At 39.9% G+C, this 216,030-nt stretch overlaps 2 protein-coding genes across 2 annotated transcripts; one reads left to right on the top strand and one right to left on the bottom strand.

Annotated features, from left to right (window-relative positions):
* Positions 1-13,049: 13,049 nt before the first annotated feature.
* unc5cb (unc-5 netrin receptor Cb) lies at positions 13,050-144,275 on the top strand. Its single transcript, XM_059357462.1, has 17 exons — positions 13,050-13,632; positions 83,022-83,252; positions 93,485-93,628; positions 100,331-100,434; positions 114,473-114,653; positions 117,258-117,425; positions 117,702-117,866; positions 122,064-122,120; positions 126,012-126,203; positions 128,281-128,643; positions 131,956-132,043; positions 132,232-132,403; positions 137,078-137,311; positions 138,566-138,715; positions 138,806-138,970; positions 139,691-139,869; positions 142,438-144,275. Exons 1-17 carry the CDS (start codon positions 13,521-13,523, stop codon positions 142,595-142,597), a joined length of 2,865 nt encoding a protein of 954 aa, XP_059213445.1. The 5' UTR covers positions 13,050-13,520; the 3' UTR covers positions 142,598-144,275.
* Positions 144,276-148,114: 3,839 nt separating this feature from the next.
* Positions 148,115-171,680, bottom strand: bmpr1bb (bone morphogenetic protein receptor, type IBb). The gene is made up of 11 exons (XM_059358032.1): positions 171,370-171,680; positions 158,454-158,613; positions 156,976-157,078; positions 156,565-156,667; positions 154,840-154,936; positions 154,603-154,747; positions 152,849-153,041; positions 151,539-151,836; positions 151,254-151,429; positions 151,026-151,156; positions 148,115-149,643 (listed from the first exon to the last, which is right to left on the bottom strand). The coding sequence occupies exons 1-11, from the start codon at positions 171,455-171,457 to the stop codon at positions 149,518-149,520; spliced, it is 1,620 nt and encodes a 539-aa protein (XP_059214015.1). The 5' UTR covers positions 171,458-171,680; the 3' UTR covers positions 148,115-149,517.
* Between the last annotated feature and the right edge of the window lie 44,350 nt (positions 171,681-216,030).

Genomic DNA, 216,030 nt, shown 5'->3' with positions numbered 1-216,030 from the left:
TTTTTTTTCATGTTATCCATGAATTTTCAAAATTACTGTTTTACAAAAAAAAACCCTGTCTTGATTAAGATGTCAAATTATAGTTATTTACTTTCTGAGTTTAAGTGGTTGAATGTAAATCTTTATTAATTTCTGACTTCTCAAGAGAGAAGCCCAGTGAGCCAGATCAAATTTGGAATGAATTCAGGTGAATTCAGTTTGTTATTTGCCAACTAAAAAACAATAACATTTTAGTTTTAAACAAACTCTTAAAAATATTTCTAAATATTTATGTTTTCTTGTTTTTATGAGAGGTGGTCTAATAAATTTGTTAAACACTGTATATGTCATAATATAATGTGTACTCCAGTGGCTCACTTCCAAATGCGGCTTTTGTTCTGCATAAACAATAGAGGTGTTTAAAAAACCGGAAAGATAAAATGTTCAAAATGTTTGACAGCTTTATGGAGCTCGAGGTTATTAAAGACATGAAAGATAAATTTTAGTATCAAATCTGCTTTACCCTCCTTCCCAATTACATCCAAACATTGCTTGGCAGCCATCTGGCTGATTGTAATCAGAGTGTTGCTCCTGCTTTGCCAAGACTCCAGTTGTTGCCCAACTGTCACTTCACCTAAAGCAAAGGACCTCTAATTCTGCTTACTTCCACAGTGATTCTACAGCAAATAATGGCGTTATATGTATTCTTACAGCATATCATACTGGTTTATACTCCAATCTATATAAAGCACCATGACTGAAGTGTGTTATTGAGGCTGGATCATGTGAATCAGTTTGAAATGTGTGCAACAACACTTTAATGAGGACATTTGGGAGCGGTTCTTTAAGAGTTTCCAGTTGTCCACCATACTGCCATCATGACGAAACAGCCACAGAAGTCTCCTCATTGATCACTTATTAGCTGCTTTTAAACCATCAATACCCTTTAAAGCACCACTTAAGATGAGGAACATATGTCTCCCTGCTGTCTGGCTGAGTGCTGTGGTTCTAAGGAACTGAAGACCAGCAGAAGGCGTAATGGCTTTAAGACATGCAATAGACTTAAAACTTAACAAACAACGTGGGATGTAAATAACACTTTAAGGATAGGTTTGTGTTTGTTCAAGTCCTTAGTAGAAAAATGTTTACATGCCTACAATGGAACTGTTGGTGGACGTAATTATTTCTCTTACCGATACAGGCCAAGAGTAGATCCCTTTCTAATGATATTCCAGTGTAAGAGATCTGCAGTCCAAGTGGGTATCTTCCAAAGTTAAAGTTCTTTTGGCACAAAATTCCCATTTTCTAGTCTGTGTGACTGAGGAATCACACAAATACACACAAATATTACATATCATTGTGTATGTATCTCAGACTGCTGAAGCCAGATTTACGTTTGCACTGTATCCCCATTCAATGGTATGTATTATATTTTCAAAAAACTGGAATTATAAAATGCATTTTCACAGAACTAGAGCTATGGATTTTGTCCCCCATTAGAAAAGGAAGCTATTCAGGGCCAGTACGGACAGGAGGAATAATTACATTGAGTATCAACGGCACTCAAGGGGGAAAAAAGACATCCACAAAGTGCACCAACTGGTTTCAGACAACGCTGTATTTATTTATGTCCCCTTTTCCTAAAACTTCTATAGATAATGAATTATGTATTGCATATATCACATTATAATCCTTCACTTGCTTCAAAACAGTGCTAGAGGAAAAGTTAATGCATCACCAGAGTTATTCATTCTGAGAATAATCTCTATAAGCAGATATCTGAATATGAATGCAGAATCTGTAGGCATTAGGTCCATATTTTGGTATTGGGAGATCTGTGGTTTTCTTTTTAGTCAGTTTGTAGTCAGAGTGGTATTTATCAATCACGTAAGAGGGGTCTTTGATTGACTTCAGGTAAACAATAGCTGTGTTTCCATTAAAGTTTAAGCGAATTTTGAAGCCAAAATTTTTTAATAAAGAAAATGCGATTTAGGGACAAAGCTGCATGAATATACTTTTGTCAGAAGATGTCAGTGTAATGTATATCTGTTGGATAACCCGTCAGTAAACAGTAGAAGAAGTAGAGATTGAGCAAGAGAGAAAAAAAACGACGGCAGAGTGGAAACAGCTGATCGGTCATGTGAGTTAAATGTTCGCTATGTCAGAATGTATTCAGAAAATGTACTATTTTTTGGAAAACAACAAAAACCATCTCAAGCAAGCATAGAAACTGTTTTGAACATTTTCAAAAGTTTTATCAAATTTTGGTGTTTCCATGAAGCTTTTCTCAGGCAAATCTTCAAAATAAGCATTGGATTTTGTTGAAACACAACTAGTATGTGGATGGTCAAAATGCAATCTTTGAATCCATTGGCAATCATTTGATGACCATTTAGCCTTTTTGTAGTGTAGTTAGACTGTAAACATTGACCAGTGCATGGAAGAAAAAGTCTTGGCTCTATTATCCGTTATACAGAGTTGGTTGCAAACCCAATCCGCCTCTGTCCCCTGAGGATAAATCATTGTCAAACCAAGAGCCAATGGATTCTTTGAGGTTCATGAATGTCTGTACCAGATTTCATTGCAATCTATTCTATAGCTATTGAGACATTACACAACTTAATGCAAATGTAAACCTTGTGGTTAGAGGAAGATTCAAGGGATCATCAAAGTCAGTAAGATTAACTGTCTGAGAACCATAGGTGTAAAAACATTCATAGCCACCTATCCATAACTGTAGTTCTTAAGGAAATTTTGGTTCAGACCAAAGTGGTAGACTCCCTGACTGACAGACGGACAGTGACATTCCTAGAATCCCAACGCTAATCTGGATAATGACTCACCTACATGATGGAAAATCTTCATTTCTATATGATTTTTAGCTTGATAGATTAGCTATTTTGTTGACCAAGGGAATGGAAATAGTTTGCAAAGCGCAACAAAGAGCCCCTCTGGTCTGTGGGCAGTCTTGAGTTTTTGAATCCCAATGCAGAAACATCCTTTCATGTAATTTTTTGATCATCTTTCATTATGGTCCCCTTCAGAATTCTTGGAAACCTTGGCAACATCACTAGCAATAAGAAATTGAAAGAGAAAACTGCTGTTGTATTTTTGTACCATGGTACTTCCCAAGGATCAGTGAAAAATAAACCACAATCATCTGTAATGTGAGGCAGTTTTCTCTGGATTTTCTGTTGATTACGCTTGAATTTCTCTTGTTAAAAGTCAATTCTTTGCCAGTAAAAATGCCACTCTGGACCTTCATGAATAATTCTCACAAAGCTGTTATTGGACTGGATAATACTGGGTTGCATACAGACAGTAAATCTTGGTTGGCAGACATTGGGGATTTTAATTAAATAGCAGATGATCATAATGAATGACAATGGTCTGTGGTCATTGAGCGGCATCTTTATGCCACAATGTGTCATAAAACATGTCATGAGTGTACTCGAACTAATTAGCTGAAATTGCTAATGTCAGTGATAGCTGGCCAGTGTCAGAATACACTTGACTTTATTAACCCTAATTCATATTTTTGTGTCTAATAGAGGGAGACAATGCAATAATGCAAATGTGCATAAGAATATAACAGTAGTACATTTATATATTTATATAGTATAACAATTAGTAATACCATATTGTATTTAAGGCCAATAAACAAAAAAAGTTAATCAAAATTAGCAGTCAACATTATCCTTTTTTCCCCAATTTAAATTATCATATTTTACATAATTCATAAAGCACTATAAAAAGACACTTTTAATGTGATCAATCAAGAAGATGAAGTAATCATGATTCCAGTGGCAATTGTACTTGCCATTCATGGTTCATAAACAGTGTTAGATTGTGTTATTCATCTGCCTAATGATGAGCACAGTGCATCAAAAATGAAGAAATCATAAATATTTGTCCTCATTTTCTTGATGGAAGGTTTGCACTATTTTGAGGTCAAGTCCATAAAGCAACAGTCAATTCTGTGGTAAATATCACATATTTTCAAATGTCAAAGAACATAAAAACAATACTACATCTACATGTTTGTAGGCAGGATTGAAAGTACACAGTGGTTGTTTTTCTGACATTTACTAGTGAAAGTGTGTGATGTTTTTTTCATTCTTTCTCATATTCATGACAGATCACTCATTAATTTATGCTTATCCACATGTGTGAACTCCTTGTTTTCTTGTTTAAAGAGGGAAAAAGAGAAACTAAAGATGAAACAAAGACTGTTTTTGTCAGCCCACTGCTCTAGTTTACAGCAGCGTTGTTTCACTCAGAGCCCACCTCCTCCTCTCACTGTCCTTGACACACTTACCCAAGGTGGACATGCTGACCCCATCAGCTGGTGCTGTACACATCCCATAGGGGGCCATAACACCCCGCACCCCTGCAGCATCTATCTCCTGGTCCCATGTGCCTCTGTGTGGCCCCCTTCAAATGCCTTGGGCTGTCCCTCGGACAATTCCCTCTCAAGGAGTGATTAATGCCTGTTTACTTCGGAAAGGCCAAACCATTTCCCCGGATGGGAGGTGGGGACTGTAGTAAAGGAAAAAAAGAACGAGTAGGAAAGAGGGAATGATGGTGGATGAAACAGATGTATGGAAGGCGGACCGTGAGACGCTGCACAGAGTCTGGCCTCTGAGCCGAGGTGAACAGGAGATAATCAGAAGCTTTTATATCGTTAGCAAAGGCCACACAGGATCCTCTGTGGATCTGAGTCACAGCAGGCTGCAGAAAGAGAGTAAATACTTTTGTTCAAGGATGTACTCAGTGTTTATTAAACAATGAATCAGAGACAACCTGTAACTGCCTTGTGGATATTGTGCTGCTCTCCTAAACTCCACTAGTCCGGGCTGCTAATAATGTGTTGTCGTCTTTGAGTGACTGTATTCTAAAGAGCCCTAATGAGCTTCGGTTCCATAGAAAAATAGCATCAGGAGCTCTAAGGAACAAAAATGAATGCTGGATATAAACATTTAGTGGGGAAAAAAAAAGGATATACGATAAACAACTAATTTATTTTTGTTTCTCCATGAATGAACTTTGCAGTGTTACTTTTTGCATAATGTACAAGATGTTATTTAGAATCAGTGAATTGGCGGTGCATATGTATGAGCGGTTGGCTTGTGTGTGACCTGCTTATGTTTGGCACTGCGTCTTACATTGCTTTTGATGTTTCTGTGATAAAGAAATGTGCCCTAGAGGGATTAATGAAGTGCTACTATACTATTACTACCACTACTACTGCTTCTATATCAGTAGCTGTGAATCTTTCGGTCACATTTCTGTTGAGATTGCGATATCTGCTCGGCTCAGATCTGATCTAGGAAGGTTTGGACAGATACTTAACAGAGTGGAGCTTGAAGCTTTGATCCAGTGGCTGCAGCGAAGCCAAACCTGGGCAGTAGAGAAGATATAAGATGTGTTGAGGGAGGATATCTGGTGCGTGGCGCGGCGGGGCGCTCACCTTCCTCCAGGCTGAGTGTTCAGATGAGAAGTCTGAACCATCAGTGGCTCGTGTATCACAGGGTCAAGGTCTGGCTTGCGTCAGCAGTCACGCTGGAGCAACTCTGGTGGTCTAAGGAGCTGCAGCACGCCAATATAATCGAGCACGGTGCTCTTTGTACTGTCAATGTGGTAAATACAAGCAGCATTCATGACCCTTCTTCTGCATTCTCTCGTAGAAGCACAACAGAAAATACATTTTTGGTAAAACTAAATATTCAGTATTTGTGTATCGTATTCAGTTTCCATTTGTTTGCCCTCAACCATTCTCTTACTAAGATATGCCCCATGTAAAATATTTAAAACCCAATGCGTAATACCCTGAACAGCATCTGCAACAAAAAATTATGAATAAATAAAACATTCCCCATGTTGACATGCTCACTGGTTGTGTAAAGTTCATTAATTTTATAAGGCCAAAAAATACTTTCAGATATATTCTTTGAAATAGAGAATGAAATGAAAATAAAACACAGTTCCAGTGCTGTGTCCAATAATAACTTTCATCACATGGCTTGCAAGAAAATGGAAATCATAATTAAATCCACTATTGAGGATGTCCCTAATGACTAATATCCCTGATGTTTAATCAGTACGGAAGTAAGAAAACACTCAGAGAACAGTCACAATCAAGCATATTTTAATCCATAAGGTTAAACATTGTGTGAAAAAGTACAGCGTATATTAAAAGAGCCATTTTCAATTCTTAATCAAATTTTTTATCAGCCAAATTGTATTTAAAACACCACTAAAATCAATAAAGCAACAGCTGAGACAGCATGTGTAATTCAAATTGGTTAATTAATAAAATAACAATAATCCTAATAATAAGCTTAACAGCTTAACCCACTAATATTTCTGGTGCCGACCACGAGTGTAGAGATTAAAACAAATATTTGACTAATCGCGCACTTACCTACTCAATATTTTATGCTTTTTATTTAAAACCATTATACATATTATGAATTTCTAATTTTATTCTTAATATATTACATAATTGCAGTGACAGGAGAACCCCATCCTACCTTTCAACAGAAAAAAAAAAGCTTGTGATTGTGTAACTGCCATGTTGGAACACACTGCTGGTGGCAGCAATGTCTTTGGCTGCGTGTGTTTTACAGGATGACTCACAGTCGTGATGGACAGGCAAATCGATATTTTGACTTTGGCCACTGGTTTTTCCTCTCACAGGAGGAGCGACGGTAATGGAAGAGGACTGTAAATAAGTGGAAGGTTCTTGACAAATGAATCCATTAACATTTGCCTGTGTCGCCTGGCGAGCAGATTTGCTGTTTTATGGAGCAGGAAAAAAGAGCTAGTAAATCTGAGGGCGCTGTAAGGGTGAGGAGCTGAGAGCAGGCTGGGGAACACATCTCCCATGATGCAGCACTTTATCTCCCTCCCAAATGGCATCTTTATCTGCCTAAATTAAGTTTTGATTCCTTGCCACATACGGAGCTGCAAATCACTTTTAATACTGATATCAAGAGCAGCAGTAAAGTGTGCCCAAAGCGATGGAAAGCAGCTTTATTGTGTGGCACATACTGCCAACCACCACCATTCACTGTGTCTCTGTGGCTCACAGTGGTAAAAAAAAATCTGCCCCAAACCACTGCTTTGTGTGCAAAACATATTATGCCATTTGTCATCATTCAAATTCCTCTCTATCCTGCAGCTCTGCACACAGAGTAACTTCAGCTATCTACCTGTAACTGTGGATGAGGAAGAAGGATACCCCTAAAGGTGACTTAATTTATAGCTGTGATTAATTTCCAATTCCATTTTCACTCAGCGATGTTTATCTTTAAAATTAGAAAGAAGCTGAGGCCTATTTGTGTGTATGTGTGTAGTGGTGGGAAGGGGGGGATGGGTTGAGGTTAGCAAGTGGGTCCCAAATAGAAACTGCATTACATTGCCTCTGCATCATCATCAGTCTGCCTGCATATCTCTCTGTTTGTTTGGCTGCCTATCAATCTGTCTGACTGTCTGTCTAATTGATCAACAGCCTGGCAGCAGAGACAGAGGTCCTGTGAGCGCTCAGCAGGGATACGGGATGTCTGACATTTGTTTTTTGAGAGACATATCCCTCAACAAAGGATGAAGAGTATATGTGGTAACAAGAGCAAGAGTCTATGGCCGTGCGGGAGGCTCTGTCTGAGTGCACTTACAGCTTTGTAAAATCAGCATGCAAACATGCAGAAGGTAGGTATAATGCTTAGCATGGTCATCATCCTGGTTGACCATGTTAGCATACTAGTATTTTTTTTTTTTGGCACTTAACATAAAATACAGTTAAGGCTGATGGGAATATCATTATTTTTGGAGATATTTTGAAGAAATAAACAATTTACAATTTGACAATTTAGAGGTCATTATAGCAAACTGAACGTAAAACTAAAGTAAGCAGTCAGTTTTTAAGTAGTTAAAAATACATATATCATTTAAGATAAACTCAAACTAAACTGGAACAATATTACCTCATTAAAAATGAATATATCTAAAATAAAAATTATTTTCACTGCAAAAGTTCTGAGGGTTCATCATCTGGGAACCATGTTCATACATTTTTTTTTTACCAGTCCATTAAGTAGAAATATTTTAGCTTGAATGTCTGAACAAAATTGCATGGTAATTTATCTTGTAATTGAGTTTGGGGTCAAAGTGGTGGTTTAACCATATCAGACTGTCAGCAAGTCCTCCAAACAATTCAACCTTCTATGTCGTTTCCTTTTTCCCTCAGATATGACCCACAGGTTCTAAAAATAGCGTCTGAACTGGTTGCAGGAGGCCAACATGTCCTCAGACTGGCTTAGGTTAAGGTTAAGGCACAATAGTACAGTAGTGCTGTAGTTTAAAAAGTGCATGTAAATGCCAGAAGGGAGGTCGTTACGTTAGTGATGCAAAATCATGACGTGTGTTAGTTAGCGTGGCTAAAACAGGCAGCAACCTCTGGGTCTGAGCAGTGAGGCAAACCAGGAAGTGCCTTAAGACTGCATTTTACCGAAAATGCCAGCAGCGGGCGGTGACGGCGGCTGCAGAAAGATTTCAGTCCATTCATTTCAATACAAAATGAGAAAACCTCTCACTTGGTTTATTACCTCAGAATTTTTTTAGGACAACACTATGGTCTAAATCGCTTGTAAAAAAAAGTCTTCTTTAAGACAATTTAATGTTAATAATGTAAATAATGACTCCAATTAGAAGAAAATAGAAGACAAAGAATCATATGATTTGGGGCGTGGCTACCTTTGATTGACAGGTCACTAACAAGGCGAGCCGTCATCAGGAGAGAAGCAGAACAATGCATATCCACGGCAACGTGTCAATAAAGTTATATATAACGTTATAAAAAAAGGACATTTACCGGTTTGATCTCATAACTTTGATCCTTTCACACAGTATTTTCACTTAATGACAGCCAACAATGGCAGCGACTTCTCTTAGTCGGGTTGCCGGTGTAGAGAGGCATGTAGTCAGTGTCGTCAGATCCCTCTCGCTCCTCCACAGTCCAAATATGGTCTGATCCCCATATCGGAAACAAGATGGCGACACAAGATGGCGACGAGTGTAACGCTGAACTCGATGCTTCCAACGGGCCACAAACCAATGGGTAACATTATTGATACAGTCTATGGGCTAAAAGCAAAGAACCTTTTCCGCCATTATTCTCAGTTATGCATACTGTTTAATTACAACTGCTAAAACAGGTTCCTGGTCCTTCCCTTTCAATCCAACAGCCACTGATAACTGATAAAAATCCACACATTTACCTGTTCTTGAAAAAGATACAAAATGTAACAGAATATTGTGCTTTTTCACACTTAATCTTATCTGAATGGGGTGAACTTTAGATTTTCACACTTCCCTTTTTGGAGGCAATAAAAATGAAATACACACTCTGTATCCATCTTCCAAGGTACCTTCCAGTTTAAGCCAACAGCTAAGTGACTCCGACAGTGGGTCACACATAAATAAAGCATACTTATGAAGTATCTAAAGTTCAGGAGTTCAGTTGCTCTTAAACTGAAAGCTTAAATGGCAAGATGCTTGATTCAGGGGACTTTTAGCTTTCTGTGGTTGTTGGCTGTAGACACTCCACTTCCAGCATCTCAGATACAGCTACCCTCTTGGGGTTGTCGCGCACTACAGTGTCAAGTTTCCTGCTAGCCTGAAACATCCATCTAGCAGCAGTCCTGTGGGCAAAAAATGCTTCTTACCAGACAAAAGTGTGCATGTGAGGGGGGGTTATTTGCTGAAAGGGGCATGTTAACAATCTAGGGGGCATTTACGCCTCAGTATTCCTGTGATATTCACGCTTTTCGCTCCTGGAACACACGCAATATCCCTCCTCAAAAGCTAACTTGGGGCAGCGGTGAGTATATAAGAACATATCTTCCATCTTTTGCTTAATATTGTGCTGCTCAACTGCTCTGAAAGGCAGTTAATAAGAAATGTAAACACATTTTTAAACCTTGACCCATAGCAGCTTTAGACTCAAGCAAGAAAAGAGAAATAAAAAGTATAATTTCTTAGTGCAATGTTTTGGGAAGCAACAAAAACTCTAAACTGTTTTGTTCAGTAGAATATTTTGATGTTATTCAATGGGATTATGTTTTGAAATTTCATGTTGCATCTTAGTTTCTATGCATAATGTCAGTAAGAGGTCAAATGGATTGAAAGAGTTCCAATCAATGCTCATAACTCATCTGAAATATGTATAAAATAAAGGTCATGATAGCGTGTTTCTGCTTCACAGTTGCAGAATGAGACAGAAAGGGAGGGATATGATAATTTAAGCAGACTGAAACCTCAGGATGCAACTTGCTGCTTTGAGAAACATGATGCCAGTGGCTCAGGAGGGAAGTTTGAGGAGACTGGCTAAACTTGTTCAAGTTAACAAGGCCGCAAATAAATGACAGCTCAGTACAACAGCAGTGTGTAGAAGGACATTTCAGAAAAGCACACATCATTTAACCTTGAATTGGATGGGCTGCAGCCGAGCAGAGGGCTATGCCTCTTTCCACTCCAGTCAGCAAAGAACAAGAAAATGAGCCTATGTGAGCCATCACCAGAGCTGGATGACTGAAGAGCTGAAAAGTGAAGCGCGAGCTGAGAAATCCTGGTTTGTAATGTGACATACTGATGACAGGGACGGGATGTGGCCTTCATGGTCACGATACACTTTTTTTGTGTTTTTTCAAGTGAATACATGCAGGAAGATAAGATGCCATTTCACATGCACACAAGATTGTTTTGAGAACATGGCAGTGACCTCAGTTTTCCTCCGTGAGCTCGCACACTCGTCATATCTCGGCCAAACAGAGCTCCTTTGGGATGATGTGGAATGTGTTGATAGCAGCGTGAATGCATCACTATGGAGTCAGCATGGACCAACCCTCCCTGAGGAGTGTTTACTGCACCTTGTTGCATCCGCGCTTCCATGAAATGGCAAAATGAGCCTCATTAAATGCACAGAATATACAATATGTAGTATAATTATGGAGACCCAAACCCCAGCTATCATTCCCATCCTGGAAGACTTGGAGACAAGAATAAAAGCAATTTCCTGCACATCCTGCCTGAAATTGAAATGCCAGCAAGATGACAGCTGCCCATTGACATCACCATACATAAAAAAAAGAAAAAGAAAGTGATTGAGGGGAGGAGAATAGCATGCTTCTTAAATTAGATTCATATTTAAAAAGTTTATCACGTTTCATTTTGGTGCAGAGATAGTGTCAAGCTCATATTTCACATTAATCATGAAGTATCGGGGGCATTGCCTAGACATCTGTCATGCATATGTAATTACTCATTCGCCTTTTATCGGAATCACTGAAACAAATTTCCCCAAGCAAAGCAAAAGTTGCGTGTGTATGCATGTGCATGTGTGTCCGTGTGTGCATGCCTCAAGAGTATGTCTGTTAGGCTGAGGTCATTATTGATCAGCTTTTCTGACATGCTATTACTACTTCTAAATAACAATTAGAGTGACAGAAACACGGGTGAGTGCAGGGCCCCGTCACATAAATAATGCCTTCCTGTTGCAGCGCCTGCGCTAAATTAATGACGATTTATGTTCTCAAAATACATGGACGGACCAGGAAACGGAAGCACCTGTTTGCAATACTCAGGGGTGAAAAAGTACTCTAGCACTGTACTGAAGGACCATTTTGCAGGTTTTGGTCAATACTTGAGTATTTCAGATTTCTGCTAATTTATACCACTGCTGCACTATATTTCAGTGGGAAACAGTATTTTTCTTTTTACTGCACTACATTTATTTGGCAGCTATACTGGTCACTTTCTCTTGTGATTCCTTATTAAAAAAATCAGTGTCTAGTTGAGGCTCTTTGCCATGTTTCAGCTGTCTATGAGTTAATAGCAGCTCCACCAAAGAGACATTTCTCCTCTTAACTTCTCATTTGACAGTTTGAGAACCAAAGAGATCAAATTATCCAACATTTTATAAGAGAAATAAATAAAAAAAGATTAAGGATTATAGTAGAGTCCAAAAATTCTCATAGATTTATGTATCAGAAGTAATTTTTTACTTTAATCTTGGACAGACGATATTTCTGTGGTTCTTGTGGTGGATATCCGGGCCAAGATTTCCACTTACAAGCGCCGGTCATTGTTTACAGTCTGAAGATAATTTAAGATGCAAAAATGGAGTTGGAATTAAGAGACAATATTATTGTCTCTCAGCATATGGATGCAGATAGATTCTTAAAAATATTATGAAAACCGAAACTGTTTTCAGATTATTGTCTTCCCACAAACTGTTTACCTGCAGGCAACCTGCTCAAACATGACTGATCAATGCCACTCGGACTACAAAATGGAAACCAGTACGCTTCCTGTTCCAAAATCTTGTCCTGTTGCATACATGTTCTGCATTCATATGCAGATATCCTTTTCTAGAGATTAATCATTTCATGACTGCTACTTTTATTATGTGAATCTTTGGAGGGAGTTGGACTCATAGGTTGGGAACCACTGGGTTAAACTAACTGTAGTTAAAACTCAATTCAAATGCATCGATACATTAATAATGCCGTTTGTAATTATATTAGTTAAAACCAATATTTTACTGCAGAACTAGAATTTATTTTTACATTGTTGAAGTAGTATTTTACTTCAATAAAGGATGTAAGTACTTCTTCACCAACAATAAGACAGACCTCTATTAATTACCTGACTTGAAATCTACCCTTTATTTATTTATGTTTTGAGTGTGGCTCAAAAATTGAAATACGAATGTTTTGCAGTTAATACAAAAAGACCAAGTTAAATTTAATGTAAAACTATTATTGAATTTAATTATTTTTTCTTAAGCCTCAGAGTAATTGGTAAGCCACTTTAACTTCGATGATTGACACGTACACTAACCCAAAGCCTTCCATTAATCATGTGTCTGTTTGTTAAACGCCATCCAATCCTCGCTGCTGTCCGGGCCAGGTTTTGATACAGCGCCGCCACTTGCCGGAGCACTTGGATTGGCTGAAGGAGCAAGGTAGCCCGCAGAGACTGCTCCTTCCCCCGGTTCAGTCCCGTCAGTGGAGCGCGAGGCGCGGCACACGCACACACACGGCTCACACACACTCGCCTGCACGCGTGGAAGGTGCGACAGAGAGTGGACTCTCCGGAGATACTTTGATTTCTGTGCGCGCGGGACTAATCGGAGCATGCATTTGCCATCAAAACATCGATCCACACCTCTAGACAAACCAAGTGAATCTTTCCAGGGAAAAGCAAACGGGGACACATTTTAATGCAACATCCTTCCTGACGGAAGGCGATGCACCCGCCTCTTGTTCCATAAACTGTCACAGTTTATATGACTGCAAAAACACAGAGCTGGATATATCTTCTGCAAAGCCATTTTTTTTTGTTTTTTTGTTTTTGTGCTCGGGGTTCCTGAGGGGTGAAATTTCGACTGCAGCGCACAACAGCGAGTGACAATAGTGCGTGTTTGAGCGCAATTTCTCAGTGACTCGGACTTGCCTCAGAGCGGAGTTTGACTCCTCATCATGGGTGCACAAACTGACAGAGAAGGAAGAAGAGTGCTGAGATCGTCTCTTGAGATGCTGACCATGTCCTGGCTTGTGCTTTTTCTCTTGGTGGATATCGGAGTGGCTCAAGGTAAAAGTCTATTTTGACCTGTGAACTTGGCTTTACTCTGTGAAAGTTGTGTGAAGTACTGAAGGCTACAGCAGGGGTGTAGTGGACAGAAGGAACCACCTGAAGTTAGTTTAACCACACTCTTAGAAAAAATACAAAACCCACCTTTTGGCACAGAGATTGACCTAAATTGAGCCTGTGTGAAAGCAAGAAGGCCTAAGTCAGAAAGTCCCAATGATGTGAGCGAAATATGACGAAATGACAAACCGTATAGCTCTCTTCTCTGAAAAATCATTATGGAAAAAATGTTTGAAAAAACACACCACACTTTCATTCAGGAAATAGAACCACTCTCACACATTTGTAAGCAGAAACTTCCACACAGCAAATCTGTTTCTCTTGGAAAATAAATCAAGAAGTGCTGTTGTGCTCCAACAAAGCTTCCGAGATACCATCAAAATGAAATCGAGCCCATATTTAGCCTGCTTGTTTTACATCTAACCCAAAGTGATCCTTTGAAAGATTGCACAAATAGATTTACTACAGTAGAACTGGCCCATTCCGAGTATATATGTAGATTATTCTTTACTGTAATTATTATGAAGCAAATTATATTTAAAGTCTGACTCATGACCCAGTTCCAACTGCTATTAATTAAGTTGCATATGGACATTCAGTCCCATCGAGACAAAAAATCTTTTAGATGAGGCTTGATGTTCATTAATTTGCTTTTTCCTGCAGTTTAAACCAACAATTATACTATAATAAACCACAAAATGATTAATTCTTGGGGAATGTGGTTTTGACGGCATATGAATAGTTTAATTACAAAAATAAAATGTCCTTTCTTTCAAAACGAGCTCATCCTTTAGTGATAATTAGCGATGAAGTCCAGTAATGCTGTTAAAGCTATTAAATAGTCCTGACCTTTGCTCAGAAGGACTGAATAATCTGTATGTTTGAGTTTCAGAGTGGTGGAGTTTCTGAGGCATTTTTAATTTCCAACTCAAATAATCACTTTTAATTTCTCGCTGAACCAGCAAACACCTTTTTTTCTTTTTTAACCTTCAGCAGCCTCCTTCCCGCAGATTAGAGCCGTCTGTTGAAAGATGTTTTCTGTAAACCGTAGTAGCTGTCAGTTATGGAAAGCATCGAGATAATGCCACAACACCTGAAGCCATTTACTTAATCTGCTCTCTCCTGAGTGGAATTGTCTGTCAAACAAAGGGAGCTCGGAGGAAGCCATCTGTGTGAGGGTGAACGTTCAGTATGTGTTTGTGCATGTGTGTGTCAGATTCGAGATGAAGTGTGTATGCCTCTGGAATTAAGGTAGGTGGGCTGCCTGCTCTTTCTGGAGCAGCTGAATAGCACGACGAGATGGGAGGAAATGAGCAGATTCTCGTTTTTCTTGCAGACAGACTTCTGCAAGGAAAGGCTTACAGAAGCAGAATTTTCAATGATCTTACTTTTTTTTTGAAAGTTAAGGGTGCTCAGGCAAGAGCAACACAGGCTTAAATTGGAGGTCCAAGCACATATCCTAGACAGGGATGAGGGTCTGCGAGCAACCTTATCTAGCTCCCCCAGACCTTCATCTCACTCCTACATAGTTAATGAGCAAAAGAGGGAGAGGAAGAATGAAAAACAGCACAGGTCCGGTTTCTGAAGGGCAGGGTGAGATGACATAATACCCGTTCCAAAACCCCAGAGAGCCCCTGTGTCATTGACTAGATGGGAATACGAACAAGGTCCTTCTCTGTCCATTAAGAAGTCGATACAGCAGGAGAACATTGTTTGAGACTAATTAATGGGTCCCGCTATTTTTGGGCACTGATGAGCTCTACACATTTCCAAATCGCTGGAGAGTCACTTCTTCAGTGTAAAACTACTGGTGATTAAAGTGGCTCACTTACACAGGCACTGCTCGTACAACCTGCAAATTCGGTTTTCGAGTCACTTGAACATGTTTTTTAACATTTGTGTACTTAGGTGCATTTCATCCAGCTATCGCAGTTTATTTTTACTTCCTGACTTTGCCTTTGAGAAGACTTCTGCTCTCACCGCAGCTACAGACAGAAGTGAGCACTGGGAAATGAGAGTGCTCATTAACCTGCTGAACTCTTGACAAAGGAGACAGGTTGAGACAGATATAAGCTGGGAGCTGCCAGAAAGGTAGCTGGGAGCTGTGTGACAGTAGCTTGATTGGAAACCCTTGGTGCAAGAACAGATGTACTCCTGGTATTTCCAGCACAGTTGAGCAGAGCTGTACAGTATGTGCAGTGTCCGTATCTCTGTGCATGTTGTTTTAAAAGTTGATGGAGGATGTCAAGTTGTTATGGGAATATGTGGAATACTTCCTCATGATGATATGTGGGGAAAAAAACTGCAAGACATGTTTAAAACGTTTTTTTTTTCTTTTTTGGGGAAGTGGATGTAAAAACAGTTTGTGGTTTTTCTGGCTGGATCTGATATATTAGAATTTGTTATCCTGTGAATAAACGGAAAAGGCTACACTTTCTTTATTGATTTTACATGTTAAATTTGCTTCAGCAAGGATTTAATTCTAAAGAAGAGAATATGGGTTCACCAAGGTTATCTAAATGTATGTTACATTTTTGGTATGAGGGAGAAAATCACATTTTGAGCTTTTTTCTTTATTGATTTTTTATTTCCAAGGCTGACCAATAATATGCATTCACACTGACATATTTATACTGTACCTCTGTGTTAGTTAGTGGATAAAAGTTTTAAGTCCAACCCAGGGTAGTGGCCTTTCTGGGATTAGTTCAGTTTTTCCACAAAGCTGCTCCCTCTTCCTCTTTCACCATGCTCCTGTCTCTGCCGCCTCCCCACTTTCTGATGATGTGTCCTCTGTGGATTGTATTCGGAGGGAAAAGTTAAAGGTTCTTTATTATATATGGTTACAAAAATATCGTGACTCAGCGCACAGTTGCTATTTTCCGCACACGACACTACCTTTCTGACTGATCTGAGCGCCGCTTTAATAGTGCAGGTAAACGTGAATGTTATTCCTATCATTATTATTCTAACAGGCTTCCCTGCGGTCCGACAACCGGCTCCTTGGGGGCCGCTAACATTACAACCATTGCGGTCATTCTATAAACAGGACCGGTATGCACAATGAGCACATTGTGTGTAAGGCGCAGCACTTATAAATTACCCCCCTATGATAGCCCTTTGCCATAAGCTGGCAATATGACACACTTACAGTGAAGCAATTTCATGTAATTGATGGAAATTAAGATTCAGTAACACACTCCCCAATGTGCAGGTGAAGGGAGAGGGCAGAGTAAACAGTGTATACAGTATGGTCTGACAGTGCTGAGTGGGGTCAGAGGTGCATGCTGGTTGCGAGCCGAGCCACAGACGGAGCGTGGTAGTGAGTGATAATTACTGTGAAAAGTGGCTGCTGAGTTTGCTTCCCTGCACCACTTGATGTCATATACTATTGTTATCATGGCAAAAAATATACATGGAGCTATTCTGGGCCTGGGAACAGCTCTGCAGTCATCTGGTTGTGTGCTGGTGGAGGCAAATACTGTTAAGAAATACTGAGGTCATGGGTTCAAACCCTCAAACACAAACCCACATGTCTTTAGAAATGTTTAACCAACAAAAAAGCCTTCGTAATATTCTGATTATTATAGATTTTTACTTTAATTTAACCTTTCACTTACAAAGTGGACCACAGAGCACATCAGAAAAGGGGGGGGGGGGTGGAGGGCATATGCATTGAAACAGACAGGGCTATATTACTCGTCACTGAGTAACATTACAGAACTCTTTTTTTAAGTCTGACTCTAAAACTTCTGTATAATAAATTAACCCCTCTGATCTGACACATTGACACACAAGCCTATTTACACATAAACATGCAAATAGAGAGAAGAATAGCGAACAAAACCATCCAGTCCACAACCAAAACACATCCTGCCATAAGTCTAAATCAACATCATATTCATTATTATCACGAGTCAGCACTCAGGAGATAAATATCTTGCATACACAGAGACATGCAGAGTGTGCGGAGCCGTGCACGCACCCACACACTTGAGACGAGCGCTAGTTTTGCTAATGGTCCCAAATGGAGATGCACACATCTCGTAATGTCATTGATGAACAATGCACATGATGGTTAAATGTCAAATTGTATCAGTGGGAAGCCATAACAGTGACTAATTTTGTTTGGCTGATTTTAAAGTACAAGTTTTGTGAAAAAACTAAAAGTATGATGTCAGACTCCAAAAGTTAGCCCCCCTGCTTCTGTGGCTTTCAAAAAAAAGAAAATCTCTTTCAGTCTAAATGCTGTTTCAGAGCTTTCACCACACTGGTATAATTGTGGTGGAGAAATGATACATTCTTATAATATATCTGGGTATAGTTTAATGAATAGTATTACAAAAATCTGAACTCCTCCTAAGGTTGTTAAAACCAATAAACTTCCAGGAGCAATACAGAGAACATGACCTCAGTGTCAACAATGCTCCTGATGTTTAGCTGCCTTGCTGCCAGTGCCCATGCACCAGATATGAGAGTTGTTCCCCCTAGCAATTTTACTGTTTATTCTGCGTGTTTATGCTCTCTGACCAGCCTTGTTGAAGGATGTCTTTTCCGGTAAAGTAAACCTAAAAGCTTTTTTCCCTTTTTCGTTTCCCTAATGAGGTTCCTGTTGGAGGGCTCTTTGCCATTTTTATTATTTGTTGCTCTCATATTGTAGGCATTGTGAAACTAGAGCTTTGCCAATAAACTTGACTGTTGCAGGGTTTAATACTGATTTCAGATTCCTGTGTCATCTCTATCATCTCCTCTAGAGGGGAAGGGAGGGGGACGGAAGGACGGGAAAAGAGTTGCAATGGTGAGAGCAAGAAGAGGGTGATCACAAGGACACAAAAGAGGCAAATGGGACAGAAAGATTAGTGGAGAGAAGAGGAGAGGAGAGGAGGCTGGAGGAGAGAGAGAGAGAAAGAGAAGGGTGGAAGCGAGATATGGAGCGAGGACAGGGACGGACAGGGGAGGAGAGGAGAGTGTGTCATTAATCACCCTGTGTGACACACTCAACTACAGGGGAGCTTCACAGTGCAACATTCACTTCTATTAGCAGTCCATTAGCAGAGCCCAGCACAAGTAGCAGCACTTGACAGGCAGGCCTGTGCCAGAATGGCTGACCTGTGTCTCGACACAATGTAGACTGCACCACCTAGATAGTGTGTGTGTAAGTGTGTGTGTTTGCTAAGAGTTTTTGTGAGAGTAGGGTAAGTCAAAGTGCACCACAGGGCATAAATGTCTGTGACGTAATGAGGCAAGTGTTGCTTTTTAGGCTTTGGACAGCAAATTAAAATAATTGTATAAAAAAGGTCCCACTTTCAATTACGCCACTGGATGAGATAGGGCATAATCATCGCAAAGATGATGATGGTGGTGGTGGTGACCTGATTTCCTACCTGTGATATCCCCTCTGCCAGAAAATGGCCCTTCAGAGTTGAGATGGCTGATGCATTAGAGGTACAGTCATTTCTCATTCAAAGGCTTGTTGGCCTCTTACTAGCCAAGAGCCTGGTGATTACAGGATCTCAGCCAAAGGGGGTAGGGGGTGTAGACCACTGTCCCTGCTCTTGATCTACAGTTCATTTATGATTAGAGATCAGAGCCGACAGTCAGAAAATCAGGAGGTGGGGGGGTTGGAGAGAGGAGAAGCAGAGCCAAAGGGGAAGAGAGAAGTGATTACGAGTTAAGTGGCCCTTCCCATGCCATTATAAGCAGCAGGGCTGACAGAGCACATCATGAGTGAGTATAAGTACACACTCCACTTCTGCCCTTTAATTTGGCATCATGCCCCCCCACCCCCACCCCCCCAACGGTGCTCAACCACTAATGTCCTTCCACATTTTTGTGGTCCTGACAGAAAATCAGTCAAGGGCATGTCACTACAAACACAGGTAAATAGGAAAGTACAAGACACTAAAAGACTGTAGGAGGAAGGATCTTTTACATTTAACCACCATGATCATTTGGTAATATAGTCCATGTCTGCTTCATATTTGTTATATAACTGTGTGATTATTGTCACGATAATTTAGCTGATGTAATCACCAGCAGAAATGAATGTCCTGTACGGTTGCCATACATGCCATTCTACCTAGCAAAGAGGATTAGGGTACAAAATAGATAGAGTTAGGGGGGATTTGAGATGCTGCTGGAATGCTGGTACTCTTATGTATGCACACAGACACTATAAAAAGCTTTAAGTGCTGATGAGCAGTAAAAGGCAGAGTCAGTGGGAATGCTGTTATTTCCCCAATGTCCTTTAACAGTGTTCCCTGCGGTCTTGGTTCCCCGGCCCAGCATGGAGCATGGAACAGCCTTGCTAGCTACTACATGGCAAGAACAGTCCTAACATGGCACAGCAAGATAATTGAAGCTCCGACAAAAGGGCTGGAGATTTACGCTGAACATGCACTGCATGCAGTTTTAAATGGTTAGATAATCCTAGTGTTTCTCATTTATTGCATGCCTGTGGTACCAAGCAGCAATGTAAAAAAAACAGCAACTAAGGATTGTATAATGAAATGTAGTACCTGTGTCATCACCCATTGGTTTGTTGTCTGGCGTCTGTAGCCTTGAAATTGGCATTTTGGCTTTCACTGTCTTTTTGGAGCCAGAAGTGATGATTTTTAGGAGGGTGGGTGCTGGAGAAGAGGATGCTAAGTTACCAGCTAACACTATTGCTAGCTAGGTGGATTGGTTAGCAAGACATTTTTAGGCAACCAAAAGTTAAAGTTAACTTTCATGAAGTATAATCACTGAAAGAGTCAAAGTTTAAAGACAAAAACACACAATGCACCATCTTAGTGACTTGTCAATCATAAGTTATCGTGTATTTTATTCTTAAGTGGAACAATAATTTACAAAATGAACATTATGCTGTATTGAAGAAGACTTGAAACTTTGTATTATAAACTGTTTAGGAAAATGTTTAATCAAGTGAGAAGTAGGGTCATTTTCTCATTGACTTTTATGCAATTGGACTTCTTTTTGCAACCAGTGGAGTTGCCCCCTGCTGGTCATTAAAAGGAATACAAGTTGAAGGCACTTTTGCATCAGCTCCACTTATAAGACCCGGAGGTTGCAGCTTGGTCCAAGGTCTAGGTGCTGGTAGTCAGATGATACAGTTGTACTTGTCAGAATTTCGTATGAGATCATGAAAACAATGATGAAAAAATGTAAAAGTATTGGAGAGAGTTTTATCCTGCCTTCAAACAGAACGACTGCTAAACCCACAGACATCCAATAATCGAGTGAAACTAGTGTAAATTCACCTATATTCTGCAAGTTAGTCACATACCTTTAGACTCCGCATAGAGGCATGAAAACAGCATCCACAATTTGTTGTAAAATCCCACATAAAACAGACAATTGGAAATTAAGACATTGTTGCTATGATGGATGATGAGATCACTCAAAGGCTGTTCTAAAATCAGTCTTGAGTGTGGATATCTTCATCTCAAGGTGCTCTTTCAACCCTCTGCTCTGCCGCCGTCAGGGGAAACTTTGATGTTAAAGCCAGGATATATGTTCAGGTCTGATGAGAAGGGCGAACGTACCACTGAGGCGGTAATGAGTGAGATGATATCAATGGTGACTCATAACACCTGAGTCACACACGCAGCGTGAAGGCTTTGGCAATCACCTGAATTTTCACATCTCTATGGAAATCCAACCCTCTCTCCAGAATGGAAATCCAGCAGCTATCTTTCCCTCTGTTCTGACTCTGATTGACAAAGCTAAACCCTTAATCCGGGCTTTGCCCTGTCTTGTGCTCCGAGCCAGAGCCTCACGAGTGGAATGGGACTAAAGCAAATATATAAAAACCCCTCGTGAAGAATAGGAACACTATTCATCTGTAATAAGTCATTTGCCAAGCTGCCGTGTATTGTGTCAGACCCTCAAGTGGATACATCCACATATACATTTTATGTACCTGAGGACTGAAACGTTTACTTCATTTTGCTGCTGAATGTGTCACATCTCTGCATTGTGAAGAGCGGTGGTGGTTTCCAGACTCTGCACTAATGTCTGGTTGGGGAGGGTTGTGGTCTATGTATGTCAGCAGAACAGAGAGAGGGGGAAGGAGGGAGGAAAGGGGGGCAGGTATTATGGGACCACTGGTCCCGGCTGAAACATGAGAGCAGGAGACCCACGCTCCCCATTTCCTGTCTCCACTTTATCAGCATCTTGCTCTCTGTTATTTCTGCGCTCTTAAAGCATCCGATGAAAGCCTTGCAACAGATAAATGTTTGTGCCTTCTTGTTTTTTATGGGGCTCAAATGAGGGACTTTATCCGCCTGCACCCCCACCCCTCCTCCTCCTTTATTCGCTTTTTTTTGCTTCATTCCTGTGTCTGCTTTGAGATGCCACAAGAGAAGTTATAGCCTCTGGTTTACATTACGGTTCCTTTGAGATGGCCTTGGGATGCCTAAAAGGACAATGCTTGTTCTTGTTCTTCTAAAGGAATACATTTTTACAAGACATTAGGGAAAGGCCATGAGAAAAGGCAGCTTCTTTGACTACGCATTTGTGCTGACTTTGTCAGAAATAATTATTTCCACCTAAAGATCCATTCAGATCTGAAATGCAATATTCTTTTGAAAAGAAACTTGTCCTTACCAGTCTGCACCCTTTCACCTCTTATCACCTCCCACAATATTTTCCTTCAGACTCACATAATTCAGCCTGCTTCTGTTTTCTTAGCTTTCTGTATGAGCATAGTGTTGTGTGTGTGTGTGTGTGTGTTCTTGTTTGTCCACATACGGTGGCACATTGTGTGTGTGTGCGCGTGTGTGTTTATTCAATAATAACAGAGTCCGAGAAAGTCTGTTTCAGATAAATCTGTGTGAATACCAGACCATTCATCCCCAGGAAATCAATCTTTCTCATAATTCCCCTCATTTTTCTTCCATCTGTTATCTACAGAGCTGCCAAACAGACTTTTAAACAGAGCAGAGCATTACCAGAGGGCAGAATTAAATGTGTGTCAGAATGCCAGCCTGTAAAGTTGTTGTTTTTACTGAGTTAAATGAGGTGCTAAATTAAAGCTTCACAATTGGTATGCGCTGTTGTATGAATAAACCCGCCTTACCCTCCATGTGCTCCTGTTGAAAAGAGCAGAGAAAAGTCAAAATGTGTGCAAAAAGTCACGGATCTTTAAAAAAAAAAATGCTGCTATTGAATTCATGCTTAACTATTGAAGGCAAGTGATGAATGGGTGTTTGTGTCTGTTTTCATATAATTACTCAGTACAAGTCTTAACAAACACTGCGGAATTCGTAACCAGCATCTTGGAAAACATTTTGTTTCTGCAGTCAAGAGTTTCAGATTTTAACCACCAAGCACCCACCAATCCGAACATCCTACTGCGTGACCTCTTTTCTTCATTTTGGGCTTTGTTACTGTGAGTCCAGTAATGGTTTGCAACTCGAGATTGCTGTTGGGTGTCAGCACTTTCCTGTGTTTGTACAGCGTGTGTTTGTGAGCCTGTGTGTGTGTGCCGTATCTCCACGATCAGTCCCTGGTGACCTAAGTACTGGCAGACAGTGTTTAACTGGGGCAAGCTCAATGGGTCTCATTTAAATGGGGCCCAGACAGAAGCCCCACGGTGAAGGGTTACTTTATGACTCTTAACATGTAAAGCACACTGTCGAAGCTGCAACAATTGTGCGTGCTTGCCAGAGGAGAAAAACTGTATTCTTCGTCTTCAGGAATCTGTCAGGGAACAAAAAGCTGCCGCAAATGTTTAAAATCTGCCAAATTAGATGATCCCACGTGGAGAATAAGTGGCTGTGTTGTCTTTGATTTGTATGCATTCTTCTCTGTTAATGAATACTATGGAGATGAGGTTGATAATGACAGAAAGCAGTGTCTGCATCTCTGAAAGTTCACTGCTGTAAATGTCAGAATTATTAATGAGCTCAATGTGTCAGTCCCTGCTTGTCCTACAAGATGTTCTAACATAAAAGGATTGAGCAAAGTCAAGTGACATTCACAAAAAATGTTCTGCAGCACAGTGCATGCATGTCATCATCGGCTGAGAGAGCGCCTGCATTAATACACTGGGAATTATGTACTGTACAATGAATGCAAATCTTCAAGTTGTGTAAGGGATTGGCAGCAGAGGAGAGCTTCCAGCTGTGCATTTGCCCCTTTCAAGGAGCTAACCAAACAGTAGGCAGAAGGTGAATAATGGATGTTGTTGTGATGAATGCTCTGAAATGCAGGCAGAGCAAAAAAAAAAGAAAAAAGCAGGAGTTTTTCCCTAAACCAGGTCAAATGTCTGTATTGGCCCTATTTTGTACGCAGACATGTATTCTCGCTCGAAATACCCACAGTAAACACAAGTCTTGTTTGCTGTTTAACATTCACGGCCTCCGAGTCCGATCGGGCACCGAACCCAAAATATTGGTACAGACAGTTACTGTGGCATGTAAGATGCTATCAGATCACCTGTACACATTAACAGTACTATCACAACACCAATTGATACAGATTGTATGGCTAATATTAGCACTATCATTATTAACCCGTCGAACCCCAAGCCATTTAAGTGTGTTTTTTGCACATTTTACATACTGTGGCCTTGATTTTCACTGCTATATAAAATTCCTGCACCTCTATATAAACAGCACAGTCATGGCTTGATATAGGGGGATGTCTTTTGTGCAGTATAATACCATGAATCATAAAAAAGAAAAAAAATGTTTTCTGTTTCTCTGTGACAATTTGTCTTACAAAAATTGAAAACCCGCCCTCTGTATTTACATTTTTTCCAAGATCCCCACCAACATTCTCATGTTATACATATTGATATATTTACATTTCAACAAACTCTCTTGTCCTCTCCTCTCTGCTCTGTGTAAACAGCCTGCAGTTCATTCAAAGCATCTCTTATCCCATGACTGTTGGTCTCAGCAGAGTCATTCATAGCTTCATTCATTCCAGTTCATTGAGGAACACAGAGTTTACTGTTTTTTTTTTTCAGGATCTGGTTTGTGCAAACAGTTTCTTCTTGGTGATTTTTTAAATGAGGCATATATTATAAAGTGATGAAATTTCACTATTTAAAGAAAAGCTTTGGTTATCATTGGTGGTGGAAGCTTTCATCACAAATGATTCATCCAAGAACCATGCGAACATTTGTAAAAACCAATAATAATTCATTGTTGTTCTTACAATTTCTTCCGAGGATAGATTCTGTTGTTTTGGCAGTTTAAAAAAAAAAGAAAGAAAACAAGCTTTTCAAACATGTTGATGGGTTACAGGGATTTAATTGTGATCACGATAAAAGGATTTGTGCAGATGTTTTATTTTTATTGCTAGTATCTGGAGTTTATTGGCATAATGCCGACCTACTCATCAGTTGTTGGGAGTATTGCTTTCAACACAGTAGAAGGTTTTGTTGAACTGCTCTCCCCCAAGTCAAGTTAATGGAGAAACGAGATCTGAGTTTGGAAAAAATGACCGAGCTTAGTGAGATGACAGGCTTGTTTCTCTAATTCCAGACCTCAATAAACTATGACCCCATACAGTACACCAGCTGCACTGGAGTCAGCACAGCAACTGTAAACTGATACACCATAATGGCTTGCTGCAGATATGCTCGAGCATGTGCAGCGGAAACCGATAATTCAGTGGTGACACACCGTGCATAGGGGTTCCCATGGTTTTTAGGCTGACGTGAGGTAAGCTGATCTGTCAGGTAAAAGCAGAGGGGGTTACACTGGAGAGGCATGGAGGAGGGGGGAGAGTAATGCAGGGTAACCTCTGCTGTGTAAAAAGGAAGGAGCAGTGCCCTGGTAAATCATGTCTCCTGATGAGTTTCCTTCAGTAGCTGCTTGTTTAAATCCGACTGCACGTAGCATTTAGCAAGCTGCACATTACTAAATCATGGTATTTTTGTTTTTACAAGTCTGCAAAAGCTTACTAGCTTTTTGCTAGCCACATTTCTTGTTATCGCTGTTTTTACCATGCCAAATGTTTTATTTAGCAGCCTGCTCTAGCCCGAGACCTCGCCAAGAAAAGCAACGATACCGGCCAAAGGAAGAGTCATGGAGGAGGAGTTGGAGACGAGGACTGAAATGAGACACAGATAGCATAGCCACTCCTAAGCTGCGTGGCTTCTACCCGCAGGATGAACACACTGAGAGCATCCGGGATTCAGGCACATTAACCCACAGCTATTCTGGGCTGCTTTGTGTGGCTTTTTGTTCATGGAAAAGAGGCAAAAAAGCTGGTAAACAAATACAACAATAAGCAAACCAATGTGTTGTAAGGATTGGGCAGCTTTGAGCCACTAACATATATGCACGTTTCCATCCCCCTGCAATTTCTTGGGAAATTTGACGGAGTAATCTGAGCCTTATTGTGTTGCTTTTCTGTGGAAAACCAGATACCAGCGCAACCTGGTTTGGGTTTTCACTGCCATTTTTCTTGTTGGCAGTTGTTTTCCACATTGATTGAATTTGAGGGCGAGTGGCATGAGAAACTCAAGCTGGAATATTTACACTGTAGCTTCCATTTTTGGTGCTTTTGCCATAGTTTGTTTTAATAAGAGCTTGAGAGAATGCAGTTTACTGTGTGAGGAATTTCGCCAGGGCATGTCAAATCCAAGGAGTGTCAGCGGTCACTCCGTTAACACGCTGCTCCAACCAAATATATTGGCCAAAGGGGTTCTGACACACGCGGGCACGTAACAAGGGCCGGACGAGTGGGAGGACAAAAGTGATCAGCGCTTTGATGGATGTGTCACAATGAGGGGATATAGCTGTCTAACATCTATCAGTGGTTAAAGGTTTTCTCTGCTCAGCCTGTCACATCCAACTTTGTTTTTGTCTGCTCTCCTAGCTTTTTGACTCTCTTTTCTTACTCTGTTAGAAGAAGCTGAGGGAGGGAAGAAGGTGTCAGATGGAAAAAAAAAATACTGTCAAAGCCTACAAAAAGAGTTTCTCTAAAGGTTTACAAGATTATTTGTTACTGCGTGGCCCCAGTTACATGCAGGCAAACTATGTCCTTTGTATGAGGGTGGTCTCTTGAGAGTGAAGCCGACATTTTAATTCAATCAGCTCCAAACAGCAATAATGCCCCCCCTCCCTCCTAAAACTCACTCATCTCACTTCAGTGATACAATTACGAGCTGAGCTGCATTGCCCATCTTGTTGTGATTATATGTGTTTACATGGGAGGGAGGTGTTTACTGTGGAAATTGCAGCCCTGTCCTGCTGCCCATTTAGCTACTGGAGAAATAGAGCTGCTGTGAGATTTAATCTATTTATCATCTATGGAGCAGTGTTATAATTATTCTCTAACGAGCATTACAATTTTGTCTTTCTGAGTCCTTGAGAGTCTTGAGATGAGCAGCTCCAGATTTGCGCAGATGGATGAATGTTGAATGTTTGTATGTGAGGAGGGCTTTATGTATGCTATAGAAATACCTGGAATACAGTGTGCTACTTCCTTTTCTTTATGCTTTTTAGAGGTAAAGTGCTTTGTAAAGCAATATAAATATGCAGATCTCTGGTATCCTATTTTAGTTATGTTGCAAGCTACACATCCTGTGATGCATTCAAATCAGAGAGGACACTCACTATCGAAGCATCTAAGATACATACCCTACTTCTTCCCTGATACTGCTACATTGTGAACAACTTATTGTTAAAATCATATAATTAAACAAAAGAAACCTTTCAAATAACGCATGTATTTCCGACAATTTTGTTTTTGGTCTAATCCTAAACCTTACCCTACCACTAAACCTATTTGGGCAGGTGGGTTTTAAGAGGATTATGTTACTGATAAACTTTTGTATCTGTAAATAAACATGCTGAATACAACGTTTTTACTTACATTTTACACAGCGTCCCAACTTCTTTGGAACTGGGGTTTTAAAATTAAGTAATATGGGAATCAGCAAAAAAAAAAAAAAAAAATGGTGCATCTGTATTATATAAAAAAAGACTTAAAAAACTTTGATTTTATATAGCACAATGCAATCCATGAAGAGAAGAAAGGGGAAAGTAGTTTTATAGTAATTGCATCCGCAATCAGTCTTTTAAATTGCACGAGACTTTTCAAAAGAGCAAATCGAATAATTTGTCTTCCGTTTCATATTTTTAAGTACCCCTTCGCCAATGGCCTTGTGTCGTCCCATTACTGCAGCAGTCTGGTGATAACATTGACTCACTAATCTTACTGATGGTCACATTGCCTTTTCAGGCCCCAGCACTCTGTTTTATTGGCGAAGCATTATGCGCTGTGTTTTGACCATTGTTTACTCCACAACATGCCACTTGTTATCTTCGGCAGCAAATGGCCATGTCTTTACCAATCACGTCTGGCTTTTGTCTACTTTCCTTTTTTCCACTGGATGAGCAGCCATTTAGTGCAAGGGTCAGGGTTGTAATTGACAGCCACCACTAAACAAATCTGCCCGGCTCGGCGGTAGACCAACCCCACCTCCCGTCCCCTCCCGCCACTCTAATCTAACTAATGCACCCATGTGTGTGCTGGAAAGTGAATTAAGCATAGAAAACTCAATACCTGATCCATCTGACAGAGCTGCCTGCGTGCACATTAGCAGTTTCTCTGCAGCCTCTGTAATTGTATTACACAAGTTGGCCGCTCTAACGATCAGGCCTTACACACACTTACACACTTATACACACTCTCCCTGTTGTCGTTAATCGCTGCCTTCGCTGGCCCCGGAGGCGTGCAGCGGGCCAAGAACAGAGCGATCAAGAAGGAGGATGATGAGGCGAGTAGTTCAGCCCTCCCTCAAGGCTGACATGAAATGAAATCATAGTCTGTGTCTATGTGTGTGTGTGCATCGATGTTCTGAAATTAGTAGATCGCGCAGCATCTTTTATTGTTTTTAAAGCTCTGTTGTCGGACTCTGTATCTGCCTTTTTGCCTTCTAATCAGTGTATTTCTGGGCACTCCCGCTGCGTGGCCTTGTTTCTGTTTCTGCCTTGCTCGTACCCCACCGCCTGCTATCTGTGTTCTGTCAGCAGTGCTGCCCCATGCCAGAGACCACAGCATGATAAGATGAGCTTACAATCTCCTCCCCTTCCTCCCACTAATCTCCCTTGACCTATGCAGACCTATGCAAGGTTAGAAAAATATATCTCTGTGAAGTATTTCCACATTATGCAGCAGATAAGACGTGAGCACTCAGGAGATGTAGATGTAATGAACTATTATATTTGATCACATGATGTAGTAAACACATACCTGTGCTCCTCAAAGACTTTACTCGACTTTTATCAGTGAGAGCCCAGAGAGAGGAGAGGGAGAACAAAAGGACTGAGAGGGTGATTAAAGGGGTTGTTGTGTTGATTTGCTGCGTGTTGCCATGCAAGCAACCATTTTCTCCGGCCTCACTAATGGAGACTTCAGTTTGAATCCAGGGAGAAGCTCTTTAAAATTTTATTCCTTCTAACAGGCTTTATAATGATGAGCCCCGGACTCTTCTCGCCGCAGCAGGGCATCACAAAGAGTCCTGGGAAGCGGGGGAACTATATATAGCGAGACCGTGGGGGGACTGGCTACAGGCATGGGAGAATCCAGCAGTAGATAGATGGTGAAAGATGACCTTCCCGCACAGCCCACCCCAAGGCTGACAATGTATAGATGCACTGTGTTGTCCGAGAGACCTCCGTGACCTCTATATACCACTAAAGTCACCCCACCGTATATTCCCAGCTCCCAGGGTCCAGTGATACCCTACCTGCCAGATGACACCCCATGATCCGGACCAGTTTGTGTGTGTGCATGTGTAAAAATCCCTCAGGGAGGACTTGTCAGTGAGTAGGTCATCAGATATGTCCGTGTGTGTGTGTGTGTGTGTGTGTGTGTGTGTCCACCTCCGTGCACGCTCACATTTGTCTGTGTGTGTGCACATAGCAGGAGAGGAACAGGGCAGAGCTGGGATGGGCAGCTTTATCATGCTTATCTGAAAGGTCACTCCATCATTGTCGGACTGCACTTTACAGAACCTCCCTGTGGTCACAGCGAGGCGAACTGATACTGGAGAGACGGAAGAAGGACGGGGTTGAAAGAGATTAGGTTAGTCTGGAAATGTTGCACCAGTTTGGAAGAAAATTTCCCAAAACTGATGAAGGGAAATTTAAATCAGGAGACCAGTGTTCCCACCTTGTTGAAATGTTTTTTTCCTGATGTGGTGTTTTTGTGTCCTAATGTTGGAAGTTTTGTCTGTAATTAGTGCTTTTTTAGAATAACCCTGTTCTTTTTACCCAACCTCAACCAAGTGTTTTTGGTGCTAAACCTTAACCAAAGTGTTAAAATAAGTGATTGTCAAATGTTTATTTTGTGCTGCTGTCGTCACGTTTGCAGTCTTTAAAGCTGTGGTCGTCACATCACAGTAAGAACAGCTTGGAGCGGTTCAGAAATGTTAATTTTCAACATATTTGTGGTTCAAAAATGTTGAGATTCAATGTTATAGTGGTTTGCAGAAACATTCAATGCCAAAGTGTACCAGTTTCCTGGTTGAGTAACAGGTGTGACAGTAATGTTATTTTCTTTTTTTCAAATGTTTGCTTAAAATGTGTTTCACAGTTTAATGGATGCACAGCTTTTGCTTTTCCTCCTAATAAGGCATTTATGAAACGAGAACCATATCTCACAACATTGTTTTTACTTTAATTTGAGATCTTTTACAAATCCCTAACATTTCGATTTCATATTTTTAGACATTTATTCACAATATATGCAAAACCAGGTCAGTAAAAATCCATTTTTGTGTGAAAATGAGGACAAGTCAGGGAACAGTGTAAAAAAAAAAAATCTTTGTGAGCCTACGAAGGGGTTAATTATGTTTGGAAGCACAATTATCGTTGGAGTGAAAAAAGTGTAGAGGTAGGGACTTGTCCTCCCGTGTCTACTGTGCACAAGCCAAATCTCTGAGCGACACTAATCCTACTGGTTCTGCTGGTTATCCCTCCTCCTCCCATCATCCCTCAGCAGGTACTTCCTCCCTGCCAAAGTTCCTTCTCTGACACCCATCCCCTGTTTTTCCCACCTCGTCCTCCTCACCCGCCTCTCTTTTAGCGTTCTGTTTGTTTTCACTGTTGTGTCTCACTGACATTAGCCACAGTAATCCAATTGAAAAGCTCCTCAGACCCGGAGCTGGGTTCTGTGGGGTTGAGGCGTTTCCATGGGGATCTCATGGATTCCTAATTAAGCTCATTAAAGCTCGTTATTAAAGCTCGTTAAATCTCATCCTGACACGGTGGCGCAGCTCCTGGTGTCTAACTTTACTAATTCGTGCACCAATACACACTTGCACACAAGTCACCAGTATAATGTATTTCAGTGGGTGTAATTAAAGCTCTCAATAATCCCTGCAGTTCTCCCTGCTCCTTGGTCTGAACGCAATGGAAAGAATTTTGTGAACAATATCTTTTACATACCGAAACATGACTCGAGTTGATGTGAGGTTACTGTGAGTGAGACTGTAAAGAGAAGAAATAGTTCCCTAGCATTACCGGAGACAACATATCATTCATGGATAATATGTGTGCGCCATGGGAGATATTCCAGTCAAGTGGAAGTCAGGAGAGTAAGGAATACCTTACTTTATTTTTTACTCACTCACACTGAGCCGTGTTAGTGCGTGCCCTTTGACCTCACTCTGAGTTTACACGTCAATTCCAAATATTGTTCTTTGGCTGTGAGGGGGAACAGTAAACCATGATGTTTTTGGGGTCTTCAGGGGGCTGAGGGGAAAAGTGTGGAAGTGTGTAAGTGTGTGTGTGGAGGGAGAGGGAGAGCAAGAAAGACGGAGAGCAAGAGAGACTCCTCACAACCTGAATCAGCCCTTTGATGCTGACTGGCCTTGACATCAACAATGTGGCCTTTCACAGCCCTCACCCACCTCTGAGGAGCTTACCGAGAACACACACACGTATCCAGTCATTCTCGCTCCGTCACTCTCTCTGCAGTTTCCAGCGGTTTTTGTTTTTTTTGTATCTTTTTGTGCCCATTCACAAAGAAAATGCCACTTTAGCTGGAAAAGAAAAGAAAAGAAAGCCTTAAAGGAAGACAAGGAAGATGTTACAAGGATTTAGTTAAAAATTGAGAGCATCTGATTCAGCGGGAGGCAGTGGTTCTGCATTTTCCCAGCAGAAACAACGAGGCTCAAAGATCTTGTTAAGTCCTTTGCAGAAATTACATTGTAAACACTAGAGAAATGAAAGGATATTGAACTGAGCATAGTGAAGAGTGGAATCGGTCAGGGCCAGAGGGACACATAAGACAGTGGATTTCTTAAGTGCCCCCACACTTTTTTTTTTCATTTGTTCCCGTAAAATATTCCCTTCTTTGCTCCACCACTCTTGTCATTCTTTTGACATGAAAGGGATTTCAACCCTTAGAGCCCTTTTTTAATGCATCCTGTGTCACAATAGCTGCGGTTAAACAGTCAGTCAGTAAATGAAGTCCATTCCAGATGAAAGTTGAAACACTCAAAGGGAGGTTCTGAGGCACGGCCTGCTGAGGGACATCCATCATTGACATCACTGCTAATTTTGGTGACATACTCGGCAAAACATGCCCAGCTGTGTGTGAAAGAAATACATGAACTCAGTGTTTCCATGTGATTTTTTTTCTCCATACTTTTCAACAGCTTACAAAAGCAGGCGCTTATATCAAACATGTGTTTCTTTAACGCTCCATGTGTGAAAAGGATTGACTGTGATTGCGCTGACAAATGATCTTTCCAGTTGTGTGTCAGGCTGGTGGGACATAAATTCTACAAACTTAATCTCTGTTTACTCTAGGCAGGCTCTGATGGACCTGTTAGCATTAATTAGCATTAGCCCTTCCAATAATGCAGTCCCATTATGCTGCTGTGGGCAGAGAGACATTTAGAGAGGTTGACACAACTTGACAGAGGTGAAGATCTGTCCCCGGGGCTGTGGCCTTTTGCACGCTATAATGAGATAATATGAGAGTGCAATGATAACACTGACCCGGGGTGTGTGCTTCTCAATCATACCCCAGTTCACTAAATGGAGATACGTATTAAATGTAGATGCATGCTACAAATTCAAGTGAAGGAAAGCAAAATGGCAGAGAAAGTCTTTCCAGTTTTTTTTTTTGTTTCCACTGACTTCTCTACAAAACCAACAAGATTCTAGTGGTTAGGACATTAGCTCTGTCTCTCCTGACGTGCTCGAGTTAAACACATCTCACAGAGCATGCTATTTCCTGAAGATGAATAGTACTCTGTGATGAGGAGAGCTAAATGCATCCAGTCATTTCCCCTGGAGCACGAGCCTGTGTTTAGGTGATGGGTCGAACTGAGGATGTGGGCAGTGGCAGTATGGCCGCTTTGGTGCCTCGCTGCCTGCTTCCTTGGTCTCTTTGCCACGTGGACGCCGGGCCATTAAAGCCGTTGTTTGTCTTGTTCTTCTCAATGAATGACTTGTGTGGTCAAGCCTCAGCCAAATGGAGAACCTAAAGATGATTGGAGCCGGATGAAGAGTTGTGCCTATTGATCTGGACTTCAGAGATCTGATACAGAAGTTTTCCTCAATGTCACTCAGCTCTTTCACTTTTTTAATAACCAACTCCCTATCTGCCTTTCATTATATCCACAGCTTACCTATAGCCTTGATTTTATGCTGTTATGCACATTGAAATTTGAGAGATATGGATACATACATCCTTAATACATGTATAAGAGGCTCCATATAGAGTTATTGGGCATTTGAGAGTGAATTAATTTGAAAGCAGATGTCTTTTACATGTTTGAAGGCACTAGCCAGGTAAGGTGGCAACTAATGATTATTTTCAGTATCGATTAATCTGCATATTATTTTCTTGATTCAATGTTCAGTCTGTCAAATGCCTGAAAACTGAGAAAAAAATGCATTAGCAGAATTGTCTGTTTTTGGTTCTGACTGTTCAAACAGCTAATATCACTAATAAAACAAACATATCACTTTAGGGGTGCACATTTTGCTCTTTACTGTCCCTATTTTGTCATCTGTTAAAAAATGGTTCCCACTGTTGGCAACCAAAGGCCAAGAATTGGTTGCCAATTTCTCTAAATGGTTCCCAATGGCAATAAACTGCTGCTGATCGAGCCCTGACAAAGATATTCAACTTAGTATGATGTCAAATGAGGCTGGAAAGAGCATTTTCTGCTCTTTGCAATAAAAAACAACTTTAACGATTAATCAATTAATTGAATATAACTTCTTTCTGTCAATTGACAAATTAGTCGTCTAATCGTAGCAGCTCGATTTGCTGGACGGGTGGATCTAATCAAAGACATTAAAACATAACCAGAATGTTATTAAATGCAGTTCTTACTACTGTTGTACGAAAGCAACGGCTTTTACTTTGCAGAATTTGTGTGGAAAAAACACCCCAACAGTTTGAATATTCCAATGTATAATCAATTAGTGCCAGGGTGATTATTAAGTTAGTAGGAGCCATTTCCCACTCAGAGTACCCTGATTACAGTAATGGCTACAGTGGACACACAATCCTTCTGCTGCCCACTGATGATTTGGGAAATCTTGTTTTCTCAGCCTGTAAGCACTAGGTCAAGTCAGCTGCTGTCAGGGAGCCTTTGAGCTCCTCCCAGCTGCCGCCTGCCTGCATCCTCGGCTTCAGTGGTCAAAGGCTCATATTCCAGTCTTTCTGACTGGGGTGGTTTGCTTTGATAGTCAGGCCTGTTTACCGCTCCATGTCCTGGGGGCTAACTGGGCTCAGATCACCCTCAAATGAACTGAGCAGTGAGGGAAATATTCAACACAGCTGTGCTTACTCTGAGGGCCGAGGCCAGGAGAGACATGGTGCTACGCTTTCAGGTACAGGGCGGGTCTCGCCTCTGAAGCTGTCTTCAGAGGGCCTGTTTGCATTTATAAAAATGTTTGCTTGGATACGAAAATAAAGATTTCCCCCGATGGCGAGGGATGGGAACGTAAAGAGAGAAAGTGAGCTGGATGGAGATAAAAGATTTTTTTAACAGGTAGGAAAGCAGCTAACCCAGCGGCTGCTAGGGAATATAGCAGCAACTCCACAGCAAATCAAAGCTAGTGGTAGTCTGAAGACTCTAGCGGGCAAGCTATGCTTGAGTAAATCTAGCCAGTCTCTCCCTAGAAGCTTAGATTAAGAAAAATGATGTTGTTAATGTGGATACTGTACTTTTTTGTTGCCTCAGCCATATGTCTTATGCAGGCTTGATGCTCAATCCCAGTTGAATAACAGTCCCTCATCCTGGATGTCTTCCTCTTTCACTTTAACATCTATGTGCAATAGGGAAACATTCAACTTCGGCTCTTTTCTCACTCTGTCTAGATTTCTCTTAGCCAGCTTTGTTGCCATCACCAATTTACCATCTCTGTGTGCCTGCACAACACACCCAAGGCTGGCAGCGGCTATGTGAGAGGCACAGGGAGACTGCCGTGTAATGAATAGAGGGCATGGCTAGCTCTTTGGCAGGAGAGGATGGGAGGGGATCGCATATGTTGTTAACTTGGGCAGAGTCGAGAATTATGTCAGGTAGTATGGAAACAGCTTCAGCCTGCCAATAAGCAATACTCATCATGTTTTCTGAATGGTTGTAGTTTAGTATGAAACGGCCAGTTGTTGGGCAGTTGTCACTATGTGTTTGTTCCATATGACCAAACGTAGCCTGCTCTCATTATCAACCTATACTTAATTCATGAGCGTGGCCTAGAACATTAATGCATATGTGTTCCAGTGTTTGTTTGCCCAATTAAGGATTCATAATGTGACTTCATGATGTGCCGCTTTTACTCTTAGCCATGGGCGGATTATTAAACAATGGACGGAGACATGCAAAAAGCACCACCAAGTGCTTACATAGGAGCAATACACAAAGAGAGTCATACATCCTTTTTTGTTGTTGTTTTGTGGTCATGTAGTGTTTCTTTGTCGTCATTTGAAGTCTCTTTGTGGTCATTTTGTGTCTTTTTATTTTATTTTATGTGTCTTTGTGGTCATTTTAAGTCTCTTTGTGGTCATTTTGTGACTCTTTGTAGTCATTTTATGTCTCTTTGTGGTCATTTAGAGTCTCCTTGTGGTCATTTTCAGCCCCTTTTCAGTCGTTTTGTGTTGTCTCTTGGGGGTCATCTACTTTCTCGCTGTAGTAATTTTATCTTTTTTTGTGGTCACTTTGAGTCTCTTTTCCTGGCCGGTTGCATCTTTTTGAGTGACATTCTGTAGATAAAGACTAGGGAGGCCCCTGACACTTTTGGCCCCTGGGTCTGTTTCTGGTAGGTCTCTTGAATAATCCATTTAGTCTCTTATCCTCTTTTCCATCAGTCTGTCTTGCACACTCACGCACACACAATCTCAAATGTGTGATATACTCAATGCAAAAATATACCATTCACAATGTAATTTATGCACCTATAGTGGTACATGAGAGGCTTCTATCTGCTTCTGATGTACATTATGCTCCTGAGTTATCACCATGATACATTTACAAGATTTACATTTTGTCTAATTAATGCAAACCACGTTTAACAAATGCAAATTTTTTGAATTGGATTTCTTCCATTTTTTCCCCTGCGCTTTCCAACGTTTATGTACCGCCCAGTAGAATATGGAACAACTGTTGTCAAGAGGAGCGGAAAGTCATGAGCAAGCAGAGAGCAAAAACATGTTCTGAGCGTATCCATACTGCCCACTGTGTTGCTGGCGCCCAGGCCGGCCCCCTGTTTGCATGTGCATCCTGCACCCCTCCGCTTCACCGGCCCTCCCCGTGTTTCTCCATATTTCCACTAGTTCGTTCTGTCCAAGCTTTGCCTAGTGTGAGTTCTGGCATGTCGGCCCAGCCCTGCCCCTCTCCGCTCTGCTCCACTTCCTCCCCCTGGCTCGGTGGCCTGGCTGCCCGGCGGGGGCAGCCTGCTCACCTCCGGGGCAGCTGGCATGCCTGATGGCCCCATTCATCAGACCTGAGGGCGAGGGTTGGGGGCCCACAGTGGAAAAGGGGGGTTGCATCGTGGACCTTGTTGTTGACTTTATTGGGATAGTTATTAAATAAGCCATGATGACAGGGGAGGTAGAGGAATGCTTTCAACTCCCTCTGCAGGAGATGTCCTACACAAACCCTAGAGCTGGATGGATGTCGGTGAGGACGGAAGGAGGGAGGGACGGAGCAAGGCAAACAGTCATTTTGTGAGCCTGAAACCCAGAAGGGGGGAGAAAAGCTGGCAGAATGATATATTTACCAAGACAGTGACTTTCAGAAAATGAATCCGGGACTTGAAGAAATATGGCGCATTAGCAAAATAAGCAGAATTTTTCGGGTGAAGGGAAAGATCACAGTTTGTCTTTCTAAGACAGATGACTTGCCTTGGGCGAGAGGCTGGAGGCCTGCAATGTTGAGGCTGGTGGTTGAATGGCTGATGACTGAATGACAGAACCCCTCCTGAGATTGGCCATTAACACACACAATATACACACACACACACTCACGCACACACAGAGTCCATTGAGTGTCCCAGCAGGGGAGAAGACACAGCCTCTGGGCCAGGGGCCAGGGGCCAGGGGAGAGATCCAAAGGGCAGTGGAGGTCTCCTCACAGTTTCAGATTGAGCCAGCAGTTAACCATTGGCATGGGAAAATCCAGCCCTGCGCCTCCACACCCTCAACTGCATTCAAGCCTAACAGTAGCACATCCGTGTGTGTGTGTGTGTGTGTGTGTGTGTGTGTATGTGTGTATGTGTGTGAGATTCCCTTGACCCTAACCCTGCTCCACAGCTGTTGAACAAGGGAGGAAGAAAGCCGTAACACAGAGAGAAAGAGAAGGACACAGAGAGAATAGAAGGCAGAGATGAGAAAGCTTGAATGTAGTCCCTGGGGGTAAAATGAATGACTCACTGACATCCTCTTGGCTAGACTCAGAAGTCCGGTTGCTCCGAACAATACTGAAAAAAAAGTTTCATTCCACTAAATTTATTGCTGCATTTATCATTCAGTTCTTTGTATGAGAGTTTTATGCTAATTCTCTGAGGACCTTCTTGTATACAACATTACCTGAGCTTTACAGTAATATCTCAGGGTATTTTTAGGGACCAGTGAGTGTGTGTTTTGTAGAAGATAAACACCACTTATCTTTGAAATGCAGAGCAGGCCACAGACACTTTTTAAATAATGCACCAACCATAAGAATCGTGCTAGAATTTGCGAAAGAAGGTTGGCAAAAGACGGAATCTCAAGTGTTGCCATGGAAAAAATACTAATTAAAGCCCAACCTTCCATCACCACGTGTATTATTTACTTGTCTACTTGGAGAAGACGTGCCAGCCAATCACGGAGCCAATAACTGTCAATCATCTTCAAGTAATTCATAGCAATTAAACTGCGAGTTGTGGGAATGACACTACCTGTCAGGTGTCAGCTACTTAGAGGAATCAGAGAAAAGAGAGACGCACAAGTCCATTCGTTTATTTTATTTTTGTACTCAAGATAAATTCAATAAATGGTGAAACTTACAGCTTAGCCAACTTACAAGTTTTTCTCATCTTCATACAAAAATAATTAGCTATCCTTGTTGCTTACATGCAGCTTTAATTTGCTAACTAAATTCTGAGCAAAGGCCTTGATGGAAAATTGCTGCGGTCGTCGGTATATTATGGTGGATGCATTTAAATAAATCTGTTATTTTATTATTTTATTTCTGAAATAAGGTTGTTGCAATACCTGAATTTTAAAGTTTGATACAGCATTAACAACAGTTTTATTTTTATTTTATTTAATAAAAAAAAGAACAATAAAAGTCACTGAATACATATCAATACATATTTAATATTTTTAAAATAGCAATTAACATTATTGTAACTATAAAAAATATTATAAATTATTATAACTTAAATGGGTTTGGGTTTCAATCTGATTGTAGATTGTAGTTTTTATAGCTTCTCTACCTTGATACAATTATCGTAATGGATAATTGAAGGAGATTGTATCATTTTAGTATCAACACTTAAAACAACCTTATTCTGAAAATAGATGCATTATTTATTATGCATTTTTTTTAATATGGCATCTGGACTCCACAAACTGCTTCTGCTTGGTTTCTGGTCTCGTCATCCATCTGATTATGTTCTCACAATGTTAAATGAAACAATTTGGCCACTGTGTTGGAGACTGCTGGCATGTTTGTCAGGGAAACTAACAAAAGTAGCTTGGCTGGAGCCAAATTTCCCATGAAAAAAATACACATGTAGTTACTCATTAAAAATAAACAAATACAGCTGCCAGGATAATGAATTGCACTTCAAAACATGTGCACGAGTTCAAGAACCTTTCTACCCCGTCTTGAAAATGTACTTAGAGGCAAGCATGCACCCCCGGCTCCCGGTTTTCATCCTTCCCCTCTCAGACTTGTAATTATCTTGTCAATTAACCTGGAGGTGGAAGGATAAATGACACTTTTGTCTGCCTCACTATTTCCACTGGTGCCTCCTGTTTTCCTCTGCTTTCAAATCAATGCACAGTGGCGTGAGAAGAGAGACTGATGTATGTTTTTAAAGTCAGGAGGTATTTGAATTTGACTTTGCTGATAATTTCAAGGTTGCTCTTCCCCGCTGAGCTTTTCTTTGGTTCCTTTTGTAATGTTCTGCATCTCTTTTCGCTTGATTTCAGACCTCAGATTTTAAACATCTTAGTGGAGAAAAAATGAAAGTGTGAACCAGTATTTTATTCTGTATCTTTATTCCACTTTAATCATACGGTTAGTTTTTGGATCACAGAGCTGTTATCTATTAAAACTATCTTTCTGTATCAAAAACAAAATATTTTTCCACCTCCAAGATATATATTCCCCTCCTTATTCTATATTCGTGTTTTACACCTTGATGAAAGCAGACACCGAAAGGCTTGTTTCATCCAGTTCAGTGAATCAGCCAAATGAATATAGACTTTTCACCCTCATTTACTGTAAGTTATGTATGCTTTGTGCTAGATCTGCAGCAGGCCGTGTCACATCTGCATAAGCTCAGCAGTGTAGACCGAGTAAATGACTCGTCTGTGCTTCATTGTATTCGGGGGAACAGGGACAGTATGCAGTCACATCTGGGCAAGCACACCACAGTGATTGCTGGACCCGAGCAGGATCCAACTCCCTGTGCAGAATCCCTAACCTCAGCAACAATGACAACCTCTTTATTGAAAAACCTAAAAATAGTGTGACAAGAGATGAATAACTGAACAATCTTATTCATTTTTAACAACATGTGAAATGAAATGGCATATGGTTTGGGGAATTGGAAAAAAAATCGAAGTAGAGATAGAGTTTTGAATGATGAATGGCACTTTTTTTATCCACCTGTGTCCAACATGCCAAGAAAATCTGGAACTTTAAATTTTTTCACAGGTACCCCCAAGGACACCCTGAATACCTAAAACTTGAAATGTTTCAAGCGTGGACGCATTTTTTTCTCTCTTGTCCTTCAGAACTCCCAAATATATTCTTTGAGGGAGTCTTGTGTATACTAACTGTTTCAGCGAGAAGTCTTTGAATAGAGATGGACAAAAGTGCTTGTTCGGTCAGTGGAGGCAGATAGTCGATAAGGGAAGACGGGCTTGGCAGCTTGCTTTTTTTCCTCTCTGTTAACTGACTCATTATTCTGTATCAACTCATTGGATCTCTGCTGTCAAAACATGTTTGTTTATAGACAAGCCACTGCTGACAGATGTGAGGCGTTTAATAAGCAATCTAGTTGTCAAAGTTATTTCGTCAAGGATAAAGCAAGAAGCACAAAGAAATGTTTAACTTACCATGTATTTATGTGTTTAAAGTGACATAACCTGGGTGGACTAATGACAGTGTTTGGGTGTTCCTAAAAGAGCATGACAGAGATTCATAAAAATTCACAAATAACCTATATGGCAGCCAATATAATATTTTTTTTTTAGATGGAATGAAAATAGTCCTTTTCTATTTGGATTTTGCACTGATTTTGCATTGATATGAATATGCAAAGATACTCAGATGTCTTAAACAAATGACTTTATTTAACAATATTTACCATTATTATACATTATTTTACATTATCAACCAATTCTAGAAGTGAAAACCATGAAAATAACAAACAAATAAATAAATAAATATTGGTATGTTTGGGCTCAGTGAATTGCTGACCATTTTAATAAAGAATATAATAAATAAAAAATAAATCAAATTACTAGCACAATTTATAAATCACCAATTATATGTATGTGCAGTTACCAATATGCATCATTTCTGCTTGGAAATTGGAGGGATAAAATACAGTAGATATAGTAGATCCATATTCTATTCTATTTTTTTTTTTATCTTTGCACATTAAGAGCAACAGATTTGATTCACTTGCATGCATAAAAATACTTGTTTAATAAAGCTGATTCTGATTGTGAGAGGGGATATGGCTTTCTCGCAAAATCCTATTTCTTATTATGGTGAGCACAAGTGATAATTAGCTAGATTGATACAAATGCACATTAAGCAGGAAATAGCATTCGCATAAGGTAGAAGAAACGCCCCATTTAGCCGTCTTCTCCTGAAACCAAACAGCCTTGACTCTGCCAGTGATGCACACTAAGACACTTCATAATTGGCATTCTAGCACTTCAGAGATGAAGCACCCACACCTTGCCCCCCTGACCCTGCATAACGCTTACTGTATACCTCACACTTCAATAAGCACAACCACCGTGTGTGCGCATGTGTGGAGAAAGACGGGAAAGAAAAACAAAGAGAAAGAGATATGATCTGTCCACCTGCAGCGCTGTCTGTGCGTCTGTCCTGTCGGTGTGTATCTGCAGCTGCTCACTCCACTGAGCACTCAATCACTGGGAATGGTTAGTGTGAGTTTTTGTGTCTGACTTTGAGCTGGAGGAATGAGAGAGTGTGTGTGTGTCAGTGCGTGTGTAGCAGGGTTGCCCATGCGGAAGCTGATCAACAAGCCGAGTGCATTAACACCAGTGTGTGTGTGTTGGTAACGTGTGTCTGTACGCCTATCCACACTGCACTCTTCTCACAAATCCTCCAGGTCATGCCACTTGTGCTCGGAGTGAAGCTTTCGTGAGCTCAAGCTTTTAATTTTTTAGAAGCTCGTATGCCTGTTAACTTAACCTCAGAGTGACCTCGATGATGTCAGTCTACCCAGGACGCCAATCCCACCCCCTATTTTTTCTTCTTCTTCTTCTTCTTCTCAACCAGCCCACAAAATGTCTCTGTGATGAATTCAGTGATAGGAATGGGACTTAATTACTGAAGCAACATGAAAAGCCTCAGTCTTAGCATAGCATGATATTCCCAGCAGGGCAGATTAATGTGATAGGGATGGTTTGGATAATGTATTGTGCTGTTCGTGCTATCCCGGTCTCTAGGGACACCTTTTAACATGTTAACAAGCTTGTAAAAAATTTTCAATTTCAAACCATATTCCTTCTATAATTAACAGTGGTTCTATAATTAACGGTGGTTTAATTATAGAAGGTTTGTTGAAGTTTATGGCAACATTTAAATGTCTGCAGCACATCCCGGTACTATCCTTTTTCTCTCTCGCCGCTTTTGTTGAATATTACAAATGCACAGATAGATGCGGAGTGACAGGGAAGGAGAGAGAAAGAACAGCGGGAGCCGCTAATGTAAATGCAGATGAAAAGGATCATATATTCCTCCAAACAGAGAACACATGCTGGCTCTGTGGCCTCTGGATCTTGTCTCTGTGGAGAGTCAGCGACAGCATCCCCCTGAACTCCTCATGTCGTACCGGATCAGAGCAAAAAGGAAAGGAAGGGAGAGGGAAGGAAGTAGTGGAGGGAATGCATTTGACATTCAGCCCCCCTCTTCCCCCCCAGTCATCCATTTAACCCTGCCACCGCGGCTGGTGCAATATTAATGCCCTTAAACGCAGATGAGGTGAAAATGTGTCTGAAGGAGCGGATCCCTGTAGGGAGGGCAGCTGCATGCATGCACAGGGTTATGCACACACACACACACACACACACACACACACACACACACACACACACACACACACACACACACACACACACACACACACACAGATACTGCACATGTGGAACTCTGGATAATCCAACACGCCGTCCACATGCACAAGTAATACAAATTCATTTAGAGGCATTTGAATTCAGTTGGCTTCTTTTTAGCCAGGTGTATGGATGTGTAGAGTCTCTATACTACACATGATGTATCCAGCAGCCGGCCTGCCTAAGTGTTTGAGCAGGCTGTTTTCCTGCTGTTTGAAACTGAAACAGGCTTAGTTGAGATTTAGGGATCAAGGTGTGTTTATGTGAAATCCTAAACCAGCTCAAATGCGGGCTACACCGCCAAATACCCCCTGAATACTTGCTCGTGTGGCCGGGCCCTTTGCACTCTGTGTGGAATGTTATGAGAGGAAGAGGAGGCAGGTGAGTATTGAGGGGTAAGGGCAGGAAATCGATTTAGTCCCGTGTTACCTGAATAATGAATAAGGTGCTGTGTCCAGAGATTGGAGGGCTGTAGCTGGACGGTTGCACAAAGAGATAGTTGTAGAAGTGTGTGTTTTGGGTCTACAGTGCATTGCTTTCAGCACATTTTTTGTGTGCATTTTCAACTTGTGCATAAAACAACTGGAAATTGGGTTTCATGCAAAACTGATATGCACAGATTTCATAGGGATGAACAGGGCCCTGCCTCCATTCATGGTTAAGGGAGTAAGCATCCTGACATTTGCTAATTAGCACTTAATACAGTACGTAAGTACAGTGAATTTGAAGTCATTAATTTTGAAAGTTTTAAGTAATAATCAAAGTATTTAAATTTAAATGCTTTGGTTAAAACAATTAATCCTAGTAGGACATTATCTGTTTCAAATTCTATTGTCAATGCATCCAATAGTTGTTGAAATAGCATCATCCAGCCATCTCAGAGTCAAAGCATTAGCATGGCTAAAAAGAAAAAAGGCCAGAATATTATCAATAAATTCTTTATGCATGGCTGACTTTATAAAAATTGGAAATTCACATCTTAACATGGTACCAGAATCAGAGTTTGAACTGCTATGAATAATTGTGTGATTTTGTAACATCTTTGTGAGTATATTTAACACACTGATTCTCATTTTATTCAGCTGTATTTACTGAATTGTTTAGCATCATTTCAATGGAAGCAAACTATAATCCCCATAGCATGACCTCTCTAGCACAGTACTTCAGGGAGCGGCATATTCTCTCAAAGTGGGCCACAACTTAGAGCCCCGTGCCAACCCCCAACCTTTACCTCATCCTACCCCGAGCAGGCAGGCTGAGTAAGAGTCCCACATTGCTTTTTGAAGCTGGACAAAGTGGCCACAAACTGCCGCTGGATGAGCTTTCTGTGTTCTCCAAACCCAATTCAGCTGCCGCAGTAGCAGCGAGTGCTCCCAGCAATTTTCTATTCTGTTTTATTCTGTGAAAAAGCATGTTTGAGGCGTCGCGGGGATTGATGGAAGTAGTCGCGGCGCTGGTGGTGAGGGGAGAGGGGAAGTGCCAAACAAGAGAAGAGGGCTTTGGGGAGAGTGAGCGCAAGACAACTGTGTAACGCTCTGCAACCTTAACTGTTGCTGCAGAGAGAGCAAGAAGTTATTCAGTACCCCAAATACTTACCATTAAGCTGCTCTGAACCTCTGGGAGCGTGCTGCTGTCACCACCGCCCCTCGGCTGGCTTTTAGGGGCTGTTTGGCTTGGATGTGTTATCGACATGTGTGCACAAAGAGTCGTGCGAGTGAAATATAACAGATTTGAACTTCTGACACTTCTGGAGTGTGAAGGGAGGGTATGGAAAGATGGGTGGGGTCACCAGTGTGGTCATACCACTGTACTGGATGAGGTCAGCTCCACACCACCTCTCCCACATCGAGCGCTGAAACCATGCAGTACAAATATTCACTTTCAACTCCCAAGAAAAGATGAGGGAGTGCCCTTTTTTTCTGGAGCAGTGCCCTGTGAGTGACCTCTCCCTTTTCACAGCTACTGTACTCACACATGCTTCTGTCAAAATTACTTTCACATCACAACGCAGACAAAAACACATGCATGCACACACATGCGCTCTCATGAGGATGTTTCCTGCTCTGGCAAATGGTGATGGGGTGACAAAGACAGGGCTAATATTGGCTCTTAATATTTGATGTGCTGAGAGGAGCTCAGTGTGTGTTTTTCATCAGGATGTCTCTGCCTCTCTGGCTGTGTCTCTGGTCCGAGATTGTAAAGAGACTTTAGATCGCTTAAAGAAATAGACGGTGCCGTGTAATCTACTTACATCATTGATTTATCTTTTTATCCAATTGCGTTTTCTTTTGTAACCTTACTCCAGGCTATATCTCTTCATAGAAAGAAGAAGCAGCCGCTTAAATGTTTATCGACAAAGTCTCTACATATTCAATTAACTGTGTGTAGGTATTGTATGACGGGTATCACAATGAATTTCATACCTTGCTATGTTTTTGATTTTGCAGCTAGGGCTCCCCCCCTTTTTTCATGGAAAGTTGTCAAAAATTCAAACGTTTTTCTTTTTCTTTCAAAGATCCCAGAAGACACGGTATTTGATGTCATTGTTTGTTGCAGGAAGGGAGGCAGTGTGTGCTGTAGCCCAAATAATTGGTGGAGGATTCTCAGCAGGGGAAGGTAAACTGAAAGTGACACCAGGGTGGAAAGCTCGGCATGATGCCTTCTTCCTTTCAGCACTTCAGCTGAAAACTACAGACCCTCTGCAGTTCCACGGGAGAGCAAGCGAAAGCTCCCTGACTGGAGGAGCCCTTTGGCAGACCCAAACGCTGATTTCCCCTCCCTCTCTTCCCATTAATCTTTTATATCCAGGGCTAAATATGAGCCGAGCTGATGTGACGCTGCGTCTGTGTCGGGGGCAGACTGAGTAGAGGGGGAGGCCTGTTGAGGTTAAGTGCTCTGGTGTCTGCGACTCAGGGGACATGGGGAGAAGGAGCAGGGCGGGGCTGAAATTGAGGGTGGGAGAAGAGGAGAGGGACAAGATCATCCCATGAGGGGAGACCTCAAAGCCGGAGTAATGTTTTATGAGTTTGGCCTCTGTGCCACACTTGTGCATGCTCACACACATGCGCAGGCACGCACATATACAGGTGGCGAGCCTCGAACAAAAGCTTGTCTAATCCAGACAGCTCTCATGTTTCTGTCTTTAAAGAGTCTCCGAAGGGGGCACTGGCATAATATTCTGGCTTTTGTAATCCATAGAAGTTTATACAATTTTTAAAAATTCTCCCAGCAGAAGTTTTGATTTCTGGGCTACTGCAGCTCTTCATGGGGTGCTTCTCCAGCGGCTTTTTCAAAGCTGTATGATTCTATTGTTGGTGAAATTTGAAGGGAGTACTGGGGATGCAGTGGAGCGTACAGTAATTCTTCCACTCTCTTATTTTGTCTCTCGCTCTGCACCTCTGTGCATGCACAAAAACACACACGAGACGAAAAAGTCCCTGCTGTGATGCTAGATTATATGTTACTAGATGCTGATTGAAGCCCGCGTCTGCGCCTCCTCGTTTGTGTGAGTGTACGCACACGGAGCAGAACACACCCTGATCATCATATCAAAACAATAATGAGAAGAAAAGTCAACATTGTTCTCCGCCACGCTCCATTAACAACAGCAGAATCCATAATCGAATTCATTTTCATGCAGCTTTATTTAATAAAGTGGGATAGGCCTGGTACCTCCATTACCATAATGCTACTTAACATTAATCTTGGTCATTAAAGAAGACTGACACAATCCCCAGGCATACGAGTTGTAGGAATTAAGGAGGAACTGAGGGAAAAGGAGTGCTTATATCTGTAATAATGTTTTTGCCCCTGTTTTTCAAATAGGGACTTGATGCAAAAAGATTCGTAATGTATCTGGAAGTATTGATGCTGCTAACCATGGTTTTGAGGTGAGGTTTTGATCTACTGCTGGGGATGTAAACAACTCATTAGGAGGAGAGCAGGATGCCTGCTGACTGGCAGGGACAGCAGGGGTTCTGGGGATAGCTGGGAACATGTTAACTATCTCACTATCACTATCTCTCTTTGCTTGCTCCTCTCGCTCTCTTCCATCCGCACATCAGCCACCAGAGGCTTACTTTAGAGATGTGGAGGTATAATTGTGTCTTACTCACTCATTCCATCTCCCCCCACTTTACCTGCTGATTGAGTCTGAACCAGCTTTCAACTCCCCTTGTTGCACTTCCTATCGCCGTTTTAGTCATCCTTTTCATCCCACCTACTTACCTCTACCTTTTTCTCCCTTGCTGAGCTGCCTCCTCTCACACATTCTTGCTCTCTTAATCAATAACCTTACCCCTCCGTCCTCCAGCTTCTTCTCAGCATTCTGCATTTCCTCCCGCTCTCTGTGTGTCTCCTTTGAAGAGGATGTCAGACAGTCTTTCCTCTTACGGAGCCATTTTCATTCGGCTCCATCACTCTAGAGACATGACCTCTCCACGTATCTCTTTTTTTCTCCTCTCCACCTACGAACCACCTATCTCTTCATCACTCTTTCGCCTCCAATTCTCAATTGAGTCACATCTCCTTCTTACGAGCTTAATAACGAGGAAATTGCGCGGTCATCCAATTCTCTTGTCTCGGCCAGGGATCAGTAAACAACTCCTGTGCGAGGACCTTGATTACTGTGACACCTTTAAGTGGAAGGGTTATGAATTTTGAATGTTGGTCCCAGACAGCCCTTGAGCAAACTAATTTAACCTTACGCCTGAGGAACATGGTCTCTTTATGATTGTTTTTTTTTTTACTGCTGTTCTCACCATTTAGCCCACAGAAAGCAAAGTTTTAAGTAACACGGTGCTTCAGCTGAGGAGTGGCATACAAATCCATTTAGATTTTCACTGTGATCAATAACTAGGCAAGGCAGCTTTAGTAATACAGCACACTTTAAACAGAGGCCATTCAAAGTGCTTCACAAAGATAAAAAAACACTCAAAAACTAAATATCAATTAAGATAGAATAAAATGAAATGAAATGCAACAAAATTATAGTAGAAGTATATAGTAGAGTAATCAATGAAAGGCGAACAGCACAGCTTTTAATTTGGATTTGATACATAAAGATCTAAGGGCCCGACTGTGTTCATATTCTTCAAAAAGATTATAATGTATTTTGGCCAGAGATGGCTGATTGATTTATGAACCAACAGCAGCATTTTAATACATATTGTAAAAATCCATGATTCTCAAAGTGGGCGCACTTCAGGCATCCCTGAAAAGTTTCAGATTAATTAATTAAAATGATCATGATGTAAATTAACTTTTATTTATTTATTGTTTAAAAAATACTTCTGAGTTCAACAAATATTTAGATTCAAAATATATAATAGTTAATCAATTTCGACCTAGAGGGAGTATGTACAGGTTGAATGATAGTGGTCCAAGAGTCAAACCCTGGGGGGTTCCACATGTCATGGCGATCCACTAAGATTTATGATCACCAATGGAAACAATGTATCTTCTGCCTTTGAGATATGATCTGAACCAAATGATGACTATACTAGATAATCCCAACCACTTTTCTGGTCTGTCAAGAAGTATTTTATGGCCAACAGTATCAAAGATCGAGCAGCACCAAAACAGATGATTTACCTGAATGAGTATTCGGACGAATGTTATTTAACATCTTTATAAGTGCAATCTCAGCACTGTGATGTAAGAAATCTTTCTAATGTACCTTAAGAGGTTGTAAATTTGAATCAAAACGGCTTTCTCAATATTTTTTCCAATAAAGGGAAGATTAGAGATGGGTCTGTAATAATTTAATGTTAGAAGGGACTTCTAACAACTGCAGTTTCCAGTGATTTTTTGGAAAAATGCCTTATAAGTAATGCTATCAGCATGCAGAAAGAGTAGCCATCGGTGATATATTGATTGGAAGTAATAGTTCATGCATGCTAATGAGTCCTCCCCACGAAACAGGAGCTTTAAAATGTGAGTTTTACAATGATGATGTCAATACTGATATCCAGGCTGCCCGGGGAAAACAAGATGTAGGACTCAAAAATTGATTTTAAGGTTACTTTTTGTGGTTTTCAGGAAGGATGTATCACAGCTTTTATCATTCCTCTTTCCAGAAGTATTAATTTGACTCAACATGAGGCAACACTGACAACTTGTACTGTACTTTTTTCCCTTTTGATTTATCTTTTTTTCAGCCCTCTCGATCTCTTCCCATTCCACAGTCTGTTTAGTCGAGTTGTCTTCTCTTCACTACTTCCAGTCAGTCAGTTAAGCTGGGATTAGTGTCTCTTTGTCCCCATGACTGGCATCGCAGAGTCTGTGACAGACCTGAGAGGCACCGGAGTCCCATCAGATCAACCACACTAATTAACTGTTTAAAGAAACTGGGGGCGAGAGTCAGGAGAAAAGCTTTCAGTCCCCCTTCAAAAAGCCATTAAAAAGGGAACAGGGGGGGAACTAAGTGACACAAGACGGGTGGTGTGCAGTTTTATCGGTGGCCTGGAACCTGAGTCTTTTGTGTATGCATGTATGTGTGTTTATTTGGCGGGGTAGGGGAGATTACGAGGCTCTGTGTTTACGGTGCAGGTTGGTCCGGAATGAGGAGCCTTCTGAAGAATCCCAGACGTGTGCAACTTAACCTTTGACCTCTGAGCTCGATTAGAGATTGCAAACACAGATTCTAGGAAGAAACAATGCAGGGGGGATAAAACGGCCAACTAAGCATGCCTAAGAGAAAGTCCTGGACCATGGATTTGTTGTTAACTCCATTTAGCTCGGTGAGTCACCTTCATTCATACCCGGTGAATCAGCCGTTTTGTTACTGCTCCCACAACAAGTTTACTTCTTGAGGCTGTGCATACGCTGATATAATAGGAGCGATACCAAGCTGTCTCTAATGCAGTCACTGGTTTTGCAATAGTGATTAGCTCTGTAGTATCTGATTGAAGCACCTTTTATAAGGTGTCATCCATATTGTAACAGCCTGCACTAATGAGCTCGGCTTACCACAAACTCCAGCATAACAAACAGATATTCATAGAGTTGTGTATAAGATGCATGTCACTTCTTCCTTCCTCCTTACTCTCTATGCTGTGTGTATATGTGTGTGTGTGTGTGTGTGTTTGTGATTGCTGGCATTGTAATTAGACGAAGGGCTATTATCCAGTAAAGATGTTTTCCCTCACAGACCAGCGGAACACTCGCCTTGAGGATTTTGCAGAGCTGAGAGTTAATAATAGAAACGTTCAGGTTGAGTAGAGGCAGCATTTCCACAGGGCTTCGTTTAGTAATAAAAAGCCCCCGTCACTGTGCAGTGGACAATCACACACACACACACACACACACACACACACACACACACACACACACACACACACATGCTGGCAGAGAGAACATTGCATACCCTGTCAGAAGGCAGCACAGTTGTATCCTGGCTTTGACATCCTTAGCTACAAAGATTCCACGAGGTAAAATCACATGTCTTCCTTAAATATTCTCCTTATTTCTTCAGAAAAATTCCCCCACCACCAAATTATATTATGCATCATATACTGTAAGTGGCCATATGGTATTATTACTGCACAGACAATACACTTAAAGAGATGCACAGACATAGAGAAGAGACAAAGCCATGTTAGAGTCGCAGGGATGCCTCAGTGTGATGTATGATCTTCATTTCCCCCCCATGGGCCATCTCCAGCTCAGCATCAGCCATAAGACAGACAGAGGAAATGAACGCTGGGGAATTTATCTCCCATGCTGGCATTGTTTCTGCCTGGTGAGCTCTGAATTAACACATTTATTAAAGTGCTGGGCTGAGACCTCCACTTATTACAGGGCAGAACTGCTGAGCAGGGATTGTGTGTTATGTGTTTTGTAAAAGAGCAAATTGAAATGAAAGCTGTAGATTAGCGAATTAAAAGGTTGGAAAATTAAAAGGAGGCTATCATCACTTGTATCATTTACACCGACGACCGGAGAGACCATTGAAACACACACTAAAAGAGATGGTGTGTGAATTTATACGTATACGTGTTGACTTATTTTGCATGTAATGCTGTTGTCTCAACAGTGATTTTTGAAAGCAGTTTTGCATTGCTCCATATACATTTTCTGTGTTTTTGCAAAGTTACTCAGGAAGTCAGTGCTGTCAACGTTTGTCACTTCAAAGAAAGTCGCGCTGACAGACGCACGCTGGAGGGGGTTGCAAAGGTCTTAGCTTACATGATTGTGTATGCACGGAGTATTTTGTGTCATTTCTGTCTTTTTCCACACAAGATTTTGTTTCCCAGCTACATGATGGTTTAGTCAAGCTCCATTTGAAACTGACACATCCCTGTAAATCTGAGCAGGATTTGGCACAAAGAGGGAATAACAAATGAGGAGTCAGGTCAGTTTGGGCAGTTTGAATGTGTGGAGACTATTAGATCAGTTATTCTCAAACTGAGAAGTACTTCTATTTCTTTCCAAGGGATACTTGAGAAGATTGTGGAGCAACTCAACTGACTGGAAGGAAACGGAAATTATGATTTGATGAAAAGAATATATCAGCTATAACACCTGAACACCACATGTTGCAGTTATGTAAGGGTGCATTAAAACTAGTAGGCAAGCGAGCAGAGACATTTTAAACAAGTAGCTAAAAATAATTACTAAACAGTTCAAATAATAAGCTAAAAGTAATGGATTAACAGTTGAAAAAATAACTAAAGGTAGTGGTTAAGTGGAAAAAGTTAGCTGAAAGTATGAATAAATGGTTTAACTAGGGCTGGGCGATATGGACCAAAAGTCATATCCCGATATTTTTATCGCACAGTGAGAGCAAATGTTCAAAGTCAAAGCCAAATATGACATTTCACAAGCAGTTTTATTGAAACCGTCTATTTAAATGAACATAAATACTGTTTAACAGGAGTACCTTTTTTAAATAAAAAAAATCAAAACTCCATAAGCTGCACATTTAAATAAATAAAAAATATCTTAAATAAAAAGCCTATGAAATAAGATAGGCCATTCTTTTTGTGAAATAATTATATTTATGATTAAAGACAAACATTACAAAAGAACTAAATATGACAACCTTAGTAAGGGCAGCATTTATATATAATATATATATATATTTTCTAACTATATCCATATATGCAATATGGTCTAATTCCATATCACATTTTAAAATATACCGATATATTTTTTATATCGATATATCGCCCAGCCCTAGGTTTAACTCCTAGTAATAGTAGTAATATAAGTAGTATGATTGATGAACAAAACAACATAAATTCTCACAGTTATATCGGAAAACCCCCCAAATAATTTCCATCTTCACATAATGCATATTGTAGCCTATATTAAGAAGACACATTGTGAATTGATGAAGGGATATTTGGGTTTATTTGACAAGGCTGTGGGGGTAACTCGGACCAGTAAGCTTGGTAATAAGTGTATTAGATCATCTCTAAGCAGGTTAGAGGGTATTTGTTGCTAAATATTGTACAGGCAGCTTGCACAAAAGAAAGTTGAACATGGCCGAACACATGGGCGTAGGTCTAAACCCTCAGGCATCCCGGCCAATCCCAATCACCCTTGCACACAGGCAACTCATTTAAGGCTCTGACAGATTGCAGTCAACATTATAAAACGCCCATTCTCTAACTGCATCAGAGAATCCCTCAGTAGCTCCAGACCAGACGTGAACATCCAGTGAAAGTTTAGAGCGGGAGCAGAGCAGGAAATATCGCTGATTAATGATTGCACCGGCTCATAAACTCAGAAAGCAGGTTTGCCAGCAGTTGAAATACCAATTGCACTGATTTTTGATCAGACTCAGATGTGCAGACTGAGAAGCGGAGTAGGCCCAGTGGTATGAAACCCCTTCTGGTCTTTCTCTCATTTCCTGTGGTGTTTCCTGCTCTTTTCCTAGCGACTGCGCTGCCTCTGTCTTGGGGCAGGAAGCTAAAGCAGTAGCTTTGATTTGACGCCTGAGCAACAGTCTTTAACTTTGCCCTCCAGCCCTGTCTTCTCCTCTGCCCTGCACTGATGTCTCAGGGGCACCTCATCTCCTGTCTCTCCCACTCCTTCATCCACCCTGCCTCCACCTCTACCCCTTCGGCTGCAGCAGTCAGCCGGGCTAATGGAGCCACTTACTACCCCTTTAAATCTTAAAGGTGCTGGTTAACCCTTTATTGATGTTCAGAGACCCCTCAGCTGCCTGCAGGCTGACCAGACTGTAAATCTACTACCTGGGCTTGATCAGCTGCTTGCAGGGAGGCTTTGACTGAAGGCAGGCACGGTCATTAGACAAAAAGAGGAAAAAAAAACGTAACTATAACCATTTGTCAAAAGCTGAACTGGGATGTGTTTCCCTTTGCAAACCCTTTGTTCTGATTTAAGGCCTTCTGGTGCCTGCAGTCACTGGAGATGGGACATACTGAACATTCGTTTGGTTTTTAAATTGACACAATAACACAAAAACGATAGTACTTGACGCCACTGGTGTGCCCTTCTATCTGCATCTGATTTAGTTTTGGCTTGTGGCATGTTTTCCTTGTTTTCTGTGCTTGCCATGACAAGATGATACTTTACAGCTGAATTCAACCCTTGTGTCCCGACATCAAATGGATCTGCCTCAGTGGCAATGGGTAATGTGATCACAAAGCTAAGATGTATACACATTAGCTGTAATCTTATGAGGCCCATTCACTGCAATATGAGTGAGAGCTAAATGGGAGAGAAGAGGGAGAAATGGGTGTAAGAGCAGTGGTTGTGAGCGAACAATGACAGGCATCTAGATCATGCTTCTCGGATCATTTCCCCTTCCATATTGGAGTTTATGGTTTGTAGATTCTACTGCAGTAAAGAACGCATTTTCTGAGGCAGATGTTAGCTTTTGATTGATTTCTCCTCCGCCATAGAATATCTCACAGATGCTCACAGATGCTTGCTGCGTGTTCCTCCACTGTTTGTATTACAGAGACAGACTAAAGCCTTAAAACCATCAGCAGATCTCCCCTGAGGCACATGGAGCTTTATGTAGTCTGGAGCGCTTGTCCAAATATCTAATAACCCATCTTTGGTCTTTAGGCTACATCCCACCCTCATCCTACTCATCTCTCTTTTCCCCTTAAGCCCTTCTTTAGTAGGAGAAGCGTTTACCCAGAGTAAAGTGTGCTGGTTCACATGCAATATTGCAGCTGACCACCTCCATTGGTATTCATGTAGCCTGTAAGTATATCCACATGACAGGTGGCCTCATCTGTGGCCTAATAAACTCCACAAGACTGCTTCTCTTCCTTTTTTCTCCGGCTTCGCTCCAGCCCTTCTCTCCAAAGGGCCAGCCGTATCCTTTTACCTCAGGCGAGGTTGCTCTGATGGTCTGGGACATGTTAGCCAGCTGCCAAATGAAAGGGGATAAATCACGCAAATGAAAACAAATAGAACCAGGTCTGCTTAGCTCTAATTAAAGCCGGTCGCCCTTCTCTGTAAACTCTACTGTGTTCTACATACTTGATGGTGCTCCCGGAAACATGTGTTCCTCCTGAATTCTTCCATCTCTGAAGCAGAGCCATGTGTGGCTGCACAGGGGGCAGGGGTAGGACTTTCAGAGGCGCTTATTCTTTTTCTTTCATCATGTTCGGCTCTGTTCATGTTCTGGAGGCACATTCTTCCCACTATACAACCAAGATAACAGTCCCTCCATACATCTTGAACTGTATTCAGGTTATTTGACAGGGACTCTGAAAAAAAAAACGCATTTCAAAGAATGCAATTTGATGTTTTATAAGGGGATAAACACATACATTATATACAACAAATACAAATGTTTTGCCTATCTACATAGTCAAGGATGTATGTGGTTATATGATTAATAAATAATGGGTCAAAGTTAAAATTAATAATTGCACTCTTGATTTCAATGAAAGCACCTTTTTAGCATTAAAGAAAACCAATAAAAATCTAGGGACATACATGATATATGTGCCATTTCCATGCCTAATAATGTACTGTTTGCAGTTTATCTGTGAACAATTTTAAAATGCATACTTGCTAATGTATGTTTCTCTCTCTCTTTTTGTCTCCCATTTTCTCTTCCACATCTCCCTGCATCTGCATGGTGACTTCATTGCGTATAGGTAAGCATATTCTTAAATAATTGTTTTTGCTACATTATTCCTCATCTGTATAGTTAAAAATCATCTGAAGCAAGTCACAAACTTCCTTAGCATGAATTATACATGCATGCACCAAAAAGCCATTGCTTTGGTGGTTGAACTTGCATAACTGGAGAGCCAGACTAATGAGCGTTGGCTGGCTACTAACTTAATGAGATGTATGGCATGTGTTACTCTCCATCTCTCAGGCTTTCTCATTTATATTATAATGTCTGTGTCAGGGTGACAATTTTATTTGTAATGGGTCTATATGGGGAGATGGGAGTGTTATCTGTGACTGGTTTATGTGCGTGTGTGTGCACATGAATCAAACGGGGAGGAGGAATAGATCAAGGATGTTTTCGACTTCCTTATTTTCCCAGTGTGAATGGATGTGGTGATATGAGAATGAGATAGTGGTTTCTCAGAAAAACCTTAAATATATTGATGTCTGTTCACCAGCACGTCCTTATCTGTAGCCCACTTAGCCCAAAGAAAATAACAACTTGCCACTCTCTGTAATCCTCGTCATCGCACTGCTCTGAGATTCCTCTCTACATTACTGTGAAGCCTAAGAGTAGCTCAGTTGTTGTACAGTGGGAGGCAGAAGTGCCCTCCAGCAACCACGATATATCTGCTCTGTATCTGTACCCTTCTGCACAGGGAAAACAGGAAGGCTCACTGACCCATGGACCAGTTCAATTAGCATTCGCCAACGACACCTGCTCTCACCAGCAACACACACTGCTAGTGTGAGCGTGTGTGTGTCTGTGTGTGTGTGTGTGTTCTGCTGGTATTACTGCACATCACCATTAAATATTAAAACATAAGGCTGGGAGTGCACCGGGGTAGACCTCCTGTTCCCCTCTCTCATCAAAAATAAAAGGACAGCAACTGTAAAGTATTTGGAAGATGGAAAAAGGAGAGGGGTGATAAGAGAAAGGATTTTGCAATTGCTGGAGGAAAACAGCGGGACATTTTTGGCAAAATACTGGCAAAACAAGTGAATTATTTATGCAAAAGATTAAAGTATTTATCAAAGTAAAAAAAATGTAGTCAAATGAGAAGAAATTAGACTTTGTGCTGCAGCTTAATATTTGCTTTTGTTTTAGCACAAGAGCTGTTGACTTTGTAACACCTGCTCTCATATCAGGTCAGTTTTAACTTGAAGTGGTGCAGAAAAAAGGCAGATAGAGTGTGGGGAAGTAAAGGTCAAAGGTCAGAAAGTGGAGCCACCCAGCTCGTAATGGCTTTAACCTCTGGCTCTCAGCCGTGTCCTCAGTCGTCTCTTAATGCAGCATGACTGACAGCTTCACATTCTTACGTCTTTGTCTCCGGCAGACAGAAGGAAAACTCAGATTTATGTCTATTTAAGCTCCATAATAAAACTGGAATTGGAACTAGAAGTGCTTTATAAGACATCAGCATTCAATTTTAACTGTGAATCTCTGTCATTTGCGTCTTTTCCCACAATCTTATGATTTAAAAATGCATCGTCACCATGATGCAAAATGCTGAAAGTTGACTTCCAGGAAGCCCCCTACTGTAGCATGCCACTTGTGCTTCCTTAGAGCCAACCAGTCCCAGCTTTCTGTCTAATGTAACAGAGGACTTCAAATGTGACTAATTGTTATCTGTTTGTTTGTTAATGTGCCTCTTGTTCGATGCTGTTGGGAACAGATGTGCGTGATGAGCTTTGTGAAGTGGCGGAGATATGCAGCGGGACGAGCCCTAATCAGTAGCGCAATTATAAGTTGTGGAGTACATCATCTGCATGAGCTGACGAGGAAAATAAAGTTGTTGTTGTTGTTTTTGATTTGCTGTACATGCTGCAGAGATTGAGCAGAAATAAAGACTGTGTGCATGCACGACTCGGCAGAAGACACATTAAGAATAACTGACGTGTGTATGTGTGTGTGTGTTAAAGAACATCTGGCCTATACCCTGACCAGCCTGTAAAAAGTGACAGGAGAGGAAGAAGGAGAGGTGTATGCTGAGATGGGATTGAAATGATGATAGATCTGTTGTTGACGGATGAAGGGAGGTGAGATACTCCGTGACCTCTTACCTGACCCCGCGTGGTGATGCCTGAGGACTTCTATGAAGGCCGTGACCTCAGAAATCAGCATGATAGATGCCTTCGGCTGGTCTGTGAGCGCCTGATGGGTTTATGTAGTGCAGGAGATGTTCTTATCAGAAATAAACATGCTGTATGTATACTGTGCGACACACATATAACCAAGTATGGAGACCCAGATTTCAATTTTTGACAGTTGCCTGAGAAAAACGGTTAAATTAGGCAGTGTAGACTTTTTAGGTGACTATGTTTCTTTCATTTGGATTCCAGGGCAACCCCACATAGGCCTTCGGCTGATTATTTTCTTACGAATATGTTACAAATAATTACAGGCTTCCTTAAAAATATGTTTTTTTTTTCCGTGTCCACAGCAGATTGCAGGTGTGATCACGCTCAGGGAAACCAGTGTGTGTATGTGTGTGTGTATGTGTGTGTGTGAGAGAGAGGTAGAGTTTAGATTCCTGTCTAGTAGATCACACAGGGTGCTGTTGTGGCCTTTGGCACACTGTGGACTGGCATCAGGTCCTGGGTCTTAGGGTTATGTTGGAGCGGCACACAGCTTGGCAGTAGAGGACACGAACTCCTCTGTCACTGCTGCAGCATTATTAAACTGTGGGGCATCAGATAGAAAACATCAGGCTACATATCAGCCAGGTACAACTGTATTTGTCAAAAACATCTCCCCAAAAGCACTATTGCACTGGGACATTTGGGCGGAGTCTCATTAATAATATAATATGAGATACATGTTCTTTACTCAGCTCATCCCCCAGTGATTTTTTTTATGCTTGTGTGTCTTCCTGAAAAGAGTAAACTCACTGTGTTGCACCTCAGTTCCTGTGTGGTTAAGTGAATGCTTATTTGCTTTTTTACAAATGTAATACTAAAAGAAAAAAAAAGAAGGATTTATGTGGATTTGTTTGCCACCGTGGCTTTTCTCCACCTTCCCGTCTCTTTAGCTTATGTTTTGTTAACCTCCATTCTTGTCCCTTATCAACCTCTGAGAAGGAGAGAGTCTTTACTGCTTATAAAGGATGATTTATGATTTTATGCTAATGCGCACCTTCACCATAGGTGCCTGAAATGTCTGCTTACGGTACATTAAATTAGACACAGGGCCTTTGCATGCTACAAGAACGTTTAATTGGTCTGCCCGGTCTTCATTATATTTTCTCACAAAGTGGTAGAGGTCATTATTTTTCTTTTTTAGGGTTTCTAGCTAAATTTACTTTTGCTTATTTATAAAAGTCAGTGCAAACCAAAGACCTTATAGAATGATGGAGGACGCATCCTTCTCCTTCCTCAATACTGTACAAAATGATGTATTTATATCTGCATGGTAACCCTAGAATTGAGAAAATTCTTGAGAGACTTGCAGCCAGATGACCTATCCGAACCTCAACCATTCAAGCTCAATGCCTAACCTTAACCATCTCGCAACCCCAAAATTTTCTGGCCAAGGTGCTGCCATTGTGTGCTAATGACGTAATTTGGAGCCAGAATCTGCACAGTAGTGATCAGGGTTGGAAACGAGGTCCCGCCTATACACTCACCCAACTCGTGAGTCAATAACAGCTGTCAATCATGACGTCACGGCCCTTTTTTTACAACATCATATAACTAATTAAAACCAATCTTATCTGAAAAATTGACACAGGAATGTCAGTGTGATAAGATGTCCCAGAAATGACAGAAACCATCTTGGAGAATTTTTTTTTTGACATATACTTTTTTTTTATTATAATTTTTTAGTTTGGCCCACATCTCATTCGCTAACATTGAGGGGGCGGGATTTATTACATGTACTGCAACCAGCCACTAGGGGGCGATCACAATGCTTTGGCCTTACTTTGTTAGAGTTATCAGGCCCTTTATCTTTACATACAGTCTACAATGCAAACCTAATCTTTTCCGTCATTTTACCACTCTGTATCACAAAGTGAATCTGAAAGAAAGTACATTCTATGTTCACATTACTTTCTCAAGAAATAATAAACAATAAAAATGGTGAAGGCTACCCAAAACTATAAATCATTTGCTACTATTTTGGCACCCACAGCATTGCGATATCAACACAAAGGTACAATTCAGGCTCAAAATGAGACTTTCCATATGTGAGGAAACTGTGCATGTTCTTCCTCTCCCTTCCCTGATTAGAGTAATGGAAAACCCAAACTGAACCTCAGCGAGCCCAGATTCCTCCAATGAAACACAAATCTCTGCAGGCTGTCTGGAAAGGCCACACATCTAAATTGCATTTTTTTACTACACAACACACTTCACACCACTGTTGTGTCCTGAATGCAGAAGGGACCCTCTGCCGTAAGTAATGGAGATTTTGAAGTGTGTGTATCATGTATTCTTCTCTGTCTGAGTATCTGTATGCATTGGTACCTCTCTCTGTGTGTGTATGCTTTTGTTTGCATGTCTGCACAGTGTGAAAAGCTCTTCTTGTGGCATGCGATATGCGGAGTGTGTCCCCACCAGTGTGTAGGCGATAATGGCAGCAGACAGAGGCTAATGTACAGTCCTATAAACAATAATAGATCCAGTGGGGATACAGAACTGATATGAAACTTGTAGACTGCTCTCATGGTATATTGCCTTTAATATGGCGCTGTTGACACACTGCACAGCACATGATAGGCACAAATGTTTAGAAGAACAGCAGGAATATGACGTGACTATATTAAAAAGACATTAGGAAAATATGACCCAGGCACTGGGAGATGCTCAGCGCTGATCTCCAGTCCCCTTGTCAGTACATGGAAGATCATTTTTGGATTTTAATAGTTTTAGATTATTCCAGTGTGTAGAAGATGGGATCTGATATGATGCTGATCTTATCAGTCTTCCCTCCAGAACTGTGTCATCAATCTGAGTGCACATTCTTTATTACTCCTGATATGAACACAATGACAGACGAATAGATACAATACCAGCCCCTGGTTTTGTGTTTCATGGAGGATTCTTCGTGATTATAGCGCAAAAAAAAGTTATGATAATGTTTAGTGTAGTCAGGGACAGCGGTGCTCGCATGAGCGGATACACCATTAATCATTCTGTCGGGAACGGAGGAGGCAGAGCTGGATCGGGGGATGGTTTGGAGGGGGGTCGGTGTAGGGGGCAGTGACAGTTTGGCAAGGTGATGTGAGCTGAACTACTAGCCTGTGGAGAAGCCCCCCCCCCATCTCCCCCCATCCGTAGCTACCACTCTCTGTCTCTCTGTCACCTTCTTCTATCTTACCAGCCATGTTTTCATCCCCTCTATTAAGGCACTGTGTTTACCCCCTGCTGTGTATCTCTTGGGTCTGACTGTCACTCACACTACTGAGTGTTAGAACGCACGTGTCATGTGGAGATAGGATATATTGAATTTTTCAGATGTGTATGTGTGTGTGTGTAACAATTGATATGTGGGTACAATATATATATATAAATAATAATAATAATATACACACACACACACACACACACACAGTATATTAACTTTATCTGTGAAGGACAATCATCCAAGTTTATCATATTCCAGACATTATGAATCTCTTACACACCGAAATTGACTCATATAGCAGTTTTAATAAATGTCTATAAACTGACAGTGCAGCCAATCAGCCAACAGTCTCGTTGAAAGGTCATACTGTAATTGAATAAGCAGAAAATAAAAGACTCAGTCTGCAGCCATGCCAGTGACTCTTTGAGGCTGTGCTCAGGCACAACTGTGCTAAATGTTAACAGTCAGTGGTGGAAGAAGTAGAAAATATACTTTTAGGTGGTTTCGGTGCTAAACATACATAATCGTTTAAAATTGATCATATTTTTTCCTGTTAAATCTTGACCTGAAAAGTAACTACAGCTGGCAGCTAAATGTAGTGGAGTAAAAAATGCAATATTCACCCATAAAATGTAGTGAAGTAGGAGTATTAAGTTCCATATGTGCAAATACTATGTAGTAAAGTACTTAAGTACTAAGTCACAATCACTGCTAACAGCTGTGGGCTAACAAGCTCTTGTTTAGCAGGTCATTTAAAAAAAAAAAATCTATTTGCTAATTAACGCTTAACAGAATCCACGGCTGAGGCTGATGCTTTCAGTCGTTTTGCAGGTATTTGCTCATTAACGAAAGTATTGGACGAAGGGCAATATTGAGTATACGCTTGAGATACTGTGTTTTGTAATACAATTTTGATTTTCATAAACTCTACTGATTTTCAATTAATTGTTTCTTTGCAAAGATCCATAGCAGGCAGATTGCACAAAAAGTAGTGCTGTGATATTGGATGTTACGGGGACTGTGATAAATGCAAATGCTCATCTCTCCAGTCTGACTGCATAGAAAAAATGAACTTTTTTAAAACTCTGATTAATGCATATAGTGGTTTGGATTTAAAAAATGCATTATATAACCTTGCTTATACAATATAGCAATATATCACATCCTTACTCCTGTTTCATGATAGCCTACATCTAATCATGCCAATACACAGCCCCACTGACCCACATTGCCATCCTATAGAGGCACATTGCTAGCGTGACTAAAAATAATTATCCTTGGTTTTGAGGTAAATATAATCTTGTTACTCATATCAACCAGAATAACATACATCTGTTTATGTGTATGTACAAGTGTGTTTATCTCTGTATGCATGTGAGCATGCTGCACAGGCATCACTTGTAACTTAATCGCAGTAAGTTCACTGTGTAGTCAGACTTTGTGCTGTTTTTTGTCAGTGATTACTGACTAATATGGTCTGACAGTAAATGTCACTGTAGAAGCTCTTCGCCGTAGCTGTCAAGTGAAAAGCTTTCATGTTTTAAATTCAGTTCAAGGATTACATGCTCTTTAATGGGATGAGAGAAACGTACACACCCTTGATTCATGAATCCGTTTCAAAACCGATTAGAGAAATTTAAAAGCACATGGTCATCAGACTAAAATGATTTAGAACAATACTGTAAATTCACGCCTTACATGACGAGTTGTCATGTAATTACTCACACTTTCTGACAGCCGGAAACAATGAAAAATTTATTTTTGAAAAAACATTTTAAAGCTGCTTTGAATGTCAAGTACACTGATTTTAGCTCACATAGGCTGGGGGAAAAAAAACACCACTATGATCTGTGGAAACCTGATATGAGCTGGAAACAGCAGTGGTCATTCCTTAACACAACCGCAGGGATAATTGGTTTTTTAGGAAAACATCCTTTGGTAGATTTTTCAAACATTCTGAAAGGTTCATCCCTGTGTGTGTACTCTTTGATCTGTCAGCTTGATTTCGCTGTGAAGTTTCTTCGTGTATATTGTGTGTGTGCATTAGTGTGATCCATTGAATGCATGCTGCTGGCTGGGCATGCGTGTGCACTATGCATGTGTATTATTCCATGACTGAAGGCCATGTGTGTAGGAGTGTGTAACAGTGACATCAAGGGCTCGCCATAGACAGGAACCTCAGGGAGTTGCATCAGCATGGCAGCCAGACACGCTCCTATCTGATGTGCTTGTCGTGTCTAATTTAACCTTTCAGCCCGGCCTTATTTATAGAATCGAATATATATAACATGTCTAATATATAGCGGGGTTGTCATGATTTGAAAAATTACAATCATTTTTTTTCTCTTTCTCACTCTGGTTTACCAGTGAGGATTCTGTGTCAGTTGTGTTTTAAACACCTGCTTTGAGAACAGAGATCAGTCGTGTGGAAAAGCCCAACAGAAGCCTTCAAGGGCTGCGGATCACAGGCAAAGTCAAATATTTGGGTATGGAGCGGAGGGGAGGTGCACCGAAGAAATCTTTTCATCCTTCCTCCCCAGATGAGGATTTCTGCAGCTGTCAGAATGCATCTTAGGGTTTTGGGGGAATGAGTCCCGGCAGGTGACAGGGTGAGATACATACACCAAAGAGGCTGATTACAATATCCCTCTGTTTGGCCAAGCTGCTCACCAGTGTTGTCATAAAGGAAAAATATCACTGAATTAAAGCTTGAGCTATCATATTCCTTCTGTACATCCTACTGTGAGGAATGTTTAGTTAGTAAGAGCAAATATCTCTCTCTCTCTGTTTCTGTTGGTGCCAGAGAAAAGACAGACCATCGCTGTTACACCAATCTACTGTACGGTGTAGCGGAAAACAAATGGCTTTGAAAAACCTAATTGGAAACAAACTAAAAAGTAATTTGAAAAAGTTTTTCTTCGGACACTGTGGAATTATCCCAGGTGCTTGCTCTGTATTCTTACAATCTTTTTTTTTAATGTTGGCAGCATTAAAGACAACACTACTAGTACATTTGAGCCCAAATCCACTCTCAAGTGTTTCAAAAGTGTATAAAGCCACGAAACTGTCACTATAAAGTGTGCTCTGTCCTTGAGTTTACTGATGAGACTACTGTAAGTCTCAGATTAAAACAGGTAAAGTGAAGAGGGCCACCTGAGGGCCACCTGAGGGCCTGGTGGATAATTTTTGGGAGAGTAGAAGCACTCTAATTGTCATTATGATACTTTAGTGCTATTGCCTTTAGTGCAGACAATTTAAAAGCAGCACAGGTGGAGGGTACAATAACTGAACACTGAATGTCACACTCTGGAGGAATAACATGAATATCTTCAGTTTAAGGCAGCACTTTTAACTGCACTTTGAGTGCTGCTGCCTGAAGTGCGGGAGTTCAGAAATCTTGAAGTCTTATTCATTTGGTGACAGTGAGAAAGATTGTGGGGTCGGTGCACTGGCGGCAGCAATGAGACAACTATATCACATCGTTGGTGAAGACAGAGCTAAAGTTTACAAATGGTCATGAGCTTTAGGGAGTCGCCACCCTGGATGGATTGCTGGATTGCTGGATTGCTGGACTAAGCGGGCACAGAGGTCCAGTGTGTCAGGGCGAAAATCTCCCTCAAACAGGCATTCACTGCTTTTCTTGGCAAGACCCGCCCTGCGTAGCACTCAACCGCTGGAGGTCAATGCCTAACCCTAATCAATTAGTCTGCTAGGCAGGGCGAGTCTTGCCAAGAAAGGGAGTGGGATTCATAATTGGGCCTCAAAAAGACACGTACCAACCAGGAGGGCACTCAGAATGAACACAAAGAAACATAAAACAACTACAAAGAGACAAAAAAAAGACTATGTGACTAAAACAACAACAATGTGATTCAAAGATAGCTGCAAGGAGGAGACTCTTAATAACTATATAAAATAACAACTACAAGGAGAGACAAACAACTACAAAGAGACAAAATGACCACAAGGAGACACCAAATGGCTACAGAGAGACACAAAGCAACTACAAAGAGACACGAAATGGCTTCAAAGAGACACAAAATGATCACAAAGAGACACACAATGGCTACAGAGACACACTAAACAAGTCAAAGGAGACTCAAAATGACCACATCACTGCAAATAGACACATAACAACCACAAAGAGACTCAAATTAGGACAGAGGCACACAAAGTTGACTACATACAGACACAAAACAGCATCAAAAAGAAAAGTTGGTGGGACCTTTTTGAGTGTCTGTGCCGAGGGGCCCATTGTCTCTTAATCCATCCATGGTCACCACTGATACAAGCAGCCAAGTTAATGCATCTGATCTCTGTCAGGTCAGGTTTACTGAGGTCTTGAGAAGAGATTTGGCTCAAGAAAGGGGTGGAAACACGGAGGGCTTTTGTAACCAATAAAATTACATTAGAAAGAACTTGAGAACTAATCAAGTGGTACCATTTCCAAATGTACAGCCAATTCAATGGACTGCAGAAGGATTTACAAGATCACTTTATCTCAGTTTTTCAGACCTCCCTGAACTTGACAAGACTGAGCTTTTGCCAAAAGAGCACTTTGGGGATCTTTGAGAAAGAGCTGCATATATCTGCTGGGAAAAGGACATTGGGTCAGCTTGAAAATGGTGTATGGATGCATTCTAGCTCTTATTATCATACTATATGTTAAATGCTGAAGAACAGAAGGTATAAAAGAGAATAATCTGAATTGCTGCCCTATGAACGAACCTCATTTTAGTTACTTGTATCTGCAGTGAGGTTCAGTATGAAACCCGGATAATTGGCTGAGTTTCTTTATGTCTGTTGCCTGCTGTCATCTCTCTGCTCCAGTATTTTAGATATCTGCCACTGGGGAGTGTCAAAGAGATGTATGTGGTGGAGATGAGAAGGGGCAGCCTCCACTTTTTAGACTGTGGAGCTATCGCTATCTGTGGCTATTTATCTGCATTTCCCTGTGGGTGACAGGGAATGTGGCTGAGCTCGGCTCTGGCTGAGCTCCGTCCTTGGAAGTGGGTGAGCAGCGGACAGGCTGGGAGTCAGACAGATGCCCTCAGCTTACCACAGATCATTAATGCATGAGGAAGATGGAGATGGGCAGTATCCTGTTCCACTGGAGAAAAGGTCACAGCCAGTGTAGACTGCAGAGGAAAGACAACAAGAGGTTGAGAGTGCAGGAGAGATGCAAAGGATAGAAGTAAGATTAGTAGAAGAGAGGAAGGATAGGAAACTGGACTATGAGGAAGAATTGCGTTAGTGTTTGCACTCTCCTGTGTATGGCTGCACATGTATTTGAGCATTTGACATGAAGAGATGGCAGCATGTCTGATTTACCCTTTGAATCAATCATTTACATGGACTGTCGGACCCACCCTATTGACTTTTTTTCCAAACAAGACAGTTTCTTAATGAAGCTGTTTACATGAGATGTTTCTACTCCATTCATGTTGCCATTTACATGGCATGGAACAGATCCAAATCAATGATGACAGAGGGTCCTTCCACTCCAGTATTTCTGTAGTGTTGTGACGCCTGTTTACCCTTCTTCATGAAAACTTTCCAAGAACACAGTGAGCAGTTTTTTTATATAAAGGTGATAGCATCATAAAGGTGATTCCCCTGGGAAAAACACCATTTACACACAGACAGCTTGTCCTTAAGAGTGCTCGTAAATGATGAAAACAATAGAAAAGACACAGAGTCATCGGGTGTCTCACTGGGAGATTCTTTGGCTTGTGCTGTCTAGCCAGACACCACAAGAAGCCAGATCCATTAGTTGATAAAGATGTATGAATATTGCGCTTGATTAAAAAATAAAAAATAAAAAAAAGTATTTCATTTCCATAATGTTGGGGAACTTTCTAAAGAGACAGAATAAAAGAGAAGCAACGCACTACTGGCCAAGATGTTCTGACTTGATCCCAGAAACACTGGAGCCTACACTTCCCATGATGCAACTCCAATAGTGGGTTTTGATCATAGTTACTCAAAGTTGGGCAGCCCCAGAACAAGACATGAAATACATACATTATTATTATTAACATTTGCGGTCCATTTCAATAGCACACATTTACAGTAATACTACTACTACTACTAACTGTTCCCCCTTAACATGCGACTGTCAAGTGAGGAATGACAACTTTAGAAAGTTGCTGGTTGCATTGCAAGTAGTGGAACCTCAAAAGAATTTGCATTTTCTTATCACCGCTAGTGCTGCTAGCTGAAGTTATCAATTTCGGTGCAGTCCTTAATCATATGCCGGTTACCCAAATTTGCACTCATTAATCAAAACTTGTGTCTCACTTTTGTTGGCCCCTCCCAGCCTGTCGAGATACCTGGGTGATGTCACTTGAGTAATTTTCTCAGACTCAACCGAGGTTGTGTACTCCCTGTAATTATTAACTTGACTTTGACACGCCCAACTGGTATGTCCCCTTTAATGTTGGAACGTTGCATTCCCGGTAAACACGCTTCTTGGCAAGCCTCCGCCTCTCTCCTCCTCCATCTCCTGCTCCCTAGGAGAGTGACAGTGATGAACCATTTCGTGATTGCAAACAGTTCCACACAATACACACAATATCCATTATTAAATTTTTCCAATTTTCCCATTTGCGTTTAATTTTGCAGAGATGAGCATTTTAAGCCGCTGGTGCGAATTTGTCTTGTGAGTGTGCTCGTTCCGTACGAGACGCTGGAGTCCGCTCTGTTCATGCGTGGCTGTGTAAATGGCTGTTGTGGCTGGAAGGTCGGAATGTTGTGGCTGGCTCTGCCTGTGTCTCTCCTCAGCCAGCCCCTGTGTGTCCATGGGGGGCCGTGGCTTGCTTTCTGTTTCTGGACGGTAGAGGTAGCTGGCAGTGGGGGGCTGGGTGGGGTGGAGGGTGGAGGATGGAGGCGGGGGGCACATACTTGCTCCTCATTGCCCCTCTATTATACGTGGTTGACCTATTTCAGCAGTGAGCAGCAGAGGAGGGAGAGAGCTGGGAGGGGTACATGGCAAAATCACAGGCTGACAGAAGTCCCCTGGTGAGTGGAGCTGGATGTGTGATTCCCTAATGCAGTCACCCCCCACACTCACACTCACACAAAACAAACACACACCAACTGCCCTCCATCCCACCAAGTGTTTTTGCCTCTTAACACATCCATTAACAGGTGTGAGGTTTGTACGTGCGTGTGTATGTCCTCATGTGTGCGTGCATGTGAAACCAATGTGAGGGAGTGTTTCTCTGTGCCTATTAGGTGTCGGACAATGAATCAATATGACAACATTGTGTATACTGTATAATAGGTTCTTTGGATATATTGGCAATAACGTCTGAGCTCTTGTCCCCTCCATGGAAGTATTTGCATTTCCTATGTATTTCCACTCATTTATTAAGGTTTTTCTTGTGACACTCGTCTGTATGTTTGTGTCTCTAAATATAAACGCAAAGAAAATGCAATAAGAACAAGTCAGGATCTGATCACTTGGGCCTTATTCTGGAATGCATGGGCCACAAATGAAAAATGGCCTCATCTTTGCAGCAGTGCTCGCACAGCAAGACAAAGCTCCCAAACACAAAAACAAAAGTCTTTACCGGAGGCAAGTTTTCATCTTGTTTCTCTCTCGCTGTCACTCTGATTTGTAACGGCATACTTTAGTTTTCAACTTTTTTTGTTTTTTTCTGTTTCTGAGTGCTATTTTTGGTAGTTCAAACCAGCATCGATATAAATTATCTCCCTACAGAAAAGAATTAAATGTTAGCAGGGCAGCAGAATCTGATCATAAATGGTCAATCAAGATATATTTCAGATGCTCTCTGTCCTAGGTTTGATCTGACATCTATCTCAGCCGGATATAGAAACAGTCCGGATATATCTGATGCTCTGATACCGTGTTTGGACAGGGTCACGGTGACAATATCTGTGGTTATGTGTGGAGACAATACCCTCATATGTCCGCTTTGTCCAGTGTTTATTACACCATAAAGGCACAATTACTATACATTTGTCAGCCGAGCTGTTTTCTGGAAGCTCCTCTCTCATCCAAACAAGCAAGCATTGAAGCCGAAGGCAGGCAGGGCAGTGATATCACAGAGATATTTGGCTTAGTGAGGATGCAATCGATGGTCCAAGCTGGATATGGTGTAGTGTACTGTATAAGAGCCAATGCGAATGTGATACCCAATCCAATGTGTAATAGCAGCTATGTTGTCATTCCTCTACAAGCCAATATTACATGGGAAAGGGAACTGTGTGAAATGGACTGAGACAACAGCTTTTTTGTTGTTCCTGTTGAAGCCAGTATAACAAGCCCGAAATGTTAATTTGCCAAATCCGGCACACATACAGTATTGTGGAAAGGCTGGGCAATATATCGATATTACATTCATGCTGTGATATGAGACTGATTATCGTCTTAAATTGTCTTATCTTGGTTTTAATGGCTGCATTACAGTAAAATGAAGTCATTTTCTTAACTGTTCCAGCTGTTCTATTCTTTGCCTTTACTCACTTAGTCATTACTGAGGATTATTATTTTTTATCAAAAATCTCAGTGTGTAAATATCTTGTAAAAGCACCAGTAGTCAAGCCGAGAAAATCGATATCAAGAATAAAAAGAACCTTGATATTTGTTATTCTCCACGTTGTCCAGTCCTATTTTGAGCTACAGGACTTGTAATTTTGTTGAGGAGTTTCTGTTCTCGAAAAAACTAAAGAAGGGTTTCAGACTTAAGGGAGGCCCCCAGGTAAACCAAGTGCAAGGAACGTCCTGATTTAGCCGAAGAGTCTTGGTACAACACAACAAAGCCAGCTCCCCACTGCAGTTATACATGTACCTACTGTATCTTATGTGCAGCAACCAGCATGTTGCAATTCCCCCTAAATGCTTACAAAGCCCTTTTTCATTTTAGGCATAAGCCCAGCAAGCATCCTGGCTACCCTTGAATAAACATGCACGAAGAATCAGCGGTGCTATCGAAAAACAAGGGGAAAATTCTTCACCACAAGACTATTGTGAGGCAGCCAAATATGTTTGTGATTGCTGCTAAATTCCTGTGCTGCCCTCTCTGATCTGAGTCAGCTCAGTATTCACAGTGCACCATAAAGTATCCTACGAGGGAAATACTCTTTAATGCACCTATGTGAAAGAACAGGTATGCTGCAGTTGGAAAGATGCTATAAGATGTATTTTTATGATTGTGAATGTGAGATGAATACCAAGTGTTCTCAGGAGTGCAGATACTATATGAGGAGTTACATTAATTATTGCTTTAATTCATGGGAAAATGTGTCTGGAGCTAAACCAGCTTACTGTATGTGTGCAAAGCAGCATCAAAGCATTATAATGCGTGTACCAAAATCCATAGAAAATCCATTGAATCCATTTAAAATGAAGGTAAATTTACATAGATAAGCATTTATAGTATGGAATCATAATTAGAAACAACAATCAGGTCTATGGAGGTATAATAAAATGCATTAGTAATGCATTTACAGTGAAATACCATGTGATTTGACAAAGACAGCTGTTAGAGTATGTTGAGCAGTCTGTTGAGAAACAATCTGATTGCTGATCAGCTGGTCAGGGTGCTTTGACTAGCTTCATCTGTGTTTTTGCTACAGTATTCTCAACAGAAATGCTGTCATGTTTATTTCAGAGCCCCATCCAATGTGCTCTACACAGTAAGTAAAGAATTAGCATGTTGTACAACAGCAAGCTTGTGTAACAGTATTAAGATTTTAACAGCATTACAGCCATATCTAACACTTGAGCTGTTGGGCTCAAAGCGGCATAATAAATTGCTGGAAAAGCGGATAGAGTTTGTGTTTTTTTGTGTACTTGCGGTGCCACGTGCATGTGTGTGTATGTGCGTGCATGTCATAACCCTCAGGGCCAGATATAGAGTCATGTCTATTAGCTGCCTATTGCAGCAGGGGTCTTGTTTTTATTATCAGCATCATAACGGCGGTGTGTGTGTGTGTGTGTGCCCTTTAATATATCACCTCCTGCTCTCCCTCTACTGATCCTGAGGCTAAGATTTATGATTCTGCATTACATCTGCCTTGTCACATTAATTCAGCCATCACACACAGACACATGTACACACATGCAAACCCATACCTCATCCCCACATACACACACCCACAGTTACACCGTCAAAGCCTGCATTAGGGCATACACCCATGTTTGGTGTATTACGCCGTACAGTAAATCCTGATCTTCTCATTTCCCATCAGATTGGAGGTCTTTAGTAGATGGGTGCAGGTTCCTGTATTCAGCTCTGCAGCAGGGTTGGGGACATAGCAGAGGATTCTCAAGAGAGAACATTTAAAGAAAAAGGAGAACTTCTGAGAGCACTATATATGCCTTTTTGTAGTTTCCCACCTTGCAATTTGATTGACGAGATGGTGAGAATGAGATTTAGGAGGATGATGTGAGTATGGAGGCTGTATATGTATGTGTGTGTGTGTGTGTGGGTGTCTCAGGAGATTAAGCAGGCAGCCAGATTCAGTGACAGACATGGAGAATAGACTGCGCTCTGGGGACTGTGTCTCACACATTCTGACACACTTCCAGTGTGTAGTGTCCTTCAGATAAAGTGCTGCCAGGGATTTTTTTTTTTGTGTGTGTGAGGAGGGTTGGACATTTGAGTGCTTCGGGATATATGTGTGAGAAGTGTGTGTACATGTGTAGGGGGTGGCACACTCTCCTCTGCATAATGCCATTCTTGTATGGAGAACATGCTGGAATGGACTGACTGGATAATGGGCTTTTCTTGCTGTCATTTGGACTGACAATTATCATGGTCATCAGCAGGACATGTACACATGCATGTCACACATAGCCTTTCCCTGGTGTCAGAAAAGATCTAATATTAAACACACTGTAGTATGTGCTTTTTCCTCTGCTGGTGTCACTGCTTTGTACATCAAGGAAAAACTCCTGCATTCAAACTTTTGATTAAAAGTAAATGTAAGTTGCACACAAAAATCAGATTAAAGAATGGTAGATGATCATTCTCTTAAAGGATGGATTCACTTTTTTATTTCAAGTATACCTTAGTACAAAACAAACACATTTGTGTAAATTACCAATTTCCATACAGCAAGGCAAGGCTGGAGGAGAAATAAACATGTAAATATAAACATGTTAAAAATGTGAACCAATCCTTCAAGGCAAGACTCTACAAGCAAAACACCTTTTTTTTTTTTTTTTTAAATAAATATAATCAACTAATCACCTGTTGGTTAGAGTGTGTCCCTATTAACCTGTAGTATTTTTAAAAACATATAGAATTGTAGAATACATATCTTTAAAGGCCATTTTTCAATTTTATCTCATTCCCTGAGCCAGAAATGTCAGAAATTTAGTAGCACTTATGTACACATAACTTCCCAGTTTCATAAATTCTGATGGCTTTTACTGGTGTTTTTCTCATATTTCATTCATACTCTGATTTAATGTAACATTTTATTCCTAAAATGTGTTACTGTTATGGCTGTTGACAGTATCTTCTGATATATGGAGTGGTAAAAAGAGAGATCCAAAATTCCCTAAGCAATATGTGAGTTTTGAACCTGGCTTGATCCGTTCAGATTTCTGTTCTGGAAATGAATGCACATCAGCATCATTCGCATATTTATTTTAATTTCAGAAAAAACAGTACACTATTCACCTAGTGTCTCCACTTTACTTTTAAGATGTTTTTTATTTAGCATTACAAATCCTTAGAACTGGTATGTTTGCATGCTTCAATATTAATAATAATATACACAATGAAAATACTGAAAGAAAGCACTTTAAACTTGTACTTTATTCACATCTCTGCAGCCTTGTGTATGTTAGATGTTAAGTAGATTGGCAGATTGTCCCTTTCAGGGCTGTAATTTGATTGACTGAATTGAGAGTGTGGATGCTTTTTTTTGTCATTGAAGGTTGAAATTCGACACAGAAAATGAATTGGTTACCGTTAGTTTGCTTTTTTATATTTAGCCCTCCTCCACTTTGCACAGGGCTTGCAGTTTGTGAATGGCGTAATCAGTGCCAAGAGACATTTTCCCCGCTGTCTCTTTGACTGTTTTTCTTTGTCACTTCCAGTGTTGGTTCAAATCAGACACTTCAATATAAAACATTTTTGCAGTACTCTAGCTCTCATGCTAGAACCAGGTAAACCGTTTTGAGTTCTTGTTTGGCTAGAAAATGCTTCCTCCTTGTTTCTTCAGGCCACTTTTCTCCCAGGAGATGTGATTTTGATGTTAGATGTTAAATTTGAAGGAACCTTTCTCACATCTCTGTGTCTTTTTTGGGGGGGGGGGGCATCTGTTTTTTATTTTTTTTTACAGAAATTTCCTGGAGTTTATGATGTTAGTATTATCCTCATGCAGCTTGTTGTGCATTTTTTGATGAGATGAATTTGTGTTCCTGTCATCAGCTTTCTGTTTGTATGCTTAGCATTCTGATCCTTTGGCCTTTCACTGGTGGCAGAATGGGGCTGCCCGTTGCTTTGGGCCAATTAGCCAAAGTAGAGGCATCGCATCAAACCATTGGGCACAGTGAGGGGTCAGAGAGTACGACGCATCTCCTCTGACAAGAACCGCTCCACTCCACGGACCCGCTGGTCGGTATGGGGTATAGGGTGATGGCCCTGTCTGGATTTAGGGCACCCAGGGGTGTGACATGTGACAAGTGAGTGGTCATGCCAGTTTGTGCTAAAAGGACCAGTCGTTATGGCTGCATGTGAAGTCAAGCAAGAGGCTTCTGTATGCAGTGGCTGCTTTAAAACTGTATTAAAGTGTTTGTGCATCAGTGGATGTGTGTGTTTTGCAAGCAGTGGGTGGGCCGGGAGGCACGGGGGCATGACACATATTCATATTGACACCTGTCATTGAGGCCTTGAAGCATAAAGTCAGCAAGCACAAGACCGGCATGAAGTTAATTGGGGTTTGTATCGGGACTGTCTGTGTTTGACGCCCTGTTCTACCTCTTTGGAAGGTGTTAGTTCGGACCCCCCGCTCCTCCCGTGCACCCCTTTCCCTCTCTTGTCTCTCCGGCGGACTCTACTCAGAGAGCGATGTCTGCGCCGCACCGCACTGCACCGTAAATTAGTCCCGGGTGGTGACATGGTGCTTGCTGGGTAATTTGGACAATGGGGCGTTTGACAGCTCACCCATCACAGCTACAGCGCCCCAGGGAGCCACTACTCCTCCTGAGCTTTTCTCTCTCTCTCCTTGCGCTCTCCTCTCCTCCCTCGGTGCTGATGGAGTGACTCTCTAAGTAGCAGCATCATTCTCCAATCAACCACCAAAATGGCTTTTCATCCAGGAGGGAGCAAATGGGGGGGATGGGAGGGGTTGGTGGAGAAGGTGGGAATATACAGTGCAGGGAGGACGTTGAAAAAAGGGTAACTGCTGGAGAGTGAGCAAGAAAACATTTAGACAAGCGGCAGAAAAACAGAGATTGTTAGATTGTGAATAAGAGCATGAAATAATGAGATTCCAAAATGAAAATGAATAGATAAAAGATTTTACTTGGTCATGCATTAAAAAACTTTTAATTAATAGCCACTTTAAGGATAGACAACTAAACAGTGTGCACACAAATACACAATCTCAGTATAGAAGACTAAATGAAAGAAATGGAAAACAGCTTTGTGATTGCCAGTGATAATTACTTGCTTGTGCATCAAAGCAATGTGACCTTTGCTCATGTGAGATGAAAGACCCACACTGGTCCTCACACATTTTAAATGTCTTCCTCTTGTATATTTTAACCAGTTGAACAAATAGTATTGATGTGAAACCAACTTCTGTGCTTTTTGTCCTTTTTCACAAAGACCAGTCACCCATATCCTAGTCTTTCAAATCTCTCTACGGTGTTCTCTGGCTTGCTTCCTCTCTGCTAGTCATCGATTGAAGAATGTGTCTGCTCACCTCAGGTTATCTGAATGTCAATAGGACTCATTTTCTTTTAATTTAAAGAATGCAGATTTGTCTGTGTTTATTTTGAATATCAGTTAACGGGGGAACATTGGATTTTAAAAAATCAATAGTACAAAATCTGATTTTAAAAATGCCATATCCAAAGCAGTCACTTTTTCATTTATGGATCTTTTGCTTACATGGAATTACGCACATTTTTTGCAGCTCATTGCCATTTTCTACCCAGTTTTCTCCATTCTCCATCTGACCCAAAGCCAGAAAAAAAATCAATGTCCCACTCGACTCAAAAATGTGTCTTTCTTATGTCCCTTAAAATGTCTCACCTTGACTGTACTGGCTTGTATCTGTGCAAACTTTTATCATTCAAATGTTCCAATTGCGACACTATACCTTTGCAGATCACAAGCTGCACCCAGCTTGCACTGCTCTGCTATCAGTCAACCTAGCACAAGCAGCAGTAATGGAGACGGTGCATGCTAGATCCCGAATTTCTCCATGATTTTTTACTTTTTATGTAGTAAAAAAATTAAAAACAAAAGAATAGCAACAGATAATTTTCATATACTTCAAAATTTGCCTGGAGAGGGACTTTAAACTCCTAAGCATTGGGTGGGTGATAATTGGTTAAAAAATGAAAATGATGAACCTTAATTATCATGATGTTTTGACCTTGCCTTTCTGGCGCTGTGATGTGACTGGACAGACAGTGGCCAAGGCCTAGCATGACCCTGGCAACCACCAGCTGCCTCCTGCCAGAGTGCAGCCAGAGAGGACCGAGTGAAGGTCAGGGATAAGGACCAGAGAGAACATGTAAACACCCCCAATGAGAAAGACATGACCGACCGCGCAAAGGCGGGAGAAGAGAAATGCTGGTGTGCTCTGAAATTGATTACCTTAATGGCTGCTTTTACTACAGTATTTTATTTTTATATGAGCTTCTCCTCTTTTCTGTCCTTTTAATAACCTAAAGTCACCACAGGAGATGGATAAAGGGGGGGCCGGGGCAACACAGCATACGGTTTATCGCGTGAATGTCCATTTCTCAATAGATAGATTTAAAATGCTTATCTCCAGGCCCACTCCTCAGTTCTACGACGGCCGTCTGTTCAGCTGCGTGTTTGCACTTTACCGCAGTGGGCTAAATCAATTTGTGTGCAGATTCATTTTTCCAATTACATCTCATACTCTGGTAAAGATAAGACCCATGAATTGGTCTGCTCCATAATGCTCTGATTGAATTATTCATTTAGTTTATTTGGCGGCTTTAGTGTGCAAGGGCTCTCTCCAGGTCATTGTGATTCTGGCCTGCAGTGGAATGACTATGAGCTGTGAACTGATTGGGAGGTTAATGTTTGAGCCACCTGACTTTTAACTTTAAGGACTGTCGGCTTGTTTTTCTCGACTTCTCCTCCCTTGCTAGGTCGTGCGATGGCAGGATTCCCCCAGAGATGAAATATGAGTGTGCTTAGCACGCCCCAGCAGAGTGGCTCAGATAGGACAGGGCGAGGGAGGGGTCAGTGGCCCCAAACAGCAATCAATAAATACCTGCTGCAGCCAAGCGTTAGATGGGGCCCTGCAGACAATGTGTGTAGACACATTAGTGTATATAAAGCACTTGGCTGGAAAGAGACATTAGAGTGGAAGGAAGCCTGAGCTGCCTGTTTCTCATAGAGCCTCTAAAGGATTTTGCTTTTAAAACAACAGCCATACATATTGATTTAAGCCACTGGGATGTATGGGTCCAATACTAACAAGTATTGACTCGGAGAGGTCGTTACCATTGATTTATGTTCACTCAATATAATGGGTAGGTGTGCTCAAAGCACATTTATAGGTAGATCTGATTGACAGTCTATTTATCCTGCTTCAATTGACATGACAGCTGAGTGGTTTATTATTCTGCTTGACCACTCAACTGCAAACCACCTCTTGTCCTCCGCCATTGCGGCACAGCAAAACACTGGCTAGTAAAACTCCCCGTTGTCTACCTATCTGGCCAGCCACTTACCGATCTTTTTCTCTATCTGGGAATGTATATAAGAATGATGAGAAGGGCTAGTGGAAAGAAAAGTGAAAGCGAGAAGGCGAGGGGGGACAGCGAGGAGGGTGAAGAGGATAAATAGGAGTAAAGCAGGAATGAAGAGGGAGAAGATTTATGCCAGTGTTCATCCTCGTTCATGCTTGACTCTCCCCTGATTGAAGGGAAACATTGGCCCCACTGATACAGTGCTTTCCTTGGGACAATAAATCTACGTGAGTACAGATAGAATAGAGAGAGCTTATCTTGCACAGTGGTGTCAGAACCCTGCATTCAAAAGCTGTTATCGCAGACACTCACATACAATATATGGTGGAAGAAATACAGTCTCACAGATATAGCATAGGCATACAGTACAGGAAAACAAGTGGGAGAACCACTATAGCACTGTATATATGGTATATATAGCATACACAGAGTGCCTAGTGTATATGTGTATGAATTTGAGGGAATGCATTTGTATGTGCATCTAACTGTTTCTATTTTTCTCTATCTCCACGAAATTCTTAGGCCAACAGATTCAACCTGCATACAAATAACACAACTTTACACTTTGAAATGCATTTAAAGCATTTGTCATAATCCATAATCCAATTTTGCGTGCATTTGATACGCCAATACTTTCCCCATGTTTACGTTTGGAGTTAGTGACGCCCTCTAGTGGCCGTAGTAATTATAAATAATGCAGAGACAGAGTATAAAGCACCTAAATGATGGAAAAATATGATCCACTAAACTATGCCACTTCCAGTTATGTGGTCCTCGTAACTACACTATTTCCGGTATTTAAATGCATTTATTTTACTCTTTAACCTATCTTTTATAAAGCAGGAACTTTTTTGCTCTGACCATAGAGAAGTAGTTTTGTAACCTAAATGCAACGAAATCATTACATTTGTATAAAATAACATGTTGATGTCATGCAACCAAACACTGTGTATACTGTATTACATGTATTCAAAATTGGATTTTGGTGCATGCATTGCACGTAATAGAGTGTAAAGTTGTGGTATTTGTACGCAGATTGAAGAGATCGGGTTAGAAATTTTAGGTATCGTTTGTAGTGGTATTGGATGATTTAATGGTGGACCATATCTGCAGTGTCACAACACAGATTAACACATGGATAAAAAAAACAATAAAATGTCTACCCATTAATATCATAAGTGGGAAAAAAACAATGTATAATCTAAATGTGTATAATTTAGAGTTTGCAGCTTCAGTTGTGACCGCTGCAGCTTCCTCATGTGCCATTTTCACAAGGTTGAAATAGGTTGGTGGTCCTTACTCTTCCACTATGTAGCAAAGTTGTGTGCAGTATTCCACATTAAACTTTTTGACCATTGTAATGGCAACATCCTGGTTCTCAGAGTGCACTTCATTTATCCATACAAAAAATAGAAACTGTGTGTCTCAATTGGCACAGAAGTATGCCACAGCATTGGACTTGGTTTTGAGTCGGACTCGTCTGGATCTGATCTTGAACTTGACTTGGACTCAACTGAATTGGCCTTGACTACAGCCCTGGTACATAATGATCTTGTGTGCCCTAAATACTATTTTTGCTCGAAAAGTATACAGATATGTAGATCTTGCATTGGCAAATTTCTTGCACTGCACATCTTTCATGAAGAAATGAACTCTGCCTACTGTTGACACGTGTCACCAAAATGTAAAATTACTGCAGCATTTATGGTCTAAAGTGCATTAGTGGAAAAGCAATAGAGGAGCAGTTGAAGCCCAAGTCATTGCAGCGCGGACACTGCCTCGATGTTTAATGTTTTGTGGATGTCATCAGTTTTCACTGTCCTCAGCACAATAGACCTCATTAATGTGACTAAGGTTGATAGCCCAGTAACAGTGGTTTACTGATTGCAGTGATGAGGAGTAATAATGCTTCAGCTTGTATTGCTGTAGTTCATTTTAAGGTATACTTGAACTGGATTTGCTGGATGAATCTTTATACAGCCAAGCGCTGCTCATTTCTAATGGAAACTATTGATGTGAGCTAGTCATTAAGCCCCTGTTGTGTCTAAGATTCAGTGAGATGATGGTCACCCAGACAACGGTAAAGGGAAATCCTGTCAATACAAACTTGTGGAAGAAATAAGGAGCATACTGAAGGGAAACTTGGACTCTGGCTAATTGGACAGGTCGTTTGGGTCTTGGCAAGCTGTTTACCAGATACTGAATACACCAAAGTGCTTCCTCATTCATTTGATGTGAATTTCTGTGTGCCTGTGTTTGGTGTGGGTGTTGTGCACTTCTCAATGCAACAGTTTATGTATTTATGTAACACAGAGACTCTTTTTTTAGCTCAAGATGTGCACATTTCTTTCAAAGCTTGGTGTGCATCTTATCTCTGAGACGGAGCTTTGATATATAGCTGTGCCAGTGTTGAGGTTTGACTTTGATTTTCTCATGTCCAAAATGTAATCATCCCTTAATATTACTCCACTCCCACAGCTATTGGAGTTGACTCAAGCCAAAGAGGAGCTGGCTGCCAAGACCCTCTCATACCTCTCTTTACTCCCACTTGCTAAGCTTGGATTAATTGGATTTGTTCTTATCCTCCTTTAAATTGTTCTTTCTCAAACCGTTTTTGCCCTCTACCTGATGAATTCATTCACAGTACGAGAAGACAAATTCCATCCATCTATTAACTTTATTTTGAGGTCAATCCGCAGCTCATTTATCTTAAAAAACTTTTTGTAGTTGGGATGTGGGACTGATATAAAATTCAACTAATATTCAATTTGAGTCTTAAAATATTCACTAATAAGACTTACAATATGAATTAGGAAAATTCACCCCAATTACAGAGCAAAATAAAATTTGAATAAAAGTGCTGCGAGGACATATTTCATTAAATTTTAAACACTCAATATGGAGGCAAATTTTCTGATTAAAATCAAGCCACAGAATTACAAATGCTTGGGAAAATCCATATTGCATATCAAACAGTGGAGGCATGCCATATTAATGCTCCTATTAAAGGGATGTGGCGCCAAAGAAAGAGGAGAAGAAATGCATATTTGATCTGTACAAGTATTGCAATATGTTCTTGACTATTAGCATTTGTGATTATGCACACGGTAGCTGTGTATCCACAAAGATTGCATCATCACGAACATGCTGAAAGCTCCAAACAATTTTATCATGAACTGTCTTCTCATTGCATATGAATGTAGACAGTGGGAGAGGGAGCCAGAAAAAGTAATGTTTCTCTTTGAGCTTTCTTGTTGCTCTCAGTATTCTGTTCACCAGGGAGGGAGGAGGGAGGTGCTGGGATGCTGGGTGTTGGGTTTTCGGGGTGGGTGGGTGGCTTGGTGGTGTGATTGGAAGGAGTGAGGGTCTTTCATTTTGTCATGTGGTGTCTTTTTTTTCATTTCTGGGCTGATTTTTCACTGGAGGGCTAGTTCCATTCACTTGAATTTATTATTTCTCGCACTGAGGAAGTTGATGAATTCGAATATCTGTGAGCGACTTTGTGCGTGCGCCTCCGTGCGCATTAATACTTTGCGTGGGTGTATGTGCGTGTGAGCATGTGAGGCGCGCGTCTCTCTCTGTGTGTAAGGGAGCGCTGCTTTCATGGCTGTTTCAGATCTCTCTGCCTCACAGTTCGACAGAGCGAGGGAGCCAGGAGGGAGAGAGAGATGGAGAGATAATGGGAATGGAGGGTGAAAGAAGGCTAACACAATCTTTAATGAGTTTCCTTGGCTCTCTTTGCCTGTTTCTGGGTCAGGGTCCCCTGGCTGAGGATGTGGGTGGACTCAGGACTACGGAGCAGAAAAGAACAGACTAAGCGCGGGTCTGCTGAAATAGACTTCTACATTAAAGAGTCATCACCTTCATAAGCACATAAAGGATGAAAAGCTTGACAGTGTTTCAAAGTTTCTTGTTTGGACAGCAAAAGATTAAAGTTGATCAAAACAGCTAATGATCTTGTTCCAGCACTTCGTTGCACTAACACAAACTGTGGAGGAGGTGGTTGCTCTTCAAGGTCAGAGGTCACTTGAGGTTTTACTGCCACTGCTCAATTAACTGCTGATTAGGAGCCAAAGAGAGAGAGAAGTTGGAACTTTCTGATGAGACCGAGTCACACACTTACAAACACACTTAGAGAACTCCCCAGCCAACGTATTCTCTTAAACGTATGATTTCTTATGAACACTTTTGAACTGCATTTCATATGATATCCTACAAAATGTGACATGTGACAATCACAGTGGCAAAAAAAAGAGCCAGAATTTGAAGTAGAGTGAGACCTCCTCTTGACAGCTCTCCACCTCCTCTCTCTGCTGAGAACATTGATCGACTGTTTTCAAAATGACGCCTGGTCACAAAGTTTTTCATTTTACAGCTAAACAATGCACTAAAATGTGTCCCTGAATACAGTTGAGGTGAAAAATAGGGAATGCAGTAACAGAATCTTTATTCATTTACTGATCGGTGCTGACAGTTTGACCGCAGTTCACGAGCAGTCGTTGGCATGATTGACAGCAGCGTTCCAGACTCCTCTGCTCTGATTTGTTGCTTTTGTTTTGGCACGGTGGGTTCTTGCAACTGGAGGAGGCAGAGGAACATGATTTTTTTTTCACAGATTATCTGTCTGGTGCACTACTGTCAATATATAGTGACAGTTTTCAACACATGACAAAAAATATAGTACTATGAAAGTTTGCAACTGTAGCTTTTTACCAGTTATACAGTCATGGAGAAAACTATTAGACCACCCTTGTTTTCTCATTGCTTTCTTGTTCATTTAATGTCCGGTAGAACTAAAGGTACATTTGTTTGGGAAAATATAATGATAATAACAAAAATAGCTCACAGGAGTTTAATTTTGAGCTGATATCTAGGCATTTTCCATTATTTTTCTTGATGATAACCAAAATCATTATCAACAAATCAATGGAAAATGGCTAGATATCTGCTGTTAAATTAAACTTTTATGAGCTATTTTTGTTGTTGTCATTATATTTGTCCAAACAAATGTACCTTTAGTTGTACCAGGCATTACAAATGAACAAGAAATTGAAGAAAACAATGGTCTTATCTCATGATCTCTGTTTGAAACACTTTTTAACTTTAGGCTCCAAAATTACTTGGTTAAGGTTAGGTAAAAAGATCACGGTCAGGCTATAAAAACACAATTTTCAGCCATAACTTTCAACAACTTGACACAAACTCCAGCCTTCCAGGTAAAAAACCTTGGGTGGGTTGTGCCCTCCACCTCCCCTCTACCCTCACATTGATTTGTCACCAGACAAAACTTTGTGGAACAGCTACGTAGCACTTTACCTTTCGTGGTCCAGAGACCAACATGCCTGAGCATCTTACCCACAAACACTTTCATAACAGTACACAAACCCTCCTCCCTCACGCTGAGGACGGCTTTGGTCATTTTCTGATTGGCTCCCCTCTGCCCTTTCATTTCCCAGCAATCAACTTCAATCTGTGGCAGGTATGGAGGGAGAGATAACATTAGAGAGACATCGTGGGGAGATATCTGCTCAGCCGAGACATTATTTAGTGCTCCCAGAGCATCCAGGAGGCAACCTCTGTCAGACAACAAGGCTCCAGCGTGTCCACACAGGACAGGGAGGCGGGGAGATAGAAGGACATGGAAGAATTACTGATGGGCTGATAAACTCTTTTGTTATCCGAACAGTCTGCCTTCCTGTTTCTGTTCTCCTGTGCTATGTTTCTGTCTGTCGGCCCAACTCCATTTCGATGTCTCAATCTATGTCTGTCTGGCTGAGTTACTTTCACCGTCTCTCTCTGTTGTATCCTCTCTCTCTCTCTCTCTCTCTCTCTCTCGCTCTCTCTCTCTCTCTCTCTCTCTCTCTCGCTCTCGCTCTCTCTCTCTCTCTCTCTCTCTCTCTCTCTCTCTCTCTCTCTCTGTCTCTGTCTCTCTCTCTCTCTCTGTCTCCCACTCTCCCTCACCTTCTGTTTCCCACTGTATCTGTGGCTCTATTACTCTGCCTTCTTTCTTTCACACTTGTGAATAATTGATGTCTACCGGTTCGATGGTAAGAATAGAACAGTTCTGGAGGTGACAAATGGGGTGGCGAATAGGCTTCATCCTCCTCTCTTCAAAGAGTTAGAAAGTTAGCCGTGCTCGCTCGTGGGCGTGTATGCCCATATATTTGTGTGCTTGCAATGTTTTGTGGCACTGTGAGCATTTTGCTCGTGTTTGTGTGTGAGCTAGCGCGCGTACACACGCAGTTGTGTGTATGTGATTTAAGACAGGGAGATGAAAGGGAGTTGTAATTACAGGGAAGCTTATCTGTCTACTGCAGAAGTATCCGAGGAATGGCACAAACTGGGCCAAAAGCCTGAGGTCATTAGATCTGCTGCATGTGTGTGTGTGTGTGTGTGCATGCGTGCATTTGTCTGTGAGCTAGTGTGTGTGTGTGACAGAGAGAGACAAAAGCAAAGAGAGCAAGAGAGAAAATTGGAGACAGAGAGAGATCAGCTTATAACTTCAGTTCCTCAGAGTCAACCTCTGAACTCTGCTTCTCATTATTGGCTCTGCCTCTCTCTCGTTTCTCAGCAGTAGCTGCTTGTGGTTAGACCAAGCAAGGCCCGGTTTCTGTAAATCCATGCAGCCTTATTGCCTGCGAGGAATCCCAGAATTTCCTGCGCTCTAAAATACACTTGTGTAAACATTCCAAAATATCAAATGATAGGGATTTCACTGTGTGCTGTGCGAATGGATAATCCCATGCAAAGACTGTGGTTATAATACACTGTCCCACTGTCTCTTGTCTGCTCTCCTTTCCCTTCCAACCCATTCTTTCTCCCTCTTTCTGCCTCTGTTCTCCCTCCTTTCATCTTTCCCTCCCTTCCTCCATCTTCTCGCCATCTCTCTCTTCACAGTTGACGATGACTTCATCGGTCTCGGCGATCTGCCGGAAACCTTCCCTTCAGACCCCCCTGAGCCGCTGCCTGTGTTTTTGATGGAACCGGAGGAGGCCTACATTGTCAAGAACAAGCCGGTCAACCTGTACTGCAAGGCCACGCCCGCCACCCAGATCTACTTCAAGTGCAACAGCGAGTGGGTTCACCAGAAGGAGCACACCGTGGAGGAGCGAGTTGACGAGAACTCCGGTCAGTAAAACGAATCAGCAACAAACACATTGTAGTGTGAACCTAAAGTTTCCGAAAAAAGCATATATTCGTATTTTACAAGTGTAATTGGGTTTTTGGTGACATTATAGCTGCACTGATTGATATTTTTTTAAATCAATATAACAAAGAAAGATTAATCTTAAACACTGCACTGGCTTGTGTAGTACTTTTCAAAGATTGGTCACTATCATTGGTACAATGTAACTAATTAAATTTACAGTTTAAAGTTTGAGGTATGTGTACTATACTTGAGTATTTAAATTTTATGTAACTTTATACATCTACTCTACTACATTTTGAGGCAAATATTTTGCTTTTTACTCCACTACATTTTGCTGACAGCTTCAGTTGCTTTTCAGGTCGAGATTTAACATAAAAAACAAGATGAATTTAAAGTGATTTGACATTTAATTTTTTCAATTAAATCTTATAAAAGTATATTAAGTAGTAAACATGTTCCCCTTACAAAATTAAAATGCTACTTACATAAATGCATCAAAACATAAAAAAATCTAATAATATATTTAGAATATATTAAAACAATCGTTTATACTTACACTTTTGTTACTTTAAGTACATTTTGATGTTGATATTTTTTACTTTTACTTAAGTAAGTTTTGAATGCAGGACTTTTACTTGTAGTGGAGTAATATTCATAGTGTGGCATCAGTACTTTTACTTTTTATTTAAGTAAAGGATCTGAATACTACTTCCACTGGCCACTATACTGTGAGTGAATCCTCAGTTTCTGAGACAGAATTTTGGATAGTTTCAAACTTTACACCAGAGTAGCCAAGATAAATCTTACATCTTCCTGGTGCAGCCAAACATTTAGACAGATTTAATATCAAATTAACTATTTTCAAAGTATCACTTAGTTTCCTCTTTGCAACCCAACTTAAAAAATAAGTAACAGTACACACAGCTGCTGGAGCCAGCTGCTGAAATCTAAGAAATAAGTCGTATGTTTATGCATATGTTTTTAGAAACCAGTGAAAGATCATTGCATTGTCTGCTCAAACAATCCCCCCGACTTCCACTCTATGACTCATGTGTGGTATAAGTAGATCACATTTACTGGACTGGCACAAGCATTGCCCGACATCATTTTTCAGGTAGCAAATTAGAGGCATAATCATATTTTGTAGGAGGTGTGGTTGCTCAAAACAAACAAATGTGCGTACATACACACCACTGCGTATCAATCTTAGAGGCCAGTTTATTTAATCAGCGAGTGGCATCACTTTATCTGCAAAAAAGGCTGAATTTGGAGCATCTGAATGAGGAGAACTTCCTCTTTTTTTTTGCCATACTGGCATCACAACTTGTGGTGTGTGTGCCTTTGGGTGTGTAGTGTGAGTGTGTGTATGTGTGTTTGTTTATGTACATGTTTGTACGCATCTAGAGGAAGTAAAGGAAGTGAAGCTCCAGCAGGGTTGTTTTCAACAGAATTCAGCCCCCGAAGGCACCAGAGCCATTACACACAACAGCCCAGCACTGATTGGCTGCATTCAGCTGCTGTATTGGAAATTGAGTTCTTTCTGTCGCCCACAGGTACCAATCACATCGCATTTACCCTTTTCATCCCACTGTTTTGCCACACACACACACACACACACACACACACACACACACACACACACACACACACACACACACACACACACACGTCTGCATGCTCACACACAGACAGACAGCTGCTCCTTCACCTAAATTTGAATGTTTAGGCATGTAAGCACACACTTATATACACTTTAAGGACCAGCAAGCGTTCTGTTGCATGTTGTATCTGAAGTGTTTCAGAAAGATGCTGTTTCCTGAACAATATAAAAAACACATCATTGTTACAAGATACAAAAGCAGATACAAAAAGTGTTACAGCCTGCACAAGTATAAAAGGAGTATTGGAAAAACAACCTGAATCCCAACCTGAAATCCTTTCATTCTGACCTAGTGTGCTTCAGGAAAAATACACAGATCTGAGGATGTGTTTCATGGCTATGATTATGACAAAGAAGGGGGCGAAGGTATCAGTGGCTCTTAGCCTTTGTGTCACAAGGTTTTGTGCTAAAAGCATCAACATGGAAAACAACCCACACATCACACACGCACCCACTCTCCACAGCCATATCCACGGGCTATTTACTGCACTGATATTCATTCATTTATGCCCTTGCGCCCCACACATGCACACACACACACACACACACACACACACACACACACACACAGCCTCAGCCCACTCCATTGCTCTCTGATTTCCCCAGATTGACAGAAAAGGAGCACCGATAGAAACTGGCCAGCCTGGTCAATACCACTGATAGTGTAGCCTGAAGAAATTGGATCTCTCCCTCCCTCCTTGCCCTGCTCTCCTCCCTCCTCTCTCTCTCTCTCTCTCTCTCTCTCTCTCTCTCTCTCTCTCTCTCTCTCTCTCTCTCTCTCTCTCTCTCTCTCTCTCTCTCTCTCTCTCTCTCTCTCTCTCTCTCTCTCTCTCTCTCTCTTGTCCTGTCTCTGTGTCTCACTTTCATGTTGGTGAGCACTTATGATCTTATGAAAATAAGACCAAAGGAGAGATAATGAGATTAAGAGAGTGCAAGAGATGGAAAGAGGGTGAGGACAGAAACTGTGACTGATGATGTAAATTTAGGCTGCAGACTGCACCCACTGCATCTATATCCAGATGTTTGACATGTTTGCAACATCATTGTGCAGTTGTTTGTTTGTTTGTTTGGTACTTTAAATGCAGTAGTGGTTTTGGAGGGCTTTACAACTATAGTATAGTTGTGCAATGGATGTTTCACTTTTATGAAAACCACATGTATCTATCTATGTATTATTATTATTAATATAATTATCCAGCAGGAATTATTATTATTATTTATTTTTTTATTATTATGAAGCATGCACTATATATGGACACTATACACTATTATGCACTATGAGCTCCAAAGCCCAAAATATGATATTCAGGACATCCCTCAAACAACAGTGACATGTTTGATAAAGCATCCATTATTTTGCATGTATCAATATGTACTTCACTTTACTTAACACATACTTATGATACTGCATGGACTATCAGTCTACATCTAGTCAAGAGCATCCAGAAGACATTGAACTTTTAATTCATTTCAAGTCACATCTGTTATGCTTCTCGTTGATATAATGCATCAGAAAGCATTATGTTTATGAGTGTAGTCATGAAGCATGCATTATGTAAATGCATTATAATTCACAATGGATGTTCTCATAATGCACTAAAGAAAGTCGTAGGAAACTACTGCATACTTTTTGTCAAGTTCAAATCCCAGCATACAGTATTTTATGACATTATGGGTGAAATACAGTGCCAATAAAACCTATTCACCCCCCACCCCCCCAGGAGTTATCATGTTTTATTGTCTTATAACACTGAATCAAAGCAGATTTAATGGGCAAAACTACGTCATTAAAATAAATGAACACAAACATTTTATATCCATAATGAATTTGGATCACTTTTTAGAGATCTATTTTCACTTTGACATTAAGGGGTCTTTTTCTATTGAGCTAATTAGAGCTTCTCTAATTCAATTTTGTATTACAGTAAAACCTGAAAAGTTCCAAAGAGGGTGAATACATTTTATAGGCACTGTATGATGCAAATTAATTTCTAAGATGTCTGCGTTATAAAAACTGCTTCCAACTGAAAGCACAATTTGTGTGGCATCAGAAGTTGCAAAGTAATCATAGGGGGCTTGATTCACTGATGGCCTTTCCCTGCACAATGTTCTTCACAGCTTGGAACAACTCACCTGCAGCTCTCCACAGTCGCTTTTCAAGAGCTCTCACGCAGGTATTTTTCCTGTCTAAAGGCTTTTCAATCCAACGGATGTGACACGAGGCGAGCCACGTGTCGCGCATTTGACACACGAGCACTTGATGCAAAAATCAGCTGCAAAAAAAGAAAAAAAAATGTGATCATGAACCACTTTGATGCAAACTGAGACCATTTTTTTGTGAAATAATGAGCACATGCATGAAAAGAAGCCATAGATTTAAATCACCTGTACAAAATGTGACTTAGCAGGAGGCAGGAATGAAAAGGTGATGAGAAGGAACAAAGCGTGATGGCATTTAAAAAAATTTTTTTTACGAATGGCCTTCTCCGCGGTGATGATATAGCTTCAGAGACTCACCCCGCTGTCACCTGAACACTGTAGCATTTACCTCCTAGTGTTGAGGGCACGTTAGAGTCCATTGTGAGCAAAAGGGGCATTGATCCGAGCAAATGAGCAGCAAATTAATTATAAGGAGGTGCAGCTAGTGTAATATACACTGGAGACGGCTTGTCACTCTCCCTGAGATATGAGTAAGAAGATCAAACAGGAGTACTCTTCATCTGGTCAGATAATCGGAGCACTTTCTTCTCCCTCCCTCCTCCTTTAGTTCTCCTTCAATGACCAATGCCTCCTTTTCTGCCTGACTGGTCTGATCAATAACGTTAGTCAGTGCTAACACTAAGGAGCTAGGCTAGCTCACTTTAATGACCACATTAATAATGAATCATCTCCAACGAGGCGCCCGCCTTCAGCCAGCTATTAATGGGACGTATTGTAGAATAATTTCTGCTGCTAATGGCCACATTGATATGTGTGAAGTAGCCCCTCATCGCTGGTCCTGACATGGGCCTGACACGCTTTGCCCCTCTTGATTGCAAATTGAGTGGAGGTCTGTTTTGTTGTTATCATTGTAATGCTATACAGTGTACTAAGAGCTGCTAGCTGAGCAAACACATGAAGTCACTGGATGAGGTCAGCAGAGCCATTTCACAGACCTGCTCTTCTGCTAGAGTGATCCTTCTGATGTGTTTCAAGTGCAACACGTCAGAATTTAATCCTGCTTCAGAGCAATGAAGTCATGATCGACTCTTAAAGCAGACTTATGGTCACCGTCACTAGAGGCTTTCTTAAGGTTCAGAGGGCTTATTCTTACATCAGAGAGATAATTCACCACTATAGAACCTTCTTCTGGAGCAAAACAGGAAAAAATTAACAGATTCTGGCACATGTTTGACACCCTCGGAGAATTCATATCTTCTTTTTGTTTCCACTATTGATTTCCCCTCTCCTGCTCTGCGTGTGATGTTCTCACATCCATCCTTGACATTCTCAAACTAGCAATCATCTCAGACACATTGGCATACAGAACAGACGACCACAGACACACACATGTGTGGACACACACATACAAGCAGTGGAAGCAAAAGCGCACTCAACAGACGTGGCTGTTCTTCTGCCTGTCGGCACACTGTGTAAATTTTACATGAGAGCTAAGCTGGTGTGTGGGATGCCACTCTGCTTGCTGTGTGTGCCAGAACAAGGAGGCTGTGTGAATGCACTGAACCTGAAGTAAAATGGCATGTTCATTTTTCTCTTTGCATTTTTCATTCAACTGGCAATTCAGACACGTTCAGTGTGAAACTGCTCGAACTGTGGAGCAGATCCTGAACCTCTGTACAAATTATGTTCATCCAGGAGAAGAATATAAAGGTTATAAAAAAGATTGAGGCAAATATATTGAGTCCTAAGGCAGATGTTGACAGAAATTACTATACAAATACATATTTATTTAGATTTCTATTCCATTGTGGCAATTTTTTTGTTACAGCAGTTATAATCTTGTATGCTTTGTGATACAGACTCTTTCCTGCCACAGTGTCTTTGTTATGGAAACTCAACTGAATGAAATGTTTGGGAAACTAAAGGAACACTGTAATTATTTTTTTTTAACCAACATCAAAGTAAAAGGTACAATTTCCCCAACAGATAATACCCAGAATGCAGTATAAGTGAACTTCTACAATTTAAACTACACTGATTTTTCAAATTTCAATTTTTGATGTCTTGCAAAGGTTAATGGTGCATCCCCCAAAAGGTCCATTTTATCTGTAGTTCATCTGGTAGTGAATCACTCTGTAATAAATTAGAGTTCAAGCAAAGATTAGGTTACTGATTGAATGAACATCAGGGCGACTGGGACACAATGAGTCATTGATCTGTGACACAATTTCAAGACAGTGCATGATAATGATGTCACATCAACAAAACACAGCATCTCTTGGGTAAGCTTGGTAAAAATAAATACACAACATGCAGGGTGAATGATACAGTATGTGGCTCTAACAATAGTTTAAATTGCTTGCCACAGGGCCATTTTTACAGAAGCACAGTTATATAGTCAGCATTAAAACAGCTGCAGCTAATGAATACAATAATGAGGACGTTTGATTAAGTACATTTAACATTTGTTGGCATTACAAGCAATCCTTGCTACAAGGCACATTTAAATCAAACATACTTAATTGTATTAGCTGCTGTTGTGTCCCTACTATACAGTAGTTTAGCATAGTCCAAGCATCACCCACTGAAGAGAAGGAGAATTATGTTTCCTATTATTATCAGCTGAAAGTTTCTGATGGTGTGAGTAATGTTATTATAATATTTCACAGTGTAGACCTTCACATGTCAGCTAGCTCGTGATTAGCCCCCAGAGGGTCCTATATCCCCCACTTCCATATCCCATTAAAAGCATTGACCCTCTATTGTGTTCAAGTCAGATTTGACCCATTTAAAGTTATAATTTATAAGTATTATCCTGCTTTCACCTTATGCTAAAGGCTAATACATACTTTGCAAAAAAATAGACATTTGTTCTCTCTACCAGGGCGACAAAAAATGACAGCATTTTTTTCTTGCTGCCCTTGGAGAGAGAACAATTTTCTCTGTTCTTGACACATCATCTGGGTAGAACTTTTCTCTTGTGTGGTGTGCGACAACTATTGTGTGATTGATCAGAATTTGAATATGACGTGTGCAGCAGTGGGAGGGCTCTATGACTACTTCCCAGGAGTTCTGCACTTAAGTTTCTCTTTAAGTGTGAAATGTCCTGGCCAGAATTTACTTTGTTCTTGTTCTTGCCACCTCAAGAAAACAAACACATTTCTCTGTTCTTGCGAAGTATGTATTAGCCTTAACCTTGGTCGTACCAAGCATCCAGAGTTAAGAGAAAATCAACCTTTTCTGGTTCCCATTGTGTGCCAAATACATCTGGGAAACATAAGACCCAGGGAATGACCCTGCTTAAGGATCTTTGCTTGTTGCTGTTTCTTTGATATCCCAAGTTATAATAATAAAACATTTTATTTAAAAGGTGCCTTTCTTGACACTCAAGGACACCATACACAAAAGATAGAAAAAAAGAAACAATTATAATAGATTGGACAGGGAAATTGGCATCTGAGGGAATAGGCAGTTTTAAACAGATTTTGAGTTGTGATTTGAAATGGGGGATTGAATCAATGTTTCTGAGTTGGGGTAGTAATGAATTCCAGAGGTGGGGAGCAGAACAGCTGAATGCTCTGCTCCCCATGGTGGTGAGACGAGTGGAGGGGACAGACAGGTGTATGGAGGAAGAGGATCTGAGGGAGCAGGAGGGAGTGAGAACATGGAGGAGGTCGGACAGATATGGGGGGGCGAGGTTGTGAATAGCCTTGAAAGTTACCAGGAGGACTTTTTATTGAATATGGAACTGAACCGGGAGCCAGTGGAGCTGTTGGAGGACAGGGGTGATGTGGTGGACAGAGGCGGCTCTTGTTATGCGGGCAGCTGAATTCTGGACCAGTTGAAGCTTATGAAGTAATTTGTGAGGGAGGCCAAAGAGGAGAGAGTTGCAGTAGCCCAGACAGGAAGTGACAAGGCTGTGGACAAGGATGGCGGCAGTGTTGGGGGTAAGGGAGGGCTGGAGGCAATTGATGTTTCGTAGGTGGAAGTAGGCAGACCGTGTAATGTTACTGATATGGGATTGAAAGGACAGTGTACTTAACTCATCTAAAGACTTTCCCAATTGGTTCCCAGTATCAAAAACTGGAGAAATAAGAAGATACAATGTGTAAATAAAGGCAAGAATACTGGTTAACTATCAAAACCTAAGAATAGTTAAAGTTAACCCACTAACTAAAACATGACACTTTTGTTTGCAAAAGCTTCCAATTTGGTACTTAACCTTAGTGCTTCTGGCCTTTTGACAGCACGACCACATCATTTATTCCACAACTGTCCCCTGTCTGAATTGGCATGCACTCTATGCAGCCCTTTTAATTTGTGTCTCCTCAAGAGACACCAGCCTCACCATTGTTTTTGAATTAGCAGGCAATGGTGTGCACGAGGGCAGAGTGTTGGGAATGTTGAAAAAAATTTATATAAATGTTTTTTTTAATTAACTTTAGCCATTAGAAAGTGCAAATTCAGAGTATAATTTATTTGCAACAATAGTTCAAGTAAATATATTGCTCATAGTGAGTCACATGGCGGTGACTCAGAGCTTCCAGACCGTAGGTGTCTTGTGATAAGAAATGGCAGCCCGATGTATGGTAAATATTTTAGGCGGGGTATGTGACTGTGCACGTAACTGCTCAGTGCATGAACAACTCATTAAACTTTGTATTGGATGTATTACAGCTGCAGCAGAACACTGCCGGTTTATGTCATTGTGTCAACTAACAATGTAAAAACAGCTACAGAGCAAGTCATCACCAAAACTGAGTAACTGAAGAGCGAAGACAAAAAGCTGCCGGGTTTGACAAATAGTAGTTTGTAATGCTGATGACAGGATCTGAATTAATGGTAGAAAAACAACATAAATCTGTGGATGCATCCTCCCCGGAGGTAGTGGAGTACAGTAGGGAAAGTTTCCCAGGCACACAAAAGGCCCTTCAGTAGCAACTGAGCATAATTTGAATGTCACAGTCCACTTTCACATTGCTGACCAGGTACACGAGCATGACAGTTCCAGGAAAATGACATCAACTTAACATTTTTTCCAGTGCGCTGAACAACCCGACATTTGACTCTATTAGAGCAGCACTTTGGGGATGATGTAGCATTGGGTATACTCAACATGATCTCAGCATGTTCTTCTAAAAAAATCTGCACAACTGTTGCACTACTATTCAGCCAATGTGCCCTGTAAAGTGTTTCCAGCATGAAGTTGAGGTGGTTCTGGAGGCCAGCAGAACTGTAGGGACTGTCTTAGTCCATATAGAATAATGATTGTGACAACTCTGCTCCTAAAAAAATATGTTCCCATGAACCAAAACACCAAATAGTCAGTTACATTTAGAGGGAAATGTGTTTTCTCCCAGATTACATTTGTTCTTGACATATTTCAAAAACATGTATAATCAAAGTCCATGGATATCCACGCATGGGACTTTCACCCAAGAGACCGCATTGTGAAACCAAATGTCACTTTTAAGTTATTTACACAACAAACATACTGATTTTAATCCAAACTATGATATTTTACTAAACATAAACAAGTACTTTTATTGCCTAAACATAACCACATGTTTCAACTGTATTGTTTCAAATCACAAGGTTAAACACATGTTTGTAATTGCAGCTCTAATCAGGGATAAAATACATTTCCCTCGAAACATAATTGTAAATGCAGTTTTAGAAGACAGGACTGTGGGTTCAGACACTTAAAGTAAATCAAAATGCTCTTTATTTCACAATGTCTGCAAAAAGCAATCTGTTTTAGCAAAGTAGGCTTTTTACAAGGGCTCCATGATACCGCCATTGTTCTCACAAATATCCTATTTAATCAAAAAAGGATGATGGATTGAGCTGGAATAAGGCTCTATGCTATTGCATACAAAAGCATCCGTAGCTTGTGTCAATGCTCTTGCACCACATAATCCATACATATATGCATGCGCTCAATTCCTATGCTTGACGTACACATACTAGCGGTAATCTGCTCTAGAGGGGCAGCTGTGGGTAGAGGCATTTGTTTTGGGGATGATTTGTTTGTTTGGGTCCTGGCACCCAGATGAGCAGTAATCAGAGGAGTTAGCAAACAGGATTGTGGTAGCCATGACGCCGAGAATCCTCCCCCACAGGGCCCGGACCCAAACAGCTCAGTGCTCTGACTCTGGAATCGGGGCCAGACTGACACACACATAAATACCCAGTGTCAAAGCATGTGATGCGACTGATGTGAATTGTACTGGTTTGTTTGATGGGATCTAGCATTGATCTCTCCCAGGCGTGATGATATAACATTGCCATGTGTGGACTGTGTGAAGGTATCAACTGATCCATTTTGGTCCTCATTTTGTTCTCTGTTGATATGTACTAAAATGCCTTCCTTTCTGTCTCCCTTCACAGGCCTGGTGGTGAGGGAGGCGAGCATAGAGATCACTCGGCAGCAGGTGGAAGAGCTGTTTGGGCCGGAGGACTTCTGGTGTCAGTGTGTGGCCTGGAGCTCTGCAGGGACCACCAAGAGCCGCAAAGCCCATGTCCGCATCGCCTGTGAGTATCCTCCCCTCCCTTCATCCCATTATTCAGTCTTTATCGTCTCTCTCATCTCTGTATTCCTCTCCAAACAAAATCTCTTGGCTGCCAAGGAAATGCATCTCGCAGACCGACTTGTGTATCATGACAGGTTTACAGATTCTCAAGATAGAAGCGGTGAAAAAAAGGATTTTACTAACATGGGACTCGAGTGTCCCTTTGAACTTGAGTTGGTAAAAAGCCGGCAGAATCTGAATCAGTTTCCTTGTGTACTATACAGTATAAACCTGGAGAAATAGCGCAGAGAGCTGCAGCAGTGTATAAACAGCAGAGAGGCTATGGCACATGTTTATACCAGTGTTCCCTCTTTTTCCTGTAGGTGGTCCTCATTTGTTCTCAGCCTGTGTATTTGTCCTCCTACAGAAACGCATAACACAATTGTTTTTAAGTAACAAGAAACATTCTGCTGCCTCTAAAGTTTGGGCACATTTTTAACTGTTTCCCAAAGGATCTGCCAATCAAAATCTGAAAAGTAATGAAATCCCAGAGGACACGGTGAGGAAGTTGTAAGAGTAGTTATAGTCGTGGCATCAAGGCAACACTTCTTACATAAAAAAACACATTACATAACACAACTGCTTACACATTGTTGTCAAAATTCCACCTGAAGGGCTTTCTTTATAGTATCAGCTAGATCATAACACTTTTAACTCCTGTGTCAGTCATTTCAAGGCACTGTGACTGACGTGCTGTTTTGACTCGTGGCAAACAGACAAAAAAGATGCAACACCCACTCGCAGCGTGTGTTGTAGTGTGCATCAAATATATTGTTATCACTGCTGGATAGAACTTGATAGGGATATCACTTGAGCTTAATGTTTGGCAACTCAGAGCCACTGTCAGAATGATTTCATTTTCACTTCACTGTACAGCAGAGCAGCCCAGTATGGAGTCAATATCCATGCTTCTCACTTGATCTACTCCATTTAGAGGCAGTTAGCAATCATATACCTGTCCGTCTCAATTTTTATCTCACCTTATTCTAATTCTGCATCGCATTGCTGCCCCTCTAACTCTCTTTCTTGCTGTTTCCCCCTGTTTTCAGTACAATTTCTTCAATGTATCCCCTCCTTTTTCAACACCACTCGCTCTTCTCATTACTGCCTGTTATACTAGCCTGGTGAATCAGACTCATGCCTCTCAGTCTCCCGCCGAGCCCACTCCCGCTGCTCCACCTCCTATAATCACCCATGATGAGCAGCCTTCCAGCACTAACCTATCCCTCAAATCACAATGGACCCCTCTTCCCCTCCCATTAGCTTCTGCTGAATGGATTAGCTCCTCCACTGTGCTTTCTCTTCAGGCAGGCTTCTTGTCAGAGCCAGGCTCTATTCTGTTAGGCTAATGGAAACTGGGCTTGTTTTCCCTCTCCTCTCCCATCATCTAAACATATACAGTTTAATCAGACGGTGAGTCAGAGCCAGCGCTGGCGAGTTAAGAGGTTGTTGTGTTGAAGAACTGGCTTTCAGACTTGCAAAAGAGGCCGGTCTGGCTAAAAGTATTGTGTTGTGTCTGTTGGAGGGAGAGAGAATGTGTAAATTCCAAGTGATTGCCTTTTCTTCTTGTGACCTCCACAAAAGCGTTTTGATTGCCCTCCATAGTTTGGGAGCAGCGATTGCTCACCAAATAGAGGCAATAAAAGCATGTGCACAGAAGCAAATTAAATAAATGAATCAAATGAACCGTCTTTCAGAGCATTGTCCGAGGGTAATGTTTACTGAGGAAGCTGTAAATGCATTTTCTTTTTTTGTTTTTGGCCTTATAATGCTATGAGCACATCAAAATAAGTAAAACCTCAACATTATTATGAGTGACTTCACTAATAATTTGCTAAGTCTTCATGGTCATTCCTAATCCAGGTTTAGTGTACTTAATGATTTACTCAGCGAGGACGTTTCTGAGGTGTAATATAGCATGTAAGTAGCCCAACATATCCACTTAAGGTAATGGTTGTCATATGTGTATCCTTCTGAGGGCGAGCGAGGCTGGAAGTGTTTGTCTGCCGAGGAGGGAATGGTGCGACTCCCACAGGAATGTCGACTCAGCTGGTCCCACACCCTTCAGAGTCCCACAGTACCGTTCAGGGTTACGAGAAGTGAGGAAAGCAGAGACTCCAGAGGGGGGAAACATAATTCAAACCCACATCCAATAAAATATACACTGCAAAATAATCACTCGCATGCTACTTACTGTGTTTCATCAAGAGTAATGCCAGAGGTTTGCAAATCATGATGAAAATAACAATACAAGCACTGGGTGTTTTAATTCTAGTTTAACAAGTTGCAGTCGAACTGCTACAAGATGTATGAGTAATAAAAGCATGAATATTCCACATTAACTCACAAACTGGTTTATGCTATCAAGGCTAATATTGTTAATCAGGCGATACTGTGATTTTTTATGTTCTACACAATAATAGTAATAAAAGTGGTGGTGGCAGTAGCAGACTCTGGTTCGACACCGCTAAAGATGTCAAACCAGACAACAAATACAAATACAACAAATACAGAATATTAAAAATTACATTTAAAAGAAAACATTGCATTTTGTGAAACCCTTGCAATCATTTGTTGTTCCTGTTGCTTGGGTTTAAGGTAGTTTTGTGTTTCTAAAGTTCAATTTTTTGCTTCCTGTCAGGATAAACACACTATATTCCGTTTAAAACATGTTTGGGCCACAGGGCTCAGCACTATATTTTGACCAGCTTTGGTTGCCAAAACTACATATATGTCTGCCATTTATAGTTACCTTATATTTTGAGTAAGTAAGCTGCTGTGCTGTTATACATGAGATTAATCATGAAAATGTGACATTAAAGAATAACATCTTTATCTTTTTCATCGTTTTAATTTTATCTTTATAGAATTTTAATGACATATTTTATTCTATTTTTTCTATTTTAAGTACACGGTCGCCCATAAAGTTGGAATAATTTTGTTTTCAGGCACAATCACTCTGACTTTAGAAACACATTACCACCTTAAACCCAAGCAACAGGAACAACAAATGTTTTGCAAAGGATCACAAACTGCAATGTTTTCTTTTCAATTTAATTTTCAATATTCTGGGTTTCTTTCAACCTTTACTGGTGTCAAACCAGAGTCTGTTAATGTAACCTAACCCTAACCGTCAGTTTCTCGTATATAAAATACGGTTAGCAATATTTAAATATCACTCATGCAACATAAGAATGTATTTATTTTGAGGTTGCACATTTTCCTGCTTGCTGTGCTTATTTTTTTAGCAGTATGTTAAAAAGGTGGTTGCCACAATGCCAAGAATTGGTTGCCAATTTCTCAAAATGGACCATATTATGAACACCACCACCAGTAAAGTGGCTGCTAAGCATTATGGTCATTCTAACCCACCAAATGGCATACCACAATAGTGCACACTAAGCAGTTAAGCCAGTTCCCAGTGAATACTTGCACACTCTGTAGGCCCTTTAAATGTAGAATTCAAATGTAATGAATTGGATTTGGCTGTAGTGAATATATATATCACTGTATATAATGTGTAGAAGAAAGTGTGCCTGCTTCTCCTCCTCACCTGTCACACTGCAGCTAAATCTTTTATCTGTTCGAGAAAGTTTGAACTATAGAATCCATCTCTACATTGTAGTTCTGACATCAGAGCAATAGTAGTATAACTCTTACAGCTTCAAAGACACATCCACCCCCCCACCCCCCACCCCCCCTTGAGACATAGTTCTGCAACCTCGTTTCCTTTCCTTTCCTCACCTTTCCTTTCCATCTTAAGAAAAACAAACTGTTTGTCCTTGGATCAAATTCCATAAAGCTTTATTCCCCTCTAGTCATTCCCTCTTTTAATTTCATACCAGACTTTTACAGAAATTGCTTTCAATTCAACACTCACGCTTTCAGCTTTTATAATACATTGAAATTTGCGCAGTTATGGCATATTCCCCTAAAGACATGCACACTCACAGGTTGAATCGGGACAAGGGATTTCATTGAATTTGTTATTTTAAGGTTCATTTTTCCAAATAAAAAATGAACCTGAAAATGACTATAGGTATTTTTTGGGGCCTCCGGGTGCAGCCTGATCATGTATTCTGTAATAAGAACATGATCTAGTTTCTCCTGCAGGAGATGTGGAACAGTTAGCTCAACAGTGAAATGTCTCTATTTAAGTATAATGTCTTTTCATGTACTGAACAAAAAGAAAGCAAGGGATAAACTTGGTAAATTGAACCTTTATTCTGATCAGGTTTTAGGGGTTTTTCTCTCTATTGCATGTAGTGAAACCTAAACTATTGTGAGAATGTTCTGTCCTCACTATATCCATTCATACACATACTTCAATCTCCCCAGACATTGAAGAACAGTTATTTACAATGATAGATGTGGGTACTGTAGCCTATTACATTTCCACAACCATTGTACCCAAGAGTATTTGAGTTATTATGTGCCGTCTGCCTCGACTTCAGATGTACAAATTCTGCCATACAATCTGTGTCACTTCATATCAGAAGATGCTTTCAGTCGGCAGCATGCTCACATCCAAACCTTGAATTCAAACCCGATGTGCTATTGTCGAGCTATCTAATATAATAAATCTCATTTTTATGTTTGCACACAATGTCAATAGGAGTCCATTACTGTATTAATAGTGTTCTGTGAAGAAGAATTGCCATATCCTTTTCATAGATTGAATCGCTGAACTGGGGTCATTTCTGGGTTTGTTTCCATGGACACATTTAGGTGTAGGTAGAGGAGGAAACTGAAGAAATGTATTGGTATCAAAAACTTAGAGATAAGATCAAAGGAAACACAGACTCACTACACTTAGGTTTAAGTTGCAGCCTTTGAAGTTTTACTTGCAGTACGCATTTCACACACTCTTTTAAATGCACAATATTTATATTTTTTTTACAAGGTCTCTCAATTGAAACAAGAACAAAAGAAGAAATTTCAATATGCTTCAGCAGTGGCCTGTAGCACCTGCAGTCAGCATGTCCCGGTAAGGGTTTATCCTTCCCGAGATTTTTACCACCTCTGCGAAACAAATGGACCCGGTGATAGAAACCTGTAGAAAACACAAAATCTCACATAAGAAGTCAGTGTTTTTCAAACAATGTTTGGTGGATTAAGGAAGTCTCAGAGGGGCTCCCAGCCAATTGTTGCTAATGTTTGTTCAGCTTAAGATCCAAATGTTCAGGAGATTTCTCCCGGGAGCCGAATTATACATTGAGGTCCCCCCCTGTGCAGAACAAATAGACCAGGTGGAAAAAACCCCATTAAAAACACTGAATATAGCAGTTATGTTAAAAATTTGTGTTTTTCTGATACAGTTTGGTGGACAGCTGCCGCTAATGTTTGCTCAGCTTGTCTTTCCAATAGCTCCAGGCGTTTGTTGACTAAAATCCTTTATCTGGTCAAATATATAGCTAAAAGCATCTATATAAAAATAGAAATGTGGCTAAAATCTAGATAAAAATTTCTGACAGCTTCTGGCAGACAACTAAAACATTAACAAAGGGGATATGTCACCATTGACGCGCTATAGCAGCTACATGACACAGACTGTTACCTTGATTAAAATCACAGATTTACAGGGTTGGAAATTCATTGTAAATATTTGGGATCTTGGGAGAAGATAATAGTTTTTAGACATTTTAATGCAGAAAAGTTGCATATTATACCTTTAAGATGATATTTATTGCTTTGTTCAACCGTTGAGGTCTGAACTGGGCTTTATGGTTCACTATAACCTCTCAGTTTATAGCTTAGATGTCATTTTTAACCAGATTTGTCTCCCTCGTCAGTAATGCTTGCCTTTGTTAGCAGCACCAGCTGGATTTAATGGTGGTCCACTTGCAGTTCATGCGTGCTTCTGTATGTAGAATTGTTGTATAGGAAAAAACATGTAATTTTAGAGCACTCTGTGGAGGATGTGGTTACTGCTTTAGCTTGAACGTGTCGGTAAAAAGGCTAAAGAGTGTGTTTGCCAGGAATAATACGAAAGCTGTAGACATGCTATCAGTGGAGTTCGAAGGTTTGATTGTAGATTTGATGCTTCATTGACTACAAAGTTCCCAAATAGTATGGTAACTCCCCATTAAGTCCACCTCTCTCTCTCTCTCTCTCTCTCTCTCTCTCTCTCCCCCCTCTGTTGTTGTGTATGACGCCCACTGCTGCTGCCTCAGTCTGTGCAGCAGATTATGATATATGTCTAATGGGCTTTGGGTTCCAGTGTAGCATGACACCTTCAGTAATCCTGCCCTGTCAGCTCCGCTATCCCTGCCCTGCACCACTCCATCAGGCCTCTCACACCACAAAAATATTGGTTTTTCATTGGAGGGCGAGTGATCCCCTTCTCCCTATCTTCCTTCAATCTACTTCAGGCAAGTTTATCAGTGTGCTGACGGAGAAAGGAAGATAAAAAAGGCACAAATCGTAGTTATGCTTCCAACATTTAAACACACAGTGGTGTGTATTACTTTTGCACAGTGGAAATAATTATTATTGATGGGTTTCTCTGACTATTCTTTTGATAATTTATTGTGATACCAATACTATAATGGATTTACTCAGCATTTTATATCAAACATGGCTCTAAAAAATGGCCTCACATCTATTTTTCAGTGAGAAAGAAGTAAATATTGATGCCCAACATGCTTCTGTCTGTCCACTGTAGACTTGAGGAAGACGTTTGACCAAGAGCCTCTCGGGAAGGAAGTGTCACTGGAACAGGAAGTGTTGCTCCAATGTCGCCCACCTGAAGGCATCCCAGCTGCTGAGGTAAGGCTGAAAAAGATTTCACTGAAACTATAATAGGATAATTAGGGTTTTTGTTTGAAAAGATAAGTTTTAATATGCACATGTTTACAATAGAAACGTAGGCAGTGGTGATTATCTAGACTAAGCCGGGCCAAAAGTTCTCGCCTCAAATCCAATAAACCGGCTGCTCTGAAAAGAGCTTTATGTGAAGAGCTTCACTGACTTTTTTTAGGGTTGGTTTCTGCTGAATTGTTGTGATCATTTCTGGTGTAATTTTAAAATAGAAAGTATATAATGGTGAGCTAAAATGTTCCAGATAATTGTATATTTAGAATATGCATTTATCAGCATGTATTATATTTTTTGGTAATGCCCGTCATTGGTTCTGTTCTTTCATGACACATGAAAAGGTGAAAACTGTGTTGATAGCAGAATTTTCCTCAGTTTTGAACTCTGCTCATTTCAGAAGTTGTAATGAAATGACACTGAATAAATCTGACACAGTCCAGCGCACAGATAAGGACATTTTTTCCAACACTGCCTGGGCTATTTAGGCTGTTTGGATATTTCCTGAACACTGGCCAGTCACTGCAATTTGGTCCGAGGAGAGAAAATTGTAATTATCTGCTGTAGGGGAAAAAAAGAATGTAACCAGTTGTGTCCCTGTGTTACCTTAGTTCAGCCAGCATCGCTTGCCTGCTCTACTTCCTCCCTGCCCTACAGTAGAACACTGTTAGAGCTGCATTTGAAAAGGCTCAGTTGAGATTGCAGGAACATAAATAGAGGATGAAAGCCTGGTTTGATAGGTGGGGGGGCTTTGGTGTTTTTATTTTTTTATTTTTTTGAGTTGGGGGTGTTGGGACTGAACTCTGTAAAGGCTTGTGATTGACCTGGAAAAGCCGAGTTAAGTGAGTGGAACTGCACAGCATTTATCCCTGCTGAAAGTGCTGACAGGCTAAATGGACGAAAGTTTGGGACTGGCACTCCGCAGACTCTCCTCATACAATCCAGGCTTCAGTCTGATAGCGTGGCTCTAACAGCCATACAGTATTGGTGATTTTGCCGCCTGTCTGAGGTCTCTCTGTCAATCCTGGATCGGCTCAATGCAGCGATTAAAGACTCAGCTGGAGTCCAATCATGACACATCTATGCTTTCTGAGATATGGAGTTGCTGTAAATAGGAGGCATGTCAACGTTAATAGCATTTTCAGCAGTCTGGGTAAAGGCATGCATTTGTGTGTGATCAAGTAGACTCAGTGCTGTCTTCATGTTACCCATCACCAAAGTAGCCATCTATTCAAAGAATGAGAGGAGGAGGAGAGTGTAATTAAAGGCAAAGGCCGGAACTGCCGAAGTGCAGTTGTAAAAGGTATGTATATAACCTACAGATATATACTGCTGAAAATCAATATCGGTATCAATTCTATATTAGAATATTTAACCCACTTTCATTTTTAGACAGCCCTGTTTAAGTTGATGTCGGGGGAACTGAAGTCGTCCTCTCTGCATTTGACAAAGCCACCAGACTCCATTGAAAAATTTGTTTGTTTGTGTGTTTTGTGTGACTTTGGTGCTCTAAAGGTCTAGTTTTGATTCACAAAGTCACACAATAACCTCTGTGTCAGTTCTCCTGCCTGCTTCTCCAAACTGGGGACATGTTGACCACCATCTGCTGTAGGAAATACACTGACTAATACCTCATAAAACCCTTTACTTTAATAAATCCAAACTATCCCTTTAAATAACGTTTTACACTAGGAGGTCAAAATGTAGGAAATGATGGATGGCATTTGTGGCTATTTGCCTCTTTTTCAAGAAAAAACACAAACGGATCGTTAAAATTATCCCTGGTTGCATCACTTTCTGTGTTATGACTAAGAACAGTGAGTGTTTCTCTGATGATCAAGTTGATTTTTTTGTGTGTACAGAGGCACTTTTTACATTTATTTAATTACGCACACTTACCTCGTGGCTACAAAGAAAAAAAAACAGTTCCGTTCCACAAGTTGTTTTTTCCTTCTTTTTTTTTCTGAACTCAAACACAGCTGCCTCAGTGGGAAAAAGGACAAAACTGAATGCTGCTTTTTCATCTGTGTTTGTCAGGCTTCTTCTCCCACAAGCCAGCCAGAGAAAAAGCCTTGGAAAAAAGCAGATGGGCTAAGTCTGTGGTTACATATGAATCTGCAGAAATCTGTAGCAGCCGTTGGGAAGGAAAGATCTGTCATATTTCACCAACTCTAAGACAAAAAATAATATAGAGGGGATGAGAGAGGCTGAAGGCAGAGGGAGAGGAGCTGTTGAGGTTTGTCGGGGTTGGATCCAGTGGGTTGTTGTCAGGCCTCCAGTGGGCTGTCAGCTCGCTCTGTGGTTCCTTTACAGGCCTTTGCCTAGCGAGGGAGAGGCTGGCAGGATGGCAGGCTGTGGCTGAGCCATAAAACCCATGCTCTTACAGCACTTTTGTTAAATCATGTGGACTGTATGTGATGGACATTGTGCTGTGTGGCAGGCTTCCAAATTTCATGAAAAACACAAGCAGGACACACACACACACACACACATACACACACACACACAGTGCTGACTTTGCATGGACTGTCACATCCCCGCCTTTCCACATGGATGTTCACATGTCAGAGTACCAGCGAGGACATTAACACGTCTGCATGCACAGGCAGGCACACAAGATAACATGCTGCCAGCGACTCAACAGAGCACTGACAGTCTATTCATCTATTCTATAGAGTGAACAGTGTGACTGTGGCCAACCAGCTGGCAGGAAAAGATTCACCGCTGATGAACTGGAGAAGAACTCAGACTTTTGTGCTTCGTCTTTTTACCCTGTAATAAAAGGCTTTTATATATATCATGTAGGTTCATATTCATCATATTCCATATACGTATCATATATGTTGCTGTTGTTGATGCTTACTAAAATTAGGTTTGTTGTGGAACTCGACAAATTTTGATGATTTGAAAAAAAAGTCATAGTATAGTATGCCATAAAAAATTCACAATTTATTTCATTAAAAAAAACATGTTTTTGGTTAAAAAAAAAAAAAGGCATAGTATAGTATGCCGTTTAAAGTATGTCATAAAAAATGTCATAGTATCATATGCCACATAGAAATGTAATTAAAACAAAGTGATCATATAGTTTGGTTAGTTTAGTTTAGTTTAAAAAAAAAGGTATAAAAAAACAATTATCGTAAAAAAAATAGTATAGTAAAATATGCCATAAAAAAAAATCAGAATAAATGTCACAAAAAAAGTCATAATATAGTATGCCATTAGAAATTTTCAATAAAAATGTATTTGTCAAAAAGCCAAAGTATAGCATGTCGTATTCACATTTTTATCATATAGTATGTCTTAAAAAATCGATAAAAATTCTGGTATAGTATTCCATTAAAAATGGTAAAAAATAATTTTGAAAAGGAAAAGTAGTATAGTATGGCAAAAAAATAAAATAAAAAAATGATCATTAAAAAGTCATAGTATGCCATAAGGAATTATCATTTCTCAAAATATGTTGAAAAAAGGTAGAGTATGCCGCATATACATTTTTATCATATAGTATGTCATAAAAAATCCATTCAAAAAGTCATAAACGTAGTCATTAAATTGTTATGGTATGTCATAAAAATACAAAAAAATATATAATGTTGTATGCCATTAAAATGTTGTACTGAATTATGTCACACACCCAAAAAAATGTATAGTATAGTATGCCATAAGTATAAAGTAAGAATATTGTTCAAGCTAACATTATAGTAGCTGAATGGTCACAAGCACTGACACTTTGACACTTTGAGGTTGTTTTTGCTTCAGTTTAAAGGTATTTTATTGAGATCAGCTAAAATGCCGCTATTTTGCAGCTGTAACTCCTCAACTTACACAAATACATCCTCAGAGCTACAGAGCCCACGTTCTGCAGAATCAAAGTAAGTCAATCACAATTAGTTTTGATCTCAGATTACAAAGTGGAACTGCGCTATTTGATGTTATCCAGTGTCAGTCTTGTGTTCCCTCTTTGTCTTCCAGCTTTTCAGATGATTTACATTATAGGTTTTCACGATGGTTTACCACAGTAATGACGTTCTGTGATTCTATTTTAAGTGGTTTTGAGTCTTTGTTGGCTTTCTGCAGCTGCTGTTGCCCCGAAAACTAAACATTATGCTGAATAATCAGGATTGCGCCTGTGATGATGCAGCAACTTTTCATAACAGAAGATATGAAACAGTTCCCACCAGACATCCCAGAGGTTTTCATATGAGGAGTTGAGTCTGAGGTATCCTGGCCCTTATTTCTGACAGGTTATTCACACTTGATACATTGATTTTCTGGCGTGCAGATAGTCCCAGAGTTGTGGAATACACACACATACACACACAAAGAAAACAAGCAGCCGGCATTTATTTTGGCTCTCCTTGCGACCATCACCAATGGAACTTTGGCCTCTGAGGAGTGAAATACTGCGAGTGAGGTTTCTTAAATAGCACAAGGATTCAGTCATCTGAATGTCTTGTATGGTCTGAATACATTAGACACTCACCAGGCTCCCTAAAAGTCATTGTTATATGTTTCCATTGCCATGAATATTTCATATATACTTAATCAAGAGCAGAAGGAAAAAGTAACTGTTGAGACTATTCTAGGAAGAAAGGGAGAGGGAGTGTTTTGGCAGGAGAGGCTTGGTTTCTGTGTTACGTGGGCTTACTTGCTGAGTGCGGCCCATAGATAGAGTAATAAAGGTAAAGATGGGGATGGGAGACTTTCCATCAGCTCAACACTGATCCTTCTCTTTAAATACCTCCATGAAGCTCTTTCATCAACTTCTTAAGGACCTCGACTGAAGCAACAGTGGCCCCTTTTCATACTCGAGAACATGTGGCAGGCTCATAAAATTGACTTAAATCTCCTTTTGTGAAAGAATGCAGCTGTATTGTTCCTTTTCTTTTTTCTTCTCCCATGCCCCTCCGTCTCCATCCCCACTTCATAGCACTTGTCACAGCCCCAAGAGAAAGACAAGAGTTCAGAGGTGATGCAGCACCGCGAGCTGCTGAGCCTGTTTCCATGGAAGCCGGTTTTTAATTCAGGCATCTCCTCAGTCAGCCGGGGTCCTGCCGTGTTATCATGGGTAACGAGTCATTGATGCTCTGCAGGGAAGAGGCCCTGCTGCCATGATTAAGTCCATTGGCTTTACTGAGAAGAAAGCCTGGAAACACAAAGATCTTTACTTCACACTCCCTCATCCAGAGAAGAGAGAGGACTAAGTCGGATGAATTTAGACAGCCGGGACGGCAGCCAGAGCCAAATTCAAGGGCTTCACATGTAGGTCTATGAACCCATTGGGACAGTAGATTCTGCCTAAATTATGCTTTCTCACTTTTTCTCATTGATTAAATGTGCAGATAATGACTCAAAATTGAGTGTTATGTTGTTAAATCTAATCTGGCTCGGATATCTTGACTGTGGCACTTCATGGAGATTCAGTATCCACCTTTTCCACACATCAGACCATGTAAATGTCAGTGATTACTGTTGATTTTAGGTCCAGTTGCACTTAATAGGCGTAGAGAAGGCACAGCACAAACGGCGGCCCGTCAGGTCACCTTGTCAAAAAATAGCAGAGTGCTTCCTCCCAGTCAAAATGCTGTATAGTGTAGTTATGAGGGGGGCCCACAATGTCAAGAGTAACAACACTTCAGTGCCCAGTGAAACAGGAAGTGAGTTTTCATTAAGGTTACCCATGGGAGAGAAAGTGTCAGGAGGCCAGACCAAATCCCTCTGGCAACAAACCAAAGATTGGCCTTCAGGCACTCAGCTGTCAATCACTGCAGTTTCCCTGCGCAAAGGCTGTGATTTACTCTAATAGCCCAACGATTGTGAGCTCTGCTGTCCTCTGTAAGTCTCTGCCCTTTCTACTGTTACCTACAATGGGTCAGGCCTTACCAAACATTAACGTTTCCTACTTTGGACCGGAGGGACTTCTCTATGCATATATTCCATCAGACCACCTATGAGAAAGAAAAGAAAATATTATTCATGATAGGACAGGGACAGGAAGCACAGCTTGGGGCTCTAAAGGGATGCAAAGATGTAAACTGATACATAAAAACAAAACCAAGAAACTACCACATGGAATATACCAATTTATGAAATCCCTGTAGCCCCTATAATATAATAATCTCCTGCAAATGTAATAATGCTTCAAAATGCAAGAAAATTTGCACTTAACTTCATCGAAAAATGTAATAAAACTCAATAATGTCATACTTTGACCAATAATGCAATAAAATGTCTTGGTTGATTTTGTTTTTAAACATAATGTAAGACCTTTTAGGGGAGTTTTTTGTTTGTTTGAATATAAGCTGATAACATATGAATTTTGACATATAGTGTAATGTAAAAAAAGTATGCATTTTTTCTCTGAAACCTGCAAGATGCAAAATGTATAATACAGTTAGTGTTATATTATATCTTACTGAATACACTAACATATGACACTGATTTCATTCACAATTGGAAATATACCACAGATCACAAGTGGTATGTTGTTATCAACTATGATTAAGTTTGGAATCTATCATTATTATAATCAAATCTGTTTTAATTATTAAATCGCCAGTTTGGGAAAGAAAAAGAAAAACATCTGGAAGGTATGACATTATCTCAAAAAATGTTAGTGTCAAATGTCAGTCACAACATTTTATTACTACAGTATTGGGCAAGTTATTGCACTATTTGGTTTTATTACATTTTTTGATCAGGTTAAGTTGAAAAATATTACATTATTGGGTGCTACAATCCCCCTTGCCATTCTTTGTGCTTTGGTGTTCTGGTTTACCTGCCACCACAGCTTTCTCCCAAACCCTCAAGGTATTTACAGCTTATTTGTGTACAGTTCCCAAAAGGGGATGAAATAATAAAAAATCAAATTTCTCTATGCAACCTCGGATTGTAATAAAGGTGAATTGCTGGATGCTAGTAGGTATTTTCATTTACCAAGGGAATGAGATGTAAATGAGAGCGTTCTGATTTTGTGGTTTCTTTATAACTTTGAAATTATTTTTTAGCTATTTGCACTGAAGTTGTGAATCAGTTCCAGCATTTTTATCCTTACTTCTACTGTATACTGAGGGAGTTCTGACCTCTATCAGTGCACAAAAAGCTTCTCATTGGTGGAGTTATCAACAGAGCTTTTCTAAAGGCCAGAGGAGGGTGGAGGAGACCAAGGACTGCATTCTCAGTGTATCACACAGTTCTTAAGCTTGCAAAGCTGCAGCCTTAGTAATGGTTTATACTAGTTTATTATTTGATATTTCACATAAAATGCCATGTGTGTACCATGCCTCTCTGCAGCCAAGTTGTCCACCCACACTTGAATGTATCAAAATAATTTGGCTTAAAAACTAAATGTACAGTATAATGGCAGATATCCCATAGTCACAGATTCACCATCTAAATCAAGTGTTTTGTGGACCACGGATGATGAATATACCACATTTAAAATAAATCTGTTTTCAATGCCTCCCTAACAAACAGACGAAAAGAGACTGGTGAAAACACAAACTCCCCCCAACTTTATGTCACTTTGCACTGTAGGCGGTGAGTGATTCTCGGAATCATATTTTAAGAGGCATATGAACTGTGCAAGAGAAAATAGAGAGTTGTGTTGCAGCACTGAAGTGTCTGGCTGTCCTTGGAGCTGGTTTAAGAAATGGCTGTTCTCCTTCAGCAGACTGTGGAGAGCTTTAGGCAGGACCGAGCTGGAGGAGGTCATTACTCCTGGCTCCGGTCTCAGTGATCCGTCTTCCGTACGGACACCTGAACCACTCGTACTCCACCTCTGTTACCTAACCTCACCCTCACTGCTTCGCCCAAACCCCATCTAATTCCAGCTCCCCCACATACACCCTCATAAACACACTTATAGATATACAAGCAAGTAATGAAGCCACACACACACACACACACACACACAACATTTTTCCCATCACATCTTAAGATATCGCACCTTAGTGCATCTCTGCTCCTTAATATTTATACAGCACTCATTTCCATTCTTGTCATGCAGGCAGATGCAGAGCATATGGCTTGTTGTCTCGTAGTGAATGATTGAATAATCAGTTTGTAACCTTTTGTGGCTCATTCTCCAGGTGTGTCATTCAAGCCTGCGGCGGATATATGCTGTGAAAAAAGGGAAATGAATAAATTACATTGGATAGATAGTTAGACTTCATGTGGAGGAGCAGGAGAGCTCATAATGACTTCTCTGTAGAGGAGTCTTGCACATTTCTGTGGAACATTTTTTTTTCTCCCCATTCTTCCTTTTCACACCCCTCTCCACCCCCACACTCTGCTGTACGTTCTATTTCTGACACAACAGCGATGAGTAATGAATGGTTTTGCCTTGCACTGGTTCTTAACAAGTGAGTGGATTGTATACAGTGTGTTCTGTATATTGGGCTAATTAGTGTTGTGCTGGCACACCCTGGCAGAGCAAAGAAACATCCCACTCTGTGGTTACAGGCTGGTCTGCAGCCAGTTATGTTTGCTAGTGGGAGAAGAAGTGACAGTGGAAGGACACTGAAGCTGACTGCATCTTTAATTCAGTGCCTAGATGAGAACGTAGAAAACCATGGTGGGTCCCTCAAAAGACCTGAAGGCTAAATGTGTATTTCTACTGCTCCAGCATCCTGTTTCAACATGAATTACCCCCACAATAAAGACCACATCTAGTAGTCTTAGGCAGTATCATATTACCAGATTTTCTATATACCAGAGTTTCTGTAAGTTCTTGGTGAGATATTACTTTTTTGTAACAAGTGTAGCATACAAGCTAGCTAACTAGCAGAACAGCTGACACGTTAGCTGCCTTGCTTATTCGGTCATTCTTTTAAATAAAGTTGGTCACAGGAAATGAGTCGAACAAAGTTGTCAGTCATCTGGCAATAGCAATGTGCTTTTCTACGCTGTGACAAATGTTACACATTTAGTAGCAGGCTAGTTAGCTAGCTAGCTTGCTAATTTCATCAGGCTTTTCATGCTACACTGACACAAGGCTCTGGTTGCTGCCAGCCTGGACACTGCAGTGACAAAGAGCTGGTTGAAGTATCTACAACCAGAAAAATTAGTTTAAGTAGGCTAATGGCATATTAGATTCATAGAATTGTAGGCTAGACAATGTCATACTAGCTACAGTGACTTCTATTATCAGCAGTTCAGCTTTTACGTTTTTTGTTTTAACACAAATACCGTCATATACAGTATTACCCAGTGAAATATCATGGCATGACAATGTCTGTGAAAAAATAGATAAGCCAACTGTAAAGCACCTCCTTTGACAAATCTCTTTTTCTAACCTGTCTTTATTATTTTTCTCAATAACATCTGATACATCCTAGTCTGTGAATTTTCCGGAGCTCAAGAGATGATAAAGCTGTCTCTCTCAGTCGGATCTCTTTCTTCTTTGTTTACCTCTCACTTTAGTCTTTCCCTACCCACTGAAACAGAGAATTCACCTCTTCAAGACAAAGTCACCTCTTTTTAACCTTTTTCCTGTCTGTATTCTGTCTCGCCCCTCCTTGCTTCTCAGTGATGATGTATCATATATATTTTGGCACACTAGTGACCATCCTGCTGCTGCACGTACACCTGCTGTCCTTCTCACTCATCTATCTCTCCTCCCCATCTTGTCTTTCTCTCTGTCTGTCTTCCCTCTCAAGGTTTAAGTTTCTGTCTTACTGTCTGTCTCTCTCTGTCTGTCACTTGGCTGTCTCCGACCAGACAGGAAGACTCTCTCTCTTTATGACAGCTGACATGTGGCAATTTCCCTTCGTTAATGACAAGAAATGTGCCAATTACCTCTCCGGATGTTTCACTGCCAATCAGACGCTAACGAGCTGCGAGGGTATGTGTGTGTTTGCACGTGTGTGCAAGTTTGTGTATCTCTGTGTGCATGTTTGAGTCTGTTGGCATGAGAAAAAGTTGGACAAATGCTATATGAGATGAAATCTTCTCTGCTGATTTTATTCATTTGAAATCTTTCCACAAGTGTGGTGTAGAGAACGGCTTACCTTTTCATCTCCGGTTTTATTAATGAGTCCTAATTATAGTCGCTACAGAATAAATGATGGGTGAACTGTTGCTCACTTTTGCTCTCTCATACACACGTTCCCACTTCTGACATGAGTTTCTACCACTTTCTGTCCCTCGTCACTCCGTCTCCCTCCCACCCCTCCATCTGCGCTGAAAAGCTCTTTTGTTCAATTTTTAATTACCTTCTCATATAAAAGTGCTCTTGACATCTGAACGCAGCACGTTTGTAGAGGCTGCCTCTGTGATTGGTGCAAAATTGGATAACCACCTCTTTGTATCAGCTGTCAATCTCTATAGGAAGAATAGACCTTTTACTTACTAATGCCCTGTGCTCTGCACACACTGATGGGAGCTCTAAATAACACAATATTTATGGTGTCAACAAAAGCTATCATTTCTCTTGTTTGCATCATCTTTATTTGTTTGATTGGACTTGTGTTCCCTCACTTTTCATCATGACACAGAAAACAAAACACACAAAAAATGACGGATCGGATCACTGTTCAATCTTTGTTCTCTAAACACAGGGGTCCTCCTCTCTCAATGTGCAATAATAATACATTTTACTCAGTAAAATTTAGTATTAAAGATGAATTGTGATACTATAATACAAATGGACAAACATCTACATAAACCTTATGCAATTAATACATTGATGCATTTATTATAACAAGGTATCCTTAGTAAATAATTAGGAAAACATATGCACCACAGCTTATATGATAGCTTATGAAATTTGACTGTTGTATTAACGTTGTAAAACAGCTGAGCTGCACAATCATAGTTTTAAACACATAGGTTAAAAAACCTATTTCCATATAAAACTTCTAGACACAGTTACGTAGGTTATGTATCTACGTGTGGACATTTATAGGTTTAACTTACATATGCAAATTCAAATAACGTTGACTTTTGGTTTCACAGGTGGCTGTTTCCATCACCCCTCCTGTCTGCTTGAATGGACTTTGTTGTTCTTTATAGTTCCTATTTTCCTCCTTTTCTCCCATCATAATTACTACTGCCAATAGAGTTAGCCACCTAACAAGAAAAGGTGCATATGGGTCGTAATAACCTGCTGGCTAACGATTACATGGGTTATCAACACATTTTAGTACTTTTTGAAGGTAAAACTATGAAAAGCGAGTGAGTACAGCCTGGCTATAATCACTTGTAATGTATAATGGTGTAGTGTTGCTGTAATAGTGGATCATTGCATTCCTTATACTATAGCAATGACCATTTTAAGACTAAGATATTGCACATGCGTTTTATTCTTATGTATAATGTATATGTATAATGTATATTACAAAGGATCTTGACAAGAGAAACATTTTCAGTGTTTAAACCTCAGGCACAAAAATGTCACCAGAAGCTACAGTTTAATGAGTTAATTCTGAATTCTGTTGCTCCAATCCTGAAAGTCATGGCAGATGTCTAACTGCCACCTCAACAGACGTCAAGGCAGGTTTATTACAATAAAATCCAAACAAAAGCTGACTTAATAGCACAATACTGAAATGTCTCATTATATACATCTATCATATATGGACAGGCTTTGCTATAAATTCCTGCAGTAACCATTAAAACATGCTCTGTGTTGTTAAACTAATATTGAGGCATTATTTGCAACATCATTTTTACTGAATGAATTTAGTTCACAAAGACTGACACTTAAGAACACAATGAAACATATTATCATAGATTACATATTGTATTTCTTGGGTTTCATTTTTCAAGCTTGTGTGACAATAGCTCTTTGGGTGTAGAATAAGTCTTTACAATTTTTAAATGTATTATTATTATTAATAACGCTGCTTTTATTAAGCCTCTTGGTTTGAATTAAATTTAACTTAAATAAACTGCTGATGTAAAGACATGTTTTTCTTTCTGTGTGGCAAGAGTTTCACATAATGCTGTAGCATCACGTTGAGAAATGTAGATGGTGTCTGAAAACAGTCCCTGAATGAATGACAGATGCAATGCATACATCGCAACTTATGTCATGCAGCACTTTATTGCACTGCGCTTGTATGAGGGAAAGGTTTAATTTCAGCCAGTAGACGGTTTGTGAGGGAATCTTATCCGTCCTGGCTCCACAAGATTGATTCAACTAATACATGTTTATGGAGCAAAACACTTTTAGGCACCAAATCAGCAGAGAATATACTGTACATCACACTTACAGGGGTTTACTGTAAAGCTCTGCTGATATTAGGTTTGCATCCAGTGTTTGCTTAGTTTGTCATGGGGTGAGGTGTTTTATGAGCTGCACAATGTAAGTGTTATATGCATTGATTTTAAAGGGGGCTTGGTTTGAAAAGTTTAAAGGTCCCCTATAGTAATAAGTGAGAATTTAATGTTTTTTTTTTAATTAAAAAGCAGGTCTAGGTGTTTTATAAATATTGTGAAAGTATCAAAATGCTCAATCCATCCAGAATGCACACAGCCTGTATTCAGATACTGTACCTTTAAATGAGCTTTCAGGACTTCTGTAAGGTTGTGATTTCAAAACTATACTTTATATCGGTAAAAATGCTGCTGCACTGCTGTGACAGTCATTCCCTGGCTGCAATGATGGTGCACAGACACCAAGAGTGCAGATGAAGAAGCAGTGATCAATCAGAGCAGATTGGGCTTTTTCATGAGGGGAGCTTAGAGAGACAGGCGCTAGAGAAAAGGGGGCTAAAGAGGGTGAAAAAATATGAAAAAAATAGTTTTTTTTAGCATTGACGCATGTAAAACATGTTCTAGCAGAAACCAAAATACAAGTATGAACCTGAAAATGAGCATTGCGGGTCCCCTTTCAGTGTGAAAAAATTATGTAGTTTAGAAAATATTTTCTTCTCAGCCTCTCCAATGTGTTCCCACTGGATAAGAGAGCATGCAGCTGAGGTGTGACGCTGATGGCGTCTTTGATATCTGTCATACTGAGCAAGCACAGATCCTAGTGAAGCTGATGATGCATGCAACTCAGTGCATGTCATAATCTGCATGACACATCTTCTCTTTTGAGAAAGTTCTAACAATGCTGGTCTAACAACAACGCCCAATGTGTTGTATATCTCTGCACAACTACATTCAGTTTCTGTGTTGTTTTCTTAAAGAAATCTAACAACAACAGTGAGCCTGCACTTCGTTTGGTCTCGGCAGGCCTTATATCAGGTTATTGTCCCACTTTTTTTTTCTTTTGAGATACTTTATCTCTCATGAGAAAGACCCCTTTTTATAAACATCCTACTTATCTTTGCCTGTACAGCTCCTTAGAGTCTTATCTCTTATCAGCCCCTGCTCCTCATGGGATATCACAATACACAGGAAGTTAGCTATTTGCCAGGCCTCCCCATCACTGGACAGCTCCTTTGAAGAAAACCAGAGAACCAGCAAATATTTTTGCATCAAAGTGACTGCAGAGTGTTAGAGGGCACGTGTTATTCTTTTCAAAACCATCGAAACCTTTACACCTCCTGAAGAGAGAAAGGATCTTGGTGATTTACAGCCAAATAAAGGCTCTAAATGGTCCCCTGTTCTGTGATAGTGCCAGGCATTCAATATCAGCATCATTTAGAGAAATGAAACTCATAAGGAAAGGTCAGAGGGACTCTCGGCTTCTGGAATTATAGAGAGTTTTCTTTTCTCTACTGTCTGAAAATGCTGCTGTTACTGTAGTGCTTTGTTCTAGTGGGAGAATGAAAAGAGCATGATAGCTATTGACTTTTTGTAGCAGGACCTCAGAGACGTAAACAATTGTGCTCTAATCCTGGCACTCTCTGCTATTTGAGAGGTTAGGCGGAGACAAGAAAAACTATAGCTGTTTAAACACTTTACTGTGATTTTTCCACAATTTAATGAGGTCAACCTGTCTTCTATCTTCTCAAGGCTTCTGTTAAAAAGAATTTTTCTATCTTTGAGCTGTCTGTCTTTTCTCCTTTTTTATGCTGTGCTCCTTTTTTCTTTCCAGGTGGAGTGGTTAAAGAACGAGGAAGTTATTGATCCAGCGGATGACAGAAACTTCTACATCACCATCGACCACAACCTGATCATCAAACAGGCCCGCCTCTCTGACACTGCCAACTACACCTGTGTCGCTAAGAACATCGTGGCTAAGAGACGCAGCACCACCGCCACAGTTATCGTCTATGGTAAACAACTATCTTAAAGGGACGGTTAATCCCGAAATAAAACAAATTTATTCCTACTCTTACCTGTAGTGCTGTTGATCAAGCTGCAGACCAAAATAATCTGTATTGATAATTAGCACTACAGGTAAAAGGAAAAAGGAGTATTTTGATATATACAACACATTCAATGTATATCTAACAGTAGTGTCACATCTCCTGACCAGCAAACAATCTTCCTCCTTACTGGCCACATTAGGGATCAGTAAAGGCAGATACTTGTGCAGAGCAAAAGTGTTGAATTCCTACAAGTCAACTCACCTCAAAATAAAACAAATTTCAAAGTCACTCCGCATAAAGCAAATCCGTTTCTCTCCTGCGGCATGTAACATTCCCTCATTTTGTTCCTGCCGGAAGGTGTGCAAGGAATGTAAGATTAGTAATTTTCTGAACTGTAAGCGAGGTGCTGATGTGGCTGAGCCATACTTAAAGAGACCCCTGCTGTGGTTTCACACAGACTCACCCACTGTTTCCCTAACATCAGCTTACATGACTGTTATTGCACAGCACGGCTGTGAAGTCGAAACTTCAACGCCTGCTGGAGGCCTTGCATATCCAGACTGAATGAAAAGGTACAGCATGTACGTGTATGGATACACACACACAAGACAAAAGTGAACAGATGCTTGAAACGGATGCTTACACCAGGGTTAAGTTTCAAATCTATAATCTCCTCATCGCTTTACATCGTCTCATGAACATTGAGAACAATGTGGCTAGTGGGGATCAATGTTAGGGTGATGTAGAAACACAAATTGCAAATCCAAGAGAGACGATTTCAGGGACATGGGTCGCTGTCTGTGCAAGGCTCTCTTGTCACTTATGCTGTCTGTTAGAGGAGGACGGAGTGTCGAAAACTGCTCGGTTGTCAGCTCATCATTGACAGTAGTACAAAAAGCCAATGCATCTGTTAGTGCTGTTCTTGCTTTTTTAAACTAAAATGAAATGCTTGCACCTTTTTTGCACAATTGTCCTGTATGTGAAAGTCCACATACTCCCTAAGCAGAAACTAAAGGCCTTGAAAAGTGAAGCCAATAAGAAAGTACCTTAAATTATTTCTACTGGCCAGCAGGGGGTGACTCCATTGGTTTCAAAAGAGGTCCAGTTGGATGAAAGTAAAATGACCCTACTTCTCTTGATTTATTACCTTGGTAAACATTGTCCTCATGAGTTTATGATCAATCGCTACTAGTTTCAAGTCTTCTCTAATACAGCATAATGTGTACTTTGTAAATTATGGTCGTATTGAGAGTAAAATAGACGATACAGCAGGGCATGCTTTAGGGCGTGTACCTTGTGATTGACAAGTCGCTACCATTGCGGTGTCCTCGGGTTCTCAGTCAGATCTAACCCTCTCATCCAAATGTGGCCAGTTATGGCTCCAAAAACCAAGATGGTGACAGCTAAAATACCAAACTCAAGGCTTCAGAACAGTAGTCCACAAACCAATGGGTGATGTCACTGTGGCTGCGTCCACTTCTTTTATACAGTCTATGATTCACCCCCATAAAGCAGTATAGGATAAGAGGTTGTGTCTGACACTAGTGATGAAAAAGTGAGAAGGACAGGCAATCTGTTTTTAGCCCCGTGGTTTCCAACCCGCTGCGAGGACACTGGAAACAGGAGCACAAGCTGGCAACAAAAGAGGAAAAGAGGGAGAGACGAGATAGATCCGTAATCCATGGAGGAAAGAAAGCAGACAGTAAAGAAATGTGGGGCTTTGGCAGTCTTCCCCTAGAGTCCAATATTTTGGGCTTCACTCATAAGCATGTCACATTTTAAAGTCGGGGACTCCAAGGGGCCCAGTTCCACCATCTCAAATGCCACAGACTTGTTCTCAGCCACAAGCCCTGGTGTCACTCCACACTGGATTTAGTCGCTGACAGAGATGGATGAGAGCGGGAAGAGAGGCATTAGGAGGAATCAGTGAATGGAAAATGCAGCAATCTGACCAGAATTTACTGTCTGGCTGCATTGCAAAGTAACAGCCTGAGATTCAGGGTCAAAAGCACAAAAACGCTCTATATACATTTTACAATGGGCAATGTATCGAGAAGTCCAACACTCAGAGACTACAGGGAATGATGAATTGATGAATTGGCCAAACTGAAGACAAACCAAATAATATCTTAAAAATAAAAATCTCTAAAAATTGTGAGAATTGCCTCTTATTTTGTCTTTCTTTTTTTAAGGAAAACAAAAAATAAATAAATACATCACTAATAGTAAAATAATATTAATGAATTCAGAAAAAATACAAATAAAATGTAATAAGATGATACAAAAGTAAATGTAATAAAAACAAATAGGATAAATACATTTCAATTAAATACAACTCTATACCATATCCCTTTATTTTCAAAAGGCAGACTTTTCACACAAATTTCTAATAAAAATAAATAAATTCCGAAAGGGAACTAAATAAATATGTGTTGTTTTATGTATATCTTATTGATGTTGTGTGTTGTTTCATAAAGCATTTTTTAACTTTTGAAAGTTCAATATAAATCTAAGGATGAGGTGAGCCAACAAACAGTCTGATTGTTGTTGTAACATGTGTTGTTCTAGTGAATGGTGGCTGGTCGACGTGGACAGAGTGGTCAGTGTGCAACAGCCGCTGTGGGCGCGGTTACCAGAAACGCACACGCAGCTGTACTAACCCAGCTCCACTCAACGGCGGCGCCATCTGTGAAGGGCAAGGCATCCAGAAGCTGGCGTGCAATCCTCTCTGCCCAGGTATGGCATCAAATTACAATACACCCACTTAGCAGTGGGTGGAAAGGGTATAGGTGCACAAAAACGAAAGACATAAAATATGATACAACTCTGTGTTTGCATATTTCGCTCTGTTTGTGCCTCCACCCTTACGTGTGTGTGTGTGTCTCTCTCCCACATATCTCTCGCTGTCTCAATCACATATCCACTCACCCACTCATGCACTCGTTTGTGTTCATCTTCTCATTTGCCATGTCGTTCACTCTGCCCCCGTCTGTCCTGTGTGTTGTGTGGTAGTGGATGGCCTGTGGACAGAGTGGAGTAAGTGGTCCACCTGTGGGACAGAGTGCACCCACTGGAGGAGGAGAGAATGCAACGCTCCGGCACCCAAAAACGGGGGGAAGGACTGTGAGGGCATGGTGCTCCAGTCCAAGAACTGCACCGATGGGATGTGCATGCAGAGTGAGTACCCGACTAATCCTCTGCTACTCTCTCTGACCTGCCAACCAAAGAAATGTTTTCACCCTTTGACCATGAGTTTCACTCTGCTCTTTCATCAACACGCTGTGTTTCACATCCCAACATAACACTCTCACCCCGTCTTTCACTCACTCTGTTTCGCTTCACTCATACATAAACAATAAGACATGCTAAAACTCCCTTCGCTCTGTTTTCTGCACTCAATCTTTTTATTTGCACATTCAAATGCTGTTGGATAAAAGTGACACAAAGGCAGGAACTATGGCACATCTTTTCTCTCTGCTGCAAATATAAGTATATGTTAAAAAAAGACATGGCCACATGGGGAAGCGCTCTAAGTAATTATCCTTGTCACAGGCCAAGCATTTAGGAGTTATATTTAAAATAATAATAAGTGATTATATTGTAATTACATAAGGGGGGGGGGGGGGGTCACATCTACCAGGCTACTTTGATTACCACCTTAATTTAAAAACTCTGGATTCCTTAGGTCCAATGAGAGGAAACACGAAGCCACAAAGTGGCACAAGTAGACTCACTCCTTTTCCTGCAATAACATGTGTTGGGAAGTATCCTACATATAATCGTACAATTTCAAAGTACACAAAAGGCTCCAGGATGCACCAACATTTCTTCCCCATAAATCACCAATCCACTAGGTTTTTATTGTTTTGTTGCTAACAAAAAAGGCCAAAGCCAGATATTTTTCTGCAGGCATCAAATTGTTTTCTGCTTCTCTTTCTTCCAGCAAGTTAAAAACAACCACACAGTTTAGTTGGTTGGACAACAATCCTGCTTCTTATTCTTCCTTATAATGCATTCACAGATTGGAGTCATGCTGCAGTTGCTGTGATACACATGTGTGTTTACTGCAGTGTTATGAAGCTACAGGGTATATGATACTTCATCTACACAAACAGTGTTTGCCTTCATTTCTGTTGACGAGAAGGAAATAGCTGAAAAGGCTGCACGGTAACTGAGTTAAACTCTGTGTCTAGCTTAATAAAAATCCTCTCCAATAAACATCTTTGAAGGTGTTAGACCCACACACTGTCACAGATGCCTCCATCATGTGTATAACCTACTACAGATGGTGATTGTGACACTAATAACATAACAGAGGCTCGGCTGCTGGATGTCTAGAATTTGATACAGCTGGCCGTCCCTGTGTGCCGCTGATGTGAGATTTTGCTGCACCGTAGGGTTGTAAACTGCTACCTGCAGTATGGTGTCGACATGATGTACTTTAGGCTACAGTTGACATCACATTGGCGGTCAATATGCATCTTTAGACACAGCTGGCGGATGGATCTGCATGTCCAAAGTAAACACACACTGTACTTTAAATCCATATGTATGGAGTACAGACAGGAAAGTATGACTTAAGTGTTCAGTGATTTAATTTTATGTTAGCATCAGAAGAATGCATTAGCTGGTTTTATAGCCGAGGTCATATGTCTGCAGTGTATAGAAACATCAGGGGGCAATCTACAAGAAAACCTACTCCTATTTGTGGTATTCATCTTATTTTATTTCCCACTGCGGCACAACATACGTTCACCCGGCACTTCCTCACACTCTGCGACTCATCCTATCTCAGAAGCATTAGTTCCTGGTAGATTGATGGCCAGTTTGCAGAGAATATAAAGCCATAATGATATAGATTTAGGATCATTTCAGGGATTGATTTTTTTGGAAGCTAAGAGGGTGAAGCCACTTATGTCAATGCTAATGACCATTTCCACTAGCATTTAGGAGAACGGCCCATTATCTAAAAGCTCACATTATGGCAAATATGATTGGGAATGGAAGTTGTGTGCAATCTGAACTCACCTCGGACCGCTGATTTGCTCCCTCCAGTGCAGGGCTGGGATCTGAGCAAACACGTGTCTGTGGATTCCATTGCAGCTTGATCTTATTTTCTGTTGTTTGAATTTATTTAAATCATTTCAATTGCTATCCATCGCAGAAATCTGGCGAAGGAATTTGATATAACCAGAGCTGGAAATAGAACCTGTGTCTCCATTGCTGCACAAAAACACAACTGACCTGAGTCAAAAAGCACAGAGTTGTGTTCTAATTTACTTTGCAGCTTGTTTATCGCATTAAGAGTGTCGGGGAGTTTGGAGGTGGGAGTTAACAAAGTTATGTATCTACAGATTGATCTGGAGAGGTTGCACTCTGCCTGCTCAGATAGAACTTCCCAACTCTCACACAAGAGTTTTCACAGTTGACTGAGGCTGACCTGTCTAAATCTCTGTTTTGCGCTCCCTCTGTGGTCTGCCTTCCTCGATCCTCTGTTGTTTTCCAGGCCTTTCTGCTCTCAGACATGACATTTTCTTGACATATTGATGTAGAAAAAAGGGGGAGTGTGTACTTCAGCAAGGGCAAATGCTTTATTGCTATCAAACACCAGAGACTGGAAAATCATGACTTTTATGGTTCACTTGAGCCATTTAAGAACATGAGATTATTTACATCATAGTGGTTGAAAGGTTTTGATTAAATTAAAATATATTTGGTATAATTATTCATTGCAGTGAAAGCAGATTTACCACGAAGAAGTAGAGCTGTAATAGATTATGACAATCATCAATCATCATTAACAAGATCACAGTTATTTAACACTTTTTTTTAACAGTGGATTCTTGAACTTTGAATGATTTATGTCCAATCCCTAATTTTACATTTATTGATATCATCATGAAACTGAATTTCATCGTAGAATTTGGATATTTTAATGTCCTAATATGGCACAAGTGTTGTCTTTTCTTTTTTTTTCTTAATTTTTAAGTGATTTTCTAAACCTACCAGACTGTTCTAGCAGTTCTATTATTTACCAATAACCAACTGTACAATATTGTCACAAAATAGATATCAAGCTATTTAATAAAAAAAATTAGAAATACTACTTTGAATAGAATTCAGTTGAAAAACAAACAAAAATAAAAATAAATGACATACACACACTTTTAAATAAATATATATATAAAAATAATTACAAATACAAATATGGTCCAGCCCAGCCATACCAAGACGTAATATAAGAAAAATGAACCTTTCGCTATTCAAATGATGACATCAGCTTTGCCAGACGACTGTATCCATTTCTGAGGTTGGAAATCTGCCACATTGAAGAAAATAATGGCTGAAACACAGACGGTGATTTCCTGTACTACGAGTCCCCCTTCCTCTCCAGCTCAATGTTGTCAGTAAGGAATAATCTTTGTCTCTCTGGGGCTCTGAGGTTTCCTTTGGAGCCCACCCACTGAAGCATGCTTTTACTCTGTAGACTGACGGATGAATAGAAACTCTACAGGATGGGTTCAAATGGGCCATCAGTTAGACTGACCCTGACAGTCACCTCCCCCTGCTCCAGCCCAGCCTACCCGTTGCCTGATTACACGAACACACCAGCCCCATCTATCAAGCCATTGATTTTCCTGTCGGTCCACTTGTCTGCCTGTGGCTCTCTCCCTCTCCAATAAGGACTTCATTGTTTGTATAGTTGTTTATGGATGTCCCAGGGAGACTGAATATTATGTGCACTAGTGCACTATCCCTGGCTGCCAATCCGCTTTCCTCTTCCCTCTTCCCATCTCCATATAAACGTGGCCACAACAAAGCCAACCGAAAGCCCAGTTGGGGCCCAAAAACCATCTTTGCTGGGGATTTTTTTTTGCAAATCTCTGTCCTTCAACGTTTTTCCATTTCCTGCTTTGCTAACATAATGGTTCCTTTTATCCCATACACTAACCTCTCCATCCACCTTCCAGTGACAGATGCAAGGCTGTTGGTTCTATTGACTCTGCTGGAGCCCACACTTTATCAGCCCCTCCATTCCCCTCACCTGCCAGCATCAGTCCTGCTGCTGCTCAGGCACTAAGCCCAGTTGATGGATCACACCACTCCTTCACAGAACCTCCATGTTCCCCCCTACTCCTCTCATCCATCTCTATACTCTATACACAGATCTGGAGAGGAGGGGCCAAATCAAGAAAGATCGTTTCCCCATGTCATCACTCCTACTCATGAGTTTGTTGCTGTCTCATTTGTTGAGTTTGTTTTTCTGTTGGCTTAAATTTGATTTTCATCATCCCTCTCCCATCATCTCCCCTCCCTCCCTGCCTCCCTCTCCCCTCCTCTCTCTCCCACCCACACTTCCTTTCTCTCTTTAAGGTTCCTTATATCAGAAGTCCTCTGAGGCAAAAGACAAGAGTGATTATGGGAATTCATGTGAGTTATTGTTTTCTTTTATCATTTATTTTATAACATTATTTCTGCATTCATTCTCTCCTCATCTATCTCTGTCTCTAATCTTCATTGAGAGGTTGTGCATAAGGAATTTTTCATTCCATTTTTATAGTCCCACATGGCCCAACAATAGGCTTGGCAACCAGACGTCAGCTTTTGGTTGCCAAAACTGAAAACATGTAATTTTCAGTTGTTATATGTCAGTTTGATAATGAAAATTTGACATAAAACAATGAAAGCTATATTACAGTTCCAGAACAATATTCTTATCCATATCCTAAGTGTTTCCAGTTAATGTGTCCACCCTGAATTACAGAATTTCAGAATATCAGAGCCATTACCTAAACCAGCTGTTCACACATCCCGCAAAAAAGGACTCCAGAAAGTCACTGGTTGCTATTTCATCGGTTCTTTCCCTTTCAAATGTTGTTTTTATGGACCATTGTGCTGATTCCCACCACAGGTCTAGAGTCCCTTGAAATCAGGAATTGTTGGTCCATCAAGTGACATCAGCATCAGCTTGTCCATCCCCTCTTCTTTTTAGCAATTACCTCCAGTCTGTCTTGATTCCACTTGACAGCTGAATCAAACACAGCTGAAGAGAATTCACATTTTGCTATTTGCTTACCATATTTTGTATGTTAAAAAGTTAGTTGCCACTGATGGCAACCAGAGGCCAAGCATTGTTTGCCAATTTCTAAAAATGGTCTAAAATTTTCTAAAACCTGGCAACCATTACTGTCGAGCCCTGTCCGAGATCAATCATTTAAAACCATTATGTTTCTGCAAAACAGCAACATTTTATAAGTGGTGTTTTTGCACAAAAAACATCAAATGAAACAAACGAAATTGATTCCATTGTTCTTTCATGTCCATCTATGTTTCATTACTACTATTCTGTTTTTTCTTACTTGCAGATAACCACCTCAGGGCTTTTCTGATTCCCACTCTGCCCTTCCCTATAACGTGTCTCTGCTCACCAGCTGCCTGTTTACTTGCCTTGTTACTTTTTGTCTAACTCGGAGCTACCCTTTACCCTTTTGCTCCTCAAGGAGTTTCAGCATGACACTTTGCTTCGCCAGGAGCTTAGGCACCGATTCCGGCAAAGAATTTAACCCACTGTGTCTTTCTCAGTGTATATCTCTAATATTTTTCTCTCTCTTTATCTCTCCTTGCCTCTGTAAATCTCTGCATCCTCACAGAGAATGAAGTGTTCAATAATCCCTTTCATTTCCATTTCTTGTACTTTTTCCTTTTCCGACAATGGCTCATGTTCAAAGGGATGTATTAATCTAAGTGATACATTTTAATGCGTACACTTAGCAGGTTGCTGCCTTTATCATCAAAGCGTGGATGGGAGATTGTTCGACTGAGGGGATATATGTTAAATAACTGCAGGGAAGCTTGGCAGAAGAAGCGCAGTGAAATTACATTTTCAGACTTTCATCATTGGCTCCCTGCTCTGTTTTCTGTTCATGTCTGTGCTAGAGGAAGGATTAGAGGCTGAACACATATGAGGATATATCTTGACACTTGTCTTTAATGTGATGTCTCAGTTAAGGTTGAATAGAGAGGGCGAGGCCGCACATGTCCATCCTGGGGACAGATGGAAACGAAATCCTCTTTCCTCTGCTATTTAATTGTGCCATTCAGTTCTCCTCAACATATAGAAACTCTTTCTCTTGCTTCCTTTCTTGATCACTATGTTAAAAACTGTGGGCGAAAAGGGGAATGCCCTGGTGAAGGTCATTCTCCAATTTCATTAGAGATTCTCTAACAGCATGAATTATAATGGATTTTAAACGGGCTAAGCGTTGAATGGCATCCTTGTTTAATTCGATTTTAAAATCTATTTATCTATCTAAATAAACATTGAGTCATATCTGGAGGAAAATAAGCCACGCACTTGGAAACCAAGGATGTGGTGAAAAAAAAACAACTTGCTTTCCAGCATCACAAAAACACTCCCCTCTCTTGGTTTTCTTCCTCTTTTCCTCCTTTGTGCAAGAGAACACTAGAGACACAGATTGAGTGCCATCTGTATCCCTGAGACACATGAGGCTAATTTACACAAATGCTCGGCATCATGCATGCTCTGTGCTGTGTATGTAATCTGCCGTGGATGGATCTATGGCTGATGCTGCCATCTACTGGTGCAGATTCTTTGCCATTTGCATACTCAAATGATGTGAAAAACAGAAATCGTTGCTCTTGTCAAAATATATGTATTCTCTCATGAATAGGAATGCATTTATATGCTTTGGTCTTTCTGTAGAGCCCACCCATGACATTTACAGTGGGTATTCATACGTTGCACACATACAGGCTCACACATGCCTTCTGGCATTTCCACTACCTCGAAAGAAGAGTTTCTCCTCATTTGTCAACTTGGTGAGGGGCGAAGGACATTCTTTACCAAAACACTACAGAGAGTTCAGACTGTCACTAGGCATCCATTAAAAAGGTCTGATCGGTAATGAGTGCCTGTCTGAGACTGAGCTTCCAACAGCCACTATATCCATGCCAGGCCTGCTAATCACAGAGGTTTCTCCAGCTGGAAAGTGGACAGAAAGACTCTGGGAGGCAGACAAAGATGAAAGACAATTTGAGAAATGCAAGCTATGTCTAGATCTTATCTGCAGTGTGTAAGAACAAAGACACAGACAGACTCTGAACTCCAACACAGAGCACGGTAATTTGAAGATGAAAACATCTATATCTCCGTCTTCAGAACTTTTGATCTCACTTCTGAGTCTGCTTGTTAGGACAGTGTGTCATTGGGTTGCACTGGAGCATCCTTTCTTATTAATTGCATCGTCGTTCACGGAGTTTATCATTATTATATTTATTTTGTTGTTTCTAATCGTCTGTATGATGTGTGGTATAAACACCCCCCCCACCGCTCACACACAACACAAAAGACTTTTCATCATAAATATTAATCTGTGACTTTGTAAAATGACTGTCATTATTAAAATGGACCCATAAGTCATGACTCGTGCACAAAGCTGAAAGGAGAAAAAGACATAAAGTTATGCGTCACTCTCCAGTAAAGGCATCATTATCTCTTTTTTTACTTCTGACAGTTAAGAGTGTTCTACATTCATGGATGGGTTACTGAGCAGGCACAGGCCCAGGGACCCAAAGGATCCCCGGGCCCCCACCAAAACGTCACTCAAGGAGAGCCGAACCAATCAGGAAGAGACTCAAAATGACCACAAAGAAACATAAAACCCCAAAAGACCGCAAAGAGACCAACATAACTACAAAGAGATGCAAAACAGCTGTAAAGACATGCAAAAAGACCACAAAGACACTATGAGATACAATAACTATATGAAAAGGAGCCTTACAACTACAAAGTGACACAAAAATGACTTTAGAGTGACACAAAATGACTACAAAGAGACACAAAGTGACTCAAAATAGACACAAAAGTACAGAGAGCTGTGCGACTACAACAAACAACAACAAAAAAGAGGCTAAATGCCCTCCAATGCAGGTTTTATGGAGCCTCTCGCGTGTCTGTGCCCACGACCCATTGTTTCATAATCCGCCCATGCCTATATTATTTAATCAACAGACAGATTATTTGCCACAGTGGGCTAGCATTAACCACCACACACACACACACACACACACACACAAAAAGAACAGGATATACTGTATGCATTTATTTCCCAGTAGATGGTTATTAATATCCGGCTCAATCTTAAACCAGGATATTAGTCTGCTGATAATGGCTTCATCACAACTCCTGCATGCTGGTAAAGAAAGCTGTTGATGTGAACTTATGAGATCTTAAAAGACTATTTTTCTTTCTGTCTTTTGTCCCCAACCCGCCACCCCCACCCTTTCCTCTTTCTCCTCCAGTGGCCCCCAGTACAGACGATGTAGCCCTGTATGTGGGCATTGTGATCGCAGTGATCATGTGCCTGGTTATCTCTACCGTCGTGGCGCTCTTCATCTACAGGAAAAACCACCGCAACTTCGACTCGGACATCATCGATTCCTCCGCCCTCAATGGAGGCTTCCAGCCAGTCAGCATCAAGACTGCCCGCAAAGGTGGGGCACCAGATAGATATATGTGTTCGTTTTTGTGTGCCTGCATGTATAAGCGTGTGTTTGTACAATATGCACATGCTTTACCTCATGCTTCACATGAAATACAAAATTTTAATCAGTAAATATCTGATTAAAGCATAAGTAAACAAGACAACTAATCTGCATTCGATCCTATAGCTTTTGGCCACTTGACAGCTGTCAATACTTCATGCTACAGACTAATTTCAGTCAGAACCAAAAAAAAAAAGTATTGAGTTTCAACACCATTGCATTAGCGACTCATAGCATTAACCTGGTGGATATGTCTACTCTGGTAACGCACACGTGTGTGTTAGTGATGATGTGAATGTAAATGTGCCCTTTTGACTGTAGATGAGGACTGAGCTTGTGAGAGAAATACAGACAGCGTGTTTGTGTGGGCGTCGGGCGAGGTGATGAAACTATTAAAATGCTTGTCGTTGTGATGGGAGGCCAAACTATGCCCCTTCATTAAGACATAATAAGGCCAGTCTGCATGTCGCATATTAAACTCTAATTAGATTTGAGCTGGTGACGCACAACTTCAAAGTAAGACTGCCGAGGTGAGCTGGGCAGAAAAGACAGCAAGGAAAACACACAGATCAGAGGAAGTGTGTTGTTATTAGTCCGGCTGAGGTGTTAGGAAGAAACAAGAAAAATAATCACAAAAACAGAAAATAACAGACAGGGAATTAAGATTTTGCTATTTAAAACCAAAATGTGCTCTTTCACTATAAGACATGCATCAAAGATATCTGCCAATCCAGAAATGAGCTGCTAAATATGATTAGACTAGATTAGATGAACCACAACCGTTAATGTCAGAATGTTGTTTGATTAATCCAGCATGAATACTCATTATTGGTACACCCCTGTGTAATACTAGTCAAATTTGTCCCATATTTTAAATGCATCAAATTTATACATTTTAATTAAAAAGGTTTAAAGAATATTTGTGATAATAATTGTTTTTGTTGATGTACCAATATACAGTACTTTATATTGTATTATTTATATTGATGTTAGCCTCTGGTTATCCAAGGAAGAAGATGTCCAAGCCAGAAGACTGAAGACAGGATCTGATGAACATAATATTAGTTTATTTACAGTATTTTAAGCGATTTCTTAACTAGTGTGCAAGTCAACAGATTACGTAGCTTTCTTTGGACTTAAGACAAAAATAAAATACTATGAAAATGCAACTAATGATCAGGCCTGCCTATACAGTAATTGATGTTTAATGAATTATTAATAGTAACAACACAAGCATTTAAACTACTACAGCTACTAAACAAAAATTTGAATGACAATAAATCAGTATTCAGGTCATCTTATTTTATTTTTAAAGGAGACATATTATGCTAATTTTCAGATCCATACTGGCATTTTGTGTTTTTCTACTAAAACATGTTTAATGACATTAATGTTAAAGATATATATTTTTTTCATACTGTCTTTCTGATTATACCTGTGTTCAACCTCTTTCCTGTACATTATGTTATGTCACAACCTTAATGATGTCCTGTTTGCATTTCTTCGTGGATCAAGCTCTATAAACTTTCAAAAAAGACTTTGAAATCTTTTTATAATATGGGACCTTTAACAACTTTTGTGACTTCCATTGACCTCTGTAGCATGCACAAATTTCCTGTAGTTGGAAGACAGTGAGAAGTGGAAAGGTAGCGGAGAAGCTGGAGGACAGAGAGCTCCCACTGCCATCGCTCCACCCACTCAGCCCAGCTATTGAACATTCATCCTTATACCTACTGGGTAAACTGAGCGTTAGAGAAGCCATCTGTTACTCATGAATCACAGCTGTGCCTATAACTTCTCTGACTGAGTAATGTTCCTTGGTGGTGAAGTGGACTTCCCTAATGAGTGAAAAACAAATGAGTAAAGCCAGGCAGCAGTCTTGATGATTGCTGCCAACACTTCACTTCCTCGTGGTTATTTTGGTTTTGAGTTAGTTTCTCACAGTTGGGAAAATATATGGTGACCACAAAACTTCTCTTAAGACATTTACTCTGCTTGACTGATGTCCCTTTCTTTTCTCTTCCAGCTGATCTCCTAACAGCACCCCCTGACCTGACCTCAGCGGCCGCAATGTACCGCGGTCCCGTCTACGCCCTCCACGATGTGGCTGACAAAATCCCCATGACCAATTCCCCTCTGCTGGACCCTCTTCCCAACCTGAAGATTAAGGTGTACAACTCCTCAGGCTTAGTGACTCCACAGGATGACCTGGGAGGGGAATTTTCCTCTAAACTGTCACCTAAGCTACCGCACTGCCTCCTGGACAACAGTGACAGCACGATGGGCCGTCGCACACAGACCCAGACGTTGCTCCGCACCAGGGATCCCTCCTGCACCGCACTGGGCTCCTTCAGCTCCCAGGGGGGACACCTCATTGTGCCCAACTCAGGTACTGTACCAGACGATAAGAGGAAGTACATGTGTGTGTGTTTTGATCTGTGATTCAGTACATATTTACGTCTTTAACCAGGCAAAATCTGCTGCATATTCTAAAATATGGAGAGATAAACATAGGCTACAAGAAAGGAATAAATGAGCTCTCATACATGAAAGCGGGATCTTCAAGTTCCAGCAAATTCATAGTTCATCTTAAAACTCATTAGCTGTCTTTTGTCTGTTTTGATTGGAGCAGCATGTTTTCATCTACCCAGTGGCTCTCCTTTCAGGTGCTTTATGAGCTCTTCCTCTCATCAGCATTTAGTTAAAGTACCTCCGTTTGTGTGTACGTGCATGTGAGAACAAGTGAATACGTGTGGGTGTGCACAGGAAGGATTAACTCCTCTCCACAGTTTTGCCTGACAAGGAGAAGAGACCATCCATCAGCTCATCCCTCTGTGGGGCCATTCTTTTTTCCTTCATAATAGGTGATGATGTTCTTAGCCCAAAAATATTTCCCTTAAAGACTCGAATGGGCCTTTAAAATTTCAGACTATTTCTTGGCTTGGTGCAGTAACATTCTGGTACTTTCACTGTTTGCCTGGCACAAAATCCACCTCCCCACCCAAAAAAACAACAACAACAACAAAAAAAAAAAAAAAAAAAACTTCCAATATCAACAATCTGTACTGGTGAAACTGGGCTCTAATAGTGGCCGATGGCTGCACAGAAATAAATCACCGTTTTCCATGGAGGCTCCAAACATAAAGTCCAAGTAATGTGTACCTGAGATAATTTCTATTTAATTGAAAATTACTTATCTGATCATTTGAGGCCCACTGTTGCTGAAAATATCTGCGTTCATGTGATAAACTCCTGATAATAATCTAAACATCCTTAATAGAGTCCATGAAATTAAACTTGGAGTCCATTAGAGAAGGGGGAGGCGCTGGCTGCACTTTAGCCATAAATACACAGCAGACTATAATTACAATATCAGCTGATTAATCGTCTATTGGCTTTTTCCTGTTCCAAGCTATCGATATTAAATCAACCTCGAAAATTCACAATTGGTTGGCCTGTAATACTGATTAAACAAACATGATATAAAATGTTAATAAATGAGCTTTAGAGGTGCTGGAAGGCAGATTTTGCTTCCTTTTAACAGAGTTATGCTAGCTGCTAATCCATGCTAGCTGCTTATCCCTGTTTTCAGTCATGGTAAGCTAACCTGCTTTTAGCTGTATTTTGATGTTTAGTGGACAGATAAAAGCGGTATTGATTTTCTCCACAACAAGAAAAAATATATTTCCATGTAGCAATACATATGGTGAAATGTGTCAAACCTAATAATAAAAAGTAGTTGTATATTTGCTTCTAACTTTAAGAGACCACTGTAAATCTTTGAAAATCCTCACCAACTGAAACTGGACTGAAAACATTGTGTTCCAGATGTATGAGATTTGAGCTGCCTGTATTCACCTTACCACCTCTGCCAGGATGACCTTTACACACACAGATGTGACCTTGAAATAATACACTAAAGCATATGCAACCAATCAGAGCGTTGACTGCACACAGTATGACAAGGGTTGATGGATACCTAAGGTGTGTAGACTGGAACTACTGACATGTAGGTATACTGTTTCAGGCAGCTTACATTAGCCATGCTGTCCTCACTTCAGACACATGTGGGCTGTTTGTAACATGCCACAGATCCATGTTGACAGGCATAGACAAACTAGCAGAGACATTAAAGGATACACCGACTTCTCGTGTTTCTTAAGTTTTTCTTCTTTCGTTTTTGATTCCTGTAAAAACGTTCTGAGCTGCTAGTTGCGCTCAGCCACCTCATCATGTTACATAGGCAGAGAGAGAGGAAAGAGCACATTTGATATTTGATCTGTTCGTGTGTTTGAGTAATGAAATATTTTGTGGCACCGTCAGTGTGGCTGTTTGGTATTTTGCATCTTAAAATGCATTTCCCATCTCTTTGAAGCTTTGCTGTGAGGGAGAGTGGCAGTGTGCGAGACGTCCCTGTGGCAGAGTTGTGATTGCCTTGCTAGCTAGCAAGAGAAGCTGTCTGTCACCTTTTGAAAAGTTCAGTACAAGGACATGGGAAATCAATGAGCTATCTGAGAAACCCCTCCAGAGAGAGAAAAAGTGTGCGTGTGTATGTGCGCGTGTTCCTGTGTGTGCATGAGTGAATGTGGGGGGTAGGGTCCTAAAAAACACATCGGACAGGAGATCATATCAAATCAATCTGAGATGGAAAATGTAAATCATGCTGGCTGCAGCAATATGAGAATGCTATGAAGAGAAGAGAGATCATTGATTTTAGAAATGAAATGTCACACCATTTCCTGGTACCATAGACGAAGGCAATAAAGTGCCATGGTTTTTATATGTTGGGATGAAGGGAACTGCGATTATTACTTCCCTAAGAATAATAATTGTCACTTTTCACCAAGGCTTTAACTATTTTTTTACTGGTAAAAATAACACATTCAAATATAGCCACTCATTTCACCATGTAAATATACTGTTCATATGTAATACAAATATGTTTCTATGTTTTTATGCTGGTTGATTTCACTGTCTGTGCTCTCATTGACACTAACTGACACTAACACTTTTGTAAATATGTACCATGTGAAAATTATTAGAAAGTAGTTTTTGAGTTACGTTAGTGAATTTTCAAAATTACTCCACTACAATTAAATGTCCTGCTTTTAAAACCTACTTCATCAAAGGTACAACAGTATCAAAATGCACTTAAAGTATCAAAAGTAAAAGCACTCATTAAGCAGAATAGCCTCAAGCAGATTATATATTTTATATGTATTATTAGATTATTTGTATTGATGCATTTATGCAAGCAGTGTTTTATTTTGTAAAGATAGGGCTCATTTTAACTACTTAATATACTGTACTTAATGTTTAATCACTTTATATTGATCGTGTTTTTCAAGTTCAATCTTGACTGGTAAAGTAACTTAAGCTGTCAGCTTAATGCAGTGGAGTAAAAATGACAATATTTGCCTCAAAATGTGGTGGAGTAGAAGTATAAAGTTACATAAAATGGAAATATTCAAGTAAATAACATATACCTCAAAATTGTACTAAAGTACAGTACTTTAATATATGTACTAAGTTACATTCCACCACTGCTAAAATGTTACACATTGTACCTTTAACAAAAGAAACTTATCAAAACAAAATCCTGACAAGCTGACAACACAAATGGTTGTAAAGATTCTTCTGGTCTATCTGACAACTCACAACTCTTGTGTATGACTTTTTGTTTCTGTTTCTGTTCTCCCAGGAGTGAGTCTGCTTATTCCAGCAGGGGCCATACCTCAGGGCAGAGTGTATGAGATGTATGTGACAGTTCAGAGGAAGGACAACATGAGGTACGCAGTGCCTCCTGCCACATCAATGCCCCAGAGCTGTGTTTACCCCCGTCAGCCCCGCCATGTCACACATACACCCAGACTGCTGTCACATTGCCACTAAACAGCATTTGTGTGTGTGTGTGTGTGTGTGTGTGTGTGTGTGTGTGTGTGTGTGTGTGTGTGTGCTATTCTCTGTGCACCTCCAGGCCCTCAGTGGAAGATGGCCAAACAGTGCTGAGCCCTGTGGTGAGCTGTGGACCCCCCGGGGCCTTGTTGACTCGGCCCCTCATCATCACCATGCACCACTGTGCCGTGTTCGACGGCCAACAGGATTGGCTGATCCAGCTCAAGAGCCAGTCTCCGCATAACCACTGGGAGGTGAGATATGTGAGGAAATCTGTGCAGCAGACTGTTATGCCTATGGTCCAAGTATGACAATGTGCTTTTGGCAGTCATGTGAAATATTTAAATTATATGTCTGCCACATTAAATAACATTTACAGATCTGGTTCATCCATTAAATAATCCACCCTGGTTGGAAATTCTACCCAGGAACGAGCAAAGAGGAAAGGTATCAGGAAAAACAAAATGATAAAATGTCATGGGACGACAGATAGTATGGAGACGGTAAAGGGGATCAACTTCCTCTGCTTTGTTTGTGCAGCTCAGCGCTCAGAGCAAACTCCTGTTTGCAGCCAGGTGCTGAAATAGTAAACCTCTGATAGCAGAGAATGGGCTGGGACTGCCTTTTCCCCAGACTGTTTCTTGTACCCTTTATGAATGACTATTTTTGTTTGGGTGTGCTGTTGTGTGTGTGCTGTGTTTGTGGTTTTGGAAGCCTTGTGCCTGCAGGCTCACTCATTAACAGTGCTGATGATGATAAGTTGGGTTGCTGAGGGCAGCTGGGTGAATATGTTTTGCCTATCCCCTCTCTCCTTCTTTTCCTCACTTTCTCTCTCTGTCTCACACACACACACACACACACACACACACACACAGAAACAGTACAATTACCACAAACAGATAATTTTAAGAGAAACTATACTTCCACCCTCATCACAAAAAAATGCTTTAAACTTATTAGAAATGAACCAGTTTTCCTCACTCTTCCCCAAAAATCAGCAGTACACCTCGGATAATAATACGACAGACCTTGTTGCAGGCAGTTATTAGCGTCTCTTTCATACCTGCCAAGAGAGCATTTCTGGGTAAGCTTTCCTTCCGTGTGGTTTTTAATGAACTCTCACAGACAGGAGTGTGCTGAGACCATTTTAAAGTGGAAGGTGCTCAAAGTATAAAAACGAACCATAATCATTTGTGTAGCAGCGGGGCCTAACGCAAGCAGAATGAAAAGCAGTAGGGAGAACATAAAAATGTTTCATTTCCTGAGAGACTTGGATTGGTGACTATATACGCTTAGATCCTAAATTAATAAGATATACATTTAAAGAAGGCACTACACTTGGGGAGAGTATTTAGGAAAATGTTTAAACACTAGATGGGGTAAATGCATGCATATTGTACATGCAAAATTCCAACTACTTAGCACCAGCCTTTATCTAATATATGGCCCTCTGTCAGCTTATTATTGAATAGTGGCTTGAACAACATTACTTTCAGGAAGTTTGCACAATCCCTGCTGCTGATGTGATGATATGACTTATGGAGCAGAGAAAAACTGCCAGACTGGCCCCACATGCCGTTGTGACATTGATGAATTACTCAGGGGCAGCCAATAAAGCTCAGAGTAAAAAGAGTGTTTTCAAAGGAGGAAATAACTATTGATCAAGGGCGACATTGAAGGGGCCAAGCGTATGTATGTGTGCGTGTGTATACTGACAGTCTGATGCAATCTGGAAGTAAACAATTGTGTCACTGGTCAGCTTCGCTCCTGTTTGTTTCTAAATGTGCACACACTTGAAACAAAGTCCACATAAGACCTTTTCTTTTTCTTGTGACGTCGTCCATCTTTATACACTCAATGGAACATACACTATCTGTTTCTCCTTAACCAGCAGCTACATGGTGGATGTTCAATGAAGTACACAAGGCAATTACAACCATGCACCAGAGAAAAAGTCACACTCCGGCACACGTTTCAGAGGTGCCAACAGTGACCTTGTGTTTGTTTTGATCAACCCTACAATGATAACCTGGTTGCCAAGCGGACTCTTTTTACATGCAAGTGATCAACTATTGTATGAAAAGTCTGTACAGGGCACACAAAGGATACAGAGTGACCAACAACTTTGGTTCTCGCTCCTGAGCTACACACACAGCTGGTTATTGTTGCTTGTTGTCATGTACATGACGTGAATACTACACATCCTGTGGAACAAATAAGTTTCTTTCTGCTTTTGGAGGATGTGATGACATGTCTGGTCATTACAAATATTGGGGAGGACAAACATCCATATTTCATATATTGGAGAGAACGTGCCCCCCTTGTCCCCTGCGGTGATTACACGCTTGCTATTGATTACATCTCCGACCTGTCAGAAATGCAGATGGTAATATCCAAGGCGACGGCAGCTTCCTTTATATGAGCTTGTCTTCCCACTGAGGCCAGCCTCCGTGCAGCATGTGTGAAATATTGCTTTATATGACATGCTCTGTCAAAATGTGTATTCATCACTGCAGTACAAATAGGAGGGATGAGCTCCTCTGAAGAAGTAATTCCTCGATATTTATATATATATTTATATATAGAGAGACTCATCACCACCTAGTGAGAATAATCAGTTTCATTGGCATCCGGGATGCCGCAGCCCTCCCCCGTCAAAGCACACACACACACACACACACACACACAAATGCACGCACAGTGTCACTGAGGGAACATGGTGTTGTGATGATGATGAAGACAGCAGGTCATATAATGAGGAACATGTGGGGCTTTCTGCTTCAGTAACTCTCCCACAAAGATTTATCCTCCCACGCCTCTCAGCTGATGAAGGCAGTCAAAAAAGTGTGAATAAATAATGCTGTGTGGTTAGATGTGTGGTATGTACACGTTTGATTGTTTGCGCCAGCACACTTATGTATGAAGCAAAATCCCACTTTTCCACTGTGTGTTCTAATTATCCCCCAATAAGGAGCCCCAGTGCCATCCCCCAGGAGCAGTTTAAGAGTCTAATGATCAGCCATAATACTGCTGTTAAACGGCCTAGCTCACAATAAAATACTGTAATTCCTCTTCTGTCTCTTATAATAGGCCAAATTAATGCCAATGTGCTGCTCACAGGAGTGTTTGGATTAGAGAGGGAAAGACAGAGAGAGAAAGCAAGATCAGGAGAGATGGAGAGAGGGCGAATGCCTCCTCAGACCAGACGCTCTTAATGAAAGAGAAATATGTCCTGGCATTAGTGCTGTAACAGGGGTCAACTACAAATGGTCCGGATACTTAATCTTCTATTACCTCACATACACAATGGCAGGGTGTCAGACATAAGTAATACACACTTGCTAAGTGCAATATTTTAAGGACAATTATGTGAAAATGCCATGACCCATAATTGTACTTAAATTTAAATTCTGTTTTTTCCAGATTTTTTTTTTTTTTTTTGCCACAGGCTTGTTCCTTTGAACGATTTAAGAATTACAAATTATGTTTCAATTGGTTCACATTGTAATTAGGAATTCCAATATGTTATTTCCATGGTCTTGTTCAATCAATATTTGCAATATTTGTCTTTATGTATCCTGTGTTTATGTGTGTATATATGTTCGAAGTACATGTACAGGCTGCGAAAACAAATTTCCTGAAAAGGACAATAAAGTATCTATCTACCTATCTAAACATGAGCTACTCTCTCGAAAAACCAGAGGAGTAGGTCTCAAACTTGTGTTATAAGGTATGAAGTCCGGAGCTGCTCTATAGACTATGAATGAGAGATCCACTAAATGTTTTTCTTTTTTCAAATCTTTTTCTAGTGCAGCTGAAACTGAAAATGTACTCATATACTCAGAATATTGCCCTGGGTGCTCTTACTGTCATCAATAACATCTTTCTCACTTTCCTAATTTATTTTCTGTGGAGCCGTTCCAGACTTCATACTAATGATATAACAAATTGAGTTTTACAACTCACATAATTGAATTTTGGAAAAAGTTGTTGATCTTTACTAATATTTTTGGACTGTCTTAACCCATAAAGATATATTAGTCAAGTACTAATAACCTTGACCCGAACCTAAACCTAATTGTAACCTTAACCTTAAAACCAAGTCTAAATCCTCAAAACAAGACTTTGTAGAAGTGAGGACTGGGCAAAATGTCCTCACTTTCCAAATTATGTCCTCACTCTGCTGGATAAAAACCTGTTCTGGTCCTCACAATGTAGGAAGTACAAGACTAGAAACACACACTCTCACTCACACACACACACACACACACACACACACACACACACACACACACACACACACACACCCACGCTACATCATTTCAGCCCCCAAAACATAAACTGAATAAACTTACATTCTGCTCAGTTTCGAAACATGTAAATTAGAGAAACAGTGGCTGTGTTTATGCTTTTGGGCTTTTGATGTAATGGCCATGCGTATTGGTATACTGGGTACAATGTACAAAAACATAGTGGGCTGGGGTCGCTTAGTAAAACTACAAATTTAGCTCAGTTTTTGCTGCCTCCATTTAATGTCTAGTACATTAAAAAATGTGTTTTATAGTGCTTAAGATTGAATAGTCTAATTTCTAGGAATGAAAACACATTTAATTAGATGTAGAGGAGCATGAGTTTTATAATGTGTCTTGGAGATAAGAAAGCAACTTTTTAATGTGCTGTAATGGCTATACTTTATTGCCAACAAGTAAAAACATATAAGAAAATGTGCGGCTGGCAGAGCCAGAGTGACATTGTTAGACATGCTTCTTTTGTTCTCATCTTTTTCCTCTATATAATGGTATTTCTTCCGACCACAAACACTACCACACGTCCAGCACAAATGTATGAATCCCTTGACTGTTTCTGTTTTTTTAGCTTATTATCTCCCACACTTGTGTCACTTTTTCTTTCTTCCTGTCCACATGTAGGATGTGGTGGTTGTAGGAGAAGAAAATTTCACCACGCCGTGCTATATCCAAATGGATGACGAGTCCTGCCACATCCTGACAGAGACACTGGGTACCACCTGCCTAGTGGGCCAATCTCTCAGCGCTGCAACCACCAAGCGCCTCAAACTCGCCATCTTCGGCCCTGTCACCTGCCCCGCCATGGAGTACCACATCAGAGTCTACTGCCTGGATGACACACAGGATGCACTCAAGGTAAATATTCAGCAGATTGCAAACATGTGTCTGTTTTTGTCTTTGTGTTTGCTAAAGGTTATGTAGCAATAATTAAATATGTTTGTGAACCTTAATGATGTTTGTGAGTGTCATTTTGGATGAATTGTAAATATGTGTGTGTAGGCATAGCCAGCAGATGAGCTGTAGGAGGCGGAATGAGAAATCTTTGTGTTGAGGAGACAAGCACTTAAATTTGAAAAGCATTGCCGCTCCTAGAAAGATATAGCTGCTGCTGCAACACAAAATAAGCTGCCTTTATCCCTCTACTCTACTGTTGTCTCCCTCTGTTTAATACCTCTATCTACCTACATGCAGGAAAGATAAGGAAGGATTATTATACTGAGCAGGGATATTAAACACGGTTATTAAGTTTGGGAATGGGTAATGAGAAGTGATAGTGATCCCGCTGCAAGGACATTGAAGTTGGTTTCAGATGGCAGGTCCAGATTCAGGTTCATAAAGCCCTGAGGAAAAGTAATGAATATACAATAAAAACATTTCATCTGTAGATTTATATGAGAGCATTTGAAGAAACTGTTGTAGAAAACAACAACAGTTTACAGCAGCACAACTCTAGACAAACTTGTTTTGAGATCACTATGCATAGTTTCATATATATATATATATACATATATATAAACAATAGAGCTGCTCAAGGATGTCAAAAATCATAATCATGATTATTTGATCAATTTTTAAACAATTCAACATAAATACTTATTAATTTTGGAAACATCATGCATTTATTGAACTTAAAAAAATAAGTGTAAAAATGAAATAAATAAATAAAATAAGTTCATATACATTTGAATACATATTATTAAATTAAATTTAAAAATTAAAAATAAATCAAAACCATGATAAATAAGAGCTATGTTGTGATATTAGTGCATGACCACAGCCTGCTAAACAATTCTAAATGTATGAATATTAAACAAATAACAAAAAAACCTAACCTACTCCCAAAAAATTAGACTGAACATAACCTAGTGAAAACCGCTAAACATGTTTTTATGAGTAACTCAGTAAAAACGGGCAAAAACGCACATCTATGACGCTCAGGGGTGCGAGACAACAGGAGTGCATCATTGCCAAACAGAACGCATCAAAGTAACTGTTTATCTCGATTAGTTTAATTTCATAATCGTTGCAAGCGAATAATTGCATAATTGAAAATAAAATTCAATTAACCGCCCAGCCCGACTCAACAAATGTGTGTGTTTTTGTATTCAGGAAGTCTTACAGATGGAGAAGCAAATGGGTGGGAAGTTGTTGGATGAACCAAAGACTCTCAACTTTAAAGACAGCACCCACAACCTGAGACTTTCCATCCATGACGTCCCCCACACATTGTGGAAGAGCAAACTACTAGCCAAGTACCAGGTAAACTTGTCGTACACCCTCATCAGAAAGAGGACAAACATTTCCACATGACAGCTGAGTAAATCTTCCCCCCCCGTCACCTCTCTGCAGGAGCTGTCCTTTCAGCAAGTGTGGTGCGGCTCACAGAGGAACCTCCACTGTTGCTTCACCCTGGAGCGCTTCTCTTCCAGCACGGTGGACCTGGCCTGTAAGATATGTGTGCGCCAGGTGGAGGGAGAAGGACAGATTTTTCAGCTGGACACCACACTGTCAGAGGTAGGGTTTATTCTTTGCTGAATGTCGCCTTGCTTTTACTTTAACAGCATAAAATAACTATTCGCCTTGTTTTTACACATTCTAAATAAATTAAATACAACTTAATAGTGCATATAACGCATGTCCTCAATGTCATTGCTCTCTGTAATGAGAGATACTTGAATGAATGTGTCCTCTTCATGTCCCCTTCTTTTGCAATGTTCACAAAGACTGACATGTTAAAAGACAGGGAGTCATGACCCTGCGGCCTTCGTATAGTCCTTTCTATGACAGGCAAATGCAGAGCAGAGGGGGAATAATCACCCTCTAGTCGTGCTGCACTGGCTTCACAAAGGCCATCTGGCCAGGAGGATAGAGCTTGAGGGATGGCGGAGCACTCGGTCTTTGTGCTCAGTAATGAGATGAATTACAGTACATGCACTGCAGAGCTGTGTCCCTGCCTGGCCTTGGTTCATTTGTCTCTGGGTCTCACTTTGGTTTCTGTGTCCAGACCTCCAGTATTTAATCCACCAGATGTAATATATTTGAAAATCACTCAGCTTGCATCAATAAATGGACGATGATAAAATGAATTATTTTCCCTTTTTTTCCAACCCAGAAACAGACACATTTCTGAGCTACAAATCATTTTTGAGCTACATTGTGTTTTGTGTTAAATCATGCACATGCTGAAAATATGCCACTACTACAGTCTCTCTCTCTCTCTCTCTCTCTCTGCAGGATTCCCAGAGTATTGACACGTCCCTGCTTGACCCCGCCAGTAACATCACCACACTGGTGGGGCCCAACGCCTTCCGCATCCCTGTCTCTATCCGACAGAAGTTGTGTGGCAGTCTGGACGCACCTCAGACCAGAGGAAATGACTGGAGGATGTTGGCCCACAAACTTAACCTTGACAGGTGGGTAGAGTAACAGGGCTGTCTCAGTGGGAAAAAGGAGTGAGACGGTGACTCAGATTCAGGCCCTTAGCGGTCACAGTCTGGACACAGGAACAGGCTGTCATCAGACTCTGCTCATTCCTTTTTTTTTTAAAGGAAAATGAAAGAGACGCAGTGAAGCAATATGCAGTATTGAAACCCATTTCCATCAGAGGAAGAATAAAGAGATGAAAATTAGCCTTGGATGAAAAAAAGTCATTGTGATAAGAAATTTTTTTGAAATAATGACTCGGTATCTCAAAATGATGACTTGCTTATCTCGAAATGAAGTGAGTATCTCAGCGCGATGAGAAGCTTTATCAAAATAATCACTTATCTTGATATAATGACTTATTATCTCAAAATCATGAGAAACTTTTTTATCAAATAATGACTTGAGCATCTTCAAAAAAATAGTTTGTATCAAATTTTTCTCAAAATGATAATGAGAAAGTATCTCAAAAAAATGACTTAGTATCTCAAAGTGATGAGAAACTTAATGATGATGATGAAACTAAGCTGATGAAATATATAATGACTCTTCTTCTTGAAATAATGACTTAGTACCTCGAAATAATGATAAACAAGTTTGTATCTAAATTTTCTTAAAATAATGACTTGCAAATCTTCAAATAAAAGTAAGTCTGTCAAAATAACGACTTAGTATTTTCAAAATAATGAGAAACTTTCTTAAATAATGACTTGCATATTTAAAAAATAATGAGTTAGTTTCTCAAAATAACACATTGGTATCTAATTTTTCTCAAAAATTAAAATAATGAGTTAGCATGTCAAAGTAATAACTTAGTACCAAAAAACAATTGAGAAACTTCTCAAAATAGTGACAGACTTATCTCAAAATAAAGAGTTAGTATCTCAGAATTCAAATTATGACTTTCATATCGAAATATCGAGTTAGTATCTAATTTTTCTAAAAATGATATATAATGAGTTAGTATCTCAAAATAATGAGAAACAAATTAATGAGAAAAGTACTTATTATTTTGCGATGCTAACTCATTGATTTAAGACACTGAATCCTAATTTTGGGATTTTTATTCATCACATTGGTTGATATGGGCTTCCGTAGCAAAAAGAGTGACTTTTTTTTAAAGAAATAAACAAAAATTCACAATGTCCTTATTTTTCAAAAAGTTTTGATGTGCAATTTCGCTGCCAAATCCTTTCTTTCATTAGGAGTGGCAAGAAGATGTCACAGGGAATAAAACTGTAGAGAACCACTCTGTTTTTATTTGAATTTGATTGTTCTGGGAGAATGTGACTCATTGTGATAAACATCTGCTGAATTGAGATTAATTGAGCTCGACTGAACGGAGACTGACACACACAGAGAGAAAGATAGAGTGACGCTTCCCTTTTCAAAACGTCACCCATGTGTCTTTTGATATTCTTGTGTGTGTGATGGAGATACAGTGTGTGTCCATTTATGAGGTCCCAGCTCAGCGGGGTGGCCTTATCACTGGCAGCAGCTGCAGATTGACGAGAGACCACTGACAGAGTGTGGCGTGAAGGAAGGAGAAGGGGAGCACAGGAGAGAGATGTGAACCAGCCTCTCATTCACAGTGATGATACATACTGAATAAAAGCTCATATAGAGGGCAGAGTAGGTTTAATTTTTTCACATAAAAACACCAAAACTGGGTGACACCTGTGTGAAAAATAGGATTTTACAATATCCTTTGCGGAACAAATGCTTTGAAAGTTGTTGTTGTTCTTCACTCTTGTGCATGATCAACAGCTATTTGCATATTCTTTCCACTTTTTTTTTAACTTTATATATATATATTTTTTCTGTGCTGTGCTTGTTGCAAAAGCACTTAATTTACTGAAAACTACAAAAATTAGAACCTTCTTGCATTTTTTCCTTTGAAAATGTAAGGTAATTTAAGGGTAAATCAATAGGTAAAAAAAAGATAATTGTTTTTTACCTTGCAGAAATACAGTCATGGAAAAAAATATTAGAACACCCTTTTTTTCTTCATTTTCTTGTTCATTTTAGCACCTAACATTTGAGTTTAATTTTAAAGCTGATATCTAGCCAGTTTCCAAGGTTTTCTTATTAATGAAGTTGGTTATTATCAAGAAAACCATGAAAAATGGCTAGATATCAGCTCTTAAATCAATCTCTTCTGAGCTTTTTTGTTGTTATCATTATATTTGTCCAAACAAATGCACCTTTAGTTGTACCAGGCAGTAAAATGAACAAGAAACTGAAGAAAACAATGGTCTTATCATTTTTTCCCATGACTGAACACCTTTGTATATGTATACTGAATATTTCCTGTCATGTCTGTTATTTCCTCATTAAGGAGAAAGGTTAGAGACATAACAGAGAGAAGTGTAAAAATGAAAAAGGACACTGAAATGTTAGGTGATACATGTGCAGATGACTAAAAAAATGTTGAAATGATTTTTCAAACCATGCCAGCACAACAGTCCAGTCCTGTCTTCTATTCCAAGTAAAACCATTCATCCCTGTGAACCGTAAGCTTCCTTTTTCTTATCGCTCCTTCTCAATCATTCACGCAGGTATCTCAACTACTTTGCCACCAAATCCAGTCCTACAGGAGTGATCTTGGACTTGTGGGAAGCCCAGCATTTTCCTGACGGCAACCTCAGCCGCCTGGCCCAGGTGCTGGAGGAGATGGGACGCCATGACAGCCTTGTTCCTGCAGCGACTGAACACTGACATCTGCCCACCAGGGAATGTGACATTCCAGGGAGGAACAAGACATAAAAAGAAAATAAGAGAGGGGGACGCCTCAAAAGCAGGCGAGTCATTTGGCATCAAAATGACAAATGCACACACACACTCACAGATAGTGTGTGTGGGTGTGTGCGCACTCAGAGAAGTAGGAAGGAAGAAATAGCAAGGTCTACTCAGCCATGACCCAGTTAAACATTGGCAACAAAGGGTGTAAAAACTTGGAGGGTAAACAAGAATCTCTGTCATTTCTCTCTGGCTGTTCCTCTCTCTCTTTCTGGTACAACGACTTGATATTTTTGGCTCTAGTTTCCTTGGAAACAGCTGTCCGGTTATTTGGATGGACTGTGCGGATATGTGGATGATGCCCTTGCCATAGACAACAGTTTGAGTAGTGAGATGCTATGAAAGGTCAAAGGATCAAAGGAGCAAGGATCAGAGGAAGCATCTCTCACTCTCCAAAACCAGTCTCCATAGCAACTCCATGGATGAGTATGTGTTCTGTGATAACATAGTATTTAATAATATGCCTATTTATACATATCTTTTTTTGTATTTTATGCTGCCTGTTATGGAATATGTTGCAGTGTCCTCACATTTTGTTTCATGTTCCATTATGTTTGACTGTGTCATAGCACCTCCTGGTGGACTCTTGCAGTAACGACTCATTTACATGTACAGAAGGAAATCAATGATGTAACCATTTTACAGCTTTAGTGTTGCTGTAGTAACTACTATTAATACTTTTAATTCATGTCATGTATAATTATTGATTTTGAATTATGTTTGCGTGTTTTATATGTTGTTTTTTTAAGATTGTTTAAAATATTTTTAATAAGTTGCATTGGTTATTTTTCTTTACCTTCTTTGCATGTTTATGTTCAGGTAATTTGGCTAATAACACCAATCGCTAAATAGAGGGTGATTAAGAGGATTTTCCCAAGCTGAATAAAAGTCATGACTGATGATTTGTATGTTGTTCAAGATGATATCATCTACATTATAGAGACCAGGCAGAGAGGATACAAGTGAAAAGGGAATCAAATCTATTTTTGTAGGACCAATGCAACTGAATACCACTGCTTTGTACCAAATAATTGACATACAATGTATGAGGTTAAATTTAATACAGAGGGTGAACATCTAAATATCAAGCATCATTTTAAAAAGAGTCATTTCTTGTGTTCAGAACTCAATGACTTTCATCTGTGGAGATTTAAACTTTAGACTTCTGTGTTTGTACATTAATGACAGAAGTCATCAATGTTATGGTGACACTGACAGTGTGCATAAAAATTAGTGATAGTTGTAAATGCAACATTCCTTTGATGCAGCAACACTTGTGACTGTTCCCAAGTGTTTTGTTTTTTGTTTTTCCTTTTTTTAATGGCAGTTGTCCTAGTTTTCGTAAAGCCGTCTATGCAAACTTTGCATTTTTCTGAAACAATCTTTACATTCTCAGTGGGCTAGCCTTTTGCATTCCGTAGTTGTTCTTCAGCTTCATGATTATTATTGTGTATAGTGAGAATGTAGCCTGTCTGTTTCTGGCACTCATGATGTTCCTCGCAACTGCTTGCATTTCATCTGTCAAGTTACTGTACAAAGTGTAAGAAAGAATTTTTAAGACTAATAATAAATTATATTTATATGCAACATTGAAAAATAGAGTATGAAGATCTCATTTGTTTGCATTGTGAGGTTAACTAAAGTATGCATTTTCTGAAGAAACTGCAGCATGGATGCTGAGTTGCTGCACTGCAATGCTGGCTGTGTCAGAAGAAATTTAAGTAGTAGGAACAAGAAGTTGAAGCAGATGGAATACCTAGAAAAAGTGGAAATGGGTGGAAAAAATATGGATGGCATTGAAAAGTTTAGTGATGCCAGATTGTTGTACAGGTGAGGTGTTGTTTCCTGCTTCGGCATTTCTGCCTGTCGCCAGTAATATGAAAAGATGTGGAATATTTTTAAGATTTTTTTGAAAAACTGATGCTACAATGCAACTCTGGCTTGAATGGGTAAGAAGAAATTGAAGTAATAGAAAAAGTAAGAGAAGTAGAAATTGGTCTTTATACTATAAAGGTAATTGAAAAGTTAGAAATACAAATAATGATTTAAAAATTTGGGATATTTTAAAGTTTATTCAACTGCAATGTTGGCCAACACAGGACAAACTGAACACAGACAATCGGAACCCCAAAAGTATGCTCTTTGAATAATCACCAAAAATGCACAGTTAATCACAGAAAGAAACCTTTCATCTGTTATGAACGTCAAGACCCGTAATTTTACCCAAAATGTTTTAATGGTCTTATTATACTGTGTTGATACACATAGTAGTATAGTTTGTACGTAAATGACAGGAAACTATATTATGGGATGTCAATTTTTTTTTTTAAATGTCATACTGTAGTAAGAAGTAGAAAGATTTCCAAAAAAGATCATAAAATATATATTTGCCCTAAATGCTTAAAATGGTCCTATTTTACTATGATGATATATTTAATAGTATAGTTTATCCAAAAAATACATAAAAACACAATTTTAAGAGATGTTCAAAAATTGGAAAAAGTCATACTATAGTTTGTATATTTTTTTTGACATGGCCTAATAATCTGTTGATACATATTAGAGCATAATGTGTCCAAAAATTACAGAAATACACCATGTTTTGATATGTCCAAAACTGTAAAAAGAGAAGTCATACTATGTCGATTTTTGTCAAAAATGGTCAAATTTTAAAGTGCATAAAAATGCTTAAAATGGGTCAATTATAGTCTGTTGATATCTGCAGTAGAATAGTTTTTCAAAAAATGACAGAAAAAACATATTTTGGAATGTCCATAAATGACCCCTGCAATAGTCATGCTATAGTATGTTGATTTTGGTCAAAAATATTGAAATTTTCAAATGCTTAAAATGGTCCAGTTTGTCTGTTGATAGATATTAGAGCATATGTCAAAAAATGACAGAAAATCATCATGTTATAAGATGTACAAAAATTAAAAAGAAAAAAATGCCATACTATACCATGTTGATTTTTGTCAAAAAGTTGTGTCAGAGTGTAGTTTGTCTAAAAGTGCCTAAAAACACTTTGGAATAGTCCCTTGACCATGGCAATAGTATCACAAAAGTACTATCACAAAAACACCATATTATAGTAAATGTTGGGCTTCTGCTTCATACACATATCAGATCTGCTGCACTTCAGTCAGTGTCCCAGCGCCTCCACCGACCATGGACACAGTAGCAGGACCAAATTTGATTTGGTACACTGATAGAAACAAGCGGCAAGCTCCGGTCCGGAGCTGTGAAGCCTCGCGGAAGTACCAAAAACTGCAATTCCTCGACTCGCCGCTTGAGGCAGGCTGCAGAAGGGTTCGATTGACTCATGTTAAAATGTCCGATTTCACAGTAGAAATAAATAAGTTTACAGCCTGGTTCAAACTATGCCTCTACTCTCAAAAGCTGATTTCCGCTTCCATGACAACTCTGAACTCTATATATAACAAAAAGCTATGAAGAGTGTCTAAATAATGTTGAAAACACTAGTGTGTGACATGTGAAGGATAAAATGGAAGAAGGGATCCACACCTCAAAAATATAAAACATTATTCAAACTAATTAGGGCCCGAGCAGGCAATGACCTGCGAAAGAGGACTCTTAACTGATATGTATAAGTTAGAAGAGGCAGGTAGCAATGGTGGAAAGTAACTATGTACATTTACTCAAGTACTGGACTAGTACAATTTTGAGGTACTTTTATGTACATTTTATGTAACTTTATACTTCTACTCCACTACATTTTGAGGCAAATATCACTCCCTCCGGGACATTAACGACACCATGGTTTTTATTTTTTTATTTTATTTATTTATTTTTTTTCCTGCGCTTCTGCGCATGCGCGGCTTTTTCGCTTCTGCGCATGCGCGGTTTTGCTGCTCGCGCATGCGCAGAAGCGCACAGAGGCCGCGCAGAAGCGAAAAAGCGCGCATGCGCAGAAACGAAAAAGCGCGCATGCGCAGAAGCGAAAAAGCTGCGCATGCGCAGAAGCGGGAAAAGATGCGCATGCGCAGAAGCGGAAAAAGACGCGCATGCGCAGAAGTGAAAAAGCCGCGCATGCGCAGAAGCGCAGGAAAAAAATAAAAAAAATAAATAAATAAATAAATAAATAAATGTATATATTCATTTAATCTATTATTCTATTAATCTATAGTACTTGAGTAAATGTACATAGTTACTTTCCACCATTGCTACCTGCCTCTTCTAACTTATACATATCAGTTAAGAGTCCTCCTTCGCAGCAAGCTGCTGTACATCAGTGTCTGCTGGTGGACTGTGGTGGAAAGACCTTCTCCCCGTCTTTGAGGAAGAGCTGCCCAGATGTCTTCTTCTTCCACTGTGACGGAAGCAGCAGCAGCATGGGGGAGATCAGCAGGTCAAGCTGCTCACCATCATGGAGAACTTTTCTAGACTTAAATATTGTCCACCTTGTGGTTTTTTTATGCATTTCAATAAATTATATTTACATTTGAGCTTACGTTGTCTTTATTGCTGTGTGAAAATGTTAGATTTAAAATATCTGATATAATACAACACAGATAAAACATTAAGCATTTATGTTCAACTCTTATTCCAGGTGATATATGTCTAATTTTAAAAATGTGAGAATACAATCAGGAAGCTGATAAATGTGTGCTTTTAATAATATGATTTAATGCAAACACGTAAAAACACTACAGCAACAAAAGATTTAAGTCAAACTACACATACATAAAAACATCAATATGTAACCTCAGATATTGATAAGTTGTTGATGTGTTTGAGTCCAGTTGTGTCTTCTCATGGTCCACCTTGTCTGCATCACCTGCAGAGGAAAACTTTACACAGACAGTGTTGTAGAGACAACACACACATCATTAAAACAAATGGAAAAGAAGACAGTATGAACAAGAGGAAATTATTTTTTTTTTCATCAGTCATTTGAATAGATGTTTGACCTTGCTGTATGCCTAATTTTCTCTTCCTTTTTCGCATCTATCACACCTGGTGGTGCAGGGCGACATCTGGAGGCCATTCAGAGGTACTTTATTTTTGCTGAGATTGGCCTAAAGTCCTAATTGTTTCTCTAAAAATTTGAAAGATCGTGGAAAATGCAGTCAAATAGCTCATACAAATATCCCGATTTTGTATTGCAGAGTGAAACACTGGACGTAAAGAGACGTGGAAAAAAATGTTTTATTTAATATATTTTTGCAAGGTCAGCTTTCAAGTATAAAACCGGGGTCAAAATATGAGGGTGTAGTTTTAACTTCAGTGAGGCATCCACAGGAATTTGTATGTGTCCATCTTTTAGACTTTGTGAAACCTCACTGTTATAATACATGAATTTTTTTTACCAGCTACAAAAACCTTTTACACATGTGTAAAATATATATTTGTGTGTGCAAAACATTTTCTCACATGAAATATTACGTCACACCAATAACAGGAATAGCAGCGAAGTTGCAGAGACACAGTCTTTTTTATTAGGGAATGTTATCCAGATCCACTCATACACTCATTAATCACATATGTACAGATTAAATAAGGCACATGCCATAGTGGTAGAGTGGACGGGACATATTCTGTACACAGATAAATCATCCAAAACACATTTAAACATCCAGCAAGACAATAATTATCAATAGATCTCAGCTCAATTATGTACAAATGAATTGGTAAGAGGAGACAATGAGGGAGAGCAAAGCCTTGGTCTCGGCTCTATAGGACAACCTAAGTTCACAACTTCATCAATGAGAAGCGTTTTAAGCGGAGGTACGGAAGCCCAGAAAGGTAAGAGAGAAAAAACATTGTGGTGATCAGTGTTCTTAGTCTGATCGATGTCTCAAATCCAGTGTTTGTTGTTGTAAAGTTGCCCCTTGCTCTAAATAGGACTGAAAGCTTTAAAGGTTTCATCTCAGTCCTATTTAGAACATAGCGTAGTGTGGCATTTCAGCCTCAACAACAAACACATAGAAAAATAAATGTTGTTGATCCTGACAAAGAAACAACAACTTCTAAAACCTAAAACTTAAAACAAAAAAAAACAAGACTATCCTTGTATTTCACCTGTTCTTAAGTCATAAACACAGGAGAGAAAACAGTTAAGATCAGACTAGAAAATGCATCACCAGAATTTTGTTTTTCTCACCTTTTTTTGCCTCTCAAGTCTTCCGCACAGAGGTCTTGTTTTAATATCAAAATTAAATGTATATAGGAATACTATATCGAAAAATCTGTTTGTGCTTGACATGTTTTATCATTAATTTAGTCTTACTCTGCTTTGTTCTGTAATAATAACAATAATAATAATTATAATAATATCATTGACAATGAGGTCACTGAGCATGAATTCCTTTGGATGGATGACAGTCACTATGGATGAATGACCGTGACTGAGTCAAAGAAGAAACACAAAGGCAGCTGTGACAGTTCAAAAGACTGCACATAGAATACTGCTATATGGCTTTAGAGGGACAGAGCAGGAGCTCCCTCTGTTTTAAACTAATCACAGAGATTTTAGTGCTCCTCTCCTGCAAGGGTCCCCGTCCACCTGCCCACCTGGACAGTCTGGACCCGACAACCGATCAGCTTTCACAGAAAGCACCACATGAACATTGGTCTGAGGCATAGGCGGCTCAGACGACGGGAAGGCAGATCTCCCCTGACATAATAAATCTTTTGCCTCTCATTTTTCTGGCTCCCTGTCAACCGTTACCTCCATCACTCATCCTCGCTGTCAGTTTCCTTTGTCCTATCGTTCACAGTCTGTTTTCTTCCCTTTCTTCTATTAGCCAGTGTAAGTGGCGCTATGCCAGTGGCAGTGACAAGTCTCTGGTGAGGAGAGCATCTCTCTTAGTGCTCTGTCACAGTTTGATGTCTTGGGTCTCTAACATCTTCGCCAGGGTCTTCTTCACCCTCAGGGCTGTGAGGCGACAGGCCGGGTTGTGAGCCCAGCACTCGGACATCAGTTTTCCCATCTGCTGTAGACACTGAAGGCACAAATGTAAAATTATACATGTGAAAACGAAAATACAATACATTGCAAATTGTAATGAATGTATTTATAAATGATTAATAGTTAGTTATAAGCTAATTTTAAGAACAACTTTGAGATTTGCAGGTTGGCAAAAACTCCTTTGGCAGGTAAGAATCATCCAGCATGTGTCTTTATTATCTCGCTATTAAATTAGTCTAAACACCAGTTAAATGAATGTAATTTCTAATTATAACTAACTAATTTCCATTAATAACTGCAGATCTGCTGATTATGTGAGAAACATGACTCACAACTCACTCAGTTTTCAATAAGCCACTTGTTATGCCAGTCAGTTCATACAAATAGAGTTCTTCTATTTAATGAGGAGCGTCGTATAAACACCTGCAAACATGTAAGTGATATATTGTTTGCCACTACTTGTCAGCATACAATTTAGCAAATTCATCATTCATATTAAAGTGGCATTATTGAGTGGTCATTTTAAGGCAGAGTTTTGGCTGTTTTTAAAATTGACGTGACATGACAAACGACAAGCTAAACTGACAATAATCACAGTCAATTTCAGATGAATGGTGCTGAACCAAAATGAGTTCTCAGGGATGATCATGATGGTAGTTTTATCAAGACAACATTACTGATTTTCAGATTTCAAAAATGAATGATTTTTCTTTCCCCCATCTTGCCAACCCCAGGTTTTTTTTTGGCTTATTACTGATCTATAAAGTTGTAATGTTTGATTAGTCGATCAACAGGAAAGCAATTGCCAGCTATTTTGATAACTGATAGTTAATTTTCATGCAATAATGGCAGAAAATGCTGCTTTCAGCTTGTCAAATATGGAATTTTCTTGCTTTTCTCTGTTTCATAACATACCAAAAAGTTTGGGTTTTTGACTGAGTAAAACATTAAAGAAATCCCATTGGGCTTTGAAAACTTATATGGGCAATTTTTCACTATTTTATGATATTTTATAGACCGATTAGATAGAACGATTATTCGAGGAAAGAATCAGCAGATTAATGAAAATAATAAATAAAGTTGCAGCTCTACTGCTTTATAAAACATTAATATATTATCTATAACCATACCAATAAAATGAATGGAGACATTACAACACTTTACGTTTTGGTTTTTATATTTAACTATTTAAAAATATTCATTGTTACAACCCCATTTCCAGAATTTAGGACACTGTAAAATGTAAATAAAGGAGAATGCATCCAATTACAAAAAACAAAGTTTCTCCTCTTGAACACTGACTATAAATACAAATAATTGCCTTCTCTTTTCATTATGGTTTTCACAGCGTCCTAACTGTTTGGATTTGCGGTTGTAGAAAGTGGAATTCGGGAAAAAAAAAAACATTAAGAATACCTCATCACTGCTCCAGCGATTAGCAAATGAAGGTCTTTGTTTCTTAATGCAGACGACTTCTCTCATGTCTTCATAGGACGGATCAGTGGGCACAAGGTCGTGATAGGGCAGCTGGTACTCCTCCACAATGCCTTCAGGAAAAAATATATATATGCAGGAATTAGTAGTCATGTGCAAATCAGAAAATGTATATAAAAAATAAATAAAACAATAGATTTTTCCCCTGACCTCCAGAGATGCAACGTCGGGCCATCTCCCAAATGATGAGGCCAAAACTGTACATGTCAGCCATTATAAAAGACTGGAAGTTGGTTCTGTTCAGGGTCTCTTCCAGCACTTCAGGTGGCATGTAGCGCTTCGTACCAACTCGTAGGTTGGCAGGAATATCCACCTCATTGGTGTCCCTGAGAGAGGGAGGAGAAAAGAAATGGAGTGAAGATATTTCAGGAAATGTCAGAGATGTTCATAAAATGTATCAAAAGAGTGCTCAAGTGTCCAAAATGTTTATTGTACCTGTTAAACTTGACAGCCAGTCCAAGGTCAGCTATACAGCAGAAACCGTTCTTTTTTACCAAGATGTTTTTACTCTTCAGGTCTCTGTGTGCGATGGCTGTTTTGCCCTGTGTGCCATAGATTTCTGTGTGCAGGTGACAGAGGCCTGATATGGACGAATAGGCCAGTTTCAGCAGAGCTTTAACATCTAAGGTGTTGGACTTGAGGTAGTCATATAAAGATCCATTCTCGTGGTAGTCTGTAATAAGGTAGAGCTGAGTCCATGAGCCAGTTCCTTTGATATCTGCTGCTATGAATCCTGGAGGTTGGGAAGAAGGGATAACAGGAATAAGAGACATGCATGCACATACAGGTACATCTACAGGTAGAGTGAAATATTTCAAGCCTGTTCTTCTTAATATTTTGATGAGGCTAAGAGATAATGAAAACCCAAAACTCAGTGTCTCAGGAAATTAGAATATTGTGAAAAAGTTCAATATTTGAGTCCACCGTCAGTAGTGATTGGGGCCATGTCCTCTGCTGGTGTTGGTCCACAGTCAACATAGCAGCCATCTACCAGGCCATTTTAGAGCTCTTCATGCTTTTCACAAGCTTTATGGAGATGCTGATTTCTTTTTCCAGCAGGACTTGGCACCTGCCCACACTGGCAAAGGTACCAAAAGCTGCTTCAATGACCATGGTGTTACTGGGCTTGGCTGGCCAGAAAACACGGCTGACCTGAACCCCCTTCCTCTTGACAACAGCCCATAGGAGTCTATGGGCTGTTGTCATGAGGAAGGTGAGAGACACCAGACGCAGATGCGCTGAAGGCTGCTATAAAAGCAACATAGGCTTTCATTACACATCAGCAGCCACAGCTGATCTCCTCCATGCCATGCTGTATTAATGCAGTAATTCATGCTAAAGGAGGCCCAACCAAGTATTGAGTGTATAGAAATGAACATACTTTTCAGAAGCCTGAAATTTGTGTTTAAAATATCCTTTTTTTAAAATTGATCTTATATAATATTCTAATTTTCTGAGACACTGAGTTTTGTTTTTTCATTATCTGTAAGCCATACTTATCAAAATTACAAGAAATACAGGCTTGAAATATCACACTCTATGTGTAATAAATCTATATAATATACAAGTTTCACTTTCTGAAATAATTGACAAAAAATATTTAACTTTTCACGATATTCTAATTTTTTGAGATGTACCTGTATAAAATAACATCAATGACTTGAATGACCTGTTCTCAGTCCCAAGGGATTATCTCAGTTTGAACAATCCTTCTCTACAGACACAAGTTTTTTTTTTCACCTTACCCAGTATATTATCATGCCTCATCAGGAAGGTCTGGTATATTTCAGTCTCTCTGGACCAGCTCTCTTCCTCTGTGGTGAAGAAGACTTTAACAGCCACTCTCTCTCCTCTCCACTTGCCCATCCAGACTTCTCCATATCGCCCTTTTCCAATCTGCTTAACCATCTGAATCTGCTTGGCGATGGTGCGCTGTACCTGGCAAAAGGTTATCATAAAAAAGATGTTATTATTTCTGCCAATTCTACTGAAGCCCTGAGGAGGAAATGATACATTTTTTTATGGTGAGTCTGATAATTTATTTCTCTCTCCTGTGTTTATGACTTTAAAAAATCCTGGAAAACGTTCTTCTTTATAAGTCCCTTTTGTTCTTTATAAGTCATTTTTCAACAGGTGAAAAAAGTTTTGGCAGGTGATTTTTTTTCTTGTGTTTGTTGTTGTAATACTCATTTCAACCACAAGAGCTTTAAATGCACCACAATGCCATATTTTAAATAGGACTAAAAGCATTAATCTTTTGATCCAGGAGAGATATAATTTCTCTGTGCTTTTAAAACACAGAGTACACACAGTATACTAAGGTAAGGTAAGGTAAGGTAAGGAAAAACTTTAATGTCCCCGGTGGGTAATTTGATTTACAAACAGCAGACTAAGACAAAAGACATAAAATACAAGTACAACATACACGTGTGCAATAGTTCAACAACACAGTTCCAAATTGTTGCTCACTGTTACAAATACAAGTATACAGTACAAATGTAGTCGGATTATGAGAAGCATAATGTATTGACATCATTGCTTGTTAAGAGTGGCAATAGCAGATGGTACAAAAGGGAACCTGTACCTATTGGTGCTGCATTTAGGGAAACTAAACCTTCGCCCTGAAGGAAGCAGCTGGAACTCAGCATGCAAGTGGTGAATATAGTCAGAAAAACAATAAAATAAAACATTAAAACATAAATATTTTTTTTTTCATTAGAGTCCTGTCTACATTAAAACTCAACAACTTTCTTAAAAAGAACAGACTATGTGTTAGCAAGTTATGCAACATAATTGTCATGTCTTTTTTTTTTTTTTTTTTACCTTGTAGCAAATATCAATGCTTTTAGTTCTATTTAGAGCATGGGGGAGTGGTGTACTTCAGCCTCCTGTGGCCAAATAAGTATTGCAACAACAAATACTTGGAAAAATATATTTTTTTGAAAGAAAAAACTTTCATAGATGGAAAAAAAAGGGATATTAGAAAGGTTGTCCTTGCAAAAACTTTTTTGGTGTTCTAAAGTCATGAACAAAGAAGAGAAAACAATTTAGATCAGACTTGGAAAATGGAAGAATTCCTTTTCTCATCTGCCTTTCAAGGCTTTTATACCAGTAATTATTACCTTTCAAAACCACTTATCTTTCTGTCTTTAATGTTTTTTTTTATTAAAACTTTAACAAAATTAGTTAAATAAAAGACAAATTTCAATCAAGTTAAATAAGATAGTGAGGTGTGTTTATGGTTTTGACATGATGTAGTTTCTAATGTTATGCAGAGTGTTATTGCACTCAAAATCAATGTTTGTCTTCCTAGTAATGCTACATATATTTAGTAGTATAAATTCTTACTTAAATAAATATTATTATAGCATAATATTAGCATGAAACTGATTCAATCCATATCACTAAGCCCTCTGTGAAAGTGTGAGGCACTAGTCATTTGTCACATGTTTATGAGGGCTGGTGATGTTGAGCCAGATGTGCACTTATTTAGTCTTACCAGTAGAGGGAGTCCTGACCCAGAACCAGACCCGATGCTACGGGAATGCTCAATCAGGTCCTTCAGGGACTCCCCGGGGGGGATGTAGGTCTCCTCCTGCTCCAGATCGATACTGTAGCGTGGTCGTGACTCCTGCCGCTTATATCTGCCACAGAGAGGTGATGCAGTTTTTATTATCTGCACATCAGGATGTGGGAATTTGTTCATATATGAATGAGACAGCTTCGTGATTTTTACCTGAAGTAGCAGAAGACGAGGATAAAGACGAGGATGATGAGGCAGACTATGATTGAAATGAAGAGGGCCATGTATTGGATGCTGCTGTCAACGTAATCTAAAATACGGGGAGACATATATCCATATTATTTTCATGTTGGTTTTATTTTACCACTCCGAAATGTGAATGATCATGTCCTAAGTGAGATAAAAAGTCTGTAAAACTAGAGGTGATGAATCGGTGGTGGCAGTCATTTGTCCAGTGTAATCAGCTCCTACATCTTTCTAATTTTCATTGGCAGGGACATGCTCCTTTCCCCCTTCCTGCCTCTAACCCTTCCCTGCATCCCCCCACCACCCCCTTCTCTCACAGCGTGTGATCGATCACATCCCCTTCCTGAATCCCACAGATCAGCTGTCACACTGACATCGCTACAGAAACCCCAGAGGCCTAGAGCAGCTCTGGGGCTCTAGCCTTTCTGCCGTGCTCCTGCCAATCTAACACACACACAAACACAGATGCATGAACACAGGGGGATACTTCATGGTGTGCACAGAACCACACACACAGAGGGAAGGACTAGTGGACAAAGAAAAACTGCACGGACAGCAAAGTGTCCTATGACTGCCCTGATGGCTGATCGAGTTAAAAGATAGCTCTGGAATTAGCCCAACCTTTTTGTATGAGAAACCAGAGGCAAACAGTAAAATTATCACCAAAGTAAAAAAAGTACTTGCTATTAGTTATGCACAGTTTCCCTCTGCAATGAGGGATTATTATAAACATTTTAGGAGCTTTCACTTAAAGTTTCACCTAGGGCTACACAATATAAGAAAAAAAGTGACACTGAATATTTTTTTCTGCAATATATAAAAAAAGAGGTAACAGGCATTTTTACTGTTAAGAAGACTTTTTTTAATTTTTTATTAAGTGCATAAATTTAGTGCGTTTTCAAAGCAAAATTAAAAGGCTTGGGAGTAGGGCTGGGCGATACGGAACAAAAGTCATATCCCACTGAGAAGTGTAAAATATTTTTGGTTTATTATGAAACTGTGGCGGGACTACCTTGACTGTAGGTAACTAATGGGAAATGAGTGCAAGTTTTTCTTTTATTTTCAAGCAGCAAAAAAATGTTTGAGTTAATTTGCCATACTTGACATTACATTGTTGCTGTGTGATGCTGAAACAATTATATAGTGCGGTCATAACTTTACACCTGAATTAAGTTGTTTCAATATTTTGGCTGTTGTAAAGTTGTAAAACAATACACAAATGAAATTGCCTTTTATTTCTCTCCAGCTGACTTGCCAAACCAGACCGTCGCTCTTGGCTTGAAGGTCAAGACGAAGTGTGTGAGCCTGAGTGAAAGCGTACGGTGAGTTTGTGTGAAAGAGAGAGACGGAATGTGTGTGAGTGTGTCGGTGTGTTGCGGAGTAACAGATGGACAGATATCTCACATCCGTCCCGAGGCAAGAAACTCAAGCAGGCCCTGGGGAGAGGCTGTCCTTTTCATTAGAGGGTGAGAGAACAAGCCGAGGCTGCAGGCTCTGTTTCACCTGCCTCTCTCTCTCTCTCTCTCTGCCCCCCGGAGCAGCATGTGCCACTTCACTCCAGCACCACACTGTGGTTTGTAACAGTTTAAACTGTCACTACCCATCACCAGCCGCCGTGGCCTGAACGAACCCGTTCTAAAAGGTAATCAAGTGGAGCAGGATTTCAGCGTGTGAAAAACCTGTGTGTTTTACCTGATGTCATGAGTGGAGGAAGAGTGGGATGCAAGTCTCTGTTGCAATAATTCTGATCCGTGCAACACTCCAGAGCTCTCCTCGACCGTGCATTCCCCGTGTCCTATCACATACATATATAAATAAGACACATGCATTTCTACACAACACTAATGAAGTAGTGAATATTTACAGCCACACTTATTCCTTATGAGAACATTTTACAATAAACAAAGGTTTTTTTTCCACTGTGTGTAAAGATAGCCGGGCTGGACAAGTCTGATTTAAATAGGGCTCGTAAAGAGCTGCGGTGAGTAAAGGAAAGCTCGTAAAGGCTTAACAACGGCTCATGAAGGAGGACACACATACACGGACAAGTGCAGAAATAGGCAGAAATTAACACTCATACTAACACACATGCAGCTGACTTACTCTGCACTGGAACTCGGAGCCGGCAAGACCCAAACAACCTGCAGTGAGTACGGCCAGACCCCCCTCCTCCTCCTCCACCATGGTGAAGCAGTAACCATCAGTCCTGCCAGAATGCACATACAGAAATGTGTAAGTAAAGGATGGCAAACAGACCTTTCATCATTGTGTTCATCAACATCATGGTGTTTTGGTTAGTTTGTATTTTACTGACTCTAAATCCAGCACTGAAACCTATTGAAACTAAGTTCAATTTATATCAAACTGTGAATAAATATTCATTATATGTACCTTCATTTCTGTAACATACTACAACAGCATTCTACAGCCATAGGAAGTTAAATAAATGGGCGGGGTTTGATTTTCAGAGAAAAAAATTCAGAGATTAAAGTCTAAAAGTTAGGAGGAAAAAAAAAACTGAATCAACCAGTAATATGGCTCCTTAACAAAAAAACCCCAAAAAAACCCATAATTTTTCCATTTTTTTTGTTGTTGTAAATTTGTGACTTTAATCTTAGACAATTTGAGTTTTTTTCTCACACATTTTATCTCTGAAAATCTTCTTTTTCCATAAATTTGTGAGTTTTTTCTCGTACATTTTACACTTATACTTACACTTATATCAGAGAATATATGGGTTTATTTCCTGTAAAATATTTAATTTAGCTTCTCAATCTATGTCTGACTGTCCAAGTAGTAGCATCCCTGTCTGTGAGGCCAGGTTCCATGTTTTTTTTCTTTGTTTTCGCTGAGGGCCTACCGCTACACTAAGAGTAATTGTGAGAAAAGGACAAACACACTGTCAGAAACTGTCTTGTTATATAAATAAAAGAACAATACTTAAAGATACATCTACCTAATAACCTACCGATTTTCTCAAGGGTACATGCACAGCATTGAGTACAGCCCCTTGTATGGTATAGATCTATCACATAATGTGTACAAACAACATGCTGGCCTTCCTGTGACCTTGATGCAAAAATGAAACAAAACATATTTTAAAAAAAACAAACTGGGGGTATGGCCAATTTTCCTCAACTACAACTACTTTTTTCATAAATTTGTAAGTTTCTTATTGTAAAATGTACCACTTAATTATAAGAAAATAGTTTATTTCTCAACAATTTTCAATTTGAATCTTTTGAACCTTTTTCCTCAATACATTACTGGTTCTCCAGCTCTGTTATTATTTTTCCTATTCCATGATAAACATACAGCACACACAGTTTGCATGAAAATTAATGAATGCAAGTGGTTTGGCTAATGAAAATGTTAATAAGCGGCATCTCAAGATGCTTGAGGGATCTCATTAGAATGTAGCTAAAGTAAACATTTGTGTACTATAATCAGGTAATTAGAAGTCTCTCAGATAATTACTTTGGATAATTACTTGTGTTGTCTTTTAATAACCTTGATATACAGAGTTGTTTTTATAATCTGTGTGAGTGAGCATGCAGTGATTTTGTTTGCGCTTCATTTACATGCAAGTGTTGTTGACAGAGTCCTCGGGACAGTGGTGGTAGCAGTGACACCACAGCATGTTCTGAGCTGAAACTGTGGCTGTACTGCTGCTCTCCTCTGCCTTCCGCTCCGATCCCCCCTTCCATCCGTTCTTCAGCAGCATGGTGTCCAACATGTTGGCTGTACAGAGAGAGAGAGAGACAGAGGAACTGGACTCAGCAACACGGCAAGAGAAACATCTGGACAGTCCAGCGGCTCCAGAAAAGCCTCAGGGATTAAACCTAAGTACACATTTCTCAGGAAAATTAAAGACTGAATAAATCAAAGGATCCAAACAACTTTTTGCTAATTTCCAAAGGGTCTTTTGAATTAAATAGTTCAGCCTGTCTTGGCACAGTTACCATGGCAATGCAATCCACAGAATGTGTGAATATGTGCTGATGAAAGCAGCCCTGCTGTTCTGGCCTGGACTCAAAGTACCTGCATGAAGTCTGGAACCAGAATAACACTACTCAAAAGAAAGGCAGGCTTGTTCTGTGTGTGTGTGTGTGTGTGTGTGTGTGTGTGTTCAAGTGTGCGTAGAAGGGCTGAAAAAGTCAAATTGCCATTATTTCTGACATTGCAATATGATTCACGATATTGAAGGGAATGATCATTTTTGCATTATTGTTATGATTTTAATGTAAAATAATATTAAATCATGGTGTGACTATCTACAAAGATCTATACAAAACAAACTGGAGAATATGATTTGTAGGCCAGTTTTTTTGTAAATATATATATAACGCATTCTTTGCATTCGTCGCTGTGTTTTTCACAGCGTCGTAACTTTTTTATAATCATTGTCGTTATATCCCGAAATGAATGATGAATAACATCCACTGATTTAACAATTATCTGATAATAACAATAACCCACTGTTCATTTGTAGGACATCAGTAATTTTCATAGTCAAATGTAAAAATGTCTATTGTTAAATTAACCATGATGAATTAATAACACAAATTTGCAACCTAACCCTTTTCTCTCCTTACTATCAAATAACCAAATACAGCTTGATTAGTTATCAACTTTTAAATTAATCGCCAACTCCTTTTTTTGCAATTAACTTTTTATTCAGAAAAGTTTTCAGATTATACATTTTTTTCTTCTTTTTTTCCCCCACTCCCCATAGCTCATACATACAGATACAAGTGCGTTTGTGCAATTGTAGATATCTATCAAACTACAAACCCTCTTAACCGTAATTTATAAAGGAAAAACAAGGAAAAAATGATCAAATTCCAGCTTCTTTAAAGTGAATATTTTCTGTTGTTACTCTTTTATGACAATAACTTTTTTCACCATATTCTGACTTTACAAGACCAAACAACTACTTGAAGAATCAAGAAAATTATCACCAGATTAACTAACAATAAAAATAATCGCAGCCCTATAACTGAAGCTGCATGCATCCATCAGTAGAGAATAAAACCAGTTCAGACAGCAGCTCGTCCCTGAAGACCTCTGTGGTCAGAGAGCTGAACAGTGTTGTGCCACACTAGATGGATGTCTTCCTCTCACTCTCTCACTTCTCTTCTGCTCACAATATTATAATATTTATGTCATAAAACTATAGATTTCAAGAACAGTAAGATCAGTTATTCTTCTGCATTTAATAGCCACAAGCAACTATAAACTACCACAACCGCTGCTCATCCCTACATTAATGTACATCCATCCAGCCATAAAAATCCAAGAATAGCTTCCTTATACTGTGGATGTTTCACTATAATAGGTGTAAGCAGATCCAAGCGGTGCAACAGCCTGAAAGCTACGAGCCTTTGATAAAAGGGACACGAGTAATCTCCAGAGGACGACGTGATGAAAAGGCTGAGTCGGAGTGTGGTACGGTATAAACACACGGGCTGTTCTTTAAGTGGTACTTTGTGTCCTTCCAACCTGATCTGTGTTACTGTTTCTGTCAGAGGGGAAGTTTGTGGAGGTGTTCTGATCCTCCCTCACAGTGGCCTTGGTTTGTCTATCACATCTGCTTTGCAAGTGTGCAACAAAGAACAAACACAAGAAAGGAATGTTTCATGAAGTTGTCAGGCTCTTGGATACATTCTGTCCATATCAGCTCTGTTTTATTAAAACTTTTACAAAGCCGGCAAGTGTGCATAGAAGACAGGGGCAGGTCACTCCGGAGAGAAATGTAACAGGAAAGCTGACGTAAGGGAAGGGGAATCCTGAAACTAGAGCCTTGAAGAGGTGCGACACTAAAACTTGGGATGATCAAGAGCTGATGTGTGCCGATGAGTAATGCCTGAGCAATTATTTTAAAAATGCACCTCATTTCTTTTCTCTTTTGTTATACTTGTTCACTTCATGCTGTGCACAGCTTAACACGCAGTGTGCAAAGTGGCAGCACATATCTGGTTGCACAACATACTGCGAAGGTTTATGATCACCTCCTACACATAATAAGCATTTCATGTTTTAGTACAGTCTGTGACTTAACACGGCACTAAATGCATTTTAACCACCCACACCATCACATTAACTACATAGGGGCTTTATATACAGTACCAAAGGTTTTATCTATTATCCAAGCCTATGTTTATTTAGTTTCTTATGGCCAAAATTACATATTTATATCTAGAAGAATTTTTATTTAAACTTCTGTCGACAACAAGGTAACAATAGCCTTGACGAGAGTTTGAGTCTCATTCAGGGCTGCAACTAATGATTTTGATTTAACAATTAAACTGCTGATCATTTTCTAAATTAATCATTTGGTCTATAAAATGTCAGAAAATAGTGAAAAATGTCTATCCTATTTTCCAAAAGTTCAGTTTCATATGGTATAAAAAATAAACACATTTCCATATTTGAGATGATGAAAACAGCATTTTCTGTCATTTTTGCATAAAAAATTACTTTACTAACGATGAATCAGTTGTCAAAAAAGTTGGCAATTATTTTTTGTCAATCATTTACTCCATTACTCAGCTAAACGTTGTTCTATTCACTGTCATGTTGGCACAGATCAAAACTTCCCCCCAGCATTGACATAAGAAGCTTAAACTTCTTGCATTTAATACAGAACAGGAAGTATTCTATAAATGTACAGTATGGAGTAATTTCTGTCAGACTTTAGGTAACATATTACTTGTTGTGTAGTGTGTGTGTGTGTGTGTGTGTGTGTGTGTTGGTATGGATTTGTCATGCTTGGTGTATATAAGAGCAGGTTTTTGCGTCACTGTGTGTGCAACCGACTATTAAAGAGGCTATAGGATATAAAGCCAGCAGGAGTCTTACAGTAAGAGAGAGAGGTCATGTTTGTTATGCTCAATACAGGTTCCGGCTATCTAACTGCTCCTTTGCTAAATCACCATACTCATATGGAATAAATCATCCAGCTATTTGAGGCGTGAATCAGCAGAGGCCCCACGATACGGTTTTATCCCGATACTTGAGTCACGATACGATGTCATTGCAATTTTAAGCATTATGAGAAATGGTGAGTATTGCGATACAACATATTGCGATTTAACTGTTTAACTGCATTTTGTGTCCACAAAATTAAATTCAAGCAACAATTGTTTTGTTAAATAAGAGACAATTCTCAGTCTATTCATCTCACTTCAGTCTTTTTATTTCTCCACAATAAGGGTCAAACCCACAGACTGACCAACAAAGTATTCAGTCAAACTGAACTGAACTGATATCAAACATGTATGGAGGACAACAACTGCAGCATTTTCTCAAACTTTCCTCAACTTTAACCCATTTAATCCCACCGGTCACAATAGTGACCGAAGATAAAACACACTTTTTCACCCATTTTTCCATGAAAATATTTTCAAATAATGGTTAATTATTTCAAAGGAGTACTAATGACACATGATTTGGACATTTTCATGTCTGGGAAAAATTTGGGATTAAATGGGTTAATCTTTACTGCTCTGATTTTATTTTTTTTATGCAACAAAAAAGTGTTATTTTGACAACATCCCAACATGATATCCTGACACATATGGTGCCTTAGATTCCTTAGATCATGATACCAGTATCTTTAGTATATTCCTAAAAATGAGCCCACTACGGTCTCCGGAAAAAAACAAAAATCCGGAAAATACTGAGTGCCGCTGAATCGCTTAATATCGATACTTGGCGGCCATATAATATGCATATCCATATAATATTGCCACTCAAAATATCGCAATACTATGCTGTACCGATTTCTTCCCCCACCTCTACCGGGTATAAAGAAGATGGCCCTGCAAATGAAATAAATATGAGCTCATGAGTTAAATCATGACTTATTTTGGCTTTATAAGATAAAAGATCAATTTGTTATCACCACAGTAACACCATAGTAGTCCATACACAACACTGCACACACCTCATTTTCTCTTTGTCTCTGTCTTACACACACATACAACAGACAGAGTTGCTGTGTCAGCTATGGGGCACACTCAAGGTCACCCCGAAATCTGATCTGCATCCCCCACACATTCCACAGGCTGTTCCTCAAACTAGAAACACACACTTGAAGCAATTAGAAGTCACACAGAGTGAATTACTCCAGCTGGAGAAGCTTCAGTCACAGTGGCACTGCATCTTTGGGAACCTCTACACTGGCTTCAGCTTTTCTAAATGTATCTGAATTAGTTATGACAGTTCACATGCTGTCTACATGATGGTGATTGTCATCTCTTTTCATTTGTGGCTGAACACTATCAGCGTGGTGTGCGACACTTCCTCCATCCTCCTTCCTCACTTTCAGTCAAGTTTTTTCATACTGTGTGCCATTCCTATGATTATATTAATGAGCTCTCACTAATATTTTGCATATTTTTAAAGCTCCAATTTCTAATATTGCCCCTGTGTTTTTTGCCCTTTCTCAGCTCCTCAGTGTCTGACTGTAGTGATAGAAACATCCCTGTATGTGAGGCCGGGTTTCATGGGGGGGTTCCTTTGTTCTCAATGAGGGCCTAATGCAACACTGAGAGTAACTGTGAGAAAAGGACAAACACACTTAAACAGTCATACATTGACTTGTTATACACCTAAAAGACATACATATACAGAATAATCCACTGGTTTTCTCAAGGGTACAGCCACCTGTATGGTACAAATCTATTACAACATGTGTACAAACAACATGCTGGCCATCCTGTGACATTGATGCAAAAACAAAACAAAACACAGATATTGAAATAAGTCTTGGGTATGGCCAATTTCCCCCAACAACAAGCAGATTTATTATTGACTTAGTTTAGTGCTTTCACTGAAAACGTTAGTAGATGATTATTAGACCAAATAAAAGATGGCAAAAAAGCTGTTTTCGGTTTCTCAAATGTGGAGGTTTCCTGCTGTACTCTGTTTTATATCTTCTAGCTATAGAATCTTTGGATTTTGGACTCACAAAACTAGACAATTAAGGACATTTTTTTCGATTTTGAGAAATTAGGATGGACATATTTCTCTATTTTTTGACACTTTAAAGACTAAACATTAAATGGATTGATTGCTAAAATAATCAGCAGATTAATCAATAATAAAATAATTCTTAGTTGCAGCCCTATTGATGATGATTATCAGTTATGAGCATTAAAACAAGGTGCCAATACCTGCATGATCAGTGTATTGTAACCAGTGGTGGAATGTAACTAGGTACATTTACAAAAGCACTGTACTTAAGTACAATTTTGAGGTACTTGAACTTTACTTGACTCCATTTTAAGTAACTTTATACTTCTACTCCACCACATTTTGAGGCAAATATTGTACTTTTTACTCCACTACATTTAGCAGACAGCTTTAGCTACTTTTCAGGTTGAGATTTAACATAAAAAATATGACAAATTTGAAGTGATTAGCTATTTTTTTAAATAAATGAAACCTTAAAATTAGCCCTATCTTGAGAAAATGCAAATGCTAGTTACATAAATGCATCAATAATAATAATACAATAATATATTTGGAATATATTTAACAATCTGAGAGGGGCCATTCTGCATTAGGGGTACTTTTACTTTTGATACTTTAAATGCATTTAAATGATGCTGATATTTTTGTACTTTTACTTAAGTTTTGAATGCAGGACTTTTACTTGTAGTGAAGTAATTCTACAGTGTGGTATTAGCACTTATACTTAAGTAATGGACCTGAATACTTCTTCCACCACTGATGGTAACAAGTATGACCCAAAAGCGTAGAAAAGACCAAAAAATGGCTTGTTGTAGAACAAGAGTCAGTAATGAGTCAGGAGTTGGCCATTTCAGTGACTGTGCTATGTGACCTTGAAATATTTGAAACTGAAATCTAAGGCCAATTTGTTCCTTTCATTTGTATCCTAATATCCCTGTGTTTACTGTTGTTCACCCAGGGAGCATTTATCTGAAACTGTGTCCCATGTCAACAATACTTAATTTGATTCCTTTGATTTCCTCTACTAATCTTTAAATTAAAATCCTGATGAATGTTCATATTTTCTACGGCTACTCTACGGATTTGTTCTCTGCACTAGAGATAGAAATGGAATGTGACCCTCACAACACAGGCAATCAATGATATCCTGTGATAATATAGGGTTTGGTTTTACCATCAAGACAACTGGAAATCAATGCAAAACTGAATTACTGCCATTACCAGTGATAAGTTGGGAAATAAATATTGACGGAGGAATTTCATGTCCAGGAAAAAGGAAAGAAATCAGAGCATTAAGTGTTCCAATTAGCACGGTTGTTTCACAAGAGCCAACTTTACAGCACTACAGCTACTTAATCTGTGAGCTGAGAACTTCACACAGAATGTTCATAACAAGCAGAGAGGAGGACATGAGAGAAAAGCGAGATAAGTTGCTCCAGGTGGCCATTATAAATCACCTCCTCAAAGGAGACATCTTCCCCAGTGTCTCCAGAGTGCACTCTGACCCTGAGGGGGTCACAACCAACCTGCAGAGGGGCTATACATCCTCCTCCACCCTACCAGCGCAGCCTCATCCCTCTTAACCCCCGACAGGCTTCAAAGGACTCTGCCACATGAGACACTTACACATGTGCACATATTGCACACACGCACACACACACACACACACACACACACACGAGTGTGTTTGAGGAGCACATTCCACACTCTCTCCTCTGTCTCTGCTGCTCCACCCACATCAGATCATCCGTTTCCACCATGCAGCTTCCTGCAACCTGTTCTGTGTTTACCGGCCGTGACCAGCCTGCCTTTGTGGAGGAATGAGATGGACACTTTGAGGCTCCCACGACCCGCTACCTGTCCGCCATAGACCCCGCTCCACATTGTACCCGAAACCCATCTTTAAAAAGGATTCTCAAGGATTCACACTGTTTGCACAGAGAAAACTTTCCACACATGTGTGAATACAGCAGAGAGCTGCTATAGCCACAACAAAGTACACACAGACAAACTGACTTCTGCTATATTCCACACTTGCATCATAAAGGGAAAATCAGATTTATTCAATCTAGTGATAAATCACTGAAAATCCTGCAAATAAATGTATGTATGATCTTGTATATGAAATTGGGGCAGTGGTGGAATGTAACTAAGTACTTTTACTCAAGTACTGTACTTAAGTACAATTTTGAGGTGCATGTAATTTACTTGAGTATTTCCATTTTATGTAACTTTATACTTCTACTCCACTTCATTGTGAGGCAAATAGTGTACTTTTTACTCTACTACATTAATCTGAAAGCTTTAGTTACTTTTCAGGTCGAAATTTAACATAACATGATAACATAAACATAAAAACATGTCAGTAGTCTATAAAGTAGTTAACATGAGCATTATCTTTACAAAATTAAAATGTTGCTTACATAAATGCATAAATATAAATAATCTAATATTTAGAATATATTAACAATCTGAGTGGGGCCAATATGCATAACAATAATTGTGCCTTTAATACTTTAAGTACACCTTGATGCTGATACTTTTTTACTTTTACTTCAGTAAGTTTTGAATGCAGGACTTTAAGTGGAGCAGTTTCACAGTGTGATATTAGTACTTTAACTTAAGTAACATTTCTTTAAAAACAAAATACATATCATTAGAAAAGTATTTTTTGTCAGTATGACTATTTGCATTTAAATGGATCTTTCATGTATTAAAGGGCTGGATGATATGAAGAAAATCAACTATCACAACATTTTTTGACCAAATACCACATACTGCTATTGCAACAATTATAGCTTTGACTATTGGCAGTTCTCACAAAGTATTTACACAATGAGATTTTTGATATAGTGGGTGAAGGCAAATAACAGCTACAACATTCTGGTAAGTTCAGAAAATTACATCACTTTACAGTAATGTAACCAGAAAAAGACAACAATGCAGAACTTGAACCTACCAATAAAAAAAAGAAACAAAATGTTCACATTAAACACACATGCAGACAAACACAGACGGACACACACACACACACACACACACACAGAACAGGTGTAGAAACTGGCATGTTCTGAAACCCAGGCTTTGTATTGACCGCAGTGTGGTGTACGTGGTTGGCAACACACTATCCGTGTCCTATCTTCTCTTATTTATTCCTGCTCCCGTCGAGTTCAAGACATTTTTTTTTAACCTTGTCTATCCACAATGCTCATCGTTCATATCACTGCTCATCTATCTATCCATGTGGTCTGGACTTACTGGAAAATGCCACAAGCCACCGACTAATGCCGGGCTCCATTACAGACATATTGAGAGAGTACAGCCACAATATGTCATTTTACCCCACAATATTACCTCTGCCAAAAAGGTGATTTGTCCTTAAGGTTGTTCAAGGTCTTTACAACTTAAAACCAGATATGCTTTAGGTGGATATAATCTTGAATTTTAAACACTATGTTGTTTTTCTTGTCAATCAAAATTACAGTATGGTATTATTCTGTGCTCATGCATTGGGAAAGTCCATCTGTTAAAGACACTGTAAGTAATTTCTGCTGCTAAGGGTCTCACAATCAAAACAATAACAGATGGACTAGAAGGGTTAAAGCTCAAATGGCGCCATTGGCAGGCAACCAAATTAAATGCACCGTTACATGTAGTAAACTTACAGACTTCTCTGGATTTGAACATTTGGGAGAATGTAAGCACACAACTCAACAACATGTAGTTTTCCTAGACATTTGTTACATATTATACCTTGAAGTACTCCCTAAATTCACAAAAGGAGTCTTAAACATCCAAATCTCACAGGCAGATATGGTGCACATGAAAAACTATTACACAAACACACATAAACACACACACAGAATCTGCTCCCATGCCTGACCGCTGGAGCAGCACATCTGCCTAGGGATCAAATTCTGTGTGGGGGAACCGTATCCACATCCTGACAGGAAGCAGCACACAGAAGGCTGGAGAGGCCTGGTCCTGCCGAGGACCAACTGCTGCTGTTTTGTACTTCTGGACCACTGCACTGCACCACACTACACTCTGACCTTATTCCACAACACTCAGCTGCACACAGATGTCTTCCAAAGATTCAGTCGTTTTACCTTCATACGTTCCTCTACAAAGACTCAAGCAACAGCGCCACTTTAGATCCAGTGTTTAAATGTAAATAAATAACATTCAGCATGAAAAAACAAGAAAGTTTTCCCAATTAGTAGTCTGTTTCTAACAAACCTTCCCCTTTAAACTTCTCACACTTGTGTAACTGAAGCGAGCTACGGAGAACAGATGGTTGCTGATAAAGACAAAACTAATACCTCCTCTGAATGCTCCTGCAGAGACACACTGACATTTTTAGATATTCCAAGATCGCTGTGAATGAAAACACTCCACACTGTACTTAACCAACGGCTCCTCAGAGAGTTTTGTTGATTATACACGTCTGTTTGGAAGACCAGAGCACTGCTTCATTGGTTTATAGTAAACTTGTTGTTGGCCTTCTGTGTTCTCCAGTCATGTGCTGAGATTGAAAACAGCAGTATTCATAAACAGCTCGTATCAGTTTGTGAGTCAGTGTCTCCTGGTGGGTGTTTGGCACGCAACATCTCAGCTTATCAAAGCCTATAGTGAGGGTTTCTGGGAGTAGTCGTATTTGCAGCTATGGCCCAGACACGTTGTGTTTTCATGGCCACTCAGCGGTTTTGTGTTACAAACATGAGACAAAGCGAAACCAAAAATGTGGATGGAGGAAACTAACCAAAACCAATAGAATTTTTAAAGAATGTAACCCTTGTAAAATATATTATCAAACACACAACCAACTTGTTTTTATATCCACTGTGTGGCTGCCGGAAGAACGGGGCTAGGGCTCATCTACTCTCTGTGAACCTCACCAGCCTATAGAAACAGGTGGCAAATTGACCGTGGCATTTAGATTTATGGGCAACCTCCCAGATGTTTTACTCATTTGGGAGACCTTTAAAAGATCAGATCACAGAGGAAACCCAAAAAAGCAACTGGTGGCTCAAGTATTGGTGACAGAAAGTGGACAGAAGGAGTAAAACGGAGGTAGCTTAAAAGCAGAAAAGGCTTTTGTTTAGTATTTTCAAGAAGGTTCACAGATTCAGTCTGCATTAAAAGAATGAAGGAGAAACTTAGCCTCCTGTCAGTTAATATTTGGACTGTTGGGAGTCTGAGAATCAATGCTACTCTTCAGAGATGATTCTGAATTTCACTCCATCTTCCTACATCCTTTATATCCGTGTGGCTACTGACCCTCAAACACACTGGACTAATATTGGATGAGAAGTTAAACACTTAGCTCTGTCTGCACAGATAAGAATGAAGGAAATTCTCTGAAGAAAAATCCATCAGCAGCTGAGGTATTTCGTGACCAACTGCGAAAGTTACAGCTAGCTCTGAACTACTCATTCAGACTGGGACTTTACAGCTGGTCTTTATTTTTGACACACTGTCAGTGAAGCAACTCTTTGTAACAAGGATTAGAAGCAAAATCCCTTTGTGTTTTTCTGCAAAGTCAATTATATTCATATATTTACCTGTTTATTGTCACTGCTGTTAAATTTTGTGTATCACCGACTATCAGTTGGTCTGAGATGTTTTTGCATTTTTTCTATAAGAACAAATAAAACACCAAGACCCTGACTACTCCCCAAACAATCAGCATTGCATCGATGCTCCACTAGACATGTCATACAAAACATAAAATGTTTATGTAAATGCTCTTTATGCTTGAGACAAGCTTTAAATTGTGTCTATACAATGAGATTCTCAGCTTTCTACGACTATTTGAATGGTGCCTTAAAATGTAGGATTTATGATGGCTGCAATCACTTGATACTGAAATTTTCAACAGTTGATGTATCATTGCCACACGAAAAAAACGTACCGACTAAAAGGTATATTTGAACCAATCTCCACATGGAGCACACCTAAATAAAAAACAACCAAACAACAAAACCTTGGTTGACTATGGAGTTGTTTAAAAAAAAGACAATTTTTTCACTGGGCGTTTTTTCAAAAGTCAAATATGACATGCTCACACAAGGGCAATGCATGATGATAACCTTACAATAAGCCAGAACAAAAGTGTAAGTTCTCATGAATCATAAGCTGTATAACACTTTATATTGGCTAAAAGAATAAGATCAGTATTTGCAAACATATAACACCCAATGCTTTTAGGGCTAATCTGTGTCAGATAATACAAACATATGTATATATGGTATTATACATACATATACAATGTATCAAACACTATGAGTACATTCTAACTAAAATATACCAAGAAGAGCATATAGCAGCACCAGGTAAGCATAAATTTTGTGTGTGTGTGTGTGTGTGTGTGTGTGTGTGTGTGTGTGTGTGTGTGTGTGTGGTGTGTGTGTGTGTGTAGCCATATGCTGGCTTTACAGTCTGACACCCAACTGTGCTCTTAATAAGTGTTTGACAACTGAATAATTCTGCAAAGGTTAATCTTGTCAACATAAATGATGCAAAGTAGGGCTGCAACTAATGAATATTAGATTATCGGTTCATCTGAGGATTGATTTACTATTGATCAATTACTTGTTTAGTCCATTAAAAAAAAGACCATTATTATTTCTTATAGCCCAAGCTGACACCTTCAAAAGCCTTGTTTTGGCAAACCAACAGTCCGATACTTAAAATATTCAACTTACCATCATATGAGACAAAGAAATGCCAAACCATTATGAAAATTGCAGATAAATTCTCTGTCGATCGATTAATCGATAATTTCAGGTAAATTAAAAAGCTACCCCGGGAAAATTAAAGAACATAATTGGACAAGTCAAACCAAGAGATTAATTCGTTTTTCAAAATGGGCTCATTAAAAACAGGAAATCCCAAATCTTCATACCAACACTTGCAGTGTTCAACTATATCTCTCCTTTCTGTGATCCGAAACAGAACAAATGCACAAGTGTCATCTTCTTGAGGCTGGGAGCTGGGCGACCCTCCCCGCCTGTCACAACCTTACGGGGCACCGTGACACTGTTGGCATTCATCGTAAAAGACAACTGGCTGTCCATCTTCAAACAATTCAAAACATGACCAGGGGGTGCGGAGGTGGGGGTCGGGGTTGGTGGCAGAGGGTGGGTGTGTGCGTGGGGGGAGAGGACGGGGCAGATAAATGAGCACCCGGTTCTCATGGTGGCCCCTGTGGAGATCATAATAGCTTCTGCTCATCATAAATACCGTCGGGTAAAAAATAGACGGATAACCTCACAGCTAGAACGATTGACCTGCGACCTCACGATAAAATGTGTGAAAACATGCTTTTGATTTCAGAAAAATAGAAGAAATAAATAAAGAATGCACAAATTAAAAAGTAATTTGTTTTTATCCAACAAGTGACAAACTGAAAGCAGTCGCATGAGGCCTCGTCAGCTTTGCAGTGACTGAAACATAAAGGCTGCAGAATAGTGGTAACATCAAAAACACACAGCTTGTGTCCAGCGCCGTACTCACCATCAGAGCCACGGCTCAGTGATGCTAGTCCAGTCACCAGGAGAACAGCCTGCCAGGCGCACTCCTGAGGCAGCCACACCACCACCATCACTCCAGCACCAACCCCGGTCGCCCGCCTCCTTCAAATCCCTGAGGCGCAGCCACAACGAACGCACCCGTGCAAAGAGGCAGAGGTGTGAGACTACGTTTTATATCCTTCCGTGAAAGAGCGCCGGTCCACTTTCTGTACAAGTGTCTCTCTGTGAGTGACTGCCACTCTGCACTCTCAGGAACTTCCCACAGCACACAGCAGCCCCGCAGCCTCCAGCACTACTCCACACTGACAGCCTGGGAGAGACAGACACAGAGTAGAAAGAAGAGGGGGAGAGAAAAGAGGGGGGAGGAGGGTGTTACTTAGTTGCTCTCTCACTGTGCTATTTGTCCAGCCCTTTCTGTGACCAGCTCACTACAGAGGGAACAGCTGAGTATATGTGAATCCACGTACAGCCTCTCTCTCTCTTTCACACAAATTACATTTACTCACACCACTCATGCACAGAAAGTAGAGGAGAAAACAAGGTGGCAACATGTGAGCAGGAGCCGAACGGGGTGTGAAAGGCGGCAGTGAAAGCATTATGAGCGATTGCCACAGGCATACAAACACACAGCATGCCAAGAGGGACACAGGAACTATAGTCAGAACTAAGGAGTATAAACTTGCAGTAGACATGTACATATACTTTGGGAAAACCACCTGGTGTCAAATCCTGCAAGGCAGAGCAAGAAGTATTTGATGCACCAAAGCAAAGAACCCAGAACAAGACGTGTATTTATGGCTGATGTGAATGGGTCAACGCGGGGTATCCATGCTGGTTCAGCAACACTGCTCCCCCAACCTGACTTTTATGTGTGTCCTACTGAGTTGCTAAAGCATATTCTGCCAGACATGCATTATGTTCCTGTCAACTGAAAAGGTGCTTCAAAATAAATTTGGAGTGTAAGTTGCTGCATTAAATTTCCAAATAAATCTGTAAGACCAACAATGAGGTAAATATCACCACCACATCCAAGTGCTACTATCAGACGAAGCCCATTCATGCATTGATAAAATTCATTCATAATAACGTAATAACGGTATAATTTTTCTGGCGAAAGTGGTGTGGTATGGCTGAATAATAAACACTTAATTTCAGGTGTTAACCCGTTACGTGACACAAAATTAAGATTTCCTTTATTGTCATTATATTAAAAAATATACAACAAAATTTAAGTGTGCTTCTCATATATAAAGTTGCTTAAAAAGACATTCAGATGCACATGTAATAAATAGTCTAAAAGATAATAGTTTAATGGTAAAAGATGAAGTTGTGATGGAAGCAAATTATGTGTTATTGTCCTTTTAGGGTGCATATTGCTGTGGGAAAGAAACTGATAGAAATAAATGTGATATTATTACCAACATCCTATTAGTAAGACATTAGATAACTCTCTTACTGCAAAAGGTCAGTTGGTACCAGTTAGCACATCACCAATTTTCCATATAATTTTCCTATCATTGCCCATAAAATATACAAGACAAAAAGAAAAGAAAAACTTTTCCCACTTTGTTTACTTTAAGAGTTGAAAAAAGGCTGAAACTAACAACCACCCTGCAACAACAAGTATTCAAATATGTCAATAAAGTCCCAAAATTAAACCCATCATCTGTCCGACAGCCCCAAAAGAAAACAACAACAACAAAAAAAAGGATGGACCAAAAAAAGCAACCAACCTCTTGACAACCCCGTCGTCATGTTCTGTGTGTGGAGCTACAGCTGCAGACACAGGTGCTCTGTGAATGGCATTAATCTGTAACCAAGAGTCTGGTATTAAAGTTCAGACGTGGGCTGAATCGCGTTCAGTTCCTCATGTGAGTCCGTGTGTGAAAGGGGTGAAAACACAAACACTTGTACGGGGATCAGGCCATCACACGTCAGGTGATTAGAGGTGATTAGAGCTCACACCTCCAGGCACCGCCACAACTTTGCAACTTCACACTAATCCAACATACACATGCTAACATGCAATACCATAGGGGGAAAGGAAGAATGATAACAATAGGGAAACATTCCAGTGGTGAGGGTTTATGTGGGTTACAAGTTAAGAGGATTAGGTGAGCTATTAGACAGATTATATTAAATCTGCTACAGCACCTATACACATCATAAACATAGCAGAGAGGGCTGGATTTCTACAATCACACATGCAAGATTCGTTTGGTTCCTTGATGAGAGAGATGTTTATCCATTCCAAATGGGAACACACAAAAAGCTGCACTGGTGTTAAAGTACTGATGGAGGAGTGTGAAACAACAACAACAGCCAAATGTGCTTCTCCACCCCACACCTGTCAGCTCCCAGAAGCCACTTCTCCCCTCCAGTGCTCCACTGGCCCTATAGCTGTCACTTCTGATTTGTGCAGCGCTGTGTATTACATGTGATAAGTCAGCCTATTCTGGAGCACGAGTGCATGGGGAGCAATGTGAATGGGTCAGTGCACCTCACACACCCTTCTGCGCTCCATCAAACGCCCAGCGTGGAGCCTCCCTGTATTCTCAGACAGCCCACTCAGCCCACAGGGATGGGGGGTCCAGGGGAGTGAGCGGCTCTGTAGGTGGGGGTCACTCCACCACATAAAGGGGGTTGAAAGTGGGGCAGACTGGTTGGAAGAGTTGCTTTCAGTGAAATTAACTCTTCACTTCCCGTGCTTTTTCTTCCCCTCCTGTGCTTAGTTAGACGTTTAGCTGCAGAACCCATCTGTCATCACACACATAGTTACAGGATGATTAATACTGCTGGAGAAATCCGTCTGTCAGCAGCTTGATCATTATGTCAAACCACAATGTTTGTTGCAACTGGAATAGGAAAAAGTCACATTAAATGATTCAAAAGCTGTGGTTAAAGAGCACTTCACAGATTCTACAAATTAAAGCTCCGTTTTCTCAGCATGGAGAGTACCTGCATGTGAAAATTGAAATAAAATAGTCTTATTTATTTTGGGGTTTGGCCTGATGGGTTGGGTTAACTTGGCTTGGGTTTTAAGACTTTACTTAAACATAAAGCTTGTGTTACAAACTGGGCTGTAAAAAGGTTAAGGGTATTAACTAGGAAAGGCAAGTCTAATTAAAGATATCGTTGAGTTGTATTATGGGTAATGTAGGAGCCATCGATTTTTTCAAAATTTGACCTATACTAGGTGAAAAAAGTCAAGTTACCTCAGCCTTGACTGCTTTGATTTTGACCACTCTTTTCTTTTTGAAAATGTTATTTGCCACTTCCAAGTTTCCCAACTCTATGAAAAATGCAGTGCCAAATGATTTGATTACTCTTAAATAATGACAGACATGCAGAAAATGATTCTTTGCAATGTGAATGACAGCCTGTACAGCCCACCACAGATCCGCCATCCAACTTGGTTCAACAAGACTTTTTTTAAAAAACTGTTGCATTGAGTGTTCCAGCTGCATTACGATTTGTTTCCAAGTGTCACAAATACTTTGAAATAGTGCTTTATATTCTCTGCATTTAAGAGCTGCATTTGTAATAATTGTAAAGTTATCAGGAAGTCAGCTAGCTGGTTCAGCCACAGAAGAACTGGAACAAAAACTGCACAGCTCTTTAACTTTCTTCAACAGACTGAAAACTCCACCTCAGTGCTCCTGACACAACACATCCTCTGATCTCTGATAATTAACACTATAAATGCTCACTGCTACGTTTCTGACGATACGCTGCAATGTTAAAAAATAAAAATGTAGATGCTCAAACTCACAAATGCAAGGTCCTTCCAACAAAACCCCAGAAATCCAACTACTTGTTCTAATCCCTGTGTATAACACGTGAAGGTAACCTTTTTGCTGGCACTGTATTTTGCTCCATGTACTGGTACAGCAGGCATTAAGTTTTGATTTGAGACAGAGCAGGAGGTACGGGGAGGAGTTAAGCTGTGAGATTATTTACAATATGTTGTGCAGACTCTGTATCCCTCACATTCTGCCCTCCAGCAGTCAGAGATCAATTAATGCAGTTTGGTTGTTTGTAATAATCTGTCTCCATTTCATAAGGCAAACATTTTCTTATGAAATTGAGACCATACAATAATACTAGCAGTAGTGTTTCAATGCACCATGAAAATGAGCCACGTTTTTGATTTCAGAAGAGGACTTTAAAGGAGCAAACGCACCTTTCATCACACAGCAAGAGGAACGCGATGGATGACTGTGAAAAATCACCGCTAACCTGTGAAACAAAAAGCCATGGCAGAACACAGATGATGAAATTACTTCGGGCAGAGATGGAATGCGTATCATGAGCGATGTTCCAGCCGGGGCCAATCTGACCCCCAGCTCTGTGAAATTAGGAGGATTTTCAGCGGCTCAGTGCTAAAACTGCTGTCATAGAATCTTGGAAAGCAGTTTATTACCGTGGCAACACAGCTGTCTGGCCCCAGATGGTCCAATCGAGGCGCAAGAGCGGAGAGAGCGTGACACCGTCTTCATCATCCAGCTCGACAAAGATGTGCTTCCTCTTCTCTTTGAGTTATTAGAAACAATGACGCACTGTAATCTATTTCACGAAGCAGAACTAGTGCGGAAACTTTTATTTGATTTCTGCACTATTTCCCCTGCCATTATAACGTGGGGGTGGCCTGCCCTGCCTATCACCTGACAAGGAATTATTGATTTCATTATTTTATATTTCAGAATAAAAAAATTCTAAAACTTGGCGTTTGAGGTAGAAAATGTATAGTTCCACCATTGCATTTCTGAATTAGATTGCAATGATTCATCAACTAATAGTCTATCAACAAAAAAATGATTGCTGACTATTTAGATAAATTATCAAAATTACTTTTCATGCAAAAATGGCAGAAAATGTGGTTTTCAGCATGTCAAATATGCAGATTTCCTGTTTTTTTTTTACTGTTTTATGTCATATTAAACTGAACATCTTCATGTGTCCATCTGAATCCAGACACTCAGACATCAGACAATATCTATATCCACCACTGTTTGATAAACATAATGGCAATATACTTTTGTGAGATCCCTGCAGATCCATAGCAGAGTCCCAGGGAAAAGAAAGACCCTGATGAATATTCAAGATTCACACAATAGTAAGGCCAAATCACTCTGCTGAGATTGACGCTTTGAAGTCCCAAAGAATGCTGAGGGGGAAGAAAAACGTCATTCATAAGGAGTGAAAAGGCTGTCACAGCAAGATTCGCCCTCCTTCCCCTCCCTCCGTCTGTCATGCTGTCTCATTCTCTCACTCTGTCTGTCTCACTGTCTCCTTCTTTCATTATGTGAAGACGTAGTGAGATATTGAAAAAACACAAACATAAACTATATTAGATCTCTTTGAATCATTTATTTCTGCTAATATTCATATTCATGTAACCAGGAGTAATGGCAGTTTTGAAAAAATTATGATAATGACTGCACATCGATCAAAAAACAATCTTAAACAGAAAAATGAAGTGCTCCAATAATAACATATAATGTATTACTGGTTAATTCAGGATCTGACTGCAATGCTTGTAAACTCATAACTCTGGTTCCCAGACAACAAGGACCGAAGATGATGTAGTGGAATCTTTGAATTTACAGCATTCAGACATGCATAAAGATGCACAGCTTGCAGGTAATAATTAAGTTTGTTGCAACCGTGCAGTTTCTATGAGACGGTTGTGTGCGTCAGGTAGTAAATGTCAAAATTTGTGATACCTATAAAAATTTCACTTAACACTGCTTCTAGCAAGTGAAGAAAACCGGAGTGCCAGACACACCCACAGTAAGCACATTCTATTAGAATTAAATATCCAATCATATTGCGATATGTGAAAAAAAAATTCAGAAGGTGTTTCATCACGTTTGCTAAAAATCCTGTAAATAGTAGGGTTAGATATGAACAAACCTCCTCTCAAAGTATATGTTATTATAGGCCACTGGCTCCCACAACTAATTCAATTCAAACAAAGCTCACCATAACCCACAGGAGGCCTCCACTTACATAACCAACCTTTGCTTCTGATCAGCCTCTGCTCATCAGACCATTTCCCACCAACCAAGACCAAACACTAGTCCTGGTGTGACAGCGCCCTCTCCGCTGGACTGTCTCATTTTTTTAAGACCCATCCAACATGCAAAAAGCTCTGCCTTCTAAGTGTGCTCCACTATAATCCAAGCAGGAACAAGGAATATGCTATCTAACGACCACTTCTGAAGAAGTTCAAGCAGTAGAATTTAAAGCTTGAAGCTACCATGTGGGGACTGGTAAAAAGGTGGACTCTGCAATTCTAATCCGATACACTTTTTGTAAAAAATACCATTCCTGCTTTTGCAGAGAACTAAAAGGCAATGGTGATCCAAAGAGAAAGGCAGTGGGAGCAAGAAGGACAGCACATGCTATCGTTCTGATGGGAGGGGTGTATTTGTTTGGGTGTAAAATTCACATATCAACAGTCATTCTTCAGAACCGCAGACTCCATCTTTAACTCTATAAATAAATAACTTTAGAATACTGCAAGTTGGAAAAGTCTGCATTTACAATGCGTCAAAAGAAGCTTTTGTGTGGTTCAGACTTATAATTATTACATCTTTCAAAACAGGCTTTGATTCCGTTTACAACAATGTCTCAAAGGACTTCATGCTTTTTTTCTCAGAAGAAGATCAGACAAACTCACTGCCTTGCAAATGACTCAGACATTATATTACATTTTGCACTGTAATATACAGCCATTGTAGGAACTGTTTTGAAAGACTGCTAGTGTCTACTAGTTTGTTTTTTTGGTATTTTATTTGATCGGTCTGTAATGAAATGCACCAATTATACTGTCCACATATATTCACCATGTTATGTTTCTGCAAGTTTGATGAAATATCCCTTAAGTATTGTATAAAACAACTACACCTGTGGTACATGTTGACAAAGAAGAAGCGAAAATATCAAGTTAGCCGCAAATAATCTGATCAAATTTCTCATAGACTCCACTTTCCTTTTTACCCGCAGATGTAGCTTTCTTATCAAATCACTCAGAGGGACAAAAATGTTGTAATCTCCTTTTATTCAACTACTAAACACTGAAGCTAACTGAAAGGCTGTGATTACAACAATGCACAAGGCCCTTTCTGTGAACCAACTGGTGACTGGCTGCACCTGAAACACACCTGTGGCTCAGGTTTCACCCATGGGCACCAGTGGTTACAAAACAGCCACACAGCCTTACAGATGGATTCCATGTAAAGAAGTGTCTGTCTGGCTCTGAAGGTGCAGTTTAAGAAAGTGCTCTGTGATTTTCCACGGCCCGAGCAACAACACACACTGGCCAAGAACAGCAGAATGAAATCCTTCCCTCTCTCCCTCTCTCTCAGTCTCAGTCTCTCTACCACTGAAGGTCACTGGGCCAGGTCTTGCTGGATCTGTACTGAGTAAACCTCCTTGTTTTTGTCGACAGGTCGGGCCGCCAGTGGGCTGTACCTAAGTTAATTCCCTCACAGCTCTGTTCCCATTCATTTTCTGGCCACTTGATCACTCTATTCTGGCATCTTACATAATAGTTTGTACTCACATTGCAAACACACACCACACCAAAGGCAACATTTTGCTGAAATAACACTGTGCAGCAGTGTTTAAACCTATAATTAATCATTTTGAATGGCTGTAATGACAAATGGCAAATAGAAGGAGAAAAAACATGTAAGCAACGCTTCATAGATTTGGTATTGGATACATAAACGTGTCTACACCAATAATGTGTTTCAGGTCAGCACCAAATGTAATGGTAGCTTTTCCAGCAGGACCAAAAGTTGAATGCTTTTTGCTTTGATTAAAGGGATAGTTCTGATGTTTTGAAGTGGGGTTGTATGAGCCACTTATCCATAGTCAGTGTATTACCTACATTAGATGTCCCCAGTTTGGAGAAACAGGCAGGAATGCCAACAGTGAAAGCTAAGCAATGTATTGCTGTGGACAGAGGCAGCAGCAAAAACTTAAAGAAAGGGTCACCTAAAAAAAAAGATCAATATCCGTTTAAGATGATGCCATATTTAGAATATTTTTACTGATTAACCTTGCCATCATGAATTAAGCCGTTATCTGTGCTGTCTTCAAAGCCACCAGACTCCTTTGATAAAAACAGTCATTCTACCTTGCAGCAAAATGGAAGTTGTTGTCTCCATCCATTTGTGCTATTGTGTGACTTTGGTGTTTTAAAGGGTTAGTTTTGATTCACCGAAGTAACAGAACTAAACCGATCAGGGCAGCAGTAGACCAGCAACTCAATGTTCTTCAAGGTAAAATTACTGTTTTTTATTGATTTTTCAGGTGGCTGTTTTGCTACTGCCCCCCTTCACATTCTTTAGCTTCTGTGTCTGTACTCGTGCCTGCTTCTAAACTAAGGGCATGCCAGCCACCATCTACAGTAGGTCATACCCCGACTATGGAGAAGTAACTCAACTCAACTACGACAAATCTGAAATATAGCTTTTAAGTTCAGCTTTTCCCGCAGGACTAAAAATTGTATGCTGTTTTATGTAATTGATATTTAGCAAAAGAATGAGAAAGAAAGCAAATACAGACACAGGAAAAGTGCCTACTCACAAAGGAAAAAGTTTAAAGATAAAATAAAGAAAATATCCATAGAAACTTGGTAGCTCAAGAATTGTACTAAATAAGGATAACACATAGTCGTTTCTTAGTTATGGAAAAAGAGAAACGGTTGCTCACAATTCAAAGTAATTTCGTAACATGGCTTTTGTGCAGCAGGAAGTGTAAGACTGAGGCTCTTCCTGCCAAGTCAACCAGGAGCATTTAATGAAGGGATTGTTGCCGAGTGTCCGCTGGGCTGCGTCGGGCAGACACTGCAAACCAAAGGGTCTAATTAAGGGGTTCCTCTGACGGTCAGACAAAGCAGACAGCAGGGGTCAAGACACTGGCCCACAAACTGGCTGTGACCCTCACACCTGCCTGGTTGCATTATACTGCAACATGTCAGTGCACAGTGGACACACTCACACTGACACATCATTACTGAACTGGTGCCTTACCACACACACTGACACAGAAACAGGGAAGGAGACAGAAAGAGGCAAGCAGACTTATAGGCATCATGTCGGGTTGTCAGTATAGAGATCTATGGGTGAAAAAGATTCAACTCATTAAAAAGAGTTTAAATCATGCAGACTACCTTTTCAGAGAAAAAGACGCGTGTATTTCTTCCGTCTTTTTAAGCATATTCATGGAGAGTGGTGTTTTGATTTGGTTACTGGTGTTACATAGAGAACCTTGACATTAACCCACAATAAGTGAAGCCTGGCAGGCTTCTAAGGGGCCCCATATGAGTGTGTCAAAAGTTCATGCCCTCCTTCCACTGTTCACACTGCAAAAACAAGAAGATCGCCCAGTGTGAGCTACAACCCCACTAACAAGACTGATTGCTACAGCATGGCTCCACCTGTCTCTTGCTCCAATTAGTCCTGCAAGGCACTGAAGTGCTAAATAACCAGCGGGGAGGGAGGTGACAGGACAGCAGTAGGGTCAAAGAAATGGAAAATGCAAGAAAAGAATGGAATGGAGCATGAGCAGAGACAATAGTTTAGCTATTCCTTAAGTTTCAGTTAAACTTCTTACTGCATATTTTTAGAAATTAGGAGGAAGTGTTATGTTTCGGGGGAGGTTAAGACGCCCCAGGTTTAGAGCTTTTAGAATGAAGTAAGTCACCCAGAGCACTTGCTTCCCCTAAGACTCACAAGAGGCTGTAATTATGGGAAACCGGTCGTGTATTTACCATATCACATGCTCTTTAACAAGCACTAATTGTGTGTGTGCACCAAGCGCGTGTAGGAATGTCCTAGCGAAGCTGCAGGAAATGTTTAATGAAGAGAGCAGCTTGGACGACATGGTTTGTGTCAAATCTGTCAAAAACAATATAAACCGGAAAGTGTGAACCCGAGGTGACTGGGACAGTCTGAGAAATGAACAAGGGTGGTCACTAAATTGTCAGAATTGTAATTCTCGTCTTGTGACAAAAGCTGTCAAAACATTTTTTAGAAAAGTGAAGTTTATCAAATTTATAGGAAAAATTATTTGAATTACAATGTCCAATTTTCAAAGTAAAAAAAAGGAAAACAACAAAGGTGTTCTTCACATTCTGAACATTTCAATCTGACTTCAGGAATTTTTTTCAGAATAAACAACAATACATTTCTTTTTTCAACTAACTTCTATGCATCTAAATCACATGCTGTATATAAAGATGGACAACATGACAGCTCCCCTAGAGCTATAATACGTTCCTGCAATACCAGAGGCTACAGCCCGGGGACTGCAACTGCAGTCTCTAAGTAACCGCTGCAACTGCTACTTAATTTCATGCTGGAGCAGTTAAGGTTAGGGTTAGTTACTACGTCACTTGATAATAACAGGCAGAAATGCAGTCCTGAAATTGCAACCTCCGACATTGCAGGAACATGCTACTCCCAAAAAGTGAAGCCAAAACACCTTGGTCGCCCCCTGGTGGCTGGCTGCAGTATAGAGCATGAATCCCACCCCCTCCATGTTAGCAGAACATCGGCCAATCTAAATAAAAAAATACACGGCAAATAAATGCTTCCCAAAATATGTTTTCTGTCATTTTATGTAGTTCCTATCATGCTGATGTGTGTTAAAATGTTATGTTTTTAATAATACATTTGGTTTTACTAAATAACACATTTGTTATTTGATGATATAATATAGGGGGTGTGACATTATGATGCTTAATCCGCAAATGATCGGGCAAATTCTGGGCTGGACCCCGAAACTGCGCCTCACACCCCGATCACCACTGTGCAGATGGTTCCAAATGATGTCACCAGCGCGAGATGGCATTGCCCGTACCTGGGATATTTTGGCTTAATTTTTGTACAGTGGAAGGAAAGTGGAAATGCATGTTGCATATACAGTTTACAAAGCGTCGGGCTATTATCTGAGCAAGACAACAACTGCAGAACATCAATGAGCAATCGCTTCAAAGGTGAAAACACAGCATTAACCTGACTAATCAGACAAAACATTTTCATTTGAGAATGTGATTGTTAACCAGTATTAATATGCACAAAGTGATCTTGTGGATTAGTTTTGCTGATACTAAATCCAGATTCATGCTCCTTTGGTTGGAGTATATTGGGAGTAATTACGGTCATCTTAAGGTGTTTCACTGCCACCAATAAGCAAGTTAAGTGTCTTTACACCTTAAACCACAACATCAAACTTTTATTAATGCCAAAATAATTATTTTCATTTGATTAACATATTCAAATATTCCACATTTAAGGCAAACTACAAGAACCACTTTGGTCAACTGGCTCTATGTACCAACAGCATATCTGGAGACATTAAAAGCCTGTATGTTTTTCATCAGGACCTTTTGCACACTGGAGCCTTTTTAACATTCCCCGTCCCTGGCTGTAGTAATGCATGAAGGAATGGATACAACCCAACACTTGGAACAGCTATTGGACTCATTTTACACACCTCTCTACGGACTAGTTGACACAGACAGGTGGGGTTTAAATGGCAAATTAACTGCCCGTAGATGCCCCCAGAAAGACTCTGTTCATTAAAACAGACGCTCCAAGCCATTGTGATTAATGGTGTTTGGATAAATTTAGTTTTACTGCTTTATAATTCAGAGGGAATTAATAGAATGGGCCGGTCCATTGCCTCTGGTCAAACTACCTGCTTTGTGTTGTTGGAGTGTGATTGAGAGGGAGTGCAGGGCAAGAGCAGGAGGGAGTCTTCTGTGCATATTTTCCATGCACACACACACACCCCTCCCTTGGCTGTAGTGCTGAAAGCTCTTTTGTGTATTTGTGAGTGGTGTGAAGGCTGCACTGATACAACACACACCTCAGATCTTTGAATGCATGGTCACTGGCAACATTCTGATGGCAGATTTATGCCAAAAAATGGGATTACAAACTGCAGTTAAGCTTTAAAATGATTTTTGGAAAAATTAACACTTTTGCATTAAGCCTTAAATCTTAGAAATCTTTCCTGCATTGATCTACTTACTACTTTGAAATGCATACATGTGCAAAAGCATATGATGATAAAGACCAACCTCTATTAAAGTAAAGATGCACTGAGAGGCTAAAAGCACTCACTCAGCCAGCAATTAAAGACAATGGGCTAAATAGAGAGGTAAAAATATACAATTATCATAAGTGCCCATAATTAGCACATGACTGCCACTTATTAAATTAAGTAAATGCCTCAATGAGTAAATGAAATGAGGTGTGTTTTTCCTGGACAGATGAGGACACACAGCAGTTGTAATGAAGTGACTATCACAGCTGTCCCTGTTTCCATGCTGGAGCAAGTCAAGCACAGTGACCTTTTGCTGAAGTGGATTGTTTTCCATCTGTGACTGTTAATGCCACATAGAGCTGGAAGCACACTCGATGTACAAATTGGGTGTCACACTGCATGTTTTATCCTACAGCAGGGTCAGTTGTGATGATTTGTAATCATCTACACATCAAGAAGGTTACACGTGATAACATAGACGTGATGTTTATGCAGTGTAAATTATGGGCAGTGCAGTGACATGGATGGTCACACTGGATGCAGGTCTAACAGACAGCCTAAACACATTTTCAATCTTTATTTTGTATTCTCATTAAACATGCCAGGGCCTCAACTGCTACATCTGCTGCTTAATAATATGTATTTTTCTAATGACTTCAACCATGTTTTCATTATTTTTTCATGGTCAATCATGCCCTACACCAGAACGCTGAAACTGAAGCAGCTAAATGGAATTCAGCCGTTTTAAGACACATTTAAATCTAGACTCCCTCTTGTAACATGTCTGTGAAAAAGGCATATTTCCCCCAAATTAGCAAGAATCTGGGGAATTCTTCTCTTAAAAAAAAGACTGAAATCATTAAAATAGCTGTCAAACAACTTTGTTGCAGCTTTGTAACAGATCACACCTGACCAACCAGCTGTGATGTTTGGAGCGATCAGAGGTTCAAAAGATGCATGCCAGTGCAATTTAACAGTACATTTGTTTTCCTATATATGCAATAAGGCCTAGTCCGAAAGCACATGGGCAATTTTTTAAAATTTTTGTTCTCATACGACCACACAAGCAGTGTTTTAAATAATCTGTCAAAATAAAAACAAAAAATGAAATCGAAGTGCTGTCAAGAGAGCGATATATATTGTTGGATTCAAAAAAGTAGAAGTGGACTAGTCCCAAATGCTCTGCAGACAAAAATCAACACACAACGACAAATGCAAAAATAACAATTGCAGAAATTAGACCAAAATAGATTACAGATGTACGTCAGGCTGTAAACATAAAATCTAATCATGACTGTTACAGAGCCTAAAGTGACACACACCCTGCTGACAGGACAAACTCTTCTTCACTATCACACTTCATCACCCGTGTCATTTCCACACACTCCTACCACATTTTCATCTTCCTCTTCTTCTTCCTGGCATTATATCCATTATTGCTAAGCTGTTCTGTCTCTGACTCCATCTAATGATAAATACAGCTGGCTTAAATCTAAACAGATGTTTCTGTTCCTGTCAACAAAAATACACACAGATTCACATACACACACACACAGATCCGTCCCAACACTACAACTAAGCCTGTAGTTCTTCAGGATTTCCCCCATTTAGGGTGTATCCTGTCCAGGAGAGATGGAATTGCAGATTCCAACAAAGATATCCACATTCAGCTGTTACTCTGCTCATCTTAAAGAGAAACATTGTCGATGGTAGTCGCTATAAACACTGATCTTTCTGTTGTCCCTGTCCATCCTGCAGTCAATAAGCTTAGATAGGCAAGAGCAGATGTGGATGTTTGAATTCAACTGCACTGCGACTGATATGAATGAAGGAATGACATGAAACTTGGACACTTTCATCAATATAATGTGATGTGTCAGCGTAAATCCATGTCAGGCCTCTCCAGATTTAATTTCTGAGGCATCAATGACTGTTTTATTGGCTTTAATATGGTATTGTGCAAATTCTATGTCATGTATTTCTTGTCTGGGGGCCACATGCAATTTCAAAGGTATTAAATATAGCTCGATTTAAAAAAAATTTTTTTTACTATTGACAATTTGAAGATTTCTGCAAGTGCATTGAATTTTACTGTGGTTAGATGGTAGTTTGTGCTTGTAAAGTTTTATTGAGGCTGTGATTAACCTAAAGGTCACAATAGGTCATTTTATTTAGTGAGGTCAACCCTACAACCAAATGGCTATGAGGACAAATATCATTACTCATGGGAAAGAAAAGGGATTCCACAAGAGTCTCAGATTTCCAGTTATATCAGATTTATGCAATTTCAAGATTGTTTGGGTCCTCTGTATGCAGACACCTTTAAATACAGTAAAATGTAGAGGTATAATGCACAGGATTAGCATAAAGTGGACATGTATTCAAAGGGAAGACTCATAGGTACCCAGAAAACTATCTTGAGGTCAGAGATCAAGGGACTGTTTTGAAAGTTTTTGGACAGTTTTTCCCTTACTAAAAGATATTGAGACATGGTTAGTACCAAAAGATGCCCAATGTCTTCTAGTTTCAAATGATAACAATATCTCCACTCTTCTTCATGCTTTAAAGTGGTTCCTGCTACGGCCTCTTTTAAAAACAGTCATGGCAGCCAAGTTGTGGGGGGCCAGGCTCAATATTACAGGGGCACTGACCTTCCCCAGCTCCTCCCATAGAACCCCCATTGCTGCTAGCTAACTGGTGTAATTACTTTTAATTGTGTGCTGTCCCTGAAAAAATAAACAATAGACCTAATAGACAGCTGCACCACAAACACTACAGCTGCTTTCTGAAACCTAACGTGGCATTCACAGTTATACACAAAAAATAAATGATAAAAATAAACACAAGCCTTTCTATACAATGCATCAGTGCCATTCAGTTGTACTAACAGTTTACAAGTCATTAATCTGGATTTAAATATGAAGTCAAGTGAAGGTCGAGTCTTTAGTGTAACACGAGTGCAAAATGAAATCTCCATCACATGCACTTAGTCTACAAGCTGAGAAATTAAACTCCGACTGCACAAGGACATCAATCAATAACAACAACAATCAACAAACAGCAAATTCCATCTGTTATTATTTGTGCAGTAATCAAACTTGTTGCTTACGCTCACAGGGCTGCCTGTGGTAACCCCTCTGCCCCAACAAAAGCAGACGAGACTTCACTGTTCACTCCAGGAAGCACTGACTGAGTGTTAAACCGTCTGCTCCCATGGCTGATGGGAAACCCAGGGGCCTTGCAGTCTTGGCAGGGGAAAACTGTCTCTGGTTGGCTGGCTGACCCTGGACTCATTTGTCAATCAGGCGCCTTTCCCCTTAATTAGGAGAAACAGTCCAACAGCTTATGTTGAGCCTCAGCAGAAACATGTCATCCAGTGGGAAAAGCAAGTTGGTTTACACTTCTGTACTCCCTCTCATTTATCTAGCCGCAACCAATACTGGAAACATTGACACCTGTTTTTTTGGCTTTATAGTGACATTTTTTAGCAGCTTTAAAACAAATGTTACACAAAAACTTTTCATGCTTTATTAAATATTTAAACCACACACACTTTGACCACATCACGGTCCTGTTCCGCAGATGAATGTGTCCATAGTGGACTATTTATTATTTTAGGCACCGTGCTTGTTTTTGAGGTAAAGAATGTAGTAACAAAAAATATCTAGTCTAACATAATTTGAAACATTCATATCCTCAGTGTGGGAATAACAAGAGACATGCTTGATGTTTGTGATGGACTGTCTGTGAGGGAGTCGAGTGCCACATGAGATACACAATAGTTTGTCTTAGTAGTTCACATCTGTGTGAAATTATGGAGCACTTAGCACGTAATTCATGTGAAAATTACCACAGGAATCATGCAGTCCATGCACATGAACTGGGAACTGAAACTGGTGTCTATGCTCTCCTCAAAGCCATCAGACTGCATTGACAAAAACAGCAATTTTACCTCACAGAACACAGGAGTTACTGATCTACCGCTGCCTCAATCAGTTGCTTTGTTTGTGTTATTGTGTGACATATTGTACAGTCATGGAAAAAATTATTAGACCACCCTTGTTTTCTTAAATTTCTTTTTCATTTTAATGCCTGGTATAACTAAAGGTACATTTGTTTGGACAAATATAATGATAACAAATATAACAAAAATAGCTCATAAGAGTTTAATTAAATAGCTGATATCTAGCCATTTTCAATGGTTTACTTGAAAATGATTTTGGTTATTATCAAGAAAACCATGGAAAACAGCTAGATATCAGCTCTTAAATTAAACTCTTATGAGCTATTTTTGTTGTTATCATTATATTTGTCCAAACAAATGTACCTTTAATTGTACCATGCAATATCTTAGCCCCAGAAAAAATATTTTTGTAAAATACTAATACTTGCTATTTAAACTATGGATAAACACCTCATACAACCCCACTTCAACCATCTTCTGTATTGTTTAATACCAATAAAGATCACTATTAGACACTATTAAATCTAAACCAATTATGACTCTATGGCAATGAGCTGTGTGTGTCTATATAACTGTGTTGTGAGAGAGTTTATTGTTAGTTCTACTGGTCTCATTCCATCAGTAATAGCTTATTCAGTGGCATCCAGACATACATTATTAGGCATTCTAGTACATGTAAATCTCTCTCCCCAGAGATCCGAGCACATTAGATACGGAGCTATCAGTAGCCTTTCCCCCTGACGTTCTTGTTTGCTCTTATCCAATGATAGCCCAATGAAAACACAGGAAGCAGCTCAGAGAGCAATGGGGCTGCGATCGATGCCTCCGTGTCAGACTATGAGCTAGGTGATGTCTTAACGTCTGCCCTCCGCACTTCTCAGCCCCCTCTTTCCCTCCAACAGGCCCGTCAAGTCTCCCTCCACCGCTAATGTATCTGAATGCAGTGTCATCCCGGGCCGCCTCGCAGCAGTCGATAAATACTGGAAATGCTATCCATCTCTGAAACATCACTCCTTCACTTACTGTAAGTGTGCATCACTGTGGGCACCATCCCCACACTGCTGACAGGGAGGAAGACAACACCAGGCGGCCCCGGCTATGACCGAGCATCATCAGATGCAACCACAGACATAGTTTTCTCTGCTAAAATTGCAGAGAACAGACTGCGTGTCTGAATTGGGCCCTCATTTGTAAAATATGAGCCGGCGTTTCAGATCATTCCAGGAGTAAAGAATAACCTACAAAAAGCAGACCTTATGGATGAAGTATGATAATGTGCTCTTTTGTCCTCATATCCTCTGAAATTGCAACATCTCTTGGCCTCTGTGTTGGTATTTATTACTTCTGGGCAACTGACTAATCCATCAGAGTGATCCGCTGGCAAGGACAACTAATTTTAGTCTTCCAATTTTAAATAAACAGTCCTGCTGGAGAAGCTGGATAAACAGCAGCTGAAGGTGAACTTGAGTCATGTCAGGAAAAGCACTTCCAAATGTATGAATCTTGCCTTCTTAACAGTTTATTTCACAAGACATTTTTAATACACTATCATTTTGATTTTCTTATTCAATAAAACAACTGTCACAAGTTCAGCCAGGCCCATATATTGCTAGATATTTTGTTATTGCAGATATTTTGGTATCTGGATGGATTTGAGGTCATGTATTCTAATGATATATTTTGTAATAATACAAGCACTTGCTAGCTGTAAAATATCAGAACATTTTGGTCACAATTCTCTACTAACTCAATTTAAGGGAATGTGTACGCTTTACAATATAAACATAGTATAATAAAACTATTATTGGCTGATTTAGGCTGAAAATGTCAGCATTGGTTTGCAATGTTTTCTAATCCAAAGCATGTGAAAAAAATGGTCAAACAACTATTAAACAATTGCAAATTCATACTATCAGGCAATAACATCATTTTTATTGTATTTTAACCAGGGCCTTGTATAAAAAGGTCTAAAATAGGATTTAAAAAATTAAACCAAACTTTTAAATGTTTTTAAAGAAAGAGCATCAGCTACAGTTTTATGATTTATTGCTTTAATATTTTACAGTGGGTCTGTGGTAGACTGAGAAACATGTATGACTCATAATATTGCTCAAAAAGTAGCTTGGATCAATGTAGCTATGATTCACACATCATGATTCACCAGTTAATTTCAAACTCCCAATCCACCTGGTGAGGCTCCAACTATCTGATTTATCAAGGAACTAACTACGTCCATCTCTTATCTAATCCTTTGAACTACCCATTTAACAATTCTTCCTTTCAAATGCGATTAATAGTGTTGGCCGAGAAGCCTGGCTTGCCTCACAACAAGAGAATGCAGGCAGTCGGCACACACTAGTAAAATCCACGCTGACTCCATGGAAAAGTGTTGATTTTCTGAAAATAATTGTATTCAGTTGTTTTCTGCTCTCCTGACTCGAGCTATTGGCTGTGAAGGCTGGAAACTTGTTGGCAGAAGCAACTCATTAGACTGTTTCCATCTTCAAACCTCCTGCTCTCCCCACACACCAACAGCAATAACAAGTCTTGGTTATTGTGATCTTGATTGTATATAGCTCAAAACTATATGTACCTTTGCAGAACTATCACTGCAGATGTTATTGGACTACAACATGGAAAAAGAGTGTAAAGAAAATTTTGAAGTCAAGTTGACCATATTAGAGCTGCACAGATTACTTCTGGTGGGAACCTATTAAACAGTGCTGTGTTCAAGTTTAGAGCAAAAATAATAAAACTACAGCCAATGAGTTTGAATTCACTGAAAATGTCCCAAAGATATTGTAAATCTCCAACCCTAAAGTGAACTTTTAATAGGATTTGTTCGGCTGCTTCAAGTCTTTCACTGGTTATGTCATGTGTTCAGGTCTACATCAGTATAATCAGAAAATTTTTTTTATTGTTGTATAACACATCAGTTAGTTCCCTTTTTTCAATTCTCATCTGATATATAGTGTTGGAATTCATATTAATGATGTCATCATCTACCACATCCTTCATTATTGGGTCCACAATATCACTTTAATAATTAATTCATAATAATTAGCATTTATGTAATGAATAAGTAATTTGTGTTCAATCTATTTTGTTTGGGTTGTGATCATTTTTTAGTAAAGTACAACCCTTATACCACAAAAGTTTGGACACCGTTTAAAAAAAATTACGTAATAAATTAAGTACAGTTACAAAAACTAGAGATTAACAGTTTGTCTCAAAAATATTATATTTTATACTGTATACTGTTACTGTATAAATGATTAGCAATTTATCACATTCTGCTTTTTTTTTTTTTTACTAAGTCCCAACTTTTTTGGAATCGTGGTTGCAATTTAAATAATCTGGACACCGTTTCCCTTTTTAAATACGCTGTTTAAGCACTTTCCTTTACCTTTGTTTTACTTCTATTCTGTTCCAATAGTTTGTTGCAATGTTCCTTCTTTTTGACAATTTATTTTTCTATTTTTTAAAGAACTGCTTATATATTATTTTACAGGTATCTGAGGTGTCCTAGTGATCCAGGGCTTCTTTTCATATTCTTGGTGTTTGTATAGGTCAGTGTTTGTCATATGAAAGGTGGTAAAAAAGTAGAAATAAATTCATAAATTCACTTAACAGAAATTCACTTGGACCTTCATGGCACAGAGTCAGGCAGCTGGGCACACTGTGTTTAAATTCTCATTAAAGATTTATTTTTTTTATTTTCCTTTGCAATAAAACAAGCTCAGGTTCAACCACACTTGCCAGTATGTCTTACAAATTTCACACCTTTATTCAATTTGTCAATTTCTGCCTGATTCTTACCTGATCCGACTTCCACTGACAAGAACAATAAATCAGTGCAATTCCCAATAATATTTTGAGTTCACCATAGCCTCCACAGTGAGTGTAATTAATGGCGCCATGGGTCCTGTGAGAGTGGGACCAGCTGCTTGTTATGTCTTGTCACCAGTCCCACTCTCTTTGACACCTTCGGCAACGTCCCTCTCTTCCGATGCCAAGAGCACTGGTGGAGCACTGCTGGGTCTGAGGACTCTTTGTGCCCACCCTCAGAGAACAAACACTATTAAGACTCGACAACGTGCCCCTTTGCCCATCCCCAGAGTGCAGGCAGTGCCAGCGTCTGTAACTGGAGAACAGAGAGCAAAACAGCTGCTCCCAGTCTATCCTGCATCTGCCACAACTGTGATCTCATGGAACAAAGTGAGAATGCAACCACACGTTTCGACTGGGTGTTCAGTCACACTCCAGCCATTGTCCTCTCTCACACACACACACACACACACATACACTCTACCTTTTCTTCTGATACACACCAAGATGCATAGCATGGATATTCATCTAATATTTTCAATCCATCATCTGTCATTCGTCTGATTTATTTTCTCTTTTTATATTTAACTTTGTTGTATTGTGGGAGCTGGATTCTTTCCTGACAGATATTTATCCTGTAAAGCAGTGGTGCACCCCAGTTGGTCACCAAGGCCGCTGGCTGAGTTCTTCCGACTGATTGATGGGGATTTTTGGGGGGAACTGCTGTCCCACAGACAGGTGTTTCAAACAAGCTCGCTGCATGTACCGCACTTATTAAAAGGGGCACTTTTGATGGGGATGCACTCTCCCGCTGTGTTGCTTAAGCGTGTGACATAGCTTCCCCCTTTGATACAATATGGTCTATATGTATTGCATTGCATCTGAAGGTCCAATAAAGATATTGAGCTTAAGAGGAAAGATCCCCATCCTCCCAGCTTTACACACTGGATCGAAAATGTTTTGTATTTCCTTAAACTAGAAAAGATAAAACACTTGTTAAGGGGCTCTGTTAAAAGGTTTTTTGTGTTGTGGAATCCCTTTATCAGTTATGTCAAAGATAAAATTGTGCTACCTGTAACTTAAATGATCTTACCTCATGTCTACTGCTTAACTTAACTTCAGCTCTGCGGTGTGAATACTTGCACCACTACTTGCTACTGCTGCCTGGATATGTCCTGTCTTGTGTTTTTTTTTTGTCTGTTTGCTTGTTCTTTGTTTTTGTATGGGATGGGGTAGTGTGTGGAGGGGGGAAGGTTGAGTTTTTTTCATGCATTTCATACTCATGCCTTTGTTGTTTGCACTGGTTGTCATTGATTGTATCAACAAAGTGCTGTACATTATTTTGAAAATAACAAACAGATTTTTTTAAAATATATTGAGCCGAAAAGGGGTCACTTTCATAAATTCAGGGGACTTGAATATGGTTGAAATGGCTGCAGCAGAGGGGAGAGAAATACCAACTTTATGTCCCTAATCTCGGTTCGGCTCCAAAAGTGCACACTGCTCAGAATGCAACGAAATTAAGTACTGAATTTACTGGCAAACAATGACCTAACAAAGCCCTCAAGACATCAGAACTGGTGTAGACCACTTATCACAACAAATTTCTGTATCCTGACACACAATTGCTCCCGCGCGCTGGTTGCAAAAGGAATCAGAGGTAGGCTTGAATATACAAAAAAAACTTTAATCACAGGAAGAAAAGATACTAATAAAAGTCTACATTTTATACATATGCATTACATTCTTATTTTATACATTAACATATACATTTTTTAAGAGTGAGAAGTTGTTGTAATATTAAGACAGCATTTCAGCAGTAAAATAAAGAAAATCTTTTTTGCTAGGTAGTTTTCTTTGCGATCAGTGTTCTTATTGGCTTTTTTTTAAAGTAGCAACTAGAACTAGCAGTAAGATTGGAACAAACAAAAGCTATTATGACAATATACTAATGTATTATTTTAATTAGAGATGCACTATTTTTATGTAAAGAAAATAACGAGACAAGATTGTGACTGAAAAAAAAACATCTTTGAAACCAAGTCAAATAATCACCAGTCTTTTTATTTAAACAGCGCAGTGTCTGAAACCAATTCCACTTGGACAGAGTCCAACTGTTCATGCAGCAGAATGCCAACATTTACAGCTATATGCTGATCATTAGAAGCATTTCTGTGTCTTTAGTTGGTCCGCTGCCAAATACAGTTAAATTCTTTTCATTCCATAAGTCAAAGCTTGTACAGTGTGGGTCTGTGGGAAATTACAACAAAAAGAAATGGACTCCCTCTAACTCATTCACAGATCCTTCACTGCTCTTTGACACTCTCTCAATGAGGCGTTAACAGCTGCTTTTGACAGCACACCTGAACACCGCTCCCCACATGGCTGCATCTTTTTACTCACTACACCAGAGTGAAAGGTATATGGGGAAACCATTCAGCACACACACTTATTCATTGATCAGAAAAAGACACTTTTTCAGCACCCACCTGCAGCACATAAATGTGCCCGTTAGTGTGTTTTGTTCACCTTTAAATTGCAATTATGTGTGTAATGTTTTTCCATCATGTCACATCCCAGTTCTACATTACCAAGCTACTGGCCAAATAGCCAACTAAAGCAAAGGTATTGGCAAGCTCGTGCAATATATAAAAAGTATAAATAACATATTGCAACAGGGTGTTAATTTCTGCAATCCTCTTAAACACCTGTTTTATCTTCAGCCCTCTCGACCAATCAAAATGCACACTTTCCAACATGCTCAATGCTATGGAATTATCAAAAGGGACACATGGCTGCTGGTTAAATAATATATTTTATAATATATATAAGTTATATACATTTTATTCTTTAATAATGATCTTGTATACATTGTTTTCTGTGTTAGATGCATTTCATTCTGTTTTATCATTGCCATCTTATCATTCTGTGAATTATTAGCTAAATAAAAACAGGTATGAAAAACACTACTGCCTGCTGCTTCTTGATGCTATCAGTGGTTATCCTGATATTTGCAGATATATGAATGGAAGGAGTCTCAGTCTGTCTGTTTCTCCATTTCTGAGGATCTAATGAAGTGCATTGTTGATCGAGAGCTCTTTAGATATCGGGAACATACTGCTAAAGTGCATTCAAGAATTAACAGAATAGTTAAAAACATTAGAAATTCAATATAATTGATATTTACCTTGATTTACCTGAGTTATTTACTTGTCTGCTGATGATTGCTTGTTTACAGAGCAGTAGATCTAATTATTCTTGTTTAACAAGACTGAATAGACAGCAGACAACATCCAGGGGGTTAAATGTGAACGTATTTATAGAGACTCCTGGCTGTCTAGTTATTCTAAAGTAGCTGACTTCTCCCTCTGGTGCAGTTTTGTTTGATTAGGATAGATGGATGCAGTGTGTTAGTCAGCAGCAGTGAAATGTCCACACAGGCTTTACATACACTACAACAAGCTAATAATGCATAGGCTTCTGGGACCGACGTTTAAATTGGAAAACAAAATGGGCAATTCGGCCCGTTCTCGACCCACATAACGACTCCACTCTGTGCCATTAAACCTGCCACAAATTGGCCCTCGGCTTGTACTCACGTCTATAGTTAGATGTGGTGAGGCATGCAGCCAGTGTGGCTGTGTGCATGTAGGTATGGCACAGTGTCAGTCCACCAGACAGCTCGTCTAGGAAGGATCAATACAGGATTACGGACAAATTCCTCGCTTCAGACCTTGTTTTTAAGCGTGCGCAATCCTCAAGTGTTAAAAAGTTTTCCCTATTGAAGCCAGGTGATTTCGCAACTTTCCAGCTTGCCTGTCAGAGAGTCAAAAATATGAACCATCTGTTTCTACCCATCACATTTTAACTTAAAACTACAAAGCAGAAACAGGAAAATTAGATTTTGAACGGCAGATGTGTTTAGATGTGTGTTTTCTGAGCTGATCAGTGGCTGCCATCACCAGGTGCGTCCTTGCCGGGAGTGGAAAAATAAAACAGATGAAAGCTGAGCCACGCTGCTTATTTGACATCACAGTGGAAGACTCTGCAGCCTCCAGTGGTTTCAAACAACTAAAATAGATGATTGACAGAATGACTGACACTCGTGGAGAACATGCTCTGTGCTGCCTGGGAAAAAATCCTTAAGACTTATTCCAAGTAGCCATAATAAGCTATATGGGCTTGTATTTGATATTAAACATCATACTAGGGCCGATATATCGATATATTTTTAAATGTGATATGGAATTAGACCATATTGCATATTTCGATATAGTTCTTTTTTTTTTTCCTCTTTCTTTATATATAAATGCTGCCCTTACTAAGGTTTGTCATATTTTGTACAGTATTTATGTTCACTTATATAAACGGTTTCAATAAAACAACTTGTGACATGTTATATTTGGCTTTGACTGAACATTTGCTCTCACTTTGCGATAAAAATATCGGGATATATATCTTATATCGATATTCAGCCTAAATATATTGGGATATGACTTTTGGTCCATATCTCCCAGCCCTACATCTTACCAGCAGTTTTAAAAGGAAGTGAAACTGTGTCGAGAATTCATGCCTCACCGCTTTGGTGGGCTTTAAATGCAAAACAAAACAAAGGTGGGCATTGTCCCTGGTTTCTGTTCTGAATCACTGCAGAGATTGAAGTCACTTTTAAAGCATGCTGGCCACTAGCTTTTAATGTGGTTCTGGTCACTGCATTTTCATCACGAAATTACAGAGAAAATGCAAACCTTCACGAGCAATAATTCATAAAGCATGTCACGTCTCTTCCACAGGGGGGTAGTTACCCCTGAAAATAAGGGGAAATAAAAATGTGGGTAGGCCACACACACTGCCCAAAAGACACGCACTTGGGAAAAATCATAGACAAAACAATATTTCTTAATTGACAACACAGGCTTCTTAAACATACAAACATGCCACCAGACTGCCATGAAGCCAAATTATTCTCTCTACTCAGCTAATTCCAGAGCTTTTCAACTTTGAAAACAACACCGACCAACTATCTACAAGAGCGGAACACACATCTGCCTCATCTGTCAACACATCATAACAGAGCCAATAACAAACTCTGAGCTCACAGCGAGGTGGCAGAGAGGTCAGTCCACTGTGTATGTATGCGTCTGAGCAGCAGAGAGAATGAGTGTCTTTTCGCAGCACGGATCTGCTCTCCTGCTCTACGCTCAGGCTCCCCCACCGACCCCCTGGGAAACCGAAGCCACAGCGGGCAACTTGAAACCCCATGATGTCATCCTCAGAGAGCACGGGCTACCGGCAGTCAGTGAGAAAGTGTACAAAACCCAAAGTCAACATCACACAATTACTGGGGTTAATTGTATTTACAGTTGAGCAGCTGTGGTGGATTACGGGCCTCGTCGATAAAGCATGGCGCATGTGTAAGGAGAGGCAAAAAAAGGTTTGGGAGAGGGAAGTTGAATTGACAAGGATTCTATATTTGACGGAAAATGACACTGTGGCCTTTTCTGTTTCTGTTTTAAGTGATTAGGTAGAAGACTTTGGCTTGTGTTTCCACTGATAAACTCCGCTTCAACCGCAGAAGAGGAAATGATGAGTAAAATCACATTGCTCTAGGGTTTTTTGAAATGAAAAATCTGCACATTCTTGGCTTTTCATGGCACATGATTGCCTATTATAAGAAAAGTTTGTTATTCTTAATACCTGCTGTATCTTTTATGTAGCTGTGATACATTACTGGTTGCATATGTCAATTCTCTTTTAAAAGGTATAATGCATATATAATGCATGTGTAATGCAACTTTTCAGCACTTTTTATTCAGTTTTAAGCCACATTTTACAAACTTTGTAAATGTTGTCTATTTTAACCATATATTTAAAACAGATGAAGGATTTAAGTAATCAGACATCTGGATCTTAAGTTATCAGAGAAACAAGCTGAGCAAACATTTGTGGAAGCATGGCTTGCAATTATTCCTGGGCATCCCTTTGACCACCAAAAAGCATGTGACAATGACTTTTAAAGTGTAACTGCCTTATTCTGTGTTTTTACCGGTTTTAAATCACCTGGTCTGATCGTTTTGGAGAGGAGCAGACCTCTGTGGATAATTCTTTGTTCAGGAGGTTTTTACTGAAAGCCGAAGACTAAAGGAATCCTGACGGGGAGAAGCTGACCGCACTGATGGTAATAGGGGTGAAGACAACAACTACCATGATCACATGCTACTTCACAATGCCACCAAACTGTGTTTTTGTTATTGTTTTTATTGAGAGACCCCTAGCTGCAGAAAATTACATATTGTGCATTTAAAAAAAAGAGCTAGATGTGGTTACAAGTGGACCCAGTACATTTTTGTAATTGGATGCATCTTTGGTCTGTTCACAGACGATACAAAGCCTTGCAGAAACTATTGCCATAAAATCAGATGATCCCTTTAAATTTGTATGATTCTGTATTCAGAAAAACTCAACTCTCATTTTTCCAAAACATTGACAGAATACCCCCCATTTGCGTTCCTTTTTCAGTCAGTGGTTAGTGTATCTATTATGGCATTATGTAACTGAGCTTTATTTAATTTAATAGAGAATTTCCTCAGGGTTAAAAAGTTAATGGAAAATACAGGTAAGATGCTGAGACGTGCAGTGAATAATGGAGCTAAATGAGGAAACAATGTGATTTGAGGTTAGACACTGGCAGCCAGACTACCCGCATTTTGTGTGTCTGGAAAGAGAGAGAACACAGGGTCAGACATGTCATCACATGCTATCCATGATATATGACCATTTCCCCTGACTCTACAGGTTCTTATTGAGGACTTCTGTTCCTGTTTAGCGTTATCGTAGTGCTGTTGTGCCGGGCTGATACAAGGCCCTTTCTCCTGCAGGACCCACCCGAAACAGAGGTATAAACCTGGGATTCTTAAAGCGGTCTCATGGGTTTTACCCCACAGGTATCTTCAATTTTCTACCATGCCAAATTATGCATTTTGCATATGGGTGCTTTGTCACTCTTTTCATGCAGCTACTTGTTCATTTCTGCCACCAAAGCTTTCACTTCAATGTTTCCTCATTGTCCAATATTTTGTTTAGAGGGCAGTTAATCATAAATCCATATTGCACATAATGGAAAAGAAGGAAAATGACTACTTAAAACAGTTGCAAGAACCTATATGCAGCAGGTATTGCCAGAAAATTGAAACACATATTGGATGTGATAAAGGAAAGCGGGATTTCCCAAAACTGGACTGATTTGCACGCTGTGGACGTTGATGAAAGCGCACAAGAGGCTAGGGAACAATAACTATTTTGTGTGCAGTTGAGGCCACAACATCAGAAGCAGCATTGAACAACTGGTGCAGTATCAAAAAGTGAAATATAGAGCAGCCATAGCGGTGCAATCCTGACAGGATGCAATGCAACCATGTGACCCCCTTTCAAGAGGAACATTTAGGATACAGACTACTTTCTAAAATGTTTAAGGCTGAATGGAAACTGGGTTAAGTGTCACTGAAATGTCAGGATGATCTTTTACAGTATGTTTATCATCGTTTAGCACATGCCGATCAGCAGTTTTGACTGATCTGTGGAGCTTCTATCTGAAGGCTCTGTGGAAAAGAATGTAAACAGTCATGGCAAGTAATTATTGTCTCATTACGGCCCCCATTTGTTTATGACAGTCAGCTGTGCTTCTTGGCCTTCAAGATAAAGTCATAATTGTTAATTTGTTTTTTGTGTTTCACACAATTGACCAATGAAGGCAATTTTACAGTTGTCTGACTAACAAAGCACACACGCACTTCACTGTCTAGAAGATAAATCCCGTGTCACACATAACCCATTCTTCACTTTAAGATGAGTGTGTCATGTTTTCCTCTTCACACAGCGCATTAACCCTGCACCCTCACTGGACAGCCCTGTGATCAAAGCCTGCCAAATTCCTCGGTGATGATTCCCCTTTTGGGTCCAATGTCAGGATCAGAGACTGGAGCAGGGAGACAGCATCCTCAGTCAAACAAGCCACATAAGATTAATTTGCCATGCCAGATCTATTGCAAAGGCACACATGCATCGTTGTGCATGCAAACATGGACCAAGACGAGACAGCTGTCCTGTCACCCTGTGTCTAATATAGACAGACAGCGGGTGAAGAAACGATTGGACGCAGTGAGACATCCATTCAACTCACAGGGGGTTGAAAACATCAGGATGATGATGAACTCCCTTTGTACTGGGTCCACAGTATTAACTTGTGTCGGTGGATGAGAGAAATATGGCCTGCTTGGGTTTCTGCAGTAACATACCCACTGAAACAATAGAGCCAGAGCAGTTAAAGAACTGGATCTTCAAAGTCTTCCCAAAAGTCTAATTTATGATTTTAAAGATCAAAAATGGTTGCCTTTCCAAGCACACCAATAAATCAAATCATAACATGATTTAAGAAATACTGTAAGTTTGGATAATACACATATTTGCTTTCTTGCTGAAGGGTAGATGAGAAGATCAATGCTACTTTTTGTACTGTATTGTATTGTACTTTCTGTATATGAAACTAGAGCCAGGAGACAATTAGCTGAATATAAAGACTGACTGAAAGCACGGGGAAACAACTAGCCTGGCATATGTTTAAGCAACCACCAGAGAGTCCAGGAAGTCTCCTGCAGTGGAGTTTAATTATAATGTTTGCACAGAGATATACACAAGGGTCTACCACAATATGTTGCAACAGAAAGACCTGGGTTGGGAGGGACAATGTGAAGTTCTCATGTGGAATCGACATGGACACAACAAGGAAAATGTATTGTATTTTAGTGCTTAGAATGTTTAAACAATCTGTTGATAGCTGTTCAGGTATCTGCGTGATGATTAAGAGCAAAGTAAACAGATCAGCTGAGCCATGAAACTAATTTTTCATATTATTCGGATACATAAATGCAGCAAAAATGCTGTAAACAGCAGTGAAAAATAGTTTATGTATAGTCCCCATGATTCGGTTCTGCTCCAAAATTCAATGGAATGGTCCACTTTTCACAAGGGGTGTTACAATCTAGTGACAACAGATCTATCGATCAACTGATACATGTCAACATCTGGATTTATTTTTCAATTCCCACTTTTTCTTTCTTTTAAAATTAAAAATAACACATTATTTTTAATTTAAATGAATTGAAGAGCTCAAAAATACAAGTTATCAAATCATATGTTAGCTGCTTCTTGTGAGTTGATGTAAATGTTACTGATGTAATGGGAATATGATATTGTCTCTTATCAATTGCAGGCTACTGAATTGAATCAAAATCACATTGTTACAGACTTTGTGATGTGAGCAATTATTGCATTTCTATCCAAAGAACTGATATAATATTGTATTGGGATTACACTTGTTAATTGCACCTCACCAAGAATGAAAATGGGGCCAGTAGTTTTCCCATAATCCTGCAGACAGACAGACAAACTGAACCAAAAACATAACCTCATTGGCGAAGGTAAAAATCTCTTCAAAACCTACTTCATAACCCCTTGAGAGGTCTCAGCCACCAAGTTAAGAACCACTAAAGAAAATGAACAACATTCCTGTATCTCAACTATTCATTCCTCATCTCTTTCCCAGATCCATTCACTTGGTCAGCTTCACATGTAGTACACTTGACTCACACACACACACATGCATTGAGTGTGTCATTCCAGACATGTTTACACAGACAAAGTTAGATCTCAGAGCAGAAACCCTGGGGGCTTTGTCTTTGCCAGAGGATCCCCCAGCCCCCTCCTCGATCCCCGCTTGTCCTTCTGAACCCAGTTGAAGGTTCAATTTTAGGGACTAAACTCCAGCTCGGCCCCTCAGGACTGTCTGTCTCCCTTTGCTCTGTTTTGCTTGGTTTAGGCCAATTTACTGCCTGCACTTCTACTGTTACCAGTAAACTGTCAAGCCACCGCGAGAATGTTCCCACAACACACACAGAGGTGATTTTCACGATCCGAAGCTTACATGGACACAGAAAACCCAATAAAACAACACTGAGGAGGACCTGTGTGGACGCTGCCAACAGGTCTTATTGACAGGTGGCGAGAATGAGCTTTGACGCTGGTTTGATGCGATGCCTCATCATCAGTCAGTCTTCAATGCCTTGGATGAGTCCCCTCCAAACCTGACTCAAGAAGCGGTTCTGGGAACACAGCCGCCACAGGCCCGTCCACACACAGAGAACAGCCAAAAAGACCCCGCCCCTTCTCTGTCCGGGGCTGTCAGCACCACTGAGGGCCTCCTGTCTGTGATTGATGACCGGGGTTCTGCATATTTCTGAAGCCGCCGACACGTGTTGGCTCCGTTGGCTGGGAGTCGTCTCTGCTCTATTTAGTTTACATTATTCCTATTATTTCTCTGACCAACCCAGCTGTTGAGTGCATGCATGTGTGTGCGTGTGCACGCATGAGCACGCAGGGAGGGGTTTTTCCATGCCCTTAGTTGTCCAGGTATGTGTAATGAAATCTTGAGTTCTGTTTTGAAAACCCTTGGAGTTCCAGTCATTTTCACATTTGAGGTTTTTCTCTCAGCTCCCACTTTTCTCCCCTTCCCTCTCACCCACGTGTACTCCCATGGAACAGTCCACCCAAGGTTACTCACCGATTCATTCGCAGCACTTTCAAAAAGCAAAATAAACACAGGCTTTTTAAAAGGTGGGGAACACCCACCATCTTGACCACTTTGTGTCCAGGAGCAGAAAACAGTTCTTGATTGTAGAAAAACTGTGTCTCTGTGTGTATTTGTGTGTTTAAATTAAGCCTTTTCAGCTCAAACTTGAATCAGGAAACCAATAAAGCCACAAGATGTTGGCACTTGAGACAAAAGTGGCTTATCTTCCAATTTCTTGCCAGTAAGAGTCGTGCGGTCCAAAGCGGTGCAATCGTTAATTAAACTTGATCTTTACGAGAAGTACAAGAGAACTACTGTTGTGTTGTTCAAAGCCACAGTACACAGGTGGAGAAGAGGAGGAGCAGCTGTTCGCTAACACACATGCAAACCCACACACACCTCGTAAAACTTTAGGGAGTGAACACAAACTCTAAAACAGAGACATGCTTGTGATAAAGGGCTGTTTACATGCGAACGTAATGTTCTCAAGTATGAGCGCTATGTTATCTACAGGCTAGTCACTCAATTTAACAGCTACTCATTTAGACTTTTTCCTCAAATTCAAATGACTGACAGTGAATACTCATCACCCTCTCTATGCCGCTTCAGCATGAGATGATGTGATTGATGTGTGTTGACAAGCAGAGGATAAAGCTGCAGCAGCACCGTGTCAGACAGACATCAACGCTCCGCTCTTTGTCCCTTCTGCTAGCCTGATACATGTCCAATACTGATTACATGATGGACAGACAGCAATCAACTTGTCCAACTATCTGCAATGTTTTTTTGTTATGCAAGCAACTCTATTAATGAATACATAAATAGATTCAGAGCAGTTCCATGCCAATAAATAACCTAAATTCTGTGCATAAATTGTTAATATTATGTAATGATACTTAAAAGCTTCTTGACAGGAACTGAGAATCAAATTGGCTGGCAATTTAGAGATGCATGATATATAATATCAGGAATGAAAAATGATCGATCGAAAATGGGAAATCAATATTATTATGCGTTATTCTGATGATGGAATTACAGCCAGGAAACTGAGCTGATAATAAAAGGCCAAACTGTTTTTAATTGACTTTACAAACCCGACAATAGGTGGTATTATGCACCTTTATGTTGGTTTGTGGTCCACCAACCGTGTCGGCTGAGTAGAGAGTTTTAACACAACAAATCGTATACGTAGTAAGTCTATAAAAGCCTTTATTTCTGTATTGAGTAACTGAGAAGCAGGTGATTTCAGGTCATCAATATCAGCTGAAAAATATCCTTATTGTGCATCCCTGCCAACTTTTAAAGCAAATCCATGCGGCTGACCCCCATTTTCAGCTACAAATGATGCACATCTGATACACAAGACAATTTAACCCAATTGTCACTCTCATGTGCACACACAGACTCGTTCAAACAGCAGAAGTAAAGCAAATTTTTGGATATTTTCAGATTATACATCTTCAATGATCCATAGAGAGACGTGGTTGACTGCATTTGGCTGTGTTTATGAAACCGACTAAGCCTTTCTCAAACATACATGTAGCAAATAAGGCCAAAGCAAATACAAGATTCAGCCAGAAGATTCTACAAAGCAAGAAAGCAATTCCCTGACACTGTCTTCTGATCTTTAAATGCTAATCTGGATATTCCGGCCTGCCAACATGCACTCGTGTGAGGCCGTTTATGTGTGAGTGCAGCTCAACGTGTGCAGCAGCGTCGAGGTAATTAACAGCTGTGTCTGCTCTAGAAACACCTGCAATAACAATCCAGGCTGCAGCAGGTTAGCTAGCTGCTACTCTCTCTCTTTTTCTTTTTGTTGTAATCCGATCCAGCCTCCTCTCTTCTATACGTAAAGCTCTCAGAGCCACAGAAGAGGCCAGGCTTGGAAAGACAAGGAGAGAGGTCGGTCTCTTCTCAGACTGTACTGAAAGCGTATCCAAAGATAAAGGACAAATGAGTGACTGGTGTGGCTAACTCGCTTTTCCCCTTTAAAGTTGATTTGAAAAGCAGAAAATGCTCCAAATCTCTGGATCAAGTCTTTGTTTGAACTGTAATGTCACACAACTATTTACAAAGCTGCAAATCAATATGATGGTATCAAATAAGAACAGTTTTATGAGTGGTTTATGAAATAATACAAAGCTACAGTACAAGCCTCCAAAAGTATTCATTTAAGCTGCTGAAAGACATAATCAATTAAAGCCATGAAGGTATGGCTTGAATGTATTTGTATATCTGTATATCCTTCAGAGATGCTATCAGGCCTCTCTATCACAAACAAACCATATAATTTAACTAACTTAATCGCAATTACAAACACTGCTACCAAGGTGGGTCACATGAGGCTGAATGCCACTTAATGTAGAACTATTTATATCTATAAAAAGAGGTTCAACCATCAGCACTGTGATATTTACAAAGTAACACAAGACACCTAATACAGCTCCAAAGAGGACAAATTATCTCAAGCCAAACTGCAGGAGAACTGGTCAAAAATAAACATTCAAAATGTCACTGGGGAAAGTCTGGAAAATCATGACAACTCGTGCCAAAAACATTAAACCGCTCCAACAAAGAACAACAGCTGTCACGAGCTGAAAGTACCCACCAGGGATATGGCAGACATGTATACAGCAAGTAGGGGTTGACAACTACCACAAACTGACATGCACGCTACAGTAACATGACTCACCTTTTGTTTGCAATAGTGATTTAGTTAATCCAACGTTAAAGTCCTTTTCATGAAGCGTTGACATGAGTTTGTCACCTGTCACCTGTTTTGGCTGGTTCCCTAATCCTGACAGCATTGCCAAAATCTGACAGGGATTGCCATGTGATGTAGTGTTGGTGCTGTATGTGTGTGTGTGTGTGTGTGTGTGTTTGGCTTGTCTAGATAAAGCAGTGTGTCATATGGACCACATCATCAAAACAGAAGCTGAAAATAAACTCACATGAAGAAATAGCTTCTCAAAAACTCTGTATAGACAGCTGAGTTCAGGCTGTTTTAAACCCTTGTAAATCACTAGGGACATTTTTGGCTTTTAAATTGTTCATTTTTATCAATTTAACTGTGTTAATGCATACGGCACACATTTTGGCTAGGGTGTGAGTTTTATTCTTTAGAATTTTAGAAGTTTGACCTTGTTCCTATAATAAGTCTAAGAAACTGTATATTCAAAAAAACAGACGCTCAGACCCTTAAGACCAAAAATGTCCTAATTGAATCCCACTGAAACCCAGTTTTTGATGCCACGGCCCATTAAGTATAAAATCATGCATTATATTATATCAGGCTTTCAATCAAAATTGTAGTTTTTACTATTTTCCACCAGATTGAATCACTTTTTTTAATGTTTGCCCTTAGGGGCAAATACATGCGGTTTCCTGGTTTCCACTGAGGTTACTGCTGCTGTATTATGGAAACCTGCAGTGTTTAATGTAATGCATCAAAGATAATGATGTTGCTAATCACTGACATATCCCGGACTATGGAAAAATAAAAAGCATTTACTATACAGAAAATAAATAAAATGTTTTTCATGTTTATTAAAAAACAACAGTGGCATTATGTTAAACCGTAATTTATAGGGTTAAAAATAAAATTAATGCATATTTGGTAGTGACGATTAGTTCCTCTAAGGCAGGGATGGGCAACTTAAATGCTGGAGGGGCCACAATTTTTCATTGACACAGGGCCACGTATAGGACTGTGCATTTAAGCAGATATGATGAAACTGCAATTTTAAATATGTTTACAGTGCAGTAACTTAACATATTTCATGCTCAAATGCATGTATAACAGTATAAATAGGAATACAAAAGGTTTGAAGCAAATAAAAAATAACCACTTACTGGCATTTCTTTTGTTTTCAGTGCAAGAACAGCAAACCAACATTATTCATTTATTCATTCATTCATTCATTCATTAACCTTAACCGATTATCCGCAATCGGGTCGCGGGGGGCTGGAGCCGATCCCAGCTGACAGGTCGCCAGACTATTGCAGGGCTAGACCAACATTAATTCTTTATTAATTAAAGAAGTAATTTTGTGCATTTCTACAGAGCACTTTTAAGATTTCATGCTTAAATGCATGTAGTACACATGTGGGTTGGGTTTTTTTATTTTTATTTTTTTTAATCTGGCACTGTACAAAAAATAAAAATGCATCAAAATCTATTTTGTTGCCAATCATTGACATATCCTAGACCATGGGAAAAAAAACCTGAGTCTTTAGTCTCCAGGATATCATTACATTTTTGTGGATTTTTTGGTGTTTTGAAAATAAATTAATATTTGATAGTTATGATCTGGACTGAATTTTAAATAATTGACTCAGTGAAAGTGGAAAATAATGTTAGGATTTTTTGATGTGGGCTTTTTGTCCCCAAGGACAGGATCAAAACAACTGTTTAAAGGGATGAACAAGGGTTAATATCTCACACACTCTGCTCTGTCATGTTGTTCCAGGATGTGCCTGAGTCTTTAATTAACGGATTAGTGTGGCTCTGATAAGAGATGTCACCCAGAGGGCGGACTCACCTGATATGATCTATGCAAACGCGGCTTCTTCTGAATCGTCACTGCGGCATCCTCTTCATCTGCCTCTATCCTCCCGCTTAAAATGCAAAGCTCTGATGTCAGCACATTTCCTTTCAGACGGCCTCACAGGTACGACTCTATGTGCCCTTTGCCCTCTCCAGGATCTACAGGGAGAAAAAAAAAATGCACATGTGAAACCCATTTTACAATCTGTCATCAGAAACACAGGGCTGAGCAACAGGAAAAACATGAGCAAGACAGAAATTGACTTCATCTGTTTCTCCATCTCCTCTCGCAGTCTGAGTGGCACTCGCTGTCACTTGCCATTTAGCAGACAAGCGTGAGGTTCAATTTCAGAATCAGATACGGCGCAGAATAAAGTCTATGCTAAAGCAGACGTGCAAAAATTCAGAACAAAGCTTTTCAGATCAGTCCGTTGAAAGATCAAACCGTCGAGGGAGATCACGCTGATATGTTTTGAGTGTGGTGAAACACAGAACCCCTTATTCACACAGATATAAGGAATTATGAACTTTAAGCAAGTGTCACAAAACACACTCCGGTAACCTTGAGCCAATATTGTATCAGCAAAAGAACACACTGAGACACAGCTGGGTACTGCGCTGAACTAACACAGCCAAGACTGTTCAATCTTGGACTTTCCCATTCAGCAGAAACAGGTGACTTGTATGGTGATTCTGGGTGGTCTCGCTGACCTGTCTTTTCTTAATAAACCGCTAAGTTAGGGCATAATTATGGGTTGACAGCCTGCAAGCTACCTGCTTGTCAGACATGTGTGTGTGTCTGAGAATGAGAGACACTGTGTACACTGTAATATCTCATAGTTCTTGAAACATATGCATAAAAAATTAAAGGTATAATATGACATTTTCCTGCATTAAATGACTAGACATATGTTAAGTTACCATCCTAAATGTTTCCAACAATCACAAACCAAGAGAAATCTGTCATTTTAATCAAGGGAATGATCTATTTTATATGGTTGCCTGTCTATTGCGTCATATTCCCATTGTGCAGACATCAGCATTGTAGTTGTCTGCCAGAAGCGGTCATAGATTGACTTTTTATCCAGTTTTAAGGAACATTTTTAAATACATTTATTGGATTGCTTGTTTTTTTACTAAATTATTATACCAGATGAAAGACTTAAGTCATCAGACATTTGGATCTTGAGTTATCAGAGAAACAAGTTGAGAAAAGGTTTGCAACAGCTTGGCTCGCAGCTCCACCGGTGCATCCTTTTTTCCACCAAACTGTGTTAGAAAAACACAGATTTTTAACATAAAACTGCTTTATTCAGTGTTTTTAGCGATTTTCATCATCGAATGGGTTTGTTTTGGAACGGAGGAGGCCTCTGCAGATAATTCGGCTTGTGGTATAAACCTGCTGAACGTCTTGATCTTAAGTTATCAGAGAAAGAAGCTGAGCAAACGTTAGCAGCAGCCAAGGGAGAGGGGAGGAGACCTCGGCTGATAATTTGGCTCCTCGTAAAAAACCTCCTTAACAATAAACATTGAAGATATCCTAACCAGTAGAAGCTATTTGCAATGACAGAAATGACATAAAGACAACAGTTCCCATGATCCCATGCTGCTTCATGATGTCACCAAACTCTATTTTTTGTTATAGATTTGATTGAGAGAAGTTAGATATTGCACGTTTAAATCAACGACCTTCAAATGCAGCAAAAATATTTGGCCACATCATTTTGTTTTCTGTCTGTCTCCTGTTTTTCACATGCATCCGCACACACATACTGACTCACACACAGCTGTCTTTTATTTGCCAGGATCCAGCGGCAGATGGTGATACAGTGTGAACTTTAACACACGGATTCTTGACATTCTTTACGGGTGTGAGTTACTCTCCAACTCAAACCGGTGCTCGGCCTCGGCCCTCTTTACTTCCCTGCCAGCAGGTCACTGTCACAGAAGGAGTCCGAGCAAACCTCTCCCAACATATACAGGCTGCTATTGTCCTCTCTGAGGTACAGTAAGTCCATCTCTCACAGCCCTGCATGGGTTCAGCTCCCGACTAGTACAATAAGCCTCTGCGTTAGAGCTGTGTCAGCATATTCTGCTGTTTATGATGGGTCCTGTAGTGGCAAGTTCATTGCTTAATGTAAAAGGAATGCTAATTAAACGATGCAGCACGCCTACTCATGGTTGAAATAAAGGGGCTAAAATATACAGTGTAACCGTCAGAGACTTACAATGATTTCTTTGTGTTGTAATGCACTTAATGCATGTGATGGAAATGTCTTAATATTTCTATTCTATGAAAGCCCAGTGGGATGAAGAAAAAAACTCCTGTAAGTCTTTATGATGAGAAAAGTAAAAATGATCACTAAGTATCTCAAAATATTGACTTAGAAGTGCCAAATAATGACAAATGGTTTTGAAATACAGACTTAGTGTCTCCAAATAATGGTCACCTAACATATATATTTAAAAAAAAAAAGAAAAAAAAAAAGCTCTTATTCTTTTCTCTTCTTTTCTTCTTTAACATATAGCACTCCTTACTCCTTACTTACTTGATTCCTATGGTCTGTGTCTAGTACCATCAGGTTGAATGCACTTATTGTAAGTCGCTTTGGACAAAAGCATCTGCTAAATGACATGTAATGTAATGTAAAAAAACTTTCTTAAAATAACATCTTATCTTGAAATGATGACTTGATATCTTAAAATAATGAGAAACTTTCCTAAAAGAACTTGTGTCTCGAAATAATAAATAATGAGTTATAATCTTAAAATGAGTTAGTACCTTTTTAGAAAGTTTATCCTTATTTTGAAAAACTAAATAATTATTTAGAAATACAAACGTATTATTTTGAGATAAGCAAGTCATTTAAAAAAAAAGTTATTTTTATTTTGAGAACCTTTCTCATTATAAAGACTTGCAGGATATTTTATTTTAATAATAAGTCTACGGTTTCATCTTTTTTTTTTCTTTTTACTGGCAGAAATGGACTTCCATACTATCGAACACCAGTGAAAAGGCAGGAAAATGTATACATCTGTTACATAAATTTGTTAAAATAGTCATATCATTCACATTTGTAAGAATAAAATCCTTTGTTGGACATCGTCCAATGAAAATCATCCTTTCATACACATGAGCATACAATCAAGTCCTGCTCTGCTATGGTAAATTACTCAGGTGAAATCAAAGCTTCTGAGAGTTTCTAAAATTTACTACACTCTATCAGATGTTGATCTCATTCATTTCCGGCACTCCAGTCAGTAGACGGAGTCTAGCCTGATACGTTAGTGCAGAAAACAGGATTCTATTATAGTCAGTGTGGTGTATTTTACATAGCCGTCCACATGCTCAGCAGAAAGTCAATTAGCTTGCCACTTTGGAGGCAAATTGCTGCCGAGACGGAATCACAATCAGAAAACACACTAACAAACACACACAGGACAGTACTTCTGCTGCAGAGGAATCAACACTCCATCTTGATCAATACAGCTTTCAGCTTTGGATTTCTTCACAATATCATCAAGTGAAACCACTCTAGAGTACATTTGGAGTTTGTATTGAACATTTATCAATATGTGTCAGTTTTACAATCAAGAAACTGCAGACGAACATGTGCCATGTCGCTATATTTATCGGCCTTGTTATAAAGTTGATATAGAGTGTCTGAGAGCTCGACTCACCATCCAAGCATAGGACATCAGAAAGCATCCTGTCACTGGACCCAGCCACTGCTCCAGCACTTGTCTTTCTCTGGAAGAAAAAAAAAGTAGAGTTATTCGAAGGAGCTCATATGTCTGCCATCTCTAACTGAAAAGACTCAGACTAAATTTCAAGCTCAGGTCACATCCCCACTTTGACTTTCACCCAATCATGCAAAGTACCCCTTATCCTCTTCTCTTCTTCGATCTTCAATCATCCCCCAATCATCCTGTACCTCCTTCTCCTTCTTTTTTCCTCTCTCTCTAATAACAGGATGTCGGCTTTCTCTCACATGGTTGCTGACCTTCCAGGCAAAGAGCAGAGCAGCTTGAAGTAATTCCTGTTGCCTGCATTTGTCTCTCATCAGTGACTAGAGATGAAACAGTGAGTGGGGCATCTGTACTCAGCTCTCACTGGTCTCCGGATTAATTGTCAAAGAGTTTGTGGAGCCTACAGGTAAGAAGATTACTCCTAAGTGGAACAAGATCAGCAGCATTACGCCTGTACTTCCTACTGTAGCTGATGGGAACCAGAGGAGGCAGATCACAATACTCTGTGATTAGCGTCTAAAAGTTGAAAAGGGTTACATCCTACATGTAGAATATAACTTTCATTTTGTTTCTTTGCATCTTTTCGATGTGCCGAAATGCCTTTGTTTTGGCATATATTGGGACGTGCATGTCATCTGGACAATTTTGAGTGCAACACCATCAAGGGTAGAATGGTTTACAGAAAGCTGCTACATCCAGACAGGCTACAATACTTTGGCAGTATGTGCTCAATCTAGGGATGTGCGATGTGGACTAAAAGTCATATCCCGATATATTTAGGCTGAATATCGATATATGATACATATCCCGATATTTTTATCGCAAAGTGAGAGCAAATGTTCAGTCAACGCCAAATATGACATGTCAAAAGTAGTGCACATTTAAATAAAGAAATATCTTAAATAAAAATAGCCTATAATATAATAGCCTCTGAAATAAATATATTTATATGAGAAAAGAATAACGAACAGTACAATAGCAGCATTTATATATAAAGAAATACATTTTTTTTAAACTATATCAATATATGCGATGTGGTCTAATTCCATATCGCATTTAAAAATATATCCATATATGGCCCAGCCCTAGCTCAGTCTTTTACAGATTTTTTTTTTATTATCTAGAATTTGCAATGCCTCACTTCTGTCAATCACATCAAGGTGCCAGAGTCTGCCTTGCTTTCAACCAGCTGACCACGATGAGGCAGGTTGTCATGTTCTCGGTCAAGAAAGCTTTTCAGTGCACATTCATTATCCTTTATCTGAACTGGCATCTCAGGGGGCTGGAGCCAATCCTAGATGACATTGTTCGAGAGGCGGGGTACGTCCAGGACAGGTCGCCAGACTATCACAGCGCAGACACATCGAGACAGATAACTATTCGTGCTCTCATTCACACCTACGAGCAATTAAAAATCAACCTAAGAGTTCTACCTAACTAGCATGTCTTTGGACTGTGGGAGGAAGTCAGAGGACCCACGCTGAAACAGGGAGAACATGTCACCTGAAGTCGGATTGACTCTGACCCTCATCCTGTGAGGCAAAGGGCTAACCACTCCCTCACTGTGTTGCCCAACTCCACAATATATTGCTTCTAAAATCCTAAAAGGGCTCCAACATTACTTTTAAAGCTTGTTTAGCAGTGGTGAAAATGCTGTCAACATCAAAATACTGGTTGTCAAAACAGGTAAATAAATGCAACCACAATCAGTCAAATAAAATGAAGTACCTTCCACTGCACCGTGTTTTTAGGGTTTTTTACCTTTACATGTTAAGTTTAACCATTTGGTTGAAAAGTTATCAAAAGAGCCCGACCAATGTATCAGTTGACAGATATTACCAAAACTGGCCTATCAATATATACTGTCTGATATGTGCCATGATTTACACAATTAACACAATATATAATGCAGAAAATGTTGCTTGATGTGATTTAGAAATAGCATTAGCATTTTTTTGTTAGCAGTTGACTGAAACTGGATAGTATATGTGTATATTTAGCTTCCTATTCATTCATTATTTTCTGAGTTGTCATTTATAGAATTTATAGAAATGTAATACATTGTTTGTATAAAGTAGCTCTCTGGGTACATTTGCAGAGTCGTGAAAAATCGGTGCACAATCCACATAAAAAAGGTCATATTTCATTCCAGCTCAAAAAATTACTATATCGGCCACCATCAGTTATCAATGAATTTTCCCCCTTTAAAATCAGTATCGGCATCGGTCTCAAAAATTCCATATCTGTCAGGCTCTACTTTGAAGTTATCTATAACCGATTACATTTCAAAAGTAACCTTCCAACAGCAGGAGCAAGGCTGTCTGCATCAGATACAAGCACAGGCCTGCATCACAGGCAGCATCAGTGCTGACAACGTTGTTGTTATAAAGAAAACGTCTGAGTGTATTTTTCCTGTGGTATGTATGGGTGTGCATTGGAGATACAGCAGCAGTGTGTGGGAAGAAAAGCCAACAAGTCAGTGAATGAATGACAGATGGAAAAGTCATACCTGTGGAAAGCCCTCATATGAGATGCTCCGCTATCATTGTGTGTAGTGAGGAAGAAACTAAAAGGAAATTTCCTGGCAGCTGGAAAAGACATTGAGCAAAGTCTGCCTGGGACTAAATCTGTGACAGTTTGTCTCTAGATATACTGGAGCTCTACCATTTGATCCGTCTGACAGTCACTGCGCTCACATTACATGACAGACTGCTTAAAGCTGGAGTGTGAGGTGATAAACTCAAAACTTTAGTGTTACTTTTCTTCCACTTTCAGACAGAAGTCTCCTGCAAGACTGAGTGCTCCTCAATATCTAACATCTCTCAAATTTTCTGGGAAAAACCTCTCCTCCCTCCCACATACTTGGACATTACCTGTCCAGTCCTCAAATACTGCTCCCATTGAGGTTGTTAATATGCACCAAATATCTTTGCTCTGATTGGCTGGCCTCATTTCCTGTAATTATAAGGGAGGAAACAGGGGTGAGGGGTCGCAGCTTGCTAAGTTTAGCCCTGTGGACAAACCCAGACTCAGACCAGTATCTAGCTGGATCATGGCTGTTTGTTTGTGTATCTATGTGCATCAGAGAGTGAATGAGTGAGTGTGTGTATGTGTGTGTAGGTGCTTGAGGCTGCAGGTATTCTCAAATGGGCAGCAATTTCTAAGGAGGAGCTGCAAAAAGATGTCTTGTTAACAACATATTTGGCATGTTTATGGTTAAGGCTTGTAGTCTTTTTTCATAGCTTTGGTACAATCAGATGCATGATGAACACAGATTGTATTGTTTTAAATATGTGGTATTGAAAAACTATCAAGAGTTAAACAAATTCTCCATCTCTGAACTATAATAAATACTTTGTTCAAATGTGTTGTTTAAGGGCAGGCAAAATGTACTAAAATTCTGTATTCAGATAAATAAACATTGTAGAATTGTAAACTATATATTTTCATTATTATCTAAGGCAGTGGGAGTTTCATGATTTTTCTGCAGCTAGATTTCCATCAAGCCTACATATTTTGGAAATGTGTGATGCCTCATCATCTTTCACTTCTCCATTTGTGGTAGTTTCTATCAGCCGTGGATAAAAGTCCATTAACCAGACCACAAGCGCACACACAGAAAGCACTGTTCAGTTTAAGATTTACATTTTTCTGGAATACTTTTAGTACCAAAACACGACATACAGAGCTCTGTGAGGACTCTATCTCACAGGCCGGCCTTCATGCTGCTACCATGACTTGGCCTTACTTGCATGTCGGTACATTTCACACACACACACACACCCTGTGTCAGCCATCAGTGCCGAAGGGTCCAACAAGCTGAACCACTTGTGGTAGACCACAAAGCACTGCCTTGCCATAAACCATCAGTCGACATGCCATCCCCATCGTGTAAGCCTAATGACGGGCGTTTCTGCTGCCAGGGGCAAAGCCAGGGCAAAGACTGGGTGGTGGTTTGATCGCTCTGTGTGCTTAATATTACCCGTAAATCACCCACTCAGCTCTGCTTCAAAGACCTTCTCTGTGCTGTCGAGAGTCAGAGGCTAGTTGGGGCATTCAAAGACGACACCACCAACTTGCAGAAGGATGGTGCAGCAGGTTGTGCACGGCTCTTTGAGATGCTGATGTAAACATCAGGACCGGGCATCAGCTCTGGTTCACTGACACTCGGTGATCAACTGCAGAGCACAGAGAGTTTTGTGCCATGCATTCAACAGTCAAATGTTGCCATTGACGCCATGCCATTATACACCTACTGGTGATGGAGTCTTTAGCTCACTGCCAGACATTAACACACACACACACACACACACACACTGGGTTTTCCCTGCACTGTATAACTCTCTGTACACTGATGAGCATTACCTGAACCATAATTGTCAAATGAGCAACATAATAATCAAATGATAAAGCTGGGGTTTTAATTCAAGTAAATCTTGACTTTTGGAGTAGAGGTGATTGATTAGTTAATTGACAGAAAAAATAATCTTGATAAATGTTAAAAGTAATTTTACATGCAAAAGCATAGTTTCTCAAATATGGAGATTTTCTGCTTTTCTCTGCTCTATAGCATATTTAACTGAATATCTTTGGGTTTTGGATTGACAAAAAAGGACACTTAAAGACCTCACCAAGGGCCTTGATCTGGAATGGTAATCTTTCACTATTATCTGACATTTTATAGACCCGAGCATTTAACGATCAATCTATAAAGTAACTCAGGCATCAATTAATAATGAAAACAATCATGCCTATGTCAATTTAGCAGCTTTCAAACATTAACTGACCTGGATCAATTAATGGAGGTGGCTGACTCTTAAATGGAATTTATAATTTCACGTTTAAGTTAGCTTAGAAAAAAAGTCTTTAGAAAATTGACTTTTTAATATTTACAAATCCATGAAAATTGGGCAAACTACATTTAATGATGAAGATCATGTGACATGATCGAAAGCTCCAGAGCAGCTGCTAAATGGACCTTGAGGTGAGATTGTTACAAACCATAAAATATATGTTTCAGTCATAAAAAGGCACCAAAATCTCATACATATTTTTGATTTTACCTGGAAAGACCATCAATACTTTTATTTATTTTATTTTTAGCCCAGTAAGTCAATGCCACTTACTTAAAACGCCTGTAAACTCAACTACATCTTATCGTAACCCAATTACGAAGCGTTATTCTCCCTCAGGTCAGAAATTAAGAAGTACTGAGTGGCCATCATGGTACCAATTACTGATAGCATCATCATCATCATCATCATCACCACAGACTCCACCAATAACTCTCTTGGGGTCCCGCTGATCTGCCAGCATCAAACTCAGCACAGGCAGCGGAATAAGCTCTCCGGTTCAATTCTAATGAACAGCAGCACGGAAACAAATTACACAGCCTTCTGTGGCTCCAGAGAGGAAAGCTTCATAATCACAACCGCAACACTACGCTGCTGCAGCGCACACCGGACTGCTGAGCGTTTCTTTTTCTCTTAAGGCAAAGTATGCTTACCGTCTCCTTTCCGCTTCGAAAGCAGCTCGACAGGATCCCAGTTTGTCTTGACTTGAACTCCACCGCGCTCAGTTTTGTTTGCATGTGTCTCCTCTGTCTTGCGGCAGACTTTTCCAAGTGTACCACGCGTTATTTGAGGTTGGTTCAAATCTCGCGTCGTCCTGCAGCACAGCTCCCACCTCCGACGTCTTAGGGAAGTGCACGTCAGCTCAGCTCCATCTGGTTCATTTTCACATCAATTCTCCCAACATTATATGCGTTTCCTGTTGTCATTCACTCCTAAATAATGTGACTTTTTACACCCAGATGTGAATTGTGATCATGTAAGAAAGAATGCACCAAGTGTGTGTGGGTGTT

Source organism: Centropristis striata, chromosome 19 (genome assembly GCF_030273125.1).
Source record: "Centropristis striata isolate RG_2023a ecotype Rhode Island chromosome 19, C.striata_1.0, whole genome shotgun sequence".
NCBI lineage: Eukaryota > Metazoa > Chordata > Actinopteri > Perciformes > Serranidae > Centropristis > Centropristis striata.
This window is presented reverse-complemented; position numbering and strand designations above follow the sequence as displayed.

Excerpts from the sequence above, each read along its gene's own strand:
- unc5cb (XM_059357462.1), top strand. The coding sequence starts at position 13,521 with ATGGGTGCACAAACTGACAGAGAAGGAAGAAGAGTGCTGAGATCGTCT. Across the intron at positions 132,044-132,231 it reads CAGAGGAAGGACAACATGAG|GCCCTCAGTGGAAGATGGCC; the intron begins GTACGCAGTGCC and ends GTGCACCTCCAG. Across the intron at positions 132,404-137,077 it reads CTCCGCATAACCACTGGGAG|GATGTGGTGGTTGTAGGAGA; the intron begins GTGAGATATGTG and ends GTCCACATGTAG.
- bmpr1bb (XM_059358032.1), bottom strand. The coding sequence starts at position 171,457 with ATGGTGGTGGTGTGGCTGCCTCAGGAGTGCGCCTGGCAGGCTGTTCTC. Across the intron at positions 154,937-156,564 it reads TCCTCCACTCATGACATCAG|ATTACGTTGACAGCAGCATC; the intron begins GTAAAACACACA and ends CCCGTATTTTAG. Across the intron at positions 153,042-154,602 it reads GGTCAGGACTCCCTCTACTG|GTACAGCGCACCATCGCCAA; the intron begins GTAAGACTAAAT and ends ACCTTTTGCCAG.